Below are 279,354 nucleotides of genomic sequence, written 5' to 3'. Positions count from 1 at the left end.
GGGGTCCAGCCAGCAGGACGGTCCGCCCTACCCTGTTCTCCTGCGTTGTCCCTCTGCCAGCCTCTGGGAGAGAGTCTCCCCAACCTGCCCCCGACTAGATCAGGAAACAGATGGTATTTGAGGAGTAGCTGCCCTTTGTTCCTTTGTTCCTTTGTACCCTTTGTTCCTCGCTGGATACACATGAACGGTCATCCAGGTGAGGTCCCAGGCCCCCACCCCCTTGCCTCTAACCCCATCACATAGACAGCAAGGTCTGCACTCCTGGAGCCTTAAAACTCAGCTTCCCTGCCTTCAAGTGCCATGTCTACAGAATCCTGGGCAGGGCGGGGTCATCAGAAATCTGCCTTTCCTTAGAGGCGCTGGAGAAATGGCCATCAGCCCTTAGGTTCCGCTGTGCACGAAGTAAATACACCCTGAGCACACATTAGGTGCCAGTGACCCAGATAGGAAACAGACACGGTGCCAGACCTCAAGAAGTTCTCAGGCTTGTGAGGGAAACACAAGTCACAGACCCGTTCAACAGAAACAGGTGCAGGGACTACCGGGGGAGGGCAGGGGCGGGCCACCTTGGCTAATGGGGTCGGGGAAGGGCCTGGAGGAGGGGGGTCGACGGAGCCCAGGGCGGAGTGAGGCTCCCAGGATGTACTTGGCTGCTTCCTCATTGGTCGGGGTCCGATGGATGCTGAGAGACAGCCAGAACGAGCGATGTGGAGTCTGAAAACTTCCGGATTCAAATCCCAGGTGCACATCCAGTGACCACGGGACCCCGGGCAAATTACAGAACCTCTCTGAGTTTCAAGTGTCACCTGTGAAATAAGGAAGATTATAATGTGGAGCTCCCGGGTGGCCACGGCAAGTAACAGAGTACGAAGTGTGGGGAGGAGGGACGGACTGAACCCCGGGGACCGTCAGGATGATGGGGTAAGATGGTGAGAGCCCTGACCGCTATGGCAAGAGGCCGCAGCCTTATTGGCTGGCCACTCCTTCTGGTCTCTCTTGGCTGGGCCTGGATGCAGGCAAACACCTTCCAGCCAACTGCCGGGCCCCCCCGCGAGGAGGACACCCGTTTCCTCCTTGGTCCTCAGCCCCTCCTGAGCTGGGAACAGATGTCCTCGCTTCCTGCCCAAGCCTGAAAGGTGGTTTGGCTTCCAGGGAAGCAGCAGCCCTGGATGGAAATCTCTGGGCTTCCCCAGAGAGGAAAGCTCTCTCTTCCCTGGCTTCTGCCCCTCCTCTCTGGTTGGGCTCGAGTCCTGGAATCTACTGTTGCTACGCAAACATTTCTGGGCCCTACCTGAGCCTGCTTCCCCTCGGAAGGTCCCAGGCTGGGGTACTTTGGTTGAACACATATAGGAGCCTTAGACTGAACGATTCCCCACCCTGTTCAGAAAGGGGGTGGGAGCAGAAAGAAGAAAGAACAGAACACCTATGAAGGAAGGCACTATAGGCACCTGGGGAATAAAGGTAAAGAAATAAAAAAAGGAAATTAACATTTACTGGGCACCTAATATGTGCTAGGAATAAATAAGGAAGGGACAGCCTGCCCTGGGCATTTTCTAAGTGCCAGGCACTTAGCTGTGCCGTGGGCATACCAAAAAAAATCATGCTGAGAAATGGTCCTTACCCCCGAGTCCCCAGGAGATTTTACACCAGTCTCCTGCCAGTCCCGGAGACACAGAGATGAGGGTGATGCAGCTGGTCCCCGCCCTGGAGGGGCTGGCAGTCTTGCGGGAGACAGGGGAAGTGGGAGATGCGGCACCTTCAGGAGCCATCCCAGCTCTTGTTTGTTAGAGCCATTTTAGCAATATCGAGCAGAAGGTACAAACATTTCCCACGCATCCCCTGCCCTACACATGCGTGGCCTCCCCCACTGCCAATGTCCCCGCCTTAGTGGTACATTCGTTGCAATGAGCGAATCTACACTGGCATGGCATTGTCACCCCGAGCCCGTAATTCACATGGGGTTGGCTCTTGGCGGTGTACCTTCTATGGGTTTGGATAAATCTAGAACGATGCCTCTCCACCATTACGGTATCCTAGAGGGTCGTCTCCCTGCCCTAAAAATCCTGTGTTCCGCCTATTCATTCTTCCCTCCCCCATAAGCCCCGGCAACCACAGATCTTTTTACAGTCCTCACTGATTTTGCTTCTCCTGAAGGTCACATAGGTGCTCATACAGCATGTAGCCGCCTCAGACTGGCTCCTTTCACTTAGTAATATGCATTTAAGTTTCCTCCATGTCTTTGCATGACTTGGTAGCTCATTTCTTTTTATTGCCAAATAATATTCCATTGTCTGGATGTACCGGTTTATTTACCCGATCACTTACCAAAGGACACCCTGGTTGCTTCCAAGTTTGGGCAATTATGAATAAAGTTCCTATAAACATCCGTGCGTAGGTTTTTGTGTGGACATGACCCCGGCTTCTGAGCTGAAGCCACCTTCTTGTGGGGCAACTCCCAACTAATGGCTGGGCATGAAAAGAGTGTTAGGGCCTGGGAATTTCTGCACAATGCAAAACCTCCCAAATGGGGCAGTCTTGACCCTGGAGCTCCCTGGTGGGTTGACCAAGACTTTGGCAGATCTGCACTGGGGTCTGAGGCTCTCCCAGCCCTTAGCCCCCCGAACAACCACTTGTACGTCCCAGCCCATCTCAGTGTCTGCTTCCTGGAGGACCCAAGTGGCAAACTTCACCTCCAAAACCAAACCACGATCCATCCAATTCTCTTGGCCACCATGACCCCCAAGTTTCCATTCCTCTCACCTGGATGGTTGTTGGCCCCTACCCGGTCTCTCTGCTTCCTCTCCTACCCCGCTATGACCCAGTCTCCATACAACCATCAGAATGATCTTTTACAAACACAAACCATGTGATGTCGCTTCCCTGCTTCAAGTCTTCCAATTGGGCTTAGAACCAAACCCATTCCCTTCCCCTAGCCTGTAAAGTCCTACATGACTTCACCCTGCCTTTCTCTCCAGATCTTTCTCCACTGAAGTTCACTCCGCTCCAGCCCCAGTGGCCTTCCTTCTGTTCCTGGAACATACCAAGCTCATTTCTGCCCCAGGGCCTTTGCGCTTGCTGTTGCCTCTGCCTAGAGCACTCGGTCTTTCCCCCAGACTTCTGCATGGCTGGTCTCTCAGGTCATTCAAATCTCATATGCAGGACCTTTCTGACAATTTTATAAATAATGCCCATCTCCCAACTCCCCCCCCCCCCACCGTACACACACACACACACACACACACACACACCCCACCTACAACTTTCGATAATATTTACTTTAAAAATTTTTTGGTAGTCCTCATTACTATTATAAATTAACTTGTTTATTTAACTATTCTTTTGTTTACTGTTTGCCTCCCCGACTAGATTATGAACTGTGAGCCTGTCTTATTTCCAGCTCTCCCCTGGGCCTGGTATTATGCCTGGCCCAAAGTCAGTCTCAAAACATGTATTTTGAATAAATAATTATATTTGTTTATTTAGGGCAGAATTCCCCTTAGCCTAAGAATGGAATATAAGTGAAGAAATAAAAAGCCTCAGAGACGTGAGACTTTAGAGAGGAAATGTGGGGACAATTGAATTCTGAGGGAAGTTCCCCCTTGAGACTCTGTCTCTGACCATCTCTGGAGAAATTCTGTGTTAGAACTGGAGGGAGGTGTCTCTCCCACAGCCCCGGAGAAACGGGTCTCGGGACCTCCCTGTCCTGGCCTCCCCTCCCCTCTGCCTCCAGCAGCAGCCAGTGTTGCCCATGGGGGAACTAGTTTTGCAAATATTTACCAAGAAGCCACCCTGGGAAGGGGCCCTGTGCTGAATGTTGAGGACAGAGGCGAGCCAAGGAAGGGGAGCTGTTCCAGGCAGGAAGCAGAGAGAGGAGACACTCTGGTGAGTTTGGGGCATTATGCCTCGTTGGATACTGTTCCAAACAGGGTGGGGGAATAGAAGGTGAGGCCGGAGGGGTGAGCAGTGTCCAGATTGACAACAGTCTCACAAACCAAAAGAAGCTAGCTAGCATAAGGCCCGGCATTTATTGAGGCTTTCCGTGTATTACTGTTATTCCATTTTATAGATTGGAAAACTGAGGCACAGAGAGAGGGTGTCAAGAATTGGGAAAGGCCTGAGACTTTACCCTCCTTGCAAACTATGTCACACAGCTGGTAATGGGGGCAGTCAGGGCCAGAATTAGGCCTTCTGGCTCCAGAACCCATGCCTTTGACCGCTAGGCAGTCCTGCCCCTCCCTAAGGGGTTTGGAATTTATTCCATAAGGGATGGGGAGCCACCTATGGATTTATAAGCAGGAGAGTGGCCTGTTCCTATCAAGAGGCTTAAAAAGCCAGCCTAGGGGATAAACAGACCAATCTTCAACAAGATGAGACTCCAGCCTCTGGGCCCATTCATCCAACAGTCCTCAAATCTCATGGGGCAGCTCATATAAAAGTGGCACCATTTGGCACCCAAGCCACAGTGGCTCTGCTGCCCTTGGTGGCAGCCCCCTCTCCCAGCCTTCCCTGGATTTTCTACGACGGTTTCTCCTCGGATGTTTTGTGCATGTTTCTGTCTTCACAGAACACGTGTAGAGGTAGCCAGGACTCCCGTGCCTCATGCACCTTCAGGACCTCATGGGTCTCCCCCTGCCTGCCTTTGCCTTCAGAGAGCCTGGCTCACCACTCCATCAGGGAGATGATGCTTCCTCGAAGCTGTGACGCCGGGCGGGGTTTCCAGGTCACGGCTCCAATGAGTACGAACTCACATCCACGCACATAAGGCTCTGGGGGGGGTTCATGTACAGGGCTTGCGTTTTGCTCTGCTCCCACTTTACAGCTCGTGATCCTTGACTCCCAGAGATCCGGGGAGCAGAGCAGGCATCATCCTGGGGCTGGGGGCGGGGCGGGGTGTGTGGAGCATGTGATCTCAGGATCCCAGTGGTCAAAGAGGGTCCCCAGGGCTGTGGCCTTCTGAGAAATGTTCCGGTCTCTCCCCACCACCAGCACGATGCACAGACCACGCGGTCCCGTGGTGGTTCAGAGCCCCAGTTTGTGCCTTCCCCCTGAAGTCAAGAACGCAGGCTAGAAAGGAAGACAGGCCTGGGCGTGGCTTAGGTTCAGGATTGACCTGGGTGTGGCCTTGGCCCATGACTCCCAGGAGCCACAGCCCCTCTCCTCCAGCCTAGGCTGCAGCCATGAACAGCCACAGCCTTCTGAATGCCCTTCCAGCCCTGGGAAGCCACGCTGGTCAGAAAACGCCTTGTGGAAAATTGGAGGGAACCTGAACTGTGAAGAATGGTATGATGTTCTTTGAAGTTTTTAATTGCAAAAGTTCATTTGCAACACAATATATATCTATAGACATTTTTGATAGGAGAAAGTAAAAGTCTCCTCAACCACCCCCACACCACAGCTCACTCCCATTCCTTCTGGTTCCTTCTAGTGCCTGGTCCACCTGCTCCCCGGGGCTTTGCCTTCCTAATATAGACTGCAGTGGGGAGAGGGGGTCTTCTCTGGCACCCCTGAGGATTCAGAAGAGGAAACTTCTGTTACCCTCTGAGATCACAGGAAGTTTTTCTTTGTTTTTCCACTGTGTGTGTGTGTGTGTGTGTGTGTGTGTGTGTGTGTTGTGTCCTGTCGTGTTCAGTTTGTTTGTTTGTTTTGTGGGAGTGGAGGCGAGTGAACTCTACTCCTTTAGCTTGGGGCTGGCAAGTGACAGGCAGGTGGCCACCGTATAGGAAGAAGGTGGCTCAAAATCTCCAGTCCCCTGTCCCCAACACTGACCTCTTTTCTTCTTCTTCTCCTCCCCACGCCCACCCCACCTCTGTCACCCAGCCTGAGTCCGGTCAGAAGCGCCTGAACTCAAACGCTGTTCCAGCGCATGCTAGCTGTGTGACCTTGGACGGCGACCTGACCCCAGTGGGCCTCGGTCCCCTCATTTCCACGGGGAGCACGTCCACCGTGAGGCTTAATTGTGCCCGAGCTTGTAGCTCGCTCGGCACTGGGCCCGGCACGAAGAAAAGCTCCCCGCGAGGTAGCTGTCGGCATCACGGGTTCGGGGAGGGGGCCGGAGCCTCGGAGCGGGGCGGGGGGTGGGGGTGGGGTCCCCAGGGCGTCCCGCCGCGCGGCCATCGCGTCGCCGCCCCCGGCGCCGGGCGGGCGGGCGGCCGGGCTAAGGCTCTCGCCGGCGCCCCGGCCTCGGCGCCCGGCACGGAACGGGTGCGGGGCTGGGCCACGGCCGGGCCCCGGGGGAGCCGGCGGGGCGGGGCCGCCGCGCCCGCTCCCCCTCCCCGCCGCCCGCCGCCTTCTCCTCCTCGCGCCGCCCGGGCTCAGAGCGGCGGCAGCAGCGGCCGCGGCAACAGCTCCGGCTCCGGCTCCGGCTCCCGCTCCGGCTCCCGCTCGGCCCCGCGCGCCCGGGCCCCGCGCCCCGACCCCGCCGCCGCGCCTGCCGGGGGGCCTCGGGCGCCCCCGCCGCCCGCCTCACGCTGAAGTTCCTGGCCGTGCTGCTGGCCGCGGGCATGCTGGCGTTCCTCGGTGCCGTCATCTGCATCATCGCCAGCGTGCCCCTGGCGGCCAGCCCGGCGCGGGCGCTGCCCGGCGGCGCCGACAACGCCTCGGCCGCCTCGGCCAGCGCCGCCGCCGCCGCCGCCGCCGCCGCCGCCGCGTCCCCGGGCCCGCAGCGCAGCCTGAGCGCGCTGCACGGCGCGGGCGGCTCGGCCGGGCCCCCCGCGCTGCCCGGGGCGCCGGCGGCCAGCGCGCACCCGCTGCCGCCCGCGCCCCTCTTCAGCCGCTTCCTGTGCACGCCGCTGGCGGCCGCCTGCCCGTCGGGGACCGAGCAGGGCGACGCGGCGGCCGGCGAGCGCGAGGAGCTGCTGCTGCTGCAGAGCACCGCCGAGCAGCTGCGCCAGACGGCGCTGCAGCAGGAGGCGCGCATCCGCGCCGACCAGGACACCATCCGCGAGCTCACCGGCAAGCTGGGCCGCTGCGAGAGCGGCCTGCCGCGCGGCCTCCAGGACGCCGGGCCCCGCCGCGACGCCATGGCCGACGGGCCCTGGGACTCGCCGGCCCTCATCCTCGAGCTGGAGGACGCCGTGCGAGCCCTCCGGGACCGCCTGGACCGCATCGAGGTGAGCGCCGCGCGCGCCGTCGGGGGCGGGCGGGGCCGCTCGCGGGCGCCCCGGGGAGGCCGGCCGTGGCCGACGCCGTGACTGAGGCTCAGGGGGCGCGCGGGAAAGGCTCGTTCCGCTCCCCTTTTCCTCCAGGCACCCTCTGCCGTAAGCCTCGGTTTGGGCTTCCGCGAAATGGGCGCGAGTGCCCGCTTGTAGTGAGGATTTAGTAAAATGTAGGTATATGAAAATGCTTGGCCGGTCCTAGGGCCTCCTTAAATGCCCGTTTCGTTTCTTTCTTCCAGACCCCCCCCCCCCCCCCCCCCCCCCCCACCCAACGCGGGACCAGTCCCACTCACTTCCTGTGGTCAGGAGATAGGAAGCGCTGTCCAGGGGCCTTGGGGAACCTGCTGGCCTGCCGAAGAGCAGGGAAGAGAGTCCCATAAGCCAAATCCGGCGCCCCTCAGTGCTTCCCCTCCCCGTACCCCGCCCCCCGCCCCCGCCCCGGGCTCTGACCGCGGGCCCAACCGCAGGAACTTAGATAGCGCTGGCCTAGCCTCTACTGCCCGGCAGCCAGCAGCTCTGGGGTGGGGACTGGCCAGAGAACAGGCTCTCCCGCGGGCTCCTTCTCCACACACCCCATTCAACGGTCCCTGGCTCAGGTCAGACACAAGGGATGTAACAAAGGGAGTCGGCTCTGGGCTGTGGTGTGATTCCGCCACCAGTGGTTTCTCATTTGAAGTCTCCAGACCCCCCACCTCCCTGTGAAAACCCATTTGGGAGCGGGAGCTGGGCAGACTAGGAAGGACAGACAGCTGCAAGACACTGACCACCCCCCAGCCATCCGTGATTTCCAGATGGCAGGGAAGGGGGTTAGCAACAAAACTGAGTCTGTGGAAGGAGACGGGGAGAAAGAGGCCAAAGGCTCCTTTAGCATTTTCCCCCAACCGGATGCACCTGGCGAAGGCAGAGGGAGGAGAGGCTGGAAGGAAGGGAAGGCAGAAGGAGAGGCTGGAAGGAAGGGAAGGCAGAAGGAGGAGAGGCTGGAAGGAAGGGAAGGCAGAAGGAGGAGAGGCTGGAAGGAAGGGAAGGCAGCGGGAGGAGAGGCTGGAAGGAAGGGAAGGCAGAGGGAGGAGAGGCTGGAAGGAAGGGAAGGCAGAAGGAGGAGAGGCTGGAAGGAAGGGAAGGCAGAGGGAGGAGAGGCTGGAAGGAAGGGAAGGCAGCGGGAGGAGAGGCTGGAAGGAAGGGAAGGCAGAAGGAGGAGAGGCTGGAAGGAAGGGAAGGCAGAGGGAGGAGAGGCTGGAAGGAAGGGAAGGCAGAGGGAGGAGAGGCTGGAAGGAAGGGAAGGCAGAAGGAGGAGAGGCTGGAAGGAAGGGAAGGCAGAAGGAGGAGAGGCTGGAAGGAAGGGAAGGCAGCGGGAGGAGAGGCTGGAAGGAAGGGAAGGCAGAAGGAGAAGAGGCTGGAAGGAAGGGAAGGTAGGGACTCCCCCCTCCTCATGGCTCTCGCAGATCAACCTCCGGCCCAGCGGCACCAAATGATGCCTGTGTGGAAGGTTGGCCATTGCCGTGGCCCAGTGGCCCTCCAGGGAGTCTGTGCAGGTGTCAGCACCCGCCTCTGGTGGGGGTCGGCGGGGGGGGGGGGGGGTTGTCACATGGCAGCCAGGCCATCACAGCCAGCCCTATCATCTTACTGGTGAGACACTTGGGGCTCAGGGCCCTCCTAAGGTGAGTGACAGAGGAAGGAGGAGAGCCCAGGAGGCTTGTGTGCCAGGCCAACACTGCCCGTTCCTACTTCACCTCTGGGGCATTTCTAGGATGCGAGAGCCAAGAGCAGGGAGATAATCAGAGAAACACTGAAGCGCAACTGTGAAGGGGAGCCTCAGTTTCCCCACCTGTGCAATGGGGACAGTAATGTCACCTGCCTCGTCGGGGCGTTAGGAAGATGAAGTGAGTTCATCTTTGTGAACGGCCCAGAACGGCGTCGGGCAGAGATGTGCTCCATGAACTTGAGTGATGGCTATTTTTATCATTAAGCAATCATATTGCTAATTTTTCAAGTAGCCAAAGATCAAAATGGGAACAACCCCCCCCCCCTTTTAGGAAAAAGAGTTTATTAATGTCAAAAAAAGAAAAAAAAAAGATTCGGTTTTCAATAAACTTCCTCTTGCCTGCCCCAGCCCCTGCCTCCACACCCAGATGGCACCGTGGTTCCTCCCACGTCTGGGGCTGGCAGGGCTGGGCTTGCCCTGGACCTGTTCCCCCAGCACCTGTGCATTTGGCAGGGTGGGCTCCCCTCCAGTTAGCCTGCTGAGGTTGGGGGGGTGGGGATCCTGGCGCCTGGGATTTGTCACCAGACCAGCCTCCCGGGTTGGGAGAGCCCTGGCTTCCCTACACACGCCCCTCCTGCTTTCTGAGCGCAGTGGACTTGGAGGCAGGAAGGCGGGGGTCTGCTTGCCCACCAGATCTGCCTTCTGGGCCTGGCAGCCCCAGAGCCAATCTCCCTGGGGTCTTTGGGAGGGACTGGGGTCTGGACCCTGACGGTTGTGGGGTCAGACTCCTGAGCTCAGCGGAACCGCGTGCTCTCTTTAGCTACTGTCTTCTTCCTCCCCTCTCTTCATCCGATATCCTCAAAAGCTTGCCCCCAGATTCTCAGGGTCTGTTTTCTCGCCACTCACCTCTCTCCCCTTACAGCTCACTGAACGTGCTCTGGGGCCGTCACCCAAGACGATCAATTGAATGGGAACGATCCTGTCCTTACCTTGATGAACGCCTCTCCAACATCTGACCCCAGTGATCATTCCCTCCTAAAGATCTCCGGGCCCTTGGCTTCTAGACACCTCTTAGCTGCTTTTCCTCCCTCTCTGCTTCTGTGTCCCATTTCGGGGTCCTCCTCCTTTATCGGTCGCACCCCTCCTGGCTCTCTTCTTACTTTCCCTGGGTGAACTCAGCCACACCCGGAGGCTCCCAACGCCCAGTCTGCTGTGGTGCCCCAGCCAGCTTCGTCCAGCCCAGGTTTCTTTCCGGAGCTCCAGACCGGTAGATCCAACCGCTTCCTGAGCACCTCCCTCTGGACGTCACACTGGCCCCCTGCCCTCATGGTGCCCCAACCTGGACTCCGGTCCTCCGCCGACCCGCTTTTCAGGTGTGCTCTGATAAGCCATGGTTAGTTCCTGCCCTGCCCTCCTTCCAGTCGACCTCACCTCTCTTGCAGCAGCCTCCTCAGTTGTCTCCCACTCCAGGCACACCCCTCCATCCATCTTCCTTAAGCCCCAAGGATCTTCCTTAAGCCCATCATGGGGCTTCCTCATGGTGCAAACCCCTCAGCCTGCTCCCAGGCTCTCATTACAGAGCTGGCCCATCTCCCATTTCCTTCTTGCCTCTGCCCAGATTACCCCCAGAGTAGCCATACTCATCAGCCAAGAGGCTGCTCTGAGGACACCTCCTCCCAGAGGCCCTCCCTGATCGCACACTGACCTTTTCCTACCCCCATTCCCGCTCCCGCAGCCCTCTGCGCATCCCTGCCCGTCCCCACCTGGCACGTCTGTGTATCACCCTCTCCCTCACCCCACCAGCCCTCTACCAAAGGGGAGGGAAGGTCACACTGGCCCAGCCTCTCCTCGAGGCCTCAAGCGAGAACCCTGTTTGTGAGCCTAGGAGAAATTATTTATCTTCTTGCCTGTGTTTTTGTTTTTGTTGTTATGGTCGTGGCTGTTAATGGAAAGAAAGTCAAAATGTGTTTTGGGGGGAAAAAAATCGCATTTAATTCCACCATTTCATCCATTTTTTTCAGCCCCTTCGGGTCCTTTATCCGGATGTAGACATTGTTCCAGAATTACCGGTTGCTGGTAATTACCATTTTAATGATGGCCATGATATGCTGGCATCTATCTCTGGCTCCACCATCCATCACTGCTCTGACCATCTCTTCTCTTTTGCTGGAGATGTAGGTTGTTCCTAATTATTTTTCTTCTAGATGCTCATTGCAGGATCAATTTCATGCAGATAGTTTTTTGTTTTGTTTTTTTTTTTTCTTTTGAAGTCTGTTGAATTATTTCTTTAGGTCGAATTCCCAGGAGAGGTATTACTGGGTCAGGGGATATTGATTTTTTATGGCTGTGGCCAAGAACCACTTTCCAAAAGGGTTGAACCATTTACATGGCAACCAGCCACGCATACATGTTCCAGGGTCCTTTTTTTTTTTTTTTTTTTTTGCATTAATTTAATGTATGTGGAAAATGAAGCTTTCAGATTGATTCCATCAGCAGTTCTTTGTTTGACTAAACCACATCCTTAACCCGGCCTAGCAAGCTGGTCGCCTGCCTCCCTGTTGGGGTGGAAAGATGGGGGTAAGGAACACCCTGACAATGGTCACAGGGGACCCTGGCCTTGATAACAATTATAGCTCATGCTTGCTGAGCACTTACTGTGTGTCAGGCCCTGGGCATTATCTCATTTAATCCTCATCAAATCTCCATAAGGGAGGTAACCATTTCATCCCCCTTGTACGGAGGAGGAAACCAACGTTCAGAGTGGTTAAGCAATTGGCCCAAGGTCGCACAGCAGGGGAGCCTGTCAGTGTCTGGTTCCAGAGCCCTTAGTGGGCATCATTTTCTCTAGATCCATCTGGAGAGGTCAGACCTCACCTACCTTCAGGAAGAGTGGGAAAGGCCGGTGGGGGGCAGGGCCTCTTGCTAGACGGTGCCCCGGACCGTTTCTGTGTCAGAGCCCCCAGAGCCAGAGTGATGAGGGCCAGTCCCCAAAGGCTTGTCCTGCCGGCCGGCGGGACCGGCAGAAGGCTCCCGTGGCGGTTTTGCTAATAATAAATAACAGTATTAAGTAACACTGATTAGCTCATTCAGTCTTGGGCCTTGTGAAATGGGCCGTACACGCTCCCCTCTTACAGATAAGGACGTGGAAGAACCAGAACCCGACAACCCGCCCCACCCCCGCCCCACCCCACCCCACCCCACCCCCACGCGCCTGCCTCGGCTTCCGCTCCAGTGAAATGGTATAGCGGGCCAGATGTTCAAGAAACACCTTTCAGCTCGAAGTGTTCTCCGAGGTAGTGCGGCTGGTGGCATAAAGTGGAGTTCTTTTTGCTTGTGACTCTAAGCTCTTTACTTCCCTCTCTGTTTTTTTTTCAGTTTTCTAATCTGTAAAGTGGGTGGAAGGGGGGAGGCTGGATCTGGGCCCGGCCCTTTGGGCTCTACGTTGGGAGTTCTTGGGCGGATGCCTCCTGCTTAGGGATTGGCGGTGGCGGGGAGGCTGGGGGGGGGGAGAGTTGAGGGGGGTTACATGTGTGTGCGGCTCTCACCGAGCCCCCACCCACCCACTCCCAGGCCTCCAGTTTCTGAGGGAAAGCTGCAGAGAAACACAGCGCCTTAGAGAATCTATCGGTGCCTTTTCTAAAGTCTGTTGCTTTTTTTTTTTTACATTGCTGCCCATTCTGGCAGCTTCTGCTCTGTGAGGGCTGCTTCCCTGACCCTACCTCTTTTGGCCGTGAAGGGGGCTGGCGCGCTACAGCAAGAGGGGTTCTGCCCGTCGGCCTTCTGTTTGAGGATATGGATCCTCGGTGCCCACCAGCCACCTGCAGCCCCAGATGGCGCCTCTCCCTGTGGCTGGCCTCCCCCATCTCTAGGTGATACAGTCCCACTGCACAGCCCTTAACCCCTACTCCTGCCTGTGCCACGCCTTTGTCTAGCAAGACACCGGGTGTTAAAAACCCCGGTTCTGCCACCTGTTTGCTGTGACCTCAGAAAATTCCTTCTTCTCTCTGATCCTCAGATTCTCCATCTGTCGGATGTAAGGGGTGCGCACGGCGCTCCGAGGAGCCAGCTTGCCCCGTCGTACGGTGCCCTGGTGGCCTCCCGTCCCTGGCAAGCCTTCCCCCAGGGGAGGAGGCCCTTCCTGCTGTTGCAAGCTCGGCAGGCGCTACGTGAACAGAAGGCAGCACCTAACCTGGGGGATTTTTTTTTTTCTTTTGAAGTATATCTTCTATTCGAGATACGTAAGAGCTCACGTCTCTCACTTACAAAACACACAAATCTTAAATGTGCAGCTCGGTGCACACTTACGTATGGACGAGAGCACCGCTCAGATCGAGAGCGGGACATTTCCAGTGTCCCTGAAGGCTCCTCTGGGACCCCTGGAGTCCCTACTTCCCCAGACTGCCGCATCCCTTTATGTCTGGTGTTTCTGTTGTACGTGATGGCTGACATTTGACCGTGGGGCAGGTGACAGTGGCTTGTGATTTTTTTTCATGCCGTGTAGTGTTTTGGTGCATGGACACGCCTACATTTCCTTACCCCTTCCCCTGTGGATGGACATCCGGGTGTTACAAATAAGGCTGCCATGAACATTCTTGTGACATCTTTTGGTGGTGATAAGCCCTCATTTCTCCTGGATACATCCCCAGGAGTGGGTGTCTGGGTCCCGGGAGAGACATTTACGTAGCGTTTAGGAGGTGATGCCAAACACTTTGCCGAAGTGGCAGTAAGCGTTTACATGCCCACCTGTGTGTGAAGCTTGCCAGCCTTGGTGTGGTTATTTTTAAAACCCTCCCCGTTCTGGTGGGCGTGCAGTGAACTTACTGTGGTTTTAATTTGTGTATCTCCGATGACTCACGATGTTGAGCACCTTTTCTTCTGTTTATTGGCCATTTGGTGGAGTCCTTGCCTAGGGGAGGCGGAAAAAGGTCAGGCAGGGGCTGGCGCTCCTCACCAGGTGACAGTGTGGTGGGGTTCCCCGAGGACAATCTCGGACGCACGGTCCCCCCCATAGAACTCTAGCGGCAGGGGTTGAGACAGCCAGCCCCGGGGTGGAAACACTTATGTGCCCCCACATGCCCCTCATTTGACTCCAGGGGAAGCTGAGGCCCAGAGAGCCCTAGTGACTGAAGGCCACACAGCACGGCAGAAGCTGAGCTGAGCTCACAGCCAGGATTTTCTATTAAAATGGGCTGGGAGGGGGGAAGGGGGATCCCCAGTCTTTGCAGTAGATGTTTGGCCCCGGGCCCAGAAGTATGTGGACAAGCAGGGCCCGAGAGGGAATTCTGTGGCAATGCAGCCCTGGACAGGGAGCACTTGAAGGGAGAGGCAAGGGACCCTGGGGTTGGGGGTGACCTATCCCTTAACTCTGAGGCCTCAGAGCCCAGGACCGAAGACCAGTCCGGCCTCTATGGCCTGCTTTCCTGCCCCTTCGCCGCTGGGTACGTTGGAGACACAGGGCCTGCTGGGAGAGGCCCGCCCTGACTCACCTTGACCCCTGCCGCCCCGCAGAGCCCGTGCCTCCATGAGGGCTCTTGTGCTGTCACACCCCCCAGTCTACCTTCCCCCCCCACCCCCGCCCCAGCTGGGAGCACGGCCCATGCCCGGTACAGGCCTCGTCCACCTCTGGAGCCATTGCACCTGTCACTCAGGAAGAGGCAGCAGGGCATAGGGCACCCTCTGTGCCAGCCTTTTCTAGGGGCCTTCCAACTGAGTCCCCATAAGCACCATGGGACTTTTAACTGCTCCCATTTCACAGGTGGGGACACGGAGGCTCAGAGGGGTTGACCTTGCCCAGGTCACGCAGTGGGGATTTCCCTCTTGACAGCCGGCTCCAGGCCCACCCCCCCCCCCCCCGCCCTGCACAGTCACTACTCACTGTGCTCTCCTGCCCCTCAGTAGCAGCAAATAATAATAATGGTTATAACCATTTATCAGTCACTCATCGTGTGCCAGTCTTCACGTACGTTCTTTCATTTTGTCGTTACTTATATTCCAGAAGGTAGAGACTATTATTATCCCATTTTATTTTTTTTTTCATTTTTTTTAAAGTTTATTTTTGAGAGAGAAAGACAGAACGTGAGCGGGGGAGGGGCAGAGAGAGGGGGAGACACAGAATCCGAAGCGGGCTCTAGGCTCCAAGCTGTCAGCACAGAGCCCGGTGCGGGGGTTGAACTCACGAACCGCGAGATCATGACCTGAGCCGAAGCTGGACGCTTAACCAACGGAGCCACCCAGGCGCCCCATTATCTCCATTTTAGAGTTGAGGAAAGGAGTTGAGCAGCTCGTCCAGGGCCACAGATCTAGTAAGCGGGGAGCCTGGGAATGACGCTGGCCTGTCTGATGTGAGTCGTGCCTGTGCTCGTGACATCGAGTCGCCACAGCGTATGTGGATGGGTGGACAAATGAGCGAGGGAGGGACTGAGTGAATCGAGACCCTCAGTCTCTCCACAGAAGCCCTCTTTCTTCTCCCTTTGGAGCATCTTAGATCAGGTGTGGGGAAAGCTGCCATCTGGAGGGTGAGCAGGCTTTGGCGGGGGGAGGTGGGGTGGGAACAGGAAGTGTGTTCTTAGCAGAAGGAACAGAATGTACGGAGGCCCTGGGGTGAGAAAGGAGCTGGGGGCCGTTGGTGACTTTAGGTGGGAATGAAGTGTAGCCTGCAGGGGTGGGGAGTGAGGGCTGAGCGTAGAGGGGCTGGGACTTTATCAGTGGGGGAAGGGAGCTATTGAAGGATTTTCGGCAACATGGTTGGATTTGCGGTTAGGCGGCTGCCCCCGGCTGCGGTGTGGAGAAGGGCCGGCGTAGGAGCCGAGGTGACGGTGGCCCGGACTAGAGAGGGACAGAGGAGCCAAGCAAGGCTACCGTTAAGATTCAGGGTTAGATTCTACGCTCAAAGACTGCTTTTGGACTTTTGCCTGTTTTGTTTTGTTTTTATCTTAAGAGAGAGAGAGTGAGCGAGCGAGCAGGGGAGGTGCAGAGAGAGAGAGAGGGAGAGAGAGAATCCCAAGTAGGCCCCACACCATCAGCGTGGAGCCCGACGTGGGGCTCAAACCCACGAACTGTGAGATCATGACCTGAACTGGAACCAAGAGTTGGGCGTTTAACCGGCCGAGCCACCCAGGCGCCCCTTTCCTGCTTTCGTTTTTGTTTTTGTTTGAAAGAAAATCAACGCAGAGTATCTGAGACCCACACGCAGGTATGAAGAACACCGTCCAGGTAGGGATCCAGGCTCAAGAAGAACCAAAACATTTACAGCCAGCTCACGCCCCTGAGAGCGTCCCAACTCCCAGCCCCAGACTGCCCACCCCCGAGAGAGGGTCACCTCTGTCCCGAACTTGTATCCTTCTCGCCCCCTGTGTTTCCTCCTGCTTTTACAAATCCGGGATCCGGTTTCGAATCTTTGCAACTTTGTATAAACGGTATGTAGCTGTTTTCTGAGACTTGCTTCTTCTCTCACTGTAATGGTTAAACAAACAGATTTATGGTCGGAGTTGGAGCAGGGTGGGTCCCTTCAAGAGATAATCAAGTAGTAATAATAATATCATCCACACTTGCAGAGCCCTTCGTAGGCCAGCTCTACCCTAAGGGCATTATGTAACTCAATTATCACTAATATGCTGGGAGGTATTATCGCTGTCCCCTTTCGGCTGGGAAAACTGAGGCACAGCAGCTGTACATAAGGCCACCGGGCTGGTGGAACCGAGCTGAGCCCAGCAGAGTCACACGAGACTTGGGGGTGGTCAGGTGGGGAGGTGAGTGAAGCTGGTTCTTTTCCACCCGCCCGGGCTGCCCCTGGAGCCGGGCCCTGCGTTGTCCGGGGGGCAGGGGGTGGGGGGTGAGCTGTGCACTGAGGTCCAGCACCCTCCCTCTGCTCCCCACAGGAAAGGAACAGACCCCACGTGGGGACAAGGCGGCTGGGGTCTTCCCTGCATCCTCCCAGCCTCAGAGCCACCCGGCCTAGGCAGGTCCCTCCCATCCGGGCCCCCTCTGTGAGGCTGCCGCCCCCCCCCCCGCCCCGCCACAGTGTCACATAGCCTGCCAGACCCTCCCAGCCTTTTCGTGGCCACTAGAACCACTTCCGCTGGCCCCCCTGGCAGGCAGGGTGGCCGGCATCGTGCCCACTTGGCAGCCCGAGACCCACACTGCGAGGGAAGAATGGGAACAGCTTCTGGAATCAGAAGGGCCTGGGCTGGGGTTCTTGCGCCTCACTGTCTCAGTTCCTCCATCTGTAGAGTGGGCCTCCTCACCTCCCCAGATCGCCGAGAGGGCTGTGAAGTGTTCGCGCGGTGCTTCCCTGGTGCGGGACCTGGCACGCGGTAGTGACAGCAGTGACGGCGGCGAGGACAACTCCTCTGCCCGCCTCCTCCCTGCCGAGCGCTAATGAGCCCAGCCCGTTAGCGCTGAGCTGGACCGGGACCCCGGCGCTGGCTCAGGGCCTGTGCGCTTACACCGAACCCCACGCAGACTCCCAGCACAACAGCCTGTGGGCTCGGAGCCCCCCTTTTCCTGCCTCTTCGGGACCTGAGTGGGGGGTGATGGCATCGTCATCCCTCCCCCCCACCCTGGGCCAGGGGCCCGATTGGCATCAGCCGGGAGCCCACGCGGCACAGCCTGAGCCCGCAGCAGATGGGGAAAGTGGGGGGGAGTCGTGTTCTGATTCAGACACTGGGGTGGGGAGGGGGCCGCACACGATCTGGAGAGCCCACCTCCTCCCTGGCCTTCCTGCCGGCGGCAGAGCTGGTGGCTCCGACAAAAGAACAGCTTGCACGCCCGCTCACCGCAGCGTCTGTGTAAATAGCACTAGAAGTCCTGTTCCTTCCTGCCAGGCCCCTTCTCCCTCCGCGGGAGGAGGACGCTTTGCTAGACAGCACCAGAGGTATCGGCTTTGCCCGGCCCCGCTGCTGTAGAACATTCAGAAGGACCTCTGCCTCAGTTCCCCCATCGGTGAAATGGGGGCAGTAAGAGTACCAACCAAAAAGGGCGGCTGTGAGGACTGAGGAGTAAATACGCGTGCAGTGCCAAGGATGGGCCTGGCACGCGGTCTCACTCAGATGTGTGCCCTTCGTGCCAAGCTTGGCACTGTGGAAAGAGGGAAACAGGATAGAGGGTGCCGGAGCCCAGAACACCCAGCCAGAGCCCCCCCGCCCCCCCCGTCCCCTGGCATTGAGACGCAATGCGCTCTATGCCCTGCACGCCGCAGCCCAACGTTTCCTGGAAGTTCAGCCTACCTCAAATGCAGCGGGTGGCTGGCCCTGTCACTCCATGAGCTGTGTGGTCCAGGGAAGCTTCTGGAGGTAGTGAGCTCTTCGTTGGCCGATATATCCAAGGCTCACAGTTTGCGTTCTGCTCTTATAGTCCACGAGGGCCTGTTACTGCACTCTGCCATTCTTACATGTGTCCTGGGGCTGGTTGTCCCCATTTTACAGCAGGGGAAACTGAGGCTTTGTTTTTAGTCACCCAGAGTCAGGATTCGTAGGCACCCAGGGAGTCAGCAGGAGCCCTCCAGATAGGATATGGGACGTTCGTGTAACGGGTGGGGTCAGGTGCGCTGGAGCTGCTCATCCCTCGCCCGCCCACCTCCCTCGGCCTGCAGCCCAGCCCAGCCCGGCCGGCCAAGCAAGCAACTACACAGAGGACGGACGGATGGGTGGCTGTGCCCTCTTATGTGGGACGTGGTGGGGGATAAAGGTGGCTTGGTCTGGGCCCTTCTCCTGCCCACCGTCATTTAATCCTGACCACAGCTCTGCAAGCTGGGCATTCCAAGTCCTTATTTTATAAATGAGGGAAAATGGCCCCAGAGAAGTTAGCCCACCTGCTCCCATTCTCAAGGTGGAGTGACAGAACCACGCGTCAGTCCCCCTCCCCCAGCTCCTCAGCGTAAGGTCCTGGCAGCTTCTCTCAGGCACCGCCCTCCCCCACCCCCAGCACTTGGAGGCGGGGGACACGTTTACCCCCTCATCACATGGCCAGAAAACAAGGCTCAGAGAGGTGAAGGGACCCACCCAGTCTCACCCAGCAAGTGGGCTGGGCCAGTGGGGGCCAGGGAGGGGTGCTTGCCCCAAGCCGAGGGGCCGTCCCTGCGAGGCACAGGGCACCTTGGTTGTCCATTTGACCCTCAGCTGTCTCTCCAGCACCCCGCGCCCTGCCCGCGGTAGGCGCTCACCATTTACTCGCTCACTTACAGATTCGTGAGAACTCAGTGAGCTCGGGTCTGGGGCTAAGCCTGCGGACAAGGCCCAGAGCTGACTGAGCGGGAACTGCCTGGGTCTCTGGGGATGTGGAGGAAGCCAAGGGGACAGAGAAGGTCTAATTTGGCTCCTAGAAGCTCGCTGAATTATTAATTTTCTACTGATCATCCCGTTGCCTGCCAGAGACTACCCCCTCCCAGAGTCTGGACGTGTGGCCTTGCCTGCCTTCTTCCGCCCCAGAAGGGGCTTCCTCCAGCAGGAGAGGGGGAGGAGAGCCGCCCCCCCCCCCCGCGCTGGCTCCTGTCCCAATTCTCCTGCCCACTGGGGTCTTAAGACAGGAAAAGGGGGACTCTAAACACTTCGTCCTCACCCCAGGCAGGATGAGGGTGTCAGAGACCAGCTTAGAACACTCTGCCCTAGACAGTAATTGCAATAACCAGGCTCTGTTCATTGGCGTCAACTGCCCAATCATCCCCCAACCCTTCTAAATAGATACGCTTGTCCCCTGTTGCATGTGAGGAAACAGGGGTTCAGAGAGGTGGAGGCATTTACCTAGGGTCACACAGCAGATTGGCTCTTGAGCTGGATTTGGGCCCCGGGTTGTCCGACGCCAGAGCCTGTGACTCGAACCACATGCTACTCTGGAATGGGCGCACCATTGCAGCTCTATTCCAGAAGCCCCTGGTTTGTGCCCCTGCATCTATCTGCCCAGTGCCCACGCAGAGCCTCTCACCGTCTTAGAGAAGCTTGCCAAGTGAATGAGTGAAGACTATCCATTCCTTTAAAGACCCATCAGTGTCCAGTCTTTCAGTTAAGAAGGACTCAGCAGTGGCTCTCAGCCCCGATGGCAACATCAGACCCACCCAGGGGAGCTTTCAGAGCTCTCCACTGCCGGCCCCCGACCCCACCATAGGCTGACATGTTCTTGAGGTCAGCTCACCGTCACTTTGCATATGGAGACGCTGAGGCTCACCTGGGGTCAATCACCAGGGGTGGGTGGTAGGCATCTCTGAGCCCCGTGTCTCTTTCCTTCCTCCCTGCAAGTGACCTCACATCCCCCCCTTTTTTTTCTGCCCCGTAAGCAGCAGGAGCTCCCGGCCCGTGTGAACTTCTCAGCCGCCCCAGCCCCTGCGCCTGCGGTGCCCACCGCCCTGCACTCCAAGATGGATGAACTGGAGGGCCAGCTGCTGGCCAAGGTGCTGACCCTGGAGAAGGAGCGCATGGCTTTGAGTCACAGCAGCCACCGGCAGCGGCAGGAAGTGGAGAAGGAGCTGGATGCGCTACAGGACCGCGTAGCCGAACTGGAGCACGGTGGGTCCTGGGCCCCGCAGAGGGCATAGCAGGCGAGGCCTTGGTTCTCAGATGGGTCCTCAAAGTGGCAGATTCACTCGAAAACGTTTTTATGCTCTCCAGAGGCTAAAGCTAGATGGGATGGCGGGGGAGGAGGCTGCAGAACCCAAGAGGGTGAGAATAATTGGGGAGTATCATCATGATTATTATTTCTAACGGTTAGCGTTTTCTGGCACTTACATCCTGGGAGTGGGCTAAGTACGTGACATGTAGCTGGGTTAACCTTCACAAACCACACAGGGATGGTGTGTTATTATCCCCATTTCACAGAAAAGGAAACCGAGGCTCAGAGAGGTCAAGTGACTTGTCCAACGTCACACAGCCAGTGAATGGTGGATCTGAACCTCAAAGTGGGTCTCCTGCCAAAGTCCGTGCATTTAGCCACCCCACAAAATAGCACCTTCAGTGAATCCAGATTTTGTCACTTGTTAAACACCTGGGCCTGGTCAGGGTAATGGGTAGTCCAGGGGTCAGGGTAATGGGTAGTCCACGGGTATGAGCATCAAGGGGACCTGGCTCCGGGCTCCACAGCTGTCACTGGCTTGCGCCGAGACTTTTGAATTTTGCTTCCTTTCCGCAGGCCTCGTTTTTCTCATCTGAAATACGGGGATTTAGGACTCAGGAGGTCTCAGGGAACTTTCATCTTTGAAACCTTGGGAGGAGCATCCTGTAAGAGGCTTACAGACAAGTTAGGGGGAATCCTGAGTAATTATCTGGGACTGGCTTAGATGGGGACAGAAGTTTCAGAGAAGGAAATCCAAGAGGCTGGAAGGAGGTGAGCCTCAAGCTAGTCCTTGCAGGGAGAGGTAGAGTCAGTTGTGGAGTGGAGGGGCCATAGCAGGGGCACAGCTGAAGGCAAGGCTTGGCCTGGTGGGTTTCCGGTTGGGGCACAGAGACAAGAAAGGCAAACTCATCCCTCCTCAGTCCTGCCACTGGCCCCTCTATACTGCATCTTCTAAGGGATTGGGGGCGATGCCCTCTCCAGCGGCTGTCGGGCAGAGAAGAGGGAGGCAACTAGGCTGGATGTCTGTATGCCTGTGGGCAAGTCCCTTCTTGGGACTTGACTTCCTCATCTATGAAACAGGCTTCAAGGGACCGTCACCGAGCCCCTTCCTCTCTTACCATGATGCATCATCACATCAGCCTTCACCCCAAGCCCCAACCGAACCTGGGAACCTGGGTCCACCATTCCCAGCCCTAACCCCCTAACCCCAGCCCTCAACAACCAGCTGGAGAAGGGGAACTCCTATCCCAGAGGTGGGTGTGGTGGGTGTCACCCCCTGCCCATAGAGATGGTGACTCCCCAGTCTGCCCCTGCAGAAAGCCCTCTAATACTTAAGGCATAGAATCCCTGAAACTCTGTGCTGCCCTGGATATCAAGGAATCCCAGGATGATCCTGTTCAGATCCCAGCTTTGCCACTTACTGGCTGTGTGGTCTTGAGAAGATTACCTGATCCCTCTGTGCCAAGGTTGCCTCATCTGTAAACTGAGGATTATAACAGTGTCCACCTCATAGGGCTGTCATAAGAATGAAGGAGGTCATATATGTAAAGGCTCTTAGGACAGTGCCTGCCATGCAGAAGGCACTGTAGAGTGCTTGTTAAATAAACAGGCAAAGAGGGGCACCTGTGTGGCTCAGTTGGTTAAGCGTCCAACTTTGGCTCAAGTCCCGATCTCACAGTCTGTGAGTTCAAGCCTCGCATTGGGCTCTGTGCTGACGGCACAGAGCCTGCTTTGGATTCTCTGTCTCCCTCTCTCTCTCTGCTCCTCCCCTGCTCATGCTCACTCCCTCTCTCGCTAAAATAAATATTTAAAAATGTAAACAATAGGCAAAGAAGTCCAAACAATGATCATTGGAATAGTTAACATTTGTCGAGCATTTACTCTGGGCCAGACCCTTTACATAGTTTGTCCCACTCAACCCTCACACAAGCCTGAGAGGGAGGAAATCTTATTTATGCCATCTTACTGAGCAAACTAGGGCCGAGAGAGGTGAAGTTGAACTGTGGAAGGTCATGTGGCTGGGAAGTGTGGAGCCCAGATTTGAACTCAGGACGTCTCAGGTCCAGAGCCCTTGGACCTTAACCACACCCGTCAACACAATGGCAGGGTAGAAAAGGCTGCAAATGCATCTGGTACATGGCAGATGTCCAGGGACTAGTAGCCCTCATTCTACAGTCCGCGCTGCCCATCCCCATCAGTGGCCACTGATCCCCACCATGACCACCTTGCCCACCCCCCTCAGGGTCCTCAGCCTACAGCCCCCCAGATGCCTTCAAGATCAGCATCCCCATCCGCAACAACTACATGTATGCCCGCGTGCGGAAGGCGCTGCCTGAGCTCTACGCCTTCACCGTCTGCATGTGGCTGCGGTCCAGGTCGGGTGGCAATGGCCAGGGCACACCCTTCTCCTACTCCGTGCCCGGGCAGGCCAATGAGATTGTGCTGCTGGAGGCGGGCCACGACCCCATGGAACTGCTGATCAACGACAAGGTGAGTGGAGGCTGGGCAGAATGGGAGGAAAGTGGGGGGCCGGGTGACCCAGGAGCACCTGCACTGTGCTGGGTCCCAAGCCTGCGGGCCCTTTCAGTTCTCCGGCTCAGCAGCTTCAGCACATATGAAATGCCTACTGTGTGCCAGGCTGGGTTCTAGGAGTACAAAGACAAGCCAGACCTGGGGCTGGCTGCAGAGGGGCCTGGATCCGAGAGCTGTAAGTGATGGCATGTCCATTTACAGAGGAGACCCGTGGGGCTTCCCCAGTGACCCAGCTGTAGGAACATGGCTACAGAGGTCTGTCCCAGGGCGCTGTCTCTCATGGGCAAAGAGAGAAGCCAATGAGGCCCAAGGACCTACTTGGGGAGGGAGCGCTGGTGGACTCCTTGCCCCCGTCCTCCTCTGCAGCTCCCCCTCTGCCGCCCTCCTCATAGGGTTGGTAGAATGGGCCATGGTCAGGCCTGAATGCTGGATTTGAATTCTGGTTCTGCTGCTTACCCTCTGTGTGACATTAGACTGGTCACTTACACGCCCCGTGCCTCAGTTTCCTCATCCGCCAAGGAGGACTGGCAGTAGTCTCTACTGTGGGGTTGTGGTGAGAAATGAGTGGCTTACATACATACAAAGGGGCGTGAGCAAGCCTAACATTTAACAAGCTTTTTTTTTTTTTAATTTTTTTTTCAACGTTTATTTATTTTTGGGACAGAGAGAGACAGAGTATGAACGGGGGAGGGGCAGAGAGAGAGGGAGACACAGAATCGGAAACAGGCTCCAGGCTCTGAGCCATCAGCCCAGAGCCTGACGCGGGGCTCGAACTCACGGACCGCGAGATCGTGACCTGGCTGAAGTCGGACGCTTAACCGACTGCGCCACCCAGGCGCCCCATTTAACAAGCTTTGAGCCACGTGAGATATTGTTATTATTCCAGGCCCAGTGCTCATAAGCACTTTACTCCCATGATCACCCTTGACCCTCCCAACAGCACTGGGAGGTAGGCACCCTTATCATTACCATTTTGCACATGGAGAAGCTGGGGCTCAGAGAGGGCAAAGAATGCACACAGGCCCACACAGCTGGTGAAGGGGTGCTGATATGATTCATGGTTTTGGGCTGCAGAAACCCCCCGTGAACCCCTCCACTGTTCTATCCTTGGGCCACCCATCTTCCCCATGCCTGGACCCCCAGCCCCACAGCCCTCCCTGCGCCTATCTGCAGGGCAGGACAAGGACATGGGGGAGTGGTGTGGCAGGGACACGGTGATTGAGCAGAAGAGGGAGTGTCTTATCACCCTCATTCCCCTCAAATATCCTCCTTCGCCTGCCATATTGCTTTGGGATTTGCAGCCATGGTGGTCTTTTAAGACCCCCCTGGAAATGTAGGCACCACCTACCACACCCACTCGTGACCAGTCCACAGCCACATAGATCTGCTAGGAGTGGTTGTCACCCATCAGAACCCAGCTCAGCAGGAGGTATCTTTCATGGGTGTCCTGGAGGAGGATGAAGAAGAAGGAGATGGGCCCAGGGGACAGGAGTTTCTCTTGTAGCCCAGTAGGTCTTAAGAAGCCTAGGGTAGCTGGACAACATCTAGATCCTGCTGCCATGTCCCCTTCATACACCCCCTGGCTGCCATCCTTGGCCCTGCGCAAGCTCAGCACTCAGGTCTCTGTGGAAAGGATTCAGCACCCTGGACAGGGCAGTGAGCAGCGCTATTCCAGGAACGTCAAGAGTCCTTTTGAGGGTCAACTTCAGGGATTACTCCGGTCTCCTTTGATTCCAGCCTCTTAGCCTTTGCTGCTACTGTGCCCCCAACTTGCTGGGATGGTCAGATGCATTGTCCTTCCAGATGTGTTCGAATATCGTGTCTGCTGTTCCCACACCTGCCTCTTCCTATGGGCCTTCACAGCCTCTGTACCTCCCAAATGGCCCCTGGTATTTTGTCTTGTAATGTTGCCCTGAAGCTCTTCCCTCCCGTGCAGACTCAGACTCATTTATAGCTGAGACCGGATCCATATCCCCAGTGTCCAGAACAAGGCCTGGCCCCAAGCAGGCCTCAGATAGTGTTGTATTCTAGTGTGATCTCAGAACTAGGTGATGAAAGAGCCCCTCGGGAGTCCCAAATCCACAGGCAGCAAGTACCTTTCATCTCACGGGCCAATTTGAATCAATCACCAGCGGCTTTCCCAGAACCCCGTGGTAGGAAAGATCCCGAGGCTGAGCCTAGGTTCGTAATTGATTAGCCATGTCTGCCTTGGGTGGAGGAGCCAGAGGTGGCCACACATTTGCCACCCTTTGCCTGACCTCCTTACTTCACAGATGAAGAACTGGGGCCCAGGGAGGAAAGAGCAGCCTCCCCAAGGTCCCACGGGAGGTTGGTTGGGAGAGCCAGGGCTGGGTGCCAGTGCCCAGCCTCAGAGTCCAAGGCTCATTCCGCCACTGCCAGTGTGAGCCCAGCTGCGTGCCAGGCACTGTGTGAGGTGTTCAGAGATGGTGAGATGTGGCTCCCGCCCCGCACCCTGTAAGAGGGTGAATAAACTAGCTGGAAACACCTGAAAACCAGTACCGAAGAGTCCCTTGTGATCTGAGAGAAGCTGCCTGGTTAAGTTGTGGGGAAAGAAGAATAAACGGTCTGAAAGATGCTGGGCTGGGAGGAGCGGGAGGGTCAAGCCTTGGGCCAGTCCCTGGAGAGAAGAACACGGGTCTCCTGGTCCCCCCACCTCCTCACTGGTCCAGCCTTGGGACTGTGGCACCTCTGACCTGGGGTCGCGGGACCTATGTCCAGGTGGCCCAGCTGCCTCTGAACCTGAAGGACAATGGCTGGCACCACATCTGCATCTCCTGGACTACGAGGGACGGCCTGTGGTCTGCCTACCAGGATGGGGAGCTGCAGGGCTCCGGTGAGAACCTGGCTGCCTGGCACCCCATCAAGCCACATGGAATCCTTATCCTGGGCCAGGAGCAGGTAAGGCTCAGGGTGGTATGGGGGCATGAGGCCTAAGTAGATATCTCACTCACCCAGGGCCCCTGAGAAGGAGGGGTTAGGTAGAGGGACCCTAAGAGCACAGCAGTGATCACTCAGTCTGACCCAGCCATTCTGCAGGTGGGCAAACTGAGACCCAGAGAGACTAGAGACCTGCCCAAGGGGCTGGAACCTTGGGGACAGGGCTGGAACTTGGGGACGGGGCTAGAACTTTGGGCACGGGGCTTCAGCAGGACCTGGGCCCTGATTGAGTCAGCCTGCCTGTCTTTCCCCCTGCCTCACTCCATGTCTCTCTCCTTTCTCTGCTCCTCTCTTGGCCCAGGATGCCCTGGGTGGCCGGTTTGACGCCACTCAGGCCTTCGTGGGTGACATCGCCCAGTTTAACCTGTGGGACCACGCCCTGACACCTGCCCAGGTCCTGGGCATTGCCAACTGTACCGGGCCACTGCTGGGCAACGTCCTTCCCTGGGAAGACAAGCTGGTGGAGGCCTTCGGGGGTGCAAAAAAGGCTACCTTTGATGTCTGCAAGGGGAGGGCCAAGGCATGAGGGGCCACCTCATCCAGGGTCCCTCCCTTGCCTGACATTTTGGGGACCTTATTTTGGGGGCACACATCCCCTCCTCAGCCTACCCACACACTGCCCCCCCTCCTGCCCTGCTCCTGGCCGTGCCTCCTGTTTCCCCCACCTATACCTACACCTCCAGAATGCCCTGCCCTGCTATGGCTGTCCCCTACCCCCACTTGGATGGGGACAAGCAGCTCAAGCCAACAGGTCAAGCCTGGGGTGAGTCCAGGACCTGGTGGAGGGTGGTAACAGTGCCCACAGCTCTGTCCGCTCTCTTGGCATTAGACTAGAGCTGTCTCGTACCCCCACCCACCCTGGCCCATCAGCCATGTCTGATTCCACTGATCTCAACAGCACATCCCACCAGGTTGGGGGGGGGGGGGCGGGCGGCGGGAAGGGCCTGCTCTCTCAGTGCTCCTGTGCCCCATGCCACAGGCCTGGCCCCATCCCCTTCAGGGCCACAACAAGCTCTAGAGCTGTCCCCTCAGCCTAGAAGGGCACGACAGAGACATAGGAGACTCAGACTCACCCCTCCTCCATCTTCCCACCAGTTGCCCCTGAAGGGGCGATGGGATCTTGATGGAGCCTCCCGCACCCTCTCTTCTTCCTCTTTCCTTGTTTCTTTGTGTGCAGTGGTTTGAATGTTGGTTCCACGCCTGGCCCACCCCCACCTCAGTTTCCAGGACATTCCCTTCCCGGCTCCAGCCTGAGGGATCAAGACCCTAGGAGGCCAAAAGGCCATCGTCACCCCTTGTGCTCGCCCACGTGTGTGCTAAGTGGCAGGTCGCCTCTCCTCCTCCGTGCCCAGGACAGGACCTGGGCCACTTCAGCCTGGCCTAGGAGCAGCTTGAGGCAGAGGCACTGCGCCCTGGGACCCAGGCTATGGCAGAGTCGCATTACCTAGCCCTTCTGCATGGCCCTGCAGCCTCTGGGGGAAGGAAGGCAGGAAGGAACTGAGCAGGCAAAGAGGGGAGAAGGACGGAGTGGTGTGCAGAGCGCTGGATGAGCAGGAGGAACCCATGGTTCCTAGCCAGCCCCGCTGCTAACCTGCTGTGTGGCCTTCTGTAAGTCCCTGCTCTCTCTGGGCTCGTCTTCCTCATTTGTGAGCTGAGGCCCTTGCTGTGGTCATTGCTGAGAGCTCTCCAGATCAAACGTGAGATTGTCTGTGATTCCACGTGGACAGGGTGGGGCCAGCCTGAAGCTGCCTAACAACCAGGGGACGTAGCAGGGGTAGATGCTGAGAGTTGGCAGCAGATGGGATCATGGGCTGGGCATGGGTCAGGGTCAGCAGCTGGCTCCAGAGAGTCAGGGACAAGGGCAAGGGACTAGGCAGGCCAACTTCATGCACAGATTGTAAAAACCAGCTTTTCTGGATTCCCACTCCCCCCCCACCCCCCGCCCCGCCAGCCTGGCACCCTTGCCTGTTTGAGAGTGTCTCACCCTGAGTCCTCACCCATTCCCCCAAGAGAGTAGAAGGATGTAAAAGCTGAGTTAAAGCCACCCAATCTGACCTCTTGCTTGTATAGCTGGGGAAGAGCTCAGAGAGGTCAAATGACTTGCACAGGATCACAGAGCCCAGTGGGGCAGAGCCAGGACTAGAACCCAGAGCTTCTGAATCCCTCTTCAGGGCTCTTCCCCTCCTATGCCATTCTGCCTGTCCACGAGTGTCTTCGAGTCCAGCCTTCGCCTGAGAGGATGGACGTTTGGGAGGTCAGAATGCTTTCCAACACGAACATCTTCCCTGATGACGCACAGAAACATCTTGGCGTCCGGCCCCGCCAGGAAGGAGGGGGGAGGACAGGTGTGATCTCCAGGCACTCTGGCAGGAGTGGAAAGCTGAAAAGGCAGGTGTCCCTTCTGCCAGTCACCTACCAGGTGTCTGGGCAGCTGCAGGCTACCGGGCTCGAGCAGGTACAGGTGCCTTCTGCCCCGCTTTCTGCCCCGTCTCTGCTCCCCGCCAGCACGTAACCTGAGGCATGAGCTGTAGGCTGTGGGGCCGTTGCTGTGGAGGCTTCTCCAAAACTTGTTGCCGCCACCTCCCAGATCCTTGTTTCCATTTCAAGAGCACAAATAGACCGTTGGGCAGCTCCAGCCCAGCTCCCCCTAGAAGAAGCAGCGATGGCACGCTTCTGCCAGAGACTGCTGAGACCTAGGTTGCCCCGGTAACAGCCAATGACATCAGCCCAAGTGCTGGGTCAAGCGTCTCTTAATGACATATGCTGTTGCTGGGGTGACAGCGGAATTCAGAACTCAGATTTCGGGGACACTGGGCCTTATTTGGTTTCTGTTATTGTTTTTAAGGAAGCAGCTTTTGTGGAGGCCTGGGGGGAAAGAAAGGGTCTTAGGAGGAAAGTGACAGAACTTGTTTGATGGCTGAGCCCACCCAGAGGCGTCCTCCCAAGGCCTTTATGCTTTGTCATGGTCATAATGAGACATCTGACCTCGGTCCTGTGCTGAGTCACCCTGGTCAGCCCTCCAGAGGGAACAGGAACAAACCCGAGGCGTCAAGGTGCAGGCCGTGAGTCCGGGCCATCGGCGAGTGGCCTGGGTGACCATTCCCATTCCAGGAAGATGCAAGCCTGGTGTCCCCACCCCTCCTTCATCCATGGACCGCTCTTCACCTCTGCCCAACGCCTGCCGTTTGGACTCGTTTTGGTCTTGTCCAGCTGCTCCTGGGCACAGCCGAGAAGACGGGGAAGGAGGAGCTAGAAATGTCGCTCGGTGGCGTCCCTGAGCTGCTGTGGCTAACGACGGTGCCAGGGCCCGTGTTCCTTACAACCTTGTCAGGCGCTGCGCTGAGCACCTCGCATCATCTCATTTATCCTCCCAACACAGTTACGAGGTTGGAACAGTTTGGGGCCCCATTATACAAGGGAGGGAACTGGAGCACAGAGAGGTTAAGTAACTTGCCCAGTGTCAATCAGCTGGCAGAAGATGGAGTCCAGCGTTCAAACCAAACAGGTCGCAAAGGCACGGGCACCCCTGCTCTCTGTAGGGAGTGACACTTAGCATCGTTGCTCCGGGTGGATTTTGGCCTGAAGAGATGCTTGACCCCATTCACTACCCTCACAGGGTTTGTGATGGAGGCAGAGGCCCGGGATGGGCTGGCCCCAGGGCCAGGGTCCCCTTGGGTGAAGCCATGGGAGGGGTCTCAGCCCCTTCAGGGAACATGTGCCTCTGAAGTGTGCCTGCCACCTCAGCCCTCCTGGCTAGAGTTTCCAGGAGAAATGAAAGGGAAGAGGAAGCTGGATAGTCTCCCAAGAGTCCCAGGCAGGGAAGGGGGAAAATGATGTTTCTCAAACTCCTGCTTTGGGCCAAGCCCTGCGCCAGGTGCTTCACAGCTCTTATCTGCCAGATCTCCCCACCTTTGTGGCACGTTGTACCCCCAGTCAACATCCCAAAGGGGCCGATCACCTTGCCATAATTGTGCATGACCTTGGACCACAGCTTTGGGCAGGAAGGATTCTTCAAGAGGCCCACGCCTCGTTTTACAGATGAGGGAAGGTGAGCGCCCCTTGGGGCCACCCAGCCGGGACCCCTGGAGACCTGATCTCAGCTTTCTGACTCCCCACAACGCAGTGGCCCCTACCCCCGACCCCCCCAAAATTGGGTCCCTACTCCTCTACATTTCCCAGCACCTTGCCCTGAGCAGACTGGAGAAGGGGTCCCCTCCCAGAGATGGGATCATTCTCTTCCCCTCTGTCACAGCTGCCTGCCACCCCAAATCCCACCTCACCCCTGCTGGGTGGGGAAGGGGCTCGTGTGGGCCCAGGCTGAGCAGTGAGTGAGCGCGTCCAGCTGTCCGACACTGTGAAACTATTGTACCCTCCTGGTGACCCACCGCCCCCTTCTCCTTGCCCAATTTTGTACATAAAGTGACATGAGATGCAACGTGTGTGTGTGTGTGTGTGTGTGTGTATGTGTATGTGTATGAGCTATGTCATGGGTTTTTGTTACTTTTTTGTTTTTGTAAATTTGAATGTTCAAAATAAACAATGTTTACTCTGAGGCTCTTCTTCCAAGGGTGAGCTAGCCTGGGGTGCCGGGCGGGACAGAGCAGGTGGTACGTTGATGTCCCACAGCCACACCCAACCCCACTTTTGCCTCTCAAACGAAGAGTCCTGCCAGCTCCCAGGTGCAGACACACCCTGTTTCCCAGGATTTATGCAGGAAGGATGTAAGTCCCACATGGAAAGTGTCCCAGTTCTGATAACTGGGTTTTGGCCTCATTCCCGACATCCCATCCCCACCTCGTGCCCCAGTTTTGGGAACCAGGTCCCTGACTTGTTCCCGGAGACCCAGTCTGCCTGAATCACTTGCCTGGACCCCCAGAGCCTTGCTTCCCTTGGGTCCTAGAGAGATGGGGTAGGAGAGAGGGAGGGACTCGGTTGTATTTCAGCCTGCCCCTGCTCCACAGTCTACCTGGATCCCTGTGACTCGTTTGGCCTCTAGGCTGGACTCTCAGTGTCAGGGTCTGCTGCCCCCACGCCCCCTTCCAGCACCCACGCTACCCCCCAGGAGGCCTCGATCTGGTCCCCAGCCCTCCCTGTCCACCCCATCAATGTTGTCACTGCTCGTAGCTGGGCCACGTCCTCAGACAGCCCCTGTGAAACGCCAAGGGCCCAATCGGGTCGGGGCGGGGGGGGGGGGGGTGTCACTCCAGTAGGACATGCCTTCCCAGACTTTTCCAAAGTTTCCCAGATTTCCCACCTAAGTGACCTCACCCCGTGAGGACCGGAGGGTATATAGCCGGAAGCAGCACTTGAAACAGGAAAAACGTATCTGAGGCTTGTCTGAAGAGCTCATGTGTTTCCTTCATTCTCCGAAATGAATCCAGATTTGTTTGAAAATATTGCTTTTAATTACTTTCCACTGAACAGAATGAAGCTGCCGGCAGATACTTTGTTTATCCTCTCTTGTCCTGATTTACTTACAAACACCTTCTCTCCCTCTGTCCCACTCAGCAGGCCGTGCCCAACCCCGGTGTCATCCCTCTGCCCACCTGCTTCGTGCCAGCACCTGCCCAGCTGAACCCCGGGGCAGAAAAGCACGGGGCTCTCTGACCCGCGCTGACACTCATTTTAAACCAATGGCCGGAGATCTCCAAGAGGCGTTTCTGCCCGCCCCGCGATCTTAGCACCTGCCTTGTGTGAGGGGCTTGCTCTCCAAAATGGCTAAAAAATCACGCCCTCCCTCTCTCCTCGGACCGCCTGGAGCCCTGCCCCCTCAAGGGTGGCCTTCCCCCATAGCCCACTGACGAAACCAAGCGATCGTCACCTCCCCAAGGGTGTCCACAAAGCTGCACATTCTCTGACCGCCCTCCTGCCACTCGGAGTGATCTGTCCCTGCCCTTATTAGGGGTCCTTGTGTACCCCTTCGCCCTCTCAAGAACGTCTCTCCTGAATCACCGACTTCGCCTTGTCTGTTTCATCATTCCAACAGGCTTGTGAATACGCCCTTGTATCTCAAACAAAATTCCCCCACCCCAAGCCAACACCCTCCTTCAGCTCTTGGTCTCTCTTTGCTGCTTTCACTGCAAGCCTTCTTGAAAAAGCCGGTGTGTCAGGGTCCCCAAGACCAAGACCACCCACCCTCAGGTTGGATGATTCCCTGGAGGGACTCGCGGGACTCAGAAAGGCTGTTCTCATGGTTATGGTTTGTTACAGCGAACAGAGACAGAGGAAAAAGGCACATGTGGCAGAGTCCGGGAGGGACCAGGAGCAAGCCTCTAGGTGTTCCCTTCTGGTGTGTGTGTGGCGGGGGGGGGGGGGGGGGGGTGTCACGGACGATGCTTCATTCCCCCACCCCCAGCAACGATGTGTGACACCTGTACAGAAAATCATCATCCAGGGAAACTCACCTGAGCCTTGGTGTCCAGGGCTTGTACTCGGGGTCAGTCACGGAGGCACGAGGACCTGTGTGAGCCTCAACTACTCAGTCTCCACCCCACCCCACCGCCCGCCGCCGGGGGGTGGGGTTAAAACCGATACAGGGCCCCAGGCGAAGAAAAACAGGTGCTTCCCGTAAATCAGTTGGGTATCCTACGTTCTCTGATAGGACCCTTATCGGGCAAGATATTCCAAGGGCTCACATAGCAGCCACTAGTCAAGGCGCAGGCCTTTGGGGGGTGGGGGGGATGTGCAGGGTTTGAGCCCCCTAAGGTGGCCGGGGTAACCCTTTATTGCACACGGGGTCCACAGTCTTTCTGCCACTCACTCCTCGCGCTCACTCCTTCGCCGGTTCCCGCTCCGCCATCGCCCCCACAGCTCACCGAGATCACTGCTGTCAAGGCCAACGGTGACCTCCACGTTATGAAACTTCATGGCCAGGCCTCTGTATTCATCTGCGTTGAGCTCCCAGCTGCACGGACACATAGTTAACCCTTCCTTCCTGCTCCAAAGATTTCCTTCTCTTGCCTTTCAAACCACACCTTTCTGGGCCACCTGGCTGGGCTCAGTCAGTGAAGCGGCCACCTCTTGATCTCGGCCCAGGTCAAGCCCTCACTGTTAGTGGGTTTGAGCCCCGCGTCGGGCTCTTCGCTGACAGTGCATAGCCTGCTTGGGATTCTCTCTCTCCCTCTCTCTCCCCCCGCCTCTCTCTGCCCCTCTCCCCAGCTCATGCTCTGTCTCTCTTACAATAAACAAACAAAACAAAACATACCTTTCCTTGGTTTGCCTCCCAGCTCACTGGTTTAGCCTGCAGTGCAGTGAAAGCATTGATGATGTCTGGGCCTCCCCCCTGGTTGGGCCTGAGGCAGCAGGGCTGGGGTGCGGCCTGATCCTCAGCATTTCTAACAAGTGCTAGGTGATGCTGTGGCTGCTGGTCCCTGGCCCGTACTTTAAGAAGCACTGTTTTCCTTCACTGCCTCTTCCTTCTCAGGCTCCTTCTGATTCTTTATCTCCCCATCCTCTAAATCTGCAGTACCCCGGGGCACAGCCCTGCCTTTCTCTATTCTCTCTATTTAGATTGTTTTTAATGTTGATTTATTTTTGAGAGAGAGAGAGAGAGAGAGAATGAGTGGGAGAGGGGGCAGAGACAGGGAGACACGGAATCCGAAGCAGGCTGCAGGCTCTGAGCTGTCAGCACAGAGCCGGACGCGGGGCTTGAACTCACCGACCGCGAGATCGTGACCTGAGCCAAAGTCAGACGCTTAACCGACTGAGCCCCCCAGGCACCCCTATTCTTTCTATTCAGACACTCTGCCTAGGCAATCTCATCCGGGCTCATGGCTCTGGCTATCATCTGATGACTTTCAGACCAATGACTCCTTTCGAGACCTTTCCCTCGACTCCTCGTGTATATATTCAGGTTGCCTAATAGGAGTCTCGGAATGAATATATCCCACGCTCCTGATCCCCCTCGACTTCTGCCCCAAGCCTTCCCCTTACCGAATAGGCTCACCATCTGCCAGTTGTTCAAATCAGAAATGCAAGTGTTACCATTGATTGCCCTCTTTCTCTTGGACGTCCATCTTCTGACTCTACCACTAACATGATCTCCAGCCTGCCCACTCCTCTCCACTTCCGGTACCAGCCTGTCCAAACCGGTTGTCCAAGCCATCGCCTCTTGATCGTACAACGGCAACAGCCCCTCTGAAAACCCATTCTCGGGGCGCCTGGGGGGCCCCAGTCGGTGAAGCGTCCGACATCGGCTCAGGTCACGATCTCACACTTCGTGAGTTCAAGCCCCGCGTCGGGCTCTGGGCTGACGGCTCAGAGCCTGGAGCCCGCTTCGGATGCTGTGTCTCCCTCTCTCTCTGCCCCTCCCCACTCACGCTCTGTGTCTCTGTCTTAAAAATAAATAAAACATTTAAAAAATTTAAAAAAAATCCATTCTCTATACAATGCCCAGAATGATCACGTTGCAATCAAAATACTATCGTTCTGCTTCATAAAACTCTCCGAAGCTTGTTGATACACTTAGAATGAGATACATACCCCCACCCTGACTTACAAAGCCCTGCGTGATCTGACCCCTGCCCACCTCTCAGGTATTGTGCAGTAACTCTCCTCCTTTCTCCCATCACGCTGCGGGACATGCAGGCCTCCGTCTGTCCCCCAAGCATGCCAGATCTTGCACAGGTTCCCTCCGCCTGGAAGGCACCTTCCCCTATTCTCAGAGGACTTGCTCCCCCTTGTCATTTAGGTCTCAGTTTGTCACGCAACAATCGCAGATGTTTCGCCGACCCCTCAGCCTTCGGTCGCTGCCTGGCCACCCTCTGCGACTCACTCGGTCTTGTCTGTGACCCCAGAATTGGGAACGGAGCCTTACCTACTCATCCTGGACACAAACCTCTATCATCGGGGTGATGTGCTCTATCATCCTCTTTCTTTCCATGGCATGAACCTCTCTTTGACAATGATCTTGTTTATTTACTTTTAATTGTAGGTCACCCAGAGGGGCTCCTGGGTGGCTCGGTTGGTTAAGCGTCTGACTTCAGCTCAGGTCATGATCTCGTGGGTCCATGGGTTCGAGCCCTGCTTCGGGCTCTGTGCTAACAGCTCGGAGCCTGGAGCCTGCTTCGGATTCTGCGTCTCCCTCTTGCTCTGCCCCTTCCTGATCGGGCTCTTTCTCCCTCTCTCAAAAATAAACAGACATTAGGAAAAAAAAAAAAAATTGTAGGTCGCCCAGAGTGTCGGCCCCACCAAAGAAAGGACTGTATTTGTCTTTTCCACCACAGTGTGCATCCAGCATCTGGCAGAGTAGGGCTTACTATGTATTCGCTGAATACTAATAACTGATCTATATTAAGTGCTTACTGTATGCCAGGCATTCACTGCTCTGAGCACTCGACACATATTTGTTTGTTCAACCCTGGGAGGGAAGTGCTGCTAGCAAACAGGCCCGGAAAGGTGAAGGCACGTGTCCAAGGTCATCCAGTTGGGAAGTGGCAACCCTGGGATTTTAATCCTTCCTGACTCCAGAGCAAGCCCTCGAATGTTGCACTGTATGCTCTGTGACTTTGGCTCCCCCTCAGCCCCTCCGGGATGTCAAATACTGGCTTGAGAAACAAAGGCTGATGTAGATTTCTGATGCAGATTACTTCTCCCACGGAGAAAAGCTAGAAACACCAAACAGCACACCTGAAACCTCCAAGAAGAGGCATCAGAGAGGCATCAAGAGAGGTGACAGTTAAGTGCCAAAGATCCCATAGAGCACAGAAGCTCAGAGAGGTGAGCCTGACTTGGGGGCTCCAATGCTCCTCTTGAGGCACCTGCCCACTTACACCAAGTGCCTAAGTTGAGCAGAGGGCAGTCGCTGAGCAGCTGGTTAATGGATCCAAGAAACTGTATGACACACAGAAGTAGAGATTCCAGCTAAAAACTGGAGTTCAGGATAAGGGGCTCTAGGTAAGTGACGCAGGCTTTCAGCGAGACCCCAAAAGGTTACACTCTGAGAGTAGGGTAAATTGGAAACATTCCAGCCCTCCAAAGACGGAATCTTGGCTTCCAAGCCTCTCAGTCACTGATTGAATTAAGGTGTCTGTTCTTTCAACAACATCTTGCCAAAAGCAAAAGTAAATTCTCTCGGGAGGAAGGATAACAATATCATCCAAACTCACATTATATTTTTGTTACACAAGGTTTGGCATCACCAGACATATCTGGAAACAAAACTGAATGACTAAAAATCAAGAGGCAAAAAAAAAATTTTTTTTTAAAGGCCAACAAACCTACGCGTATGATAAAATTGCATGGAACAAAACAAACACTCACACACGCACTTGAGTACAAATGGGAAATCTGAATAATAGCGTATCAATGTCAGTGTCCTGGCTGTGATACTCTCCTATCGTTTTGCAGGATGCTACCATTGGTGGTAACTGCATAAAGACACATAAGATCTCTCTGTATTACTCCTTACACCTGAAGGTGCATCTATAATGATCTCAAAATTAAAAGTCTCATTTTAAACAGACCTCTTTAGGGGCGCCTGGGTGGCACAGGAGGGTGGGTGTCCAACTTCGGATCAGGTCATGATCTCATGGTTTGTGTGTTCGAGCCCCACCTTGGGCTCTGTGCTGACAGCTCAGAACCTGGAGCCTGCTTCGGATTCTGTGTCTCCCTCTCTCTCTGCCCCTTGCCTACTCACGCTCTCTCTCTCAAAAATAAATCAACATTAAAAAAAAAATTTAAGACCTCTTTAAGAGATCCATATGGTGGAGTTATGAGATACAGGCTTGAAAATAATTATGGTTAATATATTTAAGAATTTAGATGACAGGGATGGCTGGCTGGCTCAGTCAATAGAGCATCTGGCTCTTGATCCCAGGGTTGTGAGTTCAAGCTCCACATGGAGCGTGGAGCCTACTTAAAAAGAAAAATGTAGATAACACATAGAATTTCAACAGAGAACTGTCAACTATGAGGAATAATGAAATGAACATTCCAGAGCTGAAAAACACATTATCTGAACTTGAGAACTCAATAAATAAGTCTAACAGCAGGTCAGACACACCTGAAGAAGGAATTGTGAACTCTATTCATAGAGATCTCAAAAGAAATGAGCCAGAGTAAAAACTGAGGGAAAATAGAAAGTAAATGGGGAGGGGAGGGAGGGGAAGCATAAGATTAATATGGGACATTGTGAAAAGGTCAAACAAGAAGAAGCCCCAGAAGTGGAGGCAGCAAGTAGGGCAGAAAAAGTATTTGAACAGACAACACCTGAGAATTTTCCAAAAACTGTTGAAAGACATTAAGCCACAGATTTAAGAATCTCAGGAACACCAAGCGTGAAAGATGCAAATAAAACCACAACTAGGACTTTGATAGTGAAATAGGTTTTTTTTAATTTTTTATTTTTTAATTTTTTTTCAACGTTTATTTATTTTTGGGACAGAGAGAGACAGAGCATGAACGGGGGAGGGGCAGAGAGAGAGGGAGACACAGAATCGGAAACAGGCTCCAGGCTCTGAGCCGTCAGCCCAGAGCCCGACGCGGGGCTCGAACTCACGGACCGCGAGATCGTGACCTGAGCCGAAGTCGGACGCTTAACCGACTGCGCCACCCAGGCGCCCCGATAGTGAAATAGGTTTAAAATCAATGACAAAAAAGAAAAATCTTAAAAGTTCCCACAGAGAAAAAGGCGCGTTATCTTCCAAGGAGCGATGGCCAGAACAACTAACTTCTCAATAGAAGGAACGGGAAAAGGAAGACGAGGAAGTGATACTTTCAAAGTATTGACATAACCACCGTTCTAGAATTCCATATTCAATGAAAACTCTTCAAAAATAAAAATGACCTAACGACGTTTTCCGACAAGGAACAATGAGAATGTCACCGATGGGTTTTGTGACCAACAAAGCTTCTCTAAAGGACTAAAGAAAATTCTTTAAGGAGAGGGAAAATGGTTCTGAAAGAAAAGATGGAAATTCTAACGAAGAACAGCAGAAGGCATAAGCATGTGGGTAAATCTAAGTTAATTCCGATTGAAAAAAATAATAACAGCTATGTCCTGTGAGGTTTAAAATTCGTAACAGAATAAAAGGTGGGAAGAGATAAATGCAGTTAGAATATTCTAATTCCTTCGCATTGTCCTGAATGTAGTGAGAGCAATGATCTTATATTAGAGTTTGATACATCTAGGATCAATATTTTATTTTCCTACGGTAATCACTAAAAGGATTGTAAAAGAATACGGAACTAACATGTTACAACAGGAGAAAAAAGAATAATAAAAATAATTCAAAAGAAGGCTTAAAAAGGGAAGAAAAGAGAATACGCAAAGAGTGGAATAAATAGAAAATGAATAGTAAGTGGACGGGTTTAAACCTGAAGGTAATGTAAGTGGGTAATTACATTAAATATGAAAAGAGAAATATTCCGGGGGTGCCTGGGTGGCTCAGTCTGTTGAGCATCTGACTTCAGCTCAGGTCATAATCTCGCAGTTTACGAGTTCAAGCCCCACATCAGGCTCGCTGCTGTCAGCCTCAGCATAGAGCCCACTTCAGATCCTCTGTCCCCTTCTGCCTGCTCCTCCCCCGCCTGTGCTCTCCCCAAAATAATATTTTTTTACAAAAGAGAAATATAGGGGCGCCTGGGTGGCTCAGCCAGTTAAGTGTCCGACTTCGGCTCAGGTCATGATCTCACGGTCCGGGAGTTCGAGCCCCGCGTCGGGCTCTGTGCTGACAGCTCAGAGCCTGGAGCCTATTTTGGATTCTGTGTCTCCCTCTCTCTCTGACCCTCCCCCATTCATGCTCTGTCTCTCTGTCTCAAAAATAAACATAAATAAATAAATAAATAAATAAGAGAAATATTCCAACAAAAATTTTAATCTTGCAAAACTGGTTATATGACAGGTTGAAATTTAAAAGACAGAAAATTTATTTTTGAGACAGAGAGAGACAGAGCATGAACGGGGGAGGGTCAAGAGAGAGAGGGAGACACAGAATCGGAAACAGGCTCCAGGCTCCGAGCGGTCAGCCCAGAGCCCGACGCGGGGCTCGAACTCACGGACCGCGAGATCGTGACCTGAGCCGAAGTCGGACGCTCAACCGGCTGAGCCACCCAGGCGATAGTCAGTCTTTTAGAATGATATAACAATTATACATCTGGATGCATGTATTAACACACCTTCCTAATATAGAAAGTAAAAATGGACAGAACCAAAGGGAAAATTTGACAAATCCACAATTGTAGTGGGATATGTTAACACACCTCCCTCAAAAAGTTATAAAGCTAGCAAACAAAATCCAGTATGAGTATACAAAATTTGAACAAAACAATTAACAAACTTGACCTAACGGAGCAACTACAGAGTATATAATCTTCTCAATTACATGTGGAAGATTTACCCAAACTGACAAGAGTAGGTAGAAGAATGGTCCCCCGAAGATGTCTATCTCCTGATCCCTAAAACCTGTGACTATGTTAAGTCACGTGGCAAGGGGAAACGAGACTGCAGATGGAATTAAGGTTGCTAATCAGATGACCGGGAGATAAGATTAACTTGGATTATCTGGATAGACCCGATGTAATCACAAGAGTCCTCAGATATGAAAGGGAGGCTGAAGAGCCAGGGTCAGAGGGATGTGGAAAGTCTCTAGACACTGGAAAAGGGAAAAGAAACAGTCTCACCTATAGCCTATAGCCTCAGGAAGAACACAGCCCTGGGGATGCTTTGATTGTAGCCCAGTGAAACCCATGTCAGTCATCTGACTGACTATAAGAACTATAAGATAATAAATTTATGTTGTTTTAAGTCACTCTGTTACTTGCAGCTGATCCAGTTGCTAACTGATTCCAGGGTGTCCCCCCAACAGCCATGTTAAACATCAGGAGCAGTACATGAAAGGGTGTAGCTGGAATGTGGGCTGAATCTTGAGCATTGACACGAGCTGAGTCTGAAGAAGCAGGGTAAGACCCTATCCACTTCATTCACTCACTCGGACATCCATTCATGAAACATTGACGAAGCACCTACTCTCTGCTAGATCTTGTGTGTAGCACAGGGTTGTACGGATGTGTAGGACAAGGTTCCTGCTCCCCAGGAGCTCACAGGGGAAGACAGAGAATTAAACTGTGGAGAAGAGCAAAGACAGGAACAGGCACCAGAGGAGATGGGAGCACAGAGGTCTCTTCTGATTGCAAGTGGTGGAATCCCAGTGTAGACAACCTAGACTAAAAGTGTATGGGCCCTTTGGAAGGCTAGAGGGAGAATGTGGCCAAGAGGATGTGTGAGCAAAGACAAAGTGAGAAACAGTGTGGACGGCGTGGAGAGCCGTAAGAGTTGGTGTAGCTGGAGTGCAGAGCCCAGGAGAAGGAGCAGGAAGAAAAGATGGCGGCACCCATGGGCCATGCCATGGGAGGGCCTCAAATGCCAGGCTGGGGCATCTAGATGTCACCTGGAAGGCGATGGGGAATTGTGGACAAAGGGGAGGAGTTGTTAGAGGAACGCGGTGGTGAAACTGGGTTTTGAAGCATCGTGTTGACAGTGGCGTGGAGGACGGATCAGAGAAGGGTAAGACTGCAGTCGGGGAGTCCCTTTAGGAAGATGTTGCAATAATACAGATGGGATCATAGTGCTGTGCACATGGGGAGTGCCATGAAGACAGCCAGAAGGGGCTGTAATCAGAACATAGTTAGGAGTCAGAATCAAGAAGCTTGTGATTGACTTCAGGTGGGGGATGGCAGGGGGTGGTAAGTACGAAGGGCTCGATTCTCTGGTTTCTGATGCAGGCAACCTGGTGGTGCCATTTATTGAGATACTGGATACAGAGAGAGCAAATCAGAGGGAGACGATCAATTCAATTTGGGACATAGATTGACTTTGATGGGTTTGTGGGACATTCTGGTGGTGGAGATGGCCAGGAGCATTTGGATATTTAGGTCTGGAGCTCCAGTGAGAAGCCTACTCTGGAGAGAGAAACACAAGAACCATCAGAATCTAGGACCCTGACAATGGAACCATGGGAGGAGATGAAATCCCCAAAGGACAAGTCTCAAGGCAGCAATTCTAAACAAGATACGCATGGGGCGGCATAACTCCCTGGGAGGGTCTGGAATCACCAGAGGGGCTTTTCCAGAGTATCAAGCCTAGGAAGTGTGACCAAGGGTAACTCTTGCTGCTGAGGATGTGACCTTGGGTAGGAAGAAATTTGAGAACACCGGTAAGAAGAAAATAGAGTCAAGGTGGGCACAGAGAGCCAAGGAAAAAGGAGCCAGAAAGGAAGAGAGGTTTAAGGAGATCCAGGAGGATGAAGTGCCCAGATGTTAAGATAGAGCAGTGATTCTCAACTGTGAACGTGTACCGGGGGTACTTGTGAAAAATACAGATTCCTGCCCGTCACTATTCTGATGCCATGGGGCCCTAGAATCTGCACTGAAAATTGAGTTCAGCAGGCACTACTTCTGGAGTAGAGAATTTCACAAAGACGGATGTGGTCGACAAGTTTACACTAGCAGAGGGGATGGGTCCAGAAAGATAAAGACTACAAGGGTCTGTTGGATTCCACTCTTCAGGAGGTCACCGGTAACCATGGAAGAGGTAATTTCGGTGGTGGCAGCGTGGGAGTGGAAGCCAGATTGTAGTGGGCTGAAGACTGAATAGGAGGTGAGAAAGAGAACACAGCAAACATGGACCCCTTTTAGAAGTTTGGATGAGAGGCGGAGGCGAGAGCTTCATCCCCCTCAAAGGCCAACTTCCATCTCCTGGAGAAACTTGGCAAAGTGGATTGGGGAAATCTGGAGGCTGAGTCAGACATTCCACGGACCCTCAGAACGCACCAGGAAGGCGATTTGGGAATCGGCAAGGGCCAAGCACACCTCAAGCTGCCAAGTCTTAAAACCAAACCCACTGTGCCCGCATTCTGTCTACCCACTCCAAGTATGATCCACCGTATTCATCACCCAAGTGATCTTTCAATGGTCAAAAAAGATCTGACCATATTTCTGCCCTACTTGGAACTATCCAACAGCTAGTTTCTCCACTCTCACCTAAAAGACCCCAGAGGACACTCCCAGGAATACCCAAGTCCCTGAACTTGGCATTCAAAATCCTTCTGACTCTTGTGGTCCCTACTTCCCTCTACATTTTCACCCCCACCCTTTTCACTGCCACCTCCCTCTGTACCACATTCATCCCGGAACCCAGGTTTCATGGAGTCGCTGGCAGTTCCCCAGTAAACTGTGCTCTCCCACCCTCATTAGCCTACTAGTCGCCTTAGATGCAGCAAACGCAATACCACCTCCTCTGAGAGTTAGTTACTCCCTCCTTGGAGAGAACCAGCACCCCACACCTACACCAGAGTACAGGTAGAATAAAGTCTTCTACATCGATTTGTTGATACAGCTCTCCCCTCACTGGACTGTGTCTTCTCTGGGGCCAAGGTCTTCCTCTTCCTCTTCTCTGAATAACCAGCACCTGGCCAGGGGCTGAGTTCCCAGCAGGTGCCAGTGAATGTGAAGTGGGGTTTCGCCTGAAGTACCATCATGAAAAAGTAAATGTTTAAATTATGGAGTCACCCCACCCACTCTTTGGCCCACCAATCAAATATTGAATCTGCGGGCTCTTCTCTCCTCCTCGCTTTCCTTTCTCCCTAGTTACACTAAGACGTTCAGATCAATTTTCCCTCCTAAAAGGAAGAAAAGGCACGCTCTGGACAACTGTGTCTTTAGATGGTACAACATCTCCTACGGAATTAGGAAACAGTATGTGGGTGTGCTACGGTGGAAAGAGGGCTTGGTTCAACGTCAGGGAGTTTTACTTTGATTCTTTCCTTTAACAAGTTACTTAACCTCTCCGAGATGGGGTTACGAATATTATTACCTAAAAAAAGATGTGAAGAATCACGTGAAATACTCGTTGCGAAGCCTACATAACTGCTAGTTATTATTAGGCCTTTGAGATTCTAATAAAGCAGTATCTTAGGGTCAGGACACCAACAAATTGCGTTTGTAAATTTCAAATGGCTCAAAGAAGCGCCCAAAGTAACACCACTCTTCCCAGTTCGCTTCTCTCAAACGAGAACTTCCGTACCTCCCCGGCTCCTCAGGCCCACTTAAGACGACTATAACCGCAGCTCCGCCTCCCCAGCCCCTAGCCACGCCCCTTTCCGTACCAGCCTGACGTTGTAGGGGCCTTTAACATTGATTGACACTTTTATTCACCAATAAAAAGTGAAATCCCTGTCAACGTCCGGCGAGGGGGCAGGACTTCCTTGTTGTTGCTAAGACACTCTTGTTTCGTTCCTTGACAACCCTGGCGGGGGTGCGCTAGCTGTGGCCCCGGCTCCGGCCCCCGCGGGAGCAGGTGAGGCCCTGGGGCGCGGCGGGCAGCCGGGCGGGGAGGGCCGGCCCGAAGCGGGGCCGCGAGGCGTCGCGGGGCGGGTGGGGCCTCGCCTACCGCGGAGGCCCCACCTCGAGTCTCCTGCCTGCTGGTCCCCAGCCCCCGGTCCTCCCAACCCCCACCCCCTCACTTCGGGGACCTGGGAAATGGGCCGTGACCGATTAGCTGTGGCGACTCTACGGGGCGCTCCTTCCCCCACACACCCGAAGCCCCGTCACGCTGCGCGGTCCCCCATCCTCCCTGACCCGACTCCCCCCAGGACCTTAATCTCCCCCCCCCCCCCCCCCCCCCACGTTTCGCGGAGCAGTTTCCCGCTCCCGCGGCTGGACCGGTGGTCGCCATCGCCTTGGCCCAGGACGCTTGATTTGGACCGTTGGTGATGCGCTGGGACCCCAAGCTGGTCATTTCCTTCTCTGGGCCTCAGTTTCCCCGTCTGTAAATAGAAGTTGGTTTGAATAATCTCTAAGGCCTCTTCGACCCTGACGTTCTAGGATGTGCTTTTTGATCCAACCATGGGCTTCCCTGAGGATGTGCTACCCATGGGTGTAGTGAACGGAACTTGACAAACCTAATTTGAATTCCCAATCACAGGACCTTAGCAAGTTATCTAACCTCCTTGGACTCCAGTCTGAGTATATAGAAAATCAGGATACATCGCCTTGGGGGGAATTCTGAGGATAAGGAATTGAAGTATGAAGGGTCTGGTCCAGGGCGCCTGGGTGGCTCAGTCGGTTAAGCGTAGGACTCTTGATTGCAGCTCAGGTCATGATCTCACCGTTGGTGAGTTCGAGCCCCTCCTAGGGCTTGGCGCTGGATACCCCCAACCTGCTTGGGATTCTCTTTCTCTCTGCCCCTCGCCCCTCCTCTCAAAATAAATAAACTGAATTGTTTGTTTGTTTGTTTGTTTCTTAAAGAGTCTGATCCAATGTAGAGTCAGCATTTGTGACTTCACTTCCTTTGTCTCTTCCCCACATTTTCCCCCTCTGAGAAGTGTCATCAGTTCCCTTATTATCAGCCGTCATTCCTTCATGAAATCCAGATCCCGTGCTCTGATCTTTTTCCTGGGCTTTCATGGTTCGGGATGCTTTGGAGTGGGGGTGAGGGTAGTGCGTGATATATTGCCGTGGTGGTTGGACTCAATACCTTCCCTTCTGTGCCTGATGACGTGCGATTCGGTGATTACCTACTCCTGACGAGACACTTTTCTTCGCCGTGTCTTACGAGCAACTTACACTCCGTAGTTCTAAAATCAGACCGGCCCGCTTCTTCACCATCCATCTGTCCTACCCGACATGCCGTCTTTCTCAGTGGCATGGCCATCCTCCCTCACTCTGCCGTCCCATCCCACTCAGGCAGTTGTCACGTTGCTTTGATTCTGCCTCCTTGAGGATCTCACAGCTCCATTCCAGAAGCGGCCAGTTTGGTTCAGATCACCTGAGCCAGTGCCGTAACTTCCTAACTGGTGTCCCTACCTCCAGTCTCTTCTGTTTACCCAGCCCACCAGAATAATTGCCTGAAAACAATGCAATGTCACCAACCCCCGAGAGACTTCCAAAGCGTTTCTCTTTCCCCACTAAAAATGTCCACGCTTCTCAGGCCTAGGTTATAGGGCCTTTCTATGATTCCACAAACCCACCCCCAGCATTGTTTCCCAGCCTTTTTTCTCCCTTCTCCTGTGCCAGGTTCTGTCCCCAGCCAGATTGAACCATTGGACTTTCCCAGAAAATGCTTTGAGCTTTCTGCTTTGAAGTCACTGTGTTTGTTCATCTCTCTGCCCAGAACGGCTTCCTCACCTTGTCCGCTTGCCAGGATTCCCACTCTGAGGCTGCCCCTGCCACCAAGCGTTTCTTGCCATCCTCTCCCCTGCCCCTTCTAGAATTCTCCTCCTGCCTCTTATCTCTGCATCTGCCTTGTGGCATGTTCTGCTTTCTGTCGTGAACCATAGTCAGTTCCTTGTATATGTGGTGGTCTCTCAGATCATAAGCCCCTTTGAAAGCAGAGACTGTCTCCTGCTTAAAGTGGAGTCATCGAAAAAGCCTAATCTTGAAGTCCTATATACTGAGGGAGTCCTAGCTCCTCCATTTACTAGCTGGGTAGAAAGTCACTTTCCTTTTCTCGGCCGTCGTGGCCATGAGAATAGTAGGGATAATAGCACCTGTGTAGCAGAGTTATTGGGGACAGGGGGCAGTAAGTGAGATTCTGGATGTAGAACACCCGTCCTGTTGCCTTGCTTATGGTCAGTGCTCAATAAATCCGATCGAATGGATTTGATACTCAAATGGATTGATGCTTCTCAGGGAGCAAATGAAATCTAATTTAACGACAGTAGAGATATCTGTTGGGCTTCTGCCATGTGGCAGACACTGGACTAGTGCCCTGGGGCATCTACAGGGGAAGAGAGAAGACCCTTCAGCCTCAGGTGACTGTCTGGACTCGCGACACAACTGCTCAGTCGTGGCTGGTTGTGACATGCCACCAGTAATTCGCAGTTGCGAATGGTTAAAAGAAAATAATAATAACCAATCAGCGCCAACTCCGATTTATTTCTGGAATAATGTCCTTCTTCGTCCCTCACATTCAAATCTGTTCTCTTGAGCGGGAAGGAGAGGGGCGGCAAACTGCGTAGTCGGCTGTGTGTGGTGAGCATCTGTGCTCGCTTGGAGCTAATTGCTGTGACGGCCGTGACTTTTTGTTGTACTTTGTATCTTGAACAAAAGGTTTGGGATTTCATCCAAATTCGGGTATGTTGGTGGTGGTGGCGGGGGTGGGGGGGACCACGTGAGTCAATATTGTTTAGTATGTCGTGTTACACATAAAGAAAATGTCTCTATCTCCCCCACCTCTTCCTCCCTCCTTCCCTCCCCATGGTCTAAGGCACATCAGAAGTCTTCAGTAGACCTCAGTAAAACGAGAAAAAACGAGGACAATGTTAAAAACAACACTAACAGCAGCAACTGCCTGTGTGTGTGTGTGTGTGTGTGTGTGTGTGAGAGAGAGAGAGAGAGAGAGAGAGAGGAAAGTAACTGTCCTTTCTGAGGACTGTCCTTTATTCTGCAACCATCTCCTTCTAACTATTAAAACCTTCATTTATAGTAGATGATGTGTTTAATGTTCTCAGCGTAACTTGAAAACGCAATCCTGTGTTTGCTTCCCCCCTTTGAAACTGATCTGTGAAATCCGGGTCTCCTGTGTTGTCTCCTGACCTCACCCGCAGCATCTTGGATGAATGCCCTCGCTCCCTTAGCCTCCTTTCTCCTCACCTTGCCAGCTTTGCTCTGTGTTTGCCAGAAGGCAGAGGGTCGACGTGGCAGGGAAGGGCGGGGGGTATGACCAGGGCACCCAGTGTGTCCCCCCGACGTGTCTGGAAGTAGGAGACGTGCCCGGGCAGGTGGCTGGACTGGCAGATGTCGAGAATTGAAGCTACTTGTGTTTCTGTCTTTCTCCTACTTGCTTGTGACCGGGGAAGAGGCATAGAAGGTAGAATTAGAAGGGTAGATATGGCCTTGGATCCTGGCTCTGTCCCTGCTGGCTCAGTACCCTTGGGCCAGCCCCCAAACCTCTCTGAGCCCCGGGTGCCTTATCTGAGGACTGGGAGTGGATGCTGCCCTCACAGGTTGTTACTGGATGAAAGGAGACAATGAATGAAAACCCGGTGTACCACCCCCCCCCCCCCAACTACCACTGGCCCCAGCTGTGTTCCACAGACTTTCCTTGTGACTTTTGTCCGTCAGTGCTTTACAGCGTGGCTTGCGGAGTGGGGACTCAGTAACTATTGGTTTGTCTGGCTGAACGTTTAGGTGTTTAGTGGGCTGGTATATGAAGAAAGACATCGCAGGTCCCCCTCTCACTGCACCGGTAACAAGAGCTGACACTTATTGTGAGGTAGTCTGTTCTTTGTCCCAATTTCCAGACGAGATAAACGAAGGCTCCGAGAGAGAAACACTTGTCTGAGGCACGAGATGTGAATTCAGACGTGCCCGCGGAGCCTGCACCCACCAACCCCCATGCCCTGCTCTGAGTGTGCCCTCCCACCTCTCGGATCCTGGTGGTGGTGACCGGGGGTGCTCCGAGATGCACAAGCCAGGAGTGTTCCAGGCATTGAGTGGCTGCCCCCACCCCCACTCTGGGCACTGGCAGAGACTTTCGGCCTTAATTCCCAGAGTCCTTCATTTTCCCCCCACCCCTCTCACATCCGCTTAACCCTCCTAAGAACCCTCCTAAGGATTCTTCCCAAGTGCTTCAGGAGCAAAACAATACACGGTGACTGAGGTCAGTGTCCGAAAGAATGAGGCACAGACAGCAGGACAAGGGGCGCTGGGTCTTTCAAGGTGACGACAGAAAGAGCCCTGTCTTTTCCTCCTGTTCCCCGGGCGTAGCCTCGCAGTAGACAGGGGCGAGGCTGTGCCAAGCGTTCGGAGGCGTCCTTGGGCGAGGAGAACAAGGGACGGGAGACAGGGCGAGGCTGCCACTGGCTTTGTGCCCCAGGACGTCCCTAGGACAGGTTGAGCTTTGGTGCCCAGCAGATTCAAGTACCCTGGCTGTGGTCACACTTACATTATTAAAGGGCCCTCTTTTAGGCCTGATGGGACTTCTTTCTGGCCTGGAGCTGTCAGACACACACTCATCCGCATGGGAGATTGATAAGGTTATTAAAACCTCTGGGTCTGCTATTTTTGGCAGCATTCTTCCAGGCGGGCTTTAAATCGTGGCCAAATGACTATAGCTGTACTATAATGATACAGCATCATAAAAGATTCTCCTACCTTTCTGTATTTGGAAGCACGTCATCTGTAACTGTTCCTTTTTATCCTGCAAGTCTCATCCCTTTTGGATCCCCAGAAGTACTGGCAATGGTTAGGAAAAGGCATTCGCAATCGTGGTCCTCAATAAGCGCGGTTGAATAATGTTGGAGACGTGCTGGCCGACGGCAGGGTGGCAGCGGGAGCAGCGCGATGAGAATAGTGCACAGAGCTTTGCGGTTACCACACCCTCACATACATACCGTTGGTTCTTGCAGTGGCTTTCTGAGAATAAGAAGACGGGTTCATCCCATTGCACAGAGGCGGAAACCAAGGCTCAGGTTAAATTACTTGCCCAGGGCTGCAAAGCACGGAGGGAACAAAATTCATTTTGGTTATAGAACTGGCCTTCAAGCCTAAATACCCCACCTCGCGGTTCCCCACGCCCTTCCCCCTCAAAAAAAAAAAAAAACCTGTCCCGGTGGCTTTTTCCCCTTTGTTCCTGAAGAATGGACTTTGGTAATATCTCTGACCTCTGAGTCTGGTTCATCAGGGTTCCATATGCTGAAACAGAATCCCAGCAGCCCCAGCCCCCGCCCTCCCCAAGGGCAGGCAGGCACACCCTTGACTGAATTCCCTTCCAGGCCACGCCAGGCCAGCACTCTTGAGCCCCGAGGATGCACTGGATCGGATTGAAATATTTAATTCAGTATTTAGGTGGGAAATGCCTCAGCGACTGCTTCAGCATTTTAAGCTGAGAATCTTGGGAGGTAAACACACCTTAAAGCCCGTATCCTTTGATCGTCACCTCTGTTGCACCTTGATAACGGGGAGGAGGCAGCAAACAAGTGGCCTTTATGAAAGCCAGGACAGGATGGGATTGGAGATGGGCCTTAACATTAACAAGCAGAGACAAGACGATTCCCTGGATTCTGTGAAATAAGAAACATTAGCAGAAAGTCCAGTGAGATCGTGCCTGGTCATTCGCCAACTTCTCTGTAGAGACAAACCAGAACTGCTAATATCTGAGTGGTACAGGTGCCCAGAATTGACGAGCTCAGAGGAACCGTCTGTCCGCCGAGAAACCAGAAAATACCAGTGTCGCGGGATGGTGGAGTCGGCGGCAGGCTTCCAGCCTCGTTCGAGGGAGCCCACCAAATGGGGTGACGCCGAGGGCTTCTGAAGCACCAGAGAGACGGAGATGGTTGAGAGCACAGCCCGGAAGAAGCACGCGGAAGGCTTGGTGCTCGGCCACACGCGGGTCGAGTCCACACGAGAACGATTGTCACCGACCGGTCAGACGTCAAACGTGCATTTCGCAGCTGGGATCACACGGCCCGCGCTGGTGGTGGCACAGTGGGCGCCTACCTTGTGTCGGTGCCACGAGAAGGAGAGAGAGGGGCCCACGCCGGAGACCGCGCCCAGAGTCAAACCCCAGGTCTGCCGCTCACCGGCTGAGACCTCAGGCCGGTGGAGTAGCAGCTTTACGCCTCCTTTGGTGCAGGCCCTAACTCGCAGGGGCGTTGTAGCAGTGGGGCACTAGGGACAGGAAATCTGACAGACGTCACCTGTCACGACTGCCCGTTAGTTGCTACGCTAGGCGTTTTCGGGCTTTGGCGGCCGTGCCATGAAAACAAACCAGTTTGGAAATGTCAGAAACGCTGGCGTAACATTATTTGCTTGTAGGTGTCCAATGTGGATGGTTAAGCAGGGTTCGCAGCACGGTGGGTTGTAGGCACTTGTGTTAGTCCTTCTTCCGAGAGAAAAAGTCCCTTGAATTACAGGCTAAATTGAATTGGAGGATAAGGAGAAACAACCAGGATTTCCAGCAGTGCTCACAGACATTAGGACCCAGCTCCTCTCTTTAGGAAAAGTCCCATCTGTTTTTACATAGCTAGATTTGGAAAGAAAAAAAATCCAAACATATGTATTAGGCTTTATAACTTTCCATTCATATCCACACACAGTCTCTCGTGTACGTGGCCATGTGCTGGGCACTGGGTTAGCTTCACGTACCTTCTCATCTGAGTCTCGTAACAGCCCCACGAGATAGATGTGGCTGCCCCCAGGTTCCTGGTGAGGACCCTGAGGCCCAAGGCCACACTGCTGGGGAACAGTAGAACCAGGAGGCCCAGGCCTTACAGCTTCTGGACCAGGCAGGCCTGAGGGGGAGGGGGCAGGAAGTGCTGGGAGCCGGGCAAGCCGAGGAGGACACGGACCATCACTGTTCCCGTTCCTTCCGCAGATCAGGGACCCGTGGAAGAGGCTCCGGCTTGCACATAAGCCCGGGATTGTTGATCCTGACCCGACATTTCCCTTTCCAGCTACGTGTGCTGGGGAGTAAGGACCGTGTACATACGTGTGCATGCAGAGAAGCTGCGCGTGTTAATTGCAAGCTCCAGGCTCCACCCTCGGCCTGGCCCGCACTCAGTATTTGTCTTGATAATGACAGTGTGGGCTTGTAGCCGCATACCAGTGTGTTCTTAACCACCGGGTCCCAGCATCTCGCGTTGACTCATCCTCCCGTCTGCAGACTTGCTGGCCATTTGGAAAAGGATGCGGAGGAGTTAAGACGGGGAGGTGTCAAATTGTCAGTGAGACATTTCTAATTTGTGATGTATGGTTTGAAAGCCAACTCTTTCTCCTGGTTTTTCCTGTTTTCCACAGCACCCCTTGAGGAAAGACATTTTCTGCTCCCACCCCAGTTGGCAGGGCCTGCTTCCTGAATCCCCAGGGTGTGGTCTTCACTGCCAGTGCCAGCACCTCCCGAGAGCCCACCCTCTCCCTCCGGGGGTCACGGTGGAAGGATCATGGGAGAAACAGAAGGGAAGAAAGATGAGGCTGATTATAAGCGACTGCAGACCTTCCCTCTGGTCAGGGTAAGCCCCGGGGCAGGGAGGCAGGGCGGCCAGCAGGGCCCACACCGCCTCGAAACGAGGCAGAGAGCTCGTTCCCTGCAGGACAGCAGGAGGAGGAAGTTAAGGGCTCTCCTGGCTCAGGTCTGGAGGTCTGAGAGTCGACAGTGCTCCATTCCTTCGTTCCTTCATTCACTCGACAAGTGTTTACTTAGGTCACCTACTGTACGTTGGGCTCTCTTCTAGGCACTGTGGGTACAGTAGCGAGCAAGACAGGCAAAGGCCTGGGCCACAGGAAGAAAAGTTTCAAGGAGCGTAATTCCGGTAAATAGTGCTATCAAGAGAGAGAAAGCAGGTGTCAGGGGCTAGAGAGTAGGGGTTAGCCTCTGGACAGAGTTCTCCGGTCAGAGACTTGAATGAAGTTAGGGAGACAGCCTTGCCAAGGTCTGGGAAGCACGTGCCAAGCAGGGAAAACGGCAAGCCCCAAACGCCCGCGGTGGGAGTGAGCTCGGCATTTTGGAGGAACAGAAGGAAGGCTGACGAGTGCCGAGGCGGGTGGGGGGACGTGAGGGCCAGAGTGACAGCAGGCCAGACCTCACAGGTGGGCCAGGCACTGTGACAGTCATGGTGAAGAGTGTGGACGCTCTCCCGGGTCCGAAGGGAGCAGCGGATGTTTTAAGCCGAGGAGTGATGGGACGCGTTTGATGTTTTCGAAGGATCGTTCCAGCTGTTGTAAGGAGAATGGATTTTTAGGGGACCGGAGTGGAAGTGGGGAGACCCGTGAGGACACTACTGCAGAGGCCCAGAGAGACGAGGGGGCGGCTAGGCCCAGGTCACGGAGTGGAAGTGGACACGTTCAGACTCAGGGCGCATCTTGGAGGTTGAGGCTGTAGAACTCACTGGCGCATTGGGTGCCAGGTGTGAGGACAGGAAAGTCAAGGGTAACTCCCAGGACTTTTTTTTTTTTTTTTTTTCCCCCGAACTCAGGAGAGAAAATGGTGTCAATTACCAAGAAAAGGAAGGAGGAGGAAGCGTAGGTTTGTGGGGAAAGTCGAGTTATCCTTTAGACGTCTAAGCTTGTCAAGTAGAGAGTTGGCCATAGGAGTCCGGAGCCCCCCACAAAAAAAGGTTAGAGCTGGGAGTGAAAATGTAAGAACCCTCACGTAGAAGATACATGACACCACGGAACAGGGTGGGACCTCCTGGAGAGGAGCTTGCTGGTGAAGAGACAGGGTAGGGACGAAGCCCAGGGCCCTCCTGCAATCAGGAGGAGGAGGGGGATCCGGCCAAGTGGATGAGAGAGAGCGGTCAGAGTTAGGAAGAACCCGGAGCTGTCTCTCCAGGCCCTTCCGGCTGAGATCCAGCTGTGCTCTGGGGCCGATGTAAACTGTTTCCGCAACCGGCATCCTCTCCTGCCCGGGCCAGCCTTCTCCCCGTGTCTATTGGCTGGAACGTGATGCCAGAAGCTTCGTGCCCTTGCAGAGGGGCCCGGGCGTTAAAGCCCACTCGGCTTTGCCAGATTCCATGCCCTCTGTCCCAGCTGCACGCCCCAAGTCAGGATATGGGCTTGCCCAGGGCCGTGCCAGGGCAGCTACCCAATGTCCATGCCTTGAGCTTGGGACGGCGAAGCCAGCCCAGGCCAGCTGGTGGGCTAAGCCTCTCTCTGTTTGTCTCCCTGCCCTGTCTCTAGCATTCGGACATGCCAGAGGAGATGCGAGTAGAGACCATGGAGCTATGTGTCACGGCCTGTGAGAAATTCTCCAACAACAATGAGGTACAGGCGGCCCCTTGTGCCTTCGGTGACCCCCGTGGGTGAATCAAGTGGCCCCGGTCCCCACAGCCAGCTCCAGAGAGTCCTACTGGGGCCTGGCTAGTGCCTTCCTTGGAAGCATTCGAAGCCCGAGGAAAGCCAGCGAGGGAAGAGGCTGGTGCTGTCTCTGGGGCACTGATCTGATGGTGGTCATGCCCAGCCCTAGAGGGCTCTTCAGGTGCCCCTGCCTGTGTTCCCTATCTCCGGGGGTCTGCTGGGTAGGGCACCTCTCCCCCTTGGCTCCGTCCCAGGGGAGAACAGAGGCCCAGGCATTCATTCACGTACCCATCCATCCATCCATCCATCCATCCATCCAAAAAAGATGTTAAACGCCATCCCTTGTCCCAGTCACTGTTCTGGGTGCTGGGGATATGGCCAACAGGCAGTGACGCAGGAATGTCATTCATCAGCCCGGTGATGAGTCAGCATCACGACAGCCCAGCCAGTGGGGAGGCAGACCCAGGCCCAAGTTCAAATGCTGTCTCCAGCCCTTCCGAGCTCTTTAACCCCGGATAAGCCATTTCTCATCTCTGAGCCCCAGTCTCCTAGTCTGTAACGGGGAGTCAGATGCTGCCTCCCCACCGGGTGGCCGCGAGAACGTGTGTACTGAGATGACGCGGGCCAAGCGCCTGGCACGGACTCCCCCTCAGAGGCTAGGTCCTCTGCCCCTCCCTAGGCCTCTTCTCAGAAGAAGCTTCTTGAAAGAGCCAGCACAGGAAGGAGCCGGGGCTGTTGCCGTAACTGAGGGAAGCAGTCCAGCTCCCCTTCCAGAAGTTCCCCGGACCCATTAGGGAAAAGCCTTTCTGTTCCCTGGAGACAAACTTGACAACTCCTCGCAGTGACGAGGACCGCATGCGGCGTGCGGAATGCTGTCACGCGTTACCGCGCTTGGTCCCCACCGCAGCCTCGCGGTGCCGACCCCGGACACGGGCACTGAATGGCGGAGCCCGGACACCGACCCGGGGCTCCCTCTTCAGACCAGGGCCTGCTCGGCCAGCCTCGCCAGTGTCTTCTCGACTGGTGGGGTAGGGTCTGCTCTTCCGTCCCTGTGTCCCAGCCCCTGGCAGGAGGCAGAAGGGTGGGGTGCAGGCTCTTCTCCCGCCAAGACTTCGGCTTCCCGGGGGGAGGCGGGGGTTGGCTCGTGCCCCCCGACCCCAGCCTTTCCCATCTGATGAGCGTCCCCTTTGTTCCAGAGCGCTGCCAAGATGATCAAAGAGACGATGGACAAGAAGTTCGGCTCCTCCTGGCACGTGGTCATCGGCGAGGGCTTTGGGTTTGAGATCACACACGAGGTGAAGAACCTCCTGTACCTGTACTTCGGGGGGACCCTGGCTGTGTGTGTCTGGAAGTGCTCCTGACACCGTCCCCCCCCCCACCCCTGCCCCCGTCCCCTGCAGGGATGGGGAGCGGCCCCAGGCAGGCCCTCGCTTCGCAAAGGAGAGCCTGGGGTCTTTCCTTTTGCCCTTTGATGACAGTTTCCCGAGCCGCGCCCAGCGGGTGAACGCGTGGACACCTTTCCCCAGGCCCCCAGCGCGCGAAGGGGAGAGCAGGCCGCGGTCTGGACGCAGGGGAGGGGTGGGAGGTGTGACAGGGTAGGAGGGTGGGGAGGTGGGATTTTTCGCACAAGGACACGCCAGCCCCACCTCTCTTGGGGGCCGCTCTCCCCTCGCCTCCCGGGAGCCCCCGCCGCCCCCCCCCGCCCCCCCGCGCTGCGGCCGGCCTGCACCGTCCTTGTCTTCACCGGCCATATGCACGTGGCCCCAGGAGGAGCCTGTCCTCTCAAGGGACACTGGCAGCTTTCTCCCCTCATCCTCTGGAGAAGAGGTGACCCTCCAGAAGCCCCTTTCCCAGCCCGACCCCAGGCTGAACAAACCGCTGCCTCTCATTGGACCGCTAGCTCCGTCGTCCCCGGCTTTGGCGTGAGGACCGACAGCCTTTCCCCACGTGCTGTCCTCCCTCCCCAGCCGCCAGGCCGCGAACCTTCCGTACCGCCTCCACCTGTGCACTTGGGCTCCCGTGGCAGAGGGCGTGGGTGTCACTGAGCCTCCGGCGAGGCTCCTGGGCCAGGAGTGCGCTCACCACGAGGCCTGTTTCGGCAGGGAAACCTGGCCTGCCAGTTACTTCTCATCAGGGACCGCATGCTGATTTGTACTTCTGATCTCTGCTGGCTTTTCTATATTCTTTTTTGAGCGTGGGGAGAAGGGTTTTAGTAGAAGGGTGAATGCTATTTTACACAGCGGTCTTATTTATACAAATGTCTTCGTTTTTACAATTAAAGTGACCAAAAATGGACCTTGATCTACAGTCTCTTGAGGTTAGGGGAAGATGGGCTGGGTATCCTCGGGCTGTGGTGGGTCCCGGGAGCCCAGAGAGACTTCTGGCTGAATAGCGAGGCTCCTGGGAACCTGGGCCCAGACACAGCCCCGCTCGCCCAGGCCCCACCGCTCGCCGTTCCGTCCCGGGTGGGGGCTGAGTGCGGTCGCTGGGGCCACACGGATGCTGACTGAGACGCCCTCGATGGCCAGACCGAGCTGCCCTAAAGCCGTCAGTCTCGCATTGCGTGGTTTCAGTTCAAAGGTGTTTATTCAACAGCTGGTGGATGCCAGGGCCCAGGGGCAGGGTCCCGGAGATGGAAAAGCCACAGACCCTGCCCTCAGTGAGCCCACAGTCTCCTGTGGAGGAACATTTGAACCCAGTCGTTACAAGCAGATGTGAAAGATAGGACAGGGCACCCCAGGAGGAGAAGGGGCGCCTCCGGTCCCAGCCCAGGGAGTGAGGTGGGCCTCTGGCCGACGAGGCCCGAAAGCTGACTCTTGAGGGAGAGGGGGCTTTACTGGGGGAGGGGCTGCTCCAGACCGAGGGGTGATGGGAGTAGAGACACGGAGGCAAAAGTGATTTGAGGATGGGGGGGGCACATTGCGGGACCACGAAGCCCCTTCGGCTCAGGGGCCGGCCCCTCAATTCCAGTCTCAGACCCTAAAACACTGGCCCCGGGGAGAGCAGGCCCCTCTTCCCTGCAGCCTCTGTTCCCCACCCCGCGGGGCCTCCTGGGCTGGCCCACGCGGGACACTGAGGCCCCGGGAGTCTTGGCCCCTGGCCCAGCCATGCCCTTCCGAGGCTGAGTCCAGTCGTGAGTAGATCTGTCAACAGACATGCGGGACATCGTGGCTTCAGGCAGCCAAGGTTTGCTCACACAGACCAGGGCGGCTGGGCAGAGAGACTAGTGGTCGCTCGTGGACCTAAGTGCTGGCTGAGTTGGTGCCTCGCAGGGTCCCAGGCTGACGACAGGCAGACCTGAACTAGAAGGCGAGGTCCCCCCTCTGAGGCTGGAGAGATTGGGGGCACACAGGGAGGAGTGACGGGAGAGGGGGCGCCAAGGCCTGGAATAGCCGTGGTTTGCTAACCGCCCGCTTTGCGTCTGTTCTCTCCGTGAATCCACACCCGCGGGTGCCAGCAAGTGAGGCTTGGCGCAGCCTGCGGCCGAGGTGGTGGGGGTGGCACTTGGGCGTGTGGGCTCCGAGGCCCACAGATCTGGTTCGGGCCCAGCCCTGCTCTTCCTAAGCTCTCTGTGCCTCAGTGGCTTTGTCAGCAGAATGGGGATAAAAAGCACCAGCCTCCTGAGGGGGTCGGGAGTCTCAGGCCCGCATCCGGGGCAGGTGATGCCCGGTGCTGTGCACTCTTGCTGTCTGGATGTGCACCCTTGCGTGTGCTGCTGCTCCCACCTGACCCCCAGCCCCTCGGGACGGGGTGGAAATTCAGCAAGATCCGGCTGGTAGGGCCCCCTCCCCCGCCCTCCCCGTCCTGCTGCCACAGAGGGTGTGGTCACTGTTGGGCCCGGTCAGTGACCGGGCACCGTGGCAGCTGTTTCCCAGGGATTTCTTCCTTCTGCTCCCCAAGGTCGGGGCCAGCCACGGTCACCCCGACCTTCCTCACAGGGGCCTCCCTGCTCGGGGCCAGGGGTTCAACAAGCCTTCGCTGACAGGTGCCGAAAAGGAGAGGGACACAATGAAGAAGGTGCCGTATCGGCAGTGAATGGCTACAGGTCTGTCGAGGGAGACAGACCCAGGAACAGAAAGCAGGATGCGTTTAAGTCATCTGCTAGGAGGAGACGGGCGGGGTTCGGGGAAATGCGGGGTTCGGGAAAGGGAGCAACTCACTGCCCGGGGCACTGGGGGAAAGCTTCACAGAGGAGGTGGCATTGAGCTAGGCCTCGGCTTTTTCCAGGGGTGGAGGCAGGGGGAAGGGGCCGTCAATTGTGGGAGCAGCACGTGCAGATCCTCGGTGGCCCGAGAACGCTGCCGAGATGCTCGGGGAGGTGGAGGCCTTGGCCTGGAGTTGGACCAAAGGGCAAGATGGGGGCACGGGGGAAGGGAGCGAGCTGAAGGCGAGGGCTTTGCGGGGGCCACGGAGGAAGAGAACGCTGTCTGTTGAGCGTGTCCCACTTGGCAAGCATTGGGCTCCCTCCCTTATGACCACGATGTCCTGTATCCTGAGCAGACCTCCCAGGCGGTAAGTCACTGTCCCCATTTACAAATCAGGAATCTGAGGTTGGGAGGATGAGGGCCCTTGCCCAGGGTCCAGCTGGGAAGGGACTGGCCAGAACCTGAGCCTCGGCCTCGGGCCTCTGCTCTCCGCGCACATCTCTGCACAAGCTCTGTTCATGGGCCTTCTGGTTGCCTCCCACCAGCCTCGGGTCTCCACCTTGCCCTCTGCTCGGACCACAGCAGCCCCGGCATTTCCTTAGAGGCGGGACCCGCAGCCCCTGCGGGCCGTCTCTCCACTGCCCTCCGTGTTCGGTGGCTCACCACCACCTCGGTGCCTTCTGCCCGGCCAGCCATAGTCAGGGTGGGGGCAGTTGGCAGCCTTGTTTAGAGGCCGAGTCATAGGCCCCCACCCCCAGGGCTCCGTCCCTCTGCCTAGGAGAGCAGTGAGTGGCCAGCGGATCAGACGGAATGAAACATTGCCCCCTTGCCCCAACACGGCCTGCGCAGACTCGAGGGGAGGTCGGGGGTGGGGGGGCATGGGGCACTAGGGCAGTCGGTGTGAGAACTTGGTAATGGGGCTCATGTGACGGAGGCAGTGGGCGAGCTGCCAGGGGGCAGGCTGTGTGGCCTGTGGAGAAATCTGGTGGATACTTAATGTCATCTTAGACCTGATGCAGAGAAGCTCCAGGATCCCGCTTAACCTACTTCCTGCCTCTCTGGAGAACAGGCAAGCAGGAGGATGTCCCCTTAGGCTGTGGGGTCCCAGCCCACACCAGCGACTGAGCTGTGAAGCAGGGCCTTTAGCTCCTTAAAGACAAAAGCGGGCAGCATCTGACTCTGTCCTTTAGACCCTCCCCCAGTTCGGGGAGGAGAATTGTTAAAGTTGAGCCACAAGCCACCACCCTGTTCTATTTTCCTTTTGTTCTTCTCATCTCGTATTTAAAGCAACCACCTCCCACTGCCAGCTGCTGTCTTCGATCCTTAGAAAGGCCCGGCAGGGGGGCGGGGAGTGGAAAGAGAGTGCGCCCAGGAGGCAAAAGTTCTGAATTAGTATTAATAATATTCCCGCACCACCAAGTGTTCTGGCACTCCACTGAGCATTTTCCAAACTCTGGCTCACGTAATTCTCACATCCACCCTGTGAGGAGATACTGTCCAATATCCCTCTCTCTTCAGATGGGGCATCGAGGCACAGAGAGCTGAAGCCCCAGGTCACAGAGGGATTGAGAGGCACCACCGTAGGCCGGTGACGCGAGAGCCCCAGCGCTTAAACCTCTCCAGTGGTCTGCCCGCCAGCTGGGACGAGCCTCTTGCTCCTCAGATCTCCCGTTTCCTCACCTGCAAAAGAGGGCCCCCGGCCCCGGCCAGTCTCCTTCCCAAGGTCACTGTAGGGCACTAGGGCCACGGTGGCCACGGACATGGAAGTGGCTTCAGGTTGGAAGGGCCAATCCAGGATTTGGGTCAGGGCCAGTCTGGGGTGCCATCCCGCACGCTTGGGCCTCTTGGCCCCTATAGACGTCGGCCCTGCCAGGCCAGAGCGTGAACGACAGGGTGACCACACACACAGGTGCGCATATATTACACACACTTCCGGTGACCAAGGACCCCAAACAGCTGGACTAGACCCACCCTTCCATCCTGAGCCAGGGAAGACAATCTCAGTAACAAGTGCTTGTGAGGACTTTGCTGTTACTCAAGTCTCCTCCAAGCTGTGTCTGTACCTCCAGCCTTAAAATGGCCCAGTGAGGTGAGCCAGGTAGGTTCCACGAGGATCCCCACTACCAGCAGCAGTGGGGAAATGGCTTCATAGAGAACTTGTGACAGGCCAGCAGCGGGGGCTGGCCTTGGGTTAAGGGTTCTCTCCTGCACTCCAACAGCCTCAGAGATGTGGTGAGAGTGACTAGCTCCCCCAGGACGCCTTCCCCACTGCACCCTCTGGACACCCCTTCTAGACTTTTGCTTTGTGTCCCCAGCATGCCACATCTTCTGTTATGGCATCTACACCTGCTACATTTTATTGACTTGATGACAGGGGCTATGTCTTATCTCTCTAGCACAAGGCCTGATATGTATTGAAGATGCATCGTAGTGAGTGAGGAAAGAAAAGATGGATGAATGGATGGATGATGGAGGATGGATGGATGGATGAATGGGTGGTGGATGGATGGGTGATGGATAGATAGATGGATGAGAGATAGATGGGTGGTGGATGATGGATGGATGGATGGATGGATGGATAGATGGATGGGAGGATAGATGGGTGATGGATGGATGGATGGATGGATGGGTGGATGGATGGGTGGGTGGATGTATGGATGGATGGGTGATAGATGGGGGATGGATGGATGGGTGGATGGATGGATGGATGGATGGATGAGTGATGGGTGGTGGATGATGGATGGATGGATGGATGGATGGATGGATGGATGGGTGGATGGATGGGAGGATATATGGGTGATGGATGGATGAGTGGATGGATGGGTGGGTGGATGGATGGATGGGTGATAGATGGGTGACGGATGGATGGGTGGATGGATGGATGGATGGATGGGTGGATGTATGGATGGATGGGTGATAGATGGGTGATGGATGGATGGGTGGATGGATGGATGGATGGATGGGTGATATGGGTGATGGATGGATGGATGGGTGATATGGGTGATGGATGGATGGATGGGAGGATAGATGGGTGATGGATGGATGGGTGGATGGGTGGGTGGATGGATGGGTGGATGTATGGATGGATGGGTGATAGATGGGTGATGGATGGATGGGTGGATGGATGGATGGATGGATGGGTGGGTGGATGTATGGATGGATGGGTGATATGGGTGATGGATGGATGGATGGGAGGATAGATGGGTGATGGATGGATGGATGGATGGGTGGGTGGATGGATGGATGGGTAATGGATGATGGATGGATGGATGGATGGGAGGATAGATGGGTGATGGATGGATGGGTGGATCGGTGGGTGGATGGATGGATGGATGGAGAATGGAGGATGGATGGATGGATGAATGGGTGGTGGATGGATGGGTGATGGATAGATAGATGGATGAGTGATGGGTGATGGATGATGGATGGATGGATGGATGGATGGGTGGATGGGAGGATAGATGGGTGATGGATGGATGGGTGGATGGATGGATGGATGATGGATAGATGGGTGATGGATGGATGGATGATGAATACCTGGGTGATGGATAGAATGGGAATGGATGGATGGATGGTGGATAGACAGTTGATGGATGAGTGAAAAAGTCCCAGGAAACTTAGAGCAACAGGCACACAAGGCAGGTTATCAGCCATGACTGAGTCAGGGGCTGAACCTAGTCCCTTGAGTTCTGATGCCAAGTTTCCAGGCTCCTCACAGAAGGCCTCAGGTATGCTTGGGATTCACAAAGTCACTCACCTTGGGCCTGGTTCCTAAGAACCATTTCAAATCCAGAAGCAACGTAAGTGGGTTCCCACGGGTGGAAGAGCATTGCGAAGCAGGAAGAGGGTGTTGGGTTTTCAGTTAGACCCGAATTCCAGTGCCAGCTCCACCACTTGCCAGTTGTGTGGCCTTGAGTGAGTCCCTTCAGCTCCTGAGCCCCCACTCTCCTCATGTGTAAAGTGGGGAGAAGTCCTTGCCCTCCTACCCCAGAGGTCATTGCGAGGGCTAAGGGTACGGAGTAGCAATTGAAAGGGGTCGCGAATTAGCTACTATTGTTAAAGCCTCTGCCAGAGGCGACTGTCAGCTGGGCTCCTACCCCTGGGTTGGCCTTTGACAACCACTTTCAGCTTCACCTGCTGTCACGGTGGTCTTAGCAAATATCTGACAAACTCTGAGGAAGTGCTGGGCCCCGCGTAGAGGAAATGGGCACCCACTGCGGCCCCTGCCCTCAGTGAGGACACGGACTCTGACGGAGCTTCCTGGAGAACCCTGTGCGGGCAGAGCCACGGGTAAGCCGGTGGATGTTCAGGACACGTGTATTCCAAGCCCCCCGGAAAGCTTCCCCCGAGCCTTCCCGATCGCCCCGGTGCGGGCAGAGTCTCCCCCTTGAACATGCATAGTCTGGAGCACTTGTGGGAGCTGAGGGGCTTCGCACGGGGTTGTGTACACAGATGGTGCTCAATAAATGCTTATTACGTGAATGTCCTTGTCCGTGTATTCATCTGTCAAATCTTTGAGCGCATCCTTTGTGCCGGCTTCTGCGGGGGCGGGGCCGGGGGGACACAGGTCAGTGTGATATGCTCGCCACCCCCTCGGGAGCTTGCAGTTGGGCAGACCTGGGAGCCAGCGGGGACAGCTCTGGGGACAAAGTGCCATCCTGGGGGATGGGAGTGCCCAGGAGGGGCGCAGAGACCAGAGGAGGGACGTTTGAGCTGGACCTTGAACTGAACTGGACGTGGGGTCCCACGCAAGGGGAAGGGACTGAGGCAGTGATGAGAGGGGGCTCTGGAGAGGCGGGCAGGGGCCAGGCCTTTGTGGGCCTCGCTCACCGAGACGACGAGTGGAAGCAGGTGGCCACGAAGGCGGTGACAGGACCCACGTGGCACAGTCCAGCTGCCACAGAGAGGTCAGGCCGGGGGTAGGGGGAAGGCCTACACCAGGATGGCGCGAGGGTGCCGAGCTGGGGGGGAGGCGACAGTGTGTGGTAACCCGTCACGTGCTGGGGATGGCGGTGTCTTGGAGGGGTGACCTCCTGCGAGGTCGTTGGCCCCACCCAGCTCCATGGCCAGCCTCCCCCCCCCCCCACTGTTTCCATAGTGACAAGGATACCACCCTCCAGCTCCTGGGACTCATCCCCGTGGCCCTCGCTCCCTTCCTCTTGGGCCCCTTCAGGCGGCCTTGTCACAGCCAGGGCAGCCCCCGCTTCCTCCCCCACCCCAGCTCAGGAGCCCCTGGAGGCCCTCGGCCAGAAGCCATGGGACTTCAACAGGACGCTGGAGAGGCCCAGCAGAAACACAGCATTCCAGGCGACCCCGGGCACACTGGCCGAGCTGTGTGCCCACCCCTGTAAAACCCCCGTGCCCGTGCTGGGAGGAGAAGGACACGGGCCTCCAGTTCCTCCCCAAAAGAACTCGATGACAAACAGCAAGAGTTTTGGATGGAGAAGGTGCGGCTCCTGGGTGACACCGTTGCCCCAGAGAGAGACCAAGCCTCTCCACGTCTCCAGCTGGGCCTCTGTGAGGCCGCCCGGCTCAGACAGGCTCCAGAATGGGGGCTGGTTTCTCTGTCTCAGGTTGCCTTTCCTCTCTTCCTCATCCCTCCTGCTGAATGTTCCGTCTGCTGCTGGGCCCCGGGGACTCGAAACGGCCAGTCTCTGCCACTAAGCGTGTTCCCTACCCCCCCGGGACCTTGGCCACAACCCCGGCTAATTGGTAAGTGCTGAGATCCCACAGGCTGGGGGTGCCGGGGAGAAGCCTCAATACCCAGACCGGCCCAGAGGGCTTCTCAGAGGAAGTGACATTTGAGCTGGACCTGGAAGGGATTTCCATAGGGCCCAGGGTCTGGCGTTGTAGCCAAGGAAGCTGGGGGTGGGGAGGGGCAGGGCTGGGCTAGGGATGGGTGAGGCACACCCGTGTCAGCAGGGAGGGAGCCACGGAAGCTTCCTGCGGGATCGTGATGCCGTAGAGCCAGGAACAAAGGCCTCTTCTTCCAGCTCCGAGGACGAGGACTCGGGAGAGGCAGCCGGAAGCCAGTAAGTAACCTGCTTTGCTAATCAAGGGTGGAGCTGGGCCGTGGCTATGCCGCAGGTGCACGGGAGAGCAGGGCCTCCTAACCCAGCTCGTCACCCCCATCTCGCTCCCCCAACAGCAGCCAGGACTGTGCTGTGCCCCAGCTTAACGCCCGCCTGACAGCCCCCCGCTGCCCCAGGGTAAAGCCCAACTCCTCACCCTGTCAGCAAGGTCCAGCTGCCTCGACACCCGGGGCCAGCCTTGACCCTCAGGTGGGCAGAGCTGCTAAGCCAGACCCCCGAGGGCACTTCCTACCCCCGTGGCGACGCTTCCACGGCCACCGGGCTGAGAGCTGTAACCCCAGCATGACCTGCTGGGCCCGCCCTGTTGGAGGAGGTCTGGGTGCGTGTCTGTGACTCTTGGAGGAGTCCAAGAGGACTGTGGCCTTGAGCCCTCTGGGAGGCTGTTCTCGCTGCAGCTGGCGGTGCGGGGCGACCTCTTGTGGCCACACGTGGGCATAACAGGGCTCAGCCGCGACCGTCCCCGCCGGGGCCCACATAAGGACGCTGGGAGGGCCGGCGGGGCTCTGCCTACACCCTGCTGTTCTCCAAGGCCCAGCCAGGCCCCCTCTTCAGGTTCATCAGGCCCAAGTGGGAAGAGGCGTGGTGGCTTTGAGTTAGCTCTGCCTTCCGCTCGTGACTCACAAACGTTTACTGAGCGTCTACTGTGTGCCCTGCATGCGGGCGCAGCAAGCTATGACCCAGCCGGGCCTCAGCACGCCCACTTCAATCCCTGAGCCCCCTCCTGTCACCCCGCCTGCTCAGCAGTCCCCACCTGGCAGGGCCGCGGGAGCATGGAGGGGCAGGTGCTTAGGACCCGGCCCAGGGCAGACGCCAGAGATGCGGCAGGTCTCTGCTCACCTCATCCTCCACCCGTTCCCACCTCCGCACTCCATCGCCCCTTTGTCCAGAGGGTTATTCCGAGGGTTTCCCCCTCGACCCCCAAGCCCCAATACCTTAGCACCTCCCTCTGTGCTGGAGTGCCCCCTCTGGGGGGCCACTTCGGCTCTGACTCTCACCTTAGCCTCCGGGGGAAGAGGCCAAATTAATACAATTTGATTGGCCTCCGGGGGAAGAGGCCAAATTAATACATTTTCGTAGAGCGAGGGAGCACTCTAGAAGCTGCCTTTCAGGCCCCTTTGGATTTTCCGCTTAGAGGGTTTGCTCCAAGCAGGGCAGGGCGGAGCCCCTACCCCGCCTCCATGGCCAACACAGGCCACAGGACTTGGGTGCAGAGGAAAATGCAGGCAGGGCCCGTCCCTCTCAGCGACACCCCACCCCCCACCCCCCCCGCCCCAGAAGCCATCCTAGAAAGCAAGAAGGGACACCCTGGCACGTCTCCATCCTGTGGCTGGGAGCGTCGCCTCCAGAGGAGAGACACCCCCACCCCCACCCCGAGCCAACAGTCACCCTGGGAAGGGACATTGGCCACACTCCACATTCCCAAAGGAAAAAAAACAAAAAAACCCAGGAATGTTCCTCCACAGCCACTCACACATCTGTGATTGCACCTGGTGAGGCAGGGTGAAGAGGCTGAAGCACAGAGAGGTTAACTACCCTGCCCGGGGCCACACAGCCACTAAGAGCTGAGCAGAGAGGTGAGTCCAGAGCATATTGTAAGTGCAGTGTTCTTCAGAGACAAACCACCCCCCTCCCTTCGCCCAGGCCCCTTCTGCTGGACCGTCTCTCTTGACTTTAATTTTCTTAATGTTTATTTATTTTTGAGAGACAGAACATGAGTGGGAGAGGGGCAGAGAGAGAGAGAGAGAGGGAGACACAGAATCCAAAGTAGCTTACAGAGGCTGGCGTGGGGCTCGAACCCATGAACGGCGAGATCACGACCTGGGCCGAAGCCGGACACTTAACTGACTGAGCCACCCAGGCGCCCCTTCTCTCTTGACTTTAGAAAGGCCTTCCTGCGGACCATTTTTGGAAGGAAGCCAGAGAAGAGGGAAGGGAGCTAGCGTATAAGGGCAAGACTGTGCCACGACATCGTTCTAGCCACACCGTGGTCCCTTAAAGTGGGCGTCTTCATTCCACTTTGGCAGATGAGGAAACTGAGGCCCAGGGAGGCAAAGCTACCCCCACAGCCATGCAGCTCCCTCACAGGTGCAGGATTCTGTCCCTGGTGCTGTGGGCAAGGTGCCGAGACACCCCCTCCCCCAGGACCAGCCGGTCTGGGGCCCAGCATGAGGCTTCCAGTGCTGGGCTCTGGGGCCAAGGGCCGGGTGGGAAGTGTGGGGGGGGGCGCTTTCTGTCGAATATCAGGCTGACCCAGGATCGGGAGACCCCTGCCCACCTCTGCCGCTTCTCTGCCTTTGAGCAACACGGTTAGAACAGGTGGCTTTCCTCCTGTCTCGGTGAGCCTCTGAGGCCAGGTTTCTGGAAGCCCGGGGCCCCCGGAGCACAGCCAGGGCTACGGGTCTCCATCTTGCCCCTGGGTTTCCCTGCCCCCCCAGAGGGGGCACCTAGAGGGTAGAAAGGGCATCTGCTTTGAATCAGACCCTCTGGCTTCACCATTCACCAGATGCTTGCCTCAGACAAGCCACTTAATTTCCCCAAGCTCAGCTTCCTGTAAAGGTGGTGGTCAGCCTATATCTCACATTTTAGAGATTTAACTGAGCTGATAGGTGTTAGGAGAGTGCCCAGGGCCTGATGAGTGCGTGTCCTTCTTTCCCTCCTTTCTGGGACAGAATCCTGGAATTCTGGAGGGTTCCCCCAGCTGGGGGCGGAAGGGTGAACATTGTCAAGGTGATCTGAGACGGCACACTACTGACAGAAGGCTCTGCAAAATCTTCTTCACACGCCCAGGTGAGCGGGCCCAGCTTTGGGACACAGCGCACTGAGAGTCCCCCCCCCCCATCCTGAGCCACGCCCCGAGCCTTCCCCTCCCCGTCCTGTCCCCCATGTGGGCTGCATCCCCCTCCTCCTCCCAGGGACCCCATCTCCATAGTGGACGCAGACCGTGGTCCTCTGGACTCCACCCACTGTGCCTGTGAGCCTTCTCCCTGCCAGCCCAAGACGGAGCCTCGGACACTGGCCCACCTCTGGCGGGGGACAGGGGACAGTGCTAATGAGGAAGGCAGCAGAGGGCACAGAGTGCCGTGAAGGGACTCACAGCCCACCCTGGAGTCCAGGGAGACTTCCTGGAGGAGATGCCATTGTCAGTAGGATTTGAAAGATTTAAGTGTGTGTGTGTGTGTGTGTGTGTGTGTTAGGGGAGTGTTAGCCAAGACAGGAAGAGTGACATGGGCTGCCAGGTAGAGGTCACAAGCAGAGGCGTGGAGGCTAGCAGCAGCCTGACGGTGTGAAAACGGTAGGCAAGTCCCTGTGGCTGTCACTGGAGTTTGAGAAAGGAAAGGAACAGACTGGGGGTGGGGGCACAGGGAGGAGGCTCTGGGGCAGGGCTTGCTGGCCTGAGTCGTTCCAAGGTGCTGGTACCATGACCTTTGCTGGCACCGCAGCTAAATGATGAGGGGACCCTTTTGTGTTTACTGCGCTGTCTTCGCTTGTGCTCTGAACAGTAAGCCTGGGGACTGTGGGAGCAGGCTGGGAAGCGATGCTTCTGTGACCGAAAGGGATCACGTGCGCTACGTGCTGCTGTCCCCCAACTTCTTCCTGGGTACACGGGAGGCCTGAGCCAACTCGAGCCCTCTGATGCCCGTGCTCTGGTCGCTGCAGCACGAGAGGGCTTACGCTCTGCAGCTAGCCGACCGGGGCCAAATCCTGTGCCCCCTCTACTACTCTGCCCTGCCCCGGCAGCTACAGAGAAGGGACACATCATCAGAATCCGGGCACAGGTGTAGCTGGGATCTGGGGAAAGTGGCAGAAGTCAAATTAATCCGAGGTGGTGTAGGGCCAGAGCCCAAGGGAGTTGCCGCTGTGTGGCAGAATGGGGGGCGGAGGCCCTCTCGCCCCCACGCCATCCCCAGCACTTGGGCGGGCTGAGCCCGGAGGGACAGGAGCCAGGCAGGTCCCTCCGAGGCCTGGCACCGCCTTCGGCTCTGCTCCCCGGGCAGCCAGCAACCGCGCACGCCCCTCCGGCCGCAGTACTGAGCCCGGGCTGTGCGGCGGGCCTGGCGCAGCCCCTGGAGATGCTCCTCCGGCAAGAGCAGAAGGCCAAGTGAGTGGGCACAGACCTGTCCTCTAGAATCGCTCTGGTCGAGGCCGTGGACAGAGGGTGCCCACTGGGCCCCTCTCTCATTGCTCGTGTGGTTCCTGCACCTCCCTCTGAGCTTTCAGGCAGCCCCTGGCCAAAGGAAATGAGACACGTGCCCTGGATTCAGAAGGCTCTGCTTTTGTCAGTAACTGGCTACGTGACCTTGGACGAATCACGCATCACATCCCTTTTTCTCACCGGGAGACAACAATGCGCACCAGGGAAGGCTGTTATTTATTCATTCAACCGGTATTTATTGAGCACCTGCTATGTTGGCACTGGGGGAATAGCACAGTGAGCCACTCTTATTAGGCAATGGGGGGCACCATGCAGAAATCCAGGCTTCCAGATGCCAGCCAAGGGCCAGCTGGGAAAGCAGGTCTCTGTCTCAAGCCTGGTGTACTAATTCTTTTCTGTGTAAGGTGGGGAGGGAAGGCCACAGGGCCGGGGGGTGGGGGGAGGTGCAGACAGAGGCCATGCCATGGGGGCCCTCGAGGCCAGGCTGGACCTGACCTTGGGCTTGATGGAGCCAAGGACAGGTGGTCAGCCAGAGGCAGGGGACAAAGTCCAGCCTGTGCTTAAGGAAGATTGTTCTAGAAGCTTCGTGGAGGCTGAAGAGAAAGCGTGGAGTGGGCACAGAACCAGGTTGCTGCAGAGATCATTCAGAATGCAGTTCTGGGGCTGGAGTTCTTAGGGGAGGGCAACAGCATGAGGGGCCCCAAGGGGCAGAGGGGACTGTTGGGCAGGGAGGAGGAGGTCACACTGCGCTGAGGGGTTCCCAGGGGAAAGGTTGGAGCCTAGGAGGGAAGAAGAAGGGGGACAGGATTCAAGGAGCTGGTCTCAGGAGGGAGGCTGGCAGTTAGGGGTGAGGCGTGGAGTGGAGCAGGGACCCAGCTCTGAAGGATCTGGGGTGGGGGGCTGACGGCTGCGGAGGGGCTGGAGAGGGAAGACTGAGAAACTGCCTGAATTTCAAATAACCGCAACCACCCTGGCCCCAAGAGGAAAGCTGTCAAGAGCGTGACAAGAAGGCTGAGTCACAGGAAGGGAAACTTCTTGAGCCCCCAGCCCCTGACCACCAGGAAGCCATGGCATGCGGGAGTCTGAGCACAGGGAGGCCCTGGGCTTGTGGCTGCCGACCGGGGCTGGACACGGTGCCCTTGGAGGTGCTGGCCGAGAAGTTCACGGGCTGATAGGGCTGAGCCGAGCAGGTGACCACAGGTGGCCTCTGCTGTCCTGCCCCGCCCCACTTATGGGCCACCAGAACCAGTCAGCCAGATTGGCCCACGCCCACGGAGGTACATACCCCCAGGAAACAGGGGCGGGGCACAGGAGAACTGAATGATCTGGGGTCCCCAGATTGAAACGCCCCCAGCCACGCCCAAGGGCTCGCAAGTCCTGCGCCCTCTCTGGGAACTGCACCGAGTGACTCATGGTGGGACCTTCCTCCCCGTACCAGCTGCTGCGCTGACAGCTGGGTGCTGAGGGCCGAGGGCCCCTCGGAGGTCTGTCCCTGCGTGGGAGAGGCCTGCTGGCCACACCAACAATAGCAATGCTGTGAGGACCGCTGCCCCTGTCGTCCGGTGCAGCTCACATCCTCACCACAGGCCCCGGGGAGGGCAGGGCGGAATGGCAGCTTCTCTGACTCCCCAGATCTGGGTGAGGACAGTGGCAGCCAGACCCTTACGCACAGCAGGCACAGTACCAGGGCCCACAGCACTTTTAAGGCCCGAGGACATGTTTTCCATCAGAAGGGGGGGAAATGGATACAGCGTAGCCTGAATTATGTTGCCCTTTATACCAACAGAGCTGCAGAGGAGAATTTTTAATATTTTTACGGAGGAAGGGCCCATGGAAGTGACACCGAGGCCCTGGTCAGAGGGGCCCTTAGAGGCCTGTGTCCCTCCCGGGGCCTCACTGTGTAGTGATGATCTGCGTACTCACCACCCTCTCCAGCGGGACCGGCTCCGGGTCACTGGCAGAGCAGGCACGCAGTAGGCATCGGCTGAACAAATGCTTCGTAAATTAGAAAGCAGTCGACATTGATCGAGTACTTCACTCTGTGCCAAGCACTGGGCTAAGCTTGTATGAAGTAGACACGTCAACGCCATCCCCATTGTACGGATGAGGACACTGAGGCTGAGAAGGGCTGATTAACGGGCCCAGCAATGTCCCCACAGGAGGGGGAGCGGGTGGTGGGGATGTCAAGGGGCTGGGAGTCATTTGCAGGAGAGACAACCTCACGGGGATATCAGGCAAGTTCTTCTACATGAGCCCATGAGCGGTGGCCCAGGGGCCAGTGCCCTCAGAGGCCCCAGTGCTGCCTCTGACTGGCCTCCTGACCGCACAGGCCGGGCAAGCCATTCGGCCAGACGCCTTGCAGGGGGCAAGGAGTGATCGTCAAAGCTTCCACCGAGCGTCAGGCACTGGCCTGTCTAGAGCTCACGCTATCCCTGGGCGCTGTGGGTGACTGATGCTCCCATTCCAGAACACAGTGCGAGAAGCGCCTGGACAAGGGGATGAGGGATGCCGGAACATGGTATGGGAGACTTTCCTCCCGCCTGGGGAGTTTGGAGGCAAGGAAGCAAGCCCCCATGGGACAAGTGACATTTGAGCCCACCCATGAAAGCTTCGTAGAGATTCATCAGGCCGAGAAATGGGGAAAGGGCATTCTAGGCCAGTGAGCGGCCTGGGCAAAGGTGTGCGAGCGGGAGGGGCCCTGGGTGAGGCCAAGGAGGGCTCAGCTCTGGGGAGTGCAAGCGGGGCACTCAGGGGTCTGCGGCTGCCACACTGGGGTGTGGGGTGTCTGAAGGCTGGGGAGTCAGGCAGTTAGCGGACGCAGGTTTACTGAGCGGTTATTAGGAGGCTGGCCCTGTAACAGGCGTGGGGGGACAGAGACGACTAAGGCACAGTCACCCATAAGAGCCTGGCTGGGAGTGTCCTTCTGTTCCAGGTCCCTGGCGCCCGGCTGGCCCACTTAGTAACCTGGCCCCAGTACCTTTCCTTCCTCGGACTGGCCTTTCCCGTCCATAAAACAGGCTTAACTGCTTGCCACCCAGTGACAGAGCTCTTTGAGTTCTCGGGATGAAAGATCCCATAAATGTGGAGTCCTGTCGCCAGCTGGGGCAGGGTGGAACAGGGAGCCCACATCAGATCCCAAGGAGATAGAGAAACAGCCCTGGGGGGTGGGAGGGCCCCAAGATCCTCTGAGGCCACCCCCTCCTCCCCCATAGCTGCCAAACGTGTTCCTGCTGCCGGGAAGCCTGACATTAAAGTCAAGTCCTCCCCCACCGCACCCCCAACAAGGATGCTCTGCTTGTGATGATTAAGGGACAGACGCGGACACCCTTGGCTGCTGACCTGTGCTGACAGCAGACAGGAAGAAGTGGAGGTGGCCTGGGCAGCAGTGAGGTGGCTGGAGTCTTTACTGTCACTTGTGTGTCACTTGTGCGCACGACTGAGCGCTATGGACCTGTCCCTGGCACGCGGGGCAGGCAGAGGGGTACACAGGCCATTCCACCTCCATGTGGGCGCCTGGGTCTCTGGAAGCACAGAGAAGCTCCCTGACTTGACTACGAGCCCACGACAGACCAGGAGGCTGACCTCCTCCCTCGTCTTCCCAAAGATCTCCATTGGCAAAAGCCCTTGATGTTTGAGCAGTTTCTCTCCTCACTTGACCTCACACACGGGGAAACAGAGGCCAGGGGGTCTTGCTGACTTGCCCAAGGTCACACACAGGATGGTCGCTACTATTCACATTTTATGAGTGAGGCAAATGGCTCCGAGAGGCCAAGTGGCCGCCCCCGGATCACAGAGCAAGCAAGTGGGGCACCTGGCCTGGAGCCAGGGCTGTGGCTCCTGTATCCTCCTCACCTTTTATCACTCCTATCCTGACGCCTCACTTCCTCTGGCTGGTCTGGGTGAGAGTCGGAGAGTGTTCTGTGGCCCAGGAGCGCCCCGGTGGGCCCGTTCGGGCTCCCCCCGGCTGAGCAGTTCCTCGAACATCCCCAGCGCACGGCGAACTTTCCCATCAGGCAGAACAGGTGTGGTGCCCAGGGCCCACGGAAATGTTTTCGTTTTCATCCTTTTAACACCAGAAGGAAAATTACATATAATAGTAATAAATATTTACTCATGAATCAAGCCTACATTGCAGTACTCTTTCGGCCAATGTGATCATAATATAGAACTTTAAATATATATATATATATATATATATATATATATATATATATATATATATATTTTTTTTTTTTTTTTATTGGGGCACCCAGGGGGCTCAGGCGTCTGACTCTTGGTTTCGGCTCAGGTCATGATCTCATGGTTTTGTGAGTTTGAGCCCCGCATCGGGCTCTGTGCTGACAGCATGGAGCCTGCTTGGGATTCTCTCTCTCTCTCTCTCTCTCTCTCTCTCTCTCCCCCTCTCTCTGCCCCTCCCCTACTCACACTGTCTCTGTCTCAAAATAAAGAAATAAACTTTATATATATGTACATATATACATATATAATATATATGTATACATATATATATATGTGTGTGTGTGTGTGTATATACACATACATATAAAATGAAGGAAGGAGCCACCAAGGCAAAAGTGTCTAGCGACAAGGAAAGCCATCGCGTGGCCCCACTGCAGTGTCTACACTGTCAGCCCCCTTGTTCCAGTGGGCAAAGCTGTCCACCGCCCGCCCTGCCACTGTGTCTGAGATGATGAGGAGAGAGGGGAGGAGCAAGAATGGGGAAGACTGGCCAACTGAATGGCGGCCGCACAGGGAAGAGCCCAGAAGGGCAGAGCGTTGCTGAATGAGTGGACGGCAGACAGGCGAGGCGCAGAGAGATGGGGAGACGGGTCTGCGTGTGATCTCACAAGTCCGATGGGTGGCATCAGTGACGACAGTCAGGACGGCAGGAGGGGCACGGCACAAACACGGGAGACCTCAACAGCAAAGGCGAGAATTTCTCCGGGGCCCTTGTTACTTTTCTGTGGCTGCTGTAACAAGTCAGCCCAAATTCGGTGACTTATCAGCAACAGAAATGTATTCTCTCCCAGTTCAGAAGACCAGGCATCCAAAATCAAAATCGATGGACCGAAATCAAAGTGTCAGCAGGGCCATGCTCCCTTTGGGGGCTTTAGGGGAGAGTCCGTTCCTTGCCTCTTCCGGCTTCTGGCAGCCTCCAGTATTCCTTGTCTTATAGCCACACCACTCCAATCTCTGCCCTCTCCTCTTCTCTGCCTCCCTCTTAAAGAACACTTGGGATTCCATTTAGGGCCACCTTAATAATGCAAGATAATCTCCCTATCTCAAAACCCTTCATTTAATGTTGTCTTCAGTCACCTTCACAGTTTCCAGGGATTAGGACCTAATATCCTTGGGGCCATTATTCGCCACCCGGCAGGCCCACAGAGGCAACGCAGCCTGTGGGCGTGGCCCCTGCCTGAGACCAGCAGAAGGCACATTCCGGAAAAGGGTCCTTCTGCCAGGATCCTGGGAGAGCGAAACAGGTTCTGCAATGGTGGTGGCGAGGTACAGGCCCTCCATTGGAATTGACCAGCACGGGATTGGGGAGTTGAGTGCCCTGGTGAGAAGGTGTCAAGGGAGGCCCCTGCATGCTGGCCCTACATCTGATTTGCATTCTCATTTTATTCCTTCCACGGTCAGCAGATACTCAAGGCCCCACGTGAGGTCCTGGAGAGCCAGGCAGTTTGTCATCTAACCCTTGTCTTCAAGATGCTATAAGTGCAGGTGAGGCCCCTTTTTTTCCCAGGTGGGCCTGTAGAGGCCCAGGAAGAGGGGTCATTTTTTTTTTTTGTCTGGAGTCAACTTAGCACAAGGGTTTCACTCTTCCTCACGCCTCTACCCCCAGTGCCTTCCTGTCCTGTCTCAGTGATTTTGTAATTTCTTGTCTCTTCCTCTTGGTGCTTTAAGCGTGAAATAACGACACTGTTACCCTTAGAAGCATTTGCACAGGAAATGACTCCTCCCAAGCTGTGCACTTGCTACTTGGGTAAAGTTGGCCGGTGGCAGGCGTCAGGTGACATTTGTACTCATTCATTATCTATCAGTCACATAAATTTGAGCGAGGCAGAGGAAGACGTAACCAGCCCTGCTTTCTCAGTACCAAATGTAGCAAACTCCCTCCTTTCTGCAGTGAAACTCGGGGGCCCTGGGGGCAGACGGGGACATGCCAGAGCCTCCTTGCCCTGTCTGGAATCCCAAAATCAACTCTTAAGCAGACAAAGCCGACTTGGATGTGAGGAGAATCTCCTAATCTCACTTTTGCCTCCTTCTGGTTGTGACTTGAAGCAAATCACTTAAAACTTCTATGAACCTGTTTCCTTACCTCTAAAATGGGTGTGGAAATGCCTGGCTAAAAGGACAATTACGCATGCGCCAGGCGTTTAGCATCCCTTCAACAATCGTTGGCTAGTCCGCTGAGGACTAACTACTAGCTACCCTTCCAGGTGGGCCTTAGGCCAAGGGTCTTCTACTTTTCCTGCTCCCCACTCGGTGGGGGGTTAGTGGGGAGCCGTCCTCAGAGAGGCTGTGTCTCCCCAATCACCCGATGCCTTTAAAGCCCTGGCATCCCGCGTGTGGAGTCCGTTTGCGGAGCGCGGGGACGCCACGGCCGGAAGGCCACGGGTGGGGTGAGGCGCACGAGGCGGTGCTCGGAGCGGGATCAGGTGTTTTGAGCCACCAGACCCGGAGTCAAGTGCGCAGTCAGGCCCGGCCGAGCCCCAACTTGCGGGCTCCAGCTGCGTGCTCCGGGGGCTCGGCACCGCCCCCCGCGCCTCCCACGCGCGGACTCCAGGCAAGGCTCGCCGGGCCCCCGGGGCCCACGCGGCGGGCGGAGCGAACTGGGGCCTTTGTGTTCAAACAGCCCAATGGGCGGTGGCAGTGGGCGGTGACGCGGGCGGGGCCCGGCCAATGGGCGGCGGCCTGTCAGCGTTGATTGGCAGACGCACACATACACACTCGGCCACGCGCGCGCCGGCCGGCCCCACTCGCGCAGCGCGGTTCTGCGCGGGTCTCATTGTCTGCTGCGCCCTCCGGCCCGCTGGCCTCGTCCCGCGCCGCGCGCCCCGGGTCCCCGCGCCTAGCGCCACTCGCAGGATTCGGACGCGGGAAGGGGGCGCGCCCAGGCGGCGCAGCGGGCCTCGGACGCCCCCGGCCCCGCACGGAGCAGCCGCGGCAGCAGGTAACAGCCGGCGGTAGGCCTCTGGCGGGCGGACGTGCGGTGCAAGGGTGGTAGGCGGGGTAGGCCGGCCTTTCCCGCCTCCCCGCGGGCCCCGGCCGGACTCCGGGGTCACCGTCGGGCCGCCCCAGCCAGGGCCGAGCTGCCCAGGCCTGGTTCTTCCTCTCCCGGCCAAGCCGGGCCGGGCTCCAGCCCCGCCTGGCGCACGCCCCTGGGCCGGTCGGGAAGGGCCAGCGCCGTGCCGGGGCCAGCCGCCCTGACTCATCTCCGCAGCCCGCCCCCCGTCCCCGGGGCCGGCCGTCCACTGGTCAGCCCGGAGGGCGGATGTCTCCAGGCGGGACTTCCCCGGGGCAGAACCTCCCCGAGAGGAGGGGAGCGAGAACCGGGCTACCTCAAACCGGCCCAGGGCAGTGCCTGTGTTTTCGTGCCAGGCAGGCAGTTTCCAGGGACAGGCAGTTCTCTGCCCTCTGCCTGTCAGACTCCGGGAATAGGAGGGAGGCCCATTTTGTTCAGTTCTTAAAAAAAGAAACCAAACAAATAGGAGGCGGGAGTGTGACTTAGTGCAGAGCCGCAGGGAAGGCGCGTGGTTAGTTTAAAAAAAAAAAAAAAAGAAAAAAGAAAAAATCTCTGCAGGTTCAGCCCGTGGGGAAAATGAAGGGAGAAGGGAGTTAGCCCCTGGAGCGTTTTACAGGTCCCACGAGGGAAAGTAGTGTGAAAACGTCCCGTGGAAGTCGCCGGAGATCTGAGTTTGCAGATTGGGTGGACACTGCCATATAAGTTTGCCGAGGGGAGTGTGGGGAAAGGTGGAGTTGAGAAAAGGGATGTGGTTCAGCACAGAAGTGGGGAGGGATGTTTTGTTTGAGGGTTTCTTAACTCTGTGTGTGTGTGTGTGTGTGTTTGTGAGTTGGTGAGGGTGGGGTCTATTCAGATACGCAAAAGATTCGAGCTCCTAGAGATTCATTTCTTGTTTTGTTTTGGAAGATTCAGGCCCTGACCTTTCTCATTTTCTGAAACCGGACTCAGTTGCAAACTATTGTTTTTGATACTAGGACTACAGGAAAGACTAAGAAGCCTCTGGGGGGGGGGGGGGCGTGGAGGAGGGTGCTGACTGCTGATGCTTACAGCCCCCCCACCTCCCCACGCCCCCCCACACCTCCCCTCCCCACCCCTCCATCTGAATATTTACATTCTTGCCAACAGCAGCTTGAGTTGGCAGAAACGTTGCTTTGTTTCTGCTCCCCCCCCCCGCCCCCCGCCCCCCCCCTCCCCGCCCCACCGCCCCGGTGAAGGCTTCGTCCACTTCAGCAGGTGGGGGGGTTGAGGAAGAGGAGTCTATATGGGCATCTGGAGCTTTTAGGTGGGGAGGGCAGTAGTGGGGGTGGCATTACCTTATAAGGAGAGGAATACAGAAAAGGAGCCAGGCCAGCTTCCTGCTTTGGCTACTGCCGATTGGTCCCTTTACTAACACTGGCTAAAAACCAGGGGAGGGGGGATGCCAGGTGGGCATCCTACCTGGGCAGACGCCAGTCAGACCGAGACATGAGGCTGCTTGTTTTTCAGAAGAGGACTTCTGAATTCTCCGGCCGGACTAACCAGACCTTCTGGTTTCCATAGGCTGGAGTTGGGAAACACTAGAACCTATACCCACTGCACAACCTAGGGAACTAATAGTATAAGGAATATGAGAAGTGATAATAAGTCACAAGTACCGGGGACTCTCATGGGGGCCTAAGTGTAACAAAGACTTCGTAGCATGGGCAGGCAAAGGCACCACATTGAGACTCCTCACGCGGGAAATCTGAGATTTTGAATTTGGGTTTCTACATCTGAAAGGCTGATTAATCCCCCCCCCCCCCCCCGGTTGTCAAACACCGCCTTTTGCCACGACTCTTCACCTTGGCTTCGAGTCCTCGGTATCCGTTCCAGAGCCTTGATTTCCCACGACACGTGGTGACTTCTTCCCTCCGGCAGGGATTGACTGTGATCCCACACGGCCGCTCCACCTCCCTGTTTTGTTAGTTTGTTGACAAATATTGGTCGTGTGACAATCCGTTCTGTGCATATTCAGGGCTGTCAAAGACTCTGGTTGGGGACACACGTTTCCTAAAGCAACTTGCAAACGTTATGGTAGAGGGGGAAAGAGCCAGGCAGTGCCACCTGTCCGATCTGAGCTCAAACCCTGCATCTGTCATGCACAGGCTAGGGGACTGTGGGCAAGGTCACCAGTCGTCTCAGGGTCCCAGGTGCCTCCCTTGCACAGTGGCGGTCATGGTACCTCCCGTGTTCATAAGGATCAGAAACGAGTGCGGAAGAAGCTGGGCACCCAGGAGGCATTAACAAAGTATTCCGTCATCACAATTATCATCATACAGGATGCCCTGATGTTGCGCTACAATGATCGCTGAGGGGCTACGGCATGCGGACACCTTCAGGATGTAGGTGGGGCTCACCCCAGAAAGGTCTTCTCCGGTCAGCGTTGGATTGGGACCCTGAGTCAACGAGTCTAGCCACAAGGAAAAGAAAGTGTGTCCCCTCTAAGAGAAACAGCTGGAAGGCGCGCGCACCCAGCTCCAGGGGGAGGGCAGCGTAGTGGGATGGCTCGACTAGAGACTCTGTGTGGGCAGTAATGATCAAAGGCATTCAGTTAGCGTCTGTTGCGTGCCTCTCACGTTCCACCTGCTCTGCTACTTGCTAAAGGCTGCAGAAGGTCCGGTTCTGCCTCTCAGGCAGCTCCGTGTCAAACCGAAAGCCAGAAGAGTGTGTGGAAAGCACCGTGAGAGAGGCCACCTGGGCACTAAGTGAGCCTAGGCAGGGCCGCCTGGCGGCAGGTTGGGTGGTGCCAGGAGATGCTCCGTACACGCCCCCTTGTCCCCACCTCTGGGGCTGTCTGTGTTGAATGCGCAGGGGGTAGGCTGTTCGCCGGGAGGAGCTGAAACACGTGCCCCCGCCAGGCCTCACTGGTCTTCCTTTCTCTCCCAAGACTCTCTTCAGGGGGAGAGTCCCCATCCTACCTCGTCATGTCTCGCCGAAGCCAGCGCCTCACGCGCTACTCCCAGGGCGATGACGACGGCGGCAGCAGCAGTGGAGGGAGTTCGGTGATGGGGAGCCAGAGCACCCTGTTTAAAGACAGCCCTCTCAGGTAGGGGACTGCCGTCTCACCCCCGCCCGGGCCACCCACGGATAGCGCTGACCTGCTGAGCAGAGGGCTTGGGCAGGTCGCTGCACAGCCTTGTCCTGTCGCCACCTGACTGGGCAGAGATCAGGTGCCCGTATCCAGCCGAGGGGGAGCATTTACACCTTTGAGGATGCGAGGCCCCAGCCCTGCTGTCTCTTCTCCCCCTATTGTAAGCCAGGCTGCTGCCCTCTCGGTCAGAGAACAGGAAGTGGGGAGAGGCAGCTTCGAGAATAAGCCAGGCCAGAAACCCCGCCGGTGCGGGCTGGGTTCACAGGAGCCCTCTCTGCTCTGGACGGATGTGCCCGTCTGACCATCCTCCCCAGACCCAGGAGTACCTTCTGCAGGGCTTCAGCGGGGCCCGCAGAGGCAGCCCAGGAGAGGTCCCGGTCCGAGGAGCATGGCAAATGAGCTACAGCTGGCGCCAGCCTCATCCTGCCCCGCTTGCAGATATGAGGCCCAGATAACCGCTCACGAGGCTTTGGCTAGCCCTGGGAGGCCAGGTCGAGTTGGTCTGGGATTTCAGTGGGTGGTTGAAATTGCTACTCCCTTAGAAGCATGGTGGCGGGGGTGGGAGGGGGGGGACAAAAAACTTTGGCTTTGAAGTTAGAGACCTGGATTTGAATCCTGCCTTCATCACTCACTGCTGGTGGGATCTGGAGATAACGGGGCAGCAACTGCACCTGTGGTTAGCGCAGTCGGCAGCTGGGAGCTGTCAGTTGCCTGGCAACAGGGCTGACCCACTCACCAGAGGCGGGCAGAGCGGCTCCCTTTCCTGTTCCCGGCTGGGCTCACCTGCCTGCTCCCCTCCTCTCCCCTGCCGGCTCCCCTCCCACAGGACCTTGAAGAGGAAGTCCGGCAACATGAAGCGCCTGTCCCCAGCGCCGCAGCTGGGCCCCTCCTCCGACGCGCACACGTCCTACTACAGCGAGTCGGTGGTCAGGGAGTCCTACTTTGGCAGCCCCCGGGCCGCCTCCCTTGCCAGGAGCTCCGTCCTCGACGACCAGCTGCATAGCGACCCCTACTGGGGTGAGTGTCTGAAACCTGCCTCCCGAGGCTTTGCTTCCTCTGGAAATTTAAGGTCCAAACTCTCCCCCCTCCCGAGTGGTTTCCTAATCCCCGCTGGGCCAGAGGAAGGGCTCCCCATCCTCAGAAGCCCTCGGAAGAGGGGCCACAGGCCACTTCAGACAACAAGGTGGCCACGATGCTGCTCCAGGCCCGGAGACCCCTCCCCCACCCCCCCCCACCCCCCCCCCATGGACCCGGGGAGCTCAGGAGGAAGCTCAGGGCAGCTCCATCTGTCCGTCAGAAATGCTCCTCAAGGTGTCCCCATGAGGCCCTCCGGGATAGCCTCCTGCCCCAGGAGAACCCCGAGTTCTTCCCTCCTCAGGTGAGGATCTGCGGGTGAGGAGGAGGAGAGGCACGGGTGGCACCGAAAGCAGCAAACTCAACGGGCTCTCTGAGAACAAGGGCTCCGAGGACTTCCTGGGGTCCTCCTCAGGTTACTCTTCAGAGGATGACTATGCAGGTGGGTGACGCCTCAGGGATACGCTCCAGCAGGTTCTGGGGCTGCTGGGGGAGGTGACGGGAAGCCCGGGGAAGGTGCCCCCCTGCCAGCCTGAGAGAGCGTGGTGTCTGGCAGGCCCCTGCGCAGACCAGCAGGGCACCCCCTGGTCATGCCACCGTGGCACCCTGAACCCAGGCCTGGGGCGGCCCCTGACATACTGTGACTGCCCTGTCCCCGTCAGTCGGAGCAGCCTATGGTCGACTCCGTTGTGTCTGCCTTAACGGGGCGCTTCACACGTAGGAGCTGCTTGACCCCTTTAGTCTAGCTCGGAACGATGGATCGAAGGATTGCTGGTGAGGAGAGGGGTGCAGACAGTAAGCTCAAGGGAAATAAAATGTCAGAAACCTCCCGTTGCGTTCCTTTGACAGACCTTTACTGACCCGCTAGGTGCCAGGCCTGGGTGACGCTCTGGGGATGCGAAGGAGAATGATACGTGGTCTCAGCTGACAGTCTAAAGGAGAAGATAAATAATAGGCAGTCTGCCTGTCTCTGGGCTCTTAAAAGGGAGGACAGACTGAGCCGCGGCCTCTCTGTCCCTGCAGGATACTCGGAGACTGACCACCGTGGTTCGGGTTCACGGTTAAGGAACGCAGCCTCTTGGGCAGCCTCTTTTTTCTGGATGGTGGTCACTTCTCCAGGTGGGTGCTGGCTACTCTGTGCACGGCTATTTCCATTCTCTACAGCAGTCCCTTCTTCCCCTTCTTCCCCTTCTCCCTGTGGCTGGGCATCCCACCGAGAGACCATAGGACGAGCAGGGAGAGCTCGTCCTAGAATAAGCCACTGGAAACCCAGGAGCCAACACTCTACCACTCCCACTCGGAAGGGCAGGAGCAGCTGTGGAGCAGGATGGAGAATGTTGGCAGAGTAGGCAGGTGGGATTCGAGGACAGGTGCACCGGCAGGTCAGCATTGGGGGTAGCGGCAGGGAGGGCTGCAGGTGGAGACAGTAATGCTCTGAAACCACAAGCTGCAGGCCGCTGGCTGAGGGTGACACTCAGGCCTTGACGGTCCCTCTTCCAGGCCGGCTGTTTGGACTCCTCTACTGGTGGGTTGGCACCACCTGGTATCGTCTGACAACAGCTGCCTCCCTCCTCGATGTCTTCGTTTTAACCAGGTGAGCGAGACTCCCACCTTGACAATGACTCAGAAAGCCCTGGGACAGAAGGGACCAATAAGCTTCTAAACCTGTATATGTCCTTTCTGTGAAGGTTTCTTTTTCTTGAGTTTACGTGTAGTTTTAATCAGTGAGCGTGGAGTAGACTATCCAGAGCCCCTCTCTGCCTGACAGATAATGGGATCGAGTCAGGTGTTGCCTTCCAAACCAGTAGCCTTTCAGGGAGAATTCTGAAATTATGGGTTCCTGTTATTTGGCTACTTCCTGCTAGATGCCAGCCCCCATCCAGCCACGTCTGAGTCTGACAGCCTGGTCTTACTCTGGCTGGTCAGGTTTCAGGCTCTGGCCCAACAAGTGGTGTTTCCGAGATAAGTTCAGCTTTCCTCCTGGCCCTGGGGCAGTCTAGAACCCAGTGTTCTCTGCTGGGTGTTCAGAAGCCAGGGATAGGCGCTGCGTGATGCTGTGGGTTGATTTTCTAAGTCCCTGACCCAGCAGAGCCGGGAAAGAAGACTGAGCCAAGAGATCAGGGTCCTCTGGACGTAATCCTGGCTGGATGATTGGCTGAGGATTATGCTGAGAAGAGGGCCAAGGGTGGATCCGTGTCACCAAAAGAAGGTTCCATATTTTTCTACAAGAAAATATTGTTGGGGCACCTGGGTGGCTCAGTCGGTTAAGCGTCCAACTTCGGCTCAGGTCATGATCTCACGGTCCATGAGTTCGAGCCCCAAGTCGGGCTCTGTGCTGACAGCTCAGAGCTTGGAGCCTGCTTTGGATTCTGTGTCTCCCTCTCTCTCTCTGCCCCTACCCAGCTCATACTCTGTCTCTCAAAAAAAAAATGAATAAATGTTAAAAAAAAAAAAATTTTTTTTAAGGAAAATATTGTTTGAGTTCTGTATTTTTTTCTAGCATTGCTTGCTTAGAGGACTTGTTCGTATGAAAATTTCAGGTTTTACAAAGACCCCGTGTTGTTTTTTTTTAATCACATCAATAAAATTCAGAGTCGGCATTGTCCCCATTATTCCAAGACTTGCAGGCAAATCTCTAAAAGTGTCCAGTCCAGCCCTGGCAAGATGAGATGCTCCAGGGCATCCCCCTCCCAACCCTAGTTTGGCACTCAGGGAAAGCCTCTGCAGACGCCCAGCAGGGATATAGAGCCCTGGATGCTCTTTGACACCTCTTCCTCCCCTGCTGTCCCCTCCTGTGGCCCAGGCGCTTCTCATCCGCGAAGACATTCCTGTGGTTCCTCTTGCTGCTGCTGCTTCTGACCGGCCTGACCTATGGTAAGCTTGCCCGGTGTTGCAGGGCAGGGGTAGGACGAGCATGCCAGGCCGAAATGGAGCTGGTGAGCCAGAGGGGCAGGGCAGTGTGGGTGGGGGGCTGGCGCTGAGCGGACATGCAAAAACCAGAGGGATGGTGATCGCCTACAGGCAACGGAAGGAGGCAGGATGAGTGGAGGCAGACCGAGCCTGGGCAGCTCAGTCCCAAGCTCTCGGCCACTCCTGTCTGGCCCTCCTGGCTCCTCTTGGACCTGTGTGGCATTTGCAGGGTGTCCAGTGGGTGAGAAGGGATATGCCCCAATCTGCTGATTTGTGTTCTGTTTGGGTGGCCACATCTGACTGCCTGGCATGTCAATAGAGCATCCTTGGGGCCATCTGAGTCAGAACATGCCCTAGTACAGGAGTATTGAGGGTAAAAAGCAGGGATCTTGACACTGTTAGTAGTCATTTTCCCTGCATTCCAAATCAGGGTGTAGTCTGAGTGAGTGAATTCTTGTTATGACATCAAGTTCAATCTTTAGCTATCTTTAAGATCGAAACAATAAAGTTGTAAAGAGAAGTCTGCCTTTTTGTGCTAAGATATTTCATTTAAAAAATTTTTTTGTTTATTTATTTGAGATAGAAAGCATGAGTTGGGGGAGGGGCAGAGAGGAGGGGGTGGGGGAAGAGAATCCCAAATAGTCTCTGCACTGTCAGCACAGAGCCTTACAAGATGCTTGGTGGTGTTCCATTCTCTATCTTAGGACTTTCACGTGTTCTACATAGTTGTAATCATTATTTATATATATTGTGTTCAGCTTCTAATCTGACAGTGTTGCGGTCTCACGATTCCACGTGAGTTGCCTCCATGGCCCCCAGGCTCCGTTTTAATTATTGTACCAATTTGTAATTAACTTATAAAGACCACGCTTTACCTTTTTTTAGAGCTGGTTTTATAGGTTTAGCATCTACTCAGCTAGTATTTATTTAACAGCCAGGTAGAAAATTTTTCCAAGTGTGGACTTCCTTTTTGTTTGCTGTTACAAGAACAGCTTGTTCACGTCCAGTGGAAACTGGGCATCGCCCTTGAAGTAATAATGACCCTTTACGATCATATAGTGCTTTGTTCAGGAGTTACTCTGTTAACTTGAGCTTCACCGTGGCCTCATAGGGTTGACGGGGCCGATGTGTGTGGAGGGCCTGAAAGGCCGGCGGAGTGGGCTGCTCAGGGAGTGCATTAAGGGAGGTGTGTCCAGAGGGTCTGATGGAAAGCCTGGTGGGCGTGTGCTTCCGGTTTACCTGCTCACGGCCAATGATTGAGTGGCAAGCATGGTCTCCCTGGGATGGAGACCCACTGGCTGATACTCCCGGCTCGCCAGGTGCCCTCATCCCCCACCCCACACGCGTAAGCTCAGGAGTAAGCACATCACAAGCAGGTGGCCCCTGAAGCAAGATGCAGGCGTCTTTGTGGCTGCAGCCTTGTGTTGTCTTGGGTCAAAAGCACCTTCTCTTAGCAGGTGTCTCCTGTTTCAGGGATTCTCAACCATGGCAGCTCATTAGAGTTATCTGGGGAGCTTTTAAGACTCCCCTATAGAGGGATACTCCAGACCAGTGAATTCATTTTCTAGAGAGTGGGGCCAGATATTGGGTATTTTTAAGCTTCCTGGGTGATCTTCTTTTTTTTTTTTTTTTTAATGTTTATTTTTGGGAGAGAGAGAAAGAGTGAGACCCTAGACAGAGCACGAGAGGGGGAGGGCAGAGAGAGAGGGAGACACAGAATCTGAAGCAGGCTCCGGGCTCCGAGCTGTCAGCACAGAGCCTGATGCGGGGCTCAAACCTATGAACCACGAGATCATGACCTGAGCTGAAGTCAGACGCTTAAGTGACTGAGCCACTCAGGCGCCCAAACAGCTTCCTGGGTGATCTTGCCGGACAGTCTTGGCTGAGAGCCACCATCATGGTCCTCTGGTTCTACCTCTGGATCATCCCTAGCTTTATTAGAGCTATGTTCTCCGAGTTTTGCCATTTACAGAAAGATGGGGATTCCTGAGGAGTGTGAGAAAGCATATACTCTGGGACCGTCAGGTGAAGTTGCTGCCTCAGAGAATGATGGGAACCTCCAGCATCGTACCGCCTTCCAGCAGCAGCCCAGCTCGCAGAATGGGACAGGCTGCTAATAACCCATGTTGATTAGGCCGCCGTCTTCAGCAGCGTGTGCCTTCTGGCTTATGGCCACAGGCCTGGATAACCCCCTCTCTTCTGTGTACAGGTGCCTGGTATTTCTACCCCTATGGGCTGCAGACCTTCCACCCTGCGATGGTTTCCTGGTGGGCAGCGAAGGGCGGCAGCAGGCAGCATGACGTGTGGGAGTCCAGAGACTTCCAGGTGAGTAGCTTAGGGTCACGGGTCCTCACCTTGCCTCTATTTGCAGTTGATTTCTCTGCCCTTATAGCTTCCGTAGGCGGTGTCCTAGCCGGTAGACTGCCTTGTCCCTTGTCTCTGCTGTTTGGGGTACAGGCACTGGGAGAGCAGTTTGTGCTTAAATAGGACTCCAAATTGTCCCAAATCAGTTGCCATCTTAAGCACACACAAAAACAAAACAAAAACAAAAACAAAAAAAAACAGAAGGAAAAGGAATCAGACAAATCGTTTCAGCTACTTTGTTCCTTCTCTATAGTTTCATAAATACTTCCTCAGCATCTTCTAAGAGTAAGGCGATGGGCTGGTCAGTTACCGATTACCACAAACAGATCACCCCTAAAATCAGTGCCGTAAAGCTGCAAGCAGTCGACTGGCTCACGAGCCCGTGGGTGCCCTGGGTGGCTCTTCTGGTCTAAGCAGGGACGGGCTGCTGGGTCAGCAGGGGCAGGCTGGTGCCACACGTGCTTTTCTCGTCCAGCAGGCGAGCCCCGCCTCGTTCTCTTAGCAGACGGCCATGGTGCCTCAAGAGCAAAATCAGGCCTCAATTCAAAACTAGCACACTGTCCCTTCCTCCACGTTCCAGGCCGAAGTAAATCTCAAAGCCAGTCTAGACTCAAAGGGGAGGGGGGGGATAGGGGCGCCTGAGTGGCTCAGTCGGTTGAGCATCCGACTTCGGCTCAGGTCACGATCTCACGGTTCTTGAGTTTGAGCCTCGCGTCGGGCTCTGTGCTGACAGCTCGGATCCTGGAGCCTGCTTCAGATTCTGTGTCTCCTTCTCCCTCTGCCTCTCCCTCACTCATGCTCTGTCTCTCAAAAATAAATAAAAACATTTAAAAAGGGGGCGGGGTAGACACCACCTCTTGATACAGCACATGCGAGGCCACACTGCAGAGGGTGCAAGTACAGGGAGGACGGGAGGACAACAGCCTTGTCTGCACTCTGCCCGAGGCTGCCCAGGCTGTGTCCTCAAGGAGCCTGCAGTGTGGCGTGGGAGGTGACAGGGCACACATAACCAGAATGTGTGCATACATGTCATGAAGTCACCAGTGAAAAGTTTTTCATTCTTTTTCCCCTAATGACATCTGAATTTTGCTTGTATCTTGCTGAATTTAACTGGGGAACACATTTTTAATCATTTATTTTGGCGAATATTACCTTCCCGACTGCCATGTTATCACATAATGACCTATTCTGGCAGTATAACTTTCCCTTTTGGAATCGTTAGTAAGGATGTTAAGTGCAGTTCAATTTCAGGACTACCTTTTCTGTGAGAAGGAGGAGGTAAAGAACGAACACACCTTTGTTGTACTTGCTTACGTTTGCATAAAGACACTAATAAAAATAGTTGCCTGGTGTGGGAGCCGGTGGTGGCTGAGGGCCCAGGTGGATGGGACACAGGTTAGGAGAGGACTTGTCACTCTTTGCTCTTTCAGCCCTGCAGATGTACTGCCTATGTTAAAACATTTAAAAATCAGAAGCAACTTCTGCCCTCAGGAGGCGGCCCCGGTCTTTGACAGTTGAGAGACTATAATTTCTCTTGGCAAAGATTTTTGTTTTTAAGCCAACAAGGTTTTCAAAATCCATGGCATGCTATCAGGTGCCACCGTCAAGTCCAAAGGACTTTTCTACCTACTCTGTGGGCCATCCAAGTAGAAGAAAGAGAGCCTCTTCAAATTATTTCGTCTTTTAGCCATAGCTCTTTTTTTTTGTTTTGTTTGCTTGTTTTGAGAGAGAGAGAGACAGAGACAGTGTGAGCAGGGGAGGGGCCAAGGGAGGGAGACACAGAATCCGAAGCAGGCTCCAGGCTCCGAGCTGTCAGCACAGAGCCCCACGTGGGGCTCAAACTCACAGCTGCGAGATCATGACCTGAGCCGAAGTCAGACGTTCAACTGACTGAGCCACCCAGGCACCCCCAGCCATAGTTCTCTTGAACGAAGTGGGCGGCTGAACCTGTCGGCCGCTCGCTTTCCTGCATACGCACACATGTAGGAGAGGGAAGGGGGCTGGCTCCAGCCCGGGAGGCCACCCTGCCCCCTGCCGCTCCTCTGGTCCTCTTCTTGGACCTGTTCCTCCATTTGGACCCTCTTTGGAGAGGGTGCTGTGTCCCCTCCCACCTGGCCTGCGCACCCGTCCTTGGCACCTTGTGCTGCACTCTGTCACTACGTGTCCGCATACTCGCGGTACCCCTTTGCCCTGCTGGGGTACTCACCTCGCTGAGCACGGATGGTCCTCAGGGCCAGCGTGAGTTCACATTTGGGTGTTCCTGGGATTCCCTTCCCTTTCTCTTCAGGAAGCACTGTTGTCCTAGGCCCCTCGCCTCTATGGCTTTTCCCTCCCACCCCCTAGCAGGCTGAGCAGCGCATCTTGTCCCGGGTACACTCTCTGGAGCGGCGCCTAGAAGCTCTCGCTGCCGAATTTTCCTCCAACTGGCAGAAGGAGGCTGTGCGGCTGGAACGTCTGGAGCTGCGGCAAGGGGCCGCTGGTGGGGGAGGCCATGTAGGCCTGAGCCACGAGGACACCCTGTCACTTCTAGAAGGGCTGGTGAGCCGCCGCGAGGCTGCCCTGAAGGAGGACTTCCGTAGGGACACCGCCGCTCGGATCCAGGTCTCTGAGCGTGAGCAGAGTGGCGTGTGGGTGACACCGTGGGTGTTTGGGGTGGAGGGGTGAGGCCCTGCACACCCTGACATGAGAGGGACAGCCGTGTCACTTGGCAGTCGCTCACCTTCTCTAAGCCTTCGTTCCTTCCTCTAAAATGGAGACCCTCAGGTTTCCCCGTGCACTCCCAACCCCGACTGTGAAAACAGGAGACCACAGAGTGCCTGGCACAGTAGGGGTGCAGCAGAGATCAAGGGGGTCTTGCGTGTTTGAGAAGCACTTGTGGCACAAAGGCCAGGAGCCGAAGTTTGCAGGCAGACGGGCCTGGTTCAGTCTCCAGTTCTGCCACTTACTGGTTGTAAGTTCTCTCTGCACGTAACTCAGTAAAATCCTCAAGATGCTCCCCTGTGTCTGACAGGAAGAGCTGGTCACCCTGAGAGCAGAACATCAACAAGACTCAGAAGACCTCTTCAAGAAAATCGTCCAGGCCTCCCAGGTTGGTGGACTCAGGGGCACCTGGGGCCTCCCCAGTGGGGCCCTGATCTATAGTTCAACATCTGCTCTTGGGCTGAGGCAGCTTGGTTCTCCCAAAGGGTGCTCAGACACTAGATGCGGTGGGGGTGTCATCTCCTGACTTCTGCTGGAGCTGAACCCACGTGCACAGGAATGCTTTGCAGGGATGCCTGGGGGTGTGTTTGAGGAAGGGTCGCTTTCAAGAGGCCTGTTGTGCTGGGTATAAGATGCTGAATGAATGAGGGAATGTATGCATGCCTAAGCATGCGGATGGGGCAAGCCTCTCATGAGGACCTAGGCCAGGAGGTGGTTAATGTTTGCTGGAGCAGTCAGGAGAGCCTGGGGCAGGGCTCTGCTGGAACAGAGACTCCAGACAGAATAGATCCTGCTCTGGGAGACTGACTGCTCTGAGCCTGGCATATGTTGTATTTCTGCCTTCTTCCTGCTTACAGGAGTCTGAGGCTCGACTCCAGGAGCTGAAGTCCGAGTGGCAAAGGTAATGGGCACTGCCATCCGGCCTAGGCCTGCTCTACCCCCGACCTCTCCACCCCACACCCTGGCAGGCCTGGGGCGCAGAGCCCCGGAGCAGAGTTCTGATTGTGTTCTGAACAGAGAGGGGATGGCTGAAAACTAGCTCAGGAACATCTGAAGGGCAAGAGCGGTTGGGTGGGGGAGGGGGCACCGCAAGAGAACTGGGATTTGTGGGTTCACTTGTAGACCCGCTACCTTTTCTGTACACACTCATGCAGGCTGCCTTCCGTGCCCCAGACATCCACCCGTGTGGAGGATGGAGAGGCCGAGGCAGAGTGAATTATGGCTCTGGTCTTAGGAAGGGAACAGGATACGAATTCGCTCGTTGGGATCGGCAAGCCAATTCGAAGGCACTGGGGCTGTGTTCTACAGCCAGGGTCCCTAGATGGAGGCCTTGCATTCGTGTGCAGGTGCTGGGCACTCACTTCTGTCGGGAGCCAACTAGGGGATCCCCTTGTGTTCCTCGGCGTGGCCTCACACCTCACCAGAGATCCAAGGCTTACTCTTTTCTCCTCTCCTTGGGAGTAGGATGACCCAAGAGTCCTTCCGAGAGAACTCCATGAAGGAGCTGGGGCGACTGGAGGGCCAGCTGGCAGGCTTGCGGCAGGAGCTGGCGGCCCTGAGCCTGAAGCAGAGCTCGGTGGCAGACCAAGTGGGCCTCTTGCCCCAGCAGCTGCAGGCGGTGAGGGATGATGTAAGTTGGAACCATCCAAGTCCCCTGCCGAACACCGTGTCCTCTGAGAGTGTCTGTCCTACGAGTCTGTACGGCAAAGAGCCTTTTGCCCTGGTGGCCTGCTAGTCCCCTGAGTCTGGACTTGGCCCAGATGTTGGCTTTCGTAGACAGTTCTTCCTGTTTTGTTATCAGTAACACGGAGAGTTGGTCGTAACGCTTTCCTTCAGGTGGACTAGCGGGGTGTGCTTGGCCCTTCCCTTCCCGGCTTGTGTTCTCTTCCCGCCCCCTCCACTCCAGCCAGGAGCCGCCACAGCAGCACTGTCCCTGTGAGCCTCTCAGAGACCTTCCTTCTGTCACCAGGTGGAGTCCCGGTTCCCTGCCTGGATCAGTCAGTTCCTTCTGCGCGGCGGGGGGACCCGCAACGGGCTCCTTCAGCAGGAAGACATGCAAGTTCAGCTGCGGGAGCTGGAGGGCAGGATCCTCGCCCACGTGGCCGAGATGCGGGGCGAGTCGGCGAGGGAGGCCGCCGCCAGCCTGGGGCTGACGCTGCAGAGGGAAGGCGTGATCGGGGTGACAGAGGAGGTGAGGACCATGGGGCCCCGGGAACAACCCCCACCCTCACCCCCTCATCCAGCGCCCTCCTCCCTGGGAGTCCTAGACCCGCGCAGTTGCACACTGCCAGCTTCCCGGTATGTCCCAAGACCACGTGCGGGAGGCTCCGGTGCTTGCTTTGGGGCTGGTGGGGGCGGGGGGGGGGGGTGCATCTAGGTTAAGTGGCACGTGTGGCTGGACACCAGTGTGTGGTGCAGGATAGGAGGGGGCCAGTCCGGGGGTCCCTCGCCCCCAGTAGTGGGGGCTCAAGGGTGGACGAGTCTGCTGCTCGTGGCAGCTGCCTCGGATGCCTGTTTTAGCAGGTGCAGCGCATCGTAAACCAGGCCCTGAAGCGCTACAGTGAGGACCGCATCGGGATGGTGGACTACGCTCTGGAATCAGGAGGTCTGTGTGTGCGCTCTCCCCACTTTGCAAAGCCTGGTCCCGTGCTGGCCGCCCCCCTGGCATCTGCCGGGCAGCCATGGTGCTAGGCGGGCGGGGCTCGAGATGGGCAGAAATCACAACAAAGGCAAGCGAAGAAACTTGGAGAAGTCCAGATGAACTGAATACCATCCTTGGCCAGGGAAGCTGATGCTCACAGCTGTAGTTGGGGTGAGGTTGAAGACGGCCTGGGGTATCTGCCCTCCCACCTTGAGAGAGGACATGGCAGTAGGGGTCCCCTCTCGAGTTCCCTGGGCTGGTGAGCAGCACAGGTGTCCGCGTCTCCCTCCCTCCCCTGCTGGGGTCCAGCTTTAGGTGCCCACACTGCCTGTCTTTCCTGTCTCAGGGGCGAGTGTTATCAGCACCCGATGTTCTGAGACCTATGAGACCAAGACGGCCCTCCTCAGTCTCTTCGGCATCCCCCTGTGGTACCATTCCCAGTCGCCCCGAGTCATTCTCCAGGTAGGTACCCGTGAGGGCAGCAGCAGGGGCCCCGAGCAGGTCGCCTGCATAGCTGGGTGACTCCCGTCCTGAACCAGCAAAAGCCGTGCTCAGGGTGGGCCGTCTTTGTCACCCGCCCCGTGCTGATGTGACTTCCTTTCCTCCTCGTCCCCCCAGCCAGATGTGCACCCAGGCAACTGCTGGGCCTTCCAGGGGCCCCAGGGCTTTGCTGTGGTTCGCCTTTCTGCCCGCATCCGCCCCACTGCTGTCACCTTAGAGCATGTCCCCAAGTCCTTGTCCCCCAACAGCACCATCTCCAGTGCCCCCAAGGACTTTGCCATCTTTGTGAGTATTCTACCTTTGGGGGGTCAGAGGGGCTACGGGACCCTGTGAGTCTTTACTAAGGATAGAGCCAGGACCGTTATTTGGGAGGAAGGGGGCAGATCTGGAAGGGATAGCCCCAGCCTGGGAAATGGTAGCTTAGGCTGTGCTGGAATAACCCACGTCCAGTGCTCAGGCCCCTGTAGTCCTCCCAAGGCTGGCACTGATCTGCTCGGGGGCGGGGGACCCAGTGTGGGAACAGGAAGGGAGAGCATTCTTCCCCAGGTGACTGGGGCACTTGTCTAAGAGCAAGATCTTCCCTCCATCCTTTGTTCTCTTTTCAGGGATTTGATGAAGATGCGCAGCAAGAGGGGACACTTCTTGGCCAGTTCACCTACGACCAGGATGGGGAGCCCATTCAGACCTTTTATTTTCAGGTATGGGACTCCGCTGAGCCAGCGGAATGGTATATTCAGCTTCCTATCCGTTCGGCAGATGGTTTCCAAGCGCTTACTCCGTGTCAGGCACCGCGGGCTCAGGTCAAGAATAGGCACAGCCCCTGCCTCCCCACAGTTCGAGGCAGGGAACAGGGACAGCTGTCCAAGTGGCACAGGAGAGGCACCACATAGACATCCACACAGAGGGGCCCATCCCGGACGGGGAGCCGGGGGCAGTTGTCAAGAGGGTGCTCCTCCTAGGCCTCAGGCAGTGCCGCACGGCTAGGGCTCTGAGGGAGACTTCTGGCCTCAATTTGAACGGGCATCAGTCTCCCAGGGCCTTGTTAGAAATGCAGATCGCCAGTCTCCACCCCAGGAGATAGGCTCCCAGATCCCGGCAGCCCCAAGAAATCAATGTTCTGACGGCCCAGTTGAATGCTGTGCCGGGGGGCTTGAGAGCTACACTAGGGGTGAAGAATTGGGTGAGGTGGCAAAGGGACAGTGGTGGGAAGGGAGGCCGGAGAGGGGCAGGCCGCTACCAGGCCAAAGAGTTCTGGCCCTCGGGGCTGGGGTGGGCACTGCCACGTTTTAGGCAGAGAAGTGACAAGACTGTGTGCTGTAGTCAGATCATGTGATCGTGTGAACGGTGCATCCAGGGGACGAGACCGGTCAGGAAGTGGCTGCGGAGAGTGTCGGGAGTGAGGATGGAGAGGAGGTAGATACACAGTTGCAAGTGTCAGACTGGACAGAAGTGGAGAACGTGGAGGGGAGGACTGTCCCAGGTGCCAAGAGGCAGGCTAATGCAGGAGTGGGTTTGGCCACCAAGCCTGAGGCACCTGTGGGCCAGTCCCATGCAGCCACCAGGGGACCAAAGACTGAGCCATGGGAGTGCCTGGGACGTCCGGGGGATGTGTGCTGACCGAGCCTTTAGGAGACAGTAGAGGAAAAGCGGCTGTGCGGAAGGCCAGAGGACGGGAAGGGAACGGGAAAGCGCTGCGTCTGTTGGCGTCGAACTGGGGGCCATTTGCTCCGAAAGCTCAAAAATCGTGGCTTTTGGAGCAAAGAGGATAGAGGCCTGCCAAGAACTTGAGGAAGAAAACTCTGCCTAATTCAGAGTAAAAGGATTCTTTTCCACCGTCAACGTATATCAGATCCTCCGTGACAGTGATTGTGTCCCTTGACCATGATAAAGAGCTCCTGTGAATCTGTCTGGAATGAATCTGGCTGGTCCTCAGCTACAAGGCCATTTTTATGTGGCTGTGGGTCATGGCCCCTAGAGGACCTCTGAAGCCCCTGGGACTCCTTGGCCCACAAGCTGGAAACTCTGCTCCATGATCTGAAGACAGGAGCTTTGCAGTCCAGTTCACTGTGGAGGCCTATGGGAGGGGTGGGGGAGGGGGACATCTGACCCTGGGGGTGGCTGTCCCCCTCTCTGCCCTCCTGTCAGCAAGGTCTGAGGGCTTGGGACACTCTTAACACCTTCTTTCTCTACCCAGGACACTAAAATGGCCACATACCAGGTGGTGGAGCTTCGGATCTTGACTAACTGGGGCCACCCCGAGTACACCTGCATCTACCGCTTCCGGGTGCATGGGGAACCCACCCACTAGGCCTTCTCTGTGCTGCTGCCAGCCAGCTGGGAGGCCAGCCCCTCCCAGCACGTGCCCCCTTCTCTGGCAGTGGGAGAGCAGCACCCCTGCCCCTTCCCCACATGCTTGACCAGCGCACTGACTTCCAGGAGCAAGAACCTCTGGCCCGATGGAGACAAGAAAGAATATGCAGGGCTTTCCTAGCGTGGGGCAGCTCGAGGTAGACAGCAAGTTCCAGCGTCCCTTTTTGTGACCTCCTTGTGCCAGGCACTGGGTGTCTACTTCCCCCTCTTGGGAGGGTGTATATATGTAGCATATCATGGGGGATCGTGAGGCAGGGGGAGAGGCAGTGAGTGGACATATGTCGTCCCTGCGAAGGTGGGTGAAACCTGTCTGCCCCTTACCCAGGATGGGGGGCTGGCACCCAAGGAGCTGCAGTTGGTAGGCGTGTGAATGAAGCAGGTGCCAAAGCCATGGGTGGGACAAGCAAGGGCCTGGGGCAGGTGAGCTGCCCCTATCACCAGGCAGGGAAGTGACGTCCTCTAGGAGGAAGGTGCTCACAGTGCAGGCTGGGGCTGAGCCCCAGGCAGGAAGCTGCTTGTGCAGGGCAGCCGGGCTCTACCAGAAATCTAGTGCCATCAACCTATGGAGCTTGACCCCCTAACGTCCCCCAAAGGCCCCTCTATACACTGTATGTGTTCTGGGTCAGAGTGGGCCACGGGGCTTCTCGAGGGTCGGGCTCCTATGAGCCTCTAAGGGAGGCTGCCTCTCTGGCTCTGAGGGGTCACGGGGGCAGCCAGTAGGATTCCCCCTCTGCTGGGGTTAGTGCTTTCTCTCTCCCCTGATGTTGGGACTGAGGCCCACTCTGCTCCCCATTCCTGCTAGGGCATGCCTGTGCCCCAGAGCAAGCTTGCCACATTCCCCCAAGGTGCAGGGAGCCCAGACCTGCCTTTTGAGGCCATAAGCAGCTGGGGTAAGCTTAAAAGGGTGGGGAGCAGCATACTCCCCAGACTCTCGGGATGGTCCAATGAGAATGATGGTGACATTCAGGGTGTCATGGTGGGAAGAGGCCTGTCTGCACTGTGGGCCTTGTCCCACCACCACCTGACTGTAAGGGGCTCAGCTACTCCCTTAAGACTCTCAGCTCCTGCTCAGATTGTTTCCTTTCTGGCTCGTTTTCTAGGGGGGGTGGGATGCTGTCAGGGGTGTGGGCTGGGGGAAGAGAGGGCTTTGAGACCCAGCAGACTCTGCTGTATTATGTATATATTTTTCAAGGTCTGTTTTTTAACTGAAAAGCTTTGGGCTTGATTCCTAGCCCCGTTCTGTGGGGCACCGGGTGATTTCAGTTCCTTGTAACCTGGCTGCCAGGGGGGGCTGCGGTGCAGGCAGGTGCCATAAGAACAGGGCTGAGCCCCAAATGGGCTCCGAGGGGATGGAGCTAGAAGGAAGGTGAGGCCTAAGGCCACCTGTGGGCCTTTGGCACTGGCCCCGGCTCAGCCCCCGCCCTCCCCCCCCACCCCCCAGACAACCAGGTTTCATTTTGCGCTCTCCTGTCACAAATGCTGCACTATTGGTTCTGAATTTTTTATCTCCAGATTCTAATTTATGCCTATGCAAAAAAAATAAATAAATAAATTATGCCCAGGATTAATAGAGTGTGTAGTTTTTTTTTTTAATCTGCAGTCTGAGCCTAAACAATGCCCCAAAGACTCATTCCTGAACTTTAGAAACCAGACTTCTCCACTAAAACCTAGCTGGAACGGGGCCTGAGGCAGGCCCTGCTCTGCGGAGAAAGAAGGGAGGTGGCTTTACTAGGCCTCACAGACACCCCAGTGTGAAGGGGCAGCTTTCCCTGCATCTCTCAGTGCCATCTGAGCAGAAGGCAGAAGAACTTACCTGCTTCACAACCGACCACGTCTGCCTTCAGTGCGGATCCTCCCCACGGGAACTAGGCATCTGCCCCTCGTACCTGTGCTGGGATGGAGCCCCTGCAGAGCCGCACCTACCAGCTCAGGGGAACAGGTCCTGGCCCTTCCCTGGAACTCCGTCCCCAGATCCAGTGCCTCCCGAGAAGCCGCTTGAAGGGACAGGGTGGGTCCCCAACCACGCTTCCCAGTGTACCCGGTACCTGACCCAGGGCTGGTCCCCACTGCAGCTGAGAAAATAAAGGCAGGGACAAGTCAGTAGGGAGGGGCTGGGGATAAACCACAGGAGACAGTAGCAGGTGCAACGTAAATCCAGCCCTGAGGCTTCGGGCCAGATAACTGCTCAGTCCTGTGCGCCAGGAAAGGCCGGTCCTGGGGCTCACCCCCAGCGACCACGCGCTCCATTCCCCTTACTTCACTCAACACCTGCTCTGCATCTGGCGCCACTGCTCAACAAAGGCGATGTCCCCAAGCTGCACCAGTAAACGAGTGCCTGGGACTTGCCACGCACAGTCAGGGCTCCGTGCCTCTGCTTGTGTGCTTCCGGGCTGGGCGTGTGCCCTCTGCCCACCTGCCTGCGTCCAAGTCCTACTGTCTCCTCAGGGGCGCAGCTCTCACCCCGTTTTCCCCAAGGCACGCCCCGTGACCCCCAAGCTTGCATTTCCCTCTGCGCCGTGGCATATTCTGTTACCTTACTCTGTTCAGTAAGCCAGAACAGGGGTCCCAACTGAACTAAAGACACCACAAATGTTAGCTGCACGTACAGAAAGGGCAGGATTGGCCATTCGAGATGATCAGTTAACAACTTTATTCTTTATCATCTACAAAAAAGGGCTGGTGTTTTGTTCCAAAGTGAGAGTTGGTAGGGCTGAGACCCGTAGGGGACCTTTGGAGTCCCTGTTAATGACAGTAAAACATTGTATTCAGTCAGCCCCTGCCAGCAGGTGTGGGCCTGGCGACCACAGATCCAGACCAACCTCCTGAGTGTCTGAGGACAGAGGCCAGGGTGGAGGCCACAGCTTCCAAAAGTAAAGCAGTGATGCTCTTAGGGGCAAAAGAGTTCAGGCAAAACAAGGTCCCACCCTGGAGAAACCCTGTGGAAACACAGACGCCACAGCACCTCCCACGGGGACAGAGAGCAGGGGGCGCTGCCCAATGCTAGAGTCCTCCACTTCCGAAGGCACCAGCGGGCAGAGGCCCCTATAAGCAGAACCAGGTCAAAAAGCAAGAAGGACACAGCACACCGAGGAACAGGCAGGGGCCAAAGGGCAAGGAGCAGAGCAGCTGCCTACGGATGGCCGCGGCGTGGGCCGGTGCAGGAATGAACGTGCCCACTGGAGGCACTGCTCTCTGAGCTTGTTTCCTAACCGGAAAAATGGAACACCACCTCTTTCCTATCTAGTAGCTTCAAAATCAAACAAGTGAGGGAGACACCCAACAGCACAGCCACATCACAGAGACTTGTCAACACCACGTTTCTCCTTCCGAGCCTGCCTATCGCCACATGGACCTGGCAGCTGGTGCAGTGGTAAGCAGCACGGGGACCGTTCACTGGGCACCTCCCGTGTGCTGGGCACATCACAGCTTCACCGTACGTTCTCTCACCGAATCCTCACAACCCCCGTGACAGAGGCGCTTACCTCTTGCTCTAGACGAGGAAACTGAGGGTCAGAGAAGACTGGCAGCTTGGCCCCTGTCACCGCTGGCAGAGGAGCCTGGGTTTTGAAGCCACACATGCCCGAGAGGAGAAGCTGGGCTCCTCCTGACCCCGCCCTGCTCCACAGCTGGGGGCTCCAGAGAGGCACAGCCAGCATTCCCCACGGCAGCACCTCCACCTGGAGGGCCTGGGCCGGGAACATGACACCATCAACTTGGAACAAAATTTTATTTTCTGTGCCGGTCCGGTCAGTCCATGGCCATGGGTCAGTGGTAACTAGAAATAGCTGGAAGGAGGGGAGGGGAAGGGACCAGCAGTTCAGAAGCAAGAAGAATGGAGAGAGCTGGGATGGGAAGAAGGCAAGGCTGAGGAAGGACCCAGCCAGCTGGGTGTCTGCCCTGGTTAGAAAAACGTATCTCTACCCACCAGTCCACCCTAAACCAAGGGCTTCTGTCCGCAGCTCAGGCCAGGCTCGTTTGGGCCCCACAGTGCCATCTCTGGCCTAGAGGACCCCAGGCGGTGAATCTTCCAGAGGGCTTAATGCTCTGTGCTGGGCCTGGAAGAATCTTTTTCACAACCCCCTACCTAACCTCCCCACACCCCCACAGGGGCCTCCAAAACTGGGGCTCAGACCTTTCCCTGTTGTGCTCCTGTAGCAGCCAGCTGGGGCAACACGGCGGGGCTGTGGTAGGGAAGAGGAGTTCTAGCCCAGGCCTGGCTCAGAGGAACACATCCCCACCAATAAGAGGTGCTGGTGAGCAGGACCCAGAGCGAGTTGATGCGAGTCCAGGTCAGCCATCAGTGCCCCCAGGCCCAACAAGATGCAGAGTTAAAGTTCAAGGGCCAAAGCCTCAGCTCCGCAGAATCAGCAGAGCAGGAGTTGCCCTGGCCCGGCCAGGCAAACAGGATTGTCTCCAAGGAGAAAAAAAAAAAACCACCTGCTGTCTTTGGGTCAGTGGCAAGGGTCAGAGTTAGGGGCAGGAAGGGTCCTACAATCCAAGTGCCACTCCCCTCCACACATCTACAGGCTACAACTTAAGAGCTTTTGGCATAACATGGTTTTGGGTTTAAGGGGGTAAAAAAGGAGAGAGAAAAAAGGAGGCCACCACGCTCCATTCTGCTAAAATCCCCCTAGTCCCAGAAGGAAGGCTCCCTGCTCGGGCAGCAGCAGACACTGATGAATCCCCTAAGCCCTGAGTCCGGCTCTGTAGAGGGCTCTGGGCACAGACGAATGAGCACAGGGGAGGAGGGTGAGCACAGGGGAGGAGGGTGAGCACAGAGGAGTGATGTGCTCCTCAGCTTCTGAAAGCCCCTAAAGTTTGTCACAGAAACACACAGACGGATGGACAGATGGGCAGGCAGCCAGCTCCTGGAGGCTGGTGGCCACAGAGGATAAAAGGAGAAAGACTGCCAGGGCCCTGACTGGCTACACTTCTGCACCACACACCCACCCACCCACCCACCCACACACCCACACCCACACACACACCCACACACACACTAGAGAGAGAGAGATAATAAAAAGAATAAAAACTAAGGGCCCAGATATACAAAAAATGTGAGTAAGGAAGAAGGCAGGGAAGAAGGTAGATGATGGTCAGTCCTCCGGAAGTCTGGCCACCTTCCTCAGCTTATAAATTACAACCCCCCTGGAAAATGGGGGTGGGGGGAGCATGGTGAGGCTCCAGCTGTGGCCTGGGGGAGGACGGGTGGTGGTCAGAGCTGCTCTGGCCCATCTGGTGGCACAGTGGCCAGAGTACAAGGATCCCTTGGGTGGTGGGGGTGGGCCAGGGGAGATTCAGCAGCCGCTGGCAGGAGTCACGCAGGCCCCCTGGGACTTCACTTTGTGACGCTGGCCCCCCCGTCGCCGGCCCCCGCTGCTGGGCTTGGGCTGAAAGGGAGAAAGAAGGAGCTTGAAAAGTAGTGGCCCACTGGGAACAGGGCAGGGCGGCACAGGGGCAAGGCAGCGGGAAGAGGGGCGGGAGGAAAGCCAGCAGGCGGTATGGTCCCAGCCTAGCCCGAGCCGTCAGCTACTGTGTGACTTAGAGCACAGCACTTCTCTGTCAGATGGAGCCGGCATCCACCCTGCCTCCCTAGCGGGCAGGTCACACTTGACGACAGTGAGCCGTTCTGAGAAGCACAAGGAGAGCAGGAACCAACACCTGCCCCCACTGATACGGAGAGAAAGGCTCAATGTGGGACAGAAAACAGAAAGGACAGGTCCAAGCAGAAGTTTCCTTCTCCAAAGCGGGGTCAGATGGAGAAGACACCGGAAGGAGCAATATGAGGGGGCGAACGGGACAGAACTGGGGGACACACCTAACAGGAGATGCCGAGCGACAACCACACTGACACGGGGCCCAAGGCCACCTACTCCACCCCTGCCACGCAGGACGACCCTCTAAGGCAGGGCCTTTCCAACCTTCTGGACCCACAGACATACCCCACTCCCCCACCCCCCCCCCCCCACACACACACAGACCGCAAGCACTCTTACTCAGAGAGGGAACCCCTGACAATTTTCTATTCTGATTATTGACACCAAATGCTAAGCAGGACCGACTAAACTGGGCTTTCTACAGGGCTTTCTACAGTGTTCGAAGAACGCTCTGCCTCAAGAGACAACCAGCACACATTTAGCACTCACGTGCCAAGAGCTGGAGGGGAGGCACCTTCTATGAACTGCAGACACGGCAGCTGAGCACAGGCTGCCCGAAGCTCTCCTGTCACCCCCACTGGCTAGAGGAACAGCCACCCTCCCACTGCCACCCTGAGGTGGTCAGGGGACCAGACCGGCCCGAGAAGTCCACTCACCTGTGCCTGGAGACCGCTGGACAAAGCCGGCTGCACCGTCCCTAGAGAGCAAGCTTCATCTCCAGGCGGGGGTGCCCCTGCTGCTGGCCCTCCAGATGGGCCTCCCTCTTCTCGCTTGGCCAGGGGGCCCTTTTTTGTCGACTGCATTTTAATCTGCTGGGGCTTCGAATTCATCGGGGAGTTGTTGGTGGTCTGGAGGAGCTGCAGGAGTCAAGGAGTTGAGGACGGGGCCGGAGCTGCAGGCAGTGACGTCAGCTCCGCTGCCCAGGCCCTGTGCCCCCGCCCCCAGGGACCTCCCCCTCCCTGGCCTGGCTAGCCCTGGGCGAGGTGGGCGGTAGGGAGGCCGTGACAGTGGCAGCCGGATGAAGGGAGGTCTTCATTCCCACTCAGTGTCTCGGGGCTGCTCCAACCCAGGCTGACGTCTTGCCTGCCTCAGCCCAGCCCAGAGTGGCTCTATCCTAGCCCCTGCCCCAGCTGCTCTTCCCGCAGACCACTGTGAATCTTGTCAACCTCCCACCTAGCCTCACTCCTAGCTGGAGTCCAGCCTGCCCAGAACCTTGTGAACCCAACTTGAGGCTCTCTTCCTTGCTAAGCTGGCTGAACTCCTCAGGGAATCAACTGAATCTCCTGCGGCCCCTGTGACAAGAGTCTGGGGCAGGCTTTAACTTCAGGCCTCCCAAAGAAACCACCTGAATGCCTCAGCACCTGGAAACATCTGGAGTGTGGCTTTCATGAATCTTAAGAGCTCCCACCCAGGAGAGACTGATTTAAAGCCTTCCCTTGTGGTCTAAGTTCAATCTCAAAGCAGGGAGGAGGCCTGGCTACACCCCCAAGGGCACTATGGCACGTGCTGGCAGCTTCTGCCACTCTCAGCCAGCCCCAGAGGCAAGCAGCCTTCAAAGATACGATCTTCCACCCACAGTACAGCCCTTGGAATTGCCTGGATGAGCCTGAGAAAGGCCGTTCTGGAGGCAAGGCCAGCCTGAGGTGGATCCCAAGATCTCACGCAGGCTGTTTAGAGCAAGAATCAAACCACTCTATCAACTGCCCCTACCCAAGAACACAGGTGAAGCCTGCAGAGGGCATGAAGTGGGCTCCACGACACAGAAACAGCTCAAGCCCAGGCACCCTAGCTGTCCAACAGTCACTATATCCTGACCCACTGCCGTCAGGGTGCCCCCCCCCCGCCCCCCCCCAGCCAGGCCACTGGAGCCTATGCCTGGCACCTCGGAGGCCGACCGTAGCTAGGACCAGACACTTTCCTACCTCTGTTTCCTAGGTAGGACAGCCAGGCATCAACCCCACCTCCTCTCCTCCACAGTCACCACCAAAGCCCAGGGAGGCAGAAGGCCCAGAGACACCTCTCGGAAAGAGAGAACATGGCACCGAGGCCACACCTGAGCACTGTTTTAGCTCTCCCAAGGCAGGAACTAGTGCCTCTGTCCCTGGCAGTTAGCAGGATTCTGCAGGGCTTCTCCTGTTGTGCTCACAGTCTGAGAATGGGATGGTCCCCAGGACTCCCTGGGACTGGGCAAAGAGGTCCTCCTGGCCATACCTTGGTGATGGTGCCCACGGCCTTGGTGCGGCCTTCCCGAAACACCAGCCGCTGGTCTATGTGCAGGTACTCAGGGGTCTTGATGAAGCGGAAGTGCACGGTGGCCTTGTCCCCGGTGCGCAGACAGTCCTTGTCCATGCTCAGAATGGTGGCTGTCTGCCGGATGCTCCCGCAGTGAACTGTCAAAAGAGCCAGGAGGTCAGGATAGGACTCAGCTGCTCAGTGGCCCCCAGGCAGGAGAGAGAGCACGGCACACGCTTGAGCTGTGGCCAGCTACAGGCCTCAGGGGACCGCGTGTGGCCAAGCAAGCTGGAGGTCCGCTCTTTGGTCTGCTCCTGCTGCACACTGTCAGACCCCACCTGTCCCCGGACCCACAGTCTTGGTCCCCAAATACAGGGCACTCTGTTTGCATGTGTACCTTCTCTAGACTGTTGGCCTCTTGACAGCAGAGTTTGCCCATCTCTTTGTTCCTGGCACCTTGGCAACACTGCCTGGCACGTAACAGGCCGACGTTTGCTAAAGGAGTGAGTGTGAGGCTCTTGAGGGCAAGTCCGGGTCTCCAGAGCCCGACACAGAACTGGCACTCAGCTAATGTGTGCAGGAACTGATTAAACCCTGCGGCTTGTGGGCAGAACAGAGGGGAAGGCATCACTAAACAGGATGGAGACCTGACTCTGGGGTTTGGGGAGCTGTTAACACTTTGTTGAGGGAGTTAGAGCAGAGGGCCTCCTGGGCTGGCAGTGCCCTTGGACACCTACCCATGGCCTGGTAGCGTGGACTGATCGTGGTGGGGTGGTGGAGGACAAGGATCTCGGCCTCAAACTCCCAGGATGCTTGGGGATTCAAGCGTGGGGAAACCATCACCATGCCCTTGCGGATGGACGAGCGCTTGATCTGAAAGAAAGAGGGAATCCCAGACCTCAGGGATAATGATGCCCAGGATTCTATCCCCTGGTCCCAGAGGACCAGGTGCCCCCTCTGGGAACGAAGATCACCCCAGCTCAGCCTTGCCCTCTTACTGCACTGGACCACAGGCCTTCCAGGTGGACAATACAAGGCCGGCTTAAGTGCTATATGGGCAGCTTAAACACTGCTCTGCGGGGCAGCGGAGGCGGGGAGGGGTGGTTGTGTCAGGAAAGGCTTCACACAGGAAGTGGCATTTCAGCTGGGCCTTGATGGATGAATAAGAATTAAGTGGAGGTGAGAGGGCACAGGCAGGCGAGTGTGCAGATGTCAGAGACAGGGTGAGCATGATGACTGCTGGAGGGAGTAAGGAAATCCCATTCCATTGGTTAATTTGGTTGGCAGGGAAGGCAGGTGACCCTATAGCTAGCACTCATCCCAAGTCCTGAGGGATGGAAGGCTGAATGGGAGGAGGATCTGGCATGGATCCCAATGGCCCTTTGCAGTGGGACCATCTGCATAGGAGGGAAGTGTCTTTCTGACCTCACCACTGAGTTTGGGGGACCCTCCTCAGGCACTAGAAGGGGGAACAGAGCTTAGGAGGCAGGTAGGCCTGGGTTCAAGTCCTGGCTATAGCACTTACTAGTTGTGTGTTCCTAGGTAAGTCACTTGGGCTCCCTGAGCCCCCGTTTTCTCACCTGTAAAAGTGAGGTCAGTAATCCCTGCCTTACTGAGCAGCCAGGACAACTGCAGATGGCCCTGAGCCTAGCATAACGGAACCCGAGGGGGCTGTTCTTCATATTCTAGACACTCACCTTCTTCAGCGCAAAGGAGGCCGTCTGGCCCCCCCGCACCTCCTTGACAGGCATGCGCTTGCGGTGGATTGATTTGACAGCAATGGACAGGAAGTTACCCAGGGGATCTGGGCCCAGCAGCAGTGTGTCATTCAGCTTGATCAGGCCTCTCAGTGTTGTCCCCGACACCACTGTCCCCACACCCTGCAGAGAAGGCCAAGGCCCAGTAAGTCTATGCCCACTCAGACCCTCCCCACCGTATCCTTGTCCTGATGCCCCTGTAGGAAGTGCCCACCCAGTCTCCCACGCCACTCGGTCCACCAGAAGCCACTCACTGGGACAGAGTAAGTGTCGTCAATCTGAAACTCAGCGGGCTCTTCCTCTCGGTAGCTGGTGCGGGGGGAGAGGAGGTTGAGGAACATCTTCAGCAGATCTAGGTTCTCACCTGTGACGTTGGAGATCTGGAATATCGGGCACATCCTAAGTGGAGGGTGGAGAAAGACAAAGGAGCTCAGATGGCCAGCTCCTGGGTGACAGGGTGGGAAAGGTAAGCACGTGCTGCTTGCTAAGGGCCCTCGGCCTCCTAGGGCTCTATGCCTCTGCCCTGGCCTTCCAAGGGCTGGTCAGACCTGCTCTAAGGCCTTCTTCTCTCACTCAGTTTTCTCTCTGTAATCTGTCCCCTCGTCCCTGTCCTTCCACCACTGCTCTATTTGGGGCTCGTATGACTGCCTCTTCTTCCTAAAGCACACATGCTTGTTTAAAATTCTTACCTGCCTTTCTGCTGCAGAGGAGACAGCCTGAATTCCCTCTTTCCAGCATGTCGGCAGGTTTATTTCCCTCAAATTCCTGTCTGCCAGCCAGACCAGAGAACCTTTGCTTCTCCCGAAAGCCTAATACTTTTTTGCTCCCCGTGTGTATCTTCACTCTGATCCTCCTGCCTGAATTTCTTCCCTTCTACCCAACTAAAAAACCCTCTCATCCTTCAGAGCCCATCTCCAATGCAGATTTTTCCAGGAAACCCTTCCCAGATGGGCACTCTTGACTCCTGCCAGCTCTTGGAAAACTTTTTGTGTCTGTTACATGTGACTACATCTCAGTTTCCATCAGTCATTACAATAGGTTCTCTGTCTCCTATCCAGGGTTAATCAGAGTTTTCAAGATTGGGAATTATATAGTCTCCATAGCTTCTAGAATTAACACCTGCACAGAAGAGGCGCTCAGAATGAAATGAAATGAAATGGGGCCAGCTGAAACATACCCCCTCTGCTGGCCGCCTGGTGGTACTGAAGACGGCATCAGGGCACAGCCATAGACCAAAATGCCAGGCTGCTCTGGGTTCTGTACTACAGACCAAGCCAGGAGGCGATGGCTCCTAAGCAGCCCCCAGACTCTGGGAAAAGGAGCAAACTTAACAAAGTTCACTATTATCAGGAGAGTAGCTCTCTGACCAAGGAGGTGACCACCCTGAGGACAAAAACTGTGCCTCAGTTAACTGTGAATCCTCAATGCCCGGATGAAGAACCTGGCACAGAACAAACATCCGATAAATGTTTATGGAATCAAAGGACACACTAATAAGTAAATGCCAAAACTGATCTGTGATGAAACAGCTTTTGGGGGACAACAGTATAAAAAATTAATAATAAGGGGCGCCTGGGTGGCTCAGTCGGTAAGCGTCCGACTTCAGCTCAGGTCGTGATCTCGCGGTTCGTGAGTTCCAGCCCTGCATCGGGCTCTGTGCTAACAGCTCAGAGCCTGGAGCCTGCTTCGGATTCTGTGTCTCCCTCTCTCTCTGGTCCTCCCCCACTCACACTCTGTCTCTCTCTCAAAAATAAATAAACATTAAAAAAAATTTTTTTTTAATTAATAATAAGTTATAAAAATGGCTGCGTTTGTATCACACAGCAGCCAGACACAGGGCTAAGTGCTTTACATACATCATTTCCAACACTTATGAGAACGCCATGGAGAAGGGAATATTATTCCCATTTCACAGGTAAGAAGACACTGAAGCCTCAGCTGAGATTCCAACCTCAGCAAGGCAAGCACCTCAGAATACGGGCTGCCTGACAGAACTTCTGGGCAACACTGCCCGGCTGGGAGAACCTGTACTGAGTTCAGAATCTTCTAGTCCATCCAATCTCTATGCCTGCCCAGAAGTGAGTGCTCACTACCCATTTACCTCTCAGAGCTGAAGTTGGAGGCTGTAACAATCACATCATCCTTGCTCTGTACCAACACAGGGATCTTCCGGCAGCCTGGCGACTTCAGCAGGCGCTGTAACAGCTTCAGGGTTTCTTAAAGGGTGAAATGGAACACAATTAGGGGGACACAGCTTTCTCTTTGGCCAGGCTTCCAGAGCAAGACTGGTCCACTCCTTACTGACATAAGCAGGAGAGAGATGGACAGACCAGCATTAAATGGCAGCCCTGGAGAAGCAAAAGGAGGATCAAAACCTGGGGTGGGTAGGTGCTTGCTAGAGTTAAAAAGAGCATAGATAAGGTCTCTCTGGTAAGGTTACAAGTCTGAAACCGGTCAGATTTCTCCAGAGTCTCTAAAAGACCCACATCCTGTAAGCCACGACAAAGCCAATGTTCTCAGAATGTTCTGCTTCCTCGATAAAAATTCCTCTGACAAAGGACCTCTAAGACATTTACACATCCACAGAAGCCCTTATGAGGCATTCCAAAAGGACACCTCTCTACTTCTCATCTACCATCTGTAGCAGTGAGGAAGAAATGTGAGGCTGTTCTGAAGCCTTTGGTGATAGAAGGCGATCAGACCCTCTGCCCAAATGTCTCCATATGTATCCCCTGTTTAGATGCTAAAAGCCAATGCCCTGGCCCTGTGGCCAGCTGAAAAGAGGTGCCAGATCAGGGATCTCAAGAATCCTATATTTGGAACCAGAAGGAACAAAGAGCAGGGCATAATTCGAGGGTGTGCTCAGACCAAGAGCTAAACAAAGGAGGAAGCAGAAGATTCCGGGTTGATGGAAATCCAGACCAAGGTCTGAGCACAAGGGAAAAAAGCAAAAGATTCTGGGCTGAAGCCCTGGCAGCACCACCAAGGAGCCACAGTGGGCGACAGCCCCAAACAGAGAGACTGCTGCTAGCTGCAAGCTTCACTTACCTTGTAGGATGTTAGCAGGACACATGTCAATCTTGGTGACCACCACAAAGACAGGCACATTGAGTGCCAATGCCAGGCCCAGATGTTCCTTGGTCATCCCCACGATGCCAGCATTGCTTCCCACCTGCCCCAACACAGAAGGAACGGTCAGGACAAGGGAGACAGAGTAAGGGTGAGCACAGGGGCTCGAAGAAGGCTGGGGTAAGAGAGAGCTCCCATCTCTGAGGCTTCCATCAGAACAGGACACATGGGGCAGAAGTCTTGGGCCGGAAACCAAATAGCTGTAGATGGAAGCTGAGCTAGGCACCAATGGCTTTGACCTCTGATTTAACGATGTAGGCTATCCAAATCAGAGGAGACTTGGAAACGATAAAAAAGACAAACTCAAGACAGTCTGGGAAAATAATCGTCTAGAGCCATCAAGGATACATTCAGTTTAACATCACTGGCCTCCAGTTTCCTGGTCTATAAAATGGAGCAGTAATGACACCCACTTTAGAGGGCCTGTTAAGGTTCAAGTGTCATAACATACGTCAGAGATCCAATACAACCGGCACTAATGAGGTGTTCAGGCAATGGCAGCTGTTGTTATTGCTACTGGTCCTTTCCGTAACAACAAATGTTTTAAAATATCACCATAAAGGCTGCCCAAATAAACTAGGGCACATGTACAAGTGTGCCATACAAAACGTACCAAGCATGCTATCCAGAAGAAAGAGAGACTCCTATCTACTGACATGGGTTAATCTCTAAGACATGTTTTTAAGAGGAAAAAAAAGGCAAGGTGTATGTAGCATGCTACCGTTAAAAGGGTGTAGAATGGATCAGGGTTTGAAAAAAGCAGCTTTAAGAAACTTGGGGAACATCTGAGATAATATAAACACTTACAGCCTAGATATTGGAGGGCATTAGGGAACTCATGTGCATCTTCCCAGCTACAGTAACAGTAGGAGACAGTTCTTACTTTTAGGAGCTGTGTGCTAAAGTATTTGGGGGTCAAGAGTCACAATGCCTATAATCTTTCAAATGGTTCAACCAAAACAACAAAAACACACATATGCATCCATCACAAACACAGATGAACACAGCAAAATGTTAATGATTGCTGAATCCGAGCAGTGGGTCGATGGTGTTCGCTGTACTATTCCTTCAACCTTCCTGACTGTCTGAAATTGGAGGGAGAGAATACATCCGCATTTGCTGGTATGATTACAAAATATCTCTGGAGACTACATACGAAAATGGAAATACTGGTTGCCCTGGAGAGGAAACGGAACAGAGGAGGAAGGGAGACATTTCAGTAGAAGCATTTTGGTGTCTTTTTGTTTTTGTGCCATAAGAATGCGCTACTTGGGGCGCCTGGGTGGCTTGGTCGGTTAAGCGTCTGACTTCAGCTCAGGTCATGATCTCATAGTCCGTGAGTTCGAGCCCCACGTCAGGCTCTGTGCTGACAGCTCAGAGCCTGGAGCCTGTTTCAGATTCTGTGTCTCCCTCTCTCTCTGCCCCTCCCCTGTTCATGCTCTGTCTCTCTCTGTCTCAAAAATAAATAAACGTTAAAAAAAAAAAAAAAAAAAAAAAAAAAGAATGCGCTACTTACTACAAGTTACTAAAGTCGAATTCAAGTTGTTATGACGGGGCACCTGGGTGGCTCAGTCTGTTAAATGTCTGACTCCTGATTTTGGCTCATGTCATGATCTCACGGGTTGTGAGATCGAGCCCTGTGTCGGCCTGTGTGCTGAAGGCACAGAGCCTGCTTGGGATTCTCTCTCCCTCTCTCTCTGCCCCTCCCCTGCTCCTGCGCACACGCTTGCTCTTGCTCACTCGCTCGCTCTCTCGAAATAAATATTGTCATAACATATTTACATAGCGTTTAATACATTCCAGAACGGTTTCTTCCCTTTTTAAAATGTTTTAAAGTTTATTTATTTGAGAGAGAGAAGCACAAGTGGGGTAGGGGGAGAGAGAGGGGGAGAGAGAATTCCAAGCAGGCGCCGAGCTGTTAGCGCTGAGCCCGACCATGGGGCGCGAACTCACTAACCGCGAGATCATGACCTGAGCCGAAATCAAGAGTTGGATGCTTAACCGACTGAGCCACCCAGGTGCCCCTTACATTCCAAAACGGGTTCAAGCGATGCCCTTCATTTGATCGCACTTCACAGGTGAGCCGCTATCCCACTGACACAGACGCCCTCTGCCATGTTCCCTTCTGCTCACACCAAGACACCTCCTCTCTCTTCCTTCTAATTCTTCCCGTTTCTTCCAACCACCTTTCCTATCCAACCCAGACTTGTTTGCATTCTTTCCAGCTGGGATAAGAGAATGCTCTATCGCTCTGTTGTCTATATATTTTATAGACTCCTTTCCCCCCCCCGGAAATTTATTATCATGGAGCCATGATGATTTCATGTTTTCTACAGAAATTTTTAATATTTGGATTATAGCCTCAAAGTCACATAATGTATAACATTTCATCTAGGGTGAAGGTATTTCCTTTAATTGCCCTTGTTCACTATACTTAGTTAGAAAAATGCCCACTTTACACTGGGTTTCTACACCTTTCTTAACACAAACCCAGCAATTCCCCCAAATACGCCCTATGGCTCTTCCTCTGAAACCCCTTCTTGAAGAAGTTTTTCTTAGCCCAAAGTTGGTGGTGGCCCCTGAAATGCTCAAGGATATGGGAGATCCTGATTTAATGAGATCCCAAGAACCTTGGGTAGAGAGCCACCAAGAGTGCTCACACATATGCTCTGCTTCTTTACTCTCCAGTTTGGGGAGAATTTGCCTGAGAACCTGTGTTTGTGGGGCAACTTGATCAATTATGCTCTCAACAGATGCTTGTGTTTACTACACTTATTAATACAGGCAGCTGGAGGAACCAGGAAATGGGGAAGGGCTTTGAGAAGCACTTGCCAAAGGAAAACTTGCTCACTTGTGCTCTCTGTGGAAGCTGTGAAGCTGTGTGCGAGGCAGTGGGCCTCACAGACTCCCACACGCTGTCCAGGGAAGAAAATCAGTGGGACCCAAATGGAAACTTTGCAACATGATCCAACACAGAAGCCTCTGCTCCCTTTCCTTTTCAGTTGATCTATATTTTGATGAGCCGCCAAAAAAACTACTCACTGGACTGTAAGCTCTACGGGAGCCCGGGGTGGCCCTGTATCCTTCAGGCCCCAGGAACGGTGCCAGGCACACGGGAGCCTCTCCTCCCAGGCTTTGACAGAGGTGACCTCCCGAGCCCCTCTTGATTGCCGTCTGTGCTCTCTTCCATTTCTTCCCAGGTTCGTCTCGTCTCTGGGGGTGCCACCTAGTATCACCTCCACAAAGCAGCCTAACCCCGCCACGGGAAAACATTTCTGAAGGTGGTTAAGTGAGCCCCAGGAGAAACCCTCCTCCATGCCTCTCTGAAAAATAAAACAGGTCTGCAACCGGCACCAGGGAGAGAGATCGAGGTACGTACACCACCAAGGTACAAGACCACAGCACTCAGGGGACCAGGCAACCCTGTAAAATGTGCCATCCTTACCCAGTGTCAAAGCCCCGAATCAACAGGCCTCTGTCGCAGAACAATCTCTAGCACTCGCGCATCACCACCTCCCAAACAACCCAGCCGGAGCCTCCCCTCCTCAGGAGTGCTTCCCACTTACCATGAGCATGCAGAAGTCCGGCAAATGACCTGTCATGCCAAAGACAGTGGTCTTCAGGTACTTCTCATGGCCAGCCAAGTCGATGAAGGTAATGACCTTGGTGGATTTCTCACAAATCTTTGTCCATTCCAGGCTGCCACCATGGCTGTCTGGCTTATTTACCACATTGCCTTCACTGTCAAAGCCCAGGATGTCGTTGCCCACGCTGCTGGTGCGACCAGATTCAATCTCATGTTTGTGGCGGAAGAGTTTCTGGCGGGCAAAGCCTCGGCCGTTGTCCAGCTCCCCGTGTGTCAGGACCCCCAAAAGCGTGCTTTTGCCGGCATCCACGTTGCCTACCACTGCTACCCTGCACGTACACGAACCCATACATCCTTGTGAGAGTTAGTGGGTAAGCAAAGTGAACCCGAGTACCTGGATCTCTAAGGACACACTGCCCCTGAGCCTCTGCAGCCCACTGCTCCTCCCACTCGTGGCTGAGCACATCGGGAATGTCCCTGGAAGCACAGCCTCCAGAGTAGAAAGAATTATTTCGGAGGAACTAGACTCCCGTCACGATGGCCTTCTCTCTTGACGTCCACTAGCTTCCTCAAAGCTGCCAGACAGGAGCCCCAAGCCGGCAGAGGCACAAAGTGCTCCCCTCCGATATCCTGGTTTTCAGCCTCACAGGTTGATTAGATGAGACAACGTAGCCTCAGATAAGAAAAGGGTGCCTGGGTGGCTCAGTCGGTTAAGAAAAGGCAGCCCACACAATGGCCACAAATGGATGGCTGGCCTCCACTCTTACCAAATGGAAATATTTAGGGAGGGGGAAGTACAGAAGCAGAAAACGGAGCGATCCTATCTCTGGACACTCTTTCCTGGCCTCAGAAAGGGAAGGAGTGTCAAGTGCCAGAGGTTCAATCACTGCTCTCCGTGAAGCCCTAGACCGCAGGGTCACGCAGGGGTTCAGAACCCCCGAACTGTTCCGAAGGCCTCCTCACCTGACCTCCAGGAAGTCATTGTCTCCTACTCGTTTCCGGACCAGGTAATCACGCACACGGCCCCCCGCTTCTTGGCGTTCCCGCAGGAGGATGACATCAGCCTCTATGTGTTCCGCCATGCTCTTCACTGTGGCGTAGGAGGCCTCCATGTCAGCTTCACTCAGTCCATACTCAGTCCCATCTGGTGACAAGAGCCCAGACATCAGCCTGCCAACAAGTCAGCCGTTCAGCCACCCCCACCAAACCGCACCCCCCCCCCCCCGCCCACCGACCCCAGGCACTGGAGAACAACACCGCTCTCTCTGACACTTTTCAAAAACTTGGGCACACACAGAGTTAATAAATAATAGTGCCACGGGCTTCCCCTTGAAGCAGGGTATTCGTTAATTCATTCAACAGTAATCACTAAGACTCTCCAAGGTTTTATGCCAAGTCTCATGCTGGGTACTGGGAGTACAGGTGCCCTCGGCGAGCTCACAGCCCAGCGGGAGAGACAGAAAATTAATTAATTGCAATACAACTTGAGCGCTTTACTATAGAATTATACAAAGGGAATGTAAAGTGTAAGCAACTAGCACAGCCTAGGGAAGCTGAGGACAGCTCTGCAGGATGCCGAGTCCAAGCTGGGTCTCCAAGTATGAAAAATGGGCCTACAGGGAAAGGAGTAAAAACATCCTAGGCAGAGGAGCAAAGCACGGAGCATGGCAGACCACGGCACATTCAAGGACCAATAAGCAGCTTGGCGTGTTGGGAGCAGGATGTCAAGTGGTGAGAGACCCTATAAGGGGTGAGAGCCGTTAAGAGCAGACAGACACCAGACAGCAGCAAAACACATTATGTACCAGGCAGTGGGAAGCTTTGGGAGTTTAGGCAGGGGTGTAACACGATCAGATTCACTGTCGGCTAGAAAGAGGTCTTGAGCAGCAACAGAGAGTGTGCACTGGCAAGGGAGAGACCAGAGAGGGGGAGCCCGGTTAGGAACTAATTCTAATAACCCAAGCGAGAAATGATGAGGACAGGAGGCAAAGGAAAATTGGGAGAGAATTTAAGAATGATTTTAGGGATAGATTTTTAACTGAGGTGGCTCAGGGGAAACATCCAGCAAGTAGCCGGAAAAAATGAGTCTGAGCTCAGAATGAGGAAGGGAGTCCAACGGAAAGACACGGACCAATCCACCAAATCACCTGAGTGTCTACTGTAAGGTAATCCCTGCGAGGTGCTTTCAACTTGGGATCATTCAATTCCTCCCACAAGAGCTCGTCGGCTTCTCCTCCAGCCTCTGGGTCTCAGAGAGTGAGTGCCTCTGCCCCTTCCCCAGGCTAATCCCCCAGCAGGTGCCCAACCCCTTCTCTTCGACTGCCTCTCAAAGACTTTACACTGCCTTTTCCCACCCCCTCTTCCCTTCTACCACCAAGCATCTCAAGGGAGTGATCACACCTGCTGACTGTATTTCTGAGGACTCTAGAAGAAATTAATTTTCAAGTCATTAATGGCCTTCAACCACTCATCTAATGCCCTTTACTTGACCCCCTACAACACTGGACACTGCTGGCTACCCTACCTTTGCTTCCCGAAGCACTTCCCTCCCATGCTGCCTGCCTATTGCCTGAACTCTTCTGATTTACCTCTCTACCCTCTGTGTGGTTCCTTCCTCTCTCAGTGGTCCTCTTCTCTAGCCTCTGAACATTTATTTCCCTTGGCCATCTCATCCTATGGCTCCAACCGTCACTTTGTAAACGACAAAAACACTCATTTCTAGCACTGTCCTCTTCGAAGAGCTCCAGACTGGATTTCCAGCTGCATGGGTGAGAACTCTTAGAAGCCCGGCATCTAAACTCAACCACTCCATACCCCTTTTTAAACCACAGCACAAAAACGAACACTGCTAGTAAAGCACTTTAGTCCTCCGTGCAATCCTATGGGGTAAGCATTACTGTTCCCATTTAGCAATGGGATCAACAGAACCCGGAGAGGTCTCAGAGCTGGTAGACAGCCAAGGGGCCGTGGGCGCTTGGGTTTTCTGATTCCAAACGTAGAGCCTTTTCCTCTGGCCAGGGTTCCTCTTCGTGCCCGGCCAGTTCCTCCCTTGCCTTCCCTACTTCTGATGGCAACACTACCTTTCCAGTCACCCAGGCTCAACACTCATCCCTCCAGTCCTGATTCTAGCTTTACGCCTCGCCCTTCTGTCCTTGTCCCTGCTCCCCTGTTGCCAATCCAGTGCCACCAGCCCAATTCAGGACCTGTTCCACCTCAAACACTACAAGACCCCTAGCTGGTCGTAGCACATCCCGGCTTTATTCCCTGCAACCCATCCTGCATACACACAAGCTCAAGCTCCTAATCCAGGCACAGTTCTGGCGTTGTTACTTCCAAGTCAAACCCTCGGGCTCCTCCAGTCCAGTAGCAACTGGTTCCAATTTCTTCAAGGTCTCCCCCATTTATCCCACACCTCCTCCTGTTTTGTCCCAATGCAAGTGGCTCAGTTACCATCCCTCCTTGTTCCCTACACTTCTTCAGATCCTTTGCTTACGTATTCCTTTGCTTACGTATTTCCCATCCTAGAAAGCACATCAGCACACCACACACTACCCCCCTTGTGGAATAGGGTTCTGGATGCATGTCTTCCCCCACTATATACAAGGATCTTGAGGACAGGGTATCTCAAACATTCCCTGGATGCCCCATGAGGGTGCTTTTCCTCCATCAAGTCCTCAAATGTTTACAAAATGCAAAAAAAGAAAGAAAGAAAGAAAGAAAGAAAGAAAGAAAGAAAGAGAAAGAAAAGACAAGACAAGACAAGACAAGACAAGAAAAGAAAAGAAAAGAAAAGAAAAGAAAAGAAAAGAAAAGAAAAGAATACAGAGGGATTGGTTGGGCTGAGGAGTTCCCTCAGCCTACTTAGCTCTAGAAATCTTCTAGGTTAGAGAAGGGCTTACTGAAAGTGTTCCTAAGAGAAAGCCTACTAACCTTGCCATTCTAGCCAGACTCCCAAATTCTATCCAACCTTCCCTGCTTCTGGTACAACAAAATGCTTCCGGGTCCTGTTTCACACCAAGGGGCAACCACGAACGTCACCTTGTCTATCCAGACCTCCCAGCGAATGCCCCTAGTCACATTACCCTTCTCCAGCGTGCACTGCATTCCTCATTCTGTAGGAGTGGAGACAAAGGCCAAGGAGAAAAGCTGTAGAGGTCCAATTACTTAAGGCCACATATTTAGCCATGCCCAGACCTAATCAGATTTCTGTCCTGCCATCTGGCTTACCTTTTCTGTATGCACTCTCCTCAACGCGCTTTTAGGATAAAAGTCTTAATTCCTTGATATGGCGTTCAAAAACCATCAAGATGTGGGCCCTGCTGATCTGTCCAGCCTACCCTCCTGATACTCCCAACCTCACATTCTATGCTCCCGCTTTACAGAATCACTTTTGGTCCACCAACTATTCCACAATCACCAACGCCTCTGTGCCTCTGTGCATGTGGCTTTCTCAGCTCACTCACTACTGCCTCCATTTAACCTGGAAAACTCCTACTCACCCTTTAGTATCGTTTCAAGGGGCACCTCCTCTTTGAAGCCCTTGCTGACTGCCCTCCAAAGACCTGACACTCCTCCTATTTCCCTGAACTTTTAATACAGGAGCTGGTTCTTAGAAAGCCATGACTTAATATGAAAAATGAACAAAGTTCTTCTTGAAAAAAAATCTCTTGGTAAATCAACTCTAACCTGAAATCTTTAAAAAATTATTACTGCCATGATTAATACTAGGTAACATTTCTGTAATACTATAGTCAAGTGTTAATCTTCGCCATGACGCCAAGGGACAGATTCTATTATCAACCCCATTTGAAGACAAGGAAAAGAGCCAGCAGGCAAATGCAGATCTACTACCAGGTGAGACCGCCTCCTTTTACAATTAGGAATGTACACTTAATGAACATATTACTCTGCCTAGAACTTTTTAACATCTAACTTACCCACACAAAATATCTCTGAGGTAGGGTGGGGAAGTGTGCCATTAACTCCATTTTACAGACGAAGGAAGTGATAAACACAAGTAAAGCACAGGAAGCCGGTAATGAAGCTGACCCCTGGGGGCCTTGCATCTGGTTTAGTCCTCTATTTGATGTTCAACTTGTTTAACTAGTTATGCTCTCTTTCTACCTCTAAAGAATTCCAGCAGGAAGGAGTCACTGAATCTAACAGCATCCAATTGGTGGATGCAAAGATAATGCTTGGGTGTGTAGATGTAATAATGAATACTGAACATCTTATGCTCTGCCACCGGAGGGTTAATTAGTTGTGAGTTGCCAAGGCATGGTAATGATGGGGGGGGGGGTGGTGGAGGGGACGGGGAAGGGCAGGGTCCTAAGAATACAGACCATCAAAGAACAGTCCCAACGCTTCTCAAAATTGGTCTAGATATGGTTTCTTCAATTCTACAAGCGTGAAGTGGCCTGAGAGTGGCTCATCCTAATACAGCAGGCCAGATGTGCACCTGAACAAAAGCTTTTAAAAGACTACCAACAAACCCCTGGTCACCAAATAGAATGGCTCTTTCTGAACCTGACTCTCCTTGCTGTCTTTAGCACTTGCCAGTGCTGACCAACCCCCTCCCCTTCTTGTCAGGCAACCTCTCAGTGTGTCTACCTCTCTGACCATGCTTTCTTTAAAGTGATAAGACCCGAAACTGGGAAGGCAGCAGCAAAGATGGAATGGAAGGGACGGATAGGAGAGACATTTCAAAGGAAAGCACAGCAGTATTTGGAGATCAAACCCTTCTTCCATACGTCAGTCTTGCGGCATTTCCAAATATTTTCTGCTCAGGTTATCTATGTATATACTATCTTTCTTCCCGGGTCAGAGGCCAGTTTATAAGTATCCAAAAGTACTTTGCAACAGTATCAAGCCCTTAGAAGATACTTAACAGATCTTCTAGTCAAATAGCTAAAGAATGACTTTGAGTTTTTCTCCATCTCTGACTAAAAAGAATTATTACCTGCCTTTGCAAAGCCTGCATTCAGCAAAGAACTGTTCCTTTAATGACGCATCAAGGCCTACCAGGGCTTCCTGTGAAGACGACAGAGCCAAGTTCTGGTCCAGGCTAAATTCATAATTGTTAACAAGCCCAGCTGCCATTTCAGCAAAAATAATGTCATAATGAAGCAAGAGTAAGTAGGCCTTGTGTCGAGGGAATATTTTTTAATACCTAACTTATCCACACAAAGTACCTCTGAGGTAGGGTATCCCTAGGAGTGACCAAAGGGGGGCGGGGGGAAAGCCCAAGATAAAATGTAGAGGACTGCTCTCCTCTAAAACAGTGGGCCCCATAACAAGCAGGCTGGAGGACATTGATCAGCCCCTTCCGGAATGGTAACAAGGCTACACGTCTGACAGGATCTCACAGGGAGAAAAAGAAGACTTCTGTTATCACAGCTAACCACAGCGAATGGTCAGTGTGGTCTGAGGCAAGACGGTCCTGCCAAAGGGAGGAACGCTGGGTGTCCTTTTCTTGAAGATGTCAAGAAGAATCACGAAGGTTCTCTGCAAAACAGGTAGTAACAGCGATGGGATCCGTAAACCGGGCCTAAAGAGGGAAGGGCCTAGAGCTGCCCAAGGAAGACTTAACTGTAGGCCTCACTGTGACTAGTTCTATTACCTGGGATAAGAAGTCTCCTCGCTTTGTGCTTTCCCTTTATGCAAATTGAGGGTACTGGAGACAGCAAGGAAGCATCTGTAGAACCGCCTGGACAGTGAATCTTTGACATCAAGCATATTATGATCACTAAGGTGGGAGTTAGCATCACCGCTTTGTACTTTTATGTCCTTCCAAACAGTTGTGCAGACACTAAAGAATCACTGCAGCCGACACAGGACCAGGAAGTTGATAAAAGAAGGACAATGTGCTCTAAATAATTTTTTAAAAATAAAGCGAAAGGAAAACTATGCTCACCTGATCCCTGCCCAATGACATATATGGTCTCTCCGCATCCCTCGTCCATCCTCTCCCACATCTGCCGAAGTAGGCTGTCATACTGCTCTGATGTAGGGCTCACTAGAACCAGCTAGAAGAGAAACCAACAGCCTTAAGACCACACTTACTAGAAGAGCACCACAGCCAAGGTAGATCAGCAGCCTGACCAAAGACCCTGATTGAACCCCACAGCATCTTGATCTGAAATAACTACGCGGCCCCCCTCACGTCCTCTCTGCCTCCCTTGAAATAGCCTTTGAGCCTTAGCCTTTTAGGAATGGAGTTCTATGATGTACTAAAATGAGGATGTCTGAGCCACAACCCACAGACAAAAGGGTGTGAGCAGCCTGCTTCCTGCTGCTTGACAGGAGGGGCAGGACCCACCACGACTGACCATGGGGCACTGTGGGGAGGCATTCAGGAGCCGTGCTTTGTTACCTACATGCCAAAGTCTGCTACCTGCACTTTGCAGTTCACCGGACAGAGAGCTCCTACACTGCCATTCCCACCACCCTAGGCCACTGGTTCTCACAGTAACCAAAGAATTCGGTTCCATCTTGCCTTGGCAAGATCTTGATTATTTAGAATCAGCAGCAAAAACTGCCGCAAGACTCATCTCCAGCAACAAAACACCCATTACCAGTAAGGCGGGTAATTAGCGCCATCATTCTGCAAATTTCTGTCAATAACGTGAAAATATACACTGCTTATTTGGGGAGGCCATTTAGCAATAGGTATGTCAGATTCCATTCTCTGACCGCTTGTGTGTGACCTTGGACAAAGACCTTAACCTCTCTGAGTCTCAGTTTTTCAATCTACAAATAGGGATTATACTACCTGAATCCTAAGGCCACTACAAAGACCAAGTAAGATAACACGTAAAAACACCTAGTCCACGGCTCAGTAAGTGGGAATTCGTTTCCTTCGCCCAATCAGCCCTAGGAAAACCTTCTCAGATGAAACTAGCCACTACAGTTCACTGATCATTTCTCCCTCTGAAAGTTCTCAGAACTTTTGGTCTCCGTAGTTCATTGTAGCAAGCGTATACACTTACAGCTTCTAGTCTTTTCCTCAGGAATCAACACATCCCTTCTCCCTCTCCACATTGTCAGTTTTTCTTTTCAATATCATAAAAATTTACAGACCTACGGCTTCTCAAGTTCAAAACAGTGAGAAGGACTTCCCCAGCTCTGCAATGAAGTAACACCTGCCTATCCCGGAACACTAAATGAGTTGGTCAGGAAATGATGGTACTACTCTCTTTGCAACTCTGCCTTGCACGTTCCCACCCTGTGTCTTCAGGATTCTTCAGCACCTTGACCATGAACTGACACCCGACTCATCTGCTTCTGGAGCAGGGGCATTTCTTACAACTTCCTGAGTTGACTCATTAGGGCTTGTACTTGTCAACCTGGGTGCTGCCTGGGTCTTTTGCTTCAAGCCCACGGCCTCACACATTGCCTCTGGCCATCCCTCTCTCTGAGCTTGGCTATTCTCATTACGGTAGTGGAGACAGCAGACAAGAAAACTGTTAAAGAAGCCAGATAGCTGGTTTCTAAGTAGGCAGCTGAGACTAGAGGGAGAGAAAACAGTTGAAACTTGGTTGCTTAGGTTGCAAGGGGACTTCTCTCCGGTTTGGGTCAAGTTTCATGCAGTTTTGCCACCAGACTTTGACAAGGCACAAATGTTTTCAAGGCTCGACAAACACCTTTCATTGTAACTATCCAGCAACAGGTAGGAGGTGGTGGCATTGATGTTCTGTCTTCCACCCGCTGCTATTTAATCTGCACAGGAAATTACCAGTTGTTGAGTTCCCTTCAAACATTTACTGAGTAGTATGTATCGGGCGCTATACTAGGGATCTGTTAAAGAGACAAAATGCAATCAAGTAACTTTAAAGATCTCATTGGCTTTATTCTACATTCATGAATCAGGCAGCATCCTATCCAGCAAGGAGAAAGGAGCTCCATGTAGCTGTACAGAAAGGAAAGATTTTATAGGCAGAAACGAGGTGAGACAAGGTTATTAGCGCAAGAAAAGAAAGGATCCGTTTCAGGCAAGGTTACCTTCTCTTTGGGAAAAGCAGGGGGGGTCTTATCAGGCAGATTACCTCACTAGTACTGACCAAGAAATTTCACTCCTGGGAGAGGTTGAAGCTGCAACTAAGTTTTGCCGTTCTGGGGGCAAGTGACTCCATCCTGGGCCTGTTCTGTTTTGTTTTTTAACACGTCAAATACCTTTCTCATTTTTACAACATACTTGGACTTATAAATGATGTAGCTATAGAACTGAGAGGTTAAGAAACTTTCCCAAGGTCACAGAGCCTTTTTAAGTGGCAGGGCAGGAAAGGGAACCCAGCCCTGACTCCCAAATTGGCATTCTTTCCTTTATTGATGTTTAAGCACCTTCAAAACACCAGTCGCGTCTTACACTTACTGCTTCATTCTCACAATGCCAAGCAGAAGCCGAGCCCTTAATTCCTGCCTACCTTCTCCCAAGCTCAGAAGCCCCGATTTAAAAGGTCCTTCATGATTCCATTCATACAGGATGAGGTTCCACTCCCAGGATGGCGAGATTGCGGGTCCTGCCCATCTTTCAGTTTTGGTTCGTCGAGCAGGAATTCCTCGGACGACCCTCCCTCCGACTGAGCAACTACTTTCGGTCTCCTTTCCAGACATCAGGCAGAGCCCCGGCGGCCTTCCTGCTCCCGGTGGGGCTACCTGATCCTCCCGCGCCGCCGCTCCCCCTGCGCCAGCCACCTCCGACTCTCGGCTGCCGTCTCGGGGGAGGCGGCACCGCTCCGGGAGTGGGACCGGGACCGCAACCGCGCGGGGCGCTGCGGGCGCCCCCGCTCCACGTGGCCGAGCCGGGGGGCAGCGATCTCGGCGGGAGCCCGACGGCGGGAGGCCGGGTAGGCGCCGCCGGGGGAGGACGGCGGTGCGCGGCCCTCGGGGGCCACCCCCTCGCCCTCGGCCGGGAGCTCCAGACGCGTCCCGCACCGGCAGGTGGGCGGGCTTGGCCCGGCCCCTTCCGCCCCCGCCGGCGCCATCACCGTTGTCCCGGAGACGGCTCGGCCCACCGCCCTGTCCCCCTCAGCGCCCGCCCGATCCCCCCAGCGCCGCCGCCGGCGCCCGGGCCTACCTTGCTGGTGAGGTCCAGCTCCGGCTCGCCGTTGAGCGCCTCGCCGTCCTCGCTGCAGTCCGAGTCGAAGCCGCCGTGGAGCCGGGCGGCAGCCGCCGCGGCCCTGGCCGCCCCCGGCGAACTGGGCTCGGGGGCGAACATAGAGGCCGGGACCGGCGAGTCCATCGGGGAGCGACTCCGCTCCGCCGCCATCTTTAATAACTTAGGCTAATTCGTAGCCGGCCTCCCCTCCCTCCTCGGCGCATTTGCCTAATCTATGCGTTGCCCCGCCCTGCCGCTCAGTGGATAATTTATGCGAAACTTCTCCAGCCGCGTAAAGAGTGACACGTATCTCTAGCTAAGAAACAATCGACCAGGCCTCTTAGCCACCAATCACTGAAGCCCTTTCAAGTACCTAATGAATAATTAATGAGGCCCAAACCCCAACAACAAATGTCTGAGACGTCACGCGCCTGGATCGCAGCTCGGGAGGGGGCAGCGCCGCGTCCACGCTACCTGCCTGGAGCCTTCCAGCCAACGGGAGTGGGCAGAGTATGACTGACACAGCAGCCATCCAATAAACGGGGGAACACACACAACGTTTACCCTCACCGCCCCTCACTTCCCCCTTTCCCATAGGCGGTGCTCAGTTTCCAAATCTTAGGGCAAAACAGTCGGCGCGGAGAGCCTCACGATGATGGACAGGGGCAAGGCCCAATCTAGTCACCGGATAGGTCCCGCGCCTCGGGCCACCGCCCACCGAGATAGTAAACTGCACAAGGCGCCTCCCTCCTCTCAACTCAATGACTCCGGGCAATCCCTGCAAGACCGAAATCCGACGTGCTGGCAACCTCCAGGCAATTTTAATAGTAGGATCGATGCCTGGAATACTATAGCAGCAGAGCGAGGCAACTAATTAAACGCTGACCTTAGGGAGAATTCTCCATTCACTGCCTCTGCGGAAAGAGCAATTACGGGACCAAAAAGAGGCAACCAGCTAAAATACAAGCCAAAACTACCTCACCGCATTTGTGAACTGTGAAGCCAAGATCTAGGGTCTGTGAGGGTAGTTTCCAATGGATGATTCCTAAAGAGTAGAATCGGTTGTGGAAAGCCCCAATCCAAAATACTATCAGCACAAGTTTTAAGTATCTTTCCCGGTTTCAAACGTTTGAAAAGCTTGATAAAATTAGAGATTAGCCAAAACTCGCATATCTGGCCTTGGCCACTCGTCCCAGGCAGCAATCAAGAAAGAGCAGCCACTGAGACAGTAACCTATCCAGGATCCAGGGTTTGGAACACAAGATTTAGTAAGAGTCGGGGTTCAAAATGGCCGTCAGTTTTAAGGAGCCACCTGATAAAAAAAAAAAAAAAAAAAAGAGGCAACTTCCACTTGCTCCTGTTTTCAACTAAAATCAAGCCTTTTTTCTTTAAAAAAATGTTTTTTAACATTTATTTTTGAGACATAGAGACAGAGCATGAGCGGGGTAGGGACAGAGAGAGGGAGACACAGAATCCAAAGGAGGCTCCAGTCTGAGCTGTCCGCACAGAGCCCGACACAGGGCTCCAACTCATGGACCGTGAGATCATGACCCCAGCCGAAGTCTGACACTTAACCAACTGAGCCACCCAGACTGCCCCCCCCCCTTTTTTTTTTACAATCAAGTCTTATGTGCACAAAGAGCTGGGAATCTGGAACCAGAAGTCATTCAACTCCAAAGGTCTTGATAACAGCTCTTCAAATGCGTTTTTTCTTTTCTTATTCTGGCTACATTGCCCACAACTATCCTACCTATTACTCTATGAGGTAGTTAAAAACGTTAAAATCTTGATTTTGCCGAAAAGCCAAATATCAAGCATTAGTAATCTAGAATCATAATTGGGATTTAGTATCTTAACAACTGGCTCTTCCAGAAAGAATTCAAGTTCAGAATGTGCTGACATCTATTGGTACACTAAAACACATGTCCTCCTCACTATAGTGCTTGCCCAGAAAAAATATTCTCAAGAGAAGGTGCTTCTTTACTTGAATAGAGAAATCTACAACTACATTTGGGGAAGGGAATTCCCTACCCATTTTTACATCCTCTTTCTGAAGACAGGGTAGAACCCAGGTTCAATCCTGGGTCCACTACTTAGCTCTGTGACCTCCAACAAGTTAATTAACCTCTCTGAGCCCGAGCTGTCTCCTCTTAAAAAAAAAAAAATGAAGCAGCTACCTCAAGGCACAGTTAGCAGAAAATAAATTAGCATATGGTAAACACTTAGAACAGTGCTTGCAAGCCTCCATTAACTAATCTTATGAAAATAGAACTGCAACTCTTAGGTGGTTGACAAATTACAAAAATTTAAGATAATTTAAAAGTTGTCTGGATTAGGGTAGGACTCCCAACCACGTGGTAAGCACGCAAGCTTGTGTTAAAGTAGGAACTGTGGTGAATGTAATGGTGTCACTGTTGTAGCAGGGCTAAAGAAAGAAACATATTGGTGTGCCTGGGTGGCTCAGTTGGTTAAGTGTCCCCACTTGGGCTCAGGTTATGGCCTCCCGGTTCGGGAGATGGAGCCCTACATCTGGCTTTGCACTGACAGCAAGAAGCCTGCTTGGGATTCTCTCTCTCCCTCTCTCTGAAAATAAATAAGCCTTAAAATAAATATTTAAAAATCTTTTTAAAAAATGAAATGAATTGCATGATTTTTTATTGTTTTTCCAATTCCCTGAACTAAAATCCCCAAGAAGGGCAACTAGGGTGGATGACGCCTTCCACATGACCTAGAAGTTAGGTGAGGGGGGGAAAGTTCACGCAAGACAGGGAGTTTACCTGCTTGACACACAAAACACCTTGAGAAAACCCAGAGAGGATTCTGTGTCAACCCCCGTAAGATGGGGGGGCGGGGGGGGGAAGGGGGCGAGGGTGAGAGGACAGTGGTCTCAGTGTATTGCACCGAAATTCGACACCAAGGCACTGAAATCGGACTCTGTTTCACTTGAAACGTGACTCCGGGCGAGGCACTTACCCTCAGCGCTCCCAAAGAAGTGGGGGCGGCGGGCCCACTAACCAAGACAATCTACGCCCGGCCGCATCAGTAAGGTTCTTTGAAATCACCTGGTGAACAGCGCGCTAGACAAACATAGAACGGTCAACGCAGGAGGAGCTAGTCCAGGTTCTCGAAAGCACGCCGCTCGAGAAGCCTGGCCCAGAGAGGGGAAAGGGCGGGGAGAGCCGCAAAGTGCAGCCGCAGGCCGGGTCGCCGCCCCGGAACGACGCCGACGCCAGGGGAGGGGTGGGGAGCGGCGGGCGTCGAGGCGAGACTCCGGCAGGCCGCCCCGCCCTACCCAGCCCGGGAACCAGGAGCCGCGCACCAGCTCTAGTGGCGGCAGCCGCTGCACCCCCTGGCCCTACTGTCCCTAGGCCGCCCCACGCTGCCCACACCCACTCGGCCGACCCGTGGCAGCCGGGGCCTTGGAGCCGGCGCCGCCTGACTACTGGCTGACGTCATAGGTGACGCCGCGGCGGGCGGGAGCGGGGACGGCGCAGGAGGGCGTTTCCGGAGCACGCGCCCGGCGAGGGCTGCTGACGTCGGGCTCAGGTGCGCGCGCTTGCCCGCCCGCCCGAGCGCGGCCCAGGTGGCGGCCCGCAGCGTCAGGTGGCGGCCAGTAGCGGTGAGGGGGCGACGGGCGGTGCGAGTAGGGGCAGCGGCGGGAGGGCGTGTCGCCTTGCACTCACGTGACGGGCAGGGAGGTTGGGGTGTGGGCGGCGAAGCGGGGTGGGCCCGACCCCACCCCTCGCGGGCCTGCCGGTCGCTGCGCAGGACCTTCCCTCGGGCTGGGGCCGGACCCGCCCCGCCGCTTAGCCCGCCAGCCTGGTTCTCCGAGGCTGCCCGCCCCACCGCCGGAGCTGACCGGAGTTGTCTCCTCCGCAGGGCCGCGGCGAGAGGGTGAGAGTCCGCGGGTTCGGAGGGAGCCGCCCCCGCCTCGGCCCGCGCCCTGCGGGGCCCCACCGCACCCGAGGGGATGGAGAGCCGCCTACGAGGCCCCAGCACCGCCCGCGATCCCACGCTGGCCTGCCCTCGCTAGCTGCTCGAATTTTGCGTTTTACCCACCACCTAGGCCTTGTCTCCTGAGTCGGTGGCGTTGCGGTTCGAAAGAAATGGAAGAAAAGGAGCGATGTGACCAATTCCGTTCGGTCCTCCTGCATTGAGGCCTGGTTGGCATTTGCAGAGAGGAAAATACAGCAAGAAAATCGTCGGGGGTGTTTGGAGGGGAGGGTGGGAGGAGGGAAGCAAGGTCTTAGATTTCCTATGATTTTTGAAAAAATTCTGCACTTTGACAGTGGTGGCGAAATAACACTAAATCCAAAAGTGATCTTCCTATTGAAAAGAGAAGAGGTGGATTTTCTTTTCCTTTTGATTCCAACCTCTTCTCCCCGTGACCAAGCATAAATCATGGACATCAGAAAATAAGGTGGACCTCAGGAATCCTGGAAAGACTGAGAAGCTTACTTACATTCTTCCTCTGGAGGGAAGAAGGGTGGGGTGTTTTCAGCCCTCTCTGGAGCCTAAAACGAAAACATGAGTTGCGTGCCATGGAAAGGAGACAAGGCCAAATCTGAATCTGTAGAGCTGCCCCAGGCAGCACCCCCACAAATCTACCATGAGAAACAGCGCAGGGAGCTTTGTGCCCTGCATGCCCTCAATAACGTCTTCCAGGACAGCAACGCCTTCACCCGGGAAACGCTGCAAGAGATTTTCCAGAGGTAGGGGACTCCTTCTCCTTGCCATTTTTACACTTTTTGCTATTTCTGCATTTCTGTGGGTGGGGCAGTGTCTCCGCTAGGTAAGCCTTCAAACCAACATATTAATTAGCTAGATGCTGTTAGCAGATGTAAGGGACACAGAAATGGGAAAAATAATAATCACTATCATTTATTGAGCACTTACTGTAGGCTGGGCATAGTGCTAGGACCCTCTGTTGTGTCATCTCGTGCGATGTCCTCAGCAATCCCATGCAATTTGTGTTATTTCCATTTTATGGGTACAAACAGGGCTCAGAGGAGTTCAGTAATTTGCCTTAGGTAACAACAACAGATGGGGCCAAGTTTGAATTCAGGTTAGTGTCTGTGCTGTTGACCACTGTGCTATATAATGCCTCTCAAGCCCTGGTCTGAGAGTTTACAGTCTGGAAAGGGGACAAGATCTGTACACGCTCAGTCACCTGCCATCAGAGGTGGAATGTTGTGGGTTTTATAAGCAGGGTGCCCAGTTTTCCCATGAGGCCATGTGCTGGCCTTGGTGCTTTTTGTGCATTGCTTTGTATACCCTTCCCCAGCAGTCATTTTACTGTCTCTTATTTTATGGATAGAGAAACAGGCAGAAAGGTCAGGTAATTTGTTCAAATAGCTTCCAAGTAGCAAAGCTGTGCTTTGAAATGGACTCTAGATCTCTTCCCCTTTCCACTTCATTCTAGATGGCCTTTTTTTTTTTTTTTTTTAACCCACTTTGCAAAATGTTACCTGACAGGGTGATAGAAATTCAGCTCTTTCTCTGTCTACTTTGATGTTCTAAAATTGTTTTTATCAAAAGGGTTTGAGAATTAGTTCTGCAGTGTCTGGATGGACACAGCAGGACATCTGCTCTGCTGCTTTCTGAGTCCTGGAAAGGCATGTCAGAGTAGTTCTATCATCTGCATCCATTCACCCTGCTAGTATGTTGGGCCTGGGCCCAAAGATATGGATGATGATTGTAAGCAGTTGGCGGGTAATTGCAGGACTCTTTCAGTTGTGTTTTCCCTGAATGAAAGAATGCGAAATATTTGCTAAACGCTCACATGGAACCAGAGTTCTATTCCTGGCTATTAAAGCTTTTGCAAATTTGTACTAGCCTCCCCAGTTTCCTGTCAGCACAATGTAAGGATCCACCTCAAAGTAATAGCAAACCAGTAGGTAAGAAAATACACTCTGTTCCCACTCCAGAGGTGGAATTCTGTGTATTTTAGGTGGAAAGATTTGGTGTGGATAAATAGAAACAAAGTGTGAAAGGGATCAGAGGGAGGGGAGACCAGATGAGGGAGAGGCAATAGAATTGTATAAACAAGGATTTACGAGCTGCCTGCAGCCAGCCAAGCGCTGCTGGGCACTGTAGAGAAAACAAGTTGAACAGGACTCAGCCGCTAAGTACATCCCAGAGCCATACATTGACCAGGCCTTGAGAACAGACTCAAATGAAGTTAAAACCCGAGGGATTTAGAGCCATTTAAACGGAGGGGAAAAGAGGATCTGTTTGGGTCTTAACGGAAACAGTAGTAACGTTGGCAGGTTTAACCAGATAATTTCAAATTCCCGGATACAAAGTTCTGTCCCTGTTTGAAGATGTGGCTGAGGGCTGGGAGAAATGGGAGAAAAATTTTGATGAATGCTGTTTGTTGAGAGGAAGTTCATCGGAGCAGTTCGCTTTTAGCCAGATAAAAAAAGAAATACAAAGGCAGGGTGGAGTTTCAGTACAGTTATGGGACTTGAGATGACTCATGTTTGGAATAGAAATGAGCAGGGACTTAGAACTAAAGCTAGTGGCTCAGCAGGAACCTGGGGATGGGGAAGAGAGGAGTCAAGGTGGCAGAGTCCAGGATTTGAAGATCGTGGTAACCGCCGCAGTGATGGCAAAAGAGGTCGTTGGTTTGAAAAGGATTAGTTTTCAACATGTGAAATTGGAGGAGAAAAGCTCAGAAACTGGGCAGGTGACGTGGTGCATGTATTCAGATGTGGATATCTGATCCTGAATATTTCATCGTATGTGTTCCTCTGCGTTGAAAAAGGAAACATTGGGAAGTGAAATGATAGAGCGGCAGCCTTGCAGAGTTACTTGGAAAATCCTCAGGCCTCGAACCATCCTCACGAGACTCTGCTCAATTTTTCAGTGATTAAATGTTCTTGCAGCTAGCTATGCATCCCTTCCCCAGGTGAAATAGCTGTTAAAATCTAAATAGAAACCAGGCTGATACCGCTCAAAAAATCTAATGCAAGCTGGAAGGGACAAAGAGCTTTTAGATATTGGTGAACAGCCAGCGTTTTCTACCACAAAGAAATCCAGCCTCCCCAGTAAAAATGTCCCTGAGCGGGTGGAAGGGGCCACATTTAAAGGTGTGGTGGTGGTAAATTCAGAAATGGCGTTGAATGTTAGCCTGCAGAGATTGAAATTATCTTGTCTAAGGGCCAGGCAAACACATCATCATCGCCAGTACCTGCAGAGTACATCTATGTGCCTGGCCTTGTGATCTGTGCTTTATGTATTTAATGATTTAGAGACACATCATGAAGTTCTTCTGAGCCCTATTTTCTTTTTTTTTTTTTTAAATTTTTTTTTTTTTTCAACGTTTATTTATTTTTGGGACAGAGAGAGACAGAGCATGAACGGGGGAGGGGCAGAGAGAGAGGGAGACACAGAATCGGAAACAGGCTCCAGGCTCTGAGCCATCAGCCCAGAGCCCGACGCGGGGCTCGAACTCATGGACCGCGAGATCGTGACCTGGCTGAAGTCGGACGCTTAACCGACTGCGCCACCCAGGCGCCCCTGAGCCCTATTTTCTAATGGCACATTTCTTCAGACCTGATAAAAAGGAAAGTCATAATTAGGAGAGAAAGGAATCTTCATGAATGTTTCCACATCTTTTTGTTGTTGTTGTTTTTGTTGTTGTTGTTGTTAAAATCAGAACTCACCACCATAGCCAGACACAGTGGTAACCTCCAGGGAGGACCAGGAACTCAGCTGAGTTCCTAGGCATTAGTGAGACCTGGCAAGAGCCTGTCTTCTCACTTACAGATCACTTCAGATCTCATGGCTCTAACCTGTGGCTGTGACGACAGAAGTGAGAGGCTTGCTTTATAGTCCAGAACTTCTGTCCGAGTCATTAAGGCCGTCCTGAGCAAGAGTTTGCCAAGGAGTCTCCAGAAAACAATCACAGAACAGGATGCCAGGGAGTTCAGTGAGACCAGTGTGTTGAACTATCCAGGACACTGCTGAGCGGAGTCTTAGGGGAAGGGGTTGGATCTTAGCTGTACCACTCACCAGCTGTATATGTGATCGTGCAGATCACCGTAAGCATCCTTATTCACACTGTGAGATTAACCTCTCAGGACTATTGGAAGGATTAAGAGGGAAACCTCATAAGAGTAGCTGACGCAGTGGGCATTTGATTATCGTTAAAGTAAAAACAAGTACTGATATAATGGGCACACAGGACGGACCCCGCGTATTCAAATGACCACCCTGGGAATGAGGTGGAAGCCATTCTCAGCATTTCCTGTATTGATCATCTGGGCGACACATGTTTACTCAGTTGCCACTGCTTAGCTGTGAGGGCTGCAGAGTAGCAGAGCCATCCCCTTTGCTTCAGGAATTTGCTGTTTGGTTGGACACGTATAAGGCGACGGAATTCTCTAATGGTCTTGTAAAATGGGAATTGTTCCCATTGTTACAGATACGCTAAGAGGCATGGAGATTAAATCTCACGACTAGTCCCGGTGCTGGTTGCTAGGATAATGTGTAGTCCTCCCCATCTCCCTGTGTTTTCTGCTACACAGGAGCCAGGAAAGATTCCGTGGCAAAGGTAGGATGTGAGGTTGACCTTGAAGAAGCTTTAGGATTTGGTCTGGAACAGGAAATATGATGAGAGAATAGAGGCCGTGTGGTCGTGGTGTTTGAAGTGCACTAAAAAGCCCAAAGGAACAGCAGGCCCCATCGGGCCGGGAGGGTTGGAGTTAGCCAGCGGGCAGTTCTTACATGAAAGTAAGAACATCGTACCTTGGTGAATGTGGCAGGAACATATAAGGGACTTGGTGGAAGGAGAGTTTGGAAGTGAGATCAATTTAGGAACCTGTTTCAAAAGCCCAGATATGGAGCAAGGAGGCTCCAGTTCAGGGAAAGACAATGGGAATAGACAGGAGAAGGTTGGAATCGGAGATAGAATGTATGGGACAAGGAGACCCTAGGAAACTCCTGTAAGGTGCACCTCAAAAAAATGTGTGGTCACATATGTTTGGGAACCGCAATGTACCCTGTCTCCTCAAGACTCAAGGTAAATATTAGCGTATTCGGGGCTCTAGGAATTCCTGCAGGAAACCTTTTTACCTGATTCATTCAGCCGTTATTGTATTGAACACCTTCTGTGATCCTCTGGGAGCACCCTCGGGAAAGCGTGGCTGTAAGTTTTGGTAGGGAGTAAAATGGTGAACAAGGTAGAAGACCCGGAAGTTTCCTTGTTGGAGCCTTCACGCATCTCCTGCCAAGAGACTTCACTGAAAGTAGGGAGAAGCTACTGGAAAATCGGTGGAAGGGTAGGAGCTTGATGTACCTGGAGCTAGGCTTGCTTCCATATGCTTTTTTATTTTAATACGAGAGCCTACTGAGGGCCTTTGTCCTTTTAAGCTGCATTTTAGCCCCAGACCCCAGGGTGTGCCAGCTCTTCCTCTTATCAGCCGGCTACCACCCCCCACTGTGATTCTTGGCTCCTCGACACAAGACGGGAAGCACGGCACCGGAGTCAGACAAACCCAGGCACGAACGAACCCTAGTGCTGTCACTTATAAGATAAGCGATTACAGGCCAGTCATTTTGAATCACCAAACTTCAGTTTTTTAACCTATAAAATGGGAATAACTTACAGCCTCATGGGTTTCTGGTGAAAATTAAGTGAGATACATATGAAAGGATCTAGCATTGGACGGCATGGCACGAAATTTTTCAATAAGTAGTAGTTATTATGATGGTAAGATGCAATCTGGTTGCAGAGTGAAGGTTAGTGTCCTCCAGCCCTCTTCTTTGCTCGCTCAGGAGAACAAGCACACAAGCTCTTTGGAAGGGTCTGCTACGAAAGTTTCCCAAGAAAGAGAGCAACAAGATAAACATGGTGAATGTTTCAATAAACATTCCTTGAGCACCTGTTATGTGCCAGGCACCCCTTGGGTCCTGGTGGGGTGGCCCTAACGGGATGGAGAAACCTGTCATTCTAGTGTGGAAAACCAGACGCGTCTGGTAGCGACAGGGGCTGTGATTAAAGCAGGTGGGGTAAGAGCTGGTGCCTGGAAGAAACTGAAGGTTGGGGTGGTCAGAAAAGGCCTCTAAGGCACTAACACTTGAGACCCAAATAATAAGGAGCAAACCAAGTGCAGACCTAGGGAAAGAGCATTCCAGACAGCAGAACAGTGAGTGTGGTAGAAACAGGGAGCACGTGCCACGGCCCTCGGGTGAGAAGGTGTTTTGTGTGTTTAAGTAGCAGAGAGGAGGTCTTTGTGCCCAGCGATAGGGATGAGGTCAGCAGTGTCTTGAGGGCCTTGCCTAGAAAGCAAATCATTTAGATTGTCTTTAAGTGCTTTGGGAACCATTGGAAGGTTTAAGCAGTGGGAGGAATGTTTTATGTTTGAAAAATATCAGTGTGGTCACCGTGTATGGAGAAGTTTAAAAAAAAAAAAAAAACAACTTTGTAAGAGTTCTTGAGTGTTCAGAGTTGCCCTCAAGCCCTGGTTCTCCTCTGGAGCTGGCCCTTCCTTAGCAGCCTCCTGGATACTGCCCTCCACGTTCGTTCCCAAGAAGCTCACACTTCCCTTCACAGCCAGGCAAAAGGAATCCAGCCCTTCCTTCAAGAAGGCCTTTCCTCAAGTCCCGGCCTGACAAGCCTGTGAAAACCAAATAATAGGACTGGAAGTGCCTTCGGAGCTGACCTTGCTGGAGACAAAGGAGTAGCTAATGAGGCTCAGCCAAAAATGGCCCAGAGCGGGGTGGGCGCATGGACCATAATTGAGTTTTGTTTGGCACAGACATTGTTTTCAGTTGATTCTTTGTGTTTCAGTTTTTAAAAACTTTTTTATTCCAGAGGCGCCTGGGTGGCTCAGTCGGTTAAGCTTCCAGCTCTTGATCTCAGCTCAGGTCATGATCTCACAGTTTAGGAGATACAGCCCTGTGCTGGGCTCTACACTGACCGTGCAGAGCCTGCTTGGAATTCTCTCTCCCTCTCTCTCTCTGCCCCTCCCTTGCTTATGCGCTCTCTCTCAAAATAAATAAGCTTAAAAAAAAATTTTTTTTATTCAAGTACTTACACAACCAGACACGTATATTTGAAATGCTTTAGGTGGCTCAGACGTGCCAGTTTAATACAGGCCTTATTAGTTCTTAGTGCTTTACACGTGGCCCCGGTTCATACATTTTTGTTTCATGCCTGGGCTCCTGTAGCCCTTGGAGTACTTAAGGATTAATGATTACCAAGTGTGCAAGCCTTAAATAGAAAGCATTTAAACTGTAAAAAAACAAGAGTAGCAAAAACTACTATCCACGCAAATGAAAACGTCAATTACTATTTTCTGATGTTTAAAAAAAATGGCTGTATTAAAGCAGGAAGGTCTGCAGTGAAGAAGGCCGCAGACAGGGATAGGCCAGGGGCTTCACAAATGAGACTCCGTCATAAGAGTACAGTCTGTGTCCAGTGACTTTCTGGATGACAGACAGCTAGGCCCTGGCACCACTGAATTAATGTTTTGCAGAAGAAGAAAGGCAATCCCTAGTGCAGTAGGAGGCCCGACTGTAAAATACGTCGGTAAAGTATTGAGTTACCTTGTACCTGAGTGGGGGGAGCAGGCCTTGCGGGGGCACGCTGCGCTGGACGCTGGAAGGTGTCCGGGGCGTGTGGGGCAGGAGGTCGGGCGGCCGGGCCCACGAGTCTCAGCCCGGCTCCTTGCACGCGTGCAGGCTGTCTCCGAACACCATGGTGACGCCCCACAAGAAGAGCATGTTAGGAAACGGGAACTACGATGTGAACGTCATTATGGCAGCACTTCAGACCAAAGGCTACGAAGCTGTCTGGTGGGACAAGCGCAGGTAACCCGAACCAGGCTTGACCCGATGAGGACTGTCACTCGGGCACGCGTGGGGAGGTGCTCCCGGGGGGACCTTGGGGCGTGGACAGCCTCGGAGCCTGACGCCGCTCTTCCTCCGCAGGGATGTCAGTGCCATTGCTCTCACTAACGTCATGGGCTTCATCATGAACCTGCCCTCCAGCCTGTGCTGGGGTCCGCTGAAGTTGCCTCTCAAAAGGCAGCACTGGATCTGTGTTCGAGAGGTGGGAGGTGCCTACTACAACCTCGACTCCAAACTGAAGATGCCCGAGTGGATTGGAGGCGAGAGCGAGCTCAGGTACCTGCTGGGAACGTGCTGGGCTCCTTCCGTTGGTGCGTTGGGGAAGTTGAGCCCGTCTTTCTTTTTTTTTTCTTTTTACTCGATGGAGGAGATGAAATTCCTAGCTCCTGGGATCCTCTCCCCGCCTTGCTTAGAATCACAGGGTCTCGGGCTTGAAACACCTAAATCTTTGATGGCCCATGAGGACGGGAAGTCCCTTTGGTAAAGAAGCCCCAGCCCCCGGCATGCTGACCCTCTGGTCTGGTAGGACTGGCATTGTAGCATTCTCTGTACTCAGACAACTGGTGGTAAAGCTGCCAGTTCAGAGGGAGGAAGACAGACATTCAGGCCAGAGAGGGCTAAATTTCCCAGAGACCGAAGAAGAATTATTTTTATTTTATTTTTAAATATTTTTGAGAGAGAGACAGAATGCAAATGGGTGAGGGGCAGAGAGAGACACACACACACACACACACACACACACACACACACAATCTGAAGAGGCTCCAGGCTCCGAGCTGTCAGCACAGAGCCTGATGCAGGGCTCGAACTCACCAACTATGAGAGCCAAAGTCGTATGCTCAACCGACTGAACCACCCAGGTGCCCCGATAGTTTGGCAGTTCTATATGAGAATGAGCGAAAATTCAGCTTGGAAATTAAGTGGCCAGATCGAGGGGTAGCCAGTTGCAGAAGCGGCAAGAACAGATCCCTACTCGAGAGTTTGGGGACTGCCGAGGGTATAGCTGAGGAGGTCACCGGTGAACACATGGCCCTGAGGCTGGAATTTGCAGTTTTACCGGCATTTCATCTTCTCTTTCATCTACCCGTTGTTCCCACAGGAAATTTCTAAAACATCACTTGCGAGGAAAGAACTGTGAACTCCTGCTGGTGGTACCAGAAGAGGTGGAGGCCCATCAGAGTTGGAGGGCTGATGTGTAACGCAGTTCTACCCATCCTTCCCTCACCTCAGCCCCGAAATCGTCTGTAACGTGCTGTGGCCTATACAGCGGGTCTGCCCCTGCCACTTCCCCAAACATCTCACTGGGTTTTCCCTTCAGATTTGACAGTGCAATAGGACAGATGTGTGGACTGTTACGAGAAGCAACCAGCGTTACTCATTCCTGGGAAAGGAAGGTAGGAGCTCTGTGTGCTTAGGGCCAGCTCTGGAAGACCCTTGTTTTATTTCAGAGAGGAGAAAGGAAGGTGGGTCCCAGCTTATTTTCCCCATTCCCACGAGAACTTGACAGAGGCTCTGCTGGAGTTCACTGCTGCTGTGACTCACCTGGAGATGCTGCCTCCACTTCCCCTTTCCTGGCAACCAGTGGGTCTGAAGACATAGTACACGCGAAGCCCACGCGACTGGCTTGACGGACCCAGAGCAGAAGGGCCTCTCAGGAAACCATCTCCAAAACGCCAGCAGTGGTACAGCATGCCGTCTCCAACCCTTAATGCCACCCATTACCCCCATTTTTAAGGGTGGTCAACGGCCATCCTTGGAGACTTATAATGAAAAGTTCTCTAGTGTTCCACGCCGGGTGGTTGAGGCCTGCAATATTCTAGTGTGACAGGGTGAGCTAGATACCTAAGAGGACGTGGCGGAAGCCAGGCTGGGGCAGGCCCGGGGGGCCTGTCCGCCTCGCTCCAGCGTTGTCCCTGCCGCTTCACTACATTGATTTAGGGGGCTCTGGGCACAAGACAGGCAAAAGGGCAGTTTTCCCAGTTGACACACTCTGGCAAAGTCAGGAAACAAGTCTGCTTTTGAAAGCAAATTCCACTAGTTTGAGACACAGCTGGGTGAGGAAAGTATTGTGAAGACAAGCTTCTCAGAGATTAAGAGCAGCTAGAACTGGTAGAAGTCCCAGGCTGAGTCCCTATAGTGACAAGAATCAGAGCCCTCAAGTTGGGTGTTTATGTGCATCATGTTAGAGGACCTGGATTTGTCATGTCTTTAGTTTCCTTTACACATCAACTGAAAGTTGATCTACCCCCTACCTCTTGAAATAGTTGTAGGCCACTTTTCTCCTGTAACTTTGGAAAACAGAAGAGAAGGAGGGGAAGTGTACCACATAGCGCGTCACCAAAGTGGTCGTAGTTGCCTCGAGGCGGGTGGGCGGGCGGGGATGGCCGGTCTGCCGCTTACACATCGACGGTCTTGGCAGGTCTGAGAGCTGCCCCGCTGGCCACACGCCTCTCCAGCGGCAAAGCCAGCCTGGGGCTTGCGCGTCAAGACTGAGCAGGCTTGACAGGACGAAGCTGAGGCTTTCTCCCCACTGTGACTGGAGTGCATGTTTACACCAGCACTTTTTCTGCACATGTATCTTCAATCCAACAAGGCCGTTTTTTATGCTGAGTAACAGAGGCCACCAAGCGGCTACTGCATCACACCCTCTCGGCAACTGGCTGCAGTCTCTTCTGCACCATTTTCCACACCAGACCTGCTTGGCACCACAGGGAGCTCCTTACCCCTGCACAATGACATTCCAACCACCACCAGCCAGAAGTTACAGCCAACCTGATTGTCACGAGCAGGACCTTGGGTCCATGGGCACTGTCAGTGATAGTAAGCCATTTCCTGGGAGGAGGAGGGAACTCCTCTCCACCAATCTGCTTGGGCCTGTGCAAATGGCACTTCAAAGGAGTCCCCGTGCATTTGGAGTCCATGAGCCAATGGGATATGCAAAGACGCTTACACATTTCAGGGCTGGTTTCTCTGTTCATATCCAATTCTGGTGCTTAGGAACAGGGACCCAAGCTGATGCCCAAGGGCAAAAAGCCCCATGTCCTTTAAGGAAAGGGGCAGGCCTGACCCTGATGCCCAGTAAGGGGCAACCCTAGGCTTTTTGTTTTTCTTGCTTTTATTCCTTTTTTTTGTTGGCCTTGTGCTGGGTTTGTTTACAAAAGATGTATTTTGTTTAACCAAATATTAAAAATGGAAAACTCCGTACATGTTATATGTCTGCCTGAATTTGTAATTCTGTAAAGGAAAAAAGTAAACATTAGTGTGGTGATGCTTCAGAAGAAACTCACTACTGTCCTCAGCCATCTTTTAGAGCTGTTTTGTGCTTTGGTCCAACCTTTCCCCTCAAAAATCCAGACAAAATATGCACTCAATTTGGTTCAAAATCCTGAGGCACTTTTCAATTTACAAAAACTAGGCTTAACAATCTGAAGAATCCTAAGAAGTACAAGTTTTCGTTACCAGCCCTGACAAATGACTAGCGTTTTTCTCTGGTTAACAAGATCAAGATCACATGGCAGAGGGGGCCTGTTAGACTTGAATTCAGATCCATCATTTCTTGTGTGGTCTGGCACAGATTATCCAACCTCTCTGTGACTGCTTCCTCCTCTGTAAAACAGAACTACCACTACACCCTACATTATATAGCATCATTCTGATAAACAGAATACACATAAAAGGCTCAGTATTGTTAATAGCACGTTGCTAATAAAAATTTACGTTGAATGCAAAAACTGCAAGGTTCAAAGGCAGGGCTATAGTTGGAATTCATAATCAAGTTCATCTCAGCAATTATTTTTAAAAGGACCAAAAAAGTTCTATCTGCCACCATTCCCTTCCTAGACCAGAAGTCAGTAGTAGGTCATTCCCTACAAATCCTTTATAACTGTGTATCACTGTAGACCGTACAAATACATGGACCCAATCCTTTGTTGGTGGATCTGAACATGATTGCCTGAACTCAGGACAAAGATTACTATTATGAGGTTTCTGGGGTACCTGGCTGGCTCAGCCAGAAGACCATGTGACTCTTCATCTCAGGGTTAAATTCAAGATCCCCCTGGTTGGCTGTAGAGATTACTTAAAAAAATAAAATCTTTAACAACAACAACAAAAAAGAGGTCCCTAGCCCAAACTGAATCATGTTTTCCACTGTTGGGCCTCAGGGGTCAAACAGTGTCACACAGTGGTGTTAGCTTCGGAGAGGAAATGCAAGGGGCAGTCGAAGGACGTGATCTCAAGGTGTGTATCACAAGTACATGGATGACACTTTCTGTCGGAATCATTTTTAATATTTAAATACAAAAAGTGAGCACTTTTTTCTTTTTTGGACACACACACACAAGTCTCTAATAGCCAAAACCCGCAGAGAAAATGAGCTCTTCTCTGCCCTCCACAGTCCCCATCCCGTGGTCGAAGCTGCTGCCCAGCCCTCCTTCCTTTCCACCCCAGAAATTCACAGTGGCTGCTTTACACTGCAGCTGTAACGGCATTATGTATTTCATACTGTGTGTATGTCCCTTCCCAACATCTCCATGCTTAAAAACAAAAATGGTCAGGGGTACATCCTTCCCAGTGGCATCGGTTCCTCTGCCACAATCAGATAGTTGAGATCTTCCGGTCACTAGTGATTTAGTGAAAGGGGGGGGGGGGGGGGGGATGGCCAGAGCTGGAATAACCGTCTGCATTGCTGCACTCTGGTATCAGAGTGAGGACAGAAGAAATGGGACCGCGTGGAGGGCACAGCTGCAAGTTGGGAGTCTCCGTGACACACTGGGGAGAATTCTCTCCAGGTTTAGATAAATCAATGTGCCAAAGTTTAAAAAAAAAAGGAAAAGGGAAAAGAATCCAAATCATCAGCAGTTCAACACTATTGAATTTTCAAACTCGTCCCACCAAGACAAGTCATAGAGCAGTAACAATCTAGAGCTTTCCAGGAAGTGAAGGTAGAGCCCCTGGCATTCCGCCTGAGAGCCCTGTGTTGGGCCCTAGAAGTATCTGGAAAAGAAAAGGAGAGGTGTAAGGCACCGGACGAGCCTCCGGATCGCATTTTCCCTCCGACGAGGCAGAGGAGGTCTGCAAACACTGCCGATCACGTGGGCACCTAAAAGAGCGTGGGCTGGATCCCAGTCTCTACCCACGGGTCTACCCAGGTTTGGGGAAAATCAACACCTTGCACCGCCGCGCAGGCAAAGGCTCTGGGCTCACCTGCCGCTGCTGCAGTTGCTGCTGCTGCTCCATTTGCAACTTCTCCGTTTCGAAGACAACAGGAAGGACCAGGATCATGAAGGAAGTGGTCCCAATCCACAAGGCTGCCCTGGAAAACCTGCAGATGGGGTGTGAGCGTGACAGCAAGACACAAACACAGATGTGTTCGTCTTCACCAAGAACGGCCCAGTAACCAAACCTCTCCCACGCCAATGTTTTTGAAAGGCACGTTCTTTCCCCAACACGTGCACCACACTCGGACCAGAAACAGGACGGGCAGTTCTGCCGGCTGTTTACCTAGCGAGAGCCGTTCTAACATCCTCCTGAGTTCTTACGAAGCTACTTCTACAACACATTAATTACCTCACGTAACGTGGAACGATCCTCACAACGACCCTGCCCCACAGGAATCGCCACTTTACGGAAGAGTTCGTGGAGATCAAGAAAGGCTAAGAGACCAGTCCAAGGTCACTCACTCAGTGATCTAGGTGGCAGGTTGGCCTCCAGCCCCGCTCTGCTACTTCCAAAGCCCACGTTCATTCACAGCACTTCGGTCACCCCAGGCACACCCCAACGTCTTTGCCCTCGGACCTTACCTGTACATTTTTTGAGCCACAAAGACGGAGAGATCAAAAGTGGCTCCAGCCGCGGACCGGACCCTCTCTGGGAACATCTCCGTCAGACCCCACAGTCTCTCCGACAGGGTCTCATCTAGCTGTGGTGGAGGCGGCGCGGATCTCGATCGAAGCAATGGCAACCACCCCCTGGAACTAGGGCAGCCCGCTCCGGCCCACTGGGGGCCCTAACCCCGCCTCCCGGAGAAGACACCTCCCCTCCGACCTCTTCGGGCTCCGCGACGCGCTTTCGCCCGGATCCCGCAGCACGCGGAGCTCACACCCCCGTGCGGGCCGCTCCCGGCCCGTAACCTTGCACTCCGCCTCACACCGCAGGGCCCCAGTACCTCCTCGTCGTCTTCCTCCTCCAGCTCCTCCTCAGTCTTCTCGGCATCGCCTTTCGGAAGCAATTCGTCCGGGGACAGGGGCGCCCCAGGGCCGCCAGCGGCAGCGGCGGCGGCCATGGCTGCAGGGGGACACCGGAAGCGGAAGAGAGGAGGCGAGTGCAGCACCACCCCCTCCCCGGCGGACAGAGCTGCTCTTCCGGGAGCCGGAGGCCGAAGTGCTGGGGAAGAGCGACACCGTCTGGCTGGCGGACTCCACCGGCTTTCGGCCAAGGAAGCGGCGGCGACTTCCTAAGAAATACCTGGGAAGCTTGTTCAAGGGCAGGGTCGCGGTGCTTCCGCGGTAATTCTTTTCATTTAGAGTGGGCCCAGAAACCTGCACTTCAGTAAGCTCCCAGGGGGTCACACTGAGACAAACAAAAAATCCAGCTTCGTTTCCCTGAGGGGTGTGTTCTTTGGTAGGAGTTCGATACTTGAAGGTTTTATCGATCTGTTGTGAAAACGTCAAGTGAACAGTACCAATGTACTGAGACAAAGGCAAGAGTTACCATTTAAATACACATTTAAATGTGTGTGTGTGTGTGTGTGTACACTCATCTGCTTGGCTCAACAACCCACTGAGCCATGTACTGTCATCATCCCTGTTTTAAGAAACGCGGAAGTTGAGGCTCAGTACAGAGTTGCTGGAAGTCTTTCTTGAGGATAGATTTCTAGGAGGAAGTTTGCAGGCCAAAAAGAATGAACATTTAGCATTATGGTAGGTATTAGCTGACCGTCCTCAAAATTAGATCATATACTTACCTAATTGTAAATGGAAGTGTCCTTTTCCCCACAATGTCCCCAGCATTAAGCGTTACCCATATTTTAATTTTTTGCCTTTATGATGGATTAAATACTTCTTTTTATAATGTGCTGCACCTTAAATACAAGGGTAGTAATTTGATACACACTTTAGCCAGCTGACCCCGGAATCAGAGAATCTCAGGACTGGACGGTCCAAATCTCTGTCTGATGCACGATGTTGTCCTTTGTCCCATGCTTACATAATGAGGGGCAGGTAGGTTTGCACTTCCTCCCCTAACAGGCCTTGGTCCTTTTCATCTTTGAGCAAGGGCAGCACTGACTACAGAAAGCTTTTATGTCTCAAAAGGCTGCTTACTGTTTTACTCCATTACATAAACAGGCAAACATTCAAAAACAGGCAAAACCAATCTATGGTGAGGATTAGTGATTCTCTTTGATTAGCTCAGAGGGGGGAATATTTGGTAAGGGGCAGGGGAGTGGCTTCTGGGGTGCTGGTAAAATTCCATTTCTTGATCAGGGTGGTGTTCGCATGGGTATTTTCATTTTGTATTATCGATACTTATGAATTATGCTTTTTTTGCATGTTAAAATTACTTAAAGTTGGCTAGCACTATGTAAATGCAAGGGCAGCTTGAGAGCCCAGTACCAATGGCTTTTGATTCTCTTGTGGCTGTTTAGGAAATGCTGGAAGATCAATGCTCTCAAAGGCAATCTTTTTTTTTTTTTTTTTTTTTTTTAAGTAGTCTCCACACCCAACCTAGGGCTTGAACTCATGACCCTGAGATCAAGAGTTGCATGCTCTACCAACTGAGCCAACCAGGCACCCCTAGAGAAGGCAATCTTACGTGGAAGGTACAGGCATTAATGCCTCCAACTGGAAAGTCGTAATGCTAATGTGGAGAAGTTTTAGGAAAACTTTAACCAACTAATTTTGTTTATATTCACAAGAACAATACATGATTTAAAAAAAAAATCTATGTGGGGCACCTGGGTGGCTCAGTCAGTTAAGCTTCCAACTCTTGATTTCGGCTCAGGTCATGATCTCACGGTTCTTGAGTTTGAGCCCCACGTTGGGCTCTGTGCTGACAGTGTGGAGCCTGCTTGATCTCTCTCTCTCTCCCCCTCTCTCTCTGCCCATGTACTCACTCACTCTATCTCTCCCACAATAAACGTTAAACATTAAAAAAAAAAAAAAAACACCTATGTTTAAGAATAATAAAAAAAACCTTGGGAGTAATTTTATCTCTGCAAAGGGATAAGAAAAAAGGGAATCATGCCGTGCAGAGTGTTCAGAGCCCTGGGAACAGATGAGATGGTCTAGAAAAGGCAGAGTGAGAAGGGAAGACAAAGGCCAGGATCCTGTGGGATCAGACATTTAAAGGTACAGCGAAGTCACGGACAGTAGACAGGTGGTTGCTGGGGGCTGGGGGAGAGGAAACAGAAACCCATAACCAAAGAGTTAACAGGGCAGCCAAGGCAGCTGCAACTTCTCCCCAAACCTGCTTGGGGGTGCTCAGAATGCTGTCTGCCACCATGTTCCTGTACGATAATAGTCATGCCATGATAACCGAGTGGTTAATTTAGTCGTTTTGCAGGAACTCAGGGTTTCGTCAAGAAGCCAGCTAGAACCTGTCAGGACACTGACCTCCCCTTGGAGCCCAACAAAATGAAATTAACCTTCCCCTACCTCCTAACTTCCTTTATCTGATTTTGAGTCACAAAGCTCCTCTCTCCTTCCCCTTACCCACACCCTTTTCTACTTGCCTTTAAAAAATTCCTGGCCATCCTGCTTCAGGGAGGCCGACTTGAGGCTCATTTTCCCATCTCCTCATGTGGCTACCTCGAGAAGAACCTCTAGCCTCCTTGCCCACTAGAGATCTCAACGATCAGCTTTGCTGCACATCGGGCACACGAACTTGGGTTCAGTTCCAAAACGGAGAGTCACTGTTTGATGGGTATAGAGTTTCACTTTACAGGCTGAAGTGTCCGGAGATGGGACAGCGGTGATGATGGCACACGATGGATGTATTCAGTACTGCTGAGCTGTAGAATTAAAAATGGTTACGATGGTAAATTTTGTTATTTTGCCACAATAGAAGAAAATTTAAAGACAAGCAGAAAAGCAGAACTATCAGGGAAAAAAAGGGGGGGACCTTCTTCCCCCACCTCAAGAGGTTCAAGGAGCTGCTGGAGAGGAAGAAGAAGGATCGGAGAAGGGTGGCTTCACTGAAGGCTTCAAGGAGAACTGCTCAGAATCAGCAAAGAAGACAGGGTGAGGACGATGCCAGGCCAGGGGTCACCGTCGAAGAGTAACGCACAAGTGCAGGTGCTAACGAGTGAGTGTGGATGCCCCATGCAGGCACAACGTGACTCTGCCACCCGGATGGAGAAGGAGATGGGGTATTCTAGAACCCCAGCCTCCAGGTCCTCTCCTACCCCATCCCTCAAGTCCACGCGTTCCGTCTTTCCTGTTTCCGTCCCATCAGAATTTGAAATTGGTAACAGTTCTTTATGTGGGTCAATGGACGGGCACAGATCCCTTTGGGAATCCTAGAAAAGCTGGAAGCCCCTCCCGTAAAAAATACCCATCAGCCCCTATCTGTGCGATAGTGCAGGTGGGGGCCCCTTGCGAGGCCTCAAACTGTACCACTTCCTCTGGTTGCCCCTAACCCTGCACTTACGCCCTCAGGCCCCCAGAGCTCTCGCGAAGCTCCTCAGTAACAGCTCCCCCTAACCGGACACGCAGCCCAGAAAGTCCCAGAAGTTGCTGTAGATCACAAGGGATACCGTCAAGTAGACAGTACTATTTCTTTGGGTGTCCCCCAAGTGGCAGATTTGGTTAATAAAGGCTTCGAAGGAGGAAGAATTTTAACCAGAACCTGAAGGATGGATCTGACTAGAAAGATAAGAACTTGAGGGGATGCCTGGCTTGCTCGGTCGGTGCAGTGTGCAACTCTTCAGCTCGGGACTATGAGTGCAAGCCCCCTGTTGGGTGTAGAGATTATTTAAAAATAAAACCTTAAAAAAAGGAAGGTAGGGACTTGAAAGAATATAGCACCTCGGCGAGGAAAAACACCAAACACTGGTGGGTGCCACCTTCAATTCAGTCCATAATCTGACCACTTCACCTTCTCTCCTGCCACCTGTCTTGTCCCAGCCTGGCCCCCTTCAGTCTGTTTTCTCCACACAGAAGGCAGAGGATCTGGCCAGAGGATTAAAAAAAAAAAAAAAAAAATTTGATCGTCACACTCCTCTGCTCAAAACCCACCCATGGCTTATTTGCCTTTTCACTCAAAATAAAAGTCCTTCTTGGGGCTCCTGGGTGGCTCAGTTGGTTGAGCATCCGACTTTGACTCAGGTCATGATCTCACAGCTCGTGGGTTTGAGCCCCACGTCGGGCTCTGTGCTGACAGCTCGGAGCCTGGAGCCTGCTTAGGATTCTGTGTCTCCCTCTCTCTCTGCCCTTCACTTGCACTCTCTTTCTCTCAAAAATAAACATTAAACAAATGAAAAGTCCTCCTTCACTGCAGAACGGTCCCACATAGTGATTCCAACCCCCTCCAGCGCCAGTGGGGGTGCAGAGGGGGACCCACATCACTGACACCCAATCCTGCCCCTCATGATTCCCAAGGTTTCAGCCTGGGCTCCGTCCCTTCCAGCTGTGTCACCTTGCCGGACTCGTTTCTTCATCTCAGAGCAGGGGAGGATGACACACTTGAATCCTGAGAATTAGCAACGGGCTGTCTGGCACCAAAGGCACTCAGGAAGTGGTTGCCAACGATGCTGCCCTAGGAAGTGCCAACCCCCAACTGCTCCCAATATCTGCACTTGGAGACTTACACCCCACACGTATTTGTAACCTCCCCTAATTTTTTCAGAGTTCTTCTCTCCTATCGGAAAGTAAGGTTTATGGGCTGGAGCTTCTATCCGTCTCCCCTAAAGCTGTTCCTAAGGGTGGGCTGTGGACAGCAGCCTCCAACAGAGGCTGTCCCCCACCCGGCCCCTCCCTTTCACCGGGAGCTAGGAGTCCACAGGCTCCCACGCTTCTGCTGTGCGATCCCGGACCGGTTTCTGAACCTCCTGGAGCCTGGCTCCTTACCTGCAAGGACACATGCTGATGGTCCCTGCTTCGAGGGGCTGAGCAGAGGAGGAAATGAGCAGGGGTAAAGTGCTGAGGCCTGTCCAAGGCAAGTCACCGGCTTTCAGAAATTATTGACCATAGTGGCCATCCCCAGTCTAAAGCCCTGGACTCTGTCCCCGTCTTGGCGCCCTCCCCTTTAACTGTGGAGCTGGGTTCCCTCTCACTGACTCCCTCCTCCAACCAGAGCAACTCACACGGACTTGGGTGCAAATTCCCACTCTAGGAATGCAGCCTCCCACCCCGACCGCTCAGTCCCTGCCAGGTCCAGGCTGGTGGCAAATCTCTGAAGGGCTGCAGCAGAATTTGGGCAGGGACACCGCTTCTGTTCCAGGTCGGCCTCTGCCGATCCCCGGGAAGCTGGAGCGCTCCTCCTGCCGTGGTGGCGTTTCCCCACAACTCAAAAATTCGGTCTCTGGATGGCGAAACAGAAGCTTCGACTCCAGGCTCTATGTACTTCTTCAAGAACTGCTGCTTTCATTTTTCCGTCACTTTGGCCACACACAGATTACATACCAGCATTTAATTTTCAGAAAAATGTGTGAACAGGAAAGTAGCACAAAAATACAGTGTCGCCTGTGGAAGGTGCTGGCCACTGACAAGCTGAAGCCACAAGAGGCTGTGGATCTGGGGACTGAGTATTCTTCAAAGGACAAAGCCAGTAGGCCCGGGGGAGGGGGAGGGGGGGCGCGGAGGTCGAGGAGAGCTGCTCATCCAACGGCCCTGAGGCAGGACTCTTTAGAACTGGTGCCACACCCCGGACACCAGCCCAGCGCGAGGGGGGAGACAATGAACTCCAGCTGCTTTGGCCACAGCATCAGTCCGGTGAGGGCGAACCTGGGAAGGCGCATCCGTAGGTGGAGTGACTAGACAGCATCCCAGGGCTCATTCCTAGGACTGCCCTGGCCTGGAGTCCTGGCTTCCACCAGTGTGTTCCCGCTGCCAAACCGAGGGGGCCGGTGCCTTCTGGCCCCGTGATAGGACACTCTCGGCCACTAGTTCGGCTAGAAAAACCCCTCAGCCCCATCCACCTCCTCTGATCGGTGGGCTTCTCCCTTTCCTCCTAGCGAATGTCTTCAGGGTCTTCATTTCCTCCTGCGGCTGGTGCTTTTCAGTTCCTCCAATTCCTTCTCCATCAAGTGGGACTCGGCAGTGGTTTCAGAGAGCTGAAAGTGAGGCAGCGGACCGTTAACCAAGAAGGACCTTCCGGGGCTGTTGCAGGTTTGCGAGGGCAGCTCTGCGCGGTGGGGAGAGAGAGCACCCCTACCCTCACACGCCACTGACGGCCCCCACGAGGGGAACCCCTTTGTACCCGGGCAGAATGCAACCCCCTGACAACCCAGGGCCTCCGGTACTTAATCACAGTCCACCCTCTCCACATTTTGGTCACCTAGGATTGCACCAAGTTCACTGCCTCGAAGATGGCAGGCCTCAGGGGATGAAAAAGGCACATAATGGACCATTCTAAGGCTAAAGAAATAAGAGTCTGAGTAGCTTCTGAGCTGTAGCTCCCATAATGGTGATCAGGGAGGAAAAAATACCCGAAAAAGAATGCCACTTTTCTTACTAGGGACTTTTAGGGGGCTTGAGAAAGCCCCTGAGTAGAAGGTGGAAGACATTCAAGACAGGGACAGAAACTTTACTCTCCAGAGTGGAGGTCGGCTTACCCTGAAATAAGAGCTGCCCTTCCGAGCAATACACTATTGCAGGTGCTTGCGTGATTAACTCAGCATGAGGCAGATCCTATCATTGTGCCTATTCGACAACGAAACTAAGTTTCTTCACACAGGGCAGTTGAACAACACGCTGAAGTCACATGGCCAGTGGTGGAGCCGAACAAGGAACCAGGCAGGTTAGCTCCAGAACGCACGCTCTTAACCGTGACAGCAGAGGCGCGCCTGCCTCCCGGCCAACTTTCACCGGCACCCCCAGTCCCAACAGCCTGCGGGGTTTTTAGCAGCCACAGGAAACCGACACCAGCACAGAGCGGGCCCCTCGGCAGGTCTGACACTCACTAATGCCCGCTGGATATGGGACACCTTCGGGCCACGAGCAGACAGTCCTTCTTCCTGGAATGCCCTCTTCCCACCCTCCAATCCTCCCTGGGTCCTTCTACATTCAATTCAAACATCCCTTTCTGTGACACCCTCCTGACTGGATAGAATTACTTTCGCTTGTGCTGGCGCCAGGCCCTACGCACACTCCAATTGTTACTCTTGCCCCCAGGCACTGTCATTTTGTTTCTTGTCCATCTCCCTGCGAGACAGTGAGGCCCTGAGAGTAGGGACTCTCTCATTTATATCTTTGGATTCAGGGGCGCCTGGGTGGCTCAGTCGGTTAAGCGTCCGACTTCGGCTCAGGTCAGGATCTCGCGGTCCGTGAGTTCGAGCCCCGCGTCGGGCTCTGTGCTGACAGCTCAGAGCCTGGAGCCTGTTTCGGATTCTGTGTCTCCCTCTCTCTCGGACCCTCCCCGGTTTATGCTCGGTCTCAAAAATAAATAAATGTGAAAAAAAAAATTTTGTATCTTTGGATTCAAAGCAACTTACCTGGGCAAACTGGCATTCCAAAGGAATCAGCTGGATGGAATGACTCTCCGTGGAGCCTCCCCAAAAGGAAAGCCTAGGGGCCCCTCCCCATCACCCTCCTCACCATGTCCAGCAGGATGTCCACCTTCAGCCGCAAGAGGTTGTTCTCTTCCTCCAACTGCTGGTTCCGCCTGCGTAGGCGCTGAGCCTCCCTCCGGTCCACACCTCCACTAATCCCCATCTCTGGGGAAGGACAGAATGAGCAGTTAGTTACGTGGGGGCTTCCTTTCCACAATCTTGCTGGACAGAACGGCAGGAAATCAGCCCACCTGCTATCCACTGGCCATTTTCAAACTTCAGGCTTTGCCCTGCCAGGTTCATAGTGGGGGTTCCATAGTCAAGGCCCAGCTCCACCTCCCGGGTTGACCGGTCCAGCTGTGGACGAGACACTGCATGGAGGCTTCAGGAAGCACACGGAGGACCCCAGTCCCAGTGACTCTCCTGCTAACTGTATTTGTATCCCAGCAACTAACTTCCTTTTTCTAATCCTTACCTCACACACTTTGTAACTTTTTGTTAAAAGTCAGAAAATCCGATAAGGCACAAAACAACAAAAACTTTTATTTATTTTAATAAATTAAAAAAAATTTTTTTTTGAGAGAAGAGAATGTAAGCGGGGAAGGGTCAGAGAGAGGGGGACAGAGGATTCAAAGTGGGCTCTGCGCTGATAGGCTGACAGCGGCGAGTCCGATGTGGGGCTCGAACTCACGAACCATGAGATCATGACCTGAACTAAAGTCGGACGCTGACTTGACTGAGCCACCTAGGAGCCCCTACTTTTTTTTTAATGTTTACTTATTGTTTTTGAGAGAGACAGAGAGAGAGAGACAGGGCACGGAGATCCGAAGCAGGCTCCTCACTGACAGCACAGAGCCCGACGCGGGGCTCAAACTCACAAACCCGTTGAGATCATGACCTAAGCTGAAGCTGGCCGCTTGACCGACCGAGCCATCCAGGCGCCCCACAACAAAACCTTTTAAACTCTAAGAGGGAAGAAACGTCCCACCTTATTGTAAGATACAGGTTTTCCAGAAAAACTACATATATCGAAATTTGAATTATTTGACATCTACTTGGCACTTAACGGTTTTAAGGAATCCTACCATACATTTTTAATAAAGTAGAAAATCCTTTTTAAAGGTTAATAAGCCCCGCGGTGATCACTTGCTCACCATGGGGCGCTACAGGTCACAAAAAAGGCATGAAATGCTAACACTCAATCAGTAGTCAGTCATAGCTGGTCTGTAACATGGTTTTCAAAGTTTCTACGACTCACTCAGCAGCCACGCCACGCCAGGACTAGGCCGAGGGATTCCAAGGTGAATGTGACCAGCCCTGCCCTTGAGGAGCTGCTGTCTAGAGCTTCCACACAGCCTTGAATGACACTAACGGTGGCAGAACATCATCCTTTGAGAATGAGTATGATTCTTAGACACAACTAAAATGGATTCTTGGCTAAGTCCTGGGAATAAACTGAAGGCGAGCTGGCTAGTGTCATTTGGAGCCCAAATCACGATGAGATTGACTGTCTTATAGGTTCTTGAACATGCTCTGACAATGATTTCCAAACAGGACTTAAAAATGTTCTTGTTCTTGGTTTTTCTTCTTGTTTTTTAATTCTTTTTAATGTTTATTTATTTTTGAGAGAAACAGATAACAAGGGGAGGAGGGGCAGAGAGAGAGGAAGACACTAAATCCGAAGCAGGCTCCAGGCTCCGAGCTGTCAGCACAGAGCCCGATGCAGGACTCGAACTCACAAACCATGAGATCATGACCTGAGCGGAAGTTGGACGCTTAACCTAAGACTGAGCCACCCAGGCACCCCATTTTTGGTTTTGTTTTAAAGTTCATTTATTTGGGGGCACCTGGGTGGCTCAGTCAGTTAAGCGTCCAACTTCGGCTCAGGTCATGATCTCACGGTTCGTGAGTTCGAGCCCCACTGTGCTGACAGCTCAGAGCCTGGAGCCTGCTTCGGATTCTATATCCCCTTCGCTCTCTGCCCCTCCTCTGCTTGTGCTCTCTCTCTGAAAAATAAACAAACATTAGGGGTGCCTGGGTGGCTCAGTCGGTTAAACGTCTGACTTCAGCTCAGGTCATGATCTCACAGTCCGTGAGTTCGAGCCCTGAGTTGGGCTCCGTGCTGACAGCTCGGAGTCTGGAGCCTGCTTCAGATTCTGTGTTTCCCTCTCTCTGACCCTCCCCCTTTCATGCTCTGTCTCTCCCTGTCTCAAAAATAAACATTAAAAAAAAAAGAAGAAAATATTAAAGATTAAAAAAATTTAAAATAAAATAAAAATAAACAAACATTAAAACATTTTTTTTAAGTTTATGTATTTGGGATGCCTGGGTGGCTCAGTTGGTTGAACATTTGATTCTTGATTTTGGCTGGGGTCATGATCCCAGGGCTGTGGGACTGAGCCCCCCATTGGGCTCCACAGAGCACGGAGTCTGCTTGGGATTCTCTCTCCTCTCTCCCTCTGCCCCTCTCCCCTGCCTGCATTCTCTCTTTCTAAAATTAAAAAACAACCAAAAAAAAAAAAGTTTATTTATTTAAGTAATCTCCACATCCAACATGGGGCTCAAACTCACAACCCTGAGATCAAGAGTCACATGCTCTTCTGACTGAGCCAGCCAGGAGCTCCAAGAGTTAAAAAGGTTTTCAGCAATAGCAATAATATGAATTAGAAGGATGTCTTCCTTACAAGGGTGCCTCTGGAGGACGACACTTTCCATCAGGGACCAGGCTTGATGTTTCAGCCACACTGCACACCGGGATGGGCCCAGTAGTGATACTCACATTATGCAGATTGGAGAGAGAAGCAGATTTCCGAGGGGGCGTCTTCTTGGGACTGAACGTATTTCCAAAGAGAGGCATCTTTGGCCGGATGAAGGAAAGGCCAATGCTCCCTTCTCCTAGGGTCAGGAAAAGTCACGGGTACAAACAGATGAGTTGACCTTACGCCACTGTGGAGCCCGATGTGGGGCTCCATCCTGCAACTCTGGGATCATGACCTGAACCCAAATCAAGAGTCAGACACTCAACCCACTGAGCCACACAGGCACCCACACTTTTCATTTTCTCTAGGTGGAGACATAAGATGCTACAATTTTTTCAGTTAGGCAAAACCTAGGAAATTTTTATTTTATTTTTTTTAGAGTTCATTTATTTATTCTTTGAGAGAGACAGAGAGAGAACGCACGCACAAGCAAGGTAGGGACAGACAGAGGAAGACAGAATCTCAAGCAGGCCCCATGCTCAGCACAGAGCCCAACATGGGGCTCAATCTCACAACTGCGAATTCATGACCTGGGCCGAAATCAAGAGTCGGATGCTTAACCCACTGAGCCACCCAGGCGCTTCACCCTAGCAAAATGTTGAATGTGTATACTTTTTGGCCAGCAAATTTACTTCTAAAAGTTTGCCCTCCACAAAGAATTGGACAGGTACAGATAAATGTTCCCCACTGTTGGGGCGCCTGTGTGGCTCAGTCAGTTAAGCATCTGACTCTTGATTTCAGCTCAGGTCATGGTCTCATGGTTCTCTGGCAGCCCAGAGCCTGCTTGGAATTCTCTCTCCCTCTCTGCCCCTCTCCCACACTCTCTCTCTCTCTCCAAATAAATTTAAAAACTTAAAAAAAAAAAATTCCCTACTGTTGGTAACAGTGAAAAAACAGAAACAATCCAAAATGTCTACCAATGGTTGGTACAGCCAAATACACTGTTGTGTTCTTACAATGGAATGCTACAGGGCAAGTGAAAACAACGAGGCAGCTGTATATGGACTGACCTGGAAAGAACCCAACATACTCTAACATTAAGAAAGCCAGCTGCAGGGGCACCTGGGTGGCTCAGTAGGTTGAGCATCTGACTTGTGGCTCAGGTCATGGTCTCATGGTTTGTGGGTTCGAGCCCCACCTCAGACTCTCTGCTGTCAGCAGGGAGCCCACTTCGCATCCTCTATCCACCCCTCTCCGTCCCTCCCCTGCTTGCACTCTGTCTCTCTCTCAAAAATAAACATTAAAAAAAAAAAAAGAAAAGCAAGCTATAGAACAATGTGTATACTATAATGGTATAAGAGAAGACAGAAAAAAAAAAAAGGCAAGAATGTAGATGTGCACATTAAAAAATAGAAGAAAAGCGGGTCACCTGGTGGCTCACTTGCTTAAGGATCCAACTCTTGATTTCAGCTCAGGTCATGATGTCAGGGTCATGGGATTGAGCCCCATGTCTGGCTGTGTGCTGGGTGTGGAGCCTGCTTAAGAGTCTCTCTCTTTCTATGTCTCTCCCCCTCTCTCTCCCTGCTTATGCACTTTCTCTCTGTCTCTTAAATAAATAAAATAAAATAAAACAAAACAAAATAAAATCTGGAAAGATACACCAAACTGCTCAATATGCTTAATGTGGGAAGGGGAATGGGATGGCTGGCTTAAGTGACATTGTCATTTTACAGGTAAAAAATGGTCAAGTGGTGGCAATTCCATGTTATAATATCAAATTAGATTAAAGGAATATATTTCTAGATTTAATAAATTACTACAATGGTAATATATTCATGTGTTAATTATGGAAAAAAAAAAAACAAAAGAACAAAAAACAGCTAAAAGGCAGCACCTGCCCTTCCAAGCATCTGGAGACATCTGAAAAAGGAAAAATAATTAGCCAAGTTGTTCTTGCAAAGCCTCCAGTCATGCCTGAGTGTATCACTTGGACGCAACTTGGAGTTCCAGGTCTGGCTCTGCCCCTCAATTGCCTGCTAAACCCTAGCCAAGTTACTTTATTTCTCCGGGTTTTACCAGGAGCAATTCCCTCACAACCTCATCCATTCTCATAACCCTTAAGCAGAGAACGATCATCAATATATTACAGATGAGGAAAAGGAAGGGTCTGGTGGAGCTGCCTTTTAAGTCAGTACCAATAATCCACGAACAACTTTGGCTGAGTCCCTAGGATCCTGGAACATTAGTGTGGACCCAGAAGTTCCAGCTGACCCCCGTGGCCCAAGGCAGCTGTCTCTCTAGTGAAACTCCCTGGGGAGAGAGGGCTCAGCTCTAAGGAAGTGAAGGAAGAGCATCTGGGTTCCGGTCATGGCTCTGCCACTCAGCTCCAGTGGGACCCCAGAACTTATCTTCTCTGCCCCCCCCCCCCCCGCTTCTTTATTTGTAATCAGAGATAACAACAGTTACCCACTTACAGGTTGTTATAGTGTGTTGGTGTTTATAAAAAGCTGTGAGCATTTGATGCTCACAACAACCCTGAGAAATAGATGAAGTGAAGTATGTCCCAGTCTACAGATCAGAAAACGGAAGGGGCGCCTGGGTGGCGCAGTCGGTTAAGCGTCCGACTTCAGCCAGGTCACGATCTCGCGGTCCGGGAGTTCGAGCCCCGCGTCAGGCTCTGGGCTGATGGCTCAGAGCCTGGAGCCTGTTTCCGATTCTGTGTCTCCCTCTCTCTCTGCCCCTCCCCCGTTCATGCTCTGTCTCTCTCTGTCCCAAAAATAAATAAACGTCGGAAAAAAAAAAAAAAAAAGAAAACGGAGGCTTAGAGAAGTAAAGTAACTCGCTCCCAATCACGCGGTGGGAAGGCGGTGGAATTGGGTTTCAAATAAGGTCTACTCCTCTGCGCTGATGACAATAATCACTTCATCACTGTGCAATGCTTTACAGTTTGCAATGGACCACAACATACACTATCCTATTTTTACCTAACAAGAAGGTGAGGGGGCAGTTTTTGACTTTCATTGGATTCTCGAAGAGATATGCGTCCCTCAAAGATTTCAGAGCCGCGCCGCGCGGATACTCTGCCACCCGGGGCTGCTGGACTCAACTAACCGTAGAGAACAAACGTTCACACGCACGCCTTCATCTAACCCTCTTCACAGCCAGCCGGTTGACGGGGAGGAACTACCACCCCGGTTTCTCACCGAGGAAACCCGCTCCGAGAAGTGCGGAGACCGGCCTGGGATGAACCCAGCCTCCGCCCCCTGTGCCGCGCCCTCGGGCCGCTCCAGCGGCGGGGAAGCCCCGGGTCCCCTGGAGCACGCCCGGGCGTCCCATCCCTCCTCGGGCCCTGGAGCGACGCCAGGCTCAGAACAGTCGCGCCCCAGCAGCCAGGGACAAAACGCAGCCAGATACCTGCCGGAAACCGCCTGCAGAGGCTCGCGTCACCCACCGCGACCACGGCTCCTGGGATGCTCCGCCCCCACCCGCGCGCGCACGCGCACGCGCAGCCCCGCCCCGGCCTCTACCACCGAGAGATATGGGGGTGCCCGGCGCGGCAGGGTGTCCAACGGGAGCCTCCGCGAAGCATCAGAAACACTTGAGGACTGCCCTCGATACATTGAAGACAATCCACGGGGGGGAATGTCTCCTGGAGTCATTTCCATTCCCCGTGCGATAGGCTGGGACGAGGAACTACACTCTCCCTCCCCACAAGCCCATTGGTCTGGTCTCCCCGACCACCCGGGACCATCACTGTGGTAACGGCGTCTCGCGGACGCAGCGGTGGCTCACTATGGTTCCATTGTTGTGGGAAGGGTGGCAGTGGTGACTGCGCCTGGCGTTGCCTGGGGAACGCCAGGACTCACAGTAGCAAAATGGGCCTCTCCCCGACGCCCCTCCTCCTCCTCTTCCTCCCCGAACACAAAGCAAAGGGCACCCCTTCCTGGTGGATGTCGGGTGTCCCATCCAGAACTTTGCGGGGTCCCCTGAGGGACCCGTGGCGGAACCGGCCCCAAGTTCGTCGGATTTCGCCTATGTCTTCAGGTAAGACGCACAGAAGAAGGACGATGATCCGCCCTGCCCACTTCCGCAGACTGCAGTTTCCTGACTCTCATCAGCTTTTACCAGCAGGGGAAACTGAGGCCAGGGAGCGCTTCAAGGTGGCACAGTGAGCAAGGGCAGAGAACTACTCGAGAATCAATTCCAGATCCCCTGAAGTCCTAACAGTGAACTATTGGTTCCATTTGAAAAATAAAGAAACTCAGAACCATTCAAGGGATGTTTATTGGGTGCCTAGTGAGTGCACCAGCCCATCCATCCAATGAGGGGCAGAACCCATCGGTCTCTGGCTCCAAGTGCAATTTTCTTCCAACTACACCTCAGTGTACTAAAAAGGGGACAGTTCCATGTCCTAGAAGCAAGACCTGCACAGTCTAATCCCGCACTACCCAATGGAAACATGATGTGGGCCGCGTATGTAATTGAGAATTTTCTAGTAGCCATATTTTAAAGATTTTTAAAAACCAGGTTATATGGATTCGAACATTTTATTTAACTCGTATATCCCAAACATTATCATTTCAACATATGATCAGTGCTTTTACATTGATACTGCTTCAGCTTTTAAGTTTATTTTATTTTTTTTTTATAGGGGTTATGCTTGCTCTTTTTTTTTTTTTTTCAACGTTTATTTATTTTTGGGACAGAGACAGACAGAGCATGAACGGGGGAGGGGCAGAGAGAGAGGGAGACACAGAATCGGAAACAGGCTCCAGGCTCTGAGCCATCAGCCCAGAGCCTGACGCGGGGCTCGAACTCCCGGACCCCGAGATCGTGACCTGGCTGAAGTCGGACGCTTAACCGACTGCGCCACCCAGGCGCCCCTTCAGCTTTTAAGTTTAAATTAACTAAAATCAGGGGCGCCCGGGTGGCTCAGTCGGTTGAGCGTCCCGACTTCAGCTCAGGTCATGATCTCACGGTCTGTGAGTTCGAGCCCCGCGTCGGACTCTGTGCTGGCAGCTCAGAGCCTGGAGCCCGCTTCAGATTCTGGGTCTCCCTCTCTCTCTGCCCCTCCCCCACTCATGCTCTGTCTCTCTCTGTCTCAGAAATAAATAAACATTAAAAAAAAATTTAAATTAACTAAAATTGAAATTTCATTCTTCAGTCACACTAACCAGATTGCAAGGGCTCAGTTGTCACATGTGGCTAGTGGCTACTGCGAGGCACAGGGTCTCGCCTTTTCCTGCCTTTCTACACTTGCTCCCCACTGCTTGGATGGTATTTCCCCATCCCCTTTATCTAGTTAACTCCTGCTCTTCCTCCAAGCTTGGCTACATCCTTACATAATCTCAGCTCATCTCACAGCACTGCGTATGTTCCTTCAAAGCAGTGGTCACAGTTATCATTCACAATTATTTATATAATTGTTTGATTACCGCGTGTCTCCCCTGGCAGACAGAAGTCCGTTAGAGCAGGGAGCAAGTCTGGTTTCGCTCACCACCCTGTCTCCAGGAAGAACACACCGCTGGCTTGTGTCGGGCACTCAGTAAGTAGTCCCGTCATTGCTGAAGGCAAAACTGAATCCTGATTCCAAAGTCAGCATTGTTTTAACGTATTTAACATGCTTAAAATTGTTCAACGTGTTAACTTTAAACAGAGGGCATTCGCACTTCGGCTGCCAGGATACTTGCTACATGAGAGCAGAACGTTTGCTATTCTCCTGCCCCCAACACCGCGCAGTGTTGTTCATTCCATGAAGTTCATCGTCTCCCCCATCCGTTTTTCCTCCCCAAGTAGTGAAGGTAAAAACTTGTCATATCTCAGAGAATACCTAAAAGGGTATGATAGAAAATTCAGAAGAGAACGGCATGCGTATCTTAAACATTCCTTTTAAGGAGCATAGTAATAGTCAGTTCTTCCATTAGGCATGAGTAAGAATGTTAAGTTAAAGTAAGAGCCTTCTTGACAGGGTTGCCCTAAAAGCCTGCTTTTCAGAGAACATGCTATAGTTTTCCAGTCATGCTGGGGAGTGAGTAGGAGGAAAACAAGGAACCCTGCAGTGCACCTGCTTCCCCCTTACCCCTCTCCCCCTTGCCTACATGGCTTATGGCTGGGAGCAGGAAAGAGGAAATAGTATTGACGTGGGCCTGGGACAGCCTTACCTGCAATCCAGCTGACTTGGGACAGCCCCAAGCCCTAATGGATAGCTTCTATGGACTAGAAAGAAGCGTGGTGAATGAGTCTAAAATGGAATCAAATATTGAGTGTGCCGAACCCCTAGGGAGCAACTTGCCTGATGGAAAAAGGTGTGGAAGCAAATAATTCCCGTTCAGAATTGTAAGTGCTGTAATGGAGAGATGAAAGCAGAATCCTGAACTTCCCAGAGGAGGGGTGGTCACTAATGGCCTAGAGTAATTCAGGAAGGTTTTCTAAAAGATGTGTCACCTGGGATGTGCATTGACTAGATGGAATTGCATGTGTAAAGGCATAGAGGCCAGCAGCATAGCACAGCAGGGACGAGGAGCAATTTCAGAGGGGCGGGCATATAGGATGAGTGGTTGCGTAGAAAAGGGCAGAGCAGAAGGCATCAACTGAAGAAGAAGAGGGAGAGAGAATGTGATGAGAGGGGCCTTGGTTAATTTTCCCACTAAACTACCTTTCCTCTCTCCTTCCATTATGTATGAGCTTCTTGAGGGCCGATCTGAGTCTTTACTTCCTTAGAAACAGGCCTATGCCACCGGGCTCAGGATATGGACGATCCACAAATGGTAGAATGAACTCCTGGTTAATAAGCAAGGATCCAGGGGGGCAGTCCAGCCAGAGTGTTCTGAAGGCAGGAGGAAGAGTAGTGATGGGGCCAGCATTCTGGGAGGGGGCAGAAAGCCTCAGGTAGATCACCAGCTTCATGCTGAGGAGATAGACCCAGTATCATAGAATCAGAGCAGCTGAGAGCCGAAAAAGGGTCTTAGGAATCTAATCCAAATCTCTGACTTTGCAGATGAGCCTCAGAGAGACAGGAATTTGATTTCCTTTCTAATTTGGAAACTGATTTGCTGGGTGCTCTGGAGCCCTGGCCTTTCCAACACTCTAGTCTCCTTACTGTAAAAACTAGAACAGCTTTCTTGGCAAACAGGGGGAACATCGACAGGCCAGAAAAAGTTGATATGTCTGAAATCCTCAGTCAAGACGGGCGTGTCAGATGAAGGCCTTTATCCCCCCGTGTCGCAGGCAGCGTGCACCTTGCCATCAGCCCTGCTTACCAGACGAGCGTGGTTGTGCTTTCTAAGGTGGTTCTATGGTATTTGTGATTTCCAGGAGGCTGGCTGAACAGAGAACAAGATCGGAGTGGGAAATGAGAGATTCTTAAGTGGAAACGTACTGTTTATCAGTTTACGAGAAACTGGATCATGGCTTATTTCAGGAACATAGATACCATCAATGTCACTGCCTTGCCAATGGTGCCAGTAGACGAGCACCTGACTGTCTCCCTCGCTGCGCGGAACGCGATGAAGAATGCCGCAAGGAAGAATCTGGAAGACAATCCACCCTGTATCCTTTTATGGTGCCGTCTACAATCCAGACCAAATACACCTGCTGCAGACCTGTAACCAGGGCTTGCGTCTGTGACACACGTTATTAGCTTCTTTCCTTATGTGCTCATTGATTTTTTTCAATTAGTTAAGCCCGACCTATGCTCTAAAAGGATTTGAGACTGTGAAGGGTTGTTTGGTTTGAATTTATTTTACTAGGATAATTGGAAAGAGCCCCAGAGGAAGAAGTACTGGAAATATTTGTTGACATATTCGTTGAAATATCTTCTGTCTTCCAAAGAATTATAGGTAGCAAATAAGAAGTCACGGTGAAGCCCTCGGCCCTCAGATAAGTGAGCTTGAGACCCAACTTTGTTGGGGCGCCTGGGTGGCTCCGTTGGTTAAGCATACAACCTTGGCTCAGGTCACAATCTCACGGTTCATGAGTTCGAGCCCCGTGTTGGGCTCTGTGCTGACAGCTCAGAGCCTGGAACCTGCTTTGGATTCTGTGTCCCCCCTCTCTCTGTGCCCTTCCCCTGCTCTCACTCTGTCTCAAAAATAAGCAAACATTAACCAAAAAAAAAAAAAAAAAAAAAAAAAAAGACCCAGCTTCATTGTTCTCATTCCAATTGGCCTCACTTCTCACCTGCCAGGCCTCCTACCTGGGCTCGGAGTTTGCCCTCTCTGGCATCACCTGGACTTTTCCAGAATCTTACTTCTCTAGCCCTCCCTTTATTGATCCACATCTCACTTGTGACTCTGAACTCTATGCCAGGGACCCGCAGAACCCCATCTCTGGAGGACCTTAGAGCTCATCCGGCAAATAACCCTCTCAGGTTATAAATACCGCCAGATGGTCCCATCTCAAAAAGAGCCCATTGACCTTCAAGTCCCACTGCTGCCAGCCAAACCATGTATCCCTCTGTATCCCGTCGCTTTCTACACCTCTCAGAAACCCTTCTCAAGATGAGCACAAGTGATCCCATCAGAGGCTGCTTCAGGGACTCACTTCCCTGGCCCTTTTTCTAATGTCCCCTCTTCCTCCTTAATCCCACACTCCTCTCAACCTAACTAACCCATTTCCCTTCCTATGATTTTCATGTCCCTCCTTGGCGTCTTCATTGGTCAAGTGTCCTCCGGTTTATAAGAACCCTTGAGGGTAATGGAAGTAAGAGTGAACCCTGCTTTTTGTGAAGGCAGTGAGAAGTGATAGGATTATGGGGCTTCTGCAAAGGATATATCCTAGACCGATTGAGGCTAAGACGGAAAGAAATGCAAACCTAGAGAGGGTGACAAGAGGGGCCATTGGACTAGGCAGAGACTTCAACAGTGATAAACAAGGTTGAGATACCCTCCGATCCAGCCATGCCTCACCTGAAAATGTCTCTTAAAGCAATAATCCAAAATATGGAAACAACTCTCTGTGTATACCACAGCGTTATTTACAATTGCAAAAAGATGATGAACAACTTAAGTATTCAATAGCCATGAAACAATTAAGTGTATTAAAGTACATTCTCCAAGTGGATTCATATAATGCCATTTAAAATACTATGAAGATTCTTTAGCTCTATGGAGCATGGTCATGATAATGAGTGGAAGAGAAGTCCGAGTCCTAAAGTAGGCATTCACTGAGATTACAATTATGTAAAAAGGTATGTGTATAAAAAATACTGGAAGGAAATCTCCCCGAATCCTCACAGAGGTTGTTACGGTGGTTCCAGAATGGGTGTTTCTTTTTATGTTTTTCCAAGGTGTCTAGGATGTGGTTAGTTTTCATTTAGAATTGATAAAGCCACTCGTTTATTTTTTTTTTCATTTTTTTAATGTTTATTTTTGAGAGTGTTTTTAATGTTTATTTTAATGTTTATTTTTGAGAGAGAGAGAGAGACAGAGTGTGAGTGGGGGAGGGGCAGAGAGAGAGGGAGACAAAGAATCTGAAGCAGGCTCCAGGCTCTGAGCTGTCAGCACAGAGCCCGATGCGGGGCTCGAACCCACGAACTCATGGACTGTGAGATCATGACCTGAGCCGAAGTCCAAAGCTTAAGGGACTGAGCCACCCAGGTGCCTAAAGCCACTCATTTAAAATGATAAAAGAAGTGTGAATGTTTGCAAAGAAAGTAGTTTAGCGGAGAGAGTAAGGGACTGTCCTTGCCAGCCTAGTCCCATCCTGTTCCTGCATGATTAGCACCCAGAAAATTTCCTTAGCAAACTCACCTGCCAGCCTGCCTTATTGGTTCCATCCACCAGGTGAACGAAACGATTGGGGAGCCAGATCTGAGTCCCAATGCGTTGGCCAACAACCTGGTGAGTTATGGGTGCTGAGGTAAGGCTTGGAGCGGCAAGGGCTCCGGGAGTCCCGCCCATTTATTTGAAAGCACATTTGTGCAATAGGGGTCTCAGAGATATATTTTATTAATTAGCAAGCTTTCTTTTTTGGAGCAGTTTTAGTTCACAGCAAAATTGAGCTGATAGTACAGAGTTCCCACATACCCCTGTCCCCACGCATGGGCAAGCTGCCTGTCACCACACTGGTACATTTGTTACAAGTGATAAACCCACATTGATGCATCATTATCACCCCAAGTGCGTTGTTCACGTTAGGGCTCTCTGTGCTGTACCTTCTATGAGTTGGGACAAATGTGTAATGACCTATATCCACCTTTGTAGTATCCTTCTTTTTTTTTTTTTTTTAACATTCATTTATTTTAGAGAGACAGAGCGTGAGCCAGGGAGGGGCAGAGAGAGGGAGACACAGAATCCAAAGCAGGCTCCAGGCCCTGAGCTGTGAGCACAGAGCCCGACGAGGGGCTCAAGCTCACAAACCGCGAGATCATGACCTGAACTGAAGTCGGATGCCCAGCCGACTGAGCCACCCAGGCGCCCCACCTTTGTAGTATCCTGCAGAATAGTCTCACTGCCCTAAAAATCCTCCCCCGCATTTACGGGGCCCCCGCATCTCCTGGCAACCACTGAACTTTTTGCTGTCTCCATATTTGCCTTTTCTAAAATGACAGAGTTAGAACCATACAGGATGCAGCCTTTTCAGATTGGTTTCTTTCACTTAGTCATATGCATTTAAGGTTCCTTCATGTGTTTTCATGGCTCGATAGCTCGTTTCTTTTTGGGGCTGAATAATATTCCTTTGTCTAGATGTGCCACAGTTTATTTATCTGTTCACCTACGGAAAGACCTCTCGATTGCTTCTAAGTTTTGGCAATTATGCATAAGGCTGCTGTGAACATCTATGTGCAGGGTTTTGTGTGGATGTATATTTTCAGTTCACTTGGGTAAATAGTGAGGAGCGTGATTCCTGGACCATCTGGTAAGAGTATGTTTAGTTTTGTAAGGAACTGCCAAACTGTCTCCCAAAGTGGCTATACCCTTTTGCATTCGCAGCAGCCATGAATGAGAGCTCCTGTCACTCCACATCCTCACCAGCATTTGGTGTTATCAGTGTTCTGGATTTTGGCCATTCTAATCAGGATATAGCGATATCTCCTTGTCGTTTGAAGTTGCGATTCTCTAATGACATTGAACATCTCTCCATATGCCTACTCGCCATCTGTCTCTCTTCTTGAGTGGGGTGTCTGTTGAAGTCTTTGCCCCATTTTTTAAAATTTTATTTTGTTTTATTTAATTTATTTTTTTTAATATATATATTTTTAAATTTTTACTTATTTTTGAAAGAGGGAGAGACAGAGCATGAGCAGGGGAGGAGCAGAGAGCGAAGGAGACACAGAATCCGAAGTGGGCTCCAGGCTGTGAGCTGTCAGCACAGAGCCCTACGCAGAGCTCGAACTCACGAACCACGAGATCACGACCTGAGCCGAAGTTGGATAATTAACTGACTGAGCCACCCAGGTGTCCCTGCCCCATTTTTTGATCGAGTTGTTTGTTTTCTTATTGTTGGGTTTTAACAATTCTTTGTGTATTTTGGATAACAGTCCTTTGCCAGCTGTGTGTTTTGCAGATCTTTTCTGCCACTTTACTCCAACTAAATCTCCTAACCCCATTACCCCTGGCGTCTTGCTTTCCACTAAGCTCCTCTGTCCCCAGGGCCCAGACCTGGTGAATGCCTCTGCAGGTTTTAGCCGCACCCCTATCCCAACTTTTCTGGTGCTGACTTTTGGGGTCAGTTCATCTCTTGAGTTAGTCTTTTTGATTCATTTTTTAAAATTTAGCAGTGCCTGGGTGGCTCAGTGGGTTAAGCATCTGACTCCTGATTTCAGCTCAGGTCATGATCTCACAGTCAGTTGTGAGATCGAGCCCCACGTTTGGCTCTGCGCTGATGATACAGAGCCTGCTTGGGATTCTCTCTCCATCTCTCTGCACCCCCCCCCCAAATAAATTAAAATTAGAATTAAAAAAAAGTTTAAATGCCAGGACAATGCATCCTTATTCTAAAATATTCAAACCATCTCCAAGTATAAAAGTAAACCGTAAAATTTACTTCACTCCCAGCCCTTTATTTCCTCCTGAGAAGTAACCACTATTCATTGTTTGTTTTGTATCCTTCCAGAGTTTTTTAAAAACAATATTTTATTTTTCTTTGTGGATGGAACTGGAGGGTATTATGCTAAGTGAAATTAGTCAGTCAGAGAAAGACAAATATCATATGACTTCACCCCTATGAGGACTTCAAGAGACAAAACAGGTGAACGTAAGGGAAGGGAAACAAAAATAATATAAAAAAAGGGAGGTGGGCAAAACATAAGAGACTCATAAATATGGAGAACAAACAGAGGGTTACAGGAGGGGTTGTGGGAGGGGGGATGGGCTAACTGGGGAAGGGGCACTAAGGAATCTACTCCTGAAATCATTGTTGTACTAGATGCTAACTAGTTTGGATGTAAATTTAAAAAAATTTAAATTAAAAAAATTTCTTTTTTAAATAATGTCTACATGGGGCTTGAACTCATGACCCTGAGATCAAGAGTTGCGTGCTCCATCAACTGAGCCAGCCAGGTTCCCAAGAACTTTTTCTATGCATTTAGAAACATAGAACACATATATTTAGGGTTATCGTTTTCTTTTTTTAATGTGAGTAGGGTCATACCATAAATACTGTTTTTGTAACCTGCTTTTGTTTGTTTTTTATTCATTCATTCATTTATTTATTTTTAGCCTCAATAACTCTTGGAGATGCTTCCAAGTCACTACTGTGGATCTGCCCTGGTCTTTTCGTGACCGCATAATATTCTATTTGTTGGATGCAGCATAATTAATTTATTGCCTACTGATAAATATTTCAGTGGTGTTTTCATCATAGTGAACACGTGAATATTTCTGTATTTGTATCTTGGGGCTCATTTGCAAGTATTTCTCCACGCTAGAGTCCTAGAAGTGAAATTTCGAATTTTGGTAAATACAGTCGAATTGCCTTTCCCAGAGGTTCCGCCATGTTTTCACTCACGCAGCAACGAGACCATTAGCTTCACTTGGCCCTACCTATCCCACCATTGAGTAGAGCTTAGAATTAAATTGTGAATAAAGGCAACATCCACACACACACACACACACACATACACACACACACACAACTTGGAGTGATTCCATATAAGTTAAGAAACCTTGTCTCTCTGTGTGTGCCTGTGTAGGCAGGAGAGGTATAGCATTAGAGACACAGACTCCGGAATAAGACGGTCTGTGTTTAAATTCCTGCTCCGCCATTTTCTCACATTGTGGAACTAGGTTAATTACTTAACCTTTATGAATCTCTGTTTTCTAGAGAATGGTGATAACAAAAATAATGTATCTACCTCATAGGGTTGTTGCAAGAATTAGAGGAGTTAAAACTCATGAAGCCCCTTAAATCAGGCCCGAGAAGAGTGCCTGGCTCACAGGAAGGCATTCTATATGTATGAACGTGTAGGAGAAAAGTCTGGAAGGATACACACCAAACAGTCAATGGGGTCATTTCTGGAAAGGGGGTGGTATGGAAGGCGAGTAAACATGTTTTTTACTCTGTATACTTCTGTAATGTTGTTTACAAAAGGAATGTATTTGCATGTCAGTTCTGTGATTTTTTATGATAATTTTAAAACCAAGAGGAAGAATATTTTGCTCCCAGAAACAGGATCTGGTGGCTACTTAAGATTGTCGAGCATTGGGGCGTCTCGGTGGCTTGGTCAGTTAAGTGTCCGACTCTTGATTTTGGCTCAGGTCATGATTTCACGATTCATGGACGAGAGTCCCATGTCGGGCTCTGTGCTCACAGTGCAGAACCTGCTTGGGATTCTTTCTCTCCCTCTCTCTCCCTGCCCCTCCCCTGCTCATATTTCTCTCTGTCTTTCTGTCTCTCTCTCGCTCTCCTGCCTCTCAAAATAAGTAAGTAAACATTAAAAAGAAAAAAAGATTGCCTAGCATTCGCGTATCTCCTCAGGTGCCCTTCGTGGCCAGTGAGAACCAAGATAGGGCTGGTGGGAGCAACCTTGGGTTCTCATATGACCTGGAGGAAGGGACCCCTTGCCTGTCCTTCCTGTCCTCTGCCCAAGCAGCTGGTCAGATCCGTCAGATGTTCACTGCCTTCTGCCACAAGAGCCCATCCCTAGGCTACCCTGCCCAAGCTCTGTTGGCTGCGGTTTGCCCTGCCCTGTGTCCAACTTGACTGTGCAGCCACTTCTCCTGTGTCGGGGCCATAGCCAGACTGGTTTCTCCAGCCTCCATGCTGCCGTGCTGCCTGGCACCTAGCCCTGTGCCTAGTGCGTAAGAGGTGCTTCTTAAGTGTGCACTAGTGAACGAATGAGCCCCAGATCCTCCTCCCCACATCCCACATCACCATGTCCCTTTTCTGTTCCTTCTCCCATGCCCTAAGTGTGGGCTTCCCACCTCTCTGGCCATGAGCCTTGCTTAGGTCTTCTTCAGCTTTATTTATTTATTTATTTTGAGAGTGAGAGAGAGAGGGAGAGAGCACGTGAGAGAGACAGAGCACGGGAGAGGGGCAGAGAGAGAGAGAAAGAGGGAATCCCAAGCTGGCTCTGCACTGAGCACAGAGCCTGACGTGGGGCTCGAACTCACGAACTGTGAGATCATGACTTGAGCCGAAATCAACAGGCAGATGCTAAACCGACTGAGCGCCCCCCCCACCCCGCACCGGGTACCCCTTGCTTGGCTCTTCCTTCCGGCCCCCTTCCCCTCAAGAGCTCCACTCATAGCACAGCTTCACCATTCACCCAGTGGCAGGCACATTCCTTCCGCTCTCCGCCTGGACGTCCTCACCCTAGAAGGGACTTCTCTGCATCCTGTACCCCAAGACTAGTGGAGGGTCCCCGTCTGGGCACATTGCTGGCATCCTGTACCTCCCCACTGCAGCACTGGCCACCTCAAAACCCCTGGCTTCTCCCCACTAATCCCTGAAGCCTCAGCAGCGTTCGCTGCTCTCTGCTGCATCCCCGACACGGGCATAGCATTGGCCTTGAGCAGGTGCTCAGGAAATACTTGTGGAATGAATGATATGTTTGCAAATCCTAGCTTCTCTCCTGTATCTCAGCCTCATATTCCCAGCCACCTAGAGCAGAGGCACCTAAACCTAAGTGATCATCAGACTCCCCTGGGAGGTTTTTAAAAAAATTAAAAGTGAAAATAGCATCACGTGGGACTGTGTGTTCTGCGTGCTCTCATTTGAACACGACGTCTCCGGAAGGCTAGGCAAGAAATTAAGGGTATTGGGTGGAGGGAGGCAGGAGGGAGACTTTTTACTCTACTACTTGATTTTGTACCTTGTAAATTATTTACTGGTTTTAAATTTTAAGTAGAGAACTATTCAGGAGCCACAGTACATAAACAATTCATGAGCCGAGGCAGACGCGAGGAATGAACTTCTCCATTGAATTGGTGTATCTGAAAAACTCCCCAAGTAGGGGGACAGCCCCACTTGTAGGTACCACTGTCATCTCAGATGCACACGGCCCAGTGCTGGTCTCATCGTTGACGCCTAAAACTTGCTGGTCTCCCAACGTTCACCTATCCGTTCTGCTCTCTCCGTGTGCAAATCTTGTCCATCCTTCCAAGGCCTTGACAACATGGGCTACAAGTGGCATCGCGGTAAGGACCAGAGACACCGCCGTTCCACTGCCTTGGCTCATACCCCTCCCGTTCATTCATCATGCCTTATCTTGGCCTATGTTTTTGGAGTGACAAGCGTTGACATGTAGACCTACCAGTGTGAGCCCTTTCCCCATCTACGTACACCTGCGCACATGCTCATAAAGGGGGTAGAAGACTGGAGGGGGCGTTTCACAGTTTATCAAGCACGACAGATGCCCCATCGTTTCCCCCAGTGCTCGTGGGTGGTCCTCTGTGACTCTTCTAGTTCACACTACTCTCAGTTGCTTCAAACCCAAATGTAGCAATTTAGGACCTACCTGGCCCACGTGTGCTGATGTCAACTGTCCAAACGGATTGTAAATTCCTAAAGGCGAGGACACAGAATCCTCATTCTTCGTTGACTTTATTGTCCAAGAGCAGTGCCGGGCTCATGGCCGGCGATCAGTGCAACTCGTTGGGTCACTGACATTCATTTTTCTTTCCTTTTGTTCCCTCAGGAGGGGATGTGGGAATGGGGGAGGAGGAATCAGAGATCAAGAGAAATCTGTTGAGAAGTCAAGGGTCTGGTGATTAATAATAATAATAATAATAATTAGCCTTTATTGAGCAGCTCCTATCTGGTAGTAGCCTCCGCACTAGTGTTTTAAGATGCATTAGGGGTGCCCGGGTGGCTCAATCGGTTAAGCGTCTGACTTGGGCTCAGGTCATGATCTCACTGTTTATGAGTTCGAGCCCCACATCGGGCTCCGTGCTGACAGCTCAGAGCCTGGAGTCTGATTCTGTGTCTTCCCCTTTCTCTGCCCTTCCCCTGCTCACACGCGCTCTCTCTCTCTCTCTCTCTCTCTCAAAAATAAATAAACATTTAAAAAAATTTAAGATGCACTCAATACTGTATATCCAATCCTTACAAGGACCCTAGAAGGTAGGTATCATTGTCCCCCTCACAGAGCGTTTAAACAATAGCTTTTAGCCCAGGGAGCTTGATTGGAGCCCCATTCCCACATCCTGTACCTCCTCATAGGTATAGACAAGAGGAGGCATAGCCAGGAGGAGGGGCAGCGTGGGAGAAGGCAGGGTGGGGCGATGTATCGGTGGTGACACTCGGTGGGGGTGGGAATGAGGTCAGTGACCCCAGTGGCCACCGAGACCCTGGCACCTACGGGGAAGACAGGGAGGCGCTGCCACAACCTCTGCTCCAGGCCTTTTGCGTGCCAGCGGGGGAAATGGCCTGATCTCTGACCCTCATCCCACACCGAGATCTGCATGCATCCCTAATGCCCCATTTCTTTCCGGTTTTTGAAGGCAATTGAGAGATTTGAGTTGGAGAAGAAGGCTTTGAGAGAGAAAAGTCACGGCGACCCGGGAGACAGAGGCAAAAATCCTTTCTCATAGCCTTGATGGTGTTTCTGTGGGGTTTGGCTATTGTTAGAATCTCAAATGCAGTTAAGCAGGAATCCAGCATTTCAACTGAGGATAGCTTTGTCCTCTTCTGGAGGAGTCTCATGTCTGACTTGCTGGCATTGGGCAAGTTAGGAGGGAAGGACGGCGCACTTAGAGACGGCCTACCAGGTGGCACTTCTCCTATTAAATCTTTGCAATGCCCCCAACTGTGGGCTAGGTGCCGCTGAACAGAGTTTACAGACGAGGGAACAGGCTTGGGGGCAAGGGGACAGCTTGTCTGCGGTGGGTCCTGGATCCAGGGAGCCAGCAACTCAGGCGGGGACCAGTGAGACTAACAGTGTGACTGTCCTCTGGCAGCTCAGGCTGAGTGAGTGAAACACCACAGCTATGGTTACTGCACAGCGATGGACAAACCTCGTGGTTACATCCTTTCTCTTCTTCCATTCTTCTGCAGACAAGAGTCACAGAAAATCACAGCATATTTGCAGAGGCTCGGAATCTAGGAATGTCAAATCTTTCGTCAATAAAAGGGTAAGGGATCTGCTGCTGGGTCTCTCTCTGACTGGTTTCTGCTGGGCATGAAATAGATTTTAGTCCTGGGGAGGGGACGCTTGGCACCTGGATGGTGATTGTGCAGGAAAACTGCAGAGTGCCCTTTTTAGAGGATCTTAAAGTAGTTCGCTCTCTCTGTCTCTATCTCAAAACAAATAAATAAACACACTTAAAAAAAAAAAAAAGAAAAGTAACTCAGTCCCCCAAAATGTTTCCAGCAGGTGACTTGGGTGGTGGCAATTGGTTTTCTCTTTCCACTTTTCTGTATCTTCACATTTTTTATAGTTGTTATATTGCCTTTTTTCCCCAGAAATTCATAATGAATAAACCCAAGGGGGAAACTGTATGCTCCAAATTATTAATGACAGTAATATTAATTGGAGGTAATCCGTGAGTAGTTAATTAAATGATAGCCCATCTTCATAACAGGATCTATTCTCTGAAGTGATACATTTGAAGACAGTGTAGCAATGTGGAAAATCTAAGGTGGAGAAAGCAGGACACCGTGTGTGTGTGTGTGTGTGTGTGTGTGTGTGTGTGTGTGTGTGTATTTATGTATTGTAACATGAGTCGAGTTATATCTGCATATTTGTAAACATGCTCAGAGCCTGAAAGGGAAAATAGAAATAATGTAAATCATTTGGTAAGAGGTGCCGGGGTCCTGAATGTGCCCCCATTTTGTCCAGTTTCTGTAAGTTTGTTATACCACCTTCGTGATCAAAAGGGGAAGATATCCTAGTTTTTTAGTTTTAGTTTAAACCGTCAAATGATGGACCTCATTGTCATATCTGCTTTTTGTTTCAGAAAACAGCAGATAAAAACCTGCTGGTGGAGCTGTACCAGCACCCACATAAATTTAACAGCGCTGTGCCGAACAGGCTTCCAAATGGGGTGAACTTCTGTGACATGGTGGGCAATGTGGTCCGGGCTGAGAGAAACCGCCTTAGTGGCAAGGTAAGGAAGGAGAGTGGGCAGCTCACCAATGTTACCAACTGTGTGATCCCCCTGCTGTGGGCCCAGCTGTACCCCAGCTTTACAGCAACCATGTGGCAGACGGACATAGCCGTCCCCGTTCTATACCCCAAGGAACTGAGTCATGTTCACTAAGTAAGTCAGTTTCCATGGCCAGACAGTTTGCAAGTAACTGAGCCGAGATTAGAACCCAAGCCCATGTTCCCTCCAAAACCTAGATTCTTCCTCCCTGAGCACTCATTTCCAGACTGTTTTTTTTTTTTCATTTTTAATTTTTTATTAAAATTATTTTTAATGTTTAGGGGCGCCTGGGTGGCTCAGTCGGTTGGGCGACCGACTTCGGCTCAGGTCATGATCTCGTGGTCCATGAGTTCGAGCCCCGCGTCGGGCTCTGTGCTGACAGCTCAGAGCCTGGAGCCTGTTTCAGATTCTGTGTCTTCCTCTCTCTCTGACCTTCCCCCGTTCATGCTCTGTCTCTCTCTGTCTCTAAAATGAATAAATGTTAAAAAAAATTTAAAAAATAAATAAAATAAATAAAAAATTCTTTTTAATGTTTATTTTTGCGAGAGAGAGACAGACAGAGCACAAGCAAGGGAGGGCAGAGAGAGCGGGAGACACAGAATCCGAAGCAGGCTTCAGGCTCTGAGCTGTCAGCATAGAGTCCCATGTGGGGCTTGAACTCACAAACCACGAGATCATGACCTGCGCCAAAGTCAGACTCTTAACCGACTGAGCCACTCAGGTGCCCCCAGACTGCTTTGATCGTGTGTCTTATTGGCAAAAAATTTTGAGCGTGCACCATCACGATCTATGTTTTTTTTGTAAATGATATACATACATGCTCTGTTGTCAATTGCTACATTATATATTAGTAATCTTAATTTCTTGTTTTTCTTAGTTAGACATTAGTTAGAGTATTTTCCTCCCACGTCCCTTGGTGCCCCTTGGGGAGAACAACCACTTGGAGAGCAGTGCATTGGAGCACGCTGGGTTCCTTGGGAAGCAGGGCAGAGGGTGGGGGTGGTATTCCAAGGCCTAGAATATGTGAGACCACTCAAGAGGTGGGGATGAGTGCAGAGAGGTGTGGGGAGGGGAGGAAGCCCAGGAAATGGTACCCGCAGCCCTATAGCTGGTCTCATCGCCCTTCATGGTGTCCCCAAAGCAGCTCCAATCGTCGTCCCCTGCCGGGACCCAGGTCCTTAGCCTTGTCTACCTGTACTTCCTACTGCTGCCTCAAACCACTTACTACCCCGTCTCTCTCTCTTTTCTCCTCCTCCCTCTGTCCCTTTGTCTCTCTTTCCCTCGCTCCTCTCTCCCTCTGCCCAGCCACCTTCCTTCACTCCCTCCTCTCTTCACGATTTCTCCCTGCTGCCTTCTCTCCGGCGGCGATGTCTCTGCATCAGCTCCGTCGGTCTCATTCCTCTGTGTCTTGTGTTCAGACTTTCTAAGAGTGATGGTCTGTTTGGGCCAGCCGCCGCCCAAGATGACCGTGGTATTTGCTGGAGTTCCAGCGCCTGGCTCCAGCATGGACTGCGGTCAGCAAGTGGACAGCTGCCTTTAACCAGTCGGTAGGGGCTCTGGGCTCAGGTGCCTGGTCCCCTGCCGTCTTTGGCAGAGGGGTGGAGGAGCGGCGGGCACTCACAGCGTCACATTCCCTCCAGGACAGTGCAAGAAGATATTCCCCACGTTGTTATTTGGGACAGCAAGAAACTGGAAGGAAGGTAGTGCCTCTTGGAGGCTAAGTAGCTCTCTGGGCTCTAGTTTCTGCTGTAAAGTAAGGATAAAAGCAGTCTCTACCTGGAGGTGTTATTGTAACATTAAATAAGATAAGGATCGGGGCGCCTGGGTGGCGCAGTCGGTTAAGCGTCCGACTTCAGCCAGGTCACGATCTCGCGGTCCGTGAGTTCGAGCCCCGCGTCAGGCTCTGGGCTGATGGCTCAGAGCCTGGAGCCTGTTTCCGATTCTGTGTCTCCCTCTCTCTCTGCCCCTCCCCCGTTCATGCTCTGTCTCTCTCTGTCCCAAAAATAAATAAACGTTGAAAAAAAAAAATTTAAATAAGATAAGGATCTTATTTAAGTGTATAAAAAGTCCTTAGCGCAGTGCTTAGTAAGTCAGAAGTTCTCAAAAAATGGTAGTTTTTATTATCAGTGTTATTAGCTTAATGATGACTAATAGAAGACTAGCACGGTCATTTGGGGTACATGTGTCATGGGCTACTTAGCCATTAAAATCAATGTTTACAAAGAGTGTATTGTGCTATGCTGTGGTGTTAAATGAAAGAGATCAGTATATAAAACTCTACAGTATGATGCTACGTAAGCACATACAGGAAAATCTGGTGATGGAACCATTGTAGATATCACCGATGTTCACTGAGTGATAAGGTCATACTTTTTTTTCCGTCCTTTGCCTGTACTTCAAAAAAAAAAAAAAGAACGGGGCACCTGGCTGGCTCACTCAGAAGAGCATAGGACTCTTGATCTTGGGGCTGTGAGTTCAAATCCCACCTGGGGTGTAGAGATTACTTAAATAATAAAAAAAAAAAGTTAAAGATAGATGATAGATAGATAGATAGATAGATAGATAGATAGGAGAAAGATTTGAGAACAAATAGGTTGTATGTTTTATGGGCCTGTTGTCCCTGTGTGACCTTCCAGCCCATGACTTTGCTTGCCCTGCACAGGCCCACTGGCACAGCCACATGTATTCGTGTTCCATTTGCCGTGTGGGTAGCCCCGAGGACAGTGACTGCTGTTACTTAATGTTCCATTTTTGAGGTCCCATGGGGAATGTTCTCCTTAGGCCTTAATCCCCAGAAAAACTACACATCCCCTGGCATGATTTTAGTCTTATAACTGGTGTTTTCCTTTGGCTCCCAGGAAACTCAAGGCAAATTTGTGTCTTAGCTTAATTTTAATTTTTTTTTTTTTTTAAGATTTTATTGGGGCACCTGGGTGGCTCAGTCTGTTCAGCATCTGACTTCAGCTCAGGTCATGATCTCACCGTTCATGAGCCCTATATCGGGCTCTCTGCTGTCAGCACAGAGCCTGTTTCAGATCCTCTGTCTGTCTGTCTCTCTCTCTCTCTCTCTCTCTCTCTGCACTTCCCCCCAGCCCCCCCAAATAAATAAACATTGAATTTTATTTTATTTTATTTTATTTTATTTTATTTTATTTTATTTTATTTTATGTTTTTATTTTTGACACAGAGAGAGACAGAGCATGAGCAGGGGAGGAACAGAGAGAGAGGGAGACACAGAATCCGAAGCAGGCTCCAGGCTCTGAGCTGTCAGCAAAGAGCCTGATGCGGGGCTTGAACCCACAGACTGTGAGATCATGATCTGAGCCAAAGTTGGACGCCCAACCGACTGAGCCACCCAGGTGCCCCTAAACATTGAATTTTAATTAAAAAATAAAAACTAAAAGATTTTATGTTTATTTTTCTTTATTTGTGAGAGATAGACAAAGCACAAGCAGGGCAGGGGTAGAGAGAGAGGGAGACACAGAATCAGAAGCAGGTTCCAGGCTCTGAGCTGTCAGCACAGAGCTTGACACAGGGCTCGAACTCATAAACTGTGAGCTCATGACCTGAGCCAATGTCGGATACTTAACCAACTGAGCCACCCAGGTGCCCCAAAACTAAAAGATTTTATTTATTTAGGTAATCTCTACACCCAAAGTGAGGCTTGAACTCACAACCCTGAGATCAAGAGTCACATACTCCATTGACTGAGCCAGCCAGGCACCCCTGTGTCTTACCTTTATTTATTTAAAAAAATTTTTTTTTAACATTTATTCATTTTTGAGAGGCAGAAAGAGACAGAGCATGAGCGGGGGAGGGGCAGAGAGAAAGGGAGACACAGAATCTGAAGCAGGTTCCAGGCTCTGAGCTGTCAGCAGAGAGCCTGATGCAGGGCTCGAACTGATGAACCGTGAGATCATGACCTGAGCCGAAGTTGGATGCTGAACTGATTGAGCCACCCAGGTGCCCCATTACCTTTGTTTTTTTTTAAAGTTTATTTATTTTGAGAGAGACAGAGAGAACACAAGTGGGGGGGGGGGGGCAGAGAGAGAGGGAGAGAATCCCAAGCAAGCCCTGCAGTGTCCACATAAAGGTGGATGGGGTCTGAACCCATGAAACTGTGAGATCACGAACTGATCTGAAATCAAGAGTCAGACACTTAACAGACTGAGCCACCCAGGCGCCCCCGTGTCTTACGTTTAAAAGGACCCTGTTCCAGCCTGTTCAGGGGCCATTGCAAACCCTTCCTTGCCTCCTCGAACCCTCTCCTCTGTCACCGCACCTTCCCTCTTGGCAGTGACATTGCTTCTGCTCTGGAGAATCGGGAAGCCATCACTAGACCGTGAGCTCCATGAGGATGAAAGGCCTGTCTCCCTCGGTCAGTGGTCGGCCCCAGCCCGGCACCGAGCCGAGCCTCGGAGGCCAAGAGCTGCCTTCACATTCTCACTGCCATTCTCTCCTCGGTGCTGCTGTGACCCACCCCCATTCCTTTCCCGTCACTGAAAGTGGCCGTGTTTGTCCGCCCTTGGCTCTCAGAAGGCCAAGTCCACAGGATGTGTTTCTGTTGTTCCATTAGACGACCTCTCTGTAGAACTGGCCCAGAGGATGACTCCCTGCACTTGACAGTTGTATCCTTCCTCGGTCCCTCTAGCAGCTTCTCCGTCTATGCAGGCAGCACGCTTTGGCCTTCCAAGCCCACGTTCTTCAGGACCCCTGCCTCTGCTCCGTCTTCTTCCTCTACACAGACTCATGGGCGGGGAGGGGGTGGACATGAGTCATCTCCCCACATGAGGCTAATCACACTTAGGGACTGTGTCACCACCTCCAAACTCCCATATCCCCCCGCCTCCTGCCCTGAGGGCCCTCAGGCTTCTCAGACTCATGACACTGCTTCTCCTCGTGTCTGGTTGAAACCGCAGCCTTCCAGCCAAGCATAAGCCAGCCTCCTCCCTGGCCCTCACCCCTGCGTCTGAGCCATCACTGAGATTCACCTGCTGTCTTCCCTGTACCTCCTCCTCCTCCTTGCTGCCACTGCCAAGTTCAAGCCCCGCACCTTCCTGTCTGGATCATCGCACCTGCTGTTCAGCATGCTGTCTGCCTGGCCATCTCAGTCCCCTCTAATGTACCTTCTCCCTTCTTCTCCGGTCTTTTTTTTTTTTTTTTTTTTTTACTGTGATTTTTTTTTAAATTTTTTCTTTAATGTTTATTTATTTTTGAGACAGAGAGAGAGCATGAGCAGAGTGGGGGTAGAGAGAGAGAGGGAGACACACAGAATCTGAAGCAGGCTCCAGGCTCCGAGCTGTCAGCACAGAGCCCGACTCAGGGCTCGAACTCACGAGCTATGAGATCACGACCTGAGCCGAAGTCAGATCCTCAACTGATTGAGCCACTCAGGCACCCCCATCCAGTCATTTTTACTCTCCCCGGTACCCCATAGCCCCTCTATATGCCCCTGGGATTCCTTCTCTTAAGGCACCCATCACACTGCATTATAAATGTCTGCTTACCTGTGAACGTCTCCAGGGCAGGGACACTCTAACACCATCCAAGCACCTAGTAGGTGCTCAGTAAATAGCTGTCAGGGGCTGAAATGAACTTTTTGAAAGGAAGCAGGAGTGTGAATAAATAAGTAAGAGCTAGCACACCTTTAGTGAGTGTTTCCTAAGTGCCTGACACTGTTCTGAGCACTTTGTGTGTGTCACTCGCCCATGTAACGGTCATGGCAGTCCTCGAGGCAGGGACGATCGCTGTCCTCTCCATTCTCCGTGATGCTGGTAGGCTGGGTCCAAGGGTCCCTGGCTGCCCACAGGATAGAAATCAAACAGGGGCCAGCAGGAAGTGAAAGCAGAGTTTATTAAAGGTATAGAGAGAGTGCAGGTAGAGACAGAGTGTCTGGGAGACTCAGAAAGGAAAGGGATGTGAATCTTGTCTATGTTTGGGGTCTAGGGTTTTTACTGAAGATGATGTTCTGGTGTATGTGTCCTCTCAGGCATCCAGGAACGGTTAGAACAAAGACAAAGGCTCAGGTGTTATTCCTTGGAGCCCGGGGGTCTTGGCATCAAGATGTTTAGCATCCGTGGGCTGGAATATGCATATGATGGTTTTTCTGGTCATTCTCACCCGGTCCTCCCTTAGCTGTCTATTCTAAAGAAATCATCAACTCCTTGTACTTTACAAGGAGGACAGGCACCATTTGCATTGTGAGACTTGTGTAAAGTGGGGTGTGCAGGTCCTAGCGAGAATAGAAGAGGAAAAGGAGCAAAAAGCAGGGTCTTTTTTTTAAAGTTTATTTATTTATTTTGAGAGAGAGAGCATTAGCTGGGGAGGAGCAGAGAGAGGGAGAATCCCAAGTAGGCTCGAACCCACAAACCGCAAGATCATGACCTGAGCCAAAACCCAGAGTCAGAAGCTTAACCGACTGAGCCACTCAGGCCTCCCACAAAAAGCAGATTCTTATGGAGTCCTTCAGTTTCCCTCTGTCGTCTGGTCGAGGAAGCTGAGCACATACAGGTTCAATAACGTTGCTCAAGGCCACACAGCTTCTTAGCATAAGAGCTGGATTTGAATCCAGCTGGATTCGAAGTCTGTGCTCTGAACTGCTCTGACTGTATGTTTTCTCTAAGGAAACGTGAGGAACGGTGAAAAAGACAAAGCAGAGAGCTGGGCTCAGAGAACTCCCTGCCGATGAGGGAGGCTTATCCACGCACCCTGCCCCCGGCTTCCATAGGCCTGAAGGGAGAGCCAAGGAGTCTCCCCCTTTGCATCCAAGAGGGGGCAGGAATGGGATCTCTTCGCTCTTCATAATGCTAAGAGGCAGCGTGTGTGGTGTCTCTGGGGTCAAGCTGCCTGCTCCGGAGCCTCCCCGGCCATGCGAACTTGGGCAAGCGTCCTAAACTTTCGGACCCTCCCTTTCCTCTTCTATAAACCGGGGATGCCTGTAGTAGCTACCACCTAGATGGTAACAAACAAAACGAGGCGAGGGGTGAAGGGCACAGCCCTGTGCCAGCCACATGGTAAACATTCAACAAATATTACACGTCATTACGCTATTACGATGGTAGCTCTGGAATCAGAGTCAGGTTACCGGGTCGCCTTGCAACGAAGTCTGAATTTCCTGCCCCTCCGAGTTCGCTGATGATTCCGATTTTAGAGTTGCATGTGCTTACCGTGAACCCCGCAGAATCTCCTGGTCCGGTGACTTGCAGCTGTGTAGCGTGTGTGTTTGTTGATTGCCGCTGATCGGAGTAGGTGACAGAACGGGGAAGCTGCCTCCAGTTACAGATTCCAGTGCTGGCTCTGCCACTTGCTGGCTGTATCTCTTTGGGCAAGAGACTTCAGCTCTTCGGTCCTCAGTTTGCTCGTCTGTAAAATGGGGATAGTAGTAACACACCTTGTGTGATTATCTTAGCGGTTAGATGAGAATGTGTAAAAATACCTGGAAAGGCCAATAGTCGGCACTCACTAAACTAAAAGGGTAAGTGTTTCTTTTAAGTGGACTCCAAAGATGACGGGTGGGAAGACGGTGTGGTTAGCGACAATAACAAGCTGTGGAACGTAGGAGGAAAGGCGGGTTCTGAACGGAGAGGACTATTAATCTGGTTGCGGCTCCACAGCCACCGTGAAATAATGAAACAATGAAAAATTGTGTTTTCAAAGACAACCGCAATAATAATGTGAATTTTGTTGTTGTTGTTGTTGTTGTGTGTTTTTTTTCTTCCCAAGTCTTTCTGTTCCGATAGAGAATTAGAGAAGTTTCTCTCTTCTCCTTCTCCAAGAGCCATATGGCTGGATAGCTTCTGGTGGATCTTTCACGAGAGGTACCAGGTAAATCTGCGTCCTTCTCTCCCTTGCTTAAGTTACTTTTCTATGGAATAAACCCCAATGTCTCTAACATGGGCTACCAGTCTCTCTGATTCTATGGAGCACCCCTGCAGCCCCATCTGCCACCCCTTCCCTTCCCCACCCGTGCCTCGTCCATCCATCCTGTGCTTCAGCCTCCGCACAATGTCCCGTAGCCCCCTGAGCATCAGGAACTGGTCCCTGACACATGGCTGGTCAAGCACAGGGGCGGGAGCAGGGTCGGGACCTCCCACCCCAGAGTTTGTGCACTTTCTTCAACAATCCGCCCCACGTATAAATCTATTTCATAAATCCTATAAAAATCAGCGTACCTATTTCGTAAATGACAGGAGGTTCAACCTCTCGAGAATAAGAGGAGTACGTATTTAAGAACCTCAGGCCTTAGCCGTTTCATCAGGAGGCTCTAGTAACTCCTTCTCCACTCTTATTCCTGGTAGCCAAACAAGGAGATCCAGAATAAGCTGTTTGATCGGATATCCCAACACTACGCGTCTCTCTTGTTGCATGAATCCAAATCCCACTATGAAGAGGCTCTCTTGAAAGTGAGCATCAACCACTGTTGGGAGAACAAAAAATCACGCTAATGCCAGTAGAATGCCCTTAACATTCTTTCTGTGAGGGAGTAATTAGTAAGTTGTGCTATATTCATACACAGACTTGCAATGCCGCAGTCACAAAAAAATAAGGTAGATCTATATATGGCGTATTTTAAGTGGAAAGCAAAGAAATTTCTAGAACTCTGTGTTTAAAAATGTATATGTATATATGCATGTGTGCCTATGAATAGAAAAAAAAAATCTGGAAAAATACTTACCCAGCTCTTAGCAATGATTATCTCTGGGGAATGAGGTTGTAAGAGACTTCCTTTTCTACTTTAAATATTCCTGTAGTATTCAAATAAGCATGTGATTTTAAAATTAAAAAGTATGAATATACATACATTCACAAAGACTGATTTAACTACATAAATAAATTACCACAAAGTTAAAAGGCAAATGCGAAACTGCAGAAATCACGGAGCATGTATGTCACACAATGGAAAGAACTCTTACAAATCGGGACGCCTGGCTGGCTCAGTTGGAGGAGTGTTCATCTCTTGATCTCGGGGTCATGAGTTCGAGCCCCACGTTGGGTACAGAGATTACTTAAATACACAACAACTTAAAAAAAAAAAAAAGAAGAACTCTTATAAATCTTATGAAACCCCTTCTAGACCAGTGGACAAAGTACCAAACCAGAAATTCATCAGGGAAGAAATACAAATGGGAAAAAAAGTTCACCCTTAACCGTCGTCAAACATACAAATTAAAACAATAGCCATTTGATGCCCCTTTTTACCTGCTGGATTGCATGGATTAAAAAGAATAATCGCCAGGGTTGTGAAGGATCTAGGGAAATGACACTCTGACAGTCTGAGAGAGAAGTGCATCGATACATTTTTTGCTACGATAAGCCCCCAACGTATCATAGCTGCTATGATTACTATCGTGATTCCATCTTCTTTTTTTTTTTTTTTTTTAATTTTTTTTTTCTTTTAACGTTTTATTTATTTTTGAGACAGAGAGAGACAGAGCATGAACGGGGGAGGGGCAGAGAGAGAGGGAGACACAGAATCGGAAGCAGGCTCCAGGCTCCGAGCCATCAGCCCAGAGCCCGACGCGGGGCTCGAACTCTCGGACCGCGAGATCGTGACCTGAGCTGAAGTCGGACGCTTAACCGACTGAGCCACCCAGGCGCCCCCGTGATTCCATCTTCTGGAAGTCATAATCGAATACTCGGGAAAAACTGCTTTCACTCATGCATTCCGCAAAGTTTTGACTGCCTGCTATGTGCCAGACATAGAAACGGTATCCACCGATGGGGGTGTTGAAGTAAATTTTGATATGCCTACTCAGCACAATATTATGAAGTTCACTCGTGGGGAAAAAAAATCCCGAAGAGTTTCTAACAACCCGAGGAAGCGCTTCTACTATATTGTTAAATGAACAAAGCCAGATATAAATGTATAATTTGAACTCAACCGTAGTTAAGAAGGGACAACAGTTCCACGCCTTCAGAGGGGAAAAAAATAACAGTCGTGGTACTTCCTGTAATCTCTGATGGGTGGGTCAAATGTATCTTGTCATCCGGGCTACTCTTTGGAGGTGGCAGAAGGGGCTGAGCCACAGACCACGTGCAGAGGGAAAGCGAGAGGGGGAGGTTGCTGGCCAAGCCTAGCCTGAGGTCTGAGGTGGGGTCCCCAGGTAGGGTAAGGAGTCCACCAAGATGTGGGCCAATGACAGATAGAAACTGCTCCCCCCATGAATGGAAGGCACCACGGTGTCAGGTGGAGAGTTTTATCACAGATCCTTTCCACGGTCGGGGGCTTTTTTCTGGGTGCGGAAACGTCCAGAACATGGCCTGAGCTCTGCTTCCCCCCCCCCACCCCGCCCCCGCCCTCCCCAGAAGCTGCCATCTCTTCTGAGTAAAGCCCTGTACACCAGCTTCTGTTGCTGCTTCCCACAGTCCTGGTTCAACACGCACGATTTCAAGTCGGATATCTGCAACACAATGAGCCTGTGGATTTCGGGTAAGAGGAGCCTGCTCTGTCCTGGGGAACGCGATTCCGGAAACACTTTTCTGCCTGAGCCTAGGTCATAACACCCTTTACTGAGGCAGCTATCCTCTACTCTCGTTGACGTTCAAGAAGGTAAGGTGTGCGGTTAGAGCCCCGTGGAGTACTGATTTCGCCTGCTTCCGCAGAACAGTTCTGAGATGTTCTTAGTCCCTTTTTGTGCCCGGTGCATCTGTAGGGAGCAGGCTCCAGCCGAGCCCCATTAGTTGGCCATGTGCTGTGGGCTGATGGATGCAGAACTCAACTACCCCAAAGCGTATGCTGGTTGGACGATCCCAACCTTCCTCCCCCCGGGTGACTCCATGTGGCCCAACTGTAGTCCCCTTGTCCCTGCTGCCTGCACAGTGAGTGCCCAGGGTGGTGTTTGCTTTTAACGACTTTTCACTCCCCTTCCCCACTCCCCTCTTCTCAACCTAGATATTTTCTAAGGCCCTTAAAATCTCCTACCTATTGAGAAGTTCCTGGGTCCTAAGTACTGTGCTAAGTAAGCACTCTTTTACATTTCCTATTGTCTTGGGGGTCTCCAAGTCATTCCCACATTAAGGTATTTGCTAGGCGAACTCTCAGGTCTCAGCATGTAGGAGTATTGACAGCCAAGATTATGGAAGTGCAATGAGGTTACACAGCCAGGGAATGTTCTTTTTTTTTTTTTTTCTTTTTTTAATTTTTTAATGTTTGTTTATTCTTGAGAGAAAGAGAGCGGGAGCAGGGAAGGGGCAGAGAGAAAGGGAGACACAGAATCTGAAGCAGGCTCTAGGCTCCGAGCTGTCAGCACAGAGCCTGATGTGGGGCTCGAACCCACGGACCATGGGTTCCGTGAGCCGAAGTCAGATGCTCAACCGACTGAGCCACCCAGGTGCCCCCAGCCAGGGAATATTCCTAAAGGAAATGACAGGCAGGGTCTGGAGGAATTCCTGTGCAAGCTTCCTCATGCTGTCTCCCTTCCGTGAGGAGTTAGGCAGGGCACTGTCATCCCTCTGCAACAAAAATGCAGCAACACGTGTGATGTTTCTGCCCAGCCCGCTAGAGACACAGCACCCAAGCTTTCTATTGGGGGCTGGTCACATAGAGACCTCTGTCTGTCATGTACCAAAATTCCAGGAAAGCAGGTGTTTAGCAGAAGCCACACTGTTCTCACCAGTTAGGGGAAAAATTTCCCCCAGCTTTATTGGTATAATTGATGCATAACATCGTGTATGTGTAAGATGCACAACGTAACGATTTGACGCATGCATATGTTGGGAAATGTTACCATAATGAGGTTAGTTAACACATCCTTCATCACACATAATTATCATTTTGTTGTTATGGTGAGAACACTTAGAAGCTACTCTCATGACAACAGTCAAATGTACAACACAGTATTGTTAACTGTAGCCATCATGCCGTAGATCCCTGGGACTCGTTCCTCCTGTAACTGGAACTTTACCCCCTTTGACCAACATCTCTTCATTTCCTCCATCCCCAGCCTCTGGCGACCACCAGTCTACTCTCTGCTTCTATGAGTTTGGCTTTTTAGCTTCCGCCTATAAGTGAGATCACGTAACAGTGTTTGTCTCTCTCCGTCTGCCTAATTTCACTTAGCATAATGCCCTCAAGGCCCATCCGCGTTGTTGCATTGTCTGGCTTTCCTTCTTTTTATGGCCGAATAACATTCCGTTGTGTATATATATGCCACATTTTCTTTATCCATCCACCCATTGACGGACACTCAGACTGTTTCCATGCCTTGGCTATTGTGAATAATGCTGCAGGGAACCTAGGGGTGCAGGTATCTCTTTGAGACTGGAGTAGGATTCCTGAATCATAGAGTCGTTCTATTTTTAATTTTTTGAAGAGCTTCCATACTGTTTCCCATAGTGACAGTACCAATTTACATCCCTTCCAACAGTGCACAGGGTTCCCTTTTTTCTACATCCTCTCCAGCATTTGTTACCTCTGGTCTTTTTGATCATGGCCATCCTAGCAGGTGTGAGGTGATATCTCCCTGTGGTTCTGGTTTGCATTTCCCTGTTGGTTAGTGACGTTGAGAACCTTTTCACATATTCGTTGGCCGCGTCTTCTTTGGCAAAATAACTGTTCAGGTCCTTTGCCCATTTTTAACCAGATTATTATTATTATTATTTATTTACTTACTTATTTTTGCTATTGGGTCTATGAGTTCCTTATATGCTTTGGATATTTAACCTCTTATCAAACGTATGGTTTGCAAATATTTTCTTCTCTTCCATATGTTGCTTTTTCGTGCTGTTGTTTCTCCTGCTGCACAGAAGCCTTTTAGTTGCACGTAGTCCCATTTGTTGATTTTTGCTTTGTTGCTTCTGCTTTTGGTGTCGTAGCCAAAAAGTCATGGCCAAGACCAATGTCAGAGAGCTTTTTCCCTATATTTTCTCCCAGGAGTTTTATGGTTTCAGATCTTACATTTAAGTCCTTAATCCATTCCAAGTTAATTTTTGTTAAGTGGTGTAAAAATTAGGGGGTTCGGTTCCATTCATTTGCATGTGGCTGTCCAGTTTTCCCAGCACCATTTATTGAAGAGACTGTTTTTTCCCCATTGTACATTCTTGGCTCCCTTATCAAATGTCAGTTGACCATCTATGTGTAGGTTTATTTCTGGGTTCTCAATTCTGTTTCATTGATCCGCGTGTCTGTTTTTATGCCAGTACCATACTGTTTTGATTTCTTAGCCTTGTAATATAGTTTAAAATCAGAGAGTGTGATGTCTCCACCTATATTCCTTTTCAAGATTGCTTTGGCTATTCAGGGTCTCTCGTGGATGCATACAAATTTGAGGATGGTTTTCTCTACTTCTGTGAAAAATGCTGTTGGAATTTTGAGAGATCGCATTGAATCTACAGATGGCTTTGGGTAGTATGGATGTTTTCACAATATTAATTCTCTTGATCTATGAACACAGCATATTTTTCCGTTGATTTGTGTCTCCTTCAATTTCTTTCATCAGTGTCTTACAGTTTTCAATGTACAGACTTTTCACTTCCTTGGTTACATTTATTCCTAAGTATTTCACTGTTTTTGATGTTATCATGAGTGGGGCTGGGTTGTTTTATTTTTTTCCCACATAGCTCCTTGTCAATGTATAGAAACCCAACTGACTTTGATATGTTGATTTTGTATCCTGAAAAAGTACTGAATTTGTTAATTCTAACAGTTTTTTGGTGGACTCTAGATTTTTCCGCATACGAGATTGGGTCATCAGCAAACAAAGACGATTTTACTTCTTCCATTCTGATTTGGATGCCTTTTTTCCTTTCTTTTTTCTAATCATTCTGGCTAGATCTTCTGGTACTATGTTGAATAGGAGTAGTGAGAGTGGCCACCCTTAACTCGTTCCTGGTCTTAGAAGAAAAGCTTTTCTTCACCATTGAGTATGATGTTAGCTGCAGGCTTGTCATACGGGGCTTTTATTACACTGAGGTGTGTTCCTCCTGTACCCACTTTGTTGAGTGTCTTTATCACAGAAGGATGTTGAATTGTGACAAATGTTCTTCCTGCACCGATTGAGACTATCATGATTTTTATCTTTCCTTCTATTAACATGTATTATGTTGATTGATTGATTTGTGGCTATTGAACCATCTTTGCATCCCAGGGATCAATCTCACTTGACCATGGTGTATGATCCTCCTAAAATGATGCTGAATTCAGTTTGCTGGTACTTTCTTAGGAGGTTTTGCATCTATATTCATCAGGGACACTGGTCTGTAGTTTTCTTGTAGCATACTTAATCTGGATTTGGTATGAGGGTAATGCTCACCTCATATAATGAGTTTGGGAGTGTTCCCTCCTCTTCAGTTTTTTTGAAAGAGTTTGAGAAAGATTGGAGTTAATTCTTTAAGTGTTTTGTAGAACTCACCTGTGAAGCCATCTTGTCCTGGGCTTTTTTTTATTTGGGAGGTTTTTGATTACTGACTCACTCTCCTTACTCATTATCGGTCTGTTCTGCTTTTGCATTGCTTCATGATTCAGTGGTGGTAGGTTGTATACTTCCAGGAATTTGCCCACTGCTGGGTAGTTAGGGCAAGTTATATCAGTGTAGAGAAATGTTTACCAGACAACTTGCAGATGCTAGCCAAAGGCCAAGTTCACAAGCAAGATTTTCCAAGGAGAACAGCCTTGTGCCTGCTCAGCCTTTTCTGCACACCCATTTAATCCTCTTAACATATGCAGACTCCAAGAAGTCCCACAGCCACCAAACAGGGGAGCAGGCGTTCAGATCCTGGCTGTCCCGCTGCAAAGCTAGGTCTTGACCACTGCTCCATCCTTCCTCTCATTTTCCGACTCTTTTCTTCGCTTCGCCCTTCCTATTTCCCGTTTTGTCCAAGACTGTGCCTCCTTCCTCTAACGCATTCTCAGCAATAAACCCCCCCGTCCACTTGCTTTGTCCAGTGGAGGCAGCATCTTTGCACAGGTGGTCAAAACTTCTCAAGTGATCCTTGGTCTTTTCCTTTCTACACCAAAGAACCGAGGGAGAAAGTGGAATCCTTCTAATGTCTGAGCGTTCAGGTTCCAGGAGCCAAGACTCTGAAGCACGTGGTTTTCTTACAAGAAAAAGCATCAGCCCCATTAGTGTCACCATCAAATATTTAGGGAGAACCCATTTCTGGTACTTAGCTAAGTGTGATAAGATGTTGGACAAATACTTGCTAAGCACCTGTTTGTTATGTGCTAGGTCCAGAGCTAAGCCCTGGAGGTGCAAAGGTGAATAAGGCCCAGGTCCTGCGCTCAGGGAGTTCCCAGTCCAGCAAGAGCAGAGGAGATGGGCAGGAAAACCAAAGTCTACAAACCCTTCACATCTGTGTACACAGGGTCACGTGTCGTGGTGTGATCGGATCGGATCTTGACACTCACGCTGTCTGGAACGCAGGGCGAACTTCATCTCCATTTTCTTTGTTTTGTTTTTTTTAAGTTATTAAAAAAAATTTTTTTTTTCAACGTTTATTTATTTTTGGGACAGAGAGAGACAGAGCATGAACGGGGGAGGGGCAGAGAGAGAGGGAGACACAGAATCGGAAGCAGGCTCCAGGCTCTGAGCCATCAGCCCAGAGCCCGACGCAGGGCTCGAACTCACGGACCGCAAGACCGTGACCTGGCTGAAGTCGGACGCTTAACCGACTGCGCCACCCAGGCGCCCCTATTAAAATTTTCTTAACATCTATTTATTTTTGAGAGAGAGAGAGAGAGAGAGAGAGAGAGAGACAGAGCATGAGTGGGGGAGGGGCAGAGAGAGAAGGAGACAAAGAATCCCAAGCAGCCTCCAGGCTCCAAGCTGTCAGCACAGACCCTGATACGGGGCTCGAACTCACGAGCCGCGAGATTATGACCTGAGCCGAAGTCGGACGCTTAACCCACTGAGCCACCCAGGAGCCCCACCATCTCCCTTTTCCAGAGGAAGGCACCAAGCCGACGTAGAGAGGAAGGGGGGGTGCTCCCCCCACCTCCGCAAGGCTCAGGGCCACTGTAGGGTGGGGCTAATGCTAGAAGCCCCGCCTCCCTAGGACCAGCAGGGGGCTCCTGTAGAAGAGGCTCTGGCTTCTGTTTTCTGCTTCCCTTCTCTTTTATGGAGGTTTTCACCATCCCTCTTCATTCTCTGTTAGGTATATATCCTTGCCTACAGAGCTATAACAGCTGGGACTACTCGGAACTAGATCCAGAGAGATTCCGGAGAGAAGAATTAATTCTGCAGAGAAAACGACTGTTAAAGAGTAAGGTACCACTTGTGGACTTTAGCCCCCTGTGGCCCTGCCACACCCAGCCGTATCCAGTTGAGGCAGGGCAGGGCCTTAGTATTGAGGTAGTCAGGCCAGGTTCCCTTTGATGCTCCCCTGTCTGGTCACCAAAATGACTGAAATGCTGATGTTCAGGGTGCACTTAAAAGTCAGCGCAACATAATTGCTGGGCTGCAGGGGTGGAATTTTGTATTCTAATGATGGATGCCGGTTACTGGGTGTCTCTGGGTGTCCGGTTACTGGGACCCATAGCTCAGTCTAGGAGGAACTTAGGCAACGCAGTGACACTACCTTGGATTGGGCACTGTGGTGGGGCTTACAGCATGCTGAGGCAGCACGGGGAGAAGTACCCAGTCCAGCCCTGAGCAGGCAAGTAGCATTGAAGCTGAGATTCGAAGGATGTATATTTTAGGCGGGTGAAGGGGAGAATTACTGTTCCAGGCAGAGGGAACAGCATGCGAGAAGACCCAGAGGCATTTCTCGTGGCAGCGGTGAGAGGACTTTATGGGGTAACCAGCCTGTGGGTGGCTGAGTCAGGATTCAAACACGGGACTGCAAAGCCAAAGGGACACACTGTTGGGTCAGGTGGATATTTTCTCCAGCAGGGGGAGGTCTATCCTTTCCATGGGGGCACCCCAGGGACACAGAAAAGCCCTATCTTTAGTAGGTGAATAGGACCCAGAGGGCAGACAACATCCCACTAATGAAATCCCTCAGCCACACCCAGGACCCTTTGGAAGTGGAGGATAGAAGTGAGAAAATTATTTTTTCCTCAAATATAGTGGAAACAGTTCATACCGGAAGGAATGTGAGTCTAAGCACAAAGCTGTACTCTGATCAGCAGTAAAAATCATGCTGTCGCATACTGACTCATTCTCTGCACCAGCCAGCTTGTGTTACTTTGTTTTCCGCCTACTCTACCCCTATGAGAGAGCCTGTTCCCCTCATCTTACAGCAGGAGGTGAGGGGCAGAGAGGTTCATGCGCCCAAGGCGCCCCTGCGCAGCTGGAGGGCCAGAATTTGGCCCAGACGGGCTCATCAACCTCCTGCTTTCGGCAGCCTGTGGGCCCTCTGGCCAATGAAGCCATTGTCCCCACTCAGTCTGCCTCCCTCAGGGAATGCGAGGCCACTCAGCAGGAAGGAGGGGCCCCCTGAGAGGCAGTACAGTCCCCACGATGGTGAGCCCCCTGTCTGCGCGGGGACACTGAGAGCCACGCCTTTGCCACCTAGAAGGACCAGCAGCGTCAGCGTCTCTAGCCCGGCTGCACCGGGCTCTGCGGTGGTCCCCCAGGGCTCCGTAAGCGCTGTCCAGTTTGTGAAGCGCCAGTCTAGGGCACAGGGGAGGGACTGCCTGGCAGGCCTCAGAGAAGAGCATGACCCCCGCGTGATATGTTCGCTTTCCCAGCAATCACCGTGGACACACAGGAGTTGCAAAGTGAATAACGTCTAACCTGTGAACTGTCTTCAAATTCAATGACACTCTAGGAGATGGATAGATTGTTAACTTTTTTAAGGGTTTAAGCCAACATGTCTTCATTTCGATGTTTTCAACTTTTGGTTTTTCTTTTGAAGCCAGTATTTTCTTTCCCCTGTGGGTTGAGTGCTTGCACTGTGTACGGGGCTCCGCATACATTATTTAATTGGCTCACCAGCCCTGCAAGGTAGTTGGTATTTAAGCCTTTAACGGGATCCAGGAGGTTAGGTAACTTGCCCAAGGTCATTCAGCAGGTGGAATGACTGAGGGGCTCTGGTTTGCCTGAGGTCTGTTGTCCTCCAGGGAGGGGGCTGTGTCAGAACTCCTGGTCTACGGTGTCCTCTCCAGGACAAGAAGGAACTGAAGCACAACTTTGTCTCCTTCCTAGGAAGAGAGTTTCCTTTGTCCACTTCTAAGAGCTACCCCTTCCAGAAGTCTACCCAGAGCAAGGAAGCCCAGGGCCCGAAGGTGAGTAGAGAGTCACAGACCCAGACCCTTTGCCTCCCAGATGCTTCAGTGACTTCCACGCGGTTCCACATCTCTGTGCTCCCCGCCCAGCGTCTCGGGGAGGGGTCCTGGTGGTGCTCTAGGTCTGCGTGCATGAGCAGAGCACCAAAGGGTGACCCCAGAAATGCAGTGATGGGGAAGTGAAGGGAAAAGAAGCAGAGGCTCAGCTCAAGGTGCTTTTCTGTCTTTTCCTCCCTATCAGTCCTTGTCAGAAACCTGCACCTGGCTGTCCTCTCGACCCCTGCTTGCCCCTCTGTGCCCTGTGATGTTCCCTCCTAGGCAGCTCCAGCACCACCCCTCCCCTCCCCTCCCCTCCCTACACTCCAGTTTGAGCTCCTTCATATTACAGCAGGCTCCTTGCTCCCTCAGGCTCCCTGCATCTTTTCAGAATGCAGATCTAATTATGTCCTAGGTCACCCCCCTGGCCCCACCCAACTCCCCCTACCCTAAACACCCTCCCCCAGCCCAAATACAAAATACCTCCCGAACCTCAGAAGGCTTCCTCTTGCCGTGGGGTAGACTGACCTGTGCGACCCTGCCACGTCCTGCCAGCCCCATCTCCACCTTCCTGGGCCCTTGCGGCTCCCCCTGCAGGGGTGTTCTCTCAGTTCCTTGTGGACGTCACACCCCTACCAACACCTGGCCTCTGTACCTGCCACTCCTCTTGTCCCAGGTAAGCTCCCTCCTGCCACCGTCATTGCCAGCATCTCCTCCCACTGGTAACACGAAACCAAATGCTACCACTACCGATCAAGGCCTCCTTTTTCCAGAAAGCTGGACAAATAAATGTCTGGGAAAACAATGAAAGAGGCCTTTTGCTGCCCGTTTTTGTAAGTAGAACGTCACTGGCACACCGCCACGGTCCCTGGTTGACCATGGTCTTCAACTGGCTTTGCACTGCAATGGCAGGGTTGAGTAGTTGCAGTACAGACATCACGGCCCGCACAGCCGAAAATGTTTACTCTCTGGCTCTCGGCCGAAGGAGTTGCCACCCTGGTTCAGGGGACACGTACTTATCCTTCTATCTCAGCTGAAGCCCTCGTCCTCAGGGTCAGCAGCCTTGACCCTCATCTGCATTTGGTTCCTTGTGACACGTACTCAGAGCTCTGTCCTTCAGAGCACTTATGGAATTATGTGGTCATTCCTATGATCATGGCTGTCTCTGCCACTAATCTTTTTTTTTTTTTTAAGTTTTTATTTATTTATTTTGAGAGAAGGCGACCATGAGCAAGGAAGGGTCAGAGAGAGAGGGAGAGAGAATCCCAAGCAGGCTCCCCGCTGTCAGCGCAGAGCCTGATGAGGGGCTCCACCCCAAGAACAGTGACATCATGACCTGCGCAGAGATCAGGAGTCAGATGCTTAACCAACTGAGCCACCCAAGCACCCCTCTGCTACTAATCTTTGAGCTGTAGACCAACATCCTCATTGCTTTCTCTCTCTCTTTTTTTTAATGTTTATTTATTTTTGAGAGAGAGAGAGAGAGCACGAGCGGGGAAGGGGCAGAGAGAGAGGGAGACACAGAATCCGAAGCAGGCTCCAGGCTCTGAGCTGTCAGCGCAGAGCCCAATGTGGGGCTCGAACTCGTGAACTGCGAGATCGTGGCCTGAGCCGAAGTCGGACGCTCAACCGACTGAGCCCCCCAGGCGCCCCAACATCCTCATTTCTAATGCCATGCTTCATTCTGAATAAGTAGCCTATGAGGCTCGATTCATTGTTAGACCAGACTTTCCCCTTTGTTTGGGGCGGAGTTGGGGGTGTTTTCACCCTGGCACATTTCACCCAATGTTTGGAATGGGTGAAGGGTGTGCCTTTCTTTTGTAAAGCGGGATCAAGGCTACGTTCTCAGGACGATCACTTTTAGAAAACAGGACGTAAGCACATTTAAGGATCTGGAAACGGATGTGCTTTGAACTGGCAAGGCCAGTGCTCCTTGGGAAGTTTCCATGTCCCCACAGGGCTTGAAGGTCTCTGGTTCAAAGCCTGCTCTCACAGGTTCAGATTGTAGCTGTGCAGCCTCGGACAAGTTACTTAACCTCCCTGAGACTTAGTTTCCGCAGGTGTGACATGAGCACAATAATAGCGGGGCCTTCTCCCTGCCATGATGAAGATCGTAGCACATGTGTCTGTGTGGCCAGGGCCCCTGTCAATCCACGGCCGCACGTCTCAACGGGGCACTTAGCACTGCCCGCCTGTGCTGGCACACTTCCCCAGCATGTGCTCCCCTCCCCCAAACCCTCATGTCACTTGGTCTCCCTTCCCAGAATTCTTGTACGGCAGGCGGCCTGTCTCACTTGCCCTTCACCCCAGCACCCTCCAGGGAGCGTCTTCACTGAGAAATTAGAAGCAGTCAGCAGGAAGGCACTCCCTTTCCTACCACGAGGCACCTGCCCCCATCTGTACCCTCACCATTGGCCTATGGAGGACAGTCCCTGCCCCCGCTTGTGCCCTGGACCCCACCCCCCAGGGACCAAACCCCTCTGTCTTGTGTCGTCACTTTCTCCCGCTCGGTGGGATCACGCCCATCTTTGAACAGTCCTGCCTTAGCACTTCCGGCCTTTGCCTCTGCACCGCCATTTCCTGCTGCCTTTCCCGCCAGAACTTCTTGAAAGCCTCCTCTGCACCCACATTTCCTCGCCTCAGCCCTCCAGTCGGTTCCTGCTCTCAGGGCATCATTGCAGCGGCGGCGCTGCCGTGGCCCAGACCCTAATCTGTTGCCTGCTCTAGTCTGTGTCACGTGATTGGCTACTCCCACCTTCCTGAACCACTTTTTCCGCTTGGTTTCTGTGTTGCCAGGCTTTTGCAAGTGCCTTCCTTCCCGGCTGGCTGCTCCTTTTCCATCTTCCTTGCTGGCTCCCTGCCCTCTCAGCCAGTCAGTCTGTCCCGGCCCCTTCCCCTCCACTTACATGTTCTCCCCGTGTGGTCTCATCTCGTCTGCTGGCCAGGAACACCCAAATCTCCCTCCCCACCCTGGTGTATCCACCTGCCCCCTGGGGCCCCGCCAGGAGGATCTCGACCTGGAAAGGGGTGAGGAGGTTGCTGATTCCCAGGGTCCGGCATGAGTTTGCTCCTGGCTGACTGCAGCAGCCTCTTCCTGGGCTCCTCCCTTGGCCCCAGTCCAGTCTCAGCACAGCCACCAGAGTGACCTTCTCATAGACACCAGATGAGGCTGTTCTCCACCTCAAGCCTCCAGCAGTTTCTCCAGTGCACTGGGAATCCAATCCAGGCCCCTTAGCCTGAGTTGGATTGCCCCTCGGGATCGGGCCACCACCTCTCTCTCCAGCCTCTTCACACCCTTTCCCTCCCTCGGCACCAGTCAGCCCACCGGACTTCCTTCTGCCCTTGGACCCTCCAGGCCTGTGTCCAGCTGAGCCTTTGCACTAACTGTCCCCTTTGCCTGGAACGTGCTTTCCTCAGAGTTCTAAGGAAAGGCTGGCTCCTTCTTGACATTCAGATTCCAGTTTCATTGACATTGCCCTAGTGAGGCCGGTCCTGACTGCCCAGGGACGCTCTATCATCACGTGGCTAATTGAATTCCCTGCACAGTGCTTATCACAGGCTGCTCTTTTTCCTGGGGGATTTATGTAGTGTTTAGTATCTGTCTCCCTCTATTAGAACATAAACTCCAGGGTGCCTGAGTGGCTCAGTCGGTTGAGCGTCTGACTTTGGCTCAGGTCATGATCTCACGGTTCGTGGGCTCGAGCCCCGCGTCGGGCTCTGTGCTGACAGCTCAGAGCCTGGAACCTGCGTCTGATTCTGTGACTCATTCTCTCTCCGCCCCTCCCCCACTTGTGTGTGTGTGTGTGTGTGTGTGTGTGTGTGTGTGTGCGCGCGCGCGCGCGCACGTGCGCTCTCTCTCTCTGCCTCTCAAAAATAAATAAATGCTAAAAAAAATAAATTAAAAAAAATTAGAGAAGACAGTTAAAGATCTTTGTCAGGAAGAATCATCATCTTCTTACCTGCAAACAGTAGTCTCCTTCAGGAAGAAATGTGTTCAAGGGAAACGGTGAGGCACCGCCCCCAGGAAGGGCCAGCATGTTAGTTTCAAAGGCCAGGCCACCAAGAATGAAGCCCAAACCATTCCCCCTGCCCCGCTGCTGCCCCCTCCACCCCCACAAAGGTACACTGCTGTGCCCCAGTCAGTGTTCCTGGGACCAGATGCTCAAAGCTCTGCTCTGCTTTCCTGTCAACAGACTTCCCCAAACTGGAGTCTGCTTGGACTCTGCAGGGCACTGCTTCATCATGTTGGTCATTTTTTTTTTTTAATTTTTTTTTTCAACGTTTATTTATTTTTGGGACAGAGAGAGACAGAGCATGAACGGGGGAGGGGCAGAGAGAGAGGGAGACACAGAATCGGAAACAGGCTCCAGGCTCTGAGCCATCAGCCCAGAGCCTGATGCGGGGCTCGAACTCACGGAGTGCGAGATCGTGACCTGGCTGAAGTCGGACGCTTAACCGACTGCGCCACCCAGGCGCCCCTCATGTTGGTCATTTATACCTTGAGGCAGGTGTGGTGCATCTAGAGGGTAGACCTTTGGTGAAATGTCTGCTTCACAGCCCAAAAGAAGCTGGGGGAGTAGCTTACGTCTTTCACCTTGGGGCATGAGTCTTGCGTATATGGAGAAGGAAGGACACACATGTGACAGATAACACCCCCAGAGGGAGCCATTTAAGCTGAGAACCAAAGGATGAGGAGTCAGCCATTAAGAGTTAATGGAAGAGGGGCGCCTGGGTGGCTCAGTCGGTTGAGCGTCCGACTTCGGCTCAGGTCGTGATCTCACAGTCGGTGAGTTCAAGCCTCGCATTGGGCTCGGTGCTTACAGCTCAGAGCCTGGAGCCCGCTTCAGATTCTGTGTCTCCCCCTCTCTCTGCCCCTCCCCTGCTCATGCTCTGTCTCTCTCTGTCTCAAAAATAAATAGAAACATTAAAAAGAGAGAGTTAATGGAAGAACCTTCCTGAAAAAGGAAACATGTGTGCAAAGGCCCCGAGGCCACACACACACACACACACACACACACACACACACAAAGAGCTTGAGCTATCCAAGTAACAGAGAGAAGGCCAGTGATCTTGTCACCCGGTGCAGGTGGGGCATAAGCTAAGATTGCCTGGGGCCCCCTCCCCACCATGGCCCAGAGGTGCCGGAACCGTAGGAAAGAGGGGCAGGAGTCAAGGCGAGGGAAGCAGCAGCAGCCTGGACAGTTGGGAGAGTCATAGCAAGGAGTATGGATATAATGTAAGTGCTACTGGAATCCATTCAAATAAGGGAAATACACCGTCCGACTTTTCTTTTTACAAGATCACACTGTCTTCTGAATACGGAGAATGTAACACAAGGGGACAGAGGACCAGTTAGGAGGCTTTGTAGTTGTCTCGGGAAGAGACGGTGACAGCAGATGAGGAGAAGCAGAGACCTGAAGTGTGTTTTGGAGTCAGATCTTTCAAGCTGTGCTCACAGAATGGCCTTGGGAGTGGGGAGGAAGGGTAGGGAAAAAAGGAAGGAGCCAAAAATGCTTTCCGGTGTGTGGGTGAAGCATCTGAATGGTGCCATTTCCTGAGCGGGAGAGCATAGCGTTTGGGGCAGGGGAAAGCTACCAAGAGCTCAGTTTTGAACTTGTTACCTTGAGGAAGCCTATGAGAAGCGTGAAGTGAGATGTCACCTAGGTAGTTCAGTCTGCAAGGCTAGACTTTGGAGGAGAGGTCTGAGTTAAAGATCAAGTCCTACCCAAGTTGTCTGTATCTGTGACAAAATACGGGAGTTAGGAGTGAATGACCCCCATGGAGTCATAGGCTAGCTTGGTGCAGCAGACCTAAAGTCCCCTCTAAGGTGATGCCATCTCTCAGTTGTGCAACTCTGAGCAAATCTGAGCCTCTGTGTTCTTATCTCACAATGGGCGTCACACCTGACAGGGGAGGCCCCAGGTGGGTCAGGTTTGGTCAGAGTGTCTACTCATTTTATCCGGAGTTTTCGCAAGCTCCAGGGCATGGGTACGGTAAGGGTCAATAACAGTAATGATTCCAACTCCTCCAGCTCGTGCCCGTGCCTGCTAATACCAGCTCTAAAGCCCACTGCCCTCCTGGACATTTCTGGGCAGCCCCAGATCGAATCTCACCTTGGCTCAAAAATAGGCTCCCGGGCTGCCCTGTCCCATCACAGCTGAGCCCTCAGCGCGTGCCGTCTGAGTAGCAGCGTGACCACGTGGGACAGAACGGTTCCGTCTCCTCTGGGCCGTGCTGGGGAGGGAGCCCCAGGGCAATCTTAGCCTACGCCCCACCTGCATGATAGTCGCCTTGCCTCATAGCTTGGGCATGGTTGCTGGTCACAACCTGACAGAGTGCATGGGGAAGTGTCCTCTCTAGGCCCTTACGATATCCTTGCAAGGATGTCATATTACCTTTATTTGACAGGGGAAGCAGTAGACTCACAGAGGTGAACAGCTTCCCCCGGGCCACACAGCTGACCTCAGCTGGCATCCGAGCTCTTTTCGCATCGCCCCACCGCCCTTCCAACAATAGTCAAACCCAGGACAATCTCCTCGCGTGTATAACATGATCTCCCTGAGGCCTGTTAACAAGGCACGTGATGCTTCATCGAGCCCGGGAGTGTTTTCTGTCTCACACACCCCAGGAACCACTTCGACCCTATAAAACCCAGTGGCTGTCGGACAGCCAGCTGCATGGGACATGGGAAGCCATCTCAGCATTCCTCCCATTCAAATCTTGTATTTATATAAAGCAAAGTGGTTGTTGAGGCTGGTGGACTGCTCGTCTGCCTCTTGGTGGGCCATCTGTTTAACGTTGCCAAACTCCTACTCATCCTTAAAGACAGAACAAAAGCATCTTCTCTCCTTGGAAGCCCTCCAGCTCTCCCCCAGGCAGGATCAAGCATTCCCCACTCTGGCTTCCCGCATATAGTCTGCTCGTTCAGCCTGTGGCAGACTAGTCATTGGTCCCCACTATCTGTCATTCACCTCCCCTGTAGAAAAAGAACCTTGGGGGGCGCCTGGGTGGCTCAGTCGGTTGGGCGGCCAACTTCGGCTCAGGTCATGATCTCACGGTCAGTGAGTTCAAGCCCCGCGTCGGGCTCTGTGCTGACGGCTCGGAGCCTGGAGCCTGTTTCAGATTCTGTGTCTCCCTCTCTCTGACCCTCCCTCATTCATGTTCTGTCTCTCTCTGTCTCAAAAATAAATAAATGTTAAAAAAAATTAAAAAAAAAAAAAAAGAAAAAGAACCTTGGATGTGTAGCTGTGCACATACATGGGCAGAATAAAGATGTTTCCTAGCCCCCCCTAGATTTCACATGTAGCCCATGTGACTCAGATCCAGTTAAGGAAATAGAAGTGGGTATGCCGCGTGGCAGTTTTTAGGAATCTTCCTTAAAACACAGCTCATGCGAATGAATCCTTTGTTTCCTTTTCTCCATTCTGCTGCTTGGAATGTGAATGTGATGGCTGGAGCTCTTGCTGCCATCTTGGACCCTAAGAACAAGGGTCCTATCTTAGGAAAGGTGGAACCATGAAGAAGGGACTCTGGAAGAAGTCAGAGTCCCTAAGGACTTACCACCGCAGAAATACCATATAAACCCTGGATTGCATACCTTCAGACTGTCACGTGGGAGGGAAATTTCTACCTAGTTTGAGCCACTGTTATTTTGAGTCACTGATCTACAAACCTAACCCTAACTTACGTTACTTCTCTAAGAAATCTGTGAATCTGCCCACCCCTTTGCGTAATTATCTATTTACTATTCTCTCCCCTGCTGGACTGGGAGCTCCTCTGGGCAAGGGGCTAGGTCTCAGGGTCTGCCTAGTAATAGACGCAGTAGTAGTTGCTCAGTGAAATGTCCCCCGAGGGAGTGTGGTAAGTGATTGCGTGAACAATGGCCACAATGCTCTCGGTCCACTTCCCATAAGCAGCCACACATGCGCTTTGCTTTGCACGCATTAGCTGACTTAATCCTCCTAAGAACCGAATAGGAAACGAAGGCAACTGAGACGTCCAGAGACTTGTCCAAGCTTAGCGGCTGCTGAGGGGCAGGGCTGGGACTGGCATCCCGCTGGACTGTCCCTGCTGAGGGACAGGGCTGGGACTGCTCAGCCCCCAGCACCTGCATTTGCAGCCACCTCTTGGCCACGCGCCCTGGTTAGAGGGCTGGGTGCCCAGGCTCTGCTGAGTGGTCTCCCTCCACGTGATGCATCGCTAAGAACGAGGAGAAATGTCTGGGAAATTGCATGTTGACTGTTAGTATTCCTCTCCCAACCAATTTTACTCAATTTCATCTTCTTTTTTTTTTTTTTTTTTTTTTTCTCTCCTGGAGTCTTCCTGTATAAATTCAACCACGGAGAAAGGTCCTGTGGCTAAGAAGAAATCACGGGATGGCTCACAAACACAGAATGCCACAAAAGGTACAGGAACTATCTTAAAAGGGAAATGTAGGTGTTTGACTTAGTTATGATCTCACAAGCCCTGGCTTCCTGGGTTTGTTCAGATATAATGTACCACTCTGGTCTACACTCGTGGTTCTAGCCTGGGTCTTGACACCAAGTGATATCTTAGGAGAGAACATAATTATCTCCTCAGTTCAACAAACACTGATTAAGTTCCACTCTTATGATGAGGAATTCAGCACAACGCTAATACTTGTGGGGAAGAAAGGTTGTTTGCAAAGGAAGAAAAATACCTAAGACACGATTGCTGCTCCCATCCACTTCCCCCGCCGCGAAACTCAACATTTGTTGAGGTAAGAATTGATTTGTGTCCAGGTGTTAATTTCTGAAGGAGACTGAGTGACCACACAGAGAGGCCAATGCCACTGAAAGAAAAGTTTGCTACTCACAGTTGTCCTGGGAACAGAGACCCAGACGCACAGGGTCATGGGAGGGATCACCGGTGTCGGCCAAGGGGCGGAATGGAGCAAGGGGAAGGCTTAGGCCACCACCTTTACTGGGATTTCTCTGGGAAAGACAAGGCATGAAAGGTAAACAGGTTGGGATTATCTACTTTGAGTTCCTGGTGGGCTCTGGGACGTAGGCACTGTCTCTGGTTGTCTGGCACTGGGCCTTGGGGTGATTTAGGAGCGGGGGAAATACTGCCTTGGTGTGGGGGAGTTGGAGAAGTCGGTGGTTCAGAGCATGGCCTCTGGGTCACAGGGGAGACGTGAACAGCACTGGCCATCAGTTTTGCCCTGTAATTACTGGATGCCAAATAGACAAATACAGAACCTAAGAAAACACAGAACAGGAACTCTTAAGTATCATTGCAGGCAATTACACGCATGCGATCATTATTCCAAAAAATTAAGCAATCCTTTTTCTTTACGGAGAAATGGAAGCTCAGAGGTGTTAGTATGTGAATTATATCTCAATCGAGCTGTTATTAAAAAAAAAAAAAAAAAAAAAAAAAAAAGAACAACTTGGGAACCACTCATTGAGAGGTACAGCCAGGTTCCAAACAGAGGTCAATATGTGTAGGAGAGGGGCGCCCGGGTGGCTCAGTGGGTTAAGCGTCTCAGGTCATGATCTCTTGGTTCATGAGTTCAAGCCCCACGTTGGGCTCTGTGCTGACAGCTTGGAGCCTGGAGCCTGCTTCGGTTTCTGTGTCTGCATCTCACTCTGCCCCTTCTCTGTGCGTGCTCTGTCTCTCTCTCAAAATAAAGAAACACTAAACAATTTTAAAAAATATATTTGTAGGAGACTTTGCAAGTCCTCAATATAAGCATGCAGTTGACCCTTGAATGACACAGGGGTTAGGGACGATGATCTTGCCACACAGTCGAAAACCCATGTATAACTTTTGACTCCCCCCAAAACGTAACTGCTAATAGCCTACTGTTAACTTAACGTCTCACCAACAACGTAAACAGTTGATTAACACATGTTTTGCATGTTATACGTATCATATACTGTATTCTTATAATAAAGTAGGCTAGAGAAAAGACAATGCTATTACGAAAACCATAAGGTGGAGAAAATATATATATTTAAAGTATATATATACTGTCCTGTGAAAGATCTGCATATAAGTGGACTTGTACAGTTCCAACCCACATTGTTCAAGGGTCAACTGCACATTCAAATTCATGAAGACCTGTGAGTCAAAGAGGAAGTACTAAAGGGAATTAGAAAATATTTTGGGGGTGCCTGGGTGGCTCAGTCGGTTAAGCATCCGACTTTAGCTCAAATCATGATCTTGTGGTCCGTGGGTTCAAGCCCCGCATCAGGCTCTATGCTGACAGCTCAGAGCCTGGAACCTGCGTCAGATTCTGTGTCCCTCTCTCTCTGCCCCTCCCCTGCTCTTTCGCTCAAAAATAAATAAACATTAAAAAAAAATTTTTTTTAAGAAAATATTTTGAACTGAATAAAAATGAAAACCTTTTTTTCTAACATGAATATTTAATGCTATAGATTTCCCTCTGCACACGGAGGCATTTCACAAATGTTTTGGATATGGTCTTTTAATTTTTATTCAGTTTGGGTTGTCCACTTTGCAGCTATCATAAAGAATGCTGGGGGGCACCTGGGTGGCTCAGCTGGTTGAGCATCCAACTTCAGCTCAGGTCATGATGTCACAGTCCGTGAGTTCGAGCCCCGCGTCGGGCTCTGTGCTGACAGCTCAGAGCCCGGAGCCTGCTTCGGATTCTGCGTCTCCCTCTCTCTCTGCCCCTCGTCCTGTCACGCTCTGTCTCTCTCTCTCTCTCTCTCAAAAATAAATAGACATTGAAAAAATTAAAAAAAATAAATAAAACAAGGAATGTCGGTACGGACACCCACAGAGAAGATTTTGTGTGGCCGTATGTTTTCATTTCTCTCGGGTGTATGTAAACAGAGGGGTAGAGCTGCTGGGTCATATGATTAACAGTTTGAGAAGCTGCCAAGCTATACTCCAAAGTGATCATCCCACATATTTGGAAGAATGTAAGAGGAGAAACAGTCTATGTCAACTGTGTACAGCCACCGTTATATACTATTTACGTTATATATTTACTATTTTTAACACGTATTTACTGTACATAACCAAATATTTATGACTTCTATTGTTTTTCCATTCTTTTCTATTTTATTTTATTTTATTTTATTTTATTTTATTTTATTTTATTTTATTTTATTTTTAAGTAATCTCTACACCCAACGTGGGGCTTGAACTCACAACCCCAAGGTCAAGAGTCACATGCTCTTCTGACTGAGCCAGCCAGGCGTCCCATCTTGTTTTTCATTATTCTTGAAGTTCCAAGTTTTCTTCTCATACCATTTTCCTTCTATCTGAGGGAAAAAAAAAAAACCCTTCCTTCAGTAATCCATTTCCAATAGGCCTGCTGGCAATGAATTCCCTTAGTTTTCTTTCATCTGAGAATGTCTCTATTTCACCTTCTTTCTTGAAGGATATTTTTTTCTGGTTATTCTGGGTTGGTAGTTCTTTTCTTTTAGCTCCCCCACTTTTTTATTTTATTTTTTTATTTTATTTTTTTTCAACGTTTTTATTTATTTTTGGGACAGAGAGAGACAGAGCATGAACGGGGGAGGGGCAGAGAGAGAGGGAGACACAGAATCGGAAACAGGCTCCAGGCTCTGAGCCATCAGCCCAGAGCCTGACGCAGAGCTCGAACTCACGGACTGCGAGATCGTGACCTGGCTGAAGTCGGACGCTTAACCGACTGTGCCACCCAGGCGCCCCAAGCTCCCCCACTTTTTTAATGTTTATTTTGGGGGTGCCTCGGTGGCTCAGTTGGTTAAGTGTCTGACTTCGGCTCAGGTCATGATCTCATGAATCGTGGGTTTGAGCCCCACCTTGGGCTCTGTGCTGAGCTCAGAGCCTGGAGCCTGCTTCAGATTCTGTGTCTCCCTCCCTCTCTGCCCCTTCCCCACTCTCTCTCTCTCTCTCTCTCTCCCTCCCTCCCTCTCAAAAACAAATAAACATTAAAAAAGATTTTTTTTCAGTTTATTTTGAGAAGGGAGAGAGAGCGTGCGCGCGCGCGCGCACACACACACACACACACACACACACACACACGAGTGAGCAGGGGAGGGGCACAGAAGGAGGGAGATAGAGAATCCCAAGCAGGCTCACACTCAACATGGAGTTGACTTGGGCTTGAACTCACCAACTCTGAGATCATGACCTGAGCCAAAATCAAGAGTCAGACGCTTAAGCTTACCCGATGAGCCACTCAGGTACCCCTATGGGATTCCTTTCTTGACCTCTCTCTTCTTTCCCACACTGGCTCCAAAGGCACCCCTGTCTGGTCTTCTGCTAGAAAGTTAGAACTTCCGTCTCTCCACTCTTCTGCATACTTCCTGTGATTGGGTCTGCCTTCATGGCCAACTGGGAAGACAGAGGGAGAAAAAAAAGTGACAGAGATTCCCTTCCTACTTTCTGAACCACAAATCCATGGTCCAGAGAAGGACTCCCGTCCCTCAGAGTTTTAGATACCTATCCAGCTGCCACGTCTCCTGCTGTCACTACCATACAGGTTTGCAAGCTTCCGGAAGAGGGCTTGCCGAGATGCACGTGTGGGAGAGAAAAGAATCCAGGATTTCCCCCACTCTTCGGGGGGGGGGGGAGGGGGAGATCATGACCACAAACAGAGAGCTTCTGTTAGATCTCTTTCTGTCTTCCCCTGATGCTCAGCTCTGGGATTCATGTTGCCTTTGAGCTGGGACATTTAAGAGGAAGAAAATAAATCCAGGAAATTCACTGCCATATGGTTCTTATTTTGAGTTCTGGTTTCCTTCTCCAAGTCACCTGCCAGCGTCTGCTTTTCCTCAGAAAGCTACCCCATGCGTTATGCCCAGGGTTTTTAGTTGCATTTAGTAGGAGATGGAGTAGGGACTGCTTACTTTATCTTAACCAGAACTGGAATCCTGATAGAATTCTTTTGGTTCTTTTTTTCTTACTCCATTTTATTCTGATTGTTTGGATGCTATGTATTCTGTCTCTGTTCTTCATTACAGATTATTCTTTATTGCAGTGAATCTCAAACAGGGCTAACCACTCCCCACCCCAGCCAAGGGACATTTAGCAATGTCTGGAGACATTTGGGGCCATAAATATCTTGGGGAGAGATTGCCACTAGCGTCTAGTGGGTAGAGGTCAGGGGTACTGCTAAACATCCTACGATGCACAAGACATCCCCCACAACAAGGAATCATCTGGCTAAAATGTCTGTAACACCAAGATTGAGAAACCTTGCTTTATTGTGTGCATTTGAAATTTTCTCATGCATACTTAGCTTTATGTAAAGTTAAATAATATCTTAACCCACTTCCTTTCCCGAGCAAAGCAAGGACTTGGACAAATTTAACTCCAATCTCTTCGGTCCAGACTTAAATGCTATTTTGTCTAGAGTTTTTAGTTCTGTTCTATTTTAAAACCTCACAAATTACATATTATACTTATTATAGCAGGTAATTTTTGTTTGGTCTTAAACTGTCAGTTTATCTGCCTGCTTCCTGATGCTCAGACCATCTTTCTGGGATCATTTTTCCTGCAAAAAAAATTAGGTAGACAGGGGCGCCTGGGTGGCGCAGTCGGTTAAGCGTCCGACTTCAGCCAGGTCAGGATCTCGCGGTCCGTGAGTTCGAGCCCCGCGTCAGGCTCTGGGCTGATGGCTCAGAGCCTGGAGCCTGTTTCCGATTCTGTGTCTCCCTCTCTCTCTGCCCCTCCCCCGTTCATGCTCTGTCTCTCTCTGTCCCCCCAAAAATAAATAAACGTTGAAAAAAAAAATTAAAAAAAAAATTAGGTAGACAGATAGATAGATATTTAGAGAGAAAGAGAGAATGAGAAAGAGAATTTTAGCAGTTCCTTTATCACAAGCGTTTTGCTAAGTTCCCTTAGTTTTTATTTTTCTATGAATGTCTTTATTTCATCCTTGTTCTTTTTTTTTTTTTTTTTTTAGTTTATTTATTTATTTTGAGAGAGAGAGAGCACATGTGTGGGAGGGCAGGAGAGGGAGAGAGAGAGAATCCCAAGCAGGCTCCACGCCATTGTAGAACCTGATGCTGGAACTCACGAACCCGTGAAATCATGACCTGGGCCCAAACCAAGAGTCAGTCGTTTAACTGACCAAGCCATGCAGGCACCCCTATTTCACCTTTGTTCTTGAAGATAGTTCCTATGGGTCCACAAGTCTACCTAAACGCTTTGATGATTTGATTCCATTGTCTTCTGCTTTCTGTTGTTACTGTCGAGAACTCTGCAGTCATTCTGTTATCCCTTTATCGATGATCTGTTGTTTGTCTCTGCCCATCTTTAAGATGGTCTGTGTCAACCTTCTCCCACAGTAAAGCCATAATTTTGTGCAAGAGTTGGGTCTTTTATTCTCAACACCCTTCCTGATTCTACTAGCATTTTATTTTATTTGTTTGTTTGTTTGTTTGTTTGTTTGTTTGTTTAAAGTTAGCTCTATACCCAATGGGGGGCTTGAATTCACAACCCCCAGATCAAGACATTGCATGCTCTACTGACTGAGCCAGCTAGGCACCCCGCTGCTTAGCATTTTGAAAGCCATCAGGCCTCTCCTTCCTTATTCTCTGGCCATGGTGTAACTTGTAGAGAACTGTGTGCATGGCGTCTGAGTTGGTGTTACACTTGTTATTTGCATGTCTTTTTTTTTCCCACTAAGCTGTGAGTTGCTCGAAGATAGTCTATTTCCAGCACCGTGCATGGACCTAACACATAGTAAATGCTCAGTGGATGTTTGTTGGATGGATAGATGGACGGATGGATGGATGGACAGATAAGTAGAGGGACAAATGTGTGGCCGCAGGTATATATCTGGCTAAAGTACAAGTGAGATTGTATGAACTTACCTGAACTATTTCCCAATGACCTGAATACACCCAGGTAATTCATGCGATTAGGAAGCGGAGATCTGCCATACATGCTTTCTTATCACAGCTGGCAAGCTCCAATGATCCTTTTTTTGTTTTTCTGTTTTTTGTTTTGTTTTTTTTTTTCTTTTTGCCAATGTTATATTGACAGAGAATCGCCGGCAGACTCTGGTCTTGAGGAAAGCTGGAAAACAAGTCAAGAGAATATCAGAAGCAAGAGAATATGAGAATATGCTTCCCAAGCAGGTGAGCACATGATTGGAAATTTAATAGTAGAGATGATTTCAGAGGGACTAGGAGATCTGGGGAGAAAAGCCAGCCCTGTGAAGATGTCAGGGTCAGAATGGGGGTATTTCTAACAGACGTGGGTGATTTAGTCACCCACTATATTCCTGGTGGAGGCAGGCACCCATTGACTGGGCATTTTATCTGGGTTTCTCCAGGGGGTTAAATTACCTGCTTGAAATTCAGGAGCCTTGGTGTAATGGGAAGAGAGCACTGAGCCTCATTGCCCTACTCTAGAAAATGGGACAGTAAGTCCTAGGTCATGGCGTTCTTATGAGGTTCACCTGAGGTAGTGATATTTAACACGTAATGGACATTTACTACATGTCGGACATTAAACTAAACCTGTACACACAGTCTATTTTATTTTACTGTCACAGTCCTCTGAGATAACTCTTCCTAGTCTTCTTCAGTTTATCAGTGAGGAAAGTGATGCTCAGAGCATTGTCTAAATTCACAAAGCCGATGAGTGTTAAAGCCAAGAGTTGTACACGGATCTGTCAGACTGTGAGCCTGAGCTGTTAATCACTGAGCTTTGCCACGAGCAAAGTCCCCCGAACTCGAAAGTCCCTGGATTAATGTGTTTTCTCTCCTCTTCTCCTCCCCGCCCCTAGCTCTTCCCCACAAACCTCTGCGGACGGTAGTTCACGTCAATGGCACCTTCAGCCTTCAGTCCTTGAGCCTTCTTCATTTCTCCATACTTTACCACTGCCTGTTCCCCCTCAGCATTTAGCGGTGACGTTCTGAGAAGTAGGGCAGGGCGTGATGGAAAATTGACAGACGGACATGGGTTCAGATCTTGGTGCTGAATCTTTTCAGCTGTGTCACTTGAGCCGCTGACTCAACTTTTCTGACCTCCTTCCATAAAACGGGGAAAATAAAGTCCAGCAGGGGTGATGGCCCTTCCTGCTGACAGGGCTGGCGGTGGGTGACGAACAGTCGTGTCCTACTCTGTGAGCCAGCTTGGTGGGGAGGGGAGGCCAAGCGGGTGGAGTGGATGGTGGTACATTTTAACAGGAAGGGGAAGCAGCTGAGAGCCAACGGCCTGGCAGAGGCAAGGGGAAGGGAAGTGCCAAAGGAGAGCTAGCTCAGTACGCTATTCACGGGGGCCCGCGGGACACTCCTGACCGAGGAGCGAACGTGTGATTCTACCACTTGAGGCACAGCTTGGATGTAACCTGCTTCCTGTTCTTTGCCCATGGTCAAATCCAGCAGCGCTACAGGGCACGTCATAAAAAGTAAATTTCTCTTTCACGCCAGACCCTATGCCCCTGACCCAGAGGCAAACACTATTTTCCCATATATCCTTCCAGAAATATCGGGCGGATATCAAGGAATACAAACCTTTTTTTTTTTTTTTTTTTTTTTTTTTATTTTTGGGACAGAGAGAGACAGAGCATGAACAGGGGAGGGGCAGAGAGAGAGGGAGACACAGAATCGGAAACAAGGCTCCAGGCTCTGAGCGGTCAGCACAGAGCCCGATGTGGGGCTCGAACTCACGGCTCACGGACCGCGAGATCGTGACCTGGCTGAAGTCGGACGCTTAACCGACTGCGCCACCCAGGCGCCCCTTTTTTTTTTTTTTTTTTTTAATATATACAAACCACAATAGAATATACACTATTTTGCACTTTGCTTTTTCAACCTAACACATAATGGCCAACATTTATTGAGTGCTTACTGTATGCCAAACATCATTCTAAACACGTCATATGTAGTGACTCATTTTATCTTCACACAACCCTATGAAAAGTAGTTTTTACTTATTATCCCCATTTTAGGCTCAGAAATATTAAGTATTTCACTTCATGCCAAATGGCTAGTAGGTGGTAGAACCAAGATTTTCTTTTTTTAATTTTTTTTTTTTTAACGTTTATTTATTTTTGAGACAGAGAGAGACAGAGCATGAACAGGGGAGGGTCAGAGAGAGAGGGAGACACAGAATCTGAAACAGGCTCCGGGCTCTGAGCTGTCAGCACAGAGCCCGACGCGGGGCTCGAACTCATGGACCGTGAGATCATGACCTGAGCCGAGGTCGGACGTTTAACCGACTGAGCCACCCAGGCGCCCCGAACCAAGATTTTCAAAAGGATACAATTTATATACCGTACAGTTCAGCATTGTCATGTACAATTTAGTGGGCTTTAGTTTAGTTGTGTGATCATGACCACTATCTGATTCCAGAACACTTTTATCACCCCAAAAAAAAGCTGCATACTCATTAGCAGTCCCTCCCCGGTCCCCTGTCCCCCCAGTCTCTTCAGCCACCAATCTACTTTTCTGTTCTGGACATTTCGTATAAATGGAATCATACAATTGGTGGCCTTCTATCACTGATTTCTGTCACTTAGCATAATGTTTTCAAACTTTATCCATGCGGTACCGTGTATCAGTACTTAATTTCTTTTTGTGGCTGAATAACATGCCATGTGTGAATAGACCACACTGTGTTTATCCATCTACTGGCAGATGGACATTTGAGTTGTTTCCATCGTTTGGCTGCTATGAATAACACTGCTTCTATGAACATTCACATACAAGTTTTTGTGTGTGCATATTTTTTCTATTCTCTCGGGTATATACCCAGGAGTGGCATTGTTGGGTCTCTGTGTCTAACTTCTTTAAAAAAAAATTTTTTTTTAACGTTTAAAAATTTTTTTTAAGTTTATTTATTCATTTCAAGAGAGACAGAGAGAGCAAGCAGGGGAGGGACAGAGAGAGAGGGAGAGAGAGGGAATCCCAAGCAGGCTCTGCACTGTCAGCATAGAACCCAATGCAGAGCTCGAACCCACAAAACGCGAGACCATGACCTGAGCTGAAACCAGGAGTTGGACGCTTAACTGACTGAGCCACCCAGATGCCCCCAATTTTTTTTTTAACATGTATTCACTTTTGAGAGAGAGAAAGAGAGAGAGAGAGAGTGTGTGAGCAGGGGAGGGGCAGAGAGCAAGGGGGACACAGAATCCAAAGCAGGCTCCAGGCTCTGAGCTGTCAGCACAGAGCCCGACGTGGGGCTCAAACCCATGAACTGTGAGATCATGACCTGAGCCAAAGTCATGTGCTTAACTGACTGAGCTACCCAGCTGCCCCGTTTTTGTTTTTTCTATTCTTAGTAGAAATAGGACAACTTTTGAGGTTCTTAGTCTTTTGCTTATAATTCGTTTGTAGAAGTTCAATTCTTTGTCATATGTTTGGCAAAAATGTTTACTATTTAATCTTTTTACTTTAATGATGGTATTTTGTGTGAGAAAATGTAATTTGGGGGGAGAAACTTATAATTTTTTAAGAGCCATATTTATTGGTCTTCTGTTTTATGGTTTCTTGATTTCATTTCTTATTAAGAAAGATCTTTATCACTCTACGATTATATGAGATATTCTCCCAATTCTTCCCCAATATTTTTATGTTATCACCTATTTGCAATACAAAAACGTTACTCACATAACCGAATGTCACCAGGGGTCACTCTGCTCCTTTGAATTTAGCCAAAGATCGGCTCAAGCATTTGTTACAGGATTTGTTTGAAGCCCAGTCCTCTCCCCAAATGTCTGTGAACTTGGGGGGCTTACTGGCACCCAGCCCCTCTTCTGTCCTGCATGTGCTGTGCACCTACCACATGGGCCCAAATATGCAACCCCCCTCTTCCCTTCATTTTCGAAAAATCGCCCACACAGGCTTGTGTATGTGTCGTGCAGACAGAAGGTATCACTAAGTTTAAAGAGGTGAGAATAAGGGAGACCTCATCACAGTGGGGCCAAGAACAGTGAGTTGCTCTTAGAAACCTTTTAGTTGCCCCACCAGTTGGACCCACCCTCCACTTTCCTCTCTTTTCTTTTTGAGAGAGAGAGAAAGAGGCACGAGTGCAAGTGGGGGAGGAGCAGAGAGAGGGGGACAGAGGATCCCAAGCAGGCTCTGTGCTGACAGCAGCGAGCCTGATGCGGGGCTTGAACTCAGAAACCGTGAGATCGTGACCCAAGCCAAAGTCAGACGCTTAACCAACTGAGCCACCCAGGCGCCCCTGTCCATGAGTCATCGAAAACACTAAGGATGTTTAGGTTGGAGAAGGCAACAATGAGAGAAGATCAAAGGCTCTCCTCAGATATTTTAAGGACTATTCCATAACACGTGGTTCTGGAGGAAGATCGGTTAGAATTACAGAGAGTCAGATTTTTATCTCGGGTAAGAAAGAACTTCCTCAGGGTCCAAGTTGTCATTTTAAACCAGCTTTACCCCCTGGCTCTGCGGCAGACCGTCCGCAGGGCTTGTTCCAGCTCTGACTCTCAGACCTCTTGAAACTCATTCCTCTTGCCAGGTCTCTGATGCCGACCCTTCATCCTAGCCCCTACTCTGCTTTCTCCCTGCCCCTTGGATCTGACGTCTCGGAACCTCTCTCCTCTTGCACACTGGCCCGCCTTTGCCCGGTGCTGTGGCTAGGACCAGCCCTTCCCACTCCCATCCCCAGGTCTCGGTACCCAAGGCCCCTCCCCTGCCTCCTCCCTGCGAGGAGAAATCAGGTCCTTACCAACCGTGGAACTGGATGCTTCTGAGGGTAATATGTTCCTTGTTTCCAGAGTTAGGGAAGCAAAAATGGACCATTCCCTGTTGCTAATATTATCAAAAGGAGGTATATTCGTTGGAATTCTTTGCTTATAAGTGCCAAAATCCGGCCTTGGCCACCGTGAGCAAAGACTAGAAGAACATCGAGTAGCTAGAAAGTCTGAAGTGAGTCCAGGGACCGGGAGAAGAATCATGGCCCTTCCAACCCTTGAACCATCTCTTCAAGGTAACATGTCTGGAATGGGTGAGCCCCCATGTGTTTCCAGTCTACAGTTTACCCCAGTCAAGACTCAAAATCCCAGGAGCGGGAATTTTGACTGACCAAGCTTATTGCACGTGCCCTGGTTCTAGCTGGGTGGGTGAGAGGCAGGCTCCGGAAGAAGCTGTGAAACCTCTGAAGACCCCCCCTGATGGCCCTGCTAGTGGCCTTCACAGGGGAGCAAGAATTTTTTAAAATAATTTTTGAAAACAATTTTTTAATGTTTATTTATTGTTTATTTATTTTTGAGAGACAGAGAGAGAGAGAGAGCAAGCAGGGGAGGGGTAGAGAGAAAGGGAGACACAGAATTTGAAGCAGGCTCCAGGCTCTGCACTGTCAGCACAGAGCCCAAAATGGGGCTCGAACTCATGCACTGAGCAATCATGACCTGAGCCGGTCAGATGCTTCACCCACGGAGCCACCCAGGCGCCCTGGGGGAGCAAGACTTTTGGCTTAAAGTCCCCACAAGCCTGAAGGCAGTGGAGGGCAGGTGAACTCCCTCCAGTGCAAGAATCGGGGGCTGTCAGGAAAGGAGGGTGGATTCTGGGCAGACAAAAGAACAAGTTTAGGATAAATGGGGAACGAGATTAGTGGACTCTGGGTCCACTTTGGAATCTTCTAGACTGTGGGAAACAATTTGTTTTTCACCAGATAAGTTCACTAAAGCAAAATGACCGCTTATCTGCCATCACCATCATTTCATAGAAGGAAGGTTATTAATACAAAAAAGCGGAAAAGGGAATCTCAGAATAAAAGAATGTCCTTAAAGTGAATACACTCACTTTAAGTCAGATTTGCAGACTTGCCCCTTCGTAGGCTGTAGGAGTCTTGGGCTAAGTGATGTGCAGCTTCCTTACTAGCCCCAAGTTTCTGTGATCCCAGTGGGATCTTGCTGTTGAACAGTGATTCTCCATAGGAGCTGGGGAGGGGCAAGATTGCCCCCTGGGAGACTTGGCCCCTGCCTGGAGACATTTCCAGTTGTCACAGCTGGGAGTAAAGGAGGAGATGGCATCCTACTGGCATCTAGAAACCAGGGATGCCGCCCAGCTTCCTACTATGCACGGGACAGCTCCCACCACCATCAGTTTTCTGGCCCAAGATGTCGAAGGACGAGGTTCAGTGACTGTTATAGACAGAAGAAACATCTCAGGAAGCAATTCAAATCCAAAAAGGATTAGAGAAGAGTGCACTCAGGCGTTGTCACAGCCCTTATGCAGGAGGCAGAGTTTTTTAGTTAAATTATAACTCCTTCTTTAAATAAAAGGTATTGCTTCTTTAACCCAACACCCCCCAACCACTGCAGAGACCTCTTAACCACTCCTCACATCCCTTCTCACCCACTGCAGGAGTTTCTCTACATTGCACTCCTAGGGATCTGCAGAAAAATTACTCCGATTACGTTGAGCCCCAGCTCAAACCTTCTGGTGGCTTCTATCACACTTACAAAAGATTGTGGTTCCTTACCTTTTCACAGCACCCCCCCCCCCCCCGCCCACAGACCACTTCATGGAAAAGATCCCTCTCCTCCCCCATCTCCCTTCCCACCACCCTCCACCCTTTGTCCCACTTCTTTTTTTTTTCTTTTTCTTTTCTTTTTTTTTTTTTTTTTTTAAGATTTTAAGTAATCTCTATACTCAGTGTGGCCTCGAACCCACAACCCTGAGATCCAGGGTCAAGAGTCACATGCCAAGCGCCCCGCCTGCTTGATCCTTATCTGAAGCACTTATTATTCCATAATGTCATGTTATTCTTTCATTTGTTGGTTTGTTGATTGTCTTTGTCTCAACTGTAATGCAAGCTCCATTAGAATTTGTCTTCTCGGCTGAATCCCCAGCACCTAAAACAGTGTATACGTGTGGTAGGGACCCAATAAATATTTGCCGAATGAATCGTTAACATTTTGGTAACTATGCTTCCAGTCTCCTGTCTTTTTTTTTTTTAACTGATTTATTTCATAGAAAAGATACAGGGGCACCTGAGTGGCTCAGTTGGTTAAGTGTCCAACTCTTGATTTCAGCTCAGATCATGATCCCACCATCATGGGCTCAAGTCCTGTGTCGGGCTCTGTGCTGAGCATGGAACCTGCTGGAGAGTCTCTCTCTCTCCCTCTGCCCCTCTCCCCAACTTGCACTCTTTAAAATAAATAAACAGACATTTAAAAAAAAAAAAAAGAAAATACATAATACCATCTACCCAATTTTGCCTCTTGATTTTTAAAAATTTTATTTTAGAGACAGAGAGCACGTAAGCAGAGTAGAGGGGCAGAGAATCTCCGCACTGAGTGTGGAGCCTGACACGGGGCTCAATCCCACGACCCTGAGATCATGACCCGAGCCTAAATCAAGAGTCAGATGCTCAGCTGACTGAGCCACCCAGGTACCCTGCATCTTGGGTTGTTTTTTTTTTTTTTAATTTTTTTAATGTTTATTTATTTTTTGAGAGAGAGACAGAGCACAGAGGGGAAAGAGCAGAGAGAGAGGGAGGCACAGAATCCGAAGCAGGCTCCAGGCTCTGAGCTGTCAGCACAGAGCCCGACGTGGGGCTCAAACTCATGAACCGTGAGATCATAACCTGAGCTGACGTCAGACGCTTAACCAACAAAGCCACCCAGGTGCCCCGGTGCATCTTGATTTTTTAATGTACAATCAGATATGAAACAGTTCCTTAGTATTGACTCTTCATAAACATTTTAATAGTGGCATAACTATTTCTTGGGGTAGAGATACCAACATCTTCTTGAACACTCAGTTTATTCTGATCTTTTGCCATTGTAAATATCTATCTGATTTAGTACTTAAATGTTTTTTTCTTTAATTGGTGTAATTTCTTTAGGATGGCATCCAAAAACTGGAGTTACTGGACAAAGAATATGATGAGTACCTTTACATTTCTTAATACAGGCTGTAAAAATGACAATACCTTATTTTTCCCTCTCTCTTTCCTATTCAGTCTTACCCAGCCTGCAAAAGCCCCGAGCTGACTTTGAACTTCTTCAACATTTACGGGAAGAGCCCTCTGATTGTGCACTTCCTCCAGAACCACGCCAGTCTGCAGCAGCACGGCAAAGACGTGTTGATAGTCAGAAGGGAAAAAACCAAGAGCATCCCATATCCTTTCCTCCAGTGGGCAGGGCTCACGTTACGCCAGGCCCCTGCTTCTCCCAGAAGCAAGGGTGTGGAGAGGTACCCAGCCCTGAGCACAGTGCTTGGCGCATAGTAGGTGCCCGTCAAGGGTAGCCATTGATAGGAGCCTAAGGGTCGTTTTAGTTCCAAATCTGCCTCATGAGCTAGCTGTGTAGGATCCTGGGCAAGTTAAATTTCCCTGTGTGCAAAATCTCTTCCTGTCTACCAGGGTGAATGCTAACTAGGTGTTCAAACATATTTTGCGGCTCAGTAATGCTTCCCAGAGGCTCACTGACCCTAGAGTGTGTATCGATCAGGATTTTGGGTCCAGGTATGGGTTTGTTCTAACCTCCTCCTCACACACACACCCCTCCTCCAGGCTCATCGGCGAATCCCTGGCCCTGTTGGCATTTATCTTAAAGATTGGGGAACTGGCTCAGATCTTAAGAAAACAGATGTGACATGTTGGTGTCCTGAGTCCTAGCAAGCAGTTTGCCATAGGGGGTCAGAACAGGGAATCCGGGAAACCTGGACTCAAGATAACAACCCAACTGTTGACCAGCTGAGTGACCTTAGACAAGTCTCAGCTTCTCTCTTAGCCTCGTTTGTTGTTGTTGTTGTTTTCCATCTATAAAATAGGATAACAACACCTGCCTTCTAGGGCTGTTGTGCAGAATACAAGCACAACAGCCATAAAGGCTTACCATAGTGCCTGGCAGGTAACAAATGCTTGAATGTTACCTGTCAATACACCGTTTCCCAGCAGGAAGAGCTGCCAGAATGGACTGGACAGCACTTGCCCGGTAGAGCTCATATCCCCAAATGTATTTATATGCCTATAGGCAGAGAATAATAGCTCACATTTCATAGCACTTTATTATTCATAAAGCACTTTCCCACGTATCACCTCTTTGCTCAGTAGACAGTGGAATGCAGCGGAAGGAGCCTGGGCTGGGGACACATAGCCCCAGATTTGAGTCCCAACTCAGCAAGCCACCGGCCTTAAGGTCTCGTGTGCACAGTTTAACCTCTGAGCTCAATGTCTTGATCAGCTCCTTCCTCAAATAGGGATAATCATACCAAACCAATAGAGTTGTGACCAGGATTATGTGGCAGATGGCTGGCTCTAAATAGGTAATAACTATCGTAATTATTATTAACATCATCTAAGGCAGGAATGATTATCCCTATTTTACAGAGGAGAAAATGGAGACGTAGACAATGACTTATCTTGACTTGAGATCCCAAACTTGTGAGATGCTGATGGATCCAGAAGGGGTAGAGAGGGAGGGGGAGGCACAGAGGTGGGGGAGGCACAGAGGATTTTTCAACGTACACACATGATATAGAGGATGAGCCCTTGGGACGGAAAGGAAAGGAAAGTTGGAATCCCTTCCTCTTGGCCACTGTGACGATAGAGTAAGAATGGTATTTATTTGTTTATTTTTCGTTGAAGTGTAGTTGACTTACAATACTGTAATAGTTTCGTGTGTGTAACACAGTGACTTGACAATTCTATACATTATGAAGCACCTCCCACAATAAGTGTAGTCACCATCTGTCACCAGACAGAGTGGGAATTTTAGATGGCAGTCCCAAGAAAGCATTTCCTAGCCTTCCCATCAGCGGGAGGAGAGAAGGGCTTTATTGGGGAGGATAGCCTCTTGCCTTCCAAAGTAGGCCATGGTCAAAGGGCAGGAGTCATTTCCTGCTCAGATTCCAGTGGTCTGGTCCAGAAGCAGGTCATTTTCCCCACGCTGCCATCTCACCACCCCACCCTCCCGGCCGGGCCATGCACGAGGCCATCCCGCTGATCAGGCTCAGAGTCAATAATACCAACTGACAACGTGGCGGTTTCCTTGACGGCTGAAGCCACTGAGTCCATCCTGACGTACGCCGAGGTCATCGAACTGACCCTGATCAACATGAAGAAGCGGAAGGAAAACCTTCGCATGCTGAACTGGCTCCACCGGAATGAATGGAGTTATTTTCACGAATACCTAAAGGCACTACAAGAAAACTTCCTCAGGTATTTAAGGGCTTTAGGGAAGGGGCATTGTTTGAGCACCTGTCTATTGTCACACGTGGCAGGTTTTAATTGGAGGCCTAGCCCTGGGACTATCTTTTTTTTAAGTTTATTTATTTTGAGAGAGAGAGAGAGAGAGAGAGAGGGAGTGGGGAGGTGGGGCAGAAAGGGAGAGAGAGAGAATCCCAGGCAGGAGCAGGCTGCGAGCTGTCAGTGCAGAGCCCAACGCAAGGCTTGATCCCACGAACTGTGAGATTATGACCTGAGCCGGAATCTGTGGGACTCTCTTAAGCACATTCAGCTTTCTTGTGGTTAGAATGTAAACCCCAGAAAAACAGAGACCGGATCTTTCCTTGAAAGTTATTTTTTTCTTAAACTACAACATCATTTATGTTCAGTGAGAAGAAACAAACAGACCTGGAAAAGCACCTGGCCAACATTTTTCTAGAAAAAGACCTAGTCTTTTCTCCTGGGTCCGTAGAGGTGTATCTCTAAACAATCTAGTTTACAATCTAAACAATCTGTCAACCTAGTTTTTAGGCTTTTTTTCCTGCTTAGCAGCGCATTATGGATATTTTCCTGTGCCTCCAGCCATTTGCAATATTTTTAATTTCTTTAGAAAATGTTCAGACCTTCCAGAAATGTTAAAAGAACAGTGCAGTGAACATTGTATGCCCTCACTGTGTTTACCAATTACCCACATTTTGCCACATTTTCTTTCTCTCTGTAGTAATTAGGTCAAATTCATTTCCCCAGTGGTGCCCAGAATATCCTTTTTGGCCCTACTTTGCTTCCCAGTCAAAGATTGGGAATTATAATTTTTGTGATATCACGTTGGTGTCTTTTAATCTATACTGGTGCTCTTCCTCCAGCTTTGTTATGATTCCCTGAATCAATTATGACATTATTAGTTTCTTATGACATAGATTTTTTTGAAAGACTCAAGCCACATTCTGGATTTTTCTGATTATTCCTTCAGGGTATCATTTATTCCAATATATCCTATATTTCTTAAAAAATTTTTTTTTCATGTTTATTTTATTTTTGAGAGAGAGAGAGAGAGAGAGAGAGAGCCTGAGTGGGGGAAGGGCAGAGAGAGAGGGAGACACAGAATCCCAAGCAGGCTCCAGGCTCCGAGCTGTCAGCCCAGAGCCCGACGTGGGGCTCGAACTCAGAAATGGCGAGATGGTGACCTAGGCTGAAGTCAGATGCTTAACCCACCCAGGCGCCCCTATCCTATATTTCTTGTAGATGGGACATCGGGGCTATCCTAGGTGCTTGATAGGATTCAGATAAGATCTTTTTGCCAAGAACACCTCATAGACAATGTTGTGAATACACACGGCACAACACCGGGAGACACTCGGTGTCAGGTCAGCCAGACCCGTGGTCTCTGCCAGGCCTCTCCACCGTAGACTCCATTTTTGTGTCGTTAGTCTGTAATAAGCGACGTGATTCCTTGAGACTGGATGAATAGGTTCTCTTCATTCACCATCTTCGCCCAGTGGTTTTAGCATCCCTGGATGGTCTTTGCCCGAATCAGTTCTTATATTTGGGTTTGCAAAAGGGCCATCTTCCGCCTCCACCATCCCCTCCCCATTTAATAGCTGGCACTTGTCTGTAAAGAAGAGATCACCTTCTTTCGCTCCTTGTGTCTCTCCCTCTCGTGTCTTCTTCGCCCGCTCCCGTAACTCTTTCACAGGGACATCCTGGCCACAAAGGAAGCTTAGGAAACATCTGGCAAAGAGAAATTAGATGTCCATGACTGGACCGGAGCAGGACCCGCTGGGCACTTCATTACCCAAAATAACACTGGATTCAGGGAGCAAGGGAGAGAAAGAGAGAATGGCTGTTGGCTAGGCAGCTATCTGTTATCTGCCATAATAGGAGAGAAAGACAACTATGAACACATAGGTAACTACTTCAGATACCAAGTGATATAGTGGCGTTAGTTTCAAAACATGATCCACGCACACTCACAAAAAACCCGGTAAACACCAGAACCACAAAAATGCAGTTCAGCCTAAATGTTCACCAAAAGATGATTGGTTAACAAGCTGTCATATGTGCATGTCTGCAGCCAGGAAAAATGGCACTGTGAATTTAATGCTCTTATTTCATAAGGAAGGATGGTCACAACATATTATTGAGACCAAAAAAAAAAAAAAAAAAAAAAAAATCAGGATGTGGGGTGCCTGGGTGGCTCAGTCAGTTGAACGTCTGACTCTTGATTTCAGCTCAGATCATGATCCCAGGGTCATGGGATCAAGCCCCGTGTCAGGCTCAGCACTGAGCATGGAGTCTGCTTAAGATTCTCTGTCTCTCTCTCTCTCTCTCTCTCTCAAAAAAAAAAAAAAAAAGGTAGTTAAAAAAAAATCAGGCTGTAAAATAGTGTGTGTGATAGACACAGTTATTTATCCCCATTTTACAGAAGTCGAGGTCAAGGACAGAACCTTAAAGGGCCACCACATATATGGGGAGGACAAAATATGGGGCAGAGGAGGAGTGGCCAGAAGGGAAGGAGAGCCTGTATGTCAAGATGCACCAACCATGAGGCCAAGGGAAGAAAGGGTTAAGGGAAGCAGTGATCAGCAGTGGGTGTGCCAGATGGAGAAGCCTGGGGCTGAGACGAGTTTGGTGATTAGGTAGAGGGTGGTCTTAGCAGGGCTGAAGTTCGACACCAGAGTCTGGGACGTTAGGGGCAAGGTGTGGACCCCCAGGGGTGAAGGAGACCACTAAGAAGCAGAAGGAACAAAATTCTGTACCAAAAAGGGCAAGGTTGGATGGTGAGTAACAGCGCTGTTTAAATGTAAAGTGGAAGATACAAGCCGGTGTGAAGGGGGAGAGATGGGAGTTGCAGGTGAGGGAGGAGAGGGTCAGGATGGGGAAGCGAGGGGACCCGGAAACGCTCTCCAGGACTCTCCTTGCTTCTGCCTTCGTTACTTTAGTTCCATATGCTTTGTTTCTTCTATACTTTGTTTCTTCTTCACTCATCGTCCCAACAGATTTTCAGCCACTTCTACGCACCAGGTGTTATGTCCTGTTTAGAACATACATGTCTGTCTCTCCCAATAGTTGCGACAATCCTTGAAGGTGGGATCCTTGGAATGACAGCGGCTAGGGTCGGGATGGAAGGGTTTTTATTTGCTGGCTCTGCGATGTCGGGCCGGTCACGTGTATTCAGTTTCTTTGTTGGTTAAATGAAGATAGTATTTCCTACTTTGGAGAGTGGCACCGATCAAGTAAAATAAGGCACATTAAACCTGTTTACAGGGCCAAGCCCACAGTAGGTAATTGGGCCACTTAGAATAAGGCTTAGCTTCGAGTGACGAAAGAACTCAAAATAGTGGCTAAAACAGGATACAAATTTATTTCTACTGTTTAAAAGGAGTCCAGTAGATATGGCAGGTCGCAGTGTCAGGGACCCAAGTCCCTTTTGCCTTATTTCTCCATAATCCTTCGCCCATGATTCAGCTTCATAGTCTAATATAGCTGCTCGAGCTCCAGCTAACAGGTCCACGTTCCAGCCAGTAAAAAGGAAGCTAAGTCCAAAGAAATGCATCCCTCCTGTGAGTCCCATGCAAACCTTCCATTTTTCATTCCATTTTTCATTCCATTGACCAGAAAGACTCACACCTAGCTGTGGCATTAGCAAGGCGAAAATAATTTAGGGCTCATACTACACTTATTGAACATGACATCTAGAGTGTATTTATTTCAGCGATATATAAGGACATCCTTGTCTAATAAAGGCATCCTTATCAGGTGAATTATAGTGTAGCTATTTTAAGACAGGAGAAGCTTTGTAATTGTGTGTGAGCAATCTCATTGCTAAATATATCCACTTTTTGTTGGAGAAGGCATTTAATGAAGTGATTCTAAAAATTTTGTCTACAGAGGAAAATGGTGGCCTCAAAACACATCTGTGCTGTCAGACATCAGGGCAGGGCTACCCTTGGGGAAGTAGGGCCTGACTGAGTAGGATATGGTTGTGGGGGCCTCTGGGGAGCAGGCAGTGGTCTGTTTCTTGACCTGGGTGCTGGTTGTGGGTGGGCTCAGTACACAAAAACTCCTTGAGCTGCACATTTAGAGTCTATGAACTCTTTGGTATCTATGTTCTAAAGGAACATATTAAGGAATTCCTTTTCCTGGTGTGTTCCTTTCCCTTGAAATACTACAGTGGCTTTGCAGTTACGTTAGTTTTTAAAAGACTCCCATCTGAAGAGATCCATAATGAAGCGTTGATGGATGCAACTACACGGTGTCTGGGATTTGCTTCAAGATAACCCATTTGGGGGCCGTCTGGGTGGCTCAGTTAAGAATCTGACTCTTGATGTTGGCTCAGGTCATGATCTCGCGGTTGTGAGATCGAGCCCCGTGTTGGGCTCTGTGCTGACAGCACGGAACCTGCTTGGGATTCTCTCTCTCTCTCTCTCTCTCTCTCTCTCTCTCTCTCTCACTTTCTCTGTCTCTCTGCCCCTCCCCAGCTCATGTGCATGTGCGTGCGCTCCCTCTCTCTCTCTCTCTCTCTCAAAATACATAAACATTTTTAAAAAATAATAAAAATAAATAAAATAACCCATTTGGGGTGGGAATGGGGAATGCAAAGGGAGTAATAAATGAATCAAGATTAACCTGTTGGTAACTACTGAAGTTAGTCTAATGGATAAATGGTGTTAATTATGCAATTTTCTTTTATATATATTTTTTGAGTTTTTTTGAGTTTTTTTTTTTTTTAATGGTAGCCGTAACAAAAAACCAAAAGGTGACCCATGCCCTTTGGAGTATTACCTGCAGGTGGGCTAGGACTCCTCTGGGACCTCAGTTACCACTTACAGAGCATGTCAGTTAGGAGAACTGTTTTTGAAGTCGGACAGACCAAAGCTCTGTCTCTCTCTCTGCATGAATTAGGTCCATCACGTAGCCTGTGTGAGGCTTGGATACCATCTGTAAAACAGGGACACTGATTGTTCTCACAGGACAGTTGTAGGTGAACTGCGTTCCGTTGTAGATATCTAGCTCTGCGCCTGGCTCAGAGGAAGGGCTCAGTAAATGAAGGCTGTCAGAGATCATACCCGCAAGCCCACACCACGCAGAACAGGACTCGGAGTTGAAAGTCCGTAGTGGGGGGAGACCCGGAGCAGCCCCCCTTAGAAAAAGCAATCCAGGAGTCCCTGCTGTAGGTGGAGGAAGAGCCTAGTCTGCCCGTGCCAATGGAGTGTGTGCACCAGGGAGCCGGGCCACTGGCTGCCGGAGAACTTCGTTTACATGTGAGTCCAGAGCCCCCATCCCCACGCTTGTCCGGGGGCAGAGCACCCACCATTCGGAATGCTCTTTGCAGAACCCCGTGAAAGATTTCAACATATGATTCTGTCCCACAAACTAAAGATGCTTTTCCAGTGGAAAATACGGGCCTAAGGCACGCGTAGGCTTCAACAGCTCAAGAAATAACGGTATGGAAAATATTACCGAGGAATTACGTCAACGCCTTTCTGTCAGAAAACGTGATCGTAACAAGGACACGTGCAATTTGCTGTCCCTTGCCTCTTCATCGTACACAGAAGCAGGCTCCCCAGGGTTAAGAAAAGTTGTGGCGGAAGATCCCCAACGTAAGAATGTTGTTGCAGCAGAATTTCTTCCTTTGACATGGGAAAAGATGCCCATTGTTGGGATAACCATTGGTTTTGATACAGGCAGGCTGAGTCCGAGGACCCCGGGAAGGTCCCCCAGGACCAGCCGAAGGGGTCCTTGACTTCGCGCAGGATAGAAATCAAATGCAAGCCAGAGAAAGTGAAAAGACTTTATTGAATAGTGTCAATGACAGGTAGAGAATAGCGGACGGATTGTCTGGGAGACTTGGAAAGGAAAGGAGAATGAGTCTCATCCCTGCTTGGGGTTAGGGGCTTATATTGGAAAGGGGTCTAAGGTACGTGTTTCTTCAGGAGTCCAGGGTGGCGTCCGATCAGAGGTGTCAGAACAACAGGTTCTGTAAATTCCCGACAGTAGGGATATTGATGCCAGTGTCAGCCTGGAACGTGTTTGGGATCCGGCTCCTCTTAGACATTATCGGGTGTCTGGGGGCCAAGGACAAAACTCAGACAAGAATTAACTTTCTTACTTCCCCCTAAAAGTGGGAACACAGCTTCTTTGGCTCATGCAGAAATGAGACCTAGCAGAAAAACAGCAGAGACGGAGCCTTTCTAAAATGGAGGCCCTTCAGCCTCCCTACCTCAGTTTAGGCCAAGTTCAATGCTGGTTTTTTACCAGTCCTTCTGCATCTATCCTGCGTCAGCAGAGAAGTACCTGACAGCATCTTAATTCGCACGGATACATTTCTATCGCTCCTTTGTCTACCTTGAGTGCCCATACATGCTTCTTCATCAAGTAAATGTCCGCTCACGTTTCAAAAGTCAGCTGGTTTATCATCCAATTCATCATTCCAAAAGTGTGCCACACGCTTATCTGACACACTCCGCCGAAAACCTTCTTCTGTAAGAACACCAGGGGAGTAGCCGGTATTTACTGGGCACTTCCTTTATTTTTTACATACCAGACACTACGCTAAGCACTTGACCTGTATAGTAACTCAATCAATCCTCACCACAACCCCACTTCCTATTATCACCGTGTTGAGATGGGTCCCCCGGCCTGGAGAGCTTAAGTAATCTGCCCAAAGTCACACAGCAAGTGGGAGCGCCCCAACCTGAATTCAGCTTGCCCTCAAAGCTCAGCTTTCTTTCAGATCGTTGATTTCTTCACCTGTCCTCCTAATTTGAGTGTGTGTTCCTTGAGTTTAGGAACCACATCTTCTCTAGGTCTCCAAGGGCTGATATGACCCCTACAGCACACAGCAGGGGCTCATGACCGAGTTGTTGGTATGGAGTCAGCTCTCCACTTTAGTCAGCTGCTCTTAAATGAGTACATTTGTAAATATTTGTCTCTCTTTACGTATGAAAATAGGAGTGAAAAGATCATGTGGACTCTTGAGGTTTTTTTTCATATGTGCCGTTGTGATTTCCCCCACAGGGAGGTGAAGAATATCGATCAAAGAGCATTGGATCAAAAGAAGGCAAATCGCATGTTCATCCAACCTTCAACCTTCATTGAAGAGTCCCCCGACAAGAAATTTAGAGGAAGCCATGAGAGGGAGATGGCGTTTATTTCAAGGTTTGTTCTGTTTTTCTTTCTTTTTTTTCTTTTTTTTTTTTTGATGTTTATTTATTTTTGAGAGAGAGAGAGAAAGAGAGAGAGGCAGAGAGAGAGGGAGACACAGAATCCGAAGCAGGCTCCTGGTTCCGAGCCATCAGCACAGAGCCTGATGCAGGGCTTGGACTCATGAACGGTAAGATCATGACCTGAGCCAAAGTCAGATGCTTAACAGACTGAGCCACCCAGCTGCCTCTTTCTTTCTTTCTTTCTTTCTTTCTTTCTTTCTTTCTTTCTTTCTTTCTTTCTTTCCTTCTTTATTTCTTTCTTTCTTTCTTTTTCTTTCTTTTTTTGTTTTGTTAATGTTTATTTATTTTTGAGACACAGAGAGCTCATGCGTGCAAGTGGGGGAGGGGCAGAGAGAGGGAGGCAGGGGATCAGAACCAGGCTCTGCGCTGACAGCAGAGAGCCCGATCTGGGGCTCTGACCCGAGAACCATGAGATCATGACCTGAGCCGAAGTAGGACCGTGTGACCGACTAAGCCACCCAGGCACCCCTCGAGGTTTGTTCTAACAAAGACCGTGGAAAAGTGGAAATGTGACCACTGTCAGAATTCTTAATGATGTGGAAATGTTGGGGTTCAGAGCCGACGGCCAAGAAAGAATTTTTGAGACATCTTTGGTGCAAAAAGGTGGTTTTACTAAAGCAGGGGGACAGGACCAGCAGGCAGAAAGAGCCGCACTGGGGTCCTAAGGGGTGACTGATCATATACTTGGAAGTGAGGTAAAGACTAGGGGACTTTTCCAAAAGGTGTTTCATATGCTAAGGAAGACTCACATCCAAGACGCTTAGCTATTGTCAAGCTAAAGTTGTTTTTCCTGATAGCAAAGCATGGACATTAAGACTGTTGGAAGTTCCTGGAGGAACGTCACAATCTGCCTGTCTCAAGGACCTGTCAATGGGCTGCGGGTTATAAGGAAATTTAATTTTATCTACGTTTCTTCCTGCCTTTGTTCCCCACGTCACTAATACATGGAAAAGAGCACATGAAGGTTTACTCACTTTTATGTGTTACTCACCCAACTCTCATTTTCATTATAATTCATAGTAGTAGCGGTGAGGTTTGGGAGTGAAGGGGGGGGGGTATGTTTGTGGGGTTTAGAGCTGACAGCCAAGAAAGAACTCTTGAAGACATCTTTGGTGCAAAAATGTGGTTTTAGTAAAGCACAGGGACAGGACCTGGGGGAGAATAGCTGCGCAAGTGTGGGGATGACTATTTTATGGAGTGGGGGGAGAGAGAGTCCAGAGGTAGTTTCCAAAGAGACTTTCATATGCTAAAGACTCACAGATTCCTGGAAGCCTAGCTATCATCAAGCTAAGGTTGTTTTCCCCTCTGGCCAAACATTAACATTAAGACAGTAGGGGGTTCCTGGAGGAATGCTATTATACTCTGTATTTGCCTCCAGTATTTGTCAATGGGCTGCAGGTTATAAAGAAATTCAGTGTTACCTGCCATTTCCTTCTTGCCTTTGGTCCCCAGATCCCAATGGAGGGGTGATGTTGGGGCTCCAGGAAACTGAGTCTCTAGGTTTCTAGAGATGAGGCTATTGATAAGATTGCCTTTTTCTTCTAATTTAGTAAGATATTTGTCAACTGATAGATATTCTATCGTTTGTTTTCTGTCCTTTCCTTTGTCCTTTCCTGTGTTCGGGTAGCCGGGAGTGTCCAAGGAATATTATACATATCCCACCTGGGAGGAGGGGTTTCTGCTAGCTTGTGCTTGGCCCTCCGCTTGCCTTAGGCTCCCTCACCTGTAATAAGAGTTACCAATGATTTTGTACCTCCTCTGTGCCAAGCATTTGTACTTTATGAACTGTACGTCAGTTCAAACTAGCTCGAGCGGGGGAAAGTCCAGTGGCTTCAATAACTGGGAAGGCCACAGACAGGCTGGCTGCAGGTGTGTTGGACCTAAGGGCTCAATGACATTTTAGGTTCTCTCTCTCTCTCTTTTTCCCTCGCACCCCCTTTCCCTCTATGTGCTGGCTTGTTTTCCAAGCTGCCTTCGCCTACAGAAAAAGAGGGCCACCGACAGCCCCAAGTCTATGTTCTTACTGTCTATGACCTCAGAGGAAGAGGGACTTTCTTTCCCAGCCTCCATAAACCAAGCTTCATAAAAGTCTGATGGCTCTGCTTGGGTAATGGCCCTACCGATCTGTGTATAACACAGTATTTAAGTATTCTTGAACACTGTGTTCAAGAAACAGTGCTATTTGATTAGCCAGGCCTGAGTGTCCCTGTGGCCTGAGAGAGCAGGGCACAGTCAGTGACATAAGTCGAATGGGTGAGATGCCATCAGACAAAGACAACATGCCTACTTTATATCTCATCAAACCCTCTTAGATATCATCACTGATGGGGTTTGGGGATGATGGTGGGGTTCGGAGCTGATGGCCAAGAAAGAATTCTTAAAGACGTCTTTGGTGCAAAAAGGTGATTTTGTTAAAGCATGGGGACAGGACCCTTGGGCAGAAAGAGCTGCATTGGGGTCGTACCCGAGTAACTAACTGTATACCTTCAGGTTGGGAGGGCGTTATGGATAGAGTAAGTCTCTAAGATATTTTGGAAGCAAGGTTTCCAGCACCTTGAGGGGCTAGCTGTGTTAGGCAAACGCCATTCGTTACGGTTTAGTAAAACCTCGGTCATGAGACCCTTCAGATGTATATCAGGGGGTCATACGCTTGGAGTAGGATTGCCAGCATATATCTTGGGGGAGTTGAGATAAAGGAAGTTTCGAAAGGAATTTTTTTTTTTAATTTTTTTTTTTCAACGTTTTTATTTTATTTTTGGGACAGAGAGAGACAGAGCATGAACGGGGGAGGGGCAGAGAGAGAGGGAGACACAGAATCGGAAACAGGCTCCAGGCTCTGAGCCATCAGCCCAGAGCCCGACGTGGGGCTCGAACTCACGGACCGCGAGATCGTGACCTGGCTGAAGTCGGACGCTTAACCGACTGCGCCACCCAGGCGCCCCTCGAAAGGAATTTTTATATGTTAAGGTAGACTTACGGGATCCTGGAGGTCGGGATAATGTTAAGCCAAGATTCCCTTTCTTCTCTAGCAAAGTGTCATCATCGAGGCAGCTGAGCTCCTAGAGGGAGGTCACTCTGCCCGTTTCAAGGACGTGTCAGTGGGCTGTAGGCAGTAGGGAGTTTAATTCTTTTTGCCTTTGTTTCTCACATCACCATGGCAAGTACTTAAACCCCCTTACATCTATTTTTTTTAATCTTTTAATTATTTTTGAGAGAGAGACAGAACATGAGCGGTGGAGGAACAGAGAGAGAAGAAGAGACAGAATCTGCAGCAGGCTGCAGGCTCTGAGCTGTCAGCACAGAGCCCGAAGTGGGGCTCGAACCCACAAACCACGAGATCATGACCTGAGCCGAAGTCAGAACTTCACCGACGGAGCCACCCAGGCGTGCCCCAAACCCCCTTACATCTCGATGAGGGTGATATTAGGGCTCCAGGAAACGGAGTCTATAGGTTTCTGGAGATGAGGTTTGGATAAGATTGCCTTTTTCTTGCAGTTGGCTGTTATCGGTAGACTGAAGGAGACTCCTGTCCTGCATGACTGTGACCTCTATCAGTCAGCCATCTTGCTTCTTTCCTTTTCCCCTGTTCTTAGGCAACCAGAAGTGTCCGAGGAATATCACACATTCCCACCTGGCAGGGGTGGGGGGTTGCTGTTAGTCTGTACTTTGCCCTCGGCTCCCCCCAATCCCCCATCAATCACTTCCATTTTACTGAATGGAAAACTGAGGCACTGACAAGCCAAGTAAACACTGACTGAAGGCCTAGTGTGCCAGGTCCTAAAGATACAAAGAAACAAATACAGGCAAACCTTGTTTTGTTGCTCTGTGCTTTGTGGCACTTTGCAGATGCTGTATTTTTTTTTTTTTTTTTTTTTACACAAATTGAAGGTTTGTGGCCCCCGTACATGGAACAAGCCTATTAGCGCCATTTTTCCCAACAGCATTTGCTCACTTCCTATCTCTACGGCACATTTTGGTAATTCCTGCCGTATTTCAAACTTTTTAATTATATTTGAGTTAACGCAATCTCACGATAAGACTTTAATGGACGAGCAATTGCTTGTAGGGATGAGCATCCGCTCCTGGTGAAGACACTATGAAGATTGTTGAAATGACACCAAAGGATTTAGAGCATTCCGCGAACTTAGTTGATAAAGGGCTCCGGTTTTCAAAGAAGTCCTATGGGCAAAATGCTATGAAACAGCACTGCCTGCTGCAGAGAAATCATTCGTGAAAGGAAGAATTGATCCACGTTGCAAACTTCACCATTGTCTTATTTTAAGTCATTGCCACAGGGACGCCTGGGTGGCTCCGTCGGTTAAACATCTGACTTCGGCTCGGGTCATGATCTCAAGGTTTGTGAGTTCGAGCCCCGTGTCAGACTCTGTGCTGACAGCTCAGAGCCTGGAGCCTGCTTCGGTCTACGTCTCCCTCTCTCTCTCTCTCTCTCTCTCTGCCCCTCACCAACTCATGCTCTGTCTCTCTCTATCTCTCTCAAAAAATAAACATTAAACATTTTTTTTAAAAAAAGAAAAGAAATTGCCACAGCCACCCAGCAGCCTTCAGTAACCACCACCCTGATCAGTCAGCAGCCATCAACACGGCGGCAAGACCCTCCACCAGCAAAAAGATTACCACCTACTGAAAGCTCAGAGGATGGTTAGCATTTTTTTAGTAATAAAGTATTTTTCAGTCAGGCTAGGTACATTTTCTTAGATATAATGCTATTGCACACTTAATAGATTGCAGTATAAGGTAAGTGTATCTTTTATATGCACCGGGAAACCGAAACAATAATTTACTAGCATTATTGCAATATTCACTTTATTGCAGTAGTCTGGAACCAAACCTGCAATATCTCAGAGATATGCCTCTATTTTTAAAAATATTTTAAGTGCTGTTTTATAATAATTGTTACTATTACTCTATAATATTATGGAGGTCTAATTTACCATAAAATGTGCCCATTTTAAGCAGACGATTCAATTAATTTTAGTAGATTTACAGAGTTTTGCAACAACAGCTGCTACAATCCAGTGTTAGAACTTTTTCATTATCCCAGAAAGATCCTTCATGCTTGGTTGTAGTCAATCTGTTACCCTCTCCATTTTCAATTATCTCTCTGGAAATGACATATAATATTGCCACTTTATTTCAAGAGCCAGATATTACGGTGATGTTAGTTTCAAAGGAGACTGGGAAATGTAGTTTAAAAAAAAATCTGGACATATTACCATCTTAGACAAAAACTGACTCCGTTGCTAAAGAAAAAGGGAGAGTGGATGATGGGTTGGTTGGTAACTAACCATCTCTGTCACAGATAGATCGTGTTATACTCTCCATTTTTGAGAAGAAACCAAAGCTTAATGGGTTGAGAAATTTAGCCAAGGAAACTTTCCAATCTTTTTTTTTTTTTAACTTGATTTATTTATTTTGAGAGAGAGCGAGAAAAAACACGAGTGGGGGAGGGGCAGAGAGAGGGAGACAGAGAATCCCAAGCGGGCTCTGTGCTATCCCCGCAGAGCCAGACTCAGGGCTTGATCTCCTGAACCACGAGATCATAACCTGAGCCAAGATCAAGAGCCACCAAGGCACCCTGGAAGCCTTCCAGTCTTAAAGGTTACAATTTTAATTTTCCTCTTAAAGAGGAGAAGACCACAATTTTTTTTTCCTTTTTAAAAAAATTTATTTTAGAGCGGCACCTGGGTGGCTCCGTCATTAAGCATCTGACTTCCATTCAGGTCATGATCTTGTGGTTCATGAGTTTTGAGTCCCACATCTGGTGAACTCATGCCCCGCTTCAGATGAGCTCGAGCCCTGCTTCTGTCTCTCTCTCTCTCTCCCCCTCCTGGGATTCTCTCTTTCTCTCTGCCCCTCGCTCACTTGAGCTCTCTCTCTCTTTCAAAAAAAAAAAAAAAGTATTTTAGAGAGAGAAAGCGTGTGAGCAAGGGGAAAGGGCAGAGCGAGAGAGAGAGAGAGAGAGAGAGAGAGAGAGAGAGAGAGAGAATCTCAAGCAGGCTCCATGCTGAGAATGGAGCCCGACACGGGGCTCAATCCCACCACCCTGGGATCGTGACCTGTGTAGAAATCAGGAGTCGGACACTCAACCAACTGAGCCACCCAGGCACCCCCACAATTTTTTGATAATAGCAGTTTGACGTGAGACCCACCGGCTTGAACCGTGGAATCTCCCAGGATCGATAGTGACTCACTGATCTATCAGAAATGATCTCTCTGATACCCACCTTAGATTCTCGGAAATATAAAAAGCCAACTCATTTTAATTTACGAATATTGTTGCTCCCCCCGACTTTCCCATCTTCTAATTACTTCTTAATCTAGTAACTCCTAGCTGACCTTTAAAACCCAGCTCATGGGGCGCCTGGGTGGCGCAGTCGGTTAAGCGTCCGACTTCAGCCAGGTCACGATCTCGCGGCCCGTGAGTTCGAGCCCCGCGTCAGGCTCTGGGCTGACGGCTCAGAGCCTGGAGCCTGTTTCCGATTCTGTGTCTCCCTCTCTCTCTGCCCCTCCCCCGTTCATGCTCTGTCTCTCTCTGTCCCAAAAATAAATAAACGTTGAAAAAAAAAAAAAAAAAAAAAAAAAAAAAAAAAAAAAAAAAAAAAACCCAGCTCAGGTATTACCTCCAGGAAGACTTCCCTGACTTGCCTACTCGGGGTGCCCATTGTGTGCCCTGCACTCTCCTGATCGTGCCCCACAGAACATAGCCTACTTAGTCACAGACTTGCCTGTCCGCTTGTCCATCTCCCCAGAGTGACGATTCGGGGAGCTCTCTCAAGCGAGCTTGTTTCCTTAGGGGCCAAGTTCAGTGCCTGGCACCCAGCAGGCCCTCAGTCAGCGCTCAGAAGATGGATGAGGGGACCCTGCGCCAGTCATTTGCTGTTTGCCGTTGTCATTGGTTCATTTGCCAGCTTTTTCTTTCACCATCCATCAAGATTCCAGCGCAACCTTTGAAGAAACCACACGGAGTTCGGGATCTGAGTTTTGTAAAGTCTTTTTGGTTTCCCCCACAGGAAGGAAAAGGAGGGGAGGAAACGAGAAGCAAGACAGACGTTGAGCCTCTCTCCCTCGTCACTCTCAATCCCTGATTAATTCTCTTCCCTGGGACTAGGAAGCTCCCGCAGGAGCCCCGGATATTTCCGCCCGGTAGGGTAAAACAAGAGGAACAAAAGGAAACTGTAGGCAAAGACTGAGAAACAGAAACCGGGAAATACTCCACGATAGTTTTACAGTTTTTCCGAGGCTGAGTGAAAAGCAGAAGTGGTTTTTGGTTTCGTTTTTATTTTGTTATTTTTTTTTTTGCTTGGCTAACCACATTTACTCATGCATTTACTCTTTCGCCCATTATCTTATTTGAAATACTACAACTAACAGTGTTTTATTATACTATGATAAGGGCCACCGTTTATTAACTAAACACATTAAGCTCAACACGCTACAAACATCACCTCATTTTAACCTTCGCAGCAGCCATATGAGTAGAGGTTACCCATTGCATTTTACACGGCAGCAAGCCCAGGTTCAAAGAGGCTTCCAAAGTTCCCTGCAGTAGACACTGAATAAATCACAGTAGCTGACACACAGTCCCTATTTTCAAGGGGCTCACAACCTGGTGGAGAGAAGGCAGGTGTATCAACAAATTAATGCCCTAAGCTCCAGAGGTGCTTACACAGAGGGGACCCAGGAGCCATGCAGAAACACTTTACAGAAGCGGGGTGTCCCTTGACCCACATCTGGGAAAGATAAGAAGGTGTCTGCCAGGCCGAAGGAGCGGGTGAGGCAAGAGACAGGCATTCTTGGTGGACAGAGCAGCGGAGGCAAAAGTTCAGAGGCAGGAATTAGCATGGCAGGGGATCAAGAAAGTGTGTGACATGGGGCGCCTGGGTGGCTCGGTCGGTTGAGCGTCCGACTTCGGCTCAGGTCATGATCTTGCGGTTCGTGAGTTCGAGCCCCACGTCGGGCTCTGTGCTGATGGCTTGGAGCCTGGAGCCTGTTTCGGATTCTGTGTCTCCCTCTCTCTGACCCTCCCCCGTTCATGCTCTGTCTCTCTCTGTCCCCAAAATAAATAAACGTTGAAAAAAAAAAATTTTAAAAAAAGAAAAAAAAAGAAAGTGTGTGGCAAGGTTCCCAGGAAGGTGAACCCAGAGAAGATCCTTTGACAAATCAGGAAGGGATATCATCTGTGAAGCACTTTCTTTCCTTTTTTCTTTTTTGTTTAATGTTCATTTATTTTTGACAGAGAGCGAGACAGAGCGTGAGCAGGGAGAGGGGCAGAGAGAGAGGGAGACACAGAATCCCAAGCAGGCTCCAGGCTCCGAGCTGTCAGCCCAGAGCCTGACGCGGGGCTCGAACTCACAGACCGCGAGATCACGACCTGAGCCGAAGTTGGATGCTCAACCGACCGAGCCATCCAGGCGCCCCAATTTTCTAAGTCTCAGGGACCTGCTGAAAGATATTAACAAGAGAACCACATGATCATACTTGGATCATACTTGGGTTTTAAAAGTCCTGGTGGCCGATGAAGCAGTAGAAGGCGCTTTGGCTCTAAAAAGATCCGGGGTTTTGAATCTTTGCCCTGCATCCTCAAGTACCTACGTTCTCTGGGTCTGTTTCCTTGGCCGTAAGAAATGTGGATGGTTGCTACGTGGAGCAACCAAAGAGCCCGGCATAGAACCTGTCAATAATCAACAGGCATCGTATTATTGTTTCATAAAGCTCCTTACGTTCCCGCATCCGGGACGCTTTGAGCTTGGCTGCCTGAGATCCCTGGCCTAGCCCAGCCCGGAAGGACTCCCTGGTTTTCTGGGCTCTGGAAGGCCGGGTTTCTCACCTCTTAGGGCAGGCATAATCCTTCTCACACACCACAGGGCACTGAAACGGTGAAGCTCCAGAAAAGACACAAATTCTCACCTGCGGGGAAAAGTCTCTAAGCTCCTAAAGTTTCGCATTCAGACGGGGTAGCCTGGGCCTGAAGATGTCTCCCTAGACCCTTCTTTCAGAGTCACTAAGGACGGGGAGGGGGGTGGGGGGACGGCAGGCTTTCCAGAGCCTGAAGAAGAGCATTCCCCCTCTTCCTGTTACAAATACCGGAAGGGAAACTGAGGGAAGCCATCTTCACCCCTTGCTAGGCATAGTCCATGGTCCCGTTCAAGTCTAGGAACGGTTCTGTGGGGTGAATTTTATTTTTCCTGTTTTTCAAAGGAGGCCGCTGAGGCTCACCAGAGTCGAGACCCAGGCCCCTCGTGGGTCCCTTTCAAACATCCGTAGCTCATTGTGCTGTTCCTTTGCTTAAAATCTGCAGTTTCTCCTCAATCTCCTGAGGATCTAGGGTTAAAATTCAGTCTTAGACACAAGGCCTTCTCGAGGCAGCCCCACCCCCACTCCCAGCCACCTCTCAAGCCACACCGTGTCCCCGCAGCTATGGCAGGAGGCTGAGCTCTTCCTGCCTTTGGGCCTTGCTGGGCACAAGCTTCTTCCCCTGTAGGAAATGCCATTCTCCCTCCCGCCCCTGACCTCTCTGTCCAGCCAGCCCTTGCTACTTCTGCAGAGTCCATGCAGACGATGTCTCCTCCTCCAGGAAGCTTTCCCTGACACACACAGAGGACATCATGGTCAAATGCTTCTCCTCAGAGCTCTTAGACCTTTTTTAACATGAAAATTCACTGAGCCCAAAGTAGTGCAAGGAACTACACTTGACCCTCGAACAACACGGGGTTTAGGGGCACAGTCAGAAATCTACACGTAACTTGACTCCCCCCAAATGTAACTACTAATAGCCTACTGTTGGCTGGAATCCTTCCCAATAACATAAACAGTCAATTAATACATATTTTATATATTCTATGTATTATATACTGTATTCTTAAAATGAAATAAGCCAGAGGAAAGAAAAGGCTTTGAGAAAATAATCAGAGGGGCGCCTGGGTGCCTCAGGAGGTTAAATGACTGACTCTTGATTTCAGCTCAGGTCATGATCTCATGGTTCAAGGGTTTGAGCCTCACATCAGGCTCTGCACTGATGGCGTGGAACCTGCTTGGGATTCTCTCTCTCCCCCCCTCTCTCTCTCTCTGCCCCTACCCTGTTTGCTCTCTCTCAAAATAAGTAAGTAAGCTTAAAAAAAAAAAAAAAAATCATCAGGAAGAGAAAATACCTCTTCAGTACTGTAAGTGTATTTATTGAAAAAAGTCTGCATAGAAGTGGACTCACATACCTCCAACCTGTGTTGTTCAAAGGTCAAGTGCACATCGCTCCTTTCTGGACTGGGAGGTTTGGGGCACACCCGTTTTAGAGAAAGCATCTAGCTGTTTTACAGGATTACTGCTCTAGGGAGGGGGAAGAGGCTGGTTTCAAGTGCAAATGGACTGGCGGGTGATCAGATGCCGGCCTGCTCTAGGCCTTTTCCTGAGCTCAGAGCCCTGATTCTCCCATGTGCTGCGGGACAGGACCGCCAGAGGTCATACTGCTCTTTGCAGAACCCTGTAAACACATCACCACTCTAAATTCCGGCACCCGAAATACAGGCCTGGCATAAAATTTAAATCTTCAGTATATCTACAAACTTTGGTAACTTCAAGTAACACATAATATGTTAAGAAATTACAACTCGAGGGGCGCCTGGGTGGCGCAGTCGGTTAAGCGTCCGACTTCAGCCAGGTCACGATCTCGCGGTCCGTGAGTTCGAGCCCCGCGTCGGGCTCTGGGCTGATGGCTCAGAGCCTGGAGCCTGCTTCCGATTCTGTGTCTCCCTCTCTCTCTGCCCCTCCCCCGTTCATGCTCTGTCTCTCTCTGTCCCAAAAATAAATAAACGTTGAAAAAAAAAAAAAAAAAAGAAATTACAACTCGATTACTAATTAATTTTTTTCTTAATTATAACTTTTACTTATTCATTTGTTTTATCACCTTGAGCAGTGGCACACAATAGCATTGTGCTTGTCAGGTCCTTGCTCCGTTCTAAGCATGGTCCGTGTATTCTTTAGTTCCCACAGCATTCCTGTAAACTATGGGGTGTCATTAGCCTCGCTTTATAATGGAGGCAACTGAGGCTCAGAGAGGTTTAGAGACTGCTGCCCAGGCTCTTGCATTTGGTAGACAGTACAATGATTTGAAACCGGCAGTCAAACTTTACGGCCTGAGCTACACCCTATATTTTTAAGTTTATTTATTTATTTTGAAAGAGGGAGAAAGTGGGGGAGGGACACAGAGAGACAGAGACAGAGAATCCCAGGCAGGCTCCACACTGTCAGTGCAGAGCCCGACGTGAGGCTCAAACTCTCGAACCATGAGATCACGACCTGAGCCGAAGTTAGATGCTTCACTGACTGAGCCACCCAGGCACCCCTGGCCTAACTATTTTTAAGAGAAGTCTTCTTTTTGTTTAACTTTTTTTTAAGTTTATTTATTTTGAGAGACACAGAGCGCGAGTGGTCGAGGCGCAGAGAGAGACAGAGACAGAGAATCCCAAGCAGGCTCCACCCCTCAGCTCAGAGTCCGATGTGGGGCTTGAACCCATGAAACCGTGAGATCATGACCTGAGACAAAACCAGGAATCAGGCACTTAACCGACCAAGCCACCTAGGCACCCTTAAGAGAAGTCTGAAGTAAATTCAATATGAAGAAAGTTTTATCAATTTATTTTTTTTTCTTTTGATTAGAGAAATAGCCACTCATACCGGAATGTAGCAGCATGGTTTGCACCCCACTGGTTTGGGCTGTGGAATGTTTCAGGTTAGGAGCGGCTTATGAATACTATTATTTCTGACATTTTGATATTTTAGAATGTAGGAGGACGGCAACCAACTCAATTCATTTTAACGAGTATTCATTGCTCTTTCCTCTTCCTTAAATATGCTTTAGCAACTTTTTCATGTGGCTAACTCCTACCTGATCCTGAAAGGCCAGCTCAGGCATCACTACCTCCAGAAAGTCTCCCCGGACTGCACTAGTGACTGCCTATTTTGTGTTCTGTGCTTTTCCAAGCTTGCTCCATTGAATATGACCTACTCTAGTGATGGAATTATCTGTCTCCCTCTCTGTACTATAAGCCTCACAAATTCAAGGACCTTGTCTCACGCAGCATTGAATCTTTTGTACCTGCTCCTGTGGCTGGCACGTAGTAAGGATTCAGTGAATTTTTGGTGAAGGAATTAATGATCAGCTACTGTGTGTTTAGCATTCTGCTTCAGTCAATTGCTTATACAAAAAATTGATTTCATTTTAGGACTTGGCCTCTCTATACCCATAAAGTTGGAAATAAATCCTCTTAAAAGCTCATACTGATTTACAAATGTTTCTGTTTTTATTTGAATTAAAATAATACATATTCATCCTTTAAAAATTAAGTAAAGAAGGGGCGCCTGGGTGGCTCAGTCGGTTAAGTGTCCAACTCTTGGTTTCGGCTTAGGTCATGATCTCACAGTTTCATGAATTTGAGCCCCGTGTCCGGCTCTGCACCGACAGTGTGGAGCCCCGCTTGGAATTCTCTGTCTCCCTCTCTGTCCACCTCTCCCCCACTCGCACTGTCTCCGTCTCTCTCAAAATAAATAAACTTAAAAAAAAAGAAAAAGGTGGTTATGAGGATTCAATTGGTTAACATACGTAAAGCACTGAGAACAGTGCCTGATGCAAGGTAATATATAAGTGCCTATTCAATTAACTGATTATGGAAAGCATAACGCAAATGCTAATTAACTAATAACTAGTTCTACAAAGCTTGTTACAAAAAATTGCACCCCTCTGGACCTCCTTTGCATTCTCCAGCAACACATTTCCACTTTCTTAACTGATTGTTTTGGTATTTGTTATCCTTCTAATGTCTAAATACCACGGTGCTCTTTGATTTTTCAGTGTTAGGCATTGTCTGTTGAGTTCCTACCGGGAGTGGTTAAGGACTGGGCTGTCTCTCATATGCACACACTTTCTGTCTCTCATCCTCCCGGTGTGTTTCTGTTGTGATTCGGTTTGGACCACTAATCAGCATTATACCATCAACACAACTGCCATGAGCCATGGAGGGTACTATGGTATTTTTGTTTTCTTGTAAAACTTTTTGCTATCCCTGGAACTAAGCCTTTCTCTCTTTTTAATCTGCCTGTTTTCTTGCCTTTTTTTTTTTTTTTTTCATTATGTACTTATCACAGTTTATCTCCACATTTCTCCTTGGCCACCTAAATCTCCCCCCAGTATATTCAGACACTTCATAGTCTATCAATTTCACTTTCATTTCCCAGCCTCCTGACCAGTTTCACTCTGGGTGGTTTCACTGTAGGCTGTTGATGTAATCCTGGGGACTTAACTTCTGCATTCTCTTCAGCACACTGGTTTTTCAATATTTGTTTTTAATCTGTTTGTGTCTTTATGATTCATCCACAGGAAGGACACCAAGGAGTCAAAACCAACTCAGAAAAAGGAAGTCAGTTTCCATAACCCCTCACCTTCTAACACACCTGGATGAATCCTTATCCAAGAATTGGGAGAACTTTTGGCTGAAGCCTGCCCATGTTGTTGGGTTTCATCTAAAACAGAAACAACAACAAAAAAATAATACTGCAACACATTTAATCATTCCCAGTCCATGGGACAAAGAATATTAAAGTTCACTTCTCTCTGGACCGAAGTCAGGATTTAAACTGAAGTCACCTCATTCATTCATGCCTTTACCAACTAAATCTTCCACTCACTTAGTAGCAGTAATACTATGGAATACATAATATTATTATATAACACAGTAATAGTAATCATAGGAGAATCATTTATTGAGCACTTAATGACATGCCGAGTACTCTGTTAAGTCCTGCTTTTTTTTTTTAACTTTTTTTTTTTTTAATTGAGAGATAGAGAGAGACAGAGCATGAGCATGGGAGGGGCAGAGACAGGGGGAGACACAGAATCTGAAGCAGGCTCCAGGCTCCGAGCTGTCAGCACAGAGCCTGACACAGGGCTCGAACTCCCAAACCGTGAGATCATGACCTGAGCCTAACTCGGATGGATGCTTAACCAACTGAGTCACCCAGGTGCCCCCCACCCTTTCTTTAACTTTTTTTTTTTTTTTTTTTTAATTCTGTTAAGTCCTGCTTAGACATTATCTTGGTTTACCCTCCTGGTGGCTCCCCCCAGGGTGAGTATTGTTACCTCCATTTCTCCTGGGAGGACACTGGGGCTTGGAGAGGTTGAGCAAATATTCCAGGTGTCTGTTCTCTACCATGCCTGCAGAGATGCATAAAGACGCAGTCCTTGACCTTAAGGGACACACAATCTGGGAGAGGGGGAAGGATGTATAAACTAACCAATACATTAATGCTTTGCTAGAAATCTGTGCGGAATAAACAAAAAACCAAATCAAGAAAGACTTCACTGATGTTGGGGTTCTTGAGCAAATGGCTAAGAAAGAATTCTTGAGACCTCCTTGGTGCAAAAAGGTGATTTTAATAAAGCATGCCAGGACCCGTGGGCAGAAAGAGCTGCCCTGGGGTTGTGAGGAGTGGCTGATTATATACTTTTAAGTTTGTGGAGGGAGGGTTAAAGATAAAGTAAAGTTATAAGGAACTTGGAAGCAAGGCTTTCGTGACCTTGAGGGGCTAGCTACTGGTAAGGTAAGGCTACTTTTAGTGTTTAATAAAACATCAAGGAAGTAAGGCAGCCATGAGCTGCTTGGGTAAGGTCACATTTTGCATGTTTCAGGTGTCTATCAGTGGGCTACAAGCTGTGAGATTTAATTTCAGCTACATTTCTCTTGCCTTTGTTCCCCTCACCAACTGAGACAGGGGCCAGTGTGGGGAAGGACCTGTGGCTGGGCTGAGGGGCTTGGCTTTTATCACTTGGGCCTCAGGGCACAAGGGAGTGACCTGATCTGTTAGAGAGGTCTGCCTGGCAATGCCGAAAGGAAAGAAATCAAGCAGATGGCTATTTGCCTAAACCAAGAAGAAAGTAAGTGCGTTCTTGGGACCTAAGGTGTCTCCCACAGATATGCATATTCACTTGAACCCTGAGTGTAATCCTAGGTGACCCCCTTGGAGAATATCCCAGGTGAAGAGATGGAAGAAGGAGTTCGAGCTTTGGCCCCAGAAAATGCAGGGCCTTGAGTCCTGCTTCATAATAGATATAGGACTTTAGACCTAGTAGCTGTGAGGCTTGACCTTTCCTGAACTTGTTTTTTTTTTTCTTTCTTTCTTTCTTTCTTTCTTTCTTTCTTTCTTTCTTTCTTTCTTTCTTTCTTTCTTCCTCTTTCTTTCTTTCCTTCTTTCTTTCTTTCTTTCTTTTCTTCTTTTTTTTAAATTAATTTATTTATTATTTTTTTTAATTTACATCCAAATTAGTTAGCATCTAGTGCAACAATGATTTCAGGAGCAGATTCCTTAGTGCCCCTTCCCCATTGAGCCCCCCCCCCCCCCGACCCCTCTAGGAACCCTCAGTTTGTTCTCCATATTTAGGAGTCTCTTCTGTTTGGTCCCCCTCCCTGTTTTTATATTATTTTTGTTTCCCTTCCCTTATGTTCATTTGTTTTGTCTCTTAAAGTCCTCATACTGTAATGCCCGAAGTTCTGAAACCTCCCACAAAAGTCCACCAGAGTCGTAAGTCAAAGCCAAGCGGCAAGGGTCGTTTATTACAGGTTCGAACCTGGTCCTCTGCGCACTCGTTGCCGGTGACGCAAGAGGCCCCGATCAGGGTTGGTACAGCGTTTTTATAGACAGACAAATAACACAGGGGAGGTTTCAAATTATGAGGGCCCTGATTAGTCGATTTTAAAGTAAGGACATTTGTTGTTTTCTGATTGGGCGTCCTTTGTCTGTCCTTTGGCGGGAAGGCTTTGTCCGTTACTTGTGGCGGGAGAGAAAAAGGGGAAGGGGGAAGGGGGAAGGGGGAAGGGGAGGAATGTGTTAAGCAAGCAGGTTTACAGAAGCGAGAAATGCCGGTTAGTTTATGTACAATCACTCATTCCATTACATATCAGACTACATTTAGGAAGGTTTACAACCCATTCTACTACACAGCAGGTTACATCAGGAAAGGTCTCACAATGCTCATAGCAAACAGCAAGCAAAACAGACTTCTCAGCAATTGTATTTCTTATCAAAGATCCATAATAAGCAGAAAAGAGAACCTAGCTTTAAACTAAGGTAGGGCTGTCATTTGGATTGTTCCTTTCAATACGAGTGCAGTCATACGATTTTTGCCTTTCCCTGACTGACTAATTTCGCTTAGCAGAATACCCTCCAGTTCCGTCCAGGCACTGTCACAGTGCTTTACACAAGGGAAAAGACGGAAACCTATAGCATTTTCAGAAAAGGGTCCAAAGGCATCAGTCGGTTGCCACACGTAGACATTTTCTTATCCCAGTTGAAACAGACAATATACGGCACTGATGAGATAATTGAATATTTGAATGCTGCCTATATATTTGATATTAAAAGTGCTTATCTTTTAGGTGTGCTAATGGTATTATGGTTCTGTTTGAAAAGAGTCCTTATCTTTTAGAGATACATACTGAAATATTTCAGATGAAACTGTATGATGTATGAAATTTGCTTCAAGATAATATGAGCGGGATTGGGGCACCTGGTTGGCCTAGTCGGCTAAAAGCCCAACTTCTGCTCGCTCAGGTCATGATCTCGTAGTTCATGAATTCGAGCCTCTTACTGGGCTCTCTGGTGTCAGCATGGGGCCCGCTTGGGATCCTCTGTCCCCTTCCTTCTCTGTCCCTCTCCTTCTCTCTCTCTCTCAAGAATAAATAGAGATTACAAAAAATAATAATATGAGAGGGAGTAAGTGGATGGAGTTATAAGTGAAATAAGATTGGCCGTGTGACTTAAGAAATCTATGGGCGTCTGGGTGGCTCAGTCAGTTGAGTGTCCGACTTTGGCTCAGGTCATGATCCTGTGGTTCATGGGTTCAACCCCAGCCTCGGACTCTGTGCTGACAGCTCAGAGCCTGGAGCCTGATTTGGATTCTGTGTCTCCCTCTCCCTCTCCCTCCCCTGCTCTCTCTCTCTTTCTCTCTCTCTCTCAAAAATAAACAAACATTAAAAAAAAAAAAAAAGAGATTGGCCATGTGTTAAAACTTGTTGAATCTGGGTGATGGAAATATATTATTTTACCTTTGTATATATTAAAAATTATCCATAATAAAACAATTAAAGGTATTTGCTATGCACTAAATAATTTTTTGAGATTTTATTTTATTTTATTTTTTTAACGTTTATTTATTTTTGAGACAGAAAGAGACAGAGCATGAACAGGGGAAGGGCAGAGAGAGGGAGACCCAGAACCCGAAGCAGGCTCCAGGCTCCGAGCCATCAGCCCAGAGCCCGACGCGGGGCTCGAACTCACAGACCGCGAGATCGTCACCTGAGCTGAAGTCAGCCGCTTAACCGACTGAGCCACCCAGGCGCCCCTGAGATTTTATTTTTAAGTAATCTCTACACCCAACGTGGGGCTCCAACTCACAACCCCCTGATCAAGAGTCTCACACTCTACCAACTGAACCAGCCAGGTGTCCCTGAACTAAACACTTTTAAGCATGTTTTCACACATTATTTTATTGCCTTCTCACTATAGCCCTCTGCGTGAGGCACAACTTTCCCCATTTTCAAGAGGCCTTTCTTGGATGAAGTCGCCCCCGGCTCTGACTTATACAGTCTTCTAGGTACTCATTCTCCTTGCCCTCTGTCTCTTGCCCCCTTCAATCCATTCTTCACACAGCAGCCCAAATACTTCCAGTGTATTAATTTAATTCTCACAACAACTCAGTACTATTATCATTATTGGTTTTCAGATGAGAAAATTGAGGCGCAGATGTTAATGCCCCCAAGACTACACAGCTAGTAAATGGCTGAGCTGTACTATGTTAAGCCTGGCTCAGTTGCCACTCCTATGTGTGCTTAAACCAGGCTCCTATAGGGGCGCCTTGGTGGCTCAGTCGGTTAAGCGGCCAACTTCGGCTCAGGTCATGATCTCACGGTCCGTGAGTTCGAGCCCTGCGTCGGGCTCTGTGCTGACGGCTCGGAGCCTGGAGCCTGTTTCGGATTCTGTGTCTCCCTCTCTCTGACCCTCCCCCATTCATGCTCTGTCTCTCTCTGTCTCAAAAATAAATAAACGTTAAAAAAAAAAAAATTAAAAAAAAAAACAAACCCAGGCTTTTCATTTATAAATGAAAAAAAAAAAATCATATATGAATACACAGGGTCTGCCATATACTGGTTTAGTGGATTGGTTAAGAACATGGACACGGGAGCCAGACTGTGAGCCTTGAGCAAGTTATTGAACCTTGTGCCTCAGTGTCCTCATTTGTAAATAGGGGTAATAATAGTCCCTACCTCATGGTGTCTTTGTGACGAGTGGTTGCATTAATCTGTGGAAAGGAGTAAGTGCTATGAGTGTGGACTGTCATCAAATGTTACCTTGAGCTTCTCTCCTTTGCTTCTGAGAGCTGCTTTCTCCCTAGCACCTTCCACTCCAGCAAAACCACTCGCAGTTCCCTAAAAGAGCCTCTGAGTTGCCTCTGCCTTTCCCACCCCGCCAGGCCAGCAAACCCTCACCCGTCCTCCCAGCCCCAAAGTACAGGTCACTGCTTCTATGAGGATCCCGCAGGGAGAGGTTTCCTCGTTACCCGACTGCATGTCTGATCTCTTACCTTGCCCTGTGTGTGATTACCTGTTTCGGTATCTGTCTCCCCCTACTAGACTCAGGGCCCCTAAAGGGCAGAGACCTGTCCAGACCTGTCTTCATCTCCTTCTCCAGCAGAGAGCTGGGATCACGCAGTGTTTAATAAATGTTGGTTGAATAAACTGTCAGGAGCATGCCTCTCTGGGGAGCTGTGTGCTGAAGTTGGAAGGTGTTCAAATGTGGAAATAAATCTAAATAACTGAGAAAGCCCCCAAATGACTGGGGTGTGTGTGTGTGTTTCACTGTAATTGCCTAGAAACTTACCAATCTAGAGCCCCATTAGGGTTTGTATCTCGTTTGTTCTTTAAACCCTGGTACTCAACACCTCCCAGTGTCTGACAAGTAGTAGGGATTCAGTAAACATCTTTTGGGTGAACTATGTTTAAGGGGAGACGCGCCCAGTGAAGTTCTTTTTGTGTGCGTGTGATGGTCTTTCATTCTTTAGTTCTCTACCAAAGCACTTCTCATATTTGAGCTCTTGAAACTTCCAGAACATATATCCGCAGGCACCAGTTCGAGGAAACCCAACTGCAGACGGTGGGATCATGTGCCTTTTTCTGATTATAAGGCAGTTGTCCACAGAGGGGCACTAAAGTGTAACGGTTTCAAATTCAGGTACTCCCACTGCCTGGTTGTTGTTGTTTTTAGAATACCATAAAAATGACACAAATTTTAAAAATTCTGTGAAGAACTTCTGGACTCACTGAAGGATTTGAGACACTGGGAAAGCTTTTTGTCACAATTACTAATTGATACACAGCTCTGGCTTGCGGGACTCTGTATTTAAAATAGGAAAGTAGCATTTTGGAGCCCAAGTTTTTTTGTTTTTGTTTTTTTATGTGGTCGTTTTTATAAGTCTTTTGTGGCTTCTGAGTTTTGTGTCATATTTAAAAAGATTTTTCTTATTCTGAGATAATAAAAAAAAAGTCTCCTTTTCTTCTAGCACTTTTATTATTATATTCAGATTTAATTTCTTGGTCCATCTGGCATTTATCTTGGTATAAGGTGTGAAGTTTGGTTCCAATTTTATTCTTCTTCCAGATGGCTACCTAGCTGTTCCAACACCATTCACTGAATTCATCATTTCCCCACTGATTTGAAATACCACTGTCATCATATTCAAAAATTTTAGGTGATATGAAAGGCTACTTTTTTTTTTTTTGGTCCTGATTTGAGTAGAAATGTCTTCAAGTGTACTTTTTAACTATCCTGCGTTTTGGGCTTAAAAAAATTTTTTTTAAGTTGCATACAATCGTCAGTATCCTATCCAAACATGATTTTTTATCCTCATTTCAAGGATCTGTCATTACCACGCTCATTTCAGTTTCTTTCGGTAAATGTACTGCACACAACCTTCAAATATTATGAACATTTCTCTCTCCCAGCTGTCACTACACCAAACTACATATGTTCTATTTCCCTAAATCATCTCGCTGTGCTCTTTGCAGCTCTACCATTACACTGGATGTCCTCACCTAACAAGTTGTGCAGAAGTTACTACAGTTATTTCAGGTGAGGTCACAGGGCGAAAGCCTACTGTCACTACCCAGTTCGCCCCAAAACTGGGCATCGGTTTCCATTTAACACGAAGGACAGGCTCTGTTTCTGGAAAATAAGACTTTGAAGAGCTGAGGCAGTTATTTGTTGGCCCTTTAATTTTTTTTTTTTTAATGTTCTTATTTATTTTTGAGACAGAGAGAGACAGAGCATGAGCGGGGGAGGGGCAGAGAGAGAGGGAGGCACAGAATCTGAAGCGGGCTCCAGGCTCCGAGCAGTCCGCACAGAGCCCGACGCGGGGCTCGAACTCACGGACCGCGAGATCGTGACCTGAGCCGAAGTCGGACGCTCAACTGACTGAGCCACCCAGGCGCCCCGTTTGTTGGCCCTTTAAACAATCCACTGGGGGGGGGGGAGCAGGAAATGTCCTATAAAATGCCAACTGCTATTGTGGGAACTTCTCTCTTTTTTTTTCTTTTTTTCTTTTTTTTTTTTTGCTCTTTATTCCTGCAAAATGATTCAGACGCCGAAGGAAAAGCGTCGCCCTGTACTGGGGCTTGAACTCCAAGAACTGTCCGCACAGATGTGCATCATAGCCTCCACCTCAGCAGATGCTCGTTCAAATGCTTCCTGACTCTTGTCAACGGTCAGTCACCGTCTCAGGGGAGGAAGACGACGCTGCCAGAGACGGCTGGGCTGGCAAGGAGGCGGCCCTAAAAGGTCTATTTAGAAGCTGGACCGAAATATGTTTGGCCGCCGTTGTCTATTTCACGTTGCGAGTTAAGTCGCAGCAAAATTCCTCTCCGTCCTGAATGGGCCTCGAGACGAGAGAGTGTCACAGAGAGAGATTAGGAATGTGGGGACAGTGGCTAAGACCCCAGGTTCGACCTCCTCACCGGGGGTCCCCAGTAAGATAAGCATTTTGCCTGGCACCTGTCGCCGCGCGTCAGCCGCCCCCGCCGAGCACCCCTTCCCCGCCTTGGTTTTCCGCCTCGTGACCCCTTCCCAGAGGCCTCTCTCCATCTCGGAACAACCCGCACCTTAGAACCCTTCTTTCTCACAGCAGCCCGCCTTCACCTCAGCGCCCGCCTCCGTGCCCCCACTTTGGAGGCCTCTCCCTGACTTCAGCACTTCCCTCAGCTCCGGGGAGCCCCTCTCCTCAGCACATTTCTCCCCGCCTCAGAAGCCCTCCTTCACCTTAGGGAGCCCCCCCCCCCCACCCCCCCCCCCGCGAGAAGCTCCTTCGGTAGCCCCTCCTCCCCCATACCTGCCCCGCCCCGGACCCCGCCCACCGAGGGCCGGACCCTCCACCCCCTTGCTCTCTGCCCCCGCGCCTCAGTCCCAGCCGCGTCCGGGGACCCGCCCACCGTGAACACACCCCCTCGCACTCCGCCCCGCCTCCACCCCGGCCCCGCCCCCCCGTGGGTCCGCCCACTCCGGGCACGCGCCCGGACTTTCGTCGGTGGGCGCCAAACCCCGCGGTCAGCGACGCGCGGGCTGCGGCTCTCCGCGTTCGGGTTCCGAGTCAGAACCCCGGAGGATTCGAAAGCCCGGGCGGGGGGCGCGGAAGGGATTCCACCTTGAAAACCTCGGGGAGACTGTGGGGTACGAGAGGGGTTTGTGGCAAAAAAAAAAAAAAAAAAAAGGGTAAGCGCGTGAAGAATCTGAGGGGAAACCAAGGGTCCGTTTCTTTGGTGGCGCTGGGCGGTCGCCGCTGGGCCCCGGGCTCGTGACTTTGTGCGGCCCGTCCCCGCCCTGGGAGGGAACCGGAGGTGCGGAAAATGCCCGCGGGCGGCGCGGGGGTTTGGCCCTAACCCTGCTTTAGGATCCAGCTCTTCAGGCCATCAGTGGCCACTCGGGAAAGAACTATCTTTTCGTTTTATCAAGGGGGAGAAGACACGGACGATTTTTGTTTTGTTTTTTTTTTTCCTTCCATGAGCACAGCCAGTGTGGAATTTGTGGTGGTCATATACATGATTTACCTATCCGGGGACAGTGTTCCAGAAGATTCCTTTTACGTGGTCTCCTCTTTACCTCAGCTATTTTGCTGTTTAGAGGTATTAGGTGACAGCCGTCATACCTCTCTCTCCCTTCGTGGTTTGTTCCCCTTCTGCTGGACCCCACGCGTGACCCTGATGTGAAGCCAGAAAATGCAATAGACCAAGAAAACGGATTGCTTGGGCTGCACTTGAGTCTCCAGTCATGCCCTGTAGATTCCTGAGATCTTGGAACGAACGCCACAGTGTTAGAGACTCCATGTAGCTGCTTATTGGTATCCTAATATTGGGTATCCACCATAATTGTACATCTTAAAAATAATTATGAAGCTAGCAAATACTATAAAGCAAAATGTGCCTAATGTCTTGTGAAAGAAATCCATTGCGAGAGATCCCGTTCATAATTAGGAAGCGGGAAGGCGTTCATCATCCCTGAGAAAAATAGAATGTGTTGGCCGAGGGTAGACTAAGTTCTCGGAGCCAGGGAAGATTCAGGAAGAACGACATAAGGTCAACATTCCCAGAGCATTGTGAGCACAAACCTGAAAGGTTAAGTCGCAATGTGCAGTACTAACTAGCAACCCAAGACGCACCAAAAAGGCATTATCAGACAGTCCTGATATCTGTGCTATAGGAAATCAAAAGATGAGGAAAAAGTTACCAGTTTTGAGGAAAAAGAGAAGAAACCAAGTCCCCCAGCCTCACATACATAATGTCAGGGGCCCAGCGGTGCCCAGCGAAAAGATGGGCCAGCCCAGTCATTCCAAACCAAATGTTTCCCTAATTGCTCTTCTGGTCCCTGGCGACTTTGAAATGAAGTCAAGGAGGCCTCCGGGCAAAGGCCCTTGTACTGTCCGATCTATGACCGCTTCTTGAATAATATTTCTTTTTTTCCCAGAACTGATTCTTTTTTCTGCTTGCTCACCTTTCAATATGAAGGAGGATCAAGTTGTGCTGGAAGAACCAGGATTCCAAGATGAAGAGGTATGGCTAGAATGTTGAACCGTGTAGACGTGCAGTCAGTCCACAAAAATGAAGTTCCTTCTCTGTTAGCTATTATTTTTAGAAACTGAGAGTGGAAAGAAAGCATAGTTCCAGGGAGAGGCAATATTACAAATATGTGACAACTTGTTTGGCAAGGGATGCTAAGATTAGCTACTTAGCAACTAGCATGAAAGTATTTTAATAACCTAACAACTGGTATGGCCATAATGGTAATCTTTGCATGCTGGTACCCAATAGCAGAGGAAGGAGTTCAAGGTCTGGCGGGGCAGAAAGCTGAGAAGACATATTTTAAAAGAGGTTAAGTGTTGTTCCATGCCTTTGGGTTAAGGTCTTAAAAATCTGGACAGGACAGGACAGAAATATTGGGCTTCCCAGCCCTTTCAATGTTGGTGCACCTTCTAAGTCTATAGCACTATGTTTGAAAAAAGCATATGGATCCTACCTCGATCTGTTTAGAGAAGTGGAATTTGAGGCATTTTGGAGTGACTCATAATGCTGAATTAACTCTATAAAAGATATGATACAGCTGGATATGAAGAATCAAAGCTCCTTTTCTTTTTTTTTTTCCTGTTGCATTTCCTTTAGGAATCTTTGTTTCAAGACATTGACCTGTTACAAAAACATGGGATTGTAAGTATTTTTCAACGCTGTGTGAAATCCTCCAATTCAGGGTTTCTTAGCTTTGTGCCTATTGGACATTTGGGACGGGGCAGTTCTTAGTTGTGGGGGTTGTCCTATGCATCATAGGCTGTTCAGCAGCATCCCTGGCTCCTGACCCCTCATTACATACCAGTAGCACCCCTCTAGTTGTGACAACCAAAAATGTCTCCAGACATTGTCAAGTGTCCCAAGGGGGCAAAATGGACCCCAGCTGAGAACCCCTGGCCCAACGGGAGGTGTTCAGAGCTACCTACCCCTGTTTTCATCAACAAAAAATTCAGTTCTGTGGCAGATGATTGGAGCAAATGATGATGACAGAAACCAGACTCGGAGTAACTAGATGAATTTCAACAGCAGTTCATTGATAGTAAAACTTCTCTGACATTTTCTTTTGAAGCCCTCACATTTAATCTCTTTCAGTTGGATTGAGAAAATAGGAGCAAGAGAAAATCCTGGCCCTTTGGCGATGTAGCTATTTGCATTCCCCAAGGGTAGAGGGAAAAAAAAAATTTTAATTTTAAAAAGAACATATTCATAATGAAGTTCTCTAGAAGGAAAGAGCTGAACTGAGGGGGCGAACGTGTGATAAATTTGCTAGCTTTTCTACCAACAGACTTTTCTTTTGAATTCCTTGTTACATTGCCATGGTCTCACTAACATTCTCGGGAAATCAGGGCACAGCCAGAACATTTGGCAGCGTGCTGGGTATGTTCTACTCAGATATTTCCAGAACATTTGGCTACATGGTGGGTGGGTTCCACCTGGCTGCTTGTATAAAATTGGCATCGTGGTGGAAGGAGATGGACACAAAAGCACATGACATAGTATGGGAGCCTTGCAAGCTGGCATTTTATCAATCTGCTGCATCCATTCTTTTATTTACAGAATGTGGCTGACATTAAAAAACTGAAGTCAGTAGGAATCTGCACCATCAAAGGGATACAAATGACAACAAGAAGGGCACTATGCAATGTCAAAGGGCTCTCAGAAGCAAAAGTGGACAAGATTAAAGAGGCAGCCAACAAACTTATTGTAAGCAAAATCGATTCTTTGTTGTTTTAGCTTAGAAGGGCCCTGTGAGGGGCGCCTGGCTGGCTCAGTTGCTTAAATGGCCGACTCTTGATCTCAGCTCAGGTCTTGATCTTAGCTCAGGTCTTCATCTCAGGGTTGTGAGTCCGGGACCCAGGTCAGGTGTGAAGCCTACTTAAAAAAAAAAAAAAAAAAAAAAGGAAGGGCCCTGTGAGACTCTATAGCCTTTCTCATTCAATGCTAGAAACTTCTGTAAATCACAATCTGTTATACTCCTCATGTTAACTTTTTATCACTTCAGTTTCAAAGCAACAACAATTAATTTCTGACAGATTGAGACAGGGGTTAAGAGACTTCAATACTATAACGGCAGTTATTTTTACCACAACTTTCTTTTTTTGCTCTCCTTTTATATTTTTTCTCCCTTTCTGTTTCTCTGTTTTAAGTCCTCTTTGGTTTTGCTTTGTCTCCTCAAGTAATATGCCTTTGGTTGTTTCAAAACACTCAGCACAAAAGAAATTGCACTCTCCTGGTATAAGCCAGTTGGTAAGAGAGCGTTGGGTTAGAAAAAGATTAACAGTGTGGGTTTACCTGTGTACAGTTGAGATAAATATGACCAAGAAAAAAAAATGCTCAGTGAGGCAGATGAGCTAAAGCTAAGCTGAACTTGTACCTTGTAGGTGGTTCACAGACCATGAAAGGCCCATGCAGCTAAGAGGTTCCAAGCAAAAACATACACCTTTGACACAACCTTTTGTGTAGAACTTTTGGGGACTGACAGAGACACTAACTCTGGAAACAGGAATGTGTAGAAAGATAGTCACCAAGTCTCTTTGCAAAAGAACAAGGCTCTCCATGTCTACATGTGTATATGAGGGTCTCATTCCCAGCAAGTCCTAGAAGCTCTCTTCACTGACAGCCATTTGGTTTCTTTCCCCAGGGGCAGTGGGGGTATGAGAGTGATGATGGTGGCAGTGTGGTCCTGAACTTGGAGAGGACTTAACCAAACTGCTCTGCACCCAGCTCAGTTGTTCTAACTTCTGAGTAAACGCAGGCAGTATACTCACAGGTCAATTCCACAACTGCCCTGAAGCAGTACCCAGAGTTTGGGAAACTGCCACTTGATAGCCCCTAGGCATTAGTCTTTTTTTCTTTGCAAACTAAATCCTTTATCAAAGAAAAGAACCCCTCTCCTTCTTAAGCATCACTACTGTACCTAGAGTCTGCATCCTTTCTTAACTAAAGCTGTTTATTCTTAGAGATTTGAGAGGTACAAGGAGAGAGAAAAGGAAGTTAATTTCATAGTACAGTGGTTCCAAATATTGGTGTGTATCAGAATAACCTGGAGTGGCTTAATAAAGAAAACATAGGCCCGGATTCATTGAAATAGGAGAGGCCTGGGCTTTTTTTACCCACCCCACCCCCCTTTAAGTTCTCCAAAATTTGAGAACCACTGTCTTAGTATAAAACATAGAGGGAAATCCATTAGACCATGTCATTAGAGCACATCAGGGCCTAGTCTCACTAGTTCTTCTACTGCATCAGCTAGAGCTCATTAATTCAGCAGATAAGTAGTATTCCTACCATGTGAAAGATAATATCTCCTAAATAGTGAAAACTAGAATTTCTGTGCTCCTTGAAACTTGCCAAGCTGTGTGTGTGTGTGGGGGGGGGGGGGGCATGATGCCATTCAATGAAATCAATGGAATCATTTAGTAAAATACCATTCTGCTTTATGACATAAATATGCTTCATTTAAACTTTACAGCTACCCTATTAGAGAGACAGTTTCCTTATCCCCATTTGATCCAAAAGAGGAAGTTAAAGTATAGCCAGATTAAGTAGTTTACTCCAAATCATATAACTAGTGTTAGAGACATTTTATTTTTCTTAAATTTTTACTTATTTTGAGAGAGAGAGAGAAAGAAAGAGAGTAGGTGATCAGGGTGGGGCAGAGAGAGAGGGAGAGAGAGAATCCCAAACTAGCTCCGAGCTCAGTGCCTGATGCAGGGCTTGATCTTACAACCGTGAGATCATACCTGAGCCAAAATCAAGAGTAGGATGCCCAACTGACGAGCCACCCAGGCTCCCAAGACATATTTTGAACCTAGATAGGGTAGCTCCAGAGTCTGTTTTCTTTTTTTTTATTTTTAATTTTAGAGAGAGAGTACAAGTGGGGGAGAGGGGGCAGAGGAGAGAGAGAGAGAGAGAGAGAGAGAGAGAGAGAGAGAGAGAGAATCTCAAGCAGGCTCCACACTCAGTGAGGAGCCCACTTGGGGCTTGATCCAACAACCCTGGAATCATGACCTGAGTTGAAATCAAGAGTCAGATGCTCAACTGACTGAGCCACCCAGGTGACCCCAGAGCCTGTTTTCATAACTATGCTCTTGTGCTGCCTTCAAAGACAAATGAACTGTAGCTTGTATCAAACGATGACTCTGATAATCACGTGAATAGTTTTGGGCAGCGTATACCCTTTTGAACCTTTCCTTTTGTCTTTCTGTAGGAACCAGGATTCTTGACTGCCTTTGAGTATAGTGAGAAGAGAAAGATGGTTTTCCATATTACCACTGGGAGCCAGGAATTTGAGTGTGTATCTCATATTTTTTACAACTACTAGACACAATCTTCGGAATATAGTATTTCTTTTCTTGAGTTTGTTCAAAATAGCTTTTTCTTTTGAAGTAGTTTTTTTTCCTTCTGAAAGGCTACTGAAGCAAACAAATTCCAAACGATTTGTAGAAGCAGGATTAAATTCCTTACAAGAAATTCAGATCCACATTATAAGTAGTTTCTGAATCAGCCTGTATTTAAAAACCATTTTGAAAATCAGTTTAACTTTTCATTTCCTTTTCTTTTTGTTGATAAAGGCAATTCCATTTCACTTTGGGTTTTATTTAAAAATCAGTTGTTAGACTGAATATTTTAGAAGAAATAATTCAGGGTTGTTTTTGTTCTTTAGCATCAGCGGTTTTAACTTCCCCTTTTACTTACTATCTCATGATTCCTGAGACGTAGTCATCATTTTCCTAATGCAAGTTGACTAGAATGTGTTTTTTTATTTTCCCTACCTTACTAGGCAGAATTACTAATTCATAAATTAGATGAGTGGCTAAGATTTGAACAAAAGCAGTATTTCCACAAAATATTCCTCAAAACCCTGGCCTCACAAGATACTCCAAGAAGAAAGGATTTCATAGTCAAATATTGCATCCAACTAATTGGATGTCTACTAGGCAACTCAGACTTCACAGATCCAAATCCAAACTTCTGATATCTGCCCCAGATCTGTACCTCTGAAAGCCTCCCTCATCTCAGATCTGCCTCTTTTCTGATCCTCAGAACTAAAATCTTGGTGTCATCCTTGGTGCTGTGTTTTTTTCCTTTCATGCCCTAACTCTTCCACATTAACAGATCCTGATGCTCTACCTTCAACAACAAACCACCCAGTTTCTTCAACAAGTAAATCACAAGGAATCAAAACAGTCAGGAAGAAGACCCAGAGATTAAAAGAGATTTAGAACACCTTTTACCTAATCCCAATATGTGGATTTTATTTGGTTCCTGATTCAAGCACACTATAAAAAATAAGATATATATGAGACGGAAAATTGAACACTTACTAAATAGTTGATATTAAGCAATTACTACTCTTTTAGGTAATAATGGTACTGTGATTGATTATGTTAAGAATAAGAGTATTCATCTTTTAGAGATACCTACTGAGATATTTAGGATGAAATGAGATGTTGCCTAGTATCTACTTAAAATAATATGAGAAGAGAGGGAAGTGGTTGAAGGTTTATATGAAAAAAGATTGACATGAGTTCATAGTTGATAATAGTTGAAGCTAAGTGATAGGTACGTGATGGCTCATTATTATACTGTTTTTGTCTACTTTATGTTTGACACTTTCCGTAATAATGTTTATGTATTTGTGTGTGTGTGTGTGTGTGTGTGTGTGTGTGTGTGTGTGCAGGAAAAAAGAGGAAATAAAAATTCTCACCACCTCCTCCACTGTTACTGTACTGGTTCAAACTACCTGTTAGTATCTCCTCTTGAGTATTATAATAACTTCTAACTTCTCTCTTTCAGACCTTGCTGTTTGTTCTTCACACAGGAGCCAGAATGATCCCTTTAAAAGTTAGGTCAGATCATAACACTTCTCTGCCCAAAACTACTCCGGTGACGCCCGCAAAAGCCAAAATCCTCTCTAACTTCTAATCTAATCTCATCTTTTAATCTTTTTTTAGTTTGCTATGCACGAACTGTACTGACTTCTCTGCCATTCCTAGAACATGCCAGATACTCTCCTGCCTCAGGGCCTTTATACTTACCATTTCCTTTGCCTGGAACACTTTTTCCTCCTGTATCTACATGGCTTGCTCTCATTGCTTTCAGGTCTTTGATAAAATGTCCACTTCTCAGTGAGGTCTCTAATCACTTTATTTAAATATTTAAACCCCCTGCCTTCATCTTCTGTACTTCTTATCTCCTTTCTGGATCTAATTTTTATCCATACCATTTAATAATATCTGACATACCACATATTTTACTTAAGTATTTATTGCTATTTATTGTCTGTTCTCCCACTAGAATGTAAGCTCCACAAAGTAGAGAATTTCTGTCTTTTGTTCACTGCTTTACCCCAAATGAATAAACCATCTCTAGCATGAACTAGGTTCTCAGTGAATATTTATTAAATGACTGAATAAACAAATAGTGAATGAAATAAGTTGGTGAAGTGTAGTATACTATACTATATATTACCCTTTTGGAGATTCACAGTGCACACTAGCCTATTAAAGGGTATGAAATCCTACTGTGAAACAAAACACCTCTTTAACTTAACATTGCCCTAAATTTAAAAAATCACAGAATCTTTTTTTTCAAGTAACAGCTAAGGAAGAGTCTTTGGGAATTCCTACCCCAAAGTTAATTTGTCAAAATCAGGTCGGTCACCAAAACAACTTGACTCAAATAATAACTTGATATTCTCCAGTTGCTCTACCACATCCTGATTTAGGCAACATTGGGCTAAAGAAACTATTACTGTCATAGTGAGTTTTCTAGTGTCCTCAGTATTGAGTTTTAGGCACAGAAAAGATGACTCAGGAACTAGGTTTTTAAAAATTCATATTTGACTTATTAACATGTTGTGCATTTTTCCTTAAGCTGCAAGTCCACTTATAGATCCAGCAAATTGTAAGGGGGCTTTTTTTTTTTAATTTTTTTTAATGTTTTTATTTATTTTTGAGACAGAGAGAGACAGAGCATGAGCAGGGGAGGGGCAGAGAGAGGGGGAGACACAGAATCTGAAGCGGGCTCCAGGCTCTGAGCTGTCAGCACAGAGCCCAATGCGGGGCTCAAACTCACGGAGTGTGAGATCATGACCTGAGCTGAAGTCGGACGCTGAACCGACTGAGCCAGCCAGGCGCCCCAAGGGGGCTTTCGTAACATGGTTAACTAAATTTCCTTAAACATTTTAGGTTATATTTGTGATTTTAATATATTATATTTCCTTTAAGGACCTTATTTGTATAATTATTAAAATCTTCCAATTACCTAAATGTCTTTCTAAATCTAATAAATTAAACTTATAAGTATAATGAATCTTCAGCACTTTTAAATGTTCAGATACTTTGCATAAATTTAGTTATCAACTCATTTAATCAATTAGAGGCTAATCTGTTCTAATAAAAAGGTCAAATTATCTTAAACTTTAAAAGTTCTCAAACAGGGGCACCTGGGTGGCTCAGTTAGTTAAGCTTCCAACTCTTGATCTCTGCTCAGGTCTTGATCTCAGGGTCCTGAGTTCAAGCCCTGCATTGGGCTCCATGCTGGACATGAAGCCTACTTAAAATAATAATAATAATAATAATAATAATAATAATAATAATAATAAAAATGAAATTTCTCAAATAATATGTAGATTATTCCCAAATTTAATATGAAAATAGTCATCTGTGGGTGTGAGTTGTGGCTCTATTTTTAAATATCTAGCTTTAAAAACACTATTCCTATACTTAATTCTAAATTTTCCTGAGTTTCACAGTGAACAGTTATGCTATCCAAAGTAATTTGGGGTACCCTGTCAGGTAAACCTTGGGGTTACTTTTTCGCCTGATTAAGATTGCATATCAACCAGAAATTTTGTCCTAGATTTTCTAGAGCCACAGCCTTTTAGAATTTTTCTCAAGGTGAGGAGGGACAAGTAAACCTCAATTTAATAGTTTGTAGATTTATAGATCTTCAAGTGCAAGCCCTCCAAATGGGATGGTCTTTCAACCCATGGCCTTTAGATTCAAGTTATACAGGTGGTACCTAGATTTTTCTTTTTTTCATTAAAGTCCATAGTCCTCATTAAATTTGTGGGTAACTTCTGACATTGCCTCAGTTTACACTTAAATTGCCCTCTTAAACTATGTAAATATAAAATCTATTGGATTATCCATATCTATTAATGCTTTGTCTAATCTGTGATCATGTCTCAAAATTCATGCTAGTATAAACAATGAAGTTTTTAAAATTTTTTTAAAGTGTTTATTTTTGAGAGAGAGAGAGACAGACAGATGGAGCACAAGCTGGGGAGGGGCAGAGAGAAAGGGAAACACAGAATCTGAAGCAGGCTCCAGGCTTTGAACTGTCAGCACAGAGCCCGACTGAGGGCTCGAACTCACAAACCATGATATCGTGACCAGAGCTGAAGTCAGACTCTCAACCAACTGAGCCACCAAGGCACCCTAAAATGACAAAGCTTTTTAAAGCGCTCCTTCTGGGTCTTAGTATAGTTAACACAATATTTGTTGCATTTAATGAATGAATGACATAATGACTTAACCTTAGGTCTTTTCACATCAAGAATATTAAGTAGGGGCTTCTGGGTGGCTCAGTGAGTTAAGTATTCGGCTCAGGTCATGATCTCATGGTTCGTGGGTTTGAGCCCCATGTCAGGCTCAGTGCTGACAGCTCAGAGCCTGGAGCCTGCTTCAGATTCTGTGTGTGTGTCTCTCTCTGTTCCTTCCCCTGCTCATGCTCTGTCTCTCTCTCAAAAATAAATAAACGTTAAAAAAAATTTTTTTTAAAGAATATTAAATACACTGAAACATTGGGTTACCAAATAAATGTATGCTGCCAAAATCTGACCATTATTCTTCTAACTGCTAGCATTACCTATAACACCTTTGAATATTTCCTATCCTGACATGTTCTTCATAGAGTGGTTTGTGTGAAATAAACCAATCATGGTGACAGTCAGTGAATTCTCCTAATATCTATTTTACATACGTTTCTCCTTATATTTAAACACTGAATTGTCCCAAGCACAATATGAACAACCCAGTTAATAACTAAGACCATTTATTCAAGCTTCAATTCAGTTGTAAAGAATGAGACTTAAGGGGCCCCTGGGGGGCTTAGTCTGACTTGGGCTCAGGTCATGATTGCATGGTTCATGAGTTCAAGCTCTTGATCTGGACTCTGCTGTCAGCAAAGAGCCCTCCTGGATCCTGTCTCCCTCTCTCTCTCTGCCCCTCCCCTGCTTGTGTGCGTGCTCTCTCTCTCTCTCTCTCTCTCACTCTCTCAAAAATAAAATAAACATTAAAAAAAAAAAAAAGAATGAGACTTAAAGCCCATTTCCTATTGGTATCCAGAAGTAAGAACAAGAACAGCAGGGCTTATATGTTGTTTTGTTGATCCACCCTGCCCACATGCAGCAGAACCTGTGGTCTAGACAGGAAGAGTGTCATCCACTCTGCCAAGAATTCCCATTCATGTTAGATGATAGATAGATAGATAGATAGATAGATAGATAGATAGATAGGAGACATATGATATGCTTTCTCCTTTCTTGATATTTCTCTTTCTGTTCCTTTTACTAATGCTTACTTTCTATTTCCAGTAAGTTGCTAGGAGGTGGAATTGAAAGCATGGCAATCACAGAAGCTTTTGGAGGTCGGTAAAACCTTCGTATTTTGTCATATGAAAAGAAGTACACACACATGCATACATATATAATTAAACAAATAACAATTAGTAAATTGTATCTATTTTGAAACTTATGGTGAAGTCTCAGTTATACTACAGGATCATTCTGGGCAGCAATTGAAACAAATTCCAACGTTAACAGATAGGTCTGGTTGGCGTTTGTCCTCTTTTTCTCTGACTTCCCTAAAAGAGTAGACATTTTTTCTATCATTCCTTCAAAAGGTAGTTGAACACTGGGATCAATTTTATTTCTAGGATATGCATGTTCCATGAACGTAGAGAGTAGATTTTCTCTTCCCTGATCATATCTTCTATTTTTCTTCAAAACAATTCATGCATAGCTATTTTATATACTATGTCTGGCAATTCCAGTATCTGCAGTCCTTAGGGGAACAAAGTCGGGTTTTTTTGTTGTTGTTGATGTTTCTGTCGATGTAGAGAAATAAATCTGGTTTTTGTTATTTCTGTTGACTGTCAGTCTTACTGGCTCACTCCCTTGTGTATTTACTGATATTTGTGACCTTATTGCCTGATTTTGATCTATGGGAGTTCACTGGACCTAAACTGGTGCATGGGGAAGTTTTTCTCTAGAAAGGATTTGCTTTTGTTGGGAGGTAGGGCATGCCACCAATCTGAGACTACTTCAGCTTTCAACTAAGAGGATCTCAGTGCAGTGGGAGGACCCGAGGCTCTCCTTCCTTAGTAGTAGGGTCTTAAACTTTCATTTATATTTAACAAAATGAAAAAACTCAGTATTTTTTTCCCTATGTAGTGAAAACCCAGTTCTTTCCTACTGTGTATTTTTTCCTGTGAGTCTCCTTTACTGCTCACACAATACACTTGACTTCTGACACTTCTGGTCACCAAATATATGGATGTTTTCCCCCACAACAGTAAGCAATTCTTGGATACCTGCAGGGTATCTAAGAATTCAACTCAATTCTGACACTATCTACCCAGAGATAGCATCAGATTCCATATGTTTACTAAGGGCTCAGTCCCATAAGAATCCCCTCCCCACCTGTCCCCTGCCTTCAGATGCCATTCACAAGCCCAGGTTATTACCTGCTTCTGACCAACCAGCTGTAGATCCAAGATTCCAACATCCGCCCCCTCCCCCCCCCCCCCCGCCCCCGGGGTTGATTAATTTGTTAGAGCAGCTCACAGAACTTGGGAAAACACTTACTTACATTTACTAGTTTATTAAAGATATGCTAAAGGATATGGATGAACATCGAGAGGGAAGAGATGAGTAGGAAAAGGTATGAGGGAAGAGGTGTGGAGTGTCCATGTCCTCTCCGGGCGTGTCCCTCTTCCAGCACCTCCATGTGCTCACCAACCCGGTAGCTCTGTGAACCCCGTCCTGTTGGGACTTTTAGGAGGCTTCCTCACACAGGCACGATCAATTATTCACTCCACTTCCAGCCCTTCTCCCCTCTCTAGAGAAGGAGAAGAGTGCTGAAAATTCCAACCTTCTAATCATGGCTTGGTCTTTCTGGTGACCAGCCCCCATCCATCCATCAGAAGCCATCAGGAGTCCACCCAGAGTGGCCTCATTGAAACAAAAGATGCTTGTAGTGCTCTTATCACTTAGGAAATTACAAGGGTTTTAGGAACTCTGTGCTAAGAACTAGAGGGCAGAGACCAAAATATATATATATTTTTTTCTTTTTCTATTATCTCACAATGATTAATCAATCCTAAGGAAAACTTGGTTTAAATGATTTTTTTTTTTCTAAAGGACAGTTCTGTGAACAAATACCTTTAAAATGTTATTTTTACTGGGGTGCCTGGGTGGCTCAGTTGGTTAAGCATCCAACACTTGATGCTCGGGTCATGATCTCACTGTTGTGAGATCCAGCCCTGTGTCAGGCTCTGTGTGCTGAGCATGGGGCCTGCTTGGGGTTCTCTCTCTCCTTCTCTCTCTTCCCGCTGCTCAAAATAGATAAATGTTTTTTAAAGTTATTTTTACTACTGGTATTCATATTGTAGAATGCACCCATGACATACCAGTACTTTATATCTAAGTTTTGATAATTGGAAAGAAAATCATACTCGGAGGCTGTATTTTATTCTTTATGAAAACATCTAAAAATGAACTATGTGGTTTTTGTTTTTTTCTATATTTTACAGAATTTCGTACTGGAAAAACCCAGCTCTCTCATACCCTCTGTGGTAAGGATGTACAACAACAATAACAATAATTATTGTAGCTATCACATACTAATTTTATTTTGTGCCTGGTACTTTATATGATCTCATGTAACCTGAACAAATTTGCAAGGAAACTAAAGCTCAAGAAGCTTAAGTAAACTGCCCATCGTTACACAAATATCAGAGCCAGTCTTTGAATGCGTGATGCTTGAGGTAATGGGATATGTGCTGCACTCTGAACACCTGAATGGAACCAGGGAGGAAGTGAATAGGTATATGAGGGTTGATGGTGGAGAGAGGCCCTTACTGTCTCCATTTTTCCCATTTCATCTTTTCTGTATTCTATTGACAAAAATGTCACAAAATCAGCTGAGGCCTAGAATCTCTAACTTTCCATGGCGTAAGGTTGGCCTTAGCTAAGACTTAAAAATAAATGTTACTAAAACAAATAAACAAACTATCTCCTTCTGTACAAAGACATTACTCTGCATTTCTTTGACCTGAGTGGAAGAAGCATGGTTAAGCAGTTAAGAATGGGATTCTGGAATCAAAATACCTGGCTCCGGTCTTGGCTCTACCACTGCTAACTGTGTGACCTTGGGCAAGTGGCTTCACCTGTCTTATTTTCCCATCAGTAAAATAGGAGTAATGATAATGCCAAATTTAGGGTTGTTTTGAAAAATAAATGAAATAATACTTGAACCTAATATAAAGAAATTCCTTAGTGTCAGCTACTACTACCTAGAGAGACAATGCATTTTAAAATTTGACATGCATTAATTGAAAGCTTACTTAAATAAGTTATTTAGCATAAATTATATTTGTGATTGTTTCTTATAGGAAGAAAGTAATATTTAAATTCTCTTCTCTAGAAGAGAACTAACTTTCATGAATATCTCCCATTGTGAGAGATACTGATATTCTTTGTTGAATTGCTACCATGCTGGTGGAATATTTATGATTTTACCATTGGTTAGTAATACAAGAATATAGCATGCTTTTAGAAACTAAAGGATCATGATTCTTTGCCAGATTGACTACAGAGTTGCAACCAATGCAAACCCTATGTTAATTTATATATTCACTTGTACAAAGGTTATTCAATCCTATTAATATTATTTAATTTTTTAATTGCTTCCTAGTGACAGCTCAACTTCCAGGAGCAGGTGGCTACTCAGGAGGAAAGATTATCTTCATTGATACAGAAAATACTTTGTAACCTTTTTATTTAAACAAGTTGCTAGCATAATTAGTATGATGTAGTAATGTTACTATAAAAGAAAGTCTGTTTGAAATATGTCATTTGTACAATCATCTCCTAAACCAGCAATAATGAGAAAAGCCACAGGGAAAACAGTTGGTAGAGTTTTCAAGTCACTTTTTATTTCAAAAGCTTTCAGTTCTCCAGATGAGTTTGGTGTAAAATTCACAAAATGAATACATGGGAGAAAATTATATTTGTTTTTTATCCTCTTATTTCTCCAAAGATTGTACTTAATAGTTAGGAAGAAGATTGTTGACTCTCTCAAAGTCATGGTTCAAAATAAAGGGAAAGGTAAGAAGAGAACAAAAAAGCACAGAAGAGAAAAGGGCAGAACCTGGTTGGGTGACAGAAAGAATTGTAATTTAATTGAAATGTGTTTCAGAATTAAGGCTGGAAAGGTGATTTGGGTTTTAGATATGAAGGGCTTTAAAACCAGGTGAGGGGTATAAATTGGATACTTTTGCGATATTGCAGGCAAGTAATGAGAGCTTGATCTAGGCTGGAAGCAGTAGGAATAAAAAGAAAAGGACAAGGGTGTGTGACTGGCTCAATAGGTAGAGCGTGCCACTCTTGATCTCGAGGTTGTAGGTTTGAGCCCCATGTTGGGGGTAGAGATTACTTAAAAATAAGATTCTTTAAAAAAGTGGGGGACAAAAATATTAGGGAGGAAAATTGATAGGATTTGATGACACTGTTTGGTAGACAGAGGAAGGAGAGGTTTGAAACACTACTGTCAGGTTTTTTGTCTAGATGCTGGGAGGATAATCATGCCGAAAGTAGAATTGGGAAGATCATGTTTCAGACAAGTGGTGTGTTTCATTTTACTGTGTTAAATGTGAGGAACAGGAAGACATCCATGGAAATGTTGAATTCTACCCGAGAAGAGGTAGAACATAACTTTGGGGTGTGCCTCAGCTTAGGAAGAGGGACTAAAAAGAAGATGCCATACAGACAGAGGAAGTAGGAGAAAATCCAGTTGTAGAGGCTTAGCCAGAGAAAAATTTCAGGAAGAAAAGCGTTGTCAGTACTGTTCCACAAAGAAAGAGAGAGAAGGTGGAAGCTGAGAAAGATCACTGAGGTTTGACATTAGGAATCCAAGAGAGCATTTGCAGTAAAGTAAGATGATGGAAGCTTGTTGTGAATAAACAGTAAGGAATGGAGGCAGTGTTATTAACCAACAAATAGAAGATGAAATACAGTAGTTTGAGGAGGTTATCAGGTTCAGAGGAAATTTTTTGGTTTTTTGTTTTACACGCATAGGGGGTGGGTGGGGGGGTCGAAGGGGGCAGAGGAGAGAGACAGAATCTCAAGCAGGCTTGACACCCAGCCCTGACAAGGGACTTGATCTCATGACCGTGACATCATGACCTGAGCCAAAATTAAAAGTCGGACGCTCAACCGAGTCACCCAGGCACCCCAGAGGAAATTGTTGTTCTTTTAAATGTTTATTTATTTTGAGAAAGAGAGAAAGCGATTGCTGGTAGGTAGGGACAGAGAGAGAGGGAGAGAGAGAATCCCAAGCAGGCTCCTCACTTTCAGTGCAGAGCCCTACTCGGGGCTTGATCCCACAAACCGTGCGATCATGACCTGACTCCAAAACAAGAGTTGGTTGCTTAACCAATTGAGCCATCAAGGTACCCCAGGAAATTGTTTTTCTTTTTCTTTTCCTTTTTCTTAAATGCTTTTATTTATTTTTGAGAGAGAGAGAGAGAGAGAGATCAGGGGAGGGTCAGAGAGAGAGGGAGACAGAGGAACTAAAGAGGGCTCTGTGCTGACAGCAGAGAGCCCAATGTGGGGCGCAAACTCATGAATCGTGAGATCATGACCTGAGCCAAAACCATGAGATGGCGCTTAAGCAACTGAGCCCTCCCAGGGTGCCCCGAAAATTACTTTTAACAATGGAAAAGTCTTGCACAAGTTTGTAAGGCCATTCACGATGAAGCCCCAGCCTAGCTCTCAGATCTCATTACTCACTATTACCATTGTTAGAGACAAATGGATGCAGTCTGTTCTAGTCCAATATTATTGTCTCTAAAACATGGAAACATTGTATATCAGCGGTTAGTTAGATTTAACTATAAAGGTACTCATTTCTCTGTTCATTATAGTTGCTTGCATCCCAAATCTTCCTTCCTGTATTTTTGTTTTATTGAAGTACCTGCTCAAGTCATTCTTTCAGAAAAGTAATGCAGGTGGTAAACTTTGAGCCCTAGCTTGTCTGAAAATGCCTTTATTTTGTTCTCACTCTTAAGTGTTAATTTGGCCAGTCCCAGAGAAATTTGTGGGCTCTATTTCTTTAATTAATTAATTAATTAATTAATTAAGAGAGACAGCATGCAAGCGAGGGAGGGGCAGAGAGAGGAGAGACACGGAATCAGAAGCAGGCTCCAGGCTCTGAGCTGTCCGCACAGAGCTCGATGTGGGGCTCAAAATCACAAACCATGAGACCATGACCTGAGCGGAAAGTTGGACCTGTAACTGACTGAGCCAACCAGGAGCCCCTGCAGGCTATATTTCTGTCCTCCTCCTTCAGTATGTGATCCATCTACCCCTACCTCACAATCTTTCTTAATCATACAAATCCTTTAAAGCTGTCCTTTGAAGGCCTGCCTTTTCTAATCTTCTCTAACTACTCAACTTAAAAAACCTGGTCCTTCCTAAGCTGTTATAGAATTTACTATCTAAAATACGCTAGTAGAAGGAAAAAAAAAAAAACCAGAACCGTGTGCAGAAGACTTTATTTGGAAATAGCAGGCATGAGAAGACTCTGAAGGAGACTCCAAACTTGGGGAAGGAGGGTGGAATGCTGTGTAGGGCTGTAGCAAGAGGAGCGCAGCTGGAGTTCAGCTAGTTTCAGAAATAGTTGATTAAGAATGGTTCTTAAAGAGGGAGGAATTGTTCTTGCAGATGAGCAGCCACTGTTTGGGCAATTTGGATTTTATCAAGAATGGTGGAGGGGACCGGTTTGGAGCTAAGTCATACGCAAGAGGGAGTAGGGAGGAACAGCTGGGGTTGGGGGGAACAAGGACATTCAAGAGCCCCATTGGAATGTCCTCATTCCTTTGGTTTCTCTTACAGGTACACTGCTCTCTCTTGATATTTTGTTTTTTATATGTCTATATTTTGCCTTCTTAATTTGTTTTATGTTTACCTATAATATGGATTGTCTTACAACTCCTTATGTTGTCTTACAACTCCTCCTTCCACAATGCATTGGTAATTGGTTAAAATGATTATCAATTCCATATGGTAATTGGTTAACAAATATTTTATAGGTTGATTTGAACTTTCTTCAGCATAAGCCCACCTTTTACGCACCCAGTCACATAGTAACTGGGTTCTGTAAAAAGTAATGTAGTGAAAAACATTTTTATTAGTCTTCCAATTCTTTGTCTTCTTTGACTTGTCCACCAAAAACGTCTATGGGGTATAGTCAGTAGCAATGGAAGATTTTAGTGGTTATCACTGAAGCTCTGAAGAAAAGAACATACTACTGCATTAGAATATGCAGATTTCCCAGATGGCTGGGAAATCCTAAAGACAATCCAATTCAACGTATATGGAACCAGTTGTAAATGTCACAAATAAGATTGTAAATTGTCCTTGTTTTACAGTTAGTTATAGTATGATCAGTATTATAAAAACAGTGTAAACAAAGTGAAACGAGACCGTGGATAAGACCTAAAAGAATGTTTATTACTCCTATATAGTTCAAATAGATATAAGTGATTATTAGCATCTTCCAAAATACCTTTGCTGGTGCGCTGAATTTGTCTCCCAATGAATTTACTGATTTCAGAAAGCTAACACAAGTCCTTTAGAAGAAGGTAGATTTTAAACTCTAAATAAACCAAAAACCATAGGTTGATAATTTCCTTTTGATCCTTAAAATTACTTTTTGATCCTTTGGTTCATGTAGTCAAATTTATCATTTGTTGAAAACTCATGGTTAATGATATATTAAATTATTTCATATTAAACACATAAGTAGTTTAAAGAGAGTGAATTAATTCACTGTGAAGTGACTTGAATTATAATTCAGTGATATTATCTTCCTAGGATAGATCTATTTTTATAGAACTGAGATCAAAAGAGAGATACAAATCTTAGTCTCTAGTTTTTCTCTTGTAACTGATTTGCTGCATGATCCTGAGTCATTTGCTTAATCTCTATTGGTCAGTGTCCTTATTTGTAAAATGTAATATAGGCCATAACAAGCAGCTTCCAAAGTTATTGTAAAGATTAGATTATTTAATATTTATTTCATTTATTTATTTATTATTTATTTATTTATTTTAGAGAGAGTGTGTGCACAAGGTGGGGAGAGGGGCAGAGAGAGAATCTTAAGCAGGCTCCACGCTCAGTGTGGAGCCCCACACAGGGCTCGAGGGGGGCTCCATCCGATGACCCTGGGATTGTGACCTGAGCTGAATTCAAGAGTCCGAGGCTTAACCGATTAAGCCACCCAGGTTCCCCTAGATTATTTAATGTTTAAATTCATCACTGCCTCATCATTTCTATCAGTGTTATCACTACCTAAGGTATTTATTAATTTGGACACTTATGAAAAATAAAATCTGATATAGATTTTAAGTGATTATTAGTATCCTCCAGAATACCTTTGCAGGGATGTTGTTTGCCTCTGTTAGTTTACTTACTTAAGGTATTATTTTTTGTAGTTGTTACCTAAACTTTTTTTGAAATTGATTTATTGGATCCTTAATCTTGGCATACTCCAGCCGTCCAGATCGTCTTCGGGACATTGCTGACCGCTTCAATGTAGACCATGATGCAGTACTGGACAATGTACTTTATGCACGTGCATATACTAGTAAGAGCCCCATGTTAATTTAATGCTTGAGCTGTTTTAAGGTTGGCAGCACTGATTTATTATTTGGGTGATACTTATAACATTTTGGCACTGTTCTTTTTCTTAATTTTACTTTCCTCCAAATATATTTAGTCCATAAATGTTACCTATCATCTGGCAAGCCCTTAGATATTAAAATGCTCTCAAATGAGTCCTTGTTCTTTGTCTTTGAAATGGAGAGTAACATTCTTTTTGGATAATGTAGCATTTGGCATGCATGCTAAGGCAGAATGTGAAATCATATTTAATAAAGCCTTAAATAGGGGTACCTGGGTGGCTCAGCTGGTTGAGTGTCTGACTTCAGCTCAGGTTATGATTACATGGTTCATGAGTTCAAGCCCCACATCAGGCTCACTGCTGTCAGCGTGGAGCCTGCTTTAGATCTTCTGTCCCCCTCTCTCTCTGCCCCTCCCCCTGCTCAAAACATGAATAAACATTTATTTTTAAAAATCCATAAATAAGAAAATCCTTCTTTTTTTTTTTTAAGTCTTATCTATTTATTTTGAGAGAGAGAACACAAGCAACAGAGGGGCAGAGAGAAAAGGGAAAAGGGAATGCACTGTCAACGTAGAGCTCAACACGGGGCTTGAACTCACAAAACCATGAGATTACAACCAAGATTCGCACACTTAACTGACTGAGCCACCCAGGTGCCCAAGAAAATCCTTTCAGTACTCTCTTTTGCCTGACTGCAAGAACATACACGATCTTAGCCTCTGCTTCTTCTAGCTTTTGTAACATTTTCTCACTGCATTTCCCACCAGGTGAACATCAGATGGAGCTCCTTGATTATGTAGCAGCAAAGTTCCACGAAGAGGCTGGCATCTTCAAGCTATTGGTACAAGCTTTTAAATACTGCTCCCTCACAGAGCCACTTAGCATATTATTTTTCTTCTACTGATTCCAATTCAAATTAACTTCTTTCCTTTGCCGAATGCACATTTATTTTTACGTGAATCCTGTGTAGATCATTGATTCAATAATGGCCCTTTTCCGAGTGGATTTCAGCGGTCGTGGGGAGTTGGCTGAACGGCAACAAAAATTGGCCCAGATGTTGTCACGACTCCAAAAAATCTCAGAAGGTAGATTTTTAAAATAAATGGTACTATCAGAATAGCATCTGTGACTGTTGAGTAGGCTTTGCAGAGAACTCAGAATAATGTCAGGAGGCAGTACATTTTTAAAAACTAAAATTCATGGGACTACAACTCTTTTATTAAACCAAAATACTGACTTTAAACCAGAATAAGGTACCTAAAAATAATAATAACAATAATAACTTTAAATAAATTAATTTATGTTATCAAGGAAAAAATAGGAATGTAATATTATTTACAAAATAAATTTAAAGCACAGTATTCCTAAACTCTGAAATCTAAACAATGAACTGTTTATATTGCCATTCTCTTAGTTTGTCAATTTTATTTATTGATGCAGAATATAATGTGGCTGTGTTTGTGACCAATCAAATGACTGCTGATCCAGGAGCAACTATGACGTAAGCCCCAATATTCTACTTTTGTGTTTCAATTAATATCAAAAAGGTTAGAGTGAAGAATAGGAAATAATTCCAGAATGATCAGTTCTGATGTGGGCACAAATATATCACAAATCATTTTATTGCACAGTGCATATTACTTTATAAATGCAAATATCACTTGTTTTCCAGAATCTCTAGTTCTTTACAGGATGAAGCAATAGTTTAACCATTTTCAGAGATACTTTGGGCTCCTCGTTTGTCTAGGACTAAAAAGATATTGGAGGACAATAAGAAAAAGATAAAAATTTAAATTCCATATACATGAATGGCTTCTATTGTGCTAATAAGCTGTTAGCCAAAAACAAAAAGGGAGGCTCTCTGTAGGAGATACATAAGAGGTCCTATGAGAGAAGTCTCCTGTTAGAAGAAACAGAACTTCAGTTCACACTAGGCATATTCAGAATCTATTGAGGTGTCTGTGCACGTTACATACTTATTGATGGCTCTGCTTGACAGATGGCAGTGAACAGAAAGGCAAGGAGACCTAAAATAGGATGATGAAAACAGAAGATTCAAAGAAAAATTAGTTGCCACCATCAAATATTTTGAACATTATGTATCTGAATAAGCAATCAAAATAACCCCACATTCGTGATGTCAGTCTTTTCAACAAGCCTATATTTAGAAAAAAATTTTAACCAGAGAAAATTTGCAAGACTAGTACAATGAATACACATATACAATTCACCAAGGGTCATCTATTCTTAACATTTGTCAGATTTTTTCTCTCTCATGTTTGTGTGTGTGTGTGTGTGTGTGTGTGTGTGTGTGTACATGTGTGTAAAATCTCTTTCTCCATAGGTACACATGCATATTCAAATATGTGTGTGTGTGTGTGTGTGTGTGTGTGTGTGTGTGTGTGTATTTTCTAGTGAACCATTTGAGAGGTTTTCCACCGGAACAATTGAGAATTATTTACAGATGTTATGACACTTCAGTTCTTAATACTTCCGCATATTTCCTGTAAGAACAAGAACATTCTCCTACATAACCACAATATAAGTATCAGTCAGGAAATTTAACATCGGCACACTAGTGTTATCTGATATACATTTGTATTCACGTGCCTCCACTTGTCTCAATAATGTCTGTTATAGCTGGTGGGGTTTTTACATTTTGTTTTTGATTCGGGACTAATGAGGATCACGCACTACATGGAGTTGTTCTGTCTCTTTGGTCTCCTTTAATCAAAACAACTCTTCAGTGTTTGTTAGGCTTTTATGACACTGACGGTTTTGAAGAGTACAGGCCAGCTGTTTTTCAGAATGTCCCTCAATTTGGAGGGTGTTTTTCCTCATTAGTTAAAATAGTAAACACTTTTGGCGGGAAAATTATTAAGCAATAATATGACCTTCTCTATAGATTGTATCAGGGGACACACGATGGCAGTTTGTCCCATTATTAGTGATGAGAAGTTTGATCATGTGATTAAGATCGTGTTCACAAGATTTCCCCACTGTAAAGTACCTTTTCACCTTTTTAATGAATAAGCAGTTTGTGGGGTGATACTTTATGTGTGTAAATATCATGTTCTGCAATAAGCTTTCACCATTTAGTTTTAGCATCCATTGAAGATTCTTGGTTAAATCAATTATTACTCTGGTGATTGCAATATAGTTTTATTTAAAACCAACATGGGGCACCTTGGTGGTTCAGTTGGTTGAGTGTCCGACTTCGGCCCAGGTCATGATTTCACAGTTCATGAGTTCGAGCCCCGTGTCTGGCTCTGTGCTGACAGTTCAGAGCCTGGAGCCTGTTTTGGATTCTGTGTCTCCCCCTCTCTCTCTGCCCCTCCCCCACTCATGCTCTGTCTCTCTCAAAGCTAAATAAACATTAAAAAAATTTTTTAAACCGAGGCAATATATCATTTAATAACAGATAAATGGGTCATTGACATATGTACTTGAGGATATTTGATATGCCAATGTAAATTTTGTAAATTGTACTGAAATGTATGTGTCTCTTTTTAGGCATTTTCTTTATTTTTTTAACTTTTAACATTTTATTATTTTTTTATTTTAGAGAGAGAGAGAGCGCACAGGCAGGGAACAGGGGCAGAGGGAGAGAGAGTCTTTTTTTTTTTTTTTTTGAGAGAGAGAGAGAGAGACAGAGAATCTTAAGCAGGCTCCACACTCAGCATAGAGCCCAACGCAGGGCTCTGTCTCACAACCATGAGATCGTGACCTGAGCCGAAATCAAGAGTCTGAGGCTTAACCAACTGAGCCACCCAGGCACCCCAGGATTTTATTTTTAAGTAATCTCTGCACCCAATGTGGGGCTAGAACTCACAACCTCAAGAGAAAAAGTCACATGCTCCACCAACTGAGCCAGCCAGGCACCCCTCTTTAGGCATTTTCTAAACTAACCCTAAGAATATTGCTGCATCTTCTACAATTTATACTTGCACTTTTCAATACACTTTTATGAGTATTTTCTACTTAATCACAGGAGATTCCAATGTGAAAGACATTAACTGCATGAATGGTATGAAGCAAGTTAAAAAGATTGAGAAGGGGAAGCCGATCACTTATTCACTCAATAAATACTTATTGAAAAATCTACTATGTACCAACCTTCTGGGAATTCACTAGTGAGCAAAAGACTATGTGCCTTGCCTTCATAAAGAAGAAAATAAGTGATGTCCACTTAACTCAAAATTGTGAAGACTTGGTAGGTCACACATTGCCTGTAGTCCTTGAGTGGTTAAGGCAATCTTCTCTGTTTTATAGGGTGTCTTTCATACACAGGACATGAAGTACTTCACAAAGAGTGTAATTTTAAACTGAAGAGAAATGGAAGATTTTTAGGGCTCACTTTAAAAAGAGAAAATGACTCATTGGCTCAGAGGGAGGAAGTGGGTTGCATTCAAATAAAACAGTACAAGTTAAAGAGCAATGTTCTTTCTTCAGGTGTGAGGAGGGAACACTGCAGAGGCCAAAACTGTCTATCTAGAGTTAGAAGGCAAAGGAGATCTGTGGAAATTGGGTCAGATAGGGGTTCTTTTTCTTCTATTTGTAGAAAGTTTCAAAAAGAGTAAAACCATTTTGAATGGACTCCAATAAGACACTAAAAGGAGAAATAGAGAGGTGACAGAGAGGAAATAATTGAAGGAACTGAAGAGAGGAGGAGATTTATAACGAAGTGAGCCAAGAGCCAGAGAAAGTAACAAAGACTAGTATTTTTGCTGGGTGACTCTGCTTTGAAACATCATCTCCTCTATTGAGCCAAGTTGTGAGCAATCAAACTTCACTATAATTAGTATATTCTGAAGTATGTTAAATTATAACAATATAAATTAAATGCATGCCTTCATATAAAGCACATAAGTTGCCACAACTCAATCAAAAACAACAACAACAACAACAACAACAGTACAGTTTTAAACTAAAGGATCTCAAATGCTATTAGAAAACCTCCAATAAAGAAAATCTTTGTTTCTCAGTGTTGAAAAACTCCAAGCTGCAGCTCGCCTGGGACCTGTCAGAGAAATAGCACTATAATTGGTATGAGTCCCCAAGTATACTGACAATAATTGAGGCTTATATCCCATGCATTATACTTGATGGCACATCGTATTAAAAAGGAACAAAATTATAGAGGCAAGGAGCTGCTGTATCATACAGCAGAGCGTTAGCTCCTAGACGAGGCTTACAGATACAGATTTTAGAACTAGAATGATCCAGCTGATGAAGGCTTGGAGATAAAAAGTGAAGGTATCAGCCTGCAAAGCCCCATACCAGGGCAAATAATAGGAGCAACAAATAAGACCGTGATGTTGCCACCTACTTCATTTGTGTATTTGTTTTGCTAAGACAAGAAGTCATCTTCGAACATTTGTGGTCTTGTAAATGTGCAGTCAGTTTATTCTCTAGGGGTGTCACCCACTGATTCGACATCATTTGCATAAATTAAGAGGCAATATGGTTAAAGAGGAAATATTAAGCCAAGTCCACTAGCCTGGTGACCATGAGCAAGTCATTTAAACTATTTGAACTTCAAGGGTGCCTGGCTGTCTCAGTCAGAAGAACATTCCACTCTTGGTCTTGGGGTTGTGAGTTTGAGCCCTATGTTGAGTGTAGAGATTACTTAAATAAAATAAAAACTTAAATAAATAAATAAATAAATAATAAAAATAAACTATTTGAATTCCATTAAGGGATTAAGAGGACTTTTATTTATTGATTGCTCACCATGTGCCAGATGCTTTTATGCATCATCTTACATAATTCTCATATCAACCCAGCAAATCTCAGGCTCCCTAGGCCTCCCTGTTCTTTCTATGAAGCAAATCTCAGAATAGTGCTATGTGTCCTCCTAGCTCAAAACCCAGAATTCCATCTTCAAACTTTTGAAAAAAGTGTAGATTTTTCTGCATACTTTATGAGAAAATGGTGGGAGTGGGGGGAATTACTTAACAAAACTTCTTAAACATAACCCTTTTAAAAAACCATCTTTTCTTGGGGCACCTGGCTGGCTCAGTCAATGGAGCGTGACTCTTGATCTTGAGGTTGTGAGTTTGAGCCCCATGTTGGGTGGTGTAGAGATTACTTAAAAATAAAATCTTCTAGGAGAGCCTGGGTGGCTCAGTCAGTTGAGGGTCTGACCTCAGCTCAGGTCATGATCTCACAATTTGTGAGTTTGAGCCCCACATCAGGCTCTGTGACAACTCGGAGCCTGGAGCCTGCTTCGGATTCTGTGTTTCTCTCTCTGCCCCTCCCCTGCTCACACTCTGTCTTTCTCTCTCTCTCTCAAAAAAAAAAAAAAAAAAAATAAATGAACATTAAAAAATATTAAAAATAAAATCTTTTAAAGTAAAGTTTTGGGGCACCTGGGTGGCTCAATCAGTTAAGCATCCAATTTTGGTTCAGGTCACGGTCTCACGGTTTGTGAGCTTGAGCCCCATGTCAGATGAGCTTGAGCCCTGCTTTGGGGTTCTTTCTCTGTCTCTTTCTCTCTCTCTCTCTCTCTTTCTCTCTCTGCTTGCTCACTCACACTCTACCTCTCTCAAAAAAAAAAAAAAAAAAAATCTTTGGGACGCCCAGGTGGCTCAGTCGGTTAAGTGTCTGACTCTGGATTTCAGGGTCATGAGATCAAGGTCATGAGATCAAGCCAATGGGATTCTCTCTCTCTCTCTGCCTCTCCCCTGCTTGCTGATGCTTTCTCTCTTTCTCTCTCAAAACAAATAAATAAACATTAAAAAAAATCTTTTCTCTTTCCCCCCAATTCTTCTCTTTTTGCAGTACTCTTCTTTCCATATCTTCCCTTAATCTCAAAGGATCCTCCTCATTCTTGGGTATGTTCACTCAGCCTTTCTCTCCTCAGTAGACCCCTTCTCAGAAATTCCATCCAAAAGCTTCCCCTTTAGCAAGTACCAGGAGTTCCAGCTGTCCCTCAGGGACAGTACCAGCTTGCCCTTGCACAGACCCCTGAAGGTCTCCACTCCAACCAGTATTTGAGGTCGATACTATTATTATTCCTAATTTGTAAAGGAGGAAATAGAGGCTCAGAGTATCTACTTGCCCAATCATACAATTTAAAAATGGGAGCTGGGGGTGCCTGGGTGGCTTCGTCAGTTAAGCGTCTGACTCTTGATTTTGGCTCAGGTCATGACCTCACAGTTTGTGAGACTGAGCCCCACGTAGACCTCTGTACTGTCAGTGCAGAACCTGCTTGGGATTCTCTCTCTCCTTCTCTGTCTGCCCCTTCCCTGTGTGCGCATGCCCTCTCTAAATAAATAAAACCTGGAGCCAGGATTTGAACCCAGGTTCAAATCAAATGTTTGATTTTCAAATCTTTGATTTCAAAGCTGATGTTCTTTTAGTCTCACTGCACTACCCTCCCTATGCTAGTCCTAGGAAAATGTAACCTGCCCTACCATCACCACAATCTTGTACTTCATGACCCCAGCACCCTGGTTTGAAGTTGGGAGGTCAGTCTCTTCTGGGCCTTACCCTCAACAATGTAATACACTGTGTCTGTTCAACCAGATGGGGATAAATGACACAATCTCTCTTGGCCTCTCTTCATACCCACCCCTCTCTCTTCCTCCCACTCATCATATTCTCCCATCCCCTGAGAAAAGGAGGAAAGAAGAGAAGAAAATATGAAAGAAAGGGAAATAAGAATAGGCTAAAGGAGGGATGTGGGTGGTTTTCTGAAGCTGTTTTTACTGGATCAGAAATAGAAGTAAATTAAAGCCTTCTCAAAGGATGCGGAATTCTATACCTTGTCTGTCGTACTTAACTTCAGTCCTTAGTTATAACTGCTAGAATACTCAGGAAGTTCAAAGAAACTTTAAGAAAAGTTTCTTGGTTTACATGTCATTGAAAGAGTGACTGTTTTAACTGAATCATTTAATTAAATAATTAAGTTACCATTTATTTGGTATCTCTCATGTGCCAAGATTAGTGTAACGGTAGAGCTAATGTGCATAAGTGACCTGACACAGCTCCTGGCATGTAGTAGGCTTTCAATGAGTTATATTAAATATATCTCGAGAGGCGCCTGAGTTGCTCAGTCGGTTGAGCGTCCGACTACGGCTGAGGTCGTGATCTCGTGGTTTGTGAGTTCGAGCCCTGCGTCAGGCTCTGTGCTGATAGCTCAGAGCCTGGAGCCTGCTTGGGATTCTGTGTCTCCGTCTCTCTCTGCCCCTCCCCTGCTCACACTCTGTCTCTCAATAATAAATAAACACTTAAAAATTATATATATATATATATATATATATATATATATATATATATTGAATCCCCATGGTAGCCCTAAGAGGTAAAGTCTTTTTGTTCCCATTTTACAGTTAAAGAAACCAAAGTTCATAAAGCTAAGTAACTAGCCCATGGTTACACTGACAATATGTGTTTGAGTCAGGATTAGGAAAACAGATGATTGTAGCCACTGGGCTAATGCCTTACAGATACCCTGTATTCTTACAGATACCCTACCAGTTAGATACTTTTACTACCCCCCACCCCTTTCAAAATGAAGAAACAGACACTTACAATGCTTAAACTTGAACCTGGTCTAACTCCGAAGCTCATATATCACACAGTACATCAGGGCCTTATATGCTTGGGGAGAGGCTGGCGAGCTGTCATTTGAGAAACTTTGCAGGGATGTATCCATTACCCTGGTGAATTGACCAGAGTTCAGAGCCCTCAGCCTTATAGGCAGAGATTTAATTGGGTTGCCTACTGAGAACCAATCCATTTCTCAGGGGCAGACTCACAAGCTCAAGAGGCTCCATGAAAGATCAGAGGGCCAATGAAAAATGTAACTGCATTTGAGGTTCTTATAACCAGTGCATTCTCTCCTTGTAGGCAGACCTCTGTAGGAATTCAAATTTTAATCCAAAGTTATTTACTAAATATGGAATTGAAGCAAAAGGAAATCACTGGATAAGTTAAGAAGGGCATCTGCCACATAGTAAGGATTCGATAAATCTTCGCTGTTATTATTATAACTAATAGCCATTGACATCAGAGGAGAGAGAAACCATGAATCCCTTAAACTTACATGAAAAGTTTGGGTGTGTACATCTGTGCATTTTTCTGGGGAAGAGTCTATATCTCTTAATAAATTAACAAAGTGTTAGTGACCTATAAGAAAAGTTAAGAGCATAAATTCTATGCAAAATTCTATACAGAATCCTGAACACCCTGATGGATGTAAAATTCAAGTAAAATTTGACTTGGCTTGGTATTCTCCCAGAGCTAAGGCTGTTATGGTACGTTGAAATCTATTTGAATGACATATAACCTCTTAGTTTATGAATCACTTTTGAGGACATTTTTCTTCCCATAATATCTTTGCTATATGTTTTCTTAGTACTTTTGCATATTCTGTAATTTATTTCCCCACTTAGTTCATTCCAAATCATCTCCCTTTGGAGATAATATTCTTAACATTCAGGCTCCTCACCTACAGTAATCAGTAATAAGCAGTAGTACCTATTCTCTTTTGTGCATAAGATACCACATTGGTAACAGCAAACAATAATTTGCTAAGAAAACAACATGGCTATCCATCTAAATGCTCCACCTTTCTGTTCTTTAAATTATCTGTAATGGGGTGGGGCTGGATTACTTCCATTAGAGCGAAATTCTGTCTCCTTTTACATTTACCTTTCTGTCAGAACACCTCTCAGAATTTCCTTGAATTATAACTTCTTTGAAGCTGTGTCACAAAATCTGTATCCAGAAAGATCTAGACCAGGGATACCCAAACTGTCCTCCTCTCCGTTCATTCAACAGTATTTATTCAGTGCCTTTTACATTATTGGCACTTTCCTAGGCACTGGAATGACAAAGATGAATAAGGATTTGGAGTATAGTAGGGGACTGAGACCCATGGATTTAAAATTCCAACGTACTATTCTTTGAAAGGAATGTGCGGTGGCATGAAAGCACAGACAAGGCAGGCTCTACTCTGTTTCAGAGAATCAGGCAAGGTTTCCAAGAAGGGCTGACACTTGGTGGGTAAGTGGATAAATGAACAAACACAGTGGGAAAGGGGCTTTTGTTTACACGGAAGTATGTGTGCAAAGGCATCAAGGTGTGAGAGGACTGGGAATAAGAAAAAAGAAAAGTTGGAGAGGGAAGTAGGAAGGATGACTACAGTCGTAGGTAAGTATGTAAATGGCAGATAGGAAGAAGGGAAAGTTGAGGGAGTTTCTTCCTGAGAGCATTCATTTTTTTGTTACAAAGAAGCAGGCATTGTTATCCAAGATGAAGGGACAAGAATGGACAAGGGGGCTTAAGGACACCAACCATGCTCATATAGGAGAACTACTAAGCAGTACTGAGAGACCATCTGTGAGAAGCAGTAACCATAGCTGTGGAAACCTGTCCTCACCCATTTAGCTTTACTCTCCTTGTCTCCCCTTGACAGAAATTTCTAATTGGTCTAACTTGTGGAAGCACTAATCTTTCTATCATCCAATATTCTTGATATTTTTTGTAACTTCCATATCTTATGTTCAAAAAAAATTTTTTTTTATTTTTTTAATGTTTATTTTTGGGAGACAGAGCGTGAGCAAGCGAGGGGCAGAGAGAGAGGGGGAGACACAGAATCCAAAGCAGGCTCTAGGCTCTGAGCTATTAGCACAGAGCCCAATGTGGGGCTCAAACTCACGAACCGTGAGATCACGACCTGAGCCACCCAGACACCCCTCAAAAATGTTTTTGAGGACCCACTGTGTAGGTGCTTGCTACAAACTTAAATCCAGTTTTGTCTGCCCTTAAGGAGCTTAGTGACAGGTAATAGAAGAGAGATTGAGGGGGAATATAATAGGTGAATAATAATAGCACTAAGGGCACAACATGAAAAGTGCATTAGGGAAGTGTAAATATAGTATTTGCAAGTTCGGAGGGCACAGACCTGTCTGATATCATCAGCACCTCAAGCAGCCTATCTGTATAGAACATAGGATTCTTTTAAGACCTTGAAGAACCACTGATAATGTAGGATGACCTGCACAATTTAATTCCATTAAAAAAGAGTGGTATCGATCTGTAAGCATTATACAGACAACTCAACTCTAGCTATTTTATCCAGCTGAGATCATTTTATTGCTTTCTACCCCTTCAGCTGCCTTGCAGAAAGCAACCTAACCTTCTGACTTTTTTTAAAGTTTTTACTTATATTCCATTAATTAACATACTGTGTAATATTAGTTTCAGGTGTAGAATTTAGTGACTCAACAGTTCATACAGCTCCCAGTGCTCATCACTCCTTAATCCCCATCACCTATTTAATCCATCCCCCTTCCCTTCCCTCTGGTAGCCATCAGTTTGTTATTTAAATCTTTTTTTTTTTTAAGGTTATTTATTTTGGCAGAGAGAGAGCATGAGCAGGGGAGGGGCAGAGAGAGAGAATCCCAAGCAGGCTCCACACTGTCAGCACAGAGCCCCACACGGGGCCTGAACCGACGAACCGACAAACCGTGAGATCGTGACCTGAGCTGAAATCAAGAGTCAGACTGGGCCACCCAGGCACTCCCATCAGTTTGCTTGCTATAGTTAAGAGTCTGTTTCTTGGTTTACTTGTCTTTTAACCCCATTTGCTCATTTGTTTCTTAAATTCCACATATGAGTGATCATATGGTATTTGTCTTTCTCTGACTAACTTATTTTGCTTAGCATAACACTCTCTAGCTCCCTCGACATTGTTGCAAATGGCACTACTGGGTATTTACCTAGAGGATACAAAAATACTACATAGAAGGAAGACATGCGCCCTGATTTTTATAGCATTGACAACAGCCGAATTATGGAAAGAGCTCAAATGTCCACTAACTGATGAATGGGTAAAGCGGATGTGGTATATAGCTTTCTGACTTTTTTTTAAAGTTTATTTATTTTGAGAGCAATAGAGACAGAGCAAGTGGAGGAGGGGCAGAGAGAGAAGAAGAAGAATCTCAAGCAGGCTCCACACCAGCACAGAGCCTGGTGCAGGGCTTGAACTCACAAACTGTGAGATCATGACCTGAGCTGAAACCAAGAGTCAGCCGCTTAACCAGCTGAGCCACCCAGGTACCCCAAGCCTTCTGACTTAACTGCTGTCAGTCTCAACTTTCTGGCTGCTGCTTTCTTGATAGTGGTTCACTTCAAAATTAACGATCTGTGTTTGTTCCAACATTGGACCTGCTGAATCTTAACCAATCCTAACAGCCCCAGCCAGGGATCTTCCAGTCCTAACCCCCGAAACCATTTAATCGAGCAGCAGTTTATAATAGCAGATTCCTTTCCCAAAGAGCTTCTTATCCTCACTACCCTACAATCTATTTAACCTCATGCCAGTCAGCCACGTCCTTACTACACCATGCTCATACTTCGAGTAACTAGAATTCTCAACACCTTCATGGAACAAGCAGAATTTAAAATGACTTGTAACCATATTCTCCCAAAGCTGAGGTTATTATGCTATGTCACAGTTTATGATCAAGTATAACCTATTAGTTTATATTCAGTTCTCCTTCTTGATGATTTCAAAGCCTAGGTTTTCTTCTGCGTCAGCTGGGAAGATTATGTGTTTTTTTTTTTTCTCCTCCATTCTGTTGATATGGTATGTTACACTGATGATTTTCCTATGTTGAACCACTCTTGTATTCCTAATGCATATCCCACTTGTTCATGATGTATAATCCTTCTAATATGCTGCTGGATTTGGTTTGCTAGTGTTTTAGTAAGGATTTTTGCACTTGGTTTTTGTAAAGTGTCCATTATTAGGGTTATTAAGAACCTTTCACTTCTTGCCAAGGAAGTGTTAGTCCCCTAGTGAGTAGATCTCTCATGGTGAGCATCAATAATATTTGTAACTACCTTGAAATCATATATTTTTTTAATCCATATGATCAAATGTAGTAAAAACTCATCTGTTCTGCAACTTATTTTAGAAGAATAAACTTTAGGCTTAAGTAATAAAGACACAGATATTTCCAAGATTATTCTCACTGAAAATTCATAATGAGCGCAACATTGAAGGCTTCCAACATACAGTTAATGACTAAGAAGGAAGTTCTCAATCTGCTCTCGTTTACATCATGTCCTCATAGGGATAACTGGGTATTTTTTATTGATTAGACTAGAATAGTGCTTGGGACATAGTAGGCCATTAATAAATATTTCTGATAAGTGAATGAATAAGTTCAATCTTTGTGTTTTATAAAGAAGAAAAATCACTTACCCCCAAGAATTATCCTAAGACAGTGAATAATGTTTTATTTGTGTTTTGTCCTTTTAAAAAATTAATCAAAACATAAACAGTTCATCATAGGACTCTCAAAAGCCTGAAGTGGATGGCAATGGGGTACATAGCAGCTCCAAACCCTACCCCACTCTATAGTTAACAAATGAGCCTCTGCTTGCTTAGAACACACACCAATCCCATCCCCTGCTGTTCTCCACAGAAAAATTCCCTCCTTATTGCAGATTTTACTGTATATAGTCCATATGATAAAACCTGAAAAGGTGTAGAGGCACCTGCATGGCTCAGTCTGTTAAGTGTCTGACTTCGGCTCAGGTCATGATCTCACAGTTCATGAGTTCGAGCCCCTTATCAGGCTCCACACTGACAGTGCAGAGCCTGCTTGGGATTCTCTCTCTCTCTCCCTTTCTCTCTCTGCCACTCCCCAACTTGTGCTCTGTCTCTCAAAATAAATAAATAAACTTAAAAAAAATCCTGAAAAGGTGTTTATTAATTCAGTTTTCAGGCAGACCCCAAAAAACCCATCGGGGGACACATTCTGGCTCATGCTTCAACAACAAGAATAAGCTTAAGAAAAGGAAGAGGAGAACTGAGAATTGCCAAGATTTATGACAGGTAAATATTTTCTTTTCTTTTCTTTCCTTTTTTTTTTTTTTTTTGGTTTATTTTTTGAGAGAGAGAGAGCACAAGCTGGGGAGGGGCAGAGAGAGGGAAAGAGAAATCCCAAGCAGCCTTCGTGCTGTCAGTGCAGAGCCAGATGTGAGGCTTCATCTCACAAACCATAAGGTCATGACCTGAGCTGAAACCAAGAGTCAGACGCTTAACTGAGCCACCCAGGCGCCCAATATTTTCTTATGTTTAATCAGATTCTTGGGCATATGGCATTAAATAGAATTGCCTCTCCTAAGGGGCTGTAATTATGCCACTGGCAGATACTACATGCTTGAATTTCCTTCTCAGAAAGTATTCAATTCATTGTGACGTCCCTACTATGGACTAGGTTCTAGGGATTCAGAGATTCTGTTGACACATAGACTTGGACCCTGGCCTCCCAAAGTTATAGTAAACCTAGATAATGAAAGAATCAATTCCAACCAAATTGTGTCCGTGCAGGGAAAGCACAGAGTATGATAGAGATATATTATTCTCCTTTCTTCTGCTAGGTTTTGTTTTGTTTTTAGGTTTCAGTTTAAACATCCCTTCCTCAGGGAATCTTTCCCTAACCCTAACAGTCTAGGCTGTACCCTTTACTGTACTATATATTCTTTTGTGGTACTTTACGTATTTAATGAAAAATTATAAACAATAAATTTAAAAAAAAAATTTTTTTTAACGTTGATTTATTTTTGAGACAGAGAGAAAGCATGAACAGGGGAGGGTCAGAGAAAGAGGGAGACACAGAATCTGAAACAGGCTCCAGGCTCTGAGCTGTCAGCACAGAGCCCGACGCGGGGCTCGCACCCACAGACTGTGAGATCATGACCTGAGCCGAAGTCGGTCGCTCAACCGACTGAGCCACCCAGGCGCCCCAAACAATAAATTTTTACAGAGAGACATACTACATACCAGCTATTTGAGGTTCTGGGGATAGAACAATGACTAAAACAAAAAGATAAGGCCCTACCATCATAGAGCTTATATTCCATTGGTAATGATTTATATAATGTATCTCATCCTTGCTAGACAGCAAATTCCCCGAGGATAGAGACACGATTCTCTTGCTCACTGCTGTATTCCATCAGTGCCTGAGATGTAATAAGTGTGCAGTATTTGTGACTGATTTATTAGCCAACCCTGAGCAACAAGGCGAAGATTTGTAATAACTCTAACCAAAGGAGGAAAAATCAGCAAAAGGAAATCACATGAGCTCTTAATCTGGTTTTTGCCATGTATCACGGTACTTATTATGAGCTGTCATCGAATAAACATTAAATAATCAGTTCTCCCATTTATCTGATTTTTATTTAGACCATTTTTTCATGACCCGTCCCTATAAGCTATAATATACAAATTCTGTGTTTTATGAAGCTTCAGCAATCGAAATGTTCTTTATTGAATTAAATAGGTAGTAGGATTTTTCCATCTTTTCACAGATCTAAATTTCTTGGTCTGCATCTTAGACAGATTGCTGTGCTTAGAACTTTCCCTAAACACTTTTCACTCTGAATTACACCAGCTGGCTACATGTACCTCTCCCTCACAATAGGAACTGAGTCTGGTTCACCAATGTCCCCGGCACCTAACGTGGTATGTGGCACATAGTAGGAACTCAATTACTATTTGTTGAATTAACAAATGAATGAACTCCATCTATATGTTCAATCATTTGCATATATTATCAGATCCTCCCTATTTGTAGGAACAAGTAACTCCTGCAGTTCTACAGTCTTGAGAGAATACTAGGGTTCTGCATACTCAATAAAGGGTAATTAAAGTTATCATAGAGGTTAGTAATGTCAAATTTCCATAAATGTGAATAAAAACACCAAAACTAGATCAGAGCTTAAAATGTCAAAACTTAATTTGCTATGCAGCTTGTCCTCCCTTCTTTCTGGTCCCTAAAGATTTCCCACAAAGAATTCTTGACTTTAAAGGAAACTTTTTGGTTGAGAAGTTGATGATGCTAATAATAATGGTAGCTAATACCCATTGAGTGGCTGCCAAGTCCTGGGCTTTGCACCAAGTGCTTTATATATATATATTTCATCACTTATAACAACAACCCTAAGAGATGGAGGTCATTATCCATAGTTTCCACATGAGAAAACAGGTAACCATTGCCTCTCTACAGTCCATTCCATTTTTTTAAACTCTATTCATTTTGAGAGAGAGAGAGAGAGAGAGAGAGCACAAGCAAGGGAGGGGCAGAGAGAGAGAATCCCAAGCAGGCTCCCAACTGTCAGTGCAGAGTCCGATGCGGGCCTCAAACCCGTGAACTGTGAGATCATGGCCTGAGCCGAAATCAAGAGTCAGACGCTTGAATGACTGAGCCACCTAGGCACCCCTACAGTCTATTTTAAACATAGAAGCCAGAGTGAACCTTTGTAAAATTAAGTCAGATCATATCTGTCCTCTGCTTTAAACCCTCCACTGGCTCCCCATTTTAACTCACAATAAAAGCTCAAGTCTCTGCAGTGGTTTACAGAGCGCTATGTAAATATCCCTATCCTGTTTCCCCTATTCTTCCCCTTCTCACAGCACTGCAACCCCAGAGAGCACTTTGCTGTTAGAAGCATGCCAGGCACACTTCTACTTTAGGGGCCTTGCACTTAGTTGTATCCCTGCCTGGAATACTCTTTCCCCACATAGCCCTCATTCTGGTAACCAGCCTCTCCTCCTTCAAGTCTTTGATCAAATGTTACCTTCTCCACAATACCTGTCTAGATCTCCCTTTTTAAAATCGCAACTCCTCCCAGTTCCCACACTTCTGTCTCCCTCACCCAGCTCTATTTTTTCTTTCCCCATAACACTCATCATCTTTGAACATATTACATAATGTATTTATTATGTTCATTATTTATTATCCATTTCTTCTTCTTGCCAAATATAAGTTCCACAGGGCAGGAATCTTTGTCTATTTTTTTCACTTCTAGATCTCAAGCGCCTACAATAAGGATATAGCAGGTCCTCAATAAATATTTTCTTAATGAATAAATGAATGGACTCCCCCGAAATCAATCAATAAAGATTGGAATCAGGATTAGAATCTGTGCTGTCTGAATCTAAGGCTGACACCTTTATTTATTTCTTTTTCTTTCTTTTTTTTTTAAGTTTATTTATTTTGAGAAAGAGAGAGAGCATGCATGAGCAGGGGAAGGGCAGAGAGACAGGGGGAGAGAGAGAGAGAATCCCAAGCAGGCTCCATGCTGTCAGCACTGAGCCTGACATGGGGCTCAAACTCACAGAATATGAGATTATGAAATCAAGAGTCAGACACCCAGCTAACTAAGCCACCCAGGCACCCCTAAGGCTGACACTTTTAATCTTACACCATTTTTTAATTTGTTGAAGATGATCTATTTAGGACAGTCATAGCTAGTCCCATGGCCTCAACTACTACTTTATACAGATGTAGTAGAAAGGCATTTCCTGTTCAGAAAAAACACAAAATTCTCAAGGAATTGAACAGAAAGGGGTTATCAGAAGAATTCTCAGATGTACAGGAGTGACTACAAAAAGGGACTCAGTTCTTTCCGTAGGATGTCACTATAGTTATTGCTCCCATAAGTAACTATTGCTGGCCCCCAAGTATACATTATTCTCCCTTTAAAGCTTTTGAATCAAGAAAAACCCCATTTATTTTATTCTACTTAGCATATCTGAGGTCAGTGGACAGTAGAAACAAAGAATCCCGCTGAATTCAAAGGAAAAACAAATTTTAAATAATTACCAAAAATTGAAAAGGTACCCGAATGGTCAAGTTTCTGAAGTAATTTTTTTTTTTTTCTGTTTCTAGAACAGAATAAAAAAAACACCAGTTCAACTTTGTAGATAGCTTGCGAGGCTTCCCTCTTTCTCATCTCCTTATCTTCCTGCCATTTGTAAGTGGCCAGCTGAGTATTTGCCATCAAACATTCTTTTCTGATTCTGTTCAGGCCTTTTTAGCAGCTGTAGTTTTAGCTTAGCAAGCCTTATTTATAGCCCATTTGCTATCCTCAGGGGACCCCCCCCCCTGCTATTTCCTAAGGGAAGTAACCTGACCCATAGGGTGCTCAGAGTGTATAGCCTAATCTCTACCCCTCTAACAAAACAAAACAAAACAAAACAAAACAAAAAACAAAAACCAACTTTGAGAGGTATTTTAGTCTAGTGGTTAAGAACATGACCTTTGGGGGCGTGGGTTAAGCGTCTTGCTCTTGATTTCAGCTCAGGTCACGATCTCACGGTTTGTGAGTTCAAGCCCCACATCAGGTTCTGCCCTGACAACACAGAGCCTGCATTGGATTCTCTCTCTGTCTCTCTCTCTCTCAAAAAAAAAAACAAAAAAACATGAGCTTTGGAGTCAAATACTTTAGTCTCTAATCTGGCATGATCATGTACCAGCAGTGTGCCCCCTGGTTACTTCTCTCTGAACCTCAATCTTCTCTGTAAAATGTGGATTATAATACATACCCAAGGGTTCTCATAAGATTTAAGTAAAATAATATAAAGGAGCCTGTAGTAAATTAGTAAATACTTAATAAATGAAAGCTATTAATATTACTAAACAGTCACCACAACTTGGATATGATAACAGCACAAAGTAGCAGTAGGCTCTTTCTCTTGTGATCAGTGATTTTCCAATTTTTATTTCTTGTTTATTAACCTTTTACTCAAGCTTTAGATACTCACTTCCAACTGCTTACAGAACTCCTCTCCAGGAGTATCCCACAGGTACTTTAAACAGAACATATCTAAAGCTAACTTCTTAGTCTTCTCTTTCTTATCTACAAAACAAGTATCTCCATTCCAATTTTTTATTCATGCCATTCCCTCTACTTGGAATACCACCCAATTCTGCCTCAAAAGCCTCTTCAGAGGCTTATCTATGAGGCCTTCCCTAATCAACCTAGTTGGGATAATGCCTCCTCTCTTCAGAGTTCTATAATATATATATTGACTTTATGAAATTTACCTTACTTTGCATATCTGTCATTTGTCATAGTTCCACCTGTTAGACTTTTTTTCTTTTTTTTTTTTTTTTTTTTTGAGAGAGATAGAGAGAGAGAGAGGGCACAAGTGAACAAGGGAGAGAGAGAGAAGCAGGGTTTGTGCTCACCCAAAGCAGGGCTCAAACTCACTCATCCCAAAGCGGGGCTCATGCTCATGAATTGTGAGATCGTGACCTGAAACAAATTCTCATGCTTAACTGACTGAGCCACCCAGGCGCCCCTCACCTGGTAGACTGTCTATTTTCGTGAAATCTGTAAGATCTAGTATATAATAAGGTATGATTTTCATAAGCTTAAAAACATTACTTTCTTGCAAGTAAATATAAAACATATGTCAAAGTCTTGTTTCAACTCCTTAATTGATGAAGACATTGATTCAAAGGATAATTTGACAGAGATTTACGTAGTCAATCAAAGGAGTGATGAAATAAATTTGCAAATAGATGGAAAACTGGTTAGTATCCTACAAGGTGATAAATTATAACATTTGAAGTTGTCTTTTCTACTGGAGGGAAATCAGTTGCTTCTCTACACAATGATTCCAGTGCTATAGCCTGGCATCATTTGCATTACCCCCAGACAAAACTCATCTCCATTGCTATCGGTTTTCTACAAATTAACCTTGACTCCTACAGTGTTGTAGAATAAATTAAAAGGTAAAATTTTAAAGACCATACAATCACATACAAATATGAAATGTCAAAGATTTTATTTAACTCATTAATTAATGCAGGAACCAATACAATTTTATAACCAGATCAAAGAAAAAATCAAATGAGCACACATATGGAGCCAAATGAGGAATGCTAACATGAATTATAAATTGATCAAAAGCAGGTCAGTATCCACAGCACAATAATCCATTGTATTCCTCCTCATACAATTTACATTTCTATGGACAAGAATAATTTGTATTACTCTTGGTTACCTACAATTTACAGAGTTGTAAATAGCTCAAAGACAATGGAAGGCAGAGTCCTCACAGAACTGGGGAACTGGGAAGGGTGTCCTGGGCAACCTATTTTTCTTTTCTTTTCTTTTTTCTTTTTTTTAATGTTTATTTTTGAGAGAGAAAGAGAAAGTGAGAGAGGGACAGAGTGTGAGTGGAGGAGGGGCCGAGAGAGAGGGAGACACAGAATCCAAAGCAGGCTCCAGGCTCTGAGCTCTGAGCTGTCTTCACAGAGCCTGACGTGGGGCTCAAATCCATGGACCGCAAGATCATGACCTGAGCCCAAGTCAGACAGACGCTCAGTTGACTGAGCCACCCAAGCACCTCAACCTATTTTTCCACTGAAGGCCCTCAGTAATCTTTCAGTTCGCTTCAAAGCCTTTCACAATTTTCCCCTGCGTTAGTTTAGTCAGTAGAAATGTGCACATCCCTTTCAAATCGGGGCCCCTAAAGGTCTGCTACACAATGCCTGAGAGTATACTAAAAGAACCCCCTAGTTATTCCTTCTGCCTATTTCCAAGTTTGGGGTAATTTTTCTTGATATTCAGAACCTTGCAAATGGAAGTTGTTCAGTAAGTGTGAGAGTTGATAATACTTGTGGGTAAATTTCTGTAGTCCACATTTAGCTCTAGCAACTCTGAAATGTCTCTGGAGACTCAGACTGATAGGAGTGTGATGCTTGTGACATGAATATGGTATTTATAGAAATGGAGCTTTTTATAAACTTCTGTTCCCTTGTATTCTGTTAGCCCCGAGATGCCTGAAAATGAAGCCACCTTCGCAATAACTGCTGGAGGAATTGGGGATGCCAAGGAGTAGGTGGCGAACTGATGCAAATTGCTTCTTAGTGCTTATTAGGAGCTAAAGAAATGGCAAAGCAGTCTCAAATTTCAGGTCTTGAAGTAAGAGTTTGTTTTTTTCATGTGTTATTGTTAAAGGAAAGTCAGCAAAAGAATTTTAAATCTTACATTTACGCTCAAAGTCTCTGATGTGTAATAACTATACATTGAATGTCAATTCAGGAATATATATAAACTATTGAAATATATATAAACCTGTTGAAAACTAGAAGGGATAACTGATCCCCTCACTTTAGTGTCCAAATGAGACACTAAACAGATGGAAAACCTGAGTTCGAGAATGTCCCATTCCCTCTTGAACACTTAACAGAGATAGATACACTTCCAAAGGAGGGAACCATTTAAGGAAGGAATGTTTACAGGACACACAAAAAAGTTTTTGTTGTATTTACAGCATTAAATTGTATATTCACCTTTAGCAACAGAAAAGAAATATTAAACTAAATTTTAAACCATTTGACTTTTTGACAAGTTGAAATTACTTTTAAAAAACGTGTTTTTTAAATTTTTTATTTTTTACAAACATTTTTTATTGGGAAGATAAAGAGGAAGGTAACTAGGATCTTTATAGTTCGGGGTAATCAATAGTGCATGAGTTTTATATTTTAAGTTTGGGGTAGAGAATTCAAAATATTAAAAAGATATATTAAAGTTAATTTCATGTAAAATTTCTGAGTACTAATTTTAGAAATGTAAAAAAAAATATTGTTTTTCTGTGACACAAAAATAAAATGTAGTTTTCAAAATGAATGTATGATTAAAAGTGTTTAAAAATTAAAATACTAGCAATATTTACAATGACAATCTTTATTGACCACAAAAAGATTTCATAGCTTATGTTACATCACTTCATATGAAAATACAAGTATTGAAAGTACTATTTGTTACAAAAGGTATTTGATTATCCATTGTCATTCACTCACCAATGCTTGGAGCTAAAAGATGTACAAGGAAAGTATGATTCCTGTCCTCAAAGAATGTGAACACTAGTTAAGATACCAGTGTTAAAATACTAATAGTTGTGAAAGAATGAGAGAGAGCAAGTGATTATATAATTAAACAGTAGTGTGGTTTTGGATTATAGGATTGCAAAAATGGGAGAGGAAAGGTTAAGCTGTGGGACAGCATGTGCAAAGGCAGAGAAGCTGGGATTTGGAAACAGAGACCAGCCTGACAAGCAGAAATTGTTCAGAGTGGTGTACTGGGAAATAAGAGCTTTTTTTTTTTTTTTTTTTTTTTACTTTTTTTAAACCACAGAAGCTGCTTCTCTGAATAAGCAGAGACAAAGTCATCCAGGAGCAGATTTTCTGTATTCAGCAAAGTCAAATGTCTTCTTTTGGTATACAAATATAAATGCATACTTTTGTCCTGGGGAAGGGAAGATTTTGTTACTTGATAAAAACTGAATAACAACTAAAGATACCACGGTTTGTGGAACCCTGGAGGGGAATGGACTAATTTATGTAGAAGCCCAGAGCCTTTTTGGTAGGAAAGGAAATAAAAGTCCCAAGATTGGAAATTCAGAAAAATTTTCTGGGTTAAACTGAGTAACCCCCTCACCAGTGAGAATTTACCAAGAGGTGGGTAGTGGGTTTGGAAACCAGGGCTTAATACAAGAAAGAGCCTATATAGTTCTGTGGAGAGGCTAGTTTTAATATGGCATGTAGCTAAAGCTGTCTGGGTCCAGCTACTCTTTTGTGTCCTGCTTTGGAGAACAGTAGCTGAGAACTGAGGACAGTGAATTAAGAAGCTGTGACCTCGGGGCCCAACTTTGGGACAGCACAGCAGATTGTGTGGCACCCATGGAATTCTGCTAGGCCAGGGTTCAATTTGTCAGGGCTTT

General features: G+C 49.5%; 9 protein-coding genes and 1 long non-coding RNA gene across 27 annotated transcripts; 6 read left to right on the top strand and 4 right to left on the bottom strand.

The window, feature by feature from the left end:
- Nucleotides 1-6,271: 6,271 nt before the first annotated feature.
- NPTXR (neuronal pentraxin receptor) lies at nt 6,272-30,436 on the top strand. Its single transcript, XM_045466366.1, has 5 exons — nt 6,272-7,109; nt 20,123-20,351; nt 22,637-22,884; nt 25,666-25,845; nt 26,186-30,436. Exons 1-5 carry the CDS (start codon nt 6,501-6,503, stop codon nt 26,408-26,410), a joined length of 1,491 nt encoding a protein of 496 aa, XP_045322322.1. The 5' UTR covers nt 6,272-6,500; the 3' UTR covers nt 26,411-30,436.
- A 12,627-nt stretch (nt 30,437-43,063) lies between these two features.
- Nucleotides 43,064-54,909, top strand: DNAL4 (dynein axonemal light chain 4). Its single transcript, XM_045463804.1, has 4 exons — nt 43,064-43,177; nt 50,620-50,831; nt 52,498-52,581; nt 53,811-54,909. Exons 2-4 carry the CDS (start codon nt 50,763-50,765, stop codon nt 53,973-53,975), a joined length of 318 nt encoding a protein of 105 aa, XP_045319760.1. The 5' UTR covers nt 43,064-43,177; nt 50,620-50,762; the 3' UTR covers nt 53,976-54,909.
- Nucleotides 54,910-73,944: 19,035 nt separating this feature from the next.
- SUN2 (Sad1 and UNC84 domain containing 2) lies at nt 73,945-93,490 on the top strand. Of its 4 annotated transcripts, none has more exons than XM_045463746.1 (19): nt 73,945-74,181; nt 76,551-76,613; nt 77,159-77,317; nt 78,189-78,379; nt 78,741-78,878; nt 79,460-79,555; nt 79,937-80,030; nt 81,240-81,310; nt 83,556-83,671; nt 86,057-86,311; nt 86,721-86,798; nt 87,268-87,311; nt 87,875-88,040; nt 88,380-88,601; nt 88,931-89,015; nt 89,398-89,513; nt 89,670-89,837; nt 90,158-90,250; nt 91,747-93,490. In XM_045463746.1, the coding sequence occupies exons 2-19, from the start codon at nt 76,573-76,575 to the stop codon at nt 91,858-91,860; spliced, it is 2,247 nt and encodes a 748-aa protein (XP_045319702.1). In that variant the 5' UTR covers nt 73,945-74,181; nt 76,551-76,572; the 3' UTR covers nt 91,861-93,490. The 4 variants fall into 4 exon arrangements, with proteins under 4 accessions (XP_045319702.1, XP_045319700.1, XP_045319703.1 ...); XM_045463744.1 differs by having other exon boundaries at nt 73,946-74,181; nt 86,054-86,311; XM_045463747.1 differs by lacking the exon at nt 76,551-76,613 and having other exon boundaries at nt 73,946-74,181; nt 86,054-86,311.
- Nucleotides 83,670-119,821, bottom strand: GTPBP1 (GTP binding protein 1). Of its 4 annotated transcripts, none has more exons than XM_045463749.1 (12): nt 118,359-119,821; nt 115,197-115,308; nt 109,247-109,427; nt 108,264-108,612; nt 104,617-104,740; nt 103,670-103,784; nt 101,823-101,967; nt 101,509-101,691; nt 100,549-100,684; nt 99,791-99,969; nt 98,236-98,436; nt 83,670-83,863 (listed from the first exon to the last, which is right to left on the bottom strand). In XM_045463749.1, exons 1-12 carry the CDS (start codon nt 118,548-118,550, stop codon nt 83,756-83,758), a joined length of 2,025 nt encoding a protein of 674 aa, XP_045319705.1. In that variant the 5' UTR covers nt 118,551-119,821; the 3' UTR covers nt 83,670-83,755. The 4 variants fall into 4 exon arrangements, with proteins under 4 accessions (XP_045319705.1, XP_045319707.1, XP_045319708.1 ...); XM_045463751.1 differs by having other exon boundaries at nt 109,247-109,453; nt 118,359-118,472; XM_045463752.1 differs by lacking the exon at nt 118,359-119,821 and adding an exon at nt 117,706-117,819 and having other exon boundaries at nt 109,247-109,453.
- A 2,096-nt stretch (nt 119,822-121,917) lies between these two features.
- Nucleotides 121,918-133,439, top strand: JOSD1 (Josephin domain containing 1). The gene is made up of 4 exons (XM_045463764.1): nt 121,918-123,091; nt 130,068-130,196; nt 130,317-130,511; nt 131,335-133,439. Exons 1-4 carry the CDS (start codon nt 122,907-122,909, stop codon nt 131,432-131,434), a joined length of 609 nt encoding a protein of 202 aa, XP_045319720.1. The 5' UTR covers nt 121,918-122,906; the 3' UTR covers nt 131,435-133,439.
- A 1,063-nt stretch (nt 133,440-134,502) lies between these two features.
- TOMM22 (translocase of outer mitochondrial membrane 22) lies at nt 134,503-136,556 on the bottom strand. Its single transcript, XM_045463768.1, has 4 exons — nt 136,402-136,556; nt 136,037-136,155; nt 135,441-135,558; nt 134,503-135,230 (listed from the first exon to the last, which is right to left on the bottom strand). Exons 1-4 carry the CDS (start codon nt 136,516-136,518, stop codon nt 135,156-135,158), a joined length of 429 nt encoding a protein of 142 aa, XP_045319724.1. The 5' UTR covers nt 136,519-136,556; the 3' UTR covers nt 134,503-135,155.
- Nucleotides 136,557-141,848: 5,292 nt separating this feature from the next.
- CBY1 (chibby family member 1, beta catenin antagonist) lies at nt 141,849-150,160 on the bottom strand. Of its 3 annotated transcripts, none has more exons than XM_045463766.1 (5): nt 150,057-150,160; nt 146,723-146,838; nt 144,195-144,300; nt 143,990-144,108; nt 141,849-142,506 (listed from the first exon to the last, which is right to left on the bottom strand). In XM_045463766.1, exons 2-5 carry the CDS (start codon nt 146,798-146,800, stop codon nt 142,426-142,428), a joined length of 384 nt encoding a protein of 127 aa, XP_045319722.1. In that variant the 5' UTR covers nt 146,801-146,838; nt 150,057-150,160; the 3' UTR covers nt 141,849-142,425. The 3 variants fall into 3 exon arrangements, with proteins under 3 accessions (XP_045319722.1, XP_045319721.1, XP_045319723.1); XM_045463765.1 differs by lacking the exon at nt 150,057-150,160 and adding an exon at nt 149,846-150,034; XM_045463767.1 differs by lacking the exon at nt 150,057-150,160 and adding an exon at nt 149,754-149,837.
- Nucleotides 150,161-154,009: 3,849 nt separating this feature from the next.
- FAM227A (family with sequence similarity 227 member A) lies at nt 154,010-229,300 on the top strand. 4 transcript variants are annotated; one of them, XM_045463754.1, is made up of 15 exons: nt 154,010-154,190; nt 156,396-156,478; nt 164,076-164,152; nt 164,978-165,127; nt 172,889-172,990; nt 173,464-173,568; nt 175,472-175,595; nt 181,256-181,363; nt 183,250-183,329; nt 191,683-191,770; nt 198,342-198,436; nt 206,241-206,398; nt 208,290-208,442; nt 215,466-215,606; nt 229,062-229,300. In XM_045463754.1, the coding sequence occupies exons 4-15, from the start codon at nt 165,080-165,082 to the stop codon at nt 229,141-229,143; spliced, it is 1,284 nt and encodes a 427-aa protein (XP_045319710.1). In that variant the 5' UTR covers nt 154,010-154,190; nt 156,396-156,478; nt 164,076-164,152; nt 164,978-165,079; the 3' UTR covers nt 229,144-229,300. The 4 variants fall into 4 exon arrangements, 3 of the variants coding, with proteins under 3 accessions (XP_045319710.1, XP_045319712.1, XP_045319709.1); XR_006708808.1 differs by lacking the exons at nt 154,010-154,190; nt 156,396-156,478; nt 164,076-164,152 and adding an exon at nt 222,706-222,843 and having other exon boundaries at nt 164,983-165,127; nt 229,062-229,166; XM_045463756.1 differs by lacking the exons at nt 154,010-154,190; nt 156,396-156,478; nt 164,076-164,152; nt 173,464-173,568 and having other exon boundaries at nt 164,983-165,127; nt 175,532-175,595.
- LOC123590517 lies at nt 229,122-238,879 on the bottom strand. The gene is made up of 3 exons (XR_006708809.1): nt 238,769-238,879; nt 229,821-229,895; nt 229,122-229,204 (listed from the first exon to the last, which is right to left on the bottom strand). It is a non-coding gene; the product is annotated as an uncharacterized LOC123590517 (long non-coding RNA).
- On the top strand, nt 237,274-277,966 carry DMC1 (DNA meiotic recombinase 1). Of its 7 annotated transcripts, XM_045463761.1 has the most exons (15): nt 237,275-237,451; nt 238,742-238,827; nt 239,434-239,478; nt 240,394-240,540; nt 243,044-243,126; nt 248,438-248,490; nt 250,657-250,698; nt 251,820-251,892; nt 256,681-256,772; nt 257,576-257,649; nt 257,779-257,893; nt 258,249-258,309; nt 270,550-270,666; nt 276,460-276,539; nt 277,401-277,457. In XM_045463761.1, exons 2-14 carry the CDS (start codon nt 238,777-238,779, stop codon nt 276,500-276,502), a joined length of 996 nt encoding a protein of 331 aa, XP_045319717.1. In that variant the 5' UTR covers nt 237,275-237,451; nt 238,742-238,776; the 3' UTR covers nt 276,503-276,539; nt 277,401-277,457. The 7 variants fall into 7 exon arrangements, with proteins under 7 accessions (XP_045319713.1, XP_045319714.1, XP_045319717.1 ...); XM_045463757.1 differs by lacking the exons at nt 276,460-276,539; nt 277,401-277,457 and adding an exon at nt 275,369-275,477 and having other exon boundaries at nt 237,274-237,451; XM_045463758.1 differs by lacking the exons at nt 276,460-276,539; nt 277,401-277,457 and adding an exon at nt 275,369-275,477 and having other exon boundaries at nt 237,274-237,493.
- Nucleotides 277,967-279,354: the final 1,388 nt, after the last annotated feature.

The sequence above is a fragment of the Leopardus geoffroyi genome, chromosome B4 (genome assembly GCF_018350155.1).
Source record: "Leopardus geoffroyi isolate Oge1 chromosome B4, O.geoffroyi_Oge1_pat1.0, whole genome shotgun sequence".
NCBI lineage: Eukaryota > Metazoa > Chordata > Mammalia > Carnivora > Felidae > Leopardus > Leopardus geoffroyi.
This window is presented reverse-complemented; position numbering and strand designations above follow the sequence as displayed.

What these genes read in the sequence shown, in the direction of transcription:
- TOMM22 (XM_045463768.1), bottom strand. Translation starts at nt 136,518, where the DNA reads ATGGCCGCCGCCGCTGCCGCTGGCGGCCCTGGGGCGCCCCTGTCCCCG. An exon ending in GTGGCTCAAAAAATGTACAG is followed by an intron (nt 135,559 to 136,036) that starts GTAAGGTCCGAG and finishes CCCCATCTGCAG; the next exon opens with GTTTTCCAGGGCAGCCTTGT. An exon ending in AGCAACTGCAGCAGCGGCAG is followed by an intron (nt 135,231 to 135,440) that starts GTGAGCCCAGAG and finishes TTTCTTTTCCAG; the next exon opens with ATACTTCTAGGGCCCAACAC.
- JOSD1 (XM_045463764.1), top strand. Translation starts at nt 122,907, where the DNA reads ATGAGTTGCGTGCCATGGAAAGGAGACAAGGCCAAATCTGAATCTGTA. An exon ending in CTGCAAGAGATTTTCCAGAG is followed by an intron (nt 123,092 to 130,067) that starts GTAGGGGACTCC and finishes GCACGCGTGCAG; the next exon opens with GCTGTCTCCGAACACCATGG. An exon ending in GGAGGCGAGAGCGAGCTCAG is followed by an intron (nt 130,512 to 131,334) that starts GTACCTGCTGGG and finishes TTGTTCCCACAG; the next exon opens with GAAATTTCTAAAACATCACT.
- GTPBP1 (XM_045463749.1), bottom strand. Translation starts at nt 118,550, where the DNA reads ATGGCGGCGGAGCGGAGTCGCTCCCCGATGGACTCGCCGGTCCCGGCC. An exon ending in TGTCATTGGGCAGGGATCAG is followed by an intron (nt 109,428 to 115,196) that starts GTGAGCATAGTT and finishes TCTTGTCACCAG; the next exon opens with ATGGGACTGAGTATGGACTG. An exon ending in CCGTGGGCACCATCACCAAG is followed by an intron (nt 98,437 to 99,790) that starts GTATGGCCAGGA and finishes TGACTCCTGCAG; the next exon opens with CTCCTCCAGACCACCAACAA.
- NPTXR (XM_045466366.1), top strand. Translation starts at nt 6,501, where the DNA reads ATGCTGGCGTTCCTCGGTGCCGTCATCTGCATCATCGCCAGCGTGCCC. An exon ending in ACCGCCTGGACCGCATCGAG is followed by an intron (nt 7,110 to 20,122) that starts GTGAGCGCCGCG and finishes CTGCCCCGTAAG; the next exon opens with CAGCAGGAGCTCCCGGCCCG. An exon ending in AACTGCTGATCAACGACAAG is followed by an intron (nt 22,885 to 25,665) that starts GTGAGTGGAGGC and finishes ACCTATGTCCAG; the next exon opens with GTGGCCCAGCTGCCTCTGAA.
- SUN2 (XM_045463744.1), top strand. Translation starts at nt 76,573, where the DNA reads ATGATCGCTGAGGGGCTACGGCATGCGGACACCTTCAGGAT. An exon ending in GATGTCTTCGTTTTAACCAG is followed by an intron (nt 80,031 to 81,239) that starts GTGAGCGAGACT and finishes CCTGTGGCCCAG; the next exon opens with GCGCTTCTCATCCGCGAAGA. An exon ending in CTACGCTCTGGAATCAGGAG is followed by an intron (nt 89,016 to 89,397) that starts GTCTGTGTGTGC and finishes TTCCTGTCTCAG; the next exon opens with GGGCGAGTGTTATCAGCACC.
- DMC1 (XM_045463757.1), top strand. Translation starts at nt 238,777, where the DNA reads ATGAAGGAGGATCAAGTTGTGCTGGAAGAACCAGGATTCCAAGATGAA. An exon ending in CTGGCATCTTCAAGCTATTG is followed by an intron (nt 257,650 to 257,778) that starts GTACAAGCTTTT and finishes AATCCTGTGTAG; the next exon opens with ATCATTGATTCAATAATGGC. An exon ending in ATTGCCAAGATTTATGACAG is followed by an intron (nt 270,667 to 275,368) that starts GTAAATATTTTC and finishes CTTTTACTCAAG; the next exon opens with CTTTAGATACTCACTTCCAA.
- CBY1 (XM_045463765.1), bottom strand. Translation starts at nt 149,978, where the DNA reads ATGGGACGCCCGGGCGTGCTCCAGGGGACCCGGGGCTTCCCCGCCGCT. An exon ending in AAATGGCCAGTGGATAGCAG is followed by an intron (nt 144,109 to 144,194) that starts GTGGGCTGATTT and finishes GTCCTTCCCCAG; the next exon opens with AGATGGGGATTAGTGGAGGT. An exon ending in TGGACATCCTGCTGGACATG is followed by an intron (nt 142,507 to 143,989) that starts GTGAGGAGGGTG and finishes CCTCACTTTCAG; the next exon opens with CTCTCTGAAACCACTGCCGA.
- FAM227A (XM_045463754.1), top strand. Translation starts at nt 165,080, where the DNA reads ATGGTGGGCAATGTGGTCCGGGCTGAGAGAAACCGCCTTAGTGGCAAG. An exon ending in ATGAAGAGGCTCTCTTGAAA is followed by an intron (nt 173,569 to 175,471) that starts GTGAGCATCAAC and finishes CGCCCTCCCCAG; the next exon opens with AAGCTGCCATCTCTTCTGAG. An exon ending in AACACAGAATGCCACAAAAG is followed by an intron (nt 191,771 to 198,341) that starts GTACAGGAACTA and finishes TTATATTGACAG; the next exon opens with AGAATCGCCGGCAGACTCTG.
- DNAL4 (XM_045463804.1), top strand. Translation starts at nt 50,763, where the DNA reads ATGGGAGAAACAGAAGGGAAGAAAGATGAGGCTGATTATAAGCGACTG. An exon ending in AGACCTTCCCTCTGGTCAGG is followed by an intron (nt 50,832 to 52,497) that starts GTAAGCCCCGGG and finishes CCCTGTCTCTAG; the next exon opens with CATTCGGACATGCCAGAGGA. An exon ending in AATTCTCCAACAACAATGAG is followed by an intron (nt 52,582 to 53,810) that starts GTACAGGCGGCC and finishes CCTTTGTTCCAG; the next exon opens with AGCGCTGCCAAGATGATCAA.